General features: G+C 37.9%; 2 protein-coding genes and 1 long non-coding RNA gene across 7 annotated transcripts in view; 1 reads left to right on the forward strand and 2 right to left on the reverse strand.

Annotated features, from left to right (window-relative positions):
* Positions 1 to 1,107, forward strand: part of LOC128031522 (uncharacterized) — a 1,611-nt gene extending 504 nt beyond the window's left edge. The window contains exon 3 of the long non-coding RNA XR_008188111.1: positions 447 to 1,107. This is a non-coding gene — a long non-coding RNA (uncharacterized LOC128031522). The remainder of the gene's footprint in view (positions 1 to 446) is intronic.
* A 57,402-nt stretch (positions 1,108 to 58,509) lies between these two features.
* Positions 58,510 to 125,394, reverse strand: LOC128031527 (protein quaking-A). 4 transcript variants are annotated; one of them, XM_052619822.1, is made up of 8 exons: positions 124,986 to 125,394; positions 109,006 to 109,148; positions 90,740 to 90,856; positions 82,107 to 82,250; positions 67,936 to 68,023; positions 65,948 to 66,346; positions 63,028 to 63,102; positions 58,510 to 62,038 (listed from the first exon to the last, which is right to left on the reverse strand). In XM_052619822.1, exons 1-8 carry the CDS (start codon positions 125,128 to 125,130, stop codon positions 62,022 to 62,024), a joined length of 1,128 nt encoding a protein of 375 aa, XP_052475782.1. In that variant the 5' UTR covers positions 125,131 to 125,394; the 3' UTR covers positions 58,510 to 62,021. The 4 variants fall into 4 exon arrangements, with proteins under 4 accessions (XP_052475782.1, XP_052475780.1, XP_052475784.1 ...); XM_052619820.1 differs by having other exon boundaries at positions 65,948 to 66,370; positions 124,986 to 125,392; XM_052619824.1 differs by having other exon boundaries at positions 66,071 to 66,346; positions 124,986 to 125,389.
* Positions 125,395 to 131,630: 6,236 nt separating this feature from the next.
* On the reverse strand, positions 131,631 to 207,252 carry LOC128031576 (parkin coregulated gene protein-like). 2 transcript variants are annotated; one of them, XM_052619896.1, is made up of 5 exons: positions 207,034 to 207,252; positions 190,174 to 190,308; positions 160,328 to 160,499; positions 158,743 to 158,892; positions 131,631 to 132,015 (listed from the first exon to the last, which is right to left on the reverse strand). In XM_052619896.1, exons 1-5 carry the CDS (start codon positions 207,124 to 207,126, stop codon positions 131,855 to 131,857), a joined length of 711 nt encoding a protein of 236 aa, XP_052475856.1. In that variant the 5' UTR covers positions 207,127 to 207,252; the 3' UTR covers positions 131,631 to 131,854. The 2 variants fall into 2 exon arrangements, with proteins under 2 accessions (XP_052475856.1, XP_052475857.1); XM_052619897.1 differs by lacking the exon at positions 190,174 to 190,308 and having other exon boundaries at positions 207,034 to 207,233.
* Between the last annotated feature and the right edge of the window lie 39,068 nt (positions 207,253 to 246,320).

Below are 246,320 nucleotides of genomic sequence, written 5' to 3' on the forward strand. Positions count from 1 at the left end.
CCAGACCAGCAATGGAGGACACAAAAAGAGAATATTAAATATATTCATCTGTTTTCCAAAAAATTAGCAGATTTTGTATGAGTCTGGAAAAACATGGGGAGAGTAAATTATGAACATTTTAATTATTTGGTGAACTAACGGTTTGAAGAGCAGCCCTCCATGTACATGAATATTGTGAGGTATGTGAATGTCATGTCTGTTTTAATGTTTCAGTAAAGAAGCTTTCTGAAAGCAATATTTATTCAAACAATATCACCTGTCCTCACACTAGTGCTGCCATTATAGCATTCTGGAGCGCTGTGTTGGACTGAGACATTAAACAACCACACAAAGTGTTGAAACTTTAAAACCGATTATTTACCTGTCCTTACGGATGTGAATACACCTCTACCTGAAAATGGATAGTTTAATTAAATGTTTAATTTTTTCAAATTTGTTTCTCTTAGGCCACTGATGAAGAGCAGGTGGTGACTGGATGAATCCTGGTCAGAGAGGAGAATCTTCTTTCCCCTAAACAGCACTGGTTTTAAAGGAGGACGCTGCCCTGGATGATGTAGATGATGTCAGATGCTGTGCTGATGGGGTTTCTTCATGACTACATCAGTTATGCTAAAGAGATCATGAAAATTTACCGTGATGCATGATCTGTATTCATGGACAATGAAACAAACTGTAAGTGTATAATTTGTTAAAAAAAAAAGTTAAATGCTTTTTCTGTGTTTAGTAGAAAAGTTTACACTCTGTCATTCATACACCTGCTCACATTCTTTCACACACACACACACACACACACACACACACACACACATGCGTCTGTTAAAGGTTATAATATCAAAGTTAATGTTGTGATTTATTTGTGTACTGTCATGCCAGAATAGTTGGAAAAAAAACTAACTAATTGTAAATTTATTGTATGTGTTTTCGTATATTTTTATACAATATATACAATTGAACAAAGTCCAATTTGATCTTAAGTTATATTCATCAAATGTTCAATGCTTTGTTTATGAACTCTGTAGCTGTTAATGCCATCCTTTTCTGCATTTCTTCTAACATGTTACTTTTTGACTTTTCTCTTGTTTTTAATAAATATTTTCCTTTTGGTAATTATTATTTGTGTGTAAAAGTGATATTTAAAATGAACAACATTTGTAGGTTTAATGCCTAGCTCAATTTGGGTTAATTTTAACGTAGAAATGCATTGTTTCCCCACATGGCTGCACTCTGCGAGTTTATTTTCTGCCAGCAGGAGGCGCTAAGAGCGGGAGAGGTAGGTTTCTCCGGTAACGGCTGCAGAGCGGTGCTGAGCTCACAAACGCTGCCTTATCAAGCACATGCGAAATGATATCGAACATTTTCTAAATACAGTAGTTTTCCTTCTGAAATACAGTGATAAAAAAACACCCGCTCTGTTTTTTTAAACCCTGCAATATAGTCATTTTAAACCATAAAAAAGGCAACCCAGCAGGCTGGGTTAAATATGATAACCCAACTGGTTGGGTTAAAACAACCCAGCGCTGGGTTCGTCCCTTTTTGACCCAGCGCTGGGTTGTCAAAATAACCCAAATTGGGTTGTTTTCAACCCAGCAGTTTTTAGAGTGTATATATATATATATATATATATATATATGTGTGTGTGTGTGTGTGTGTGTGTGTGTGTGTGTGTGTGTGTGTGTGTGTGTGTGTGTGTGTGAGAGAGAGAGTATACATATACATATACATACATATATATATACACACACACACACACACACACACACACATATCAATTTTAATTTAATTTGGGAAGATTACAAAGGGACTTCCTTTTCTGCCCCAAAGTGACTTTGTCATTGTTAGAACCTGGCAAGAGCACAGACAGAAAAACACCAACACCACACACAGCCCCCCACCCCACACACTGAGAGAGAAGTCCCATGAGTGCCTTTCCTGTCAAAAACTATCATTCTCAAACAGCAGCTCTCTGACAGAAGCCCACAATCTAGCAGAAAGCCCTCCATTCAATGCAACAGAATGCACTTTGTCAATGCAATACAAAACAGAGGATCTCACCATTTTGTTTTCACCTGTGTGTTACTGGTGTCACTGTTCAACACATTGTAGTCACATTATAAGACACTCCATTAAAGTGCTCTGAATGGAAAAAAATAACGGTGTTCCAGGATAAACTAGACCAGTAAACCTTCAGTAACAATGATGGATAAAGATTCTCAACTGCAGCAAATGCTAGTATTATGAAGAGGACAAACTGTTGCACTTAGAGCTTTTCTTAAGTATAAAATATGGATTTCAGTGTAGGATAAAAGCATATATATATATATATATATATATATATATATATATATATATATATATATATATAGTGTATAGTGTATTGTATATACATTTATTGCATATATTGTTTTAAAGTGTGCTTGTGTTTTTCGTTAAAATAAATGACACCTACTTTTTATAACCAGTATACTACCTAGCATTTGAGACACCATCGCAACAGGAGCACAAATATGTTGCCTAAAAATGCTGTCTAGTTAAGTATCTCAGTAGATTTGAGAAAAAGCAGTCTGACCGAGACCTCACAGACTCTCATTCATACCGATACCTCACAGAAACTTCCAAAGTCTGTTACCTTACAGACCCTCATTCAAACATTGTTACTTCACACAGCCTCATCCAGACCAACCTCACAGATCTTTATTCAGAATCACATTGGAGAGTGAGACGCAGCCGCATTAAGAGACCAGTGTGTGTTTAATTGCTTGAGTTCAAACTTTCTGCTTGCATCTTTGCCATCAAGTTCACAAAAGCGAGAAACTTTTAATAATAATGGTCAAAATGAGAGTATGATACGGTGTCAGCTTCCACATAATATATCAATTACAGCCAAACATGCTGCAGAACTAGACAGAAAAAACAGTGACCTTAATAAAAGGTGATAACACATTAATCGTTCCAGCAATTATGGCTTAACACATGTCTGGTCAAGGCCCGGAATGACAAATAATCCACTTTATTTTGATTGACGTAATCTAGCCTGCATTAATCATGTGACACAGATATTCTCGACTGACCACTAAAAGTGCTGTTGTTTTATTGGACTGCTCCGTCTGTCTCTCTCATTTATCTCATAGAGCAGCAAGAAACGTCAGCCCGAGGCACGGCCCAATCCATCAGGACTACACTTCACCTGATTGGTGAGGAGGAAGGGGGGAGGGGGGGTCCGAACCGATCGCCATGGCGATAGTAGTGACAGGCAGCGCGCGGTGACATGGCTGCCGTGACAGATCCTCATTAACCCGTTGCCATTGGAGACGGCAGGGTTTCTGGACTTGAAGTGGAGGAGAGAAAGGAAAGGAATCGTGCGAGATGCAACAGATGTAAATTAAATGCTCATAAGTGATAAAAATACCAGACTGAACTTAAAGCTCATATATGATTTGAAAGGAACACCAGATGATGACTTAATTAGGATGCTCAACTTATTTTCCCAGACAGGAGAGCAGATATATTTAAATGAATCTTAATGAGCAGGAGATTTTCTCACTGTTCATGGCGTGTTTGGTTTAAATAAGATCATTTGCTGTCTGTTGTGGGCTTTGATGAGCTGTGACAGAGTGTTAATTTGAATCTATCCTGCACCTGCAGTCTGCGAGTGTGTGGAAGTGTGTTTCTCCATGTGGGTGTTTGTGTTGTGAGTAGTTACCAGTGACTCTTATTGATAAAGAATGAATGGCAGTAATTAGGACAGGAAGGATAGCTAATTGCACGTGAGGGTTCAGGGAAGCCTGTGTGTGTGAATGGCCTCTGGAGCAGCTGAACTTTTTCAGCCTGTATAAAGTGGAATGAACAAATGCATAAATTAATAACAACTTGTTTTGCTATCCTTTTCTACACACTTTCCTATTATGTGGTTTCTCGTCATTTAACCCTCGTTCATAAAAAGACCTTCCAGTAAATGACGGATATTGACAGGAAAACAATAGAAGCAAATATATGACAGGCAAAGCAGCTTTTGCTTTAAAAATAGTGTTAAGAGTGGGGTGCAATTGATGTCATGGCATATTTTTTCAAGATTTGATGCCACGGTTTCAAATATAAGGCCCAAATTTTCAGTTTCACTAAAACACTCCACAGCACAGTAACCATATGACCCCTGGCATAGTCAGTGTTTTTGGATAATCTGTGGAAGGTCACAACCTTTAAACCAGCCAGTGTGAATCCCGAATGACTAAATGCTCTCAGAGGTCATAGGTTAAACAAAGACTCACATCAATAGTTAATCCTTGGCCCTCTTAGATTAAGTCTTAGCTCTAGTTCACATTTCTAGCTACTTAAGATGCTAGCAGGGCTTATGTGTGCGTGCTTTCACACTCTTTCTCTCATAAGAGATTTAAGCTGTGTGTGCGATACATATTCATTTCTGATCCAACTACAAACCTTGCAGGCCTCTGATGTAATCATTAGTGTATTCCAGCTGGACACACTGTTTAAATGTCAGCGCTTATGACCTACAACACAAGTAATAGTAATGTAACATTTCTCCTTATGGTCAGTGTCTACATGTCGATTTAGATGCTACCTGAAGTTTTCGGGTTTGGATGTTAAATTGGTTCCATTAATGATTCTGTTAGTACCTGTAAATGTAAACTGTGATTCTAGTCATTCTTTAAGGAATCAGACTATAGTGGCTCTGCTTTGTTTTGATTTAAAAAGAACTGACTCGTTAAAGTCATTTATTCGGAAATTGGTCTACACTGGTTGCACTGAATGTTTTTGAATCACTAAAAAGAACCGACTCAGAGTCATTCATTCAGAATCGGACTGCACAAGGTGTGCTGTTTTTGACTGAGTAAAAGGAAATGACTCAGAGAGATTCTTTTAGAAATCAGACTACAATAGTTGTGCTGTATTTAATTTCCTAAAAATACCCACCTCATGAGATTCATTTGAGAATCAGAACATACTAAATGAATGCATGCACAAGACCTGCTAATGTAAATGAACCATAATTTCATCAGAATTCTTTATATAAATCATCAAGCATGTAATTAAATGTTTTCTGGTTTATTAAAGCTGTAGTGGTGTGCTACATAAAATACAGTTGTGCTGACGAAGACGGTATCAGAAACCATAAAGGCTCTCTTCCCTAGGAATTGAAGAGAACATTTATAATGAAGCTGAAGGTTGATTTTGAGTTGTCATCATTGAGCTGCAGGCCATTGTATCTGCATGTCATTTTGTGTGTGTGTGTTTCCCACTGCACTCATCTCACACTGGAATCACAACACCATGACCTTCTCACTGCATATATTACAGTGCTGCAGAGAGAGCGAGAGAATATGGAGGAGGGAGAGAGGGAGGGAAGGAACCAAAATTGAAATCTGTTTTTACCACTAGGCTCTTAAATTAAGGATTCCACAGACAGCTTGTTAGCTTCATTGTCTTGGCTTTCTCTATTTCCGGAACAATTATGGAAGACAATACCATCTTAGACTGGGCGGCTGCCAGTGGGGTGGGGTGTTTTTTCCTTCTAGTGATTTTTACTGCTGGTGTTGCCACACAAATCCAGAAGAGCAAAGCACTTGTACTGAGGTGCCAGCTTATTCTCCCAGAACCCTCTGAGCTCCCTGCAACACCCAGACAGCCCTCCACTGTACAAACAACTGCTGTAAACACCTGCTAATCACTCAAATCAATCATTAATCAAAACCAGAGACTCTGTGCTGCTTTTAATAAGATGATGACATTATCAGGAACAATGCAATGATGTAAGACCAAGTCATGAATCTTTTTCCACACAAATAAGAGAGATAAGCTCTCTAATGTCATTTCCAGACATATGCCCTTTATTTATCAATTTTAACCACAGCGCATAACCTAACATTATTTTTTGTTCTGTTTCTTTTCTTTTCTTTTTTACTGCTTTGTTCTCAAACAATGAAATTGAACTGAATTAAAGGACCGATCACAGGGGACATTTTGGGAACAGACTGAAAATTAAACAACTGATTTCTCCTAAGAAAAGTATTGTTTTTTTGTTTATGCAACATATATGTGCAGTTGTGTAACATATATGGTATTTACTTTTTATGACTAGTTTTCACAGTTTTTTAACATAAATGTAGTATCCTATATAGAATATTAAACTTTTCATTTTAGTGCATCTTAAATTGCAGTGCATTTTTAGAATGATGGTTTTTGATTTTTGAATAAAATAAGGTCTGTAACACCATCAAGTCTTTCCAAGTATTGTTTGACAACACAATTTCCAAATAGTTAGACCTCAAACGGATTTTAAAAGCAGTTATGTTTTTGAAAATGATGCTAACAAGCTGCTACATAAAGAATGCCTCAAATATGTGAATTTATGAAGAATCAGACAACCAATTTAGTCCTTATGTAGTAAATTCTATATAAGCTTCAAAATAGGACATAAGGATCCTGTGGTGAATTAACATTCTGTGTTGGTCTAAATATATATGTTAAGATTGAACATAACTGTTGTTTAATTTGAAATTTCATCTGAGTTCAGTATCACTATGAAATAAGGTTAACTAATTATGAAGACAACATTACATGGCCACAATTTCTTGGTTATTTTTTTCCCCATCCATCTTTTTCAGAGGAAAGAGGAAAAAACACATACACACAAAAGGATAAAACTGGAGTTATAGGATGCAGTCAACCATCTAAATCAAATGTCTACCGTACCTGTGTAATGTGAGGTGACGGGTGTTTGTGTGCACACACCGCCTTCATTTCCATTATTGGCAAAATGTTGTCCCCGAAACTTTAAAAGCTACAACTTCAACAGAGTGACACAGTCAGCATACAAAGTTATTGAGCACTTTAAGAAATTGTGGTAGGTTGGAACTTCTTAATGGCTCCATAAAGCAGAGATCTGAGGTGCAGGAGTCACTATATCACCGTAGTTTAGCCTCTCCTCCCTCTCGGGGGAAACAACTGCAAAACAAATGGGGCTCAGACAAAGTCATATTTTATGGCTAACGTAAAAGTGCCCTAAAGCTGCACTAACAGCAAGATGCTGCCAACGTCAGAGAACGTGCTTCCTGAAGGATAAAGCCTTCCCCTGCCTCACCTCGCTTCCTCCCCAGCCAATAATTCCTGCTTCGATCTAGCAGGCAACAGACGGTATAAGAGTCATTAATCATTTTTAGTTTTGTACAATGTTGGATACAGCCGAGGTTTAGAGGGGATCAAAGATGACAGCAAGGTGTGTGTGTGTGTGACATAAACTGACAATCCAAAGGTGGCAGCTGGTTTTTAAATGATCTGAAAAGAAACAGCAGATGTTTAGTATTAAAGACAGTAAATGAATGACAAGGCTCAAGTTAAACTGGACTTGGATTTTTTAAAACACTTAAAATTATTGTCATTTAGACCAGGATGAAGATTAACCTTGGTCTAACAAACACATGTTGGTCATTCTAAAAAAAACAAAAAACCACCAACAACAAAAAAAGACGTTCTCTCTTACAGAATTGAAAAAGTATAGGCCTATACACATAAATAAATGAATAAATTAAATTTAGAAGTCAGTGGTATAAATGCTGCCACTGTTATTAAACATAAAACACTACTTTTATATTTAATTTTAATTTATTTTACTGCTGAAGAAAGGAATGTACCAATCACAAATGCTTTAAGAAAATTAATTTACTAAAATTCAATTATTAGTTAAAATACATATTTTAAAAAAATCAATCACAGACAATAAATAATTTTCTTCAATATAATTCTTTACATAGACATTAACCAAATATATCATGACATTTAAACTAAATGTAAATTAATTCAAATGTAAATTATTAACCTTTTCAAAATATGGGGAAAAAAAACTTTATATGCACCATTTTTCTGAACTTTAATTTTGGAAGTATTTTCCCATAACATTTTTTATTTTCAAAATACAATTTAACACTGTTAACTCCAATAAAATAATAATAATATTACATCTCTTTTTTTTTTTTTTTATATCGATATTATTAATGGATTTTTTGCACATCTGGACTGAAATTTAACCCCAGAATTATTTTTTTTTTCTTTTTTTAAATGCCATATTTACAATACCAGATGAAGGGAACAAAGAGCTTGATTATTTAAAATCTTTTTCATGGCTGAAAATTCAAGTGACTTGAATTCAAGAAAATTAGTTGTAGACCCTCAGGCCAACATTTATCAACAGATACATAACCAGACCAATAATATCAAAGGGCAATGAGCAGAAGTAGATATCAGTTGCTGTTCTGGAGTGTTAGTCCAAGATGTTAACAGCACTTATTGAACTGGACTATTTTGTGCATTGATAAAATGTTCTGGCCTGACTTTGGCCATTGAGCTTTTGTGAGAAAAACGACTTCAATATCCTCCCTGCTATTTTATCAAGACAATATTCTACAATAGTCTTTTCATTAGAGAAATTTCAAATCCCTGGCATGTCTAATCAGGCCTTCCTCTTTTATGCTGACAAAAGCCTGTCATTCTGGAGGTCTCCCAAATGCAACTGGGGTTGAACAAAAGACCTCTCAGCTCAGATATGAAAGTTTTCATTGTTCCCAATGCAATCAGTCATCTTTTCAGCTCATTAGGAGATGGACAGGAAGTTGCCTTTTTTGGCAGCCAGCATGCTTATCTCCTTGGTTTTTAATAAGACATGTATCTGATCGATCTAGACTCATATTGAGTCTTTATGGGAATGTTGGAGCCCTTTGTTTTGCTGGGTTTGACTATGCTCACTTCACAGGAAAGTGGGTAATTTTGCTCATACATAGTAGTAGTTATAGTGAGTTCTCAATCTCACACTACCATCACATTTTAGATGGTTTGAAGGCCATGCAACAGGATTTATGCACTACCGGATAGAAAACCAGATTTTTTTTTTTGCTGTGTGTCTGTATATCTTGATGCAATAAATATTGGAAGGTATTTCTCAACAAAAGCAAAGAAGCTTTTCTGTTTTGTTCACTTGTTCCCAGATAAGAACAAGATAGTCCTTCAGAATCCGTACTTAAAGTGATTCTTTTCAAACCTGTCTGTTTCTTTTGAATCAATTCACCTGTCTCACGTCTAACTTTTTTCTCTGAAACAGAGTAGAATAGCCCCACACCTAAAGCAATCCCAGCATTTGTGAGACTGGAGAAAGCTGCACAGAAGTGCAAAGATGTGGCCTTCATGTTAAATAGATGAAACTAAATAAACTTAATGAAACCTACTAAGGGTTAAGAAAGAGTTGGCAAGAGAAGGAAGAGAGAGACTCAATTTCACGGAAGCATTGAATTGAAGTCTTTCAGTAGTGAAAAGGAAATGATAGTTTCCACATGCTGATTTAAAGTGCAATAGCAATAGCGCTCAACTATACAGTCACAATGAAGTTACTGGACGGGTGAAAATAAACTTCTTATTATGGTTTAAAATAGCATAGAGAGCTGGCTTTTTAACACAACAAATCTACAACAGGTTCAATCAAAATAGTAGCTGGTTTGCAACAACTAAAAAAGTTGCTTCCCAATGAATTAATGATTATAAAAGCATAAAATTTACACTTTTAAAACTGAATAAAATAACATGAATATAAATGACTTTATTATTATTATTATTATAAAGGTTTTTATATTTAATGTATTTTTTATATTTAATTTAATTGAAAATTAAACAGTTACATTAAACTGCATTAAAGGGACTATGACATCACTTGTACTCAGCTTTGCTACACAATCTGTAAAAAAATGTCATCTTGAAAAAAAGGTAAAGAGAGAGGGAAAACTAAAAATCTATTTATTTTAAATGAAAAGTAAGGAAAGAAGGAGAGGGGGCAATTTTGCTGTAAGGCAATTTTCTCAGCTCCCTATGAAAAGGTCAGTCGGCTGGTTCGTGTATTAAAATGTGACTACTGATAATTGTTTTTTTATCATTCATTAAAATTTACAATGCTCCAAGGCACAAAACTATTACCGAAAACATTCTGCTGAAGTCCGAGGCCTTTCTGAGAAAAATATTTTGTCCTCTCCCTTCTTTCTTTCCTCCACACCCCTCTCTCCTTCATTATTGGGTAAGTTACTTCAGTCCTTTTCCTGTCTCTATCACATTCCCCTTATTCTACTCTCTCCCTCTTGTCATACTAACTGTCAGATTTTGTGCCTTCTGTTGGCCACTTGCCCTTTTTAGCTGGAACAGAATGAAGGCACTTATGTAGCAGTAAATAACTGTTGTATGGGCGGAAGGGCAGATCTCTGACATCCACATCTATATCCCTACAATAACACAGCACAATGCTGCCTTTCTTTCATTCATTTGTTCTCTCTTCAACTGTCTGAAGTGTGATATTAAGGGTTATCCTGTCACCTTTACATTTTTTTGCATGGATCAAGTGTTGGCTGATATTTCAGCCTTTAAACCAATGAAAAATCCATGAAAATATAGTTTTGCTGAATGAAGATTATGAAATAAAGCTTTTAGGTGTGTCTAATCTGATGGGAGAGAGGTGACATCATCAACAGAAGGGGCGGGGCAGGGGGTCACATCAGGCTGTGCCCTGTGTGTGTGTGTGTGTTTTGATGAGTTGCAGCTGCCTGACTTTGGCTGAAGACTCAATGAGGCAGCAACAGTTCCAGGGGAATTGTGGGTAATTGTGAAGCATCTGGTCTGGGGTGCTGGATTTGTTGTCAGGAGGGCCACTGAGAGAAGCAAGCGAGGTTTGTGAGTGTGTGTGTTGGTGTATATGAATACATGAAATTAATGTGGCCTCCTGATGAATATAGGAAAAATGAGAGCAAATATGGAGATTTTTGCAAATGTTTGATTAATCAGTAGCATGTATTTACATTGGGATGCATGTATATAAACATTTTATAGAATATTCCTCTTGATGTGCTCCAACAAATAATAAAAAAAAAGTACTGACTGAAGATAAATAATGGAACTTAATTCTCTATGTTAAACATGAAATGTATGACAATGGCGAATAACTTGAATGTTTAGAATATCACCAGCGGCGCTGCGCTTCTCGTCCGGTGTGCGACCCCCTTTACACTCAGTCCCCTAAACCTCACTCCCACCCGGGTCACGGCACCAATGCAACCCCTCTCTCCTGGAACATGAAAACACACACACAGACTCAAAGCATATTTCATTCTTGTCATCTCTCAGCTCATATATGAATTCCTCACACAGCAGTGAGGAGTTTAGAGACTGAAGAAGCCCTAGTGTTACACCTAGTGTCTCCTTCTGCCTCTCTAAAGGTAGTGTTTGTCAAATTACCTCTTTGTATGTGAAAGCTTTGTAGCTCTGCATTGAGGGAGACTATGCCCTGTTAACCTGCACAACCTTTGACCTCTGAGCTCTTCTTCACATTTAAGAGGTGAAGAGAAGACCATTATAACATCTGGTCTGTCTTAAGAATTGAAAAGGGGCTTAAAACGCCTTCGCACTCTCATACAGCATTGAAAAGACAGATTATTTTTAGTGAATCGCTTGACGAATATAATATTTACAGTAGGTATTGGAGTCATTGTAATGCATTTGGCATCTTTCATAGCAAAATATTTTGTTAAACACAGCTATTCATCTGTGGTTATGTTTAAGATGTTGATTTAGTGCACATTTATCTTTTCATGTTTTATTTTATAACCCTTATAGAAGAGAAATTGAATCAAATTCATTTATTAAAAATCCCTCATTGTTTTTGAGCCAGAGAGAATGAGTTTTAAATGTTAAAATACCTCTCTGATATCTATTTTTATATACTGTAGCTTGACTACTAGTTGAAGTAGTTGAGAGGCTTTGGAAGATACAGCAACAAAGTTCTTTTCTCTCCACACTGATCAAGTGTATGTGTGAACAATAAATGAATCCTTAAGTTCACTGCAGACCCAGTTAAAAGGTCTGAGTGTCTGTTGAATGGATGTGAGATTCCTCAGTAAGACAGTAGAAAATATAGTACCAGGATTTTAAAAGACTTGCGGCTCTGCAGTGCCATAAAATGCCTCACTGAGCCAAACACATGGATCTGATTTCCTCAGCTAAAAATAAGAGTTCAAACCTAATAAAAGATACAGAAGGAGAGGGAGACATCCAGAAAACCAAAGGGTGGAACTAACATGTGAATGAAATTACACCGCTTGCTGATGTAATGTAAAAACAAATTAAAATCTACAACTGGCTGTTCATATTGAATGCAGACATCTAGTGTTGAAGCACATACACATGGTTGATAACACAAAGGATTCAAATCAGTGAAGATTTACGATTAAGACTCAACTGTGTGATGAAATATGGATACATATGGGAATCTGCAGCGGTTTGACTGCAGCTCAATCAATATTCAGCTGTACAATCATTGTGTCAAGATAGAATTAGAAACACTAGAAATGAGCATTTACAAATATCTAAATAACATCATGGTCATGGGTTTAAAACACATATCTTAAATACAATTATATTCATGGATAAAAGCACAAAGTGACAAATCAGGAACACAACTGATTGATCATAAAGAGGAAATAATCACAAGAAGTGCTAATAATTAGGGCTGTCATTTGCTTACATTTTTAATCTAAATAATTACATACTCTGTGATTAATTAATCTAAATTAATCGCATACACAATTTTTCTTGTGAAAGTATAAAATATTTCAATTCAAATGAATAAAAGTGAGTAAAACTCTTCAAATGTGTAAAACTCTTTTATTATTATTTTCATTGTTCAAATAATGGCCATAACAATCAACAATATGACCCAATATGCTAAGAAAATAAATGTAAAAGTGCTTCAGGAAGAAGATATTTTTCACTGTACAAACAAGGCATCTTGAAGATGACGTTGACTGCTAGAGTTGGTATCATGGGACGTGCTAGGTCTTACCTCTGGATGTATGTATCTTGATGTATTACTTTAGAGTGGACGAACTCCGGTGATATGCAAATTCCTTGCAGACATTGCAGACAACTTTATTTTTGTGTGCATTCATAACAGAAAGTAATCTATCCTACAGAAAAGCATTACAATTGCTAGATCTGATTACTTTTCGTCTCTTTTAGAAGAAAACAAACTTAACCCCAGGTATTTATTCACTACTGTGGCTAAATTAATGAAAAATAAAGCATCAACAAGTGTTGACATTTCCCAATATCACAGCAGTAATGACTTTATGAACTACTTTACTTCTAAAAGAGATGCTTCCAGAAGTCATAGATCCTCTTCTGACTATTATTAATTTCTCATTGTCATTAGGATATGTAACCAAAACCTTCAAACTGGCTGTTATTAAGCCTATCGTCAAAAAGATTTGAGCCTAAAGAACTAGTTAATTATATTATATTATTAGAATTTGTAAAACTGCATTTTTCAATCTCAAAAATATATCTAAATTAAACCTAGGCTCTCAGTGTCAAATGCAGATATGTTAATCAATGCCTTTATGACCTTAAGGTTAGATTATTGTAATGCTTTATTGGGTGTTGTTCTGCATGCTTAATAATCAAACTACAGCTAGTCCAAAATGTAGTAGCTAGAGTTCTTACTACGACCAGGAAGTATGACTATATTAGCCCAGTCCTGTCAACACTGCACTGGCTCCCTATCAAACATCGTATAGATTTTAAAATCTTGCTTATTACTTATAAATCCCTGAATGGTTTAGCACCTCAGTATTTGAATGAGCTCTTGTTACACTATAGTCCTCCACGTCCAATGCATTCTCAAAACTCTGGCAACTTGATAATACCTAGAATATCAAAATCAACTGTGGATGGCAGATCCTTTTCTTACTAAGCGCCTAAACTCTGGAATAACCTACCTACCGTTTTTCAGGAGGCAGACACACTCTTGCAGTTTAAATCTAGATTAAAGACCTATCTCTTTAACCTGGTTTACACATAACACACTTATATCTAATATCCAAATCCGTTAAAGGATTTTTAGGCTGCATTAATTAGGTAAACCGGAACCGGGAACCCTTTCCATTACACCAAATGTGCTTGTTACATCATTAGAAGAATGGGATCTATGCTATATTAGTCTGTTACTCGCTTATTCCGAGGTCACCGTAGCCACCAGATCCAGACTGTGTCCAGATCAGAGGGTCACTGCAGTCACCCGGATCCAGTATGTATCCAGAAAAAAAGACCATGGATTATTCAAACTGAAGGCTATCTGGGGAATTACCAGTTGGAAAAATATGTCCTGCATCCATGTGAAGATCCATGCCACAAACCACATTCACACACAGAGAAGCAGAGCCGAAGAACAACCAAAACTTTCACAAGACATACTGTAATTTTGTTACTTCTAAAGAGCCGAAAGTTAAAGTGTAGCTTAAAGAAGATAATCAGTTTCCATTGGTTTAAATAGCCTAGTGCTGTGCGTTAGATTTATTTCATATATTCAAAGAGAACATGTTACATTTATAGTGCTGCTACTGTAAAACAATGTGAAAGAGAAGCTCACATTTTCTTTTTTTTCTTTCTTTTTTTTTGTCCCACCTGTAATGTTATAGTATGTATGATGGTATGAAATCTTACAATCCAGACACTCAAGCGATACACCACAATAATATCACCACCTGAGTTATTACTCCCACTGAGGAACTGAGATGATTCTAAAGGTTCAGAAAGGTGTGCAGGTGTATTTCACTTTATGCAGTTCAGTTTCCCTTGATTTAGTTTGGTTTTCGTTTATAACATTTCCATTGTGCTTATTAAAAACAGTGTGAGGAATAAAATGTATCCCCATCTGCTCTTCAAATTGAGGTCTTTTGTGCTTTTCACACAGTTTTTTCCTCTTTGATCAACTTCTCCAACCACTGACTTCAGATTTTCTTTTAGCTGCTCTTTCTCTCTCTCTCTCTCTCTCTCTCTCTCTCTCATTGCAGATGGCAAAGCCTCTGCAATTCATTATTCAGATTTGACTTCATCATTTATAATGGAGGGTGATGCATTTCAAAATGCCTCTCTAAGTCATGACAAGTGAAACCAGTCTAAAATGTGAGGCCCAGCCAGACCCGAAGGCTGTAGAAACTCAAGTCAAAACACAGCTAGTTAACTAGTTTTACATTCATTTCGAAATGAATGAGTGGGGTTTTATTTTCAGTCTTTCTTTAGGAAGAGTTTGTTTGCCTCTATAAATGCGTAGGAACCCTCTGTTGAGGTTGACTGGATGGTAGATCTCAGAGCAGCGTGAGGGGAATAAGAAACCATGTGATGCTCATAAGCATTACATTTTATTGTCAGAATGCAGAGGAAATGATCCAGAAGGTAAATCAAAGGCATCATCCTTCGCAGCGAAGCCAGTCCTAAAGGATACAAAATAGTGGAGTTAAATATACTGTAATAATATTTGGATAAACATTACCATGTTCAATATACTGTACTGTACAGTATGTAAAATATACTGCATATACTGTATGTACCATATACTACTTATACAGTTGTGCTCAAAATTATTCACACCCTTGGTAAATATGATCAAAGAAGGTTGTGATTTTTTTTTCACTAATACACATTGGTCACAATTAATCATAGCTTTTTATCCAATACTTTTTGCCAAGAGAACAGCTTTTTTTTTTTTTTTTTTTTTTTTGGATCATTGGATCCTTTTGGAAGATCCAACCATGGCCCATTATAAGGTTTCTAGCATGGATGGTCATGGTTAAATTTATTTTATCAAATAGCATTATATAGAATCCATTATACCATCTATCTGAACAAGAAATATGCCCACAACATTAAAGATCCATCAGTATATTATATTGTACATATGGGATACTTTTTTATCCCTCAAAACCCATCTTGAGTATTTCCATTTCCATTACATTTAGCAGACTTTTATCCAAAGCGACTTACAAATGAGGACAATAAAGGCAGTCAAAACTAACAAAAGAGCAACAATATATAAATGCAAATGACAAGTCTCAGTTAGCCTAACACAGTTCACATACATACATACATACACACACACACACACACACACATAAACTCACACAAACACAGAGGAAAACAAGTAGATAGAATAGAAAAAATAGAAAGCTAGTCTTTTTTTATAGATGTGTTTTTAGACGTTTCTTGAAGATGGCTAAGGACTCAGCTGCTCGGATTGAGTTGGGCAGGTCATTCCACCAGCAGGGAACAGTTCATGAAAAAGTCAGTGAAAGTGATTTTGTGCCTCTTTGAGATGGCACAATAATAATAATAATAATACGCCGTTCAGTTGTAGAGGGCATATATCTCTGTTATGAGAGTGATTCCTGCTTAAAAGCTTGTTTTTCTGTTTGTTTCATCCGACCATCGAACCCAGTCCTGTTTAAAGTTCCAGTTGTGTCTAGAAAATAAATATGCTCAAATGTGTTTGGATGAGAGAGTTTTCTTTTCTAGTTTTCTTTTTTTCTTGAAACCCTCCAAAACAACATTATTTTGTTGTTGTTGTTGTTGTTGTTGTTTTAGGCTTTCTGACCCCAAGACTCAACTATTTTCTGCAGTTCTCCAGCTGTGATCCCTGGAGCCTTTGGCCATTCAAACTCTTCTCCTCACCGTACATTAGGACAATATTAGACACATGTCCTCTTATACTGTATTAGAGAAAAATATTTATTTCATAATGTGATTTCCCCCCACTTTCTTTTTTTGTTTTTACTTTAATTAAAGGTTAGAATGTGTATAAACAATACAGATTTATTTTCACAGGCTTCTTTGATCATATTTACTAACTGTATAAATAATCTTGAGCACAACCGTATGTACACAAAGTTGCACACAAAATAATATATATATAAAAAAAGTGTAATAAAAAATGAAAGTACTTAAAATATACTACAATATAAAATAAGAAATCAACAATTAACAAATGATATTCAAATAATATTACTATAAATAATGCAACTAATATTAAAACATTAGTATCAAATTACATTGAATATTGTAATAAAACATTTTAATCAATATTTGTGTCTATTTATATGCTTATTGCCGTATCAAGCTGTAGTTATACTGACACCAAACTTTACATACAGAGCAATTTTGCTGCATAATAAATGTATATCATATATAAACATATCTAAAAAATAAAAATAAAAAATACCTTGCTATGTGTAGTGTGTTAGGCTAACTAATGTTTTTCATTTGCACTTACATATTGTTGCTCTTTGTTAGTTTTAATCGCACCTATTATCCTCATTTGTAAGTTGCTTTAAATAAAAATATCTGCTAAATGACTAAATGTAAATGTAAATATCATCTGTCACTCATGTGGTTCCATTAACATTAGGCAGCTGCTTTATGTAGACAGCATGCAGTGAGGCCGCTCACTAGGTTTTGGAACAAAGCTATAGACTGCTCTGTGTTCTCAGTCTCTATGGAAGCGCATTGTGACCCTGGGCGGAAATGGAGCCAATGAGTGTCATGAATCCCAAGCAATTCTGCAACAGAAGAGGAACAAGTGACTTAATGTTCATGCCCATCCTGTGTCTGTGTGTGTGTGTGTGTGTGTATGTGTGCTGGCAACCCAGCAGCAGCAGTGTATCAATAGGACACAGGTGCACATTACAAAATGCACAACTAACCAAAGGTCAGAGGCCAGGAAGCCAACGCATGTGCATGCATGCTAATAACCACGAACCAACACACATGTAAAGCACACACTAATGTAAAGAGCATAAAAGCATTTGAAGAAAAGGTGAAAGAGCTAGTTGGAAAGCTGGATAGTATGTAAGAGTATGTAAGAGAGAGAGAGCGAAAGAGAGAGAGCCAAAGAGAGAAAAAGTGCAGTGACGCATACACCTCAGAAATAGACTGGAAATGACATTTTGCAAAGCGATTCCCGCTATGAGAGCAATTTTCCCAATGATTTAACCTCAACCGGCATCTATTTTGGTGAACCGTGAGCTTAAAAACAGCTTGCTGCATGAAAAAGCCACTCTCGAAAGAACAGGAGATTTGCCTATGAAACGAATGGGATTAAATACACAATATTTTTTTCTTTTTTGCAGGATTGAAAAGTTCCCATTTGCATTATTATATTTAAGTTTAGGTAGGCTTTATATCAGCATCACATTGTCATGATCATCTGTATGTTTAGATTTCTTTGATTATCTTCTATAATTGAATCCCTTTATCAGTATTTCATGTGTTCTCTTAGCAGAAGTGGGGCCAGATTGGACAGACAGCAGGTGGCATGATTCTCTACACAGCTAATAGGCCACACAGTGCTAACTTACTTCATGCCAGCCTGATCACAAATAAATACATCTCTGATGTCCTGATTCTTCTGAGCTTCTTGTTAATTATTCTTAGGTATTTTTAGCAAACACAAGATTGTAGAAATTCAGTCTCTGCAACTTAAACTGGTTTACTGGATTTTGCTCATCTAGTTCGCCGGGTTTATTGGTGTTCTGAGAATTTGTTCCACTTGCCAACCAGCTATAGCAACTAAGAACCACCGTAGACTAATTTAAGATGTTTAGTTTTTTCAGTAGGGTAACCCTATATAATGAAGGGCAGAGACTGAACGATGTTTAGCATGTATGAAAGAGGGTTAGAAAGAATCAGAAAACAACTGTTATGGCTAAAAAGTCCAGACATAACCTTTCCAGAAAAATGGCATCACTGTGTGATAACATGATTTTGAGAACTGATCGTAACATTAAACAGCCTGGAGATTAAATATTACAGCACCTGGACAGATAATCACCACCTGAGAGAGGAAAACAAAAGAGAAAGAGAGAGACAAATGGCAAAAGCAGAGAATGACTTAATCAGAAAGACTGTGCAGTATACAGTAGGGCAGTTTAATGCTCTGTCCCACAATGCAATGTGCTCAACTTGATCTTTCATTTCCAGTGTGACAAGATTACAGAAGATTTTTTGATTACAGATTTATTTATTTTTTACTATTTTAAATGATGACTGAAACCTTGTATAGCGGACACTTCTTATGTTAATTGCCATCTTATGATAAATTGCTTGTAACCTCAACTGAAAGTCGCTTTGGATAAAAGCGTCTGTCAATTGAATAAATGTAGATGAAATGAAAATAATGTTTTATTTTTTTTTTTCATATATCCACCTTATTTATTTTCAAATTTGGAAGTAAGCTATGTTCAAAGAATATGTGGGACTTCCAATTCATTAGAATGAATATAGGTAAATAACTAGAATAATGACTAAGTGCAGTAAATGGTAATATTATTTGCATTATGATAATAAAGTAATACAATATGATAACAAATACTAATTTGCAATATCAAGCAGCATCACAGTAAGTTTTTGTACAGCTAAATTAACAGGCAGCAACTGATATCTATAAGCCTCACACATTCAGTAAAAAAGTCCATGCCCACTCTTATGATAAAAATATCATTAAAGAGAAATATATATATATATATATATATATATATATATATATATACACACACACACACACACATATACATATATATATATATATATATATATATATATATATATATATATATATATAAAACTCTTTCTGTTGCTATCGTAGGCTATATGCATATTCTCCATTATATGCAAATTTTCTGTATGCATGGGACACCCAGATGCATGATCTATTACATTTGACCTACATATTGTATCTCACAATGCATGCACTCACCACAACCTTCCATTTCCATGTGACAGTTAAAGCAGAAGTAAAATCAGCCATGATTTTTATTATGTCTTTTTATCTATTTAATGAAGCAACCGAGAGTCAAGGCTAATTTCATAATTAAGTAGACATGACTCATATAATGATATACATATAATGAGGTCATGTGCCAACAATGCACCATACTGCAGTTTGAAATGTTGCATAATGCATACCGTTTCACAACTATTAAAAAAAAGTAGTCAGTGTGTATTGCACAGTAATATAAGCAGTAGATAAGTACATCGAAAATGGAATGAAGGTTTGGCTTCAAAACCGAGAAATTCATCACACATGTTCCTCATGCTGTTCTTTGTCTTATTTTGCTACACTTACAGACAAATGGTAAGATAAAGAAGAGATGAAGAGGAGTAGAAATTAATCATACCAAAGAAAGAAATAAAGGATTGTAGAAAATTACATTTCTATCGATCGCAACATATTCTCCCTGTGGTTGAGACTGCTAATCTTTCAGGGGCTGTGATATTGGCTCTTAGTGAGCGGCACTGACTGCCGGTCAGACATGTCCAGACACCATGTAAGCTCTTAATAAAATTATTGTTTTCTCAGACATGGACATGGATTTTCAATTTGTCCCCTCACGCTCACACTTTCAGGGGCACATCGCTGACACACCCCAAATCACAAGATACGGATTTACTTTCTTTTTGATCAAAAACTCCAACTGTGATCAGATAAAAGTAAAAAGATGCATTGCTCTTTTATGTGAAAAGGACATTATGGAGAGAAAGAGCGAGGCAGGCAGAAGGGAAGACGTGTGGGGCAAGCGCACGGGATGTGACGGATGCGCTCCCTCCGAGTGGACGGTCTGGCCATGTCTCAAGAATCCTTCCTGTTCCTGTTTGTTGGCCTGAGTGAGTGCTGTCAGTACTGCCAAAGGCATGCTGGGTAACACTGACACATTGCAGCCAGCCCAACTCTCTCGCACCGGGAGGATGGGAGAGGAGGGAAGTGGAGAACGCAGGATGGATGTGAGGGAGGGAAACAAGATTAGAGGACGGGAGAGCTGTAGAGAGTCAGAACCCCTCTCTGTGCTCGCATATGTGAGAGGAGAGTAATCTCCAAGTGGAGAGCGAGGGAATGCGAGCGATGGAGACGTCTAGGTGTGAGAGGAGAGAGGGAAAGATGAAAGGAGTGCGGGAATGGGAAGAAGGGAGCGAGAAGAGAGGCGGCGTGCTGAGAGAGACACATGGTGTGTAGTGTGTGTTCTGTTCTCTTTCAGTAACACACAGCGGGGTCATCTGTCCATGACCAGCACCATTGTGACAGTCTGTGTAAAGAGGATTTATGTCTTGAACTAAGGCACTGCGAGTTGTATGTACCACAGTGTGGCATAGATGATTTGGAAGCGGTTTTATTTAATATGATAGTTCATCCAAAATAAAAACTAATAATGATTTACTTTCACCCTCATTTCGTATAACTTTCTTTTCCTACATAGAACACAAAAAGAGATACTTTGAAGAATAAATGGGGAAGAATAAATGTGATGTACCTTACAGAATAAACTTGTTATTCGCTTATAACTGTCTACTCCATGGAGCCGTTAACCAGCAAGTTTAACAATGAAAAAAAATCTAATTAATGAACAAATCATTCACATCATTTTCCCCAAATGTCTTAATTCTGAAAATATCTGACTCAAAAGAATGATTTGTCTATGAATCAGACGTCGCTTACTGTATCTCATGAACTTGAATGTGCAGATGTTAAAAAAGCTTTCCATTTACAGTAATTTCTCAAGGATTTAAACAGTTTCTGAAAATTTGGCTTTGCCATCACTGGAATAAATTAAATTAAAAAAATATATTAAAATTGAAACCGTTATTTTAAAAGAAAATGTTATAAAATATTAAAATTTTTACTGTATTTTTTTAACAAATAGGTGTTAAATTGGTAATCATAAGAGACTTCTTTCAAAAAAATTCAAACTTACTGACCCCTTAACTTTCAAACAATAGTGTATTGCATTATTTCAGAAGTACGGACCATGTATATGGTGATTTTTGGTTACTTTTAGTCCTTTTATGTTACCAGTCCCTAGTCAATGTAATTTCATGGAAAAGAGCAACAAGTATAGTCCTTCAAAATCTTTTCTTTTTGTGCATGAACGAAAGTCAGACAGGTTTGGAAAACATATGGATGAGTAAATTAAGACAGTTTTCTTTTTGGGTGAACTTTAACTCTCCTCTTCTGATGTGGTAAAGTAAAAATATTTTTTTCCATGTCAGATTTGAAGTCTATAGTTACAGTAACAGAGTCTGGGGATTTTCAAACTGTCCCATTCTGTTGGTGTGAGTCTTCGGTCCTAAATGACCTTCAATTTATGACACAATAAACCACATAAAACTCTTGATGATTAAGGCAGGGGGGTTGTGGGTAGTTCTAAATAAAAAGGGAATCATTTCAGATGTCTTGTTTTCCCATCATGTGTTTCCAGACAGAATGTAGCGCTCTGGAGAGCCTGATCCAGTTGTCTGGAGGAATCAGCATTGCTATGACGACCACATACAGCCCACTTTCATGGATCATAAATTGTATATTTAGAGTTTAAAAATTTTGTTCAGGCAAAGTCTGTTCAGCACTCTTGTGTAATTTGTGTCATTATTGTTTAGACTGGGGGCCTCTTGGAAAATCTGTCGGCCAAAAAAAGAAAAAAAGGGAAGGAAGGAAAGAAAGAAAGAATAATACAAAAAAATTATAATAATAAATCAGCACCAGCTGAATAGCAAAGTTCAAAAGTTTGTCACTTTCTTCCCAGAAAACATTCTCATCCAGACAAAAAAAAAAAAAAAAAATTATATATATATATATATATATATATATATATATATATATATATATATATATTTCACGAAGCCTTTGCTTTGTCCACCACTACTGTTATGGTGAATGACATCAAGTTGACCCTTCGAATATGGCAGACGGCTTACGTATAGCGGCACACAGTAAAAGTCACTAATGAGGCATGTACGTTTACAGATCCATGAGTGTAACCAAAAATTGTCTTACTATAGGGAGATGAGACAGGTATTCGTCTCTGCAGGAAAGTAATGCAAATGAGAGGGTCTGTATTACTTACTACTGGAGAAAGCGTAATGGTCAACTTGGATCATGTGTGCCTGAATAACCAACCACATTACAGCCTTGACGTCATTGAATTTCAGTCAGAGTTGTGCTACACACAATCACCGTTTACAGATATCATAGGTTTGAATGAGAAAGTCAGTGAGTTCTCTTATAAAATATAATTTTTTTCACTGTGTAAACTCAAAAAAATATTTAAATCCAGAAGTATTGTTCAGTGTAAAACATGTCGAAAGTTACCTAATATGCTGTTGATTCATTACATGATAAGCTGTTTTTTCAAAAAAAGTTGTTTATTCAGCACAATGAAGTCTCTCTTCCATTGACATTAGCATTAGCTGTTACGCTTTTTTTGGCTAAAGGTTGCAGGCTTGCCCTCTAGTTGCTTTGGTGTAACCAGCCACTTTTATGATTGGCAAACATCCATTACCATCATTTCTATTTTCAAAATAGTCTTTAGATGAAACACTTTACTTACACTTTGCGGCCTCATTGTCAGGTCCAGAACATCATACCGCGATTTGTACTCAAAACAGTCATTGGTGAAATGTACTGTGCACTGACGAGACTGGGAGGTTTGCTTAAAATAAACTGAACCCATTTTTCTTTGACATTGGGAATCATGTTGTTTTTCCGCAGCCAGGAACGGCACATCGTCTGCAATGCATCGCAATCTTATTGTAAACTATAGTCTTCTCCTCCTTCACTCGCTGCATGTCGACTGAACACCTGTGGGTGTGACAACAATGCGTTGATTCACAGAATGGGCGGAGTTGTCTGGAGGCAGTCATATGCAAATATGACATCAATTTGTCCCTCTGATTAAAAACGAACCATTTTCTGAGGGTAATTACATTTTTTATTACATAAATCCTTTTTTTTATTGATGAGGAGGATGTGGTGTATTTTGCCGGTTCTCCAAAGAATCAAACTCAGTCAGGGATTTTTCTCTCAGAAGAAAAGACTTTATTTTAAGCAAAACAAAGCCGAGAGGTCCTTGCAAGGAGATCTCTCAAATGTTATTTGGTTTCTCCTTATATACACTATATGGGGCGGTTCCACATAGTCAAACTTTTCCTTTAGACTACACTTTTCATACATCCCTAGAGAGGGGAGGCCCTTAATGTATGTCTGACCATATGTTTTTCATCAGTTTTGTACATTCCAGGGCGTAGGCAACTTTCTATTAGATTTTAGGCCTATAAGATTTTAATAGAATAATAACTAGCAGCAAAAATGGCTAGATTTACATTGATTATATACTTGATTAATTAAAACCTTACTAATAAAAATCTTTCACAAGGACATTTTAAGTTATGACACTTGCAGGATGTATTAAGCATACAAACACCTCTTCTATGTCAAAAGATCAAGGGAAATTTGGTTTCTCATGTCAAGACCCCTTTGAATAAAGTTCATGTTGCTCGATTCACCAGAAAGTGACTAGGGGCTGTCAAACTCCAAAATGATGAAAAACCCCTTGAAAACGAACTACATTTCAGGTTTTCTGAAACCATAGGATAGTTTTGTGGTAGTATGCCATAATAAGTTCAAATTGTGAGACGAGAACTTCAGTTCATGGTTATTATTGTGGAGAATAATGATGTTAAGTGACTCTACTCCTGACATGGCAGTCAATATCACAGGGACCTACATACAATAGAGACATCCGAGAAGGTTGAAGAGAAAATGAGAGAGATAGAATCCATAATAAATGGTTGTCTAATGTCTATAGGGGTTTTACTGTGTAATATTCGGTAAGCGCTATTGACTGATTTCAGCCCCACAATACCAGAAGTGTCAGCTGCTCTATGCTCTGACAACAGCTCAGACCTGGAGTTACAGCTCTGACAGAGAAAATATAGATTAATCAAAATAAAGTCAGTATTGGACAGCTTCTTGTTCTCATCTCTCGCTCTCTCTCTCTTTCTCTCTCTCTCATCACTGTTAATAAAGAAGCTCTATTACAGGCCAAGTAGAATGAAATATACATGTTGGTATAGTGTGCAACAGGGATAAAGGACCCCCCCCCCCCAAAAAAAAAAACATAAAAAAAAAAAGTCAGAACCTCAAAACACGGATATTAATGAGTGCTAAGTTTGCTAATTGTTTTTTTTTTTGTTGTTGTTGTTGTTTATAAAAATCTAATATAAGGGAAAAATATTCTTTCACAATATATTTTTTAGTAATACTGTAGTTAGGTACACACTGAAAGTATTAAATCAGCTTAAAACTAAAAATTATGAAAGGTCTTCTCTTGAAATATGTGAAAATTTCTTAAATATGTACTTACATTTTACATAACAATTATAATAATAATTTCTGCCATATAACTATCATGCCCACTGGCTTTTTTCACAAATTGTGGGATAAAATGTCACTTTTTTATCTTCAAAATGTTTTATTAAAACAAACTTGTGTTGAGTGATTAATATTATTACATGTATTAAACAATACAAATGGGATGAGTAAAAAAAACAAAAAAACATTCCCTTAAGGAAGTGATGTAAACATACACCTTACATATGTTGGATGAGGAAGGACTGCTGCTGTGTACAGATGTTTACAACTGGAGGGTGATTAATCTTCTCATTACATGTTTGCCTTCATATAGGTGCAGCTGGTCACACATGCACCAGACTCACTCACAATGGAAGTTAAGCTCTAGTGAGATAAGAAAAACATGCACGCAACTCCTTTGAATTAACAGCACACATGTCTTACATATGAGATATCTACAACCAACTGCCAACACACACACACACACATAAAACATCAGATTTTATAACTGTCATATGATATGACATGTCCTACAGAATCTCTCTCTCCTCCCGCAGATGTAATCAATATCCAGGAATGTTATTGCGAGGGTCACATGGAAACCTTCCTCACTAATATTAGTAATTTCCTGCGGACGGACAGGATCTCCTGATGCTGAACCAAACTGACCACAGAGCTGAGCATCATGACACCATGTCTGCTGCCACCGCAGCTCTATTGCTGTACTATCCACTCACCCTGTTACCCAGGGTTATGGTTTACCAGGGCGCTCCTAATTTTAACACAATGTCTGGAGTCCACGGCTTAATGCATACAACCTGTTCGGTTTATTGCCTTGATTGTTAATGAAATTAATGCAATGAAAAAAATCATGAACGATTAAATGAAATCAGAAAAGAATGTCATCAAATAGAGTGCTGGCTCTCAACTGGTTTTGCTTCAGGGCCCAGATTTTACATTGGACTCAACACTGCATTCACCACAAACTAAAACTCTTAAAATGGTTTTTGAGGAAATATTATAACACAAACTAATAGCACATCACAAAATTACTTAAAATTAATGTAAAAACTGAAAATATAAAAGCTAATCTGGTTTATTAATAAATAAAATAAAGTTATATGAATAATAATATAATTTTAAAACACTAACACAAATTCTAACCATGCATGATTGCATTTTCTTATAGCATTAAGCAAATTTTTTCTTGCTGTCTGTTTCCCTCTGACCTAAATCATTTTTAGGTTGTAACCCACCAATTGAGAATGACTGACACAGACCTTTAGTTGAGCTCTGTGTGGGTTGAGCCATGTTGTGCTGTGAGGAGGAATTAGTTTGTGCATAATTAGCAATAAAATAGTTTGAAAGCTACACTTAAATTTCCTCAAAAGCCATTAAAATGTCTAATCAGATATGTAAAATAATCTGTAAGTCTCTTTTCAATCAATAAGCTGCTGTAAAATCTAACATTTCTAGAGTCAAACTAAAATTCATTTTGCACCTTTCACAGACACAAACGGAGTTCCACTTTATTAATGGTTGCTTGGCAACAACCAATCCACTGGCATCTCTAAAGCGGACAGAGGTCATAAGGGTGGCGTCCTGTTTGGCAGTGGGTAATTGGGGCAAATCACTGAGGGCACGAAACACACATGACCTTGTGACCATATGGTCCTTTGGGTTTTGACTGTAACTGAAATCAAAACAGCCATATGTGCACAAAGGAAGTTTGTTCAGGAGCGAGTGTGTTTCAGAAACACAAAGCTGAAAAAGAAACAAGAACATGACTGAAAATAAGGATTGTAGTTGAGAAAAAGATGAAAGATGAAAGTCTTCAGAGAGCCTGGGGAGTTACAGACCAGTAGATGGAGGAGGCTGATAGGGGTTGAAGAAATGAAAATGTCAAAATTCTTGACAAAAAACAAACGAAAAGTAGGTGAGACAATGTGTTTTAGTGTGTTTGAGTTAAAGAGAAAAAGTGTAAATGTATAAAGGAGTCAGAGTCACAATGAATAAAAGACAAGCTGAGAGAGAAATTGAATTGAGAGAAAGTGTAGAAACCACAACCCCTCATGTCATACGACAACCATGAGGCAACCGTAATATAGCTCACGCACATGCACACGCACAGAGAGAGAGAGAGAGAGAGAGAGAGAGAGAGAGATCTGGTGCTCTTCCTCTTCCTTAAAATATCCCCAAAAGATCTTTGCTAGTAAAACGTTTTTACTCCACATGCCACTGAAAAAAAGCACATCCAACTTGCTAAGAAAAACGTATGCATTAAATTCACTTTTAGCAGATAACAACATTTAAAATTCAGAATTGTTCTATTAAATGGAGCTACTGAAAACTGAGTAAAAGCATTGATGATTCACCTGATTTTTGTCCAATCAAATACACTCTAGAAAGAGAATATCCCTCCCCCAAGTAGCAAGCTGCAAATCATAGCTAGAGTATGGATGTGATGAAGCAAGCCTACTGACTCTTTTAAAGAAGTCCGTCGATGAGTGGCACCCAAACTTCCCGTTTCAACAGGAAACATGTCTTCACCGGACAGAGAACTGCATTTGTACATTTCATGAGATAAAACATGCAATATAAACAAGCTTATGAAAGACAGCATTTTACACTCTTGCTACCAGTTCAACTCACTTCCAGTGATTTGTGTGAACTGGCACTTTCCTAAGTTCTGCCTCCCTTGGTAACTGTTGTTGACTCCGATATCTACAGTATGTGACTATCAATAAAATATGCTCAAAATGTGGCAAAAAATGATTGGACTTTATTTTTATGTGGACTGGAATGGATTAGCATTTTTATTTGCCATTTTTCTTTAGGTAATTTGTTAAATTATGCATGCAAACATAACTGAAGTAGAATTAATGTAACTGAAAATGGAAAGACAACAAGTCAGACTGCTTGTCACAGTCAGGTAAAAAAATAAATAAATAAATAAAAACCTTCACTTTAAAGAAACATAACTGATCATGTGCAGACTTATTTTAAATGTTTCTACAATGTATTTAATAAAGTACTGTGAATTCTTCAGTTCACTACTGACCTGTTTCCATAAAATTTTATTTAAAACTACCCAAACATACAGATCTTGAGCTTGCATTATAAGAGATCAACAGCTTGTTTGAGGAAATGATGGTGCTAAAGCACATTATAACATTTGTAAGGAGGAGCTTAGCGAGGAATCGGTTGAGGAATCAAGTCAGCTTCGTAGCAGTGTGTCGGACAGTTCATGACAGTGGTGGGCCAGTGCAGTTGTTCAGTGTCTCTTTAGTCCTGAGATTAGCGTGCAGAGCCACTCCTGCTTTTACAGACTGCAGACCAGCCGTCCGCAGCCTCAGGAGTTCGGTAATTAAAGCAGGATAGAACGCTATCAAGAAAAGCAGCTTATCTTCAATACAGCCAACCATGCAGGCAAGCAGAGCCTCACACAGACACACACTCTCGCTCACAAACACACATACATCCTGCATCTATAATCCCACTGAATACATCAGGAACCCTGGGACAAAGTGGGAAGTATTTTCCAGATTTGCCAAATTTCAGGAAAACATTCCTCTCTGCATGCCTGTGTGTGTTCGACTTAAATTCTTCACTGGATAAATGTAGCCAGCTTTGTGACACAGATCCAGGCATCTGTTAGCAGATGTATGGATTTACGCTACATGCAATGTAACACACAACAATTTCCCTTCTTAACGTGGCACCAAATGAGTCTCTCAAGCCATGCTCTGATTTATACACCACCACAAATGTTCTCCAAAACCATGCATGCATCACCGGCCCAGTTCGGTTGCTTTAATGAGCTGTAATCTCTAAGCCTTCAATTCATGCTTGAACCTGAAATAACTCTAATTCTGCTCAGAGGGTAATGTTGTCTTTTAAAATGTGACGCCGCTAACACTGTCTGCAGCCTGAGCATGCTGGATTTATGCTCTGATTAATGAGAGCGTCTTTAAATGGGGTTAGATCAGGTTCTCTCTACAACCTTGTCTAACAAATCATGAACATTCTCTTTCTCCCTCTCTCACTCTCCATTGTCAGTATTAAATTTCCCCAAGTCGAGACTTAGAGGCTCCAGGGATCAATGCGAGCTGCCTGTCCAATTTATTAAAAGTAAATGGAGATTAATTATGATCACCTAATGAGCAGGCCACCATGTTAGAATTACTTTAAAACTGTGAAATATGAAATGTTTTCTTAGATATATGCCTGCACGCCCGCTGGCTCCCTGTCATTGTTCAGGCAGGTGAGAATGCAGAAGAGATGGGCAATGAGCACAGAAGAGGGAAAACGTTCTCATGGCCACCGATAACAGAGCATAGTTCTCTAAAGCAACGTTTTTCAAAAGGGACTTTTGGATATAATTCATGTTTGATCAAAATCCATTCAACAATTAAGTACCACACATATATCTAATCTAATTTTTCACACTAATCAAACAATCCTAGGAAAAATACATTATGAGTCTCAAAGTGTATATATATATATATACATACAGTGGGCATGGAAATTCAGACCCCCTTAAATTATTCACTCTTTGTTATATTGCAGCTATTTGCTAAAATCATTTAAGTTCATTTTTTTCCTCATAAATGTACACACAGCACCCCGTATTGACAAAAAAAAACACAGAATTGTTGACATTTTTGCACATTTATTAAAAAAGAAAAACTGAAATACCATATGGTCCTAAGTATTCAGACCCTTTGCTCAGTATTTAGTACAGCCATGAGCCTTTTTGGGAAAGATGCAACAAGTTTTTCACACCTGGGTCTGGGGATCCTCTGCCATTCCTCCTTGCAGATTCTCTCCAGTTCTGTCAGGTTGGATGGTAAACGTTGGTGGACAGTCATTTTCAGGTCTCTCCAGAGATGATCAATTGGGTTTAAGTGGCTCTGGCTGGGCCATTCAAGAACAGTCACGGAGTTGTTGTGAAGCCACTCCTTCGTTATTTTAGCTGTGTGCTTAGGGTCATTGTCTTGTTGGAAGGTGAACCTTGGGCCCAGTCTGAGGTCCTGAGCACTTTTCGTCCAGGATATCCCTGTACTTGGCTGCATTCATCTTTCACTCGATTGCAACCAGTCGTCCTTTCCCTGCAGCTGAAAAACACCCCCACAGCATGATGCTTCACTGTTGGGACTGTAATGGACAGCTGATGACCAGCACCTGGTTTTCTCCACACATACCACTTAGAATTAAGGCCAAAAAGAGGCCACTGCGCTCTAAGGAACCTTAAGTGCAGCAGAAATGTTTTTGTAACTTTGGCCAGATCTGTGCCTTGCCTCAATTCTGTCTGAATTTGTTCTGACATGCATTGTGAGCTGTAAGGTCTTATCAAGTCCAATCAGTATAATCAAACACAGCTGGACTCAAATGAAGGTGTAGAATCATCTCAAGGATGATCAGAAGAAATGGACAGCACCTGAGTTAAATATATGAGTGTCCCAGCAAAGGGTCTGAATTCTTAGGACCATGTGACATTTCAGTTTTTCTTTTTTAATAAATCTGCAAAAATGTCAACAATTCTGTGTTTTTCTGTCAATATGGGCTGCTGTGTGTACATTAATGAGGAAAAAAATGAACTTAATTGATTTTAGCAAATGGCTGCAATATAACAGAGTGAAAAATGTAAGGGGGTCTGAATACTTTCCGTACCCACTGTATGTCACGGTTTTACGCTGCCTGAAGGAATACGGAGTCGAGGATAAACGGAATAAGGTTTTTAATATATCCAACACAGGGGATATCCAACATGGAGCACAGAGGTAGACACACGTAAGTAGCAAGTGGGTCACAAGTGAGTAGCAAGTGAGCACAAGTGAGAAGACCCGACAAAACAGAACTGAAGGACAAGGCTTATGTACAACAGATAATTGGGGAAACACAGGTGGATGGAATCATTAAATTAACAGGGACATGGAACACATGAGGAAGATAATGGACACACCTGGGAACTAATCAAACACGGAAAGACAGAAACTGGGTCACGGGCAAAAAACACATTAAATGAGTCCAGGTGTGTGACAGTACTCCCCCCTCCCGGTAGGTGCGTCCTCGCACCGTAGAAACAACAGGGGGAGGCGTAGGTGGGAACTTGGGAGGAGGTTCCGGTGGAGGACGGACTTCCAGGAGGGGGCCAGCAGACAGGGACCACAGAAGGAGGAGCCAGGGAGGAGACGATGGAGGAAGGAGCCAGGGAGGAGACAGGAGCAGGAGGAGCCAGATGGTCCACCAGAGACCAGCCAGGACGGAGATCCAAGGTGGGGTCGACGGCGGGAGGAGCCATGGTGAAGGAAGGGTCGACGACACCAGGGGGCCGACAGGCGGAGACTGCACCGGTGGGTGAGGAGCCCAAGATGGAGCAGCACAGCCGCAGAGCCAGGGTGACGTCGAGGATCCGGAGGGCCTAGGTGGAGCTGAAGGCTCAGGCGACCAAGGCAGAGGCGGGGTCCTGGCAGACCGCTGTGGAGCCGGAGTGACCGAGGATGGAGGTGGAACTGGAGGGAAGGAGGAGCCTGACAGAGCCGGAGGGATGGAGTGACGAGGTGGAACCAGAGGAGTGGAGTCCCGAGGCGGCGGATGGTCGACGACTGACCAAGGTGGAGCCGGAGGGACGAGGGAGCCCGGTGGAGCAGGTGGGATGACAGGCCACGGTGGAGACGAGGGAGCTAAGAGCCAGGGCGGAGCCGCTGGGTCGAAGGACCGAGGAGGAGTCCAGGGCTCGGAGGCTGGAGGCGGAGACAGGGCCTTAACACGCCAAGGCAGAGCTGGAGACTGGCAGTCCAGCGGCGAACCACCGCGCCCCGATGGCGCGGACTGAGGGTGAGCTGCGGGACTGACTGGCACCAGCAGGGATGACGAGGAACTGGCTGGTCTAGGAGGAGGAGAGAGGAGAAGGATGGGAGGAAGGACAGGAGGATCAGGACTGGACGGAACCAGCGAAAGAGGAGTAGAGGGACCAGCAGGTTTGGGAGGAGGCGGGAGAGGGAGGCTGGGAGGGAATACAGGAGACACAGAAGATTCAGGGCTGGGCGGAACCAGCGGTGAAACAGAAAAATCATGGCTGGGCGGAACCAGCGGAGACACAGAAAATTCAGAGCTGGGCGGAACCAGCGGAGACACAGAAGATTCAGAGCTGGGCGGAACCAGCGGAGACACAGAAGATTCAGAGCTGGGCGGAACCAGCGGAGACACAGAAGATTCAGAGCTGGGCGGAACCAGCGGAGACACAGAAGATTCAGAGCTGGGCGGAACCAGCGGAGACACAGAAGATTCAGAGCTGGGCGGAACCAGCGGAGACACAGAAAATTCAGAGCTGGGCGGAACCAGCGGAGACACAGAAGATTCAGAGCTGAGCGGAACCAGCGGAGAAACAGAAAACTCAGGGCTGGGCGGAACCAGCGGAGAAACAGAAGATTCAGAGCTGGGCGGAACCAGCGGAGAAACAGAAAACTCAGGGCTGGGCGTAACCAGCGGAGAAACAGAAAACTCAGGGCTGGGCGTAACCAGCGGAGAAACAGAAAACTCAGGGCTGGGCGTAACCAGCGGAGAAACAGAAAACTCAGGGCTGGGCGTAACCAGCGGAGAAACAGAAAACTCAGGGCTGGGCGGAACCAGCGGAAATGGAGCAGAGGAAATGACTGGAGGAGGTAGGAGTGGGAGACTGAGAGGGTATACAGGGGAATCAGGGCTGGACGGAACCAGCGGGGAAACAGGAATATTAGGGATTACCTCCGTAGACCAGTCCATCAGATCCAGAACTTGCTCCATATGACTTTCAGAGACTGCATATAGCTCACCCTCAGTCGCAGGAGTGTGGGCAGGGCTTTCCTCCACGCCCTCGATCTCCACGAGGACTCCCACGATGCACGGTGTTGCCGGCTCACACACCTGGTCAGTCGCGCTCTCGAGTTCCGGCTCCCTGTCAGTGGATGGCTCGGGCTCTGCGGCTGCGGTGGGCTCTGGCTCCGTGCGGCGTGATGGTGGCTGGCTGGTCTCTGGGTCGGGAGTGGGGCTGGCGAGGTCCTCTATGGGGCAGACGGTGAGAGGTGACCCATTTCTCGCCAGAGTCCACTCCACGTATGCGGCGAAATCCTCTCGAGGACCATCTTCGGACGACAACGCTCTGCATTTGGAGTTCAGGCTGGTGTTGTAGAAGGTGCAGAGCGCGCCGTCCGGGTAGCTGGTGGCATTAGCTAATAGGAAAAACTGTCTGGTATGGTCCTCGAGAGAACGTCCTTCCTGCTTCAGCAGGAGGATGAGGAATTCGGGACGATAGAGGGGATCCATAGACACTAAGAAAAGAAAAGACTGTGAAAAAACAAAAGCAACACGGAGGGAAGAACACGCAGTTTTCTATTTTCTCTTTTGAGGTCGGGTCTTCTGTCACGGTTTTACGCAGCCTGAAGGAATACGGAGTCGAGGATAAACGGAATAAGGTTTTTAATATATCCAACACAGGGGATATCCAACATGGAGCACAGAGGTAGACACACGTAAGTAGCAAGTGGGTCACAAGTGAGTAGCAAGTGAGCACAAGTGAGAAGACCCGACAAAACAGAACTGAAGGACAAGGCTTATGTACAACAGATAATTGGGGAAACACAGGTGGATGGAATCATTAAATTAACAGGGACATGGAACACATGAGGAAGATAATGGACACACCTGGGAACTAATCAAACACGGAAAGACAGAAACTGGGTCACGGGCAAAAAACACATTAAATGAGTCCAGGTGTGTGACACTGTATATATTTTGTTCTATTAAAATGCATTATTTTTACAATGTTACTGCTTTTACAGTAAAATTGATCAAGTAAATGCTTGGTGAACATAAGACACTTCGCTAAGACTTTACAATAAGATTCCATTAGTTAACATTAGTTAATGTGTTAACTAACATTAACTAACAATGACCGACACATTTGTTACAGTATTTATTAATCTTTATTAATTTTACTCAAAATACAACTGTTCATTGTTAGTTCATGTTAGCTCAGGTGAAAAAATTATATTAACAAATAAGGCACTTGATTTTATTAATGTATTAATGGTTGTTAAAATTAACATTAGGATTTGGTAGAATTTGTTTAGAATTTAGAATTTGAATTTGACTTCAGTTGCTAATAATTTAATATCTTCTCTTATTTTTCACAAGTGTGGAGAGACAGACATTCAGTGTTCAGATATATTCAAACTATAAAATGATGTTTAATACCCAAACCATACAGCTATGTTTCTCTCTAAGTAACCCATTGTTTCAATTTCCCAAGAGTCTCTGGGGTCAAGGCCAGAGCAACACTTCTCATAGCATTTGTGACCATCAGACACGTATACAAAGAAGCCGGAGGCAGATCATGAAGTGATGAAGCCCCTGGGCCCACTCTGCCTCTAGAAGCAGACCCCTTATCCTAATCTAAGCATAAAGTGCAGCTGGCTAAAAACTGAATACATTAAGAAACACATTTTTGGTAGTCTGACATTATTGATAGCAACTGAAGGCCCCAGTGTTCAGCTTGCATTCTAAGGCTTTGTAGGCCCCTGTGCATTGGCCCTTGGTCCATAATCCAGCCCTGAGAGTAGCTTTCAGTGCTCTCACACATGCACACATCCCTGACTGATCACCCACTGGAGCCTGATTCTTCATAAAACACATGCCACCATCAACGCTGTTCACTTCTGATTGTGCTTGCCAGCTCACATTCTGCCAAAAACCCCACTGACCTTTGAATGTGCAACAGTTTTTTTTTTTTCAATCTTGTAGAAGTGATGTTATCCCAAAGAGAAGCCAGCAGTCTTGCAGAAGAAAGAGTACTATTACATCAATCATGTGCGAAGAGTGTAGGTGTCTGTGTGTGTGTAAAGCTGAACAGTTTGCTCTTTAAGCATGTGCTGCTCTGAAGCATTAACATAAAGCTAAAGGAGAAAGAAATTGCAGGTCTCTGGAAGGCTGCTGTCTAAATTGGTTAAAATTACAGCATAGGATCCTATCTGTGCATCTGCTGTCCAGGTAATTACAGAGTGCCGCTTTCATTGAGAGAGAAAAATAAAAAAAAGTCTGCTCTGATGAGGTTGTCGTGATTGCTGCTATTTGCTGCATTTGTTCAGATCACTTCAGCGCGTGACGAGGTATTTGTTTTTCCCCACCTCTCCCTCTCAATTCAAAGATTAGGAAAGGGTTGACTGAAAGTTAGTGTGCTATTTAAAGCACATTTCTTGTTGCAGGCCTTGGCAATGGGGATGGTAAGCAAATTTCAATAAGGCGGACCTCAGAAACTCCAGAAAAATACCTTGTAAAATGGCTCTGATGTGAAATGAACTAGCAAAAATAGCAGCATCGGATGAGAACGGGGTTCAAGACAGAAACATCAGCTAGACAGACAATAGAAATGAGATTACAATCCGATGTGGGTTTGACAGCTGTGAATGAGACAGCGTTTCTTTTCATGTTTTATGTCAGTGTCGACGTTTTTGAGGGAAAGAATTGAAGACACTAGCAGATGTAAGCGGTTTCATTCTACAGAGCTGAAGATGTGTTTGCTGCTGCCGTATTAGTCAGAAATGTGGAAGAACAAGATGGCCTTATTTCTGCCTATTTACAGATTATTCTTTGATAATGCATCACATTTTGTTGAAAAACGAAAGGGCCAATGGGTGACAAGACCTTTTTTGATCACCATGTTAATTTGCAAAAAAAGAAATAGTTAAATTGGACAAACTTTCTACAATTTTGACCCTGGACCACAAAACCAGTCTTAAGTGTAAATGTTTTGAAATTGAGATTTATCTGAAAGTATCTGATCTGAAAGTATGGTTTATTAGGATACTAAATACTATCGCCTTTGAAGTTATCCAGTTATAAGTTTTGATATATTTACGATAGGAAATTTACCAAATATCTTCATTGAACATGATCTTTACTCAATATCCTAAGGATTTTTGGCATAAAAGAAAAATCAATAATTTTGAACCATACAATGTTTTTTTTGGCTATTGCTAAAAATATACCACAGCGACTTAAGGTTTTGTGGTCCAGGGTCACAATTAAATGTTTACATTTTCAGATAATTTCATGGTTACCTTAAAAAGAAACTTACTGCATAAAAAAGCATATGATTATAAAGATACATTGTGGAAACTTTATGTTTTTTTGTTACAAATGTTTACAGTCAGTAAAAGTAATGATAAAATAATCAGCCGATGGCTAATTAATATAATCCTTTTTGATGCGACACAAACACACACACACACACACACACACACACACACACACACAAACAGTTCTACATTAGACTATGCCAAGGCTAAAGAGCTGGGAGCTACTATTCCTTCATCTTACTGAAGAAATCCTTTCAAACTAGACAAAAGTGTTGCTGTTTGCTCTAGACTAGTCATATCAACTTGCCTGAGGGTCTGCACGTTGGTCCAAAATTCCTTTATTTCTCACAAATAGAGTGTCTTTTTAGGGAAGCTAGAGAGGCTTTTCATGCAGTAACCTCACAAGAAAGCTCAGAGACTCTTGGACTGTGGAGAATGTCTGTCAAAGCATGTGCACTGAATGAAAGTTGTATTGTTTAGCTGTTGAATAGAGCGTTTCCCTGTGGTCCTCTACTTGTCCGAGCACATCATGTCCACTCTGATGCAAAATAACGTCTGTTTCCTTCACTTCACTTTCCATTAAGTGACATTAAAGGAGCTAATTGTGAAGAAGAATAGGAATTAAGTATTCACACACACTTAAACATGCACATTCAGTTCTCTTGGGTCACGAGTAGGTCTGCTTCTACAGCAGATACACAAATGAAGATGTTCTTATAAATGTAGATTTAGACAAAAAAAAAAAGTACATTATTGGCCTAACATAATGTGATTGTTCTTTGTATGATCATTAATCAGAAATTAGAACTGCAATTTTAGTTGATTACAAAAGGATAAATGAAAGTGTACTACTGTGAAATTTGAACCCAGATGTGTTTAATTTTAAACATCAACCCAATGTCACCTTCAACCCGTTTATCAACCCAAGGTGACCTTCAGAAATCCCCAAGAGATTTGGTGCAATTTCAACACTTGTAACGTACTGGTATGTACTGATCTTATTAGCCGTATTAAGTAATTGTACATAAAGTGCAGGTCTAGCACATATTTGTATAATTTTGCAGCAGACATTGAAATGTACATTATTAGTGTACTGACAGCCGCAAAAAAATGCATGTATAAAAAAAGAAATAAATAAATACAAAATACGTAGAATTTTGGGATTTTATTGTCATTTCATTAATGGATTTTGTTTTCATTAATAAAATTAAATAAATTTCATTTCGTCTTATTGACATAACTTGACATTACAATGGTTTCATTCTGTTTTGTGTGATTTCTCTTGCCGTATTTAACAGCATTTTGAAGGATTCAGTCACTTTACACAAGCCTACACTTGTTAAAATGGATGAAAATTCTGTCCACATTTTCTGTTACATTGTGTCAAAAATACTTATGGGTAAAAGTAGCTATAGAAATGTTTTACATTTCAGATGCTGTCAAACAAAATAAATATTGTAAAATGTCAAAAGTGCAAAAGTGCAATATGGTAACGCTTAAAAATTTCATGCAAAAATCATAATGAAGTAATAAGGATAACTAGCTGCAAAATATCATACCTCACATTGATGGAAGAAATAGAAATACTTCGGAGCAAAGTAAACAACGGTGCGAGAAGCATTAAGCCTCATCCTGTAAGCAAACACAAAACAGAAATGAGTTAAACACAAAGGGCAAGGTCAGATGTCTGTGGGAAAGAGTGAATCTCATGTCCTCTCTCTCTCCCTCTGCTCTCCTGCACACTGAAGGGTTGTTTGCCAAAGACATTTCATCATGTCATCAACTTTCCTCCTTGTCTGAGGTTTTGATGATGGATGTCGGCATGGATGATGGATGTTGAAGATGGAAAATGTGATGAGCAGATTATTAATTGACTATTGATTGAGGACAAAGTTTCCCTCATGAATGTGAAATCAACAGCTCAGAGAGTTGCTATCCTTCGGTGACATCCATCATTTTTAAACAGGACAAGGCCATGATTAATTCTTAACTGCACCGGCACGCTGTCACCAGACCTAGCACAGGAGGTCCTGAGGAGCTGGATAAGGCTGGAGGAGCTGACTCAGAATGGGTGAGAGGGGTAAACACAGACACACACTCATACGCTCCTTGAGATGATGGTCTCAGACAGTGAGTCAGGTGGGCATTTCCACACTCCACAGTAATGTCTGACAGACAGGTAAAAGGAGACACACATTCCTGACAGACAGGAAGTGGGAGAAGAAACACATGAATACGCATCTACTCGGCTGACAGAGAGTGGCATCAGCAGTGGTCCTTGTGTCAAACTCTGTAAGCAGCAGTCTGACATACACACACACACACAAACAGCTCCTTTTTTCCGCCAAGGTGCCAGGGTCACACCTTCACCATGTTTGATTTTGTCTTTCATACCAACAAAGCTTGAAATAAATATGTATTCAGAATGGTAGCAGTGCCCCAGTGCTGTCAGGAACCTGTCATGTCGTCCTGCTGAGTCTGACACACAAATAAACACACTCACGGTCACACCTTGTGGATCTTTGAGCCTCAGATGTAGAATTGAAAGAGGGCAGACTTTCCTAAAATTAAATAAAATTAAAAATACATTCAGTTAATCACAAAGTTTTTTTGTGGTCAATTCAAAACATGACCCTGAGGACATAACTTCTATAATGTTTGTAAAGTGGTTGTGTGTTCTTTTTTTTTTCTTTTTTGATCATTTTACGTGGATGTACATTGCGTTATGGAAGAATGGATCTGCCACTACTTCCTTTACATTGATTTGAAACAATACGAGGGTCAGTAAATGAAGACAGAATTTTAAGAATAAGGAATATGCATTCAAATTTTGTGAATATGTGCAAACTCTTTCTGAGTTTTCATTTGGACTTCTGTATTTTGTTATTTTTGAGTGAGTGAGTGACATACAGCCAAGTATGGTGACCCATACTCAGAATTTGCATTCTGCATTTAACCCATCCAAAGTGAATGAACACACACACACACACACACACACACACACACACACACACACACACACACACACACACACACACACACACACACACACACACACACACACACACACACACACACACACACACACACACACACACACACACACACACACACACACACCCAGAGCAGTGGGCAGCCATTTATGCTGTGACGCCCGGGGAGCAGTTTGGGGTTCAGTGCCTTGCTCAAGGTTACCTCAGTTGCAGTATTGCCGGCCCGAGACTCGAACCACAACCTTAGGGTTAGGAGTCAAACTCTCTAACCACTAGGCCATGACTTCCCTCTTTTTGGAGCTTCACAGCCCCTGGTCACTACAGTATGAATTGTATTAATAGCTACAAATAATAACAATAAAAAAAATCTACCCTGTTTGGAACCAGAGTATTAATTTCCCAGTGAACTTTTCCTTTAAACAAGCACAACTTCCCTCATCCACAAATCAAACAATGACTGCATCAGAGACTGTTTGTCTATCAATATTTAATTAAGAATATTTTAATCTTTGCTTTGCCAGTCCATAAATCTGCTGAAACCTCATTTAGAAAAGACTGGGTATATGTTCAACACTCTAGTGTTGGTTATTTTTCTTTCAGCGGAGCCCAAAACCCATTTCCTCCCCCTCAGAGTGAGCGTCACTGACTCTTTCCTCCAGACTGGTGTCATGACACTGTATTGATCATGTTCCACCCACTCTGCTTTCCTATTCCCACTTTTCATTAATATTTTTGCAGAAACAATCTGCTTCTTTTCTTCTCACTTCTCTCCCTCCCACTCTCGCTCTCTTCACCTGTTCCATTGATATTTTTCACTGAAAACACTTTTTCTTCATGCTCTCTCTTTCCTGGAGCCTGAGGGCACTGGCAGCAATTAGCTGGAGTTCTGTTGTTCTGGGTGAAAGCTGCCCTCACAGGCAAACAGATTCTCTCAAGACACACCAGCACTCACAGATGGAAATACGCTACATGTAATACAGTTGATGATGTTTGTTTGTGTGTGAGCATATGTGTGTAAGAGACTGCAGTCATCACTGAGTGTGTCTTGGATCTGGGTGGTTCAACTCTGTCAAGTAAAAAAAAAAAAAATTCCCTTTGGTGCTACACTGGCAGGAAACCAGCGTTGTAATTCCAGTACCATGTTAACCAGTGCAGTGTCAAACAAGGTCAGCAGTATGAATGGTAGTACTCTGGATCATGTGCTGGTAAAAAAAAAAAAAAATACATAAGAATTATGATCGTGAATGTCAGTCATGTTTCAATGCTTTGTGGAATCCTAACAGTAGAAGAAAAATATACAAAAGTTTGGGGTCAGTAAGGGTTTTGTGTGTGTGTGTGTGTGTTTGAAAGTCTCCAACATTCACCAAGGCTGCATTTAATTGATTAAAATACAGTAAAACAAGAAATTATATATATAAAAAAACTGTCCTATTTTAATACATTTTAAAATGTAATTTATTTATGTGTTTGCAAAGATGAATTTTCAGCAGCCATTGCTCCAGTCCTCAGTGTCACATGATCCTTCAGGATACATTTAAATATGCTAATTAATTAAGAAAGAGAACTCTTTCATTAAGAGGAAGTTTAATTGACGTAATTTACCAATTAAGGCCAATAACTAAGTAAATATATAAATAACTTAAGGAATGATATGATTTTGCTGTTTACAAGAAGAACTCCCTGATGTGAACCATATAAAAAAAAAAGGCACAGGGCTATGAAAGTATCTCTGAAAGTCAGGATGTTCATTGATTCACTGTAAGACAAACTGTCTATAAATAAAGTTCAGCACTGTTGCTACTGTCCCCAAAAGTGTGCTGCAAACATGACTATAAGAGCAAAGAATGCTCAATGAATGCCAAGTGAAGCTCAACCGAAGCTGGGTGATGCAACAGGACAACAAAACACAAGAGTGATTCAATAACACAACGCCTTCAAACCGATTCAGATGTTTCGGCATGACTTTGAGACAGCAATTCATCCCAGACCTTCACAGAATACTGAAAGCAATGCCAAAGGAATGATGCAAAATGTATCATTGTCCAGGTCTGATCCCAAATTACAGAAATAATGTAGGTTATTACTGCCAATAAGCTCATGCAGTAATTAATTTCAAGTGCATGTTAGTAGTTGTCAATGTTGTTTCTAACCATACTGTGATTGTTTAATGCCATGACATAGTTAGCTAATTTTACAGAAATCTCGCCTTCATGAGTTCACATACAGGACGTTTAAGGTTCTACAAAAATCAACTTTTAAAGCACAATTAAAAGCAAAAATTGTTGATCAAAGTGCTGTATTTTAAAATCAAATAGAGAAATCAAAGCAGAAGAGCTGGCATGCAAAGAACATCATACGTTAATATTATGAATAAGTCACAAAATGTGAATTATAAAAACAACACTACTGTACTTGCACAGTCTCAGGCCAGAAAAAAAAAAAAAAGAAATGGCATGTCTTGGGATGGAATTTAAAAACATCAGTAGTAGAATATGATATGATCTGGAGTGGCATGCTGTAAGGTGTAGTCACAACAATGGGTGTAGATTTCATCTAACAGTTGGGGTAGGGGGGTAATTGTACTTGTAAGGATATGTGTACATAGATGAAAGCTTTACTACTATCTTTAGTCTAGCCATAGTTGTTTAAATACGAGACAGATTCAAAGGTTCACCACACGGTCTGTTATTCCACAAGCAGGAACTCCAAACAGGGTGGGTGGGTAAGCACCGGGTAACATACACAATAACCGAAAAACTGATTAAATTAATATAGGGCAGATAATGAGGGGCAGACAGAAAAATATTATAGGGCAGATAATGAGGGGCAGACAGGTGAGCACAAGGAAGTGATTAACTAATACCGTGAACAGGAACGACCAAATATGGACACAGGGGTGTGACAGTGTGCACATATGTATTCCTATAGACTGATCACATGAGCATGACATCAACGTTTTCATAAATTAGCATTTTTTTGTTTTGTGTTGTTTACTTGGAGGTGGATCTTTTTCAAAAACTTGTGTTGTTGTTTAAATGAACGTCCAAATTTAAAATATTTGTTAGTATTTTGTCTAACACATTTGGTTGGAGTGAAATGTTTAGTCCAGCTATCATTCCACAAAACGATATGAGTCATCAGCACATTTGCATTTAAAGACATTAGAAAAAGAGCAAGGGTTTTAGCAGTTCATTATCCGAGTGACTACAACACAACAACCCCTCTAGGGAACATTAACAGCATTTTTGTTTCCATAATGACAAATTCTTCTCACCTCTTCACACATAACATAATTATGTCTTTCCCTTTTTATCACTCTTGTCAGCTGCCTTGACATAGAGGACCCAGCATTACAGAATGCAGTGTTTCAGTAACGCACATACTGTATGTTGCATCTCAAAGCAGTCAAGCTACTGTATGTGTGAAGATGGAGGACTGAAGCAAATAAAAAAAATAAAAAAATAAGAGAGGAATCTAATTTTCTAGCAGTTTGTGTTTTTGAGTTGCATTTCAATGGGGTGCAATGAGTTTTTATGGAAGCGTCTGCTCCCATGGTATGAAATAACATGGCATTTCAGCTCGACTGACAAATTTTATTATGAGTCTTTATATCTGGGGCCTTAAGCTGCCCTGATCAGCATAATCCCTGTCCAAACAACAGATAATGAATCTGCTTTTGAAACAGCAGGCAGCTGCAGAAAAACCCACTGCTGATCTGGAGAAGATGAGCACAAATTATTCGATTTATACCAAAAGGAGAATTTCTAATGTGTTTGTAGTAAGACTCCCAATGTTCATCAAAAGTGTCCTCTAGTTCGGGACAGAGAAAGAGAAGCTCACTGACACACAAAGATTAGATGCACTAATGCATGTCATTTGCATGAATATGACAAACACAACCAAAAACTGACTTGAAATATCATTGTGGTTCAGGGCCGCGGGAAGTAATTTTGAACAGGGGGTGCTGTGAATTTTTTTTTTTTTTTTTTTTTACAAAAAACCTATGAGCCTATAGGCCTATTTAAAATACATTTTAAAAATATATAAATTGAGATTTACTACTTTATTGTCATATACACTTCAGTGCACAGCCAGCCAGGGTCTGAAACACACAGACATCAGTTCTCAGATATGCGCAATGCGCTATTAATCTGAAGCAGAATCAGAAATAATAGTTTAAATAATAGTTTAATAATCGAAAAAAACGAAATAATTACTTTCATTACAATTTCAGATAGCCTATACATACATGCAACTCATTTAGATACAACAAATAATATTACAACAAAATATAATATTAATCAAACTTCACAATAACGCTAAAACAATGCAATCGATTTGGTCAGCTGGCTTGAGTCACTGCACGTTTATGTCACACGCAACTCTATTAACTCCAAAATCTTTTTACGCACACCACAAGGAAATAATCTCTGACTATTTAAGCAATTTGTTTATTGAACAGTTCTCCACATCCATTACGCAAAGAACACACGCACAGTATAAAGCTTTCTGTCTCCATCTCCAACCTTTTTACACAAACCACAAGGAATCTCCGACTATTTAATATGGCTGGGTAAAAAAATGATTTTTCGATTAATCGTTTTTTAAAATGTGGTCGATTCAAAATCGATTCTCAAAGGCCATGAATCGATTTTTTTCCCCGTATTTATTTACGCATACATTGAACGTAAGATTAGCGTTAATCTAATTACAAATCTTCTCCACTAGATGTCACCCTCTTATGTGCCTTGTGCGATGTTACCAACGAACCTATCATTCATTCATTCAGTTTAAAGCAGTGGTTCCATTTTCTGCAATGTGCGTCAGTTCTTGCTCCCGTTCGCGTCTTACAGACTGCATCTTAAAGCCTCTTATACTTTCTGCGTCCTCGAGTCCGCTATGGACCGCTATGTAGGCTTGATGTAAACATCGCCATCGGAGAGTGTGTAACGAGTCTGAGCAGACAACCGCGCGGACAGGTGCGCGTGGTCAGTTGTCTTCAAAAGCGCAATTGCACATGTTCAGGCAGTGTGAAGAATCCCATTGCCAATCGAACAAATCGGGCCGGGCTCGGGTAAATGAGCGGTCATGTAATGTTTTGATTAGCGCGAGAAATATGCGAAAATGTATGCTGAGTAGTTGAAACGGAGGCTTGCTTCTGACGATTACGTTTTGGTAGCACCAGCAACTAAAGCAAAGTCTGAGGTTTGGAAAAGTTTTGACCTTGTTTATAATGAGAATAATGAGTGAATAATGACGCACCATCAGTGAGCGCAGGAGCGCGCTGAAGACATCTACAGTGGATTCAATCATTTTCCTCCACATAAACACTTAGGCCTTACCTAATCTTGGTGTAAATGTTTTTCAAATAATAACTAAATATTACTTGAGTCTTAAATGCATAATGTAGACAGAGTAGGCTATATAAGCTAATGTTGGCATTATTATTTTATTATGTCAGCTGCTATGGCGAAGCAAATCCGGCAGAGCCTTTATCTTAATTCATTTCGTTATTGCCAAATACCCATCTTAATTAATAATTTATCTTAATTAAATTTTTTTAAGAAAGACTTGTTTTTATTGGTGCGTTGGCCTATTTATATGCTAAATGAGCCTATACCTTAGGGCTATTTATAGAGTGCTGAGATGTTACGATGTTACAGAGGACTTATTTTATTTATTTGTTCAAACTTCCAAGTGGCCTATTACGTTAGTCATGTATAAATTATGTTAAACTATGTATAAATGACTCATTCCTGACAAAAGGCAAAAGAGCTGTGTGCTGCATACATTTGAATAATGTCGGGTTGTAAATGGGTTCGGGCTCTTAAAAAGCTGTCAATCAAAATGTACGTGTCGGGCTCGGGACATGTCGGGCTTATCTTTTAAGGCCCGATTACAGCTCTAATAGAAAATCGAATCGAGAATCGAAATAGAATCGATTTGAGAGCTTGTGAATCGAAATCGAATCGATCTGGAACATCTGAATCGATACCCAGCCCTACTATTTAAACGTTATTTAACAGTTCTCCACAACCATTACACAAAGAACACACGAACGAAATAATACTCTCCATCTCCATCCCTACCACCTTAAAAAAAATACTATAGTGTACTAACGTTACTTACAATTGCTTGGTTAGTCAAAGCTGATCCCACACTTGTTGCCAAAAAAAAATAAAAGTTACAAGCGCGTTACAAATATTTTAATAGGCCTACATTTTTTTTTTAATCTCCCTCTCGTCACTAGGGGGTGCTGCAGCACCCCCAGCACCCCCACTTCCCGCGGCCATGTTGTGGTTTAAGAGTGGCAGAGAAAACACTCTTCTATATTACTGTACAATATCTCTCTAGGATTAGAAAACAATAGGGTGATAAAACCAAACACTAATTGTCCAAGGACACATTTGATGGATGTCTCATTACAATTTAACATCTCTTATGATCCCTGTACATGAAATATGGTTATTTTCTCTCCTCAAATGCCCAATCTGTCCTCGATTATGCAGGGAAGTGTTCCTTGGTCTTTCTGGCTGACACACACAGCTCAATTCAAATCACTGCAGTCTGCTTTGGCCCAAACTGATCCAGTCAAACATGACACGGGCCACTGCAGCAAAAGAGTAGAATGAATGAGGACAGCAGTTCATCTCTCTCTGCTGCCATGCTCTGGTGGATCACTTTTGACTTGGGAAATGAATGCTTTGTGGATGTAAAGAGAGAGAGAGAGAGAGAGAGAGAGAGAGAGAGAGAGAGAGAGAGAGAGAGAGACTATCTTTCTGTATTCCTAAGTCCCTAAAGCATCTGTGTGAGATCAGTTAAAGGATAAAAAAAAAAACTAATTAAATTTAATAACTGCATTTTGTAAATGTACAAATGCATTGTCTTTATCTGCGCTATGTGAACAGAGCCATACTAGATAACTTGTTGTCCGTGTGTAACTCAGAGACAGAGGTGTGAGCTGTGTGTTTTGTGGCCTGTGTACAGAAACCGAAGTTCTGCGTTCTTACATTTACCCCTGGATTGGGCTGAACTGAACTCACTTGAATGAAAAGATTTTCTAGCTTTATGGACATTGCCATCTGTGAATTTTAATTAATTTAATCGCTGTTGCTATGGTCAGGGGCGATTTTCACAGATATCGCAAGAATAAAAAGGGCTTGAAGTTTTTTTATAGAAAACAATACTAAAATAGTTTTTAGTTGCTCCACAGTGAAAACTTTATTTTTAAATGCTTATAAATGGTAAAAATTTTATTTTTTTTTTCTTCTTTGTTTTCTTCTTCTTCTTGAAACGCTGGGCATGCTAAAGCCAGTGGCAACACATTTTAAATGTCATTCCCTTCAAATGGAAAATGTCAAATCATACAGTGCAGTAAAAACACTTTAAAGGGGTCATATGATGCAATATCAATTTTTCCTTTTTCTTTGGAGTGTTACAAGCTCTTGGTGCATAAAGAAGATCAGTAAAGTTGCAAAGACTAAAGTCTCAAATCCAAAGAGATATTCTTTATAAAAGTTAAGAATCAAGCACCCCCCCCCTCCCCCTAAAATGGCTCGTTCTAACACACCCCCACATCTCTACATCATGATGTGTGAAGATTTGCATAACTCCGCCCAGATGTTCATGCAAAGAAAGAAGGCGTAACTTACATCCTGGCCACAGCCATGTTGTGGAGAAGCTGTGTGTTTCATTGTCAAAGCGAAACTACTTAGTTTGGCCTTCCAAAAGAGGACACAACTAGAAATCAGTGGTTAAGTTGTATTTACAACACTGTTCCAGAACACTTCAAGCCAAATATTCAGATGTGTGCAGCACATTTCGTGGAGGATGAGGACTGTTTACTGTGAGAGTAGCCTACAATGCCGGTGTCTGTTTCCAGAGGTGTCAAGTAACGAAGTACAAATACTTCGTTACTGTACTTAAGTAGAAATTTTGGGTATCTATACTTTACTTGAGTGATTATTTTTCAGCCGACTTTTTACTTTTACTCCTTACATTTTCAGGCAAGTATCTGTACTTTCTACTCCTTATATTTTAAAAATAGCTTCGTTACTGCTATTTAATTTTGGCTTGTTTTCATTCCGGCTTGTCATCATTCTAAAAAAAAAAAAAAAATCGCGCCACCCGGATGGAGTGAATTTGTTTGTGATTGGATGAGCAGTATAAGCAGATACCATTCCGACACCCTATTGGTCTGTACGCGATCCATCGCACCTGCACATGACACAAATCCATCCACATGACATCACACTCCAGCAAGGACATAGCCAGTTTTGCGTTCAACAAAAAATATATTTCTTAAAAGTAGGGTTGGGTATGGAACCGGTATACGATCGCCTCAGAGTCAGACCGCTTAAATTTCATATGAAACCGGCGTCAGACCGGTCTCTTCTCCGTCTTTCAGCGCGCTCTTCAAACCGCAGACCGCGGAGGAGCAGCGCGAGCTCAAACAGAAACAGAGGACACAAGGTGTGTGTTTATCAATAGATTGTTAGAATATCCGTATATGTGCAGTTCTTTGTCATAAATTAACACATATGAACGAACACATACTTTAATTACACTTATTCATACGTACTTTATACATACACTAGCTACTGTGAAAAAGTCTTAGGCACGTTAGTATTTTCACTTAAAAGAATGGTGTTCGGCCAGTTATTTATATATTTTGCTGTAGTGTGTCAGTAGAAAATATCAGTTTACATTTCCAAACTTTCATTTTGCCGTTGTCAAACTGCTTGTGCATTCAAAATCGCACTAGATTATTATTACAATTAATGGCAAACTGATATTTCCTGATATTTCCTGATATTTTGCTGTAGTTTGACACACTACAGCAAAATATATAAATAACTGGCTTAATTTTTTTCTTTTCAATAAGACTTTTGCACAGTACTGTATTTTAAAAACGACATTGTTGATACTTTATAAAGAATGAGCATACAGTAATTCACAGAACTGATAAAAGACAGTGACAGACAGCACTCATCTTAACTAAATATCAGAGTGAGTGACAGATATACAGTAGAAATATTATGTGTGGTTTTTATTAAATATTGACCCAGATTGTGAAATACATTTATTAGCCTTAGATTAAGGGAAGCACAATTTGGGAAATGAGAGCATCCAAGGTGAAATCGATGGATTTATTTTAAATATTTGTAATGTTCTTTAATATTATCCATATTTTTTTTTTTTTTGAGGTTCTTTTTTTTTAAATATCGGTTCAGACACCGTTTAGGCGCCAGTACCTTTTAAAAGTATCGAAAAGGCATCTGACCCTACTTAAAAGTTATTATTTCTCACTGGCTCATTTACCAAATGGGTGCTTTCTCTTCCTCCTCCACAAATTAAGCTATAGGTAGTTGCTGTAGCGAGACGTTTTAATAAATTATCGTTTGCGATTGATGACGCGATTGACAATGTTGTTATAACTAGGCTTTACCAACTTTGTAACTCGTTCCCCCCCCGAACACTGGACGTAGCAGACGTATGTAGCGAATACAGGAAGCTATCAATCAAGAACGTATCAGGATTATGAGTTATTTTTCATTTTTAGTTTTTGATTAATCACTTAGATTAATCATTCATTTTGACAGCACTATAATGTTTATTGTATATAGACAACCATACAAGACTAATTGTTACTAAGCCTGCACCAATGTTCTTGTCCATTGCCCTCACAGATTCCTGCAGCTAAGCTTGGATGTACATTTACATTCCATTAAAGGTTATTGATGACATGCCTCTAAAGTTTGACTGTTTGCACCATAACAATACTTATAGGCAACTAGTCATCATATCTCTAGCTCTTTAATATATTTGCATTGTACTAAAATGTATTCATTTTCAATGGGCATATATGCGGCTGAAACAGGTAGCTTAGTGCATCCCAAATTTTTCAACATGAACATTTTAATATAACATTATTGTCATTATGGCCTTTAGAAAAATGTTTTTTAGGAGGTGGGGTAGTGCACAATAGGCCCCTGTGGCACGGCCCAAGCTTTTGTTCTTAATGGCATTTTTTCCCTTACATTACTTTTACTTTTATACTTTAAGTAGTTTTTTAAACCAGTACTTTTACACTTTTACTTGAGTAAAAAGCTTGAGTTGATACTTCAACTTCTACAAAAGTCTTTTTAAACCCAAGTATCTATACTTCTACTTGAGTAATGAATGCCAATACTTTTGACACCACTGTCTGTTTCTATAAAGTGGGGCACTTCTGACTCACAGTCTGTAAGTATATTTACTGATGATTCAAAGTGAGTTTTGAGCAGTGCAGAGTAGCGCTTGTTTGTCATTTATCTGATCACAAATGCAGACATGTTTTTATGTTTACACAGTGCAATATGCAACACAACACATAAAAAGAGAGTATAAGTAACAATAATCAGTAATTACAGTATGTCCCCACTGGATGCAACGAATGCCTCGTTTATAATGATTTTTATTGTTTTTGTCTTGACGCGCAGGGACACATGGCATCTCAGTATGGTAAGGGGTGTAATATTTCCATCACACACTTGAGGAATTCGGCCAATCACAATGTACTGGATAATTGGGCCAATCAGAGCACACCTCGTTTTTCAGAATGATGAGCTTTGTAAAAATCAATGCGTTTCAGAAAGGCTGGCCATAGAGGAGAAACAATAATTTACATTATGTGGAAAATAATGTGTTTTTTAAACCTTAAATGGCATAAACACATTGCATTACACCAAATACACAAAACAATGTTCTTATTAGCAATGTTCTTATTTTCCATTTAAGACAACACTACCATTTGGAATTCACCCATGTCTCTAGTATCTACCTTATTTTTAACATAAGACTGGGGCTTCCATTTTTAGCTTGAATGTGCAAGGCATCCTGAGTTATCCGCTTTCAGTTATTTTATTTTCCACTTATTCCAGTTAACATTAAGTTATGCTGCTTGTTATTGCAAAGTAGTATTTGTTTTTACTTTGTACTTGTTATTTTAAATTATTATCTTCATCACAAATATACTGTACCTCAAATAGTCTAGTTTTCTAAATTTACTACATTTCTAGTTATTTACATGTAGACTGTAATCAGAGCAGACCCCGTATTGAATTTTTCATTGAATAAGGGAAAGATTTACAGTTTACAATGGGATGCGCTGTATAAAGGTCCAAGATTACATACAGTGTTCACAACTCACAACATTCAAAACTGAAGTCTTTCTCAACTTAAAGTCTTTTGGGAAGTTGTTTCATCAGCTGAACAGTTGGTTATTTGTTAAACAACAGTACACACTGTTCTTCTAACCCTCACAGCCTCATGTTCATTGTTGTCAAAAATTAAACATGGCACTTCCTGACTATGGTCTATAGTGGCTAATGAATCACAAGTCTCACTTATGCACTATAATACACAAAGTTTAGTACAAAATAATTACTGAGTGTTGTCTCAAGAGGGCAAAAGTTCACCTCTCCAGTACTGACTGCACTGATCATGCCAAATTATGTACCGTGAAGGGTATGATGAGGTGTGTCTAGCAAACATTAAATATCATAATCATTCTTGCAATTTTGTCAAATTAGATGCATTAGAAGCTGAATGCATGCATGTTTAATGATTCTGCTGACCATAGCATAGTGAGCCTTCTCAGCTTGTCCTCTGACCATTAAATCTAGAATCTACTCTATTGCTACTGCCGTGCTGTGATCCTGTCTCAGCGCCTCATTTAGATGATTGATACGAGGACGCAGGGCGAGGGCTATTTTGTGCACAAAAAAATGACCATGACCATTTTATCTCTGTATTTTGGCGTTTAAGTGAATCTGTGAATGTGGAGGGCTGCAGAGTGAAAACTGCAACAGAAAGACAAACAGAGTCAGTCTGAGTCCTCAGGCTAAAATGACTCAGTGCACCCGCTGCTTTTATACTGTTTTCACAGAGCCATTAAAACCTGCAGTTCTACTGGAATAGGACTCAAAGGGAGAGGAAAGATGGAAAGAGACAAAGACGAAAGAAAAGAAAAGCAGGCCGGTGGGAAGAATAGGGGAAGAAAGGGAGAAAGAGAGAGAGAGAGAAAAAGCTTCCATGTCTGACAAGAACTGACATATACAGTACAAGCCCCTCAGTGACTTCAGTGCTTGACTGAAATAACCCTTACCTTCAGCACACAGGCTCTCTCTCTCTCCCCCTCTCTCTCTCTCTCTCTCTCTCTCTCTCTCTCTCTCTCTCTCTCTCTCTCTCTCTCTCTCTCTCTCTCTCTCTCCACACACACACACACACACACACACACACTGCCTTATGCCAGACTGGGTCAGATTCTCGGATAGATCATCTCTCTCTTATGTAAATTCTGACTCAGTTTGTTGGAGGTAGAGGGGGATTTCTCTGTCTGTTTTAAAAGGTCAAGTGGAAAACAAAAAGCCAGTAGTATTCATGGATGCTGCACTGTAGTTATGTAATAATGCAGTCAAATGATGTCGCAGAGCAACACTTCTTGAACTAAAACTAACTGATGACATCAGAACAGTGTTATGAACACAATTTACAGTAATTCTGACCTGATTTCAGCTCCCCATTATTAAGGCCTGTTTACAAGGATGACATATATAACAATAATTATATTGGTGTCCAAACCAACGGATGATTATGTTTCTGATCTTGTTTCTCATCTTTCTGAAACACAGTGATTTTTACACAAGCTCATCGTTCTGAAAAGCAAGGTGTGCTCTTATTGGCCATCTATCCAGTGCATTGTGATTGGCCGACAACCATGAGCATGTGATGGAAATTATAGACCCTTTACCATACTGTGATGCTGTGACCTGGTGCGTTGATACAAAAAAAATTATAAAACCTATTATAAACAAGGCATTAGTTGCATCCAGTGGGGACAAAATTACTTACTAATTTACCAAATTACACACACACACTTACCAAATTCGTATACACAATCTACTGATTGAGCTGATTGAGATGCACACAAAGTTACGCCTTTTTTCTTTGCATAAACATTTGGACGGTATTATGCAAATCTTCCCACAGAGTGATGTAGACATGGGGGTGTGTTTAACCAAAGCATTTTAGGAGGGAGAAGACAAGTCTTAACATTTATAAAGAATATCTCTTTGGGTTTGAGACTTCAGTCTTTGCAACTTTAGGAATCTTTTCTATTCACGGTCAGCTTGTACAACTCCAAAAAGGGAAAGGGAAACCCTAAATCACATCATAAAATGAAAATGGCCACAGATGAATTATTTTGACATGCCAAACTAAATCTAATGTAAGATAAACTGAAACTACTAAAATTTTAATAAATAAAATTAACGGTGGTATAGACCTAAGTGTTTCGTCATATTTAATTTTTAAAAGGAATGAAAGTGAGGCTGTAAGGAAAAGAACAACAGTTGTTTAACAGCTGATGTTTACTGAAAAATAAAAATAAACAAAAAGACAAGACTCTACGAAACATTTTTTTCAAAACAAAAATTTGTCAGTTGTGAAAATGACATGATCTGCAACCTTTATATGGCATCTGCCATTGTAAAGACTATAGACTGTAAGTCTATCTCTCACAACCTTTTTTCACCCATGTTAGTTATGGCATCTAACCTGACTAAGGTCTATAGTGCAAAAACAAAAACTAAATTTAGTCGTCACAAATTCTCTTAAAACTAATGCTCCAATTCCTTCTTGAGTAGACTGTCATTGGGATTTCACAATGTCTTTTACAATCAAATTAAATTGTGATGTCACAAAGTCCTCCTGAAATCAAATCAAGTGGGGGAAAATCCTTTATCTGTGCAATTATTTCCCAATCATCCTTCCTCACTATCTCAGTGCTTTCTATCATGTGGAGGATGTGAGGCATAAATTTGATGATTAACTGGATGGCTTTCGTGCTGTTTGCTTTGTGCAGGTCACGGGTGGCTCACCTGTGGAGAGTAGCATGTAATCTGGAGCGAAGCGCTACAGTGATTCTGGCTGAGAAATAGATGTGCCTGTCACATCGAATTAAATTTTCAGAGAGCTGGTCTGGACCTTGATGAAAAGAGATGCTTTTCTACACCAGAAAGAGAGCAAGGGAGGTGGAGTATTGAAAAAGAACGAGGGAAAGAGACAAGGTTTGAAGGACAAATGCAAAGCGATATCAACAGGCTAAACAACAGCCTCACAGGTGTGAAGCACTCTGCCTTATAAATGCTATTAGTAGTCTTTTATCTGACTTGACAGCACACTAAATGCAGGGACTCTCCCTCTGGAGTAATTGGCCGGATGAATGTCTTTTCTCAAGGGCACAGTGGTGATAGTGGATCTGTGTATCTCTCCAGTTCATAGGTCAGTGTCATTTTGGTTTTAAACCATGAGCTTGTGGGTGTCAAGGCTTTTTTAAAACCATTACACATTCTCAAAAATAAAGTTCCAAAAGGGGGATTATAGGGTTACAATATAAACCACTTTCATATTCTGTGGGGTCTAAAAAAAAACAAAAAACAAAAAAACAAAAGGATATAGTCGACTTTAACACTGCATTCCTTCATTTTTCTTCATAGAACTATTGATGCAAATATAATAACTTTTTTTTTGCAGTGGCACTGCTGCTGTCAGCCGGAGTATGTAGACTGTGTAACACACGCACTATATATAATTGCAGAACTATATTTAATTGATAAGTTTCTGTCAAACATAGGATTAATTGAGTTAATTTGTAAAACATCCATTCATGTGTTTAATATGTGTCATGTCATATATGTATTCATACTTATTATACATTTTGTTTTATATAACCTACTTTTTACAAAATACTTAAATACTGTGAAAACCGGAAGTGTTTAACTTTAAATGTACCAGCAGCATGATTTGATCAACAGAAGCAAATGCTTATGAGTAATAAGTTGCTGTAATTTTATCATTTAAATGTTATTTTAAAAACACTGGTCTTTCCCCTTCAATTATACTTACATAGAAAACGCCTGTATGGCATCTTGCGTCAAGAGTGACACATTTTTAAGATGCCATTTTACTCCATTCATTTTTACATTTTTATTTATTTTCAAAAAGCAGAGCGTGTACTGTATGAATGATCCCTTTGAACATCCATAAGACCTTGTCTGCCCTCTGGGAACACTTCTCTCTCCCGCGCTCTCTGTGCAGAAGGGTCTTTGACTAGAGAGATTAATCTAAGATAAAGGAGCATAGAGTTTAATGTTTACACCCACCAAGCAGATTAATTAGAGGAATTGAGGAAGCACACAGTCAGGGACAAAATGCTCATTTATCATGAAGCGAATGATGGAGAGCAGATGAGATGGAGAAAGAGAGAGGCACAGATGTTAATGGTCCCGCAGAGAGGAAGCCGACGTGGTGGTTATTGTAGCGAATCATCACAGGCTTCTCACCCTCTGAAAATGAATGCCACTCAGACCCAGACAAATATGATCTATTTCTGACCGTTTGTAATTCAATTCTTCCTATGTGAGAGAATGTGTTTTTTAGTACTTTGAAACATCCCACAGCAGCACGTTCTTCTGGCAATCATTCAGCTGTATTCTTCACTCCTTCAAAAAAACTAAATGGCTGCACGTCAGTGATCACAGTCCAAATCTATTGACTCTAAATGCTTTATGAACAGCATGAAAAAATCCCAGATTATTTAAATATATTGTTTGATCTTTGATTAATAGTTTTGTGTGTACATATAGGCTTATAGATAAAGGCCTCTGATGAATCAAATTAACACATCCCATGTATAAATTCTTGTTTTGTTTTTTGGTATTGGTTATTAAAGCAGCATGTAGAATCAGGACCTAGGGCAAATTTATTAAACAAAAACTAAAAATAAATAAATAAATAGAAAGAAAATAAGAACAATGAGAACTTACTCACCTGTGTGTTTTGACACTTTGTTCTTTGTCCATACAAGTGGGAAATCAGAATCAGAAATATCAGATCAGTGTTATTTTAGCCATAATAACAGACTATTATAGTATTATTATTTTGAATGGGCTTTTACAGTTATTTTGTTATTGTGCTTTTGTCATTGTTTTTTATTATTTCTATTTAGCTTTTATATATATTCATTTTAGTTTCAGTAATTCATTTTATTATTTTGAATGGGCTTTTACAGTTATTTTGTTATTGTGCTTTTGTCATTGTTTTTTATTATTTCTATTTAGCTTTTATATATATTCATTTTAGTTTCAGTAATTCATTTTCAGTTGGTTGCAAATACAATATTTCTATCTTTTTTTTCCCCATTTAAAATTGTCATTCAGTATTTATATATTATTTTAGCTTTAATCAATTTATAATTAGTGTAAGGTTTAATTAACAATTACAACGCTCTCAAAAGACTGATGCAGCATTCTCACAGCCCGACCCCAGTTTGGAATAAACAAGGTTAAATGGTATGTGCAATTATTTTTTATATTTTGTTAATGACTGATTCTGACTGACTATTATGAGGTGTTCAATGCATTAAAGAAAATGCAAATGACAGCAAAAGCAATAGTATGTGCATTCTCTCAATAGACAGGATTTGGAACGGTGGAAAGTTCTTAAACACCAGCTGGCCATTGAGACCTGAAGCACAAGGCACTATTCATCAACCTCCACAAGATGCCAAAAACACATAGAACTGAGCATCTCTCTCTCTCCTTCACACACACACACACACACACACACACACACACACACACAAACCCCACACAGCTGTGTCTTGATGAATGCTCTTGATTTATTCTGAGGAACTGGGATCATTTGTTACTTGCGACACCCCTCCTCTCTTCCATGCTTTGATAAAGCTGCCAGCTGCTCCAGTTATAAACACTCTTTTGATTTCTTGACTTCTGGTAGCCAAAACTGACTTCCGCCTTCATGCAAAACACAAAAACTTCTCGGTGAGAGCAACAAAGACACGGGGTGCCAGAGCCAAGACTAGCCATGAGGCGATGGATTGAGACACATAGCCATACTTTGAGCAAGAAAGATCCACTCTAAACTTATTGATCTATAGATTTTCAATGGCACATCTCCATGACAAGTAGATAAAGACAAAAGGTGCAAGTGTTATGTGACAGAAATGTCCTAAAATTTAGTACATCCCCACACACACACACACACACACATATATATATATATGTATATATATATATATATAATAGAGAATCTTAAGTTTTAATTTCAGAGTCTCATTGGTTTCAGTGAACACATCGAGTTTATAACACCATTCATCAGCTTTTGGCCTACAGGTCAGACTTCACAGAATTGGCTTCATTTTATTCCAGTAAACACAGACTTGATCCTCCGTCTAAGTCAAAGCTGTGGCATTTAGACCTAATGCCATTTCTTTAATGGAATGCAACTTACCTAAGCACAAGGCCACAAATTCAAACGTTGATCTGATGTCCTCAGTGAAAAATGGTCCGAAACGACCTCAGCTTGCGGCGATCAAACAGCAGCACATTGAAAACACTGCCCTTTATTGCACATATTACAAAGCTCCTTCCAAATCATTTCTTTTTGCCATGAATAACAGGTCCTCTTCACACTTTTTAATATACAATATAAAAACTACATGAAAACTGTTAATTTCAAATAAATATTTAAACATGTAATATGATATTACTGTATGTATATTTGAAAATATGTGCATGCACACACACACACACACACACACACACACACACACACACACATATATATATATATATGAATGAACATTTATAATGTTATATGCATATTTATAATTACATTTTTAGTTCTAAATATTTAACAATTATATACAATAATTAAACCCCCTTTGGAGGTTTTGGTTAAGGTGGCACCGACTGCTTCGGGAAACCAGGAAAGCTTCATCTTTGGACAAAGCTCAGAGTTTTGTGGGACATTTCGACAACAAGGTCTCTAAAAGAAATCCAAAGAAAACACTCTTACTGTTAAGCATTTTATTCATTAGGTTTACTGCTAACAGTTGATTGAGCTCTCCACACATAAGCTATTGGACCAAATTTTATAAACCACAAACAAGTGATGAATTATTAAAATAGTTACTCAATGACTTGGATGCTGGTGATTGTGACCTGTTATGAAACATTGCCTGAGGACATTTTTGCTTGAGAAACCTTCCCTTTATTAATATAATATTGAGGCTTTGTTCAATGCTCTTCAAAATGAAGATTAATACAACTTCAGTCAGTGAACATATAATGCATGTTTTCTATTGTGAAGCTCCACTCTGGGATAACGATGGTCTTAAAAAAAAAAAAAATTGTGCAGTTGCAATGCATTTCAAACTAGTGAAAAATGTAGGATTAGGACATTTGTGTGTGTATAAAAAAAACAAAAATCACATTAATACATATTATGCCTGGGTTGTTTACAAAACATTTCCCCACAGAAAATATTGCATAAATAAAAAGAAAAACAAGTTCACTTATCCCAAATAACAGTGAGGACACTTCCTTTAGTCTCCACGGCAACAAACCTCAAGCAGTTCCTACAAGGGCAGACTAGTTTGTTAGTAACTTCATCCACTAAAATGCTCTGAAAGCAAACAGTGCAGCCCTTGCAGACATCTCATCTCTCCACTGCCTCTGCAGGTCAAAAGACCTTCAAAAACTCCACATGACCCACTACAAATGAAGTCTGAATGATGGAGCAGAGCAGAGATCAGATACACTAGTGAATTTTGGGTGGGATGGACATTCATTTGATATACTAAAATAAAATGCTTTCAATCATGGCAGTAAATGCATAGATTCCTGAGGCTCAAGAGGTTATTACTGGTCTTTAAAAAGAAAAAAAATGTTTAGAGCCTATTCAAGAGAGAGAGAGAGAAAAAAAAAACACATAATATATATATATATATATATATATATATATATATAACTAATTTGACTAAACATTTCCAGTTATCATTGGGTTGTAACAGAAAAAGTTGTGCTTTAACTCTACAGATATCTAACTCCCAATTGCATCCAGTTCTAGAGAAAGCAGCGATTTCTCAAACACAAAAAGGAAACACCAGTAGCACCATTAAACTGCGTGAACAGTGAGGCAGACAAGGCATGGGTAGATTTCTACAGCAACAAAGATGAAAGTGCAGGAGCGGAGTAAAGGACGGACTGCCTCGTGCACATTTACCTGTTAGACTGTGTGGAAGTGTGTGTTTGTGAGAACTGTTAATGTGTATGGACCTCTGAAAAATACATCTGTTTGACAGAGTGTGTGTGTGTGTGTGTCTATCTGTGAGAAACTGTGAGTGTTCACACACCAGATTTAATAGTGTTAGTCCGTGAACCAGAACAAGGTAGTAATTCATTAAACTGGTTAAAAAAAAGAAAATCACAACACAAAATATCAGCAAAGTTAGTAAATTCTTACTAAGAATGTTTATTAAAATAAATGCCAAGGAGGTTAATAAGAAAAAAATAACAGCATACACCATAAAAAACGAAATGCAAGCATGTAAAAATACCTATGACAAGAAGAACTAATAAGTTGCTAATGAGTTAAACAAGCTAAAGAATCGGCAAGAAAACAATAACTGTAGGAAAAGGCAACGCTCCCAATGAGAGACAGATCTGAGTGAAGAGTGGGCTGAGAGGGAGGGCGGAGGAGGACAGAGGACATGAAGAATAAAATACAGGTGTAGTGGGTTTCATCAGAAAAAAAATATTGTACATAGAAAATGAAGTTAGAAAAATACATTAGAAACCTGTAATTTACATTTACACATGTAGTAGGCAGGCAGAAGAGTTTTCTCCATACACCTGAAAGACTAAACCCAAGTCCAAAACATTAACAGCATGTAGTAACTGTAGTAACATGAGATTTGTTTAATACTGTCCATTTGCTCTGTAGTCATCTTTGCTCCTCTCCAATATTGCATTTCATTATTTCAATATGTTAAAAAACATGTATTTAACACTGAGAAGACATTGACCTTTTTTTGTAACAGAAGTGAAGAACAAGACTACATTAAAGACTGCCAGGGTTACAGGACACAAAGCTGAATGTAATCTTATTCAATGTGATGAACACCTCCGGTTGTTTCAACGACTGAAAACTGCTCGGGGCGGACCTGATCATTAGCGTGTGATTTGATACTGTGGCTCTTCTGTGACTGTTCGGCTTTGGCACTGATGAATATCCCAATGACCTTCCTCTCAGTAATACTTTGAGTAAATGCTATATTTTCCCTCTCCACACATGACTTGCTCCCTTCAGATCAGTGCACTGTAATGCTACATCTATCCTTTGTGAAACACCAAAAAGACTTTCCCAAAGTAAGCGGAACACATTTTCCCTCTTCCCTTCTTCCTGTTTTTTAAAACCAAAAGCAAAAACACTTCCTTGGCATAAAATAAGAGTATGTTTTGGCAAATATGATCGAAAGCTTCCAGTTTGCAAATCTTGAAACAAGAGGAGGTTTCAGGTGAAGTCCAATTCATTGAGTTCTTTTTGAAATCTGCCTTCTAAAACACCTGGCAGACTTCCGCATCATGATTGGCAGTTGTTCTTGACAAAAATCACAGTAACCAAATACATAGACAGCATTGCTGATTGTGACCTCATAATAGAAGAATAATAACGCAGGTAAAATAAAGAGAAAATACACACTTTGTTCAAATGGAGATTAAAGTAAAAACAACAAAACTTCAACTCAATCTTGGGAAGACGAATCATGGCACATAGTTAGCTGGTCAAATGACTGCTATTCCTTTGCATAGAATAGATTCAGTGGCACAACACTGCAACAGCCTCGTGGTTTAACTCTTAGGGTGCTTCCTCACAAACCCTCCCTCCCTCGCTTGATCTGCACTATCCTAGTTGGTGCTGGATATTATTGGACAGAATGTAACACTCGGAAAAAGAAACGACCATCAGTAAGGCACTTATCTCTCTCTAACTGTTCTCCTCTCCTTTAACATCATTCCTCCAACATTCCAAGGTTTGACTATTTTGGTCTGTTTTTTTTCCCCTCCTGGTCAATAATATCCAAAGTCACACAACATTTCTTTACCACCTTACGCTGTACTATTCTACAAACATTATATACTTTTTTTGTATTAGGTTTAATATTTTGTAACTGCAAGTTAAGTATAAAAAGCTAAAATTGGCAAAAATATATATTTCTTCTCCAGCACCCTGTAAAAGTATCTAATTTTGATCTTTCGGCATTTTAATATGCAATGAAATATCTACATTTGTATACATTTATATATATATATAATGTATGTATAAAGCAATTCGAACAGGCAGACATGGCTTTCACATCCTATGTTTTTTTGAGGGGGTGTACAGAACTGAGAGTGGGCTCAGTAGCTGGGGGTGTGCAGGACACATTGTGGATGGGCTATTTGATACGGGTCTGGAAACAAATCTAAACTCAGTTGCTTCCCACTCGTACATTTCAATTCATGAAGGCAAGAACACCTGCATGTAGTTTCAGCTCAGTTGTATACATTTTTGGAAGGTGGGATGGGGGAAGAGAAATAGAAAAGAAAAAAAGAAAAAGAAATAAGAAATTTAGAAAAATCACCAAACAAAAAGTAAACGTGTACATACAGCAGTGAGGTTAAACCCTCCCCCGTTCTGTCTACTTCATTCATCTTAGTGTTCATAGTTTTTATTCCCCCTCAAGGAAATTAGCGTCTTGTGGGACAATTAATCACCATTTCATCCATCTTTTGATTTGCTATTATAACAAACAGATATAGGCATGACATCAAACCTTTTCAAACTCTAGAATAAAATGACAGAACACTTGGCGGTTAGATACATACTCATGTATATATATATATGAAATTCATTAAATGGAAACCCTTTGGCTAAATGCGCACACATAATACTTTTTTTTTGTCTTTAATCTCAGAGCTCATTCAAAGAAAACATTTTAGAAAGTTCAGGCACTATATGTTGGGAGGGGTTGAGAGTTTTTAGGATGGCATAGTTCAGTAAACTGATTCCGGTTCATATCCCAGCTGTCCAACCCTGAATATCCTGAAGATTCCAAAAACACTTCACCCCAAATCTCTTGCCCTGCCTGACTCTGCCCCATACTAAACTGGCACAGATTCTGCAATGAGCAGCACATATAAACCTGCAAGTATTGCCGAACGCTAATAAAATACATGGAAACGAAACGGGGAGAAGTAACAGAAAGAAATCAAACCAAGCTTTGTGCATTCTGTCATTGTAGCCATGCTTTAAGTCAGCTGGACAGGCACACCCAGAATGTGTCAGCACAGTAAAACTCATCAAGTGAAAAACACAGGATTACATCAGAGGAGGACAGGAAATACACAAGTTGGTGTGAGTGCAGATTTCTTTCCTTCTTTTTCTTTTTCTGATTTATAGTAACAGATTACATGGGTGGGGTAGCGTATAGACAATCTGGATGCTGATGTCCCGTTTATCATTATGACTGATAAAACTAGGGTCACCAAGCTTTCTATTTCTTTCTCACTCTTATTTTTTAATTATTTTTATTTGTACATTTATTTTGCGTATAAATGTATTAAGGGCTGAATTAGCAGAAGACGCTTCTTTATTGCTTTTAAACTTCAGTGCAGATTTTCGGGAAATGCAACATCACTGTTACCATTCACCCAGTCAGATTTAAAAAGAAAAAGAAAGAAATAATAATAATAATAAAAAACAACATCAAATAATAAAGAGTATCATCGTTGTTATCGCTACACAATGTGTTGGTATGGAGGGTTGTTGTGTTTTATGTTGGTTTATGTTAGGATCACTGCTCGGACAGGTGCCTCTCTCTCTCTGCGTCCACCAGGCTAGCAAAAGGCAATTACCAGTTAATCTGATCAGCAGGCAGGCTCGGGCGGCTCATCATTGGGTGAAGAGTTCAGAGTTCATTTGTTAGTTGCCGGTGGCGGCTAGGTGGTTAGGAACAAAAAAGAAAAAAAAAAAAAAGAAAAAAAAAAGGTAGAAAAGATATTAGTTAGCAAGAAGAGATTGGAATGACATCATTTTAACAGCAAAATGAATGCAATCTTTGTTTAACACACTAATTCCATGGCAAGGAGACAAACACAGGCTAAACCTGGTTATGATCATGACACAATAACATCATGATCCGTTCAATCAGGACGTTATTACATGTAATTAAAGCGCTAAAATGCCCCATGATCCCACAAACAAAAGCAGAGAGGTATCACGTAGACAAACTAAAAACAAAAAAAAACTAACAAAAACTAGTAACATTTTAGTGTCGAGGCGAAATGCGTGTTACGAACAGTGTAATTAGTTGTGAGGGGGAATCAGAGAGCTAGTGCTATGTTACGCAAATAAACAAATAAAGGTCGCGAAATATCGCTTTGGATTATTTTTCTTTATTTTTCAGTGAACGTACTGTATACACAAGATTCAAAAATACATCTGCTATAAAAATAGTACCTTCAGTATAAACATAATTGGGTGAAAAATACATTTTTACATTTAAACAGATGAACAAACAAAATCCAATGAGCTTAACCTGAGATATTAAAAAATATATATATTGAGGTAATAGCTTAAGCACAAAAGCCAATGGCTTTGCTGTCGATGGAAGCTTATTCTAGTCCCTTTGTATTTTAAAATGATTTACACAGACACACACAAAAGAAACGCAAAAAAAAAAAAAAAAAAATGTATTTTTGATCTAGACGTAGTTAAGAAATGCACTGATTTATTTAAAGCTATGAAACAAATGTAATTTAATTCAGTTACAGTCTCAAATTTCCGCAAACCTGAGTGTTTCCAGAGGCACTTCATATGTAAACATTTCCCCAGTAAAGATATGCAGTGTATAAACACATGTATGGTCTCCATTCAGATAATAAACACAAAGAATTTAAAAAAGATAGAAATATCTTATCTAACTAACCTCTGTCTGTGGTCACTATCCTTTGGTAAGGATGGACCCTTGAATCATGTCGCCGCACTTTAGTAGCCATAGCACCTAGATTACAACAGGTCCATAGGGTTAGACATGGTTCAGCCCAGTAGAAAAACATGGGTAACACTTTACAATAAGGTTCCATTAGCTAATGTTAGTTAACTACTTTAGTTAACATGAACAAAAGCAAAAACAATCCTTCTACAGCATTTATTAATCTTTATGTTATTTTTAACATTTACTAATGCATTATTCAAATTAAAAATTGTGCTCGTTAACATTAATGCACTGAGTTAGCATGAACAAACAATGAATAACTTTTCAATAACAGATTTATAAATACAGTAATGTATTGTTCATTGTTTGTTCATGTTAATACATTATCTAACATTAATGAAACCTTATTCTACAGTGTTACCAAAACATGCATGTAAAGCCTGTGGACCACATAACGCTAGAGCAGAACTCTAGAAACCAGAGAAATACAGAGCAAATAGGATTTTGATCTTTGTTTAAAGGGGTCATATGATGTGATTTTAATTTTTCCTTTCTCTTTTGGAGTGTTACAAGCTATTGGTGCATGGAGAAGATATATAAAGTTGCAAAGCCTACAGTCTCAAATCCAAAGAGATATTCTTTATCAATCTTAAGACTGCCACGCCTCCCTAAAATGTCTCATTCAAACACGCCCCCACATGTCTGTGGAAATATTTGCGTAATGCCACCCAAATATTGACGCAAAGAAAGAAGGTGTGGTTTCAGTAACCGCAGTTAGTGTTGAAGCAGCCATGTCAAGGAGATGCTGTGTGTATCTAGGTGAAAGCAAAAGCACTATATTCGGCCTTCTGAAAGTAGATGCATTTATGAATCTTTAGGATTACTTACAACAGGACAGCAACGCATTTTATTGATGACCGTTTCGTGAACCTAGGAGAGGAGGTAATCTGGTGCTTCTGAATCAGGTACTGTGTGTTTTCTTAGTTTAAGTATTTGCTATTGAATGTTCAAATGCTGAGTTGTGTGTGTGCGCGTGCGTGCGTGTGTGTGCGCGCGTGCGTGTGCGTGTGTGCGTGCACGCACGCGCACAAGAGAGAGGGTCACACAGTGGAGTCAGCCGTCTTAACCGTGGCTTGTGTACTCCAGACTCATATGAGCTTCATCACTGTGTCTGTCACACCCCTCTGTTCACCTTTCAGACTTGAACTGATGGTAAATCTAAGGACATTAACTGTTTTTACATTCATTTTGAAAGATGAAGCTTGCGAGTATGGAAAGGGGCGTTACATTTCTGATGAGTGCTTGTGGTGTTCGACCAATCACAATGCACTGGGTCTGTTGGACAATCACAGCAGACTGCGCTTGTCAGAAGGAGGGACTTTGTAGAAAACTATGCATTTGAGAGAGGCTGGGCATAGATGACCTACATTAATGTACAGTATTTTAAATAATGTATTTTTTTTTTACATTAAAGCATGTCAACATATTCTGTTACACCAAATACACAAAATAATGGTCTTTAAAAAAGCATCATATGCCCCCTTTAAGAGATCCATTTAAAATGTATCTTAATTTGAAATGGCTAGCTGTGAAACAGGCTTTACATGAAGTCTCATCTATATTTAAATTTATGCATATAATGTTTCCACATATAATACATATTCACAATATCAACACATCAAGTAGAAAATGTTTTAAAAAACAAGAGTAATAAATGCATACAAAAAAAAATTACAACTTAAAATTACATAGTAATTTGTTTGACTCACAAAGGTACTAGGATTTGAGACGGGTGGGTAAAAGAAAACAACAACAACAAAAAAACGGATCATCACAGAATAGTTGCTAAACACAAATGTTTTAACTCAGGAAGTGCTAATGGTTCCCTCTAACTGTGTGTGTGTGTATACGCCCACATGCAACGCTGGAACAGCAGATATCCAACAAATCACTTCTGATTGCACTGAAGCCCAGCGAGCAAGCAAAGGGGAAAGAGTGAGAGAGAACATGGTCTGGTCTGGAGGAGGTTTGATGTTGGATCGATACTGTAAGTAAATAAAAGGCTGCTAAGCTTGTGAGCATTTAAGTTTAAAAGTGGAAACGCTGCACTGTCAGAACAGCAGAAGACCCAAACATGCCAACTCTACAGCATCCAGTGAAATTAACTCAGAAATCCCTCCATCAAATCAAAGACTAGCACTAACCAATGCTATTCAAGCAAAACAATCGACTGCTGGCACACATGACTTCAAGCTATTGATCGCCAACTCCATTTACTTGAATTCTAAATGTTAACATTTCTTTGATGAAAAATGTTGAGTCTGTAAAGATGATGTTGGGTTATTATCTATCTTCTTCACAAGTGTTTGCAGAAGCCTCACTAGGCAGGGGAGTATGGACAATTCTCTCTGAATAGGGTCGAGCACTCAAGATCACAAGGCTAAAAATAAGACAACTGGATACAGTGAGAAGAGTGGAAGAATTTAATGAACATCCCCAATGGGACTCTGGGCTCTTTCTCTCTTTGTGCTGCTCGCCACTGGTACCAAGGCCTGCTACAGCAGGGACGAAAGAAATGATTTCAAAAGCCAGGAGAAATCCAAGGGAACCACCAGTAGCCTGCCTGACAAAGCCTCCAGCAAGAGAAAGAGACAAAAAAAAAAAAAAAAGATGTGTGCAAGCAAGCATGCCGCAACTGTCTGCGAGTGTGAATATGTGCGTGTGTCCTGAGAAAAGAGCTCTTACACAGCAGCAGCAAAAAAACAAAACAACAAAAAAAAAAACCTGAGAGATGAATACACCTCATTTAAGACACAGAGAAGTGTTCCCTTTCCCAACCCGTCTCAGTGGCAAATGTTTAATCACCTGGGTTACCCAGCCTGCTAGCACGAGCTAGTCATTATATATTTACCTCTCAGTGAGTCCTGAAATGGGCCGGATGACCAGCCATCGAACATCCCCCCGTAAAACATCCCGACAGTACCCTCTTGTGGGGCACCGAAGAGTGAAGTGCCAAGCCCCCACACCCGCTTACCTAGGACTCCACTGTGCTCGATGGGATATTCCAGCAGAGATGTGGGCGCCAAGGCATAAGGGTAGTCATAGGGTGTGGTGTAGATAATGCCTCCGTCTGGCGTTGGGGGCACCAGGGTAGGGGTGCCATTAGGTAGCATGGTGGCCATCTGAGTGGGCCGAATGAGGTTCATGATGGGGGTCCCTGCCGGAGTTGGGGGCCTGAGGGCAGATGGGGGGAGGACCTGACCTGCAGGAGCCGCGATCAGACGCGGACCTTGAGCGGCTGCTGCCGCTGCTGCAAGAGAGAACGCAAGGGTGGCTGCCATAAACAGAAGAGTGAAAGATAGAAAGAGTGAAAGGAAAAGAACAAGACACAGAGAGAAAAGTAATGGGAGAGATAAAGCGATAGGAGGAGGTTGTGGGTGTGAAGGTGTATACAATTTTTTGAGCAGAAAGGGAATATAGAAATGGACAGAAAGCACAAAAACAGTGTGAAAAGCACAGGCAGGGAAAAGAAAACAGAAGTACACGAAAAGAGGAAAAAAAGAGGGAGGGGGAAAAACAGAGGAAAATTAGTCCATGCAATGGTCAATGAACCACAAAAAAAAAATTACACTCTAAAGCAAACAAAACCCCCACAACCAAAATCAATACAAAAATGAATCAAAATAAAAAACACAAGGAGGAACTGATGATTGATCATACCAGGGCAAACCGATAATCACTAATACATAACAGAGTAACTGATTTAAAGAAGCACATCTAAACTCAATGTCCTGCAGCATGTAGAGGAAACAGCACTTCAGTTTGTGTTAAAATATGCTCATGTTATTTCTTAACGCTGTAACTCTAAAGGGCACTCTCTAGAACTGATTCCAGTAAATTGCCATAAGCTTTCCCACATGAATCAAAACCTCTATTTGCCACTGGGACATTTAGTGCAGATGTGGAGGGGAAATAACCACAATAGGGGCGAAAATTAAAGTGCTTGTGAACATTCTGCACTTAAGTCAAACAGATGTGTTTCTTCCAAAAAGATGTCCCTGTCATATATACCCAAATATGCATGCACACTTACATAAATCCATACAATCATAAATGCAGTCATGCAAATATTACTTTACAGATCAGTATAAAAACCCTTCATGTCAGTGTGGAAATGCATTGCATTAATGAATATGTATGACATGGGCTGAATCATATGCAAATATGTTTAAGCAATAACACAAGTTTATGACCTAAAGACAACCTAAAACACACAATCATGCAGCAAAATTATTCTGTATGCCACACCAAGATTACGCAAGCCGTGATTGCAATTGGAACCGCTTTGAAAGGAGGTGGGAGAAATGAGGGAGAAGGAGAAAAAGAGAGAGGGAGAGACAGAGGGATTAAAGAGAGACAGAAATACTAGACTGTGGGCAGAAGATCAGTTGTTTTCAAGAGGAGTGTGCAGTGAACAGGATTCTTTCTCGAGTTAAAACAAGCATCTTATGTCTGATGAACTCAGGTGCACAATGTTTTTTTTTTTTAATTGCTCATTTATGGTCAGAGTAAGTCAGCACAGAAAACAACGTCACTGTGTATGTGTGGATTTACATGTGGATTAAGGATGGATATAAGAGATGGATTATGGCTGGTTGTGATCTGATATCGTGTGTGTAAGCTCTGTCCAAACAAATATGGGTGTGATTTTGCCTGTGTAAGCATTTAAACCGATCTCTTTAGTCACTATGCAACACAATCACAGCTGAACACATTATCCCCTAATAGCTAGTTTCATGTGGAGATTCTTTTGGATATGCTGATGTTCAATTGTATTTATTTTGAAGAGATTTTTTATATAAAGTTCCCAAGCGTCTAGCGGTTGATGTGTCTCCTTACACGTTTTGATGTTGGTGTCTCTGTATGTTCCGTTCAGAATGGCCAGCTCCATCAGCTGCATCTTCTTTAGATTATCTTCTCCTTCTGCCTACAAAAGGAAAGAGATAAATCAGAGAGAACTTCATTACTCACACAACCTACCACCAATCAGAATTCATTCTGAAAAAGGGGACAATCAGCTTTCAATAATAAAAATGCAGTGAATAAAATCAAATACAATTTAAAAGGGGAATGCAACTTTAAAAAGTGTGATTCATAAAAATCAAATAAACTAGAAGAAAAAAAAAATCATTACATTTAATTATATTAACATATTGATAAATATCTACTCTTAGCAGGAACTAGAAGTTTCGTGCTTCTAGACCAAGAGAAAGAAATATTTCAATTACTAAGAAAGAGTAGAGAGTAAACCAAACACGAGATCTCTCAAATGCAGAGCGACTAAAAAAACCCACTAAGGGACTTGTTTCAACTGCAGAGAGGAGGAGAAGGGAGAGAGAAAGAGGGAGTAGAAATGAGCTTAATTCAGATTTATACATCAAGCTACAGACACACTGGAGGGATGGGACACCTTTAACTTCTCTTGGTGTTTCAGAGTTTCCTTAGGAGAGCACACATCAAATGATAAACTACTTTGACAGACACCATTATTGAGTGGTATTGTGAGAGTTGCTCTTAAGGGAATTTGACTGCAGAAATAACACAATTCTAGATTAGTACAACTCTACATGATCCACATGACTCAAAAGCTGAGAGAAACCCTGAGTAATTTCCTCAATCAGAATGACTCACTCATTCCTGAGCACATTAGTAACTTGATACAGACACAAAAAGATTCTCTTCTAGAAAGTGAAGCTTTTGTTTGAACCCTTCACATCTGAAGAGCTTGTGGAGAGCCAATAAAGAGTCATCTATGAGCTTGTTACAATAACACCACTCATGTGAAGACAGAACAAAAGAAAGTGGGCTCCGGCTAATCGAAGCAAGAGTGAGGCAAACATTCTTCATTCGTCCACTTAATAACTACTGAGCCTGACTGGTGAAAATCACCTCCGTCCTTCACGAGTTTCACCTGGGATTAGTCTTGTGAATTTTAAAATAAATGCATATTATAAAAGAGAAATGAAAGTGTTTTTTGACCTTGCATGCATGCCAACCTGTTGTTGGGGACTCCCAAAACCAAAATATGAACTTTTAATTACCCATAATGGGGCACTTTAACCTATTAATGTATGCCATTTGCTGGAAATCATCCCCTCTGCTGCAAATCTTAAAACAACACCAAGAGATTTAGTACATATGTATAAAAAGAGAAATAAAAGAGATTAAAAAAAATAAAATGCACAGAGTACAATGTGACATTGAACTAATTCATTATATGAGAGCTTTAGAACAGTTACTTTTTAGATTGAGTTTTAGTTACAATATTTGATTAAAAACAGAAAAAAGGAGGAAACGAGAAGCAGAAGAGAATGCGATCACCACATCTAACATTATATAACCCATTGTAATGGAAAAACAAAACCATTATCCATAATAACTTGTAACAAACAAAAGCATCAGCTCCTGTATTAGAGCAGATTAAAGTAGAGGGTCAGTGCAAGGAAGGAAATCAAGGTCTGGGGCAGTCGTGCCTATAAATTCCTCTAAGAGGGGTGAGGCAGAGGATAAATGACTCGAAAAAGCCCCAACACCATAAACTATCACACTCATTTCTGCTGAGCATGACTTTGTGTGGTTGGCACAGCTCTAAAGCTCTAAATCCAAACAACATCTCAGTGGTGGCCATGAAAGCAGATGGAGTCGATTTTCTCTCGTCTCACAAATGAAGACTTTGTTTCTGGCTGATTCTGCAGGGTATTTAATGAGGCTGCAGTGCCTCTGGTCACTAAGAGTAACTTCCCACCGGCCTGCCATGACACTCGGGTTAGTGGAGCACAGACTTCCTTCGAGGGCCGATGACGACGTTTCTCAGAGTCACCGTAGAGTGGACATTACCGTTTGAGGTCAGGCCAGATTTGAATTTTTTATAACATCTGCTTTCTTTGCTTCTTTCCTCCAGGGCTAGAAGCATTCTCAGGATGTGCGTAAAAAAAAAAAAAATTGCATAGATTATTCCTAGGCTAGAAAGGGAGGAAGGAAATAAAGAAAGTGCGGTGATTCCAGAGAGCTGTGTGTCATCAGATGGGGGAGGCTCAGGAGAGACGTCCCTCTGATTTAAGCAACAAAAGCTGACACCGAGAGAACATTTCCACACACACACACACACACTCTGGGTGTGAGACATCAGGGAGGGCCGCTCAATAATCCTGCTCTATCCACAGGAATCAGATTCAATCAATGGGGTCTATTTGTAAGGGCAGCGGAGTGAAGCAGCTTTCATTGGCCGTGGGGGAGGACACGGGACGCTAGACTGTGACAGCAGAGCTTGAGAGCACATCAATTTTGTTACACGCACAGAAGACAGCATTTCCTCTCCATAATAAAATGTTTACAGCCATTTCCAAATCCATTTCCTTCTTCAGTGTAGATCTGCGGGATGGCTTGTGTCCACCAGCACGTGCTTATGTCCTTTTGTGAAACATGCATTTTTATCTGAAGACATTGGAGAGAAACATTACATAGAGCCAATATAAGAATATTGCAACAGTAAAAATAGAGAGAAAGCTATTTTTGACATTAAGTATTTTCAGGACTTATTACAGTTACCCGTCACTTTCAGCTCTTCACAAGTTCCCTTTACCATATAAATATTGAACTCCACCCTTGCCACCAAACCAACCACAATCTACATGATTCAGAACCCTTATTGCATCATTAAAGCTTTAGTGTGAACTTCAACAGTCACCCAGCCACAGCGTAGAGAGATTACAGCATATGACAAGCAGTTACACCAGCCTTCTCTTGTCAACTGCGTAGAGGTAAAGCCCTGTATACACTTCGGCAGCTGTCTTGAATGCAACTAAAACTGAGATTGAGTAAAACTCCTAATCATTTCTTTCATTAAGTCGTACCTGGTTTGTGATGGTAATTCAATTGACTTTATTAGGGACATTCGCTGAAAAAAGTGGCCTGAAAGCAGAGCCATAAATATCCTCAATGTATCATCAGCAAAATAAAATAAAATTAAAAATAAATTAAATTAAAATGCTGTAATACTTTAACTTCTGTAATCAATAACTGTATTTATTATATATTGATTTCTTTATTTGAAAAATATCACACCCTTAAAAAGGTAATGAACAAGGATTTTTACATAGTAATGGATGAAAATGAGGGGAATTCTCACAGTGCACCTAATTTCAATACATCCAAGCATTTACATCACTGGGCTTGAAAATGTTAAATTTGGCAGGTTTGACCGGAGCAGTTTTCACCTAGGATAAGAGAGACAATGTGTCATGTACAGCGCTCCGGATAAAAAGATCTGCAAAATGACAACCATATAATATGTAGGCCAGGTTTATAAGTGATAACTGTATTTTAAAAGCTGTAACAGATGCAATGGACAAAGGCATCCATATGGGATCACACTGGATATCGCCATAGCAGGATGTGAGGACAGATATCAGAGCGAGTGAACAAACAAAGCACAACAGAAGATGAGGAGGGAGGAGTGCAAAAACAGAGGGAACGTTAATGTGATCCATGATTTCCATTGCTGCAACACATTGTAAAACCTTCAGTTGACTCGCACTCCTCTCTCTCACTTTCTAAATTTCCCCTCCACTCTTCCTCTCTCACTGCCAGATGATGTTTTGTTCTGCTCCCATGATCCTTTAATGCCACCCAATCGAGCCAAGAATATCTTGAAAGGATTTGGGAAGGCTGATCTGGAGGTTTAAATACCGCCGGATTTGCATCAGATTCCGAGATTTGAGAGTCGAAGCTGAAACGCGTTCTCCCTGTGCTGCTAGATCTGGGCTGTGACGGAACCTCTCCTGCTTTACAACTCCCTTAACCTTGTGTTCGGTGTCAGGGGCAAATGGGAAGGAATGAATTAGCTTAGGAAAAAAAAGGTCTGAATAAATAAACCTGCAAATCCCAATAAAATCAGCACACTTATGACTGGCCCTTGAACATGCAGTGGGGATTGATGGACCATATTGAGACTAATTTGAAAACAGAGCTTTCCCAATGGCCAAGCAGAGGTTACCTCACAGTCAAGGTTAGCAGCTGCAAAGCAAATGCATGAAATGAAGTGTTGGCCAGTGCAGTCAAGGTCTCTACTGTGATAGCCAAACTGCTCTGTGGGGCCAGGGCCAATATATTAGCAAGCAGATGGCACAGAGGCTGATATACCAATGCATTCTGCGTGAAAATATGTTTTGCTTGAACAAAATTGGAAAACATATTGCAGGTGAAAGTAACAATCCACACACAGACTTGTTTGGTTTTGCTGACTTCAGGACACACTGTACTACCAACGGGAGATTACAAATGAAGAATAATGGAGATGTATTCGACCAAATTGCAACTAAAAAAGCTCCTAGAGAAGGTCAGGATAAACTCATCCTAATTAAACCATAAACTTTTCTCAAACCACACCAGCTACTTGGACATTTCCTGCCTATGGACTCAACTAACTGTGGCATAAGATAGGAGGGATAAAATGCTCTACATGCAAACCAAAATTATGCAGTGTCTACAACTGAAACCGTATGTCCTAACACAATCCTGTTTTGCCCGCTCCAAAACAATGCAAGAAGATGAAAGGAATCCATTGCTGGCTCTCTCCACGAGATTTCGAGAGGATTCTCTAGATGCCAGGGCTGATCATAGAGGTCCCTGTGCCCGGCTGACTCTGAATGAGTGGATAATTAGCCCAGACTCCATGTAACAGGGGTGGGAGCGCAGAGGCTAGGCTAGCGTACAAACACTGGTGTTTCAGTGTGTAGCTATTCTCCCCAAAGTAAAAGGATTAGTGGCCTGTTCAAAGGAAATGCAGTTGGACTGATGTCCGCAGGGGTTCTTTTACGGGAACCAGAAGCGATTACAGCCAACTGATTTCAGTAGAGGCAGGGGCTGCACTAACCTCTAGAGACAGGTTGCAAACTAAGAGGTTTATGCTATTTATCCAGATAGCTTGTTAAAGGAAGTAGAGCTTGGGGATGAACTCTTGAACTTTTCAAAGACTATAGTTGACTTTATGCCTCTTTCAAAAACAAGTTCTGTTTATAACCAATACCCATTCAGAGTCTTTATTTAGGGCCATAATTAGTTGTCATTTCAGCATCCAACTCAATAAGAGTAAGATGTGTCACACAGAGACTGTTGATTAGGGATGCTCTATTATGGCAAAAATCATAATCACGATTATTTTGGTCAATATTGTTATCACAATTATTTAACACTTATGAAGGGGCCATACGACCAAAACTTCATACAAGTGATTTGTTTAAAGATAGTGATACATATTAAATATGCATTTCCTATAAAAAAAAAGTTGCTATGACATCTACATTGTAGAGACCAGCAGAATTTCAAACAAAAGTCCTTAAAACTAAACTGTCAGTAATGAAAAAGCAAAGGACAAATAAACGCCCCATTTTGCAATAGTCATAACATTACATAATTTTACTGATTTGCACGGGAAATTGGGTTTATGGAAAAATGAAAGCACAGTGCTGCAAAAGGGGGCGGAATGGGGTGCAATAATCATTTTATCTTGATTATTGTATTTTCATAATTATTTTAGGAACTTTAGTGTTTAATTATTACTGTTAACAAATATGGTACAGATATATTGTGCATCCAACTTTCAGATCATCAATGTGACAATAAGTCCTGCTAACATTACAGATTTACTTTCGTCTGCTTTCTCTGGCAGAAGCATTCCAAGATTTCCATTTAAGACCCTTTCACACTGCGATTCCGGCAAATACATGGGAAAAGTGTTCCGGCAATTGTTCCCGGGTCGCTAGATTTTGCCCTGTCACACTGCCAGTGATTACCCGGGATATGTAAAGGTCCCGTAATGACACGTGACATCAGGGCGTTATATGTAATGTACTAGTCGAAAACGTTAGGCATGTTATACTTCCACTGAAGCCAAAGAACGATCTCTGCATCAGCGCAGAAATTGAGGAACTAACTGATCTCTGCTTCATTACAGTTTGCACATATTTTTTGTCGCGAACGTTGATCTTCCTTCAAAACAGTCAGTAAAAGAGTTGCACGATACCGTGCGTCATCACTACGACACTGCATTAGATCTGGCTTTTGTTCACACAGCGCTTGTCCCGGGATTAAACCCGGCAATGTTACTAGGTCCCCCGACCCGGGTTCAATGCCGGAATCCATCCCATGACGTGTTTGCTTTCACACAGAAGCTTTTTTACAGAAGCTTCCGACATGCAGTGTGAAAGGGGCTTTAGGTGGTGTAGGATTGGAAAGGTTCAGGAAATTAAAGCAGCTCTGTATCTTATTCAAATAAATAATAATAAAAAAAAGCATCTATTAGTTTCTGCACAATTGAGTAAATATTTTTCCAAAAGTTTTCTGTTGGCAGTTTGGCGCAGCTATAGTCAGAAAGGGAAACTGCTGTAGAAAAACCTTTTGCCAATCACAAAGGGTTGCACGAAAAATCCTTTAAATTATCAGCATCAGCATTTCTGCCTTCACTCTGTATGTATTCTCTTGGGCCTAATGTTGCAACTTGCTCGAAATCCTTGTCACACTTTTAAAAGACAATCAGTTGACTGTACAATTTTGAGAACTTCAAGCTCTTGAGCCTCATCTGAAGAGAGCAGATTAAATAGAAACCCGCAGAGAGAGAAAGAAGGTCTGAAGGGAGGTGGCATGACTGAACTGAGCTCTACCTAACAGAAGGGCACCTACCCTGGGTCAAGGCCACCTGTTCTTCCCCTGCAGTAGTGCTGCAACAGCTAATTTGGGCTGGCATAAGTGTAGACTAAAAAGATTGTGTCACACTATCTTAAAAAGCTTGGTTTGTTGCAAATAATCGCATCATTTCTTTTGAATCTACGTTACCTGTTTAAATAGAAGTGGAAGGACACTGAAAATGATAGCACCACTTCAATCCCAGCTAAATGCTGCAGTTGCGCATTGCTATGCAGCTCAGTGTACTCTGAAATGTGTAGTTAGCCGATAACTGGGAGGCCCTCAGGGTCACTGTTGGAGCACTTTACAAGGCCATAGCAGTCTGTGAAGAGTTGGCAACTGAAATCCCAGAGAGAACAACAACTTAACGAGACCGCATGTTCACTAGCCGAGATAAGTGGCATTAACCCAAAAGCACACAACGATGCCTGTCTTTGTAAATTATGTATCAGTATCATAAAAAGACATTCTAATAGAACAGTCAAAAAAACAGAGCAGTTAAATAAAATGCTCCCTACAGCATCGGTTTAGAATTTCCACTTCAGAAAGGCGATTAACATTAGCAAGACAGCTTAACAGCAGATGAGAGCATCTAAAATAATGGTTTGAGAAATGTGATTTAGTAAATTTTTCTTTCTATAAAACTACGGTCTCATTTGTAGTGACACTTGTTACGCCAAGAAAATCAGCTGAAATTGAAAAGACAAATCCCATTGCACTGTGTGAAGTGGTTCACTTCGCACATCGATGCTTGCATTTGTGCCTTTAAAATGGCAGGTGCTCAGGTGAAAATAGGCACACAGTAAATCCCTGTCTATTCTGGGTCTGCTCTTTCCATTCTGCTCAGTGAGTCGACGAACTGCCAGTCCAACAGAGCGTTTGAAGCTGCTGCCAGCAAAGGCTGGATTAGCATACAGACCCCAAGAGAAGCCTTCTCCTGTTGCGGTTCTGGTGGTCAGTAAGCCTGGGGTGCAAATCATGGCTCAAATCAAGAAGACCACAGAAAGTAAAAGAGGACAGCTGCTTTTTAAAGCCGAACATGGCATAGACGGATAACCGTCTCCACCTCTTGGGGACGCTAGTACTAAAACTGCAGAACTGCCAGGACCAGCTACCATACTAACATCAGATGATGGAAAATCATCTCGGTCAATGCTTCAAGAAAAAAAGCTCTCCGAAATTTTTTAGTGGTCGACAGTTATATCGTATAAAAAAAAGAAAAAAAAGAAAGAAGTTTCCTTTTTCAACGTCAAATAATGGATGAACGTAAAAGAGAGCACTAGATGCGCGAATGAGGCGAATTCTCGTCTACCACGCCACGAGACCTCCAGACGCGCGTAAATGCATCTTTACATTGACTTAACATTGAAATCATTGGCGCCAGATGCTCTTATTCACGTTTGGTGTGAACGCAGAGAGGTCGCTTACAACATCACTGGGTCTTATAGGCGTGTAAAATTGCTGGTATTTTCTGTCTAGCTTTCGCAAGGCATACTGCACTTCCGGATTTCTTTATTTTCTTTTTCTGCTTGTTTGTGAGTTTTGTTACATCTACATTTTTAATTGTTTAATTATTTCAAAATTAATAGTGTACATATTTGGTTAAAATCGATTCCCTATTTTCATTTCAAAACATTTTTTGGTTGATCCGATCGATTGTGCAATCGATTTTCGAACTAAAAGTGACAGCCCTAATATGTAAAAACATATCTGCTTTATATCAGCCCCTTGCTTTCCAAGATATCGGCATCACCTTACAAAAAACAAACAAAAAAATATTGGTCGATGACTAGAATGTTCCAGAGCCATATTTTTGAACACTGGATTGGTACTGGCCAATATACATTCAATCTTGAAAATACAGATAAATTAACATTTCTAATATCGGCCAATAAATTATTAGAAGAGAACAACTTCTCTGCATATGCAGATTACAACAATGCTTTCAGTATGTCCCCTGCCCCTTGTTCTGTTTGTACCAACGCTTACAGGAGGAGCAGCAATTAGCACTGATGTCTCTCAAGCTATCTGCAAGCCACATCAGCAAGGCAGGTCACTGGGCTTTTACAAGCACACGGCTGAGGATGTTCACATTACCCATGATCCTATGCTCTAGACCCTGCAGCTGTGGCTTGAGTCTGATCGGATGCGACACATGGACTGAAAACAGGGACACAAGAGCATTCTCGGACCGGCTGCACTGACCTGCAGGGCGACTTGCATGCATTTCAGGAGGCTCTCATCCCAGGTGGTTGCACTCACAGCGATTTCTTTGTCCTACAAGGTCTCCAATGATCTCAGCCAATGAAACTCAAGCCGCATTGAAGTAGTCATGTACAATACAGACAAATTCCAGTCACTCCAAGGATAAATGCAGCTGCATGCTTCAAGGGATAGTTCATTTAAATGTCATTCCAAACCCATGTGTGTAGGGACACAAAAAAATATGCTATAACGGTTTTACCCATACAATAAACTAAAACAACTCTGGACCCCATTGATTTTTAACACTGAAAGATTTTTCTAAATATCATATTTTGTGTTCTACCGAGTTAATACAGTAAATACAGGTTTGGAATCAATCACAACAATCACAAATGGTGGCAGAATTTTCTTTTGTGTATACAATCCTAGAAATTATGAGGTTGTCAAAGAGCAAGCAAAAAAAAAAAGAAGAATGATTTCATTTTTAACAAAGAATGATTTGTAATTGGATAGGCATCCTCACAACACATACCGAAACAACAGTAAGCAGCCAGATGGCATTTTGTTCTGGTTTGTCACATGGGCCTGATAGGAGGAGAGAGTGATAATGCATGTTCAAGAAAAGGTGTTTATTGATCACGAAGAGTTAGCCACCCAGAACTGTCCTAGTTTCAGGCAGCATTCCACAGCATTCCACAAGACACACAGCCTGCGAGCTGACGCCGACAATTTGGCTGACGAAGACGTTACACCCCACAGTCCAAGACGCCTGTCGTATATTATACACCATCTGTCTCTCTCTAGCCTTTCCTTCGAGGCTCAGAGTGAGTGAAAGGTCTATAACAAGGTGTACTGTGTGAAATTAACTGCATTCCTGAATTGGGAAAATATTACAAATGCAAAGCACCCATGACAACTCAGAGAGGCTTGAAACCTCTCCAGATTAGGGACTCATTGTGCTTGACAGAGGCGCTGAATGTGATGGTTATTGGAGTACACGGGATAAAAGATGTGCCAAGAGAGACCGTGAGAGAGAGAAGCTGTGTGTGAGAGAAAGGAAGAGACAAGAGAAGGGAACAGGGCTTCAGGCTACAGTGCAAACACTGCTAACCCAGTCACTTTGTTACAGGCAAGGACGAGCCCATTCATGGAGAGATGCTGGAAGCGTTGTGTGAGCAAAGCTCCCCATTTCTCCTCTTCACTTTCACCTCCTTCCCCTTTTTGTGTTCTTTTAAGATATTGGAAGCATCATGGAGGACACGGGAAGCACCAAGTTGGTTCTCTAGTTGATTTCTGCCTACAAGTGCAAGCCGTGTTAAAACGAATTGCTGGAAAAAGGAAAGCAATAAGAAAGGAAGGAATAAAGGAAAGGGCCAGACTGCTGGGCTACAGCTGCTATTCGCACCCACGTAAAGCTTCAAAGTCACTGAGGTCTGGAGGCAAAAATTTTACTACCGATATGCCACAATCTAGCAGGAAGTGCTTCCCTGACAAAAACCGAACAGAGAGAGACTGAAATGCTACATGTTCCTTATAGCCAGGGGTTTAGACAAAAGAAACTATTAGCAGTACAGTATTGAATTTAAATAAGTGGTCTTCATCCACCGTTGATTTTAAACCTTTCCTAGCTTCTGCGGCCGACCCTGTAAGATGACACTAAAATAACCCAGATAAAATATTTTGACACACCATTTTAATTAGCGGAGATAAAGGGAATGGACACATAGTGGCCTAGATTCTTAATGAGATGTCATAGGTGTGAGCTTCTATTTCCCATCATTCCCTAGTGCACTGATGCCAACAGGGATCAGACATGCGAAAGTACGGTACTGTGAATATACATACCATTCGCAGGGTATTTAGGGTGAATAACTAACATTTTCCCAGAAGGCTGTTCACTGGGCCCCTGAGAATGTTGTGACTGCAGGATTAACACTGACTTCACATACCAACACAGCTATTGTCAATCATTAGAAATTACTTTCTGCGGTCTGTTAGACGGATTCTCTCACTCTCAAACACACACCTTGAGGGGAAATGAGGAATGTCACCTTGTAGCACAGAATCTCTCTTGGCAGTTGAGACACAGCATCTTCCTAACATCTAAATCCACAACACCTTTCACAAACGTGGATTTAGCACCCAATGAGAAAACCAATTTGTTAGGTTTTTAACACATTTGAGAGGCTAATTACTTCATAGGAAGGGATCGTACTGTTTTATTCTCTGATCATCTTCAAATTGGCTGGTGTATAAACCAGTAAATTAAATTAACAGGGATCTGATATGTAGATGTGTCCATGGACTACAACGCTTCTGTTCGCAGCATCGGAGCTTGTCACTGAATCTGTTGGAGATTAGACCTGCCTCGTAAGCACAGTTGCCAATATCAGTGTGGCTTTCTTGTGCTTCAAAAACTGGGCCAAGTTCTTGAGAAACTGGGAAAGTAAACAAATTTAATTTGCAATTCAGACAAATTATTACAGGACAAATTTATAATATATGGAATGGGTGACGATGCCTAAACTTGTTGGTTACAAGTGCGTTAAAAAGTACACTCACTGCTTGCTCTACTCATTCAATCAGCACACTCTAAATTGGACATTAGCCAAGATCGCTTATTTTTTATCAATACCATTCTCAATCACTGATGGATTTAGCAAAAACATTCTGCATGTTCTAACAGCAAGTAATTTTTTAGCACTTCATAACAGACTCAAGCCACATTTAACCCCGCCTTCACACTGGCAGTTGAAACCAGCTCCGTAATACGCAATACTCCCCCCAGTGAACGTCGTACTAAACCGCTGAAAAGCATCGGAAAGCTTTGGAAGCGAGTAGAACAAAAATGGCGGAGAGATTAGAATGATTGATATTGTCTGTATCCGAATGAGCAGTACTCTATGATCTCTCTGATGAAATTAGGTGAAACTGTGTATATTATGTGCCCTTTAAGGATGCACTGATAATGGCATTTCTGACCAATAACCAATAAATGACAATACAAAACACTTTAAAATAAAATGAGCACTAAATTATCAGATATTAATACATTTAAAAATCTGCATGGCATCAGAAATGTGTGTGATGCCAAGGGTACGTGAAAAGACGAGTAAGACTGGAACCGAATAACTGGGGGAAGCGCTCCGCATGTAAAAGTGTGGCTCGATTCTTATCTTTTTCCTTCCATTACGTTCCTGCCTTAATCCTCTCACTCGCTACTACCTTCATTACCAGCCCACCTTCAACTCAAATCTCTCTCGTTGTCTCCCTCTTCCTCGGTCTCTCGATGGGAGTTGAAAAGTTCACAGGGTCTTTCAGCTGAATCTCTCAATCACCCCCTTCTTACCCTGGCTTCTGAGGCAGTGTGTGCGTGTGCATGCCGTTCATGCACTCTCCCAGAGTCTGATGATCATTCACATGCTGTGTGTGGAACTGATTCCTTGAGCAAGGCTGAAAATTTCAATTTGGTCTCTGCGAGCGGGAACCGTTCGGCCGTGGCAACTCTTCAGGGCCCGAGCCAGGATTACAGATTCTTGCGGTAATGTGCTAGCTACCTCTCAAGGTAGGTAAAAATCAATAAATCGCCGATGTTTATAAAACAGAGAGCCTCTTTTGGAGAGCTCTGAGATGCTACTGCACCCCCTTTCTCTGCCCTAACAAATCAAATCCTTCCCACAATGAAAAAATGAAGAGAGCCGAGGGGAAACAGACTGTGACCTCATCTGCTTTATGATGTATTTAATAAGACAATTTCATGCCTCTAAATGAGCCAAAGATATCCTTCATTAAAGACTCCACGGGCTGAGATGGACAGTTTGTCATTTAATCCAGTTTAGCTTTGCGTGATAAAGGGCAGTACAGTCAATCTGCCACACACAGAACCAGCTGGAAAACCATGTTTAAGAGGAGATTTATCTGTACTGCAAAACTTGGATAGCTCGATCAGCCAAAATTGAAAATTGTGTCATCATTTACTCACCCCTGTGCCATGATAACACGCACATTACTACAGCAAGTCAGTAAAAGCGTCAAAAACTTGCAACAGGAAGTGTCACCTCAAAATAACTAATATTTATACAAACTTGTCAAGTTGGAAAAGCTTTCAGTTTTATATAAAAGTCCAAAAGTGTTGTGCAACAATTAATGAAACAAATGAGTAGACCTCCTGAAAGCCTGAGCATGGTGTGTGTTTATGGCAAAAGGATGATATACACTGTGAGAATGACTTTGATCTCAGGGGTGCATAAGGTCGGAGTGAAAATTTGGAGAGAGCATGTAGCCATTTACTCATCTCCCACGCACTTGGTACAGAATGACTCACACTCAGTTGGCTGTGTATGTTTGTTTTCTTTGACTAGCATCCGCGTGTACACTTGTGCATGTGTGTGGAGGGTATAAGGCCTCCTCGCTCAAACAAAACAAAAGAGATATGAGCATAAAGGAAGGGGGAAAAATACCCAAACAAGAGGTGAAATGTGGGGATTCTGACCTAGAGAGAGAAGGAAAAAACACTGCACAAAGAAACAGGGGAGAACGAGTGCCTGAAAGCAGTCAGAGAACGCCAATGACTCCATGTACCACTCTGAATTGAAGCGAGAGGCACATGGCTTGGCTGAACAGCTGCTTCTGGCCAGGTTTCAGTGGGTCGAAGCATTTCCACCATGTTGCCTGATAGGAAACAGGCTCTTGCAGCTGTCCAGCCATTCTGTTCACTGCAGGCAAAACTGCCTGAAGTCAGAGACCCTGACTTAAGTGCCCCCATCCCCTGCGGCAATCAACGGAGAAGCAGAGAATAGAAAGGTGGAATGGAGCGGAAACATGTGGGAAGCAGGTTGCAGAGCACCATGTTCTCTGTTGGGAGACTGAGATAGAAATATCTAATTTAGCAGAATAACAAAGCCAGGGGTCAGGGGTGGGATTAAAATCTGGCCCATATGCACAAAGGCGTCAAACCTAGATCAGAAAGCAAGCATAAAGGATTTTGCTAAATCTAACACTGTTGCATTACATCAAAGCACAAGCCTCGGGCTGAGAAGATCTTAGGGGTCAAAATTTGTAACCAATCATTTTCCACTTGCACAAGTAAATTTGGTAAGTTTAAACGCATGTTTGCAACTTACTGCAGGCACCAGTAGCTTCTTGACCTCTTCGACAGCTCTTCTCATCTTAACCTCAGCACGTGTCTGTGTGTCCTCCACTGTGATCAGCACGTGCAGCTCTTCATTTAGGTGCTCCCAGTTTGGTTTCCCTCTGTTCTGCTCCTCCTGAGAAATGGAGACAATGAGAGAGAAGAGTCAGTGTGAGAGAGTATGACATTTTCTTTGCATAGACGACAGCCCGCAAGTTAAAGACCTATCTTCTTCAAACAGCAGCTATTACCCAGAGCACATTAACATGTGTTGGGAGTAAAATACTCACCACTACATTTACAATAACTCTGTTAGCTGCTAGAGGCAGAAAAATTACTGTAAAAATGACAATTTCTGGTTCATATTTTTTTTTCATTCATTTTATGTATGGTAGAACGCTTATTGGAACACAATATTGATTTTCCTTAGCAATAAATAAAAAATTTAAATAAAACATTAAAAATGAAAACCAGCCACTGACAGACTTTATTTGTCTAATAGAAGTCCAATGAGGCCAAAAAGATTTAGAAAGAATTTTAAGCAGAACAGGAAAAGCAAAGAAGCCATTTGAGCCCTTTTTCTCCCTTCCATCATTTAAAACGGCCTGCAGTTGGTGTGCATGACCGTTTCATTGGCTTGTTAACAGCGGCCTCAAAAGAAAGCCCTTATGCTAGGGTAGAGCCATCTGAAGTCACGAGGTGCTAAACTGAATAAAGAAAAAGGCTTCACACTCTTGAGGGTGGGGCTTTTTCATATCCAACAATTACCCACCACCCAAGCTTTCAAGACCTCACACGAGACTGACAGATCATATTGCGCAACGAAGCACTACAAATCTGATGGATGAAAGGTAAAAATAAATAATTAATACGATTATTCACCAGCCACCCTGGTGAATAATCGCCACCATAAAAAAAAAACCACATAAAAAAAAAAATCATTACTAGACTGAAAAATCAAAAACGCATTTAAATAAATAAATTATATATATATATATATATATATATATATATATATATATATATATATATATATATATATATATATATATATATAAAAAAAAATAAGAACTTTCACTATTTTTAAATCTGCACAAAAAGATATGCCCTCTTTAGATTACTTTTAAGGAAAGCTGGGTGATATAGGACACCAAGCACTTGTGTACATTTCTTTATTACAAGCAATTCTACAGGAACATAGCAAGATAGCACTCTATCCTTAAAGTTATGGATGGTGCAATTAATGCTAAAAGCATTTTTAAGCAGATCCACTTCCAATCCCACACTCTGTATGCCTGAAACTATCAGTAAAACAAAGACAGGATTCCAAGGTAAAGTAGTTTAAAGACCACTTGACCAGCCCTAACCGCCTCTTGTTCACATTGATTACAAGTTATAATGTCGGCTTCTGTCCCTCCCCCCCCATGTTTGCCATGATGCTTTCAGATCATTGCTCATTCAGACACCTCAATTAGCATGCCTGCTTCACAAACGAGCATAGAGTGCTGGATCTCAGCGGGGAGGAGAAGGGTCCACCTGACATGCTTACTAATACACTGGCTGAGACCCTGTAGAGTGCCTATGACACCACTTTCTACGGCACTGCCATGGATACCGTTACTATGGCAATGATCACACATACACAAGCATACAACACAAGTGAATGTGTCCATTAGGGCAGTTTCAAATTTGTCAAATTGATCATTTTCATGACCTGAAAGAACACACAACAATATTATGGTGATAACTACAGAAAAAAAAATTACCTGTCAAATTTATCTATTTTAAGTTGGGTGGCAACCATTTTAAGATGTAATACTGCCTCCTACTATGCTGGAATGTCAACCAGGTAGTTACTGACACTGGTTTATTTATCTTTTGTGTAGCATTAACAAGCAATCAATATTTAACTTTTTAAATAAGGTTTAATCGCTAGTACCAGTATATTGCAACACATTTAGTAACATAACGTACAGATGATCCACACTTCCAATTCAACTTCCTGTCCATTGCCCAATCAGAAGCTCTCTGCCTGTGAACTGAAAAATGTAATTGAACACCCACATTTCTATCTGAATGATTACTCTTGGAGATAACAATGGCTTCCTCTATGAATGAGGACACAGGAATGGATACACCGATTTAGACCTCCCCAACACACCAGATAGATATCTTAAATAATGATCCTGACCGATCATGGCTTTTTGTACAAAGTACTCTTAAAAGCAAAAGCTACTTATTTTCAAGGTGAACATGCGGTTTGATCCATGTATGGAGAGAGACCTTTAGCTCAGAGCAGAGCAATGGCAAGAACTGTAAACACCCACTCACCCACCCCTGCCCATCAAGGGGCAAGGTTACTCTATGTCCTCTGAGGGTGGGTGAGAGAAAAACCTGAATGCCTCTGAAGAGTGCAAAGATTGTTTACAGACATACGAAACCAGCAGTGAGGCGACATGCATGTGATGGGAGACACGTGATGAGAGACCCAAGTACAAGAATGAAGCCAAAAGCAGCTCGCCAACAAATGTTAGAGGGTTTGTGGAATGTGCATATCGACCGAACTGTCGTTCTTGACTGTATGTGCACCAAAAGCATAAGAGCAAAATAAACCATGCGAAGCTTTCGCCATGCAAAGGCAACAATTTGATTCCAAAGACAGATGGCCTGGCTGGAAATAATCCCACCACCCTATAAATATGGTTCATATCAACCAGAGCAGACTGAACTCAAGCTACAGTCTGGAATAGCTGTCCCGAGTGGAGTAGTTTACAGGCACCTGTTCAACAGGAGTGGAAAATTGACAGGGGGTTGGGGGGGTTTCTCAAAACTACCAACATGGGCGGCTAGAGGAGGATCTTTTGAATGAACATGAAGATTTTAACGTTGTACACATTCATATTCTTGGCACATGCTCTTTGCAAAACAACAAATCTAATACAAGATATTCCTAAAAACATGCCAGATTTAGCCAATCATTTTGTCCATAAGTTCTGCCACCATCCAACCCACATCTGAGAGACGGGACCCCACCCAATATTTTTTCTTCTTTTTTTCCCCCTTTGATTTATATCACAATCTGGAAGAAAAGATACATCGTTTCGGAAACAGTTTTTTTTTTTTAAGCCCGAACACGTTTACAGCCTGACATTATTCAAATGTGCGCACACACAGCTCTTTTGCCTTTTGTCAAGAATGTGTCATTTATACATGTTTTAATAATTTATTCATAACTAACAGACAAGACCACTTGGAAGTTGGAATAAAGAAAAAAAATTAAGTCCTCTCTGACATCTTAAGATCTCAGCACTCTAAATAGACATAGGCTCATTTAGCCTATAAATTAGAGTCTTTTTTAACAAATTAAATTAAGATAAATGTTAAATTTAGATAGTTATTTGGCAATATGCTATTTCATGCATACTTGAGTTTTTTACTGTTAAAGAGTTGGATTCCCATGCTAAACATGGACAAAGTTTCAAAAATTGAGTTGTACGTTTGAAGGAGTATTTCTGTTCCAAAAATACTCCTTCCGGTTTGTCACAAGTTTCGGAAAGTTTTTTTCGAGTATGGCTCTGTGTGATGTTAGATGGAGCGGAATTTCCTTATATGGGTCCTAAGGGCACTTCTCCCGGAAGAGCGCGCGCTCCCGTATAGCAGAGCAGAGAGAGGCTGTGCACAGACAATCCCTGATCAGAGCGAGAGCGTCGCGAAATGTCACAAAAGGAGTGTGTTTTTGGTTGCCAGGGCAAGACAACCCTGCACAGATTACCAAAAAAAAAAACAGCATTAAGGGACCAGTGGATGGAGTTTATTTTTACAGAGCATCAATGGAGTTGGAGCAAGTGTTTGTTCCCTGCATTTCGAAGATGCTTGTTTTACAAACAAGGCCCAGTTTGACGACGGATTTGCATATCGTTTATTTCTTAAGGATGATGCAATCCCAACGAAAAAGGGTCACGATCGTGTGTTGGAACCGCAGGCGGTGAGTAAAACTGCTTAAAATATCTCTGCCTCCTTGTTAGTGCGTCCGCCTCCCATCCCGGAGACCCGGGTTCGAGCCCCGCTCGGAGCGAGTCGTTGCTGCTGCTGCTCTCGTTCAGTTTCAGCCTCGGGATCCGATTCTGGATCATAAATAAACGGCTGAATCTGACTGTTAGCCATGGTTTGTTTTGCATGTTTTTTTCCCCACCGTATTACCACAGCTTCCAAACGCTCTCAACGCAAAAGCCTACTGGCGCTCGTGATTCTTTAGCTCCACCCACACGTCACGCCTCCAGCCGGTCGTGTTTTTCCGGGAAAAATCGGTACAGACTGTCTATCTCTTAAGAATATAATAAAACTAAAGACTTTTTGGAGTTATGAAGGATGCAGTACTACTCTATAGGTACTCAAGATTAACAGGATATTGAGTGAAAACGAACATTTCACCCCCCCCCCCCCCTTTAAATGCTAATTATGTCACCGTTTTGGAGCACATTGCCTTATAGATAACCTTAAAGGGATGGTTCACTTTCAAATTAAATTTTGATATGTTTTAGCTTACCTCAAGGGCAGATGTAGGTGTTTGTTTCCGCAGTAGTTCCCATTTTTATATTTTTTAGGTGAAACCGTTCTTGTCTGTGACTCATATAATGGAGGTCTATGGTCACCACCTCAAGGAGCATGCACAGAGGAGTCCAAATGAAACAATTCCCTGTTGTGAGTACACACTGATGACCTAAGACACCAAACGAGCGGTTTGTGTAAGAAAACCGTTTTATATCGTTTTTACCTCTTGTACACAACCACGTTCAACTTATCTGAGGGCACGCGTTCTTCCTGTTGTGTGACGTGTGCGCAGGCTTTGGCTTAGTCTGCGCAAGTGCGGAAAGCGCCGAAAGTGATCTCTCGCACGTGTACGTCACTCATTGTTTACACTTACTGTCTATGATTTACACAGAGATTTCGGAAGTGTTACCTTCACCAGCACGTCTTCAAGCCTCAGAGAGACCGATCTCTCTTCAAAATTGGTGGTATTTTAGTATAAATGTTTAAGGAATCCTGAGTTTTGTCCGCTGTTGGGTCGCAGCGTAATGCACATTGTGTTTTGTTTGCCACACATAAACTGGAGGTGACGTTCAATGCCAGAGGGACCCAATGGCACGCTGTCAATAGAGTGAGTAATGTGTTGTGTTTATTATAAATCGCAACGATTATAGGATGCATTATAAACAAATTAATTACAATTACTGCATTATATTTCAGACCGTGCAGACTGGTGGCTTATCGTGTGGTAAACAGTAAACAATGAGTGAAGTTCATGCGCAAGAGATCACTTCTGGCGCTTTCCACGCTTGCGCAGACTAAGCCAGAGCCCGCGCCCACATCACACAACAAGAAGCATGCGCGTCCACAGATCAGTTGGACGTGGTTGTGTACAAGAGGTAAAAACTATATAAATACTGTTCGTTTTCTTAAACAAACCGCTCGTTTCGTGTCTTAGGTCATCAATGTGTACTTATGATGGGGAATTTTTAATTTGGACTCCTCTGTGCATGCTCTTTGAGGTGGTGACCATAGACCTCCATTATATGAGTCACAGACAGGAACGGTTTGACCTAAAAATATCAAAATGGAAAGTACTGCAGAAACAAAGAAACCTAAATCTTGGATGCCCTTGAGGTAAGCTAAAACATACCAAAATTTTATTTCAAAGTGAACTATCCCTTTAAGACGAACATAGATGCTAACACCCCAAAAAAATTACATTGATTTCATGGGGACTTTAAGAAAAAAGAAAGAAAGGGAACTCAATCCAAAGAACCAAGAACAAAGACTAGAAAATAAAGAGAGAGAAAAAAAAACTGCTTCAGAGAGCCTACGGTGTGGCTCTGGAGAGGTTCTGTGATGCTCCGGTGAGGGTGGCCGTCTGTTACATTTGATCTGTGCTGTGGTTTCGGAGAGCCCTCAATTTGAAAAGTGTTTGATCAGAGGACGAGGCTACACAGTGGGACAGGTTATTATCCAGTGTTTGTCTGTCCTGTCCTCTCCCATTAAATCGGCCTGAGCTCAGCATCAGTATGCACACACAGCAAGCATGAGGATGCGGTGTCTCTTGAGGCTGTGTGAACTGGTATATTACACAGCTCGAAAGGGCAAATGGGGTTAAACCACCTTTGGGGAGCTGTTAAGTAAAATGCCTGTCTGATTTAAGGCTAACAAAGTATTTTCTCCTGAGATTTCAGGTGATCCGTGCCTTTACCTTTCAGAGTAAACATTAAATACACCACTAACAAACAAATCATCGAACCCTGTCGCATCCCCACAAATGACCTATAACTAAACGCTGTGCGATGAGAAACACTCCCACTCCACCTCTTCTGTGAATGAAAGTAAACTCCTTTTTCTGTCCTCAATTTTTCTACGTCTCAATCGCTCTTTCAGTTCCCTGAAGTAAACTAAATTATTGATAGCACAAAAACGGCTTGGCTAATGGAAGCTAAATAAACAACTCATCAGCCCAGACCTGACTGCTCACAACTCTCTATTTGGAAGGGTTCAACTATACACACAGCTGTCAATTTTTTTGTGCATATTTTGCTATCTGCAGACTCAATCTCACATTTACTGAATGTGATTTACTGAATTACTAAAACGTTTAGACATGAAGACATACACAGGCCAATGGCCGAACAATTGTAATGCTAGATCATTCACTGTCTTTCGTGAAGAATGTCTCTTTACAGTAATCAAGTTTATTCTAAAAAATAAAAAAATAATAAAAAAACGGCAACAAACCTTCTGGCCTCTTTGGTATGTTGTATATCCAAGTACAATTGATTAAAGAAAAAGGAACACATGTAAGATGGGTACTTGGTTCTATCAGTTGTAGACTGTCAAATTTAAGAAAGGGCTGGGTTTAGGCAGACTTAATGATTAAAGAAGTCCAATATATGAAATTATTTTTATTAATTATTATATTAAAGCAAATTAGAAGTAAAACATAGGCATGGACAAAACATTCACAATGAGATCAGTAACATGCATTTAAAAAAAAACAAAAAAAAAAAAACTACATTTTAATTTCATACCCACTTTAAAATGTTTTTTTATTTATTTTTTAAACAATGAATGGACCAAAAGTAACAAAAGATCATGATGCACAATGCTGGATTGTGGACAGTAACATCAATGGAACATTATGTGTTCTCTAATGTAGTAACAGTCAGTTATTTCAGCTTTTGGCTCCACTGAAAATCTGCGGAAATGCAAGAGATTCACAGGAACCCCACCCAAGAAAAAACAACATTTCAGGGGAAAGGGACTATGAAAGAATCAGTCAGGAGACTACTCAGATAGACTGTTAGGAAGCAGGAAAACTCATTCTGTGTTGGGGAGTATTCTAGGAAGCTTTAGATAAGTCACTGAGACAAGAGTTTGTGTTTTACATTCAGCAGGGCAACAGAAGACATAGCCAATACAGAATGCTATATAAAGGGAAGAGAGATGAGAGAGAAAACTTCTAGTTTAATCAATTTGTGCATCAAGCCTTTGAGGTCACACATATGGCTTCTCAAGAGGGGAGCACAGCTGGGGCCCAGGTGTATGTGTGTGTGTGTGTGTGGTAATACTAATGCACAGTGATGGGGATTTCCTGATAAAACAGCTCCACTGGGACGCTGACAGATACGAAGAGAAAGAAAATACTGGACAAATAATGCTGATTCCTGGCTTAAAGGTTTTTAGAATTAAATCGGCACAGTTGCTTACTATGGAATCAGCCATTTCTTCGCTTCGCACTTACACATACAAATGTCATTTCTCTCAACCCTCGAGGAAGTCTCTGCTAGAGCTGACAGGGCAGTACGGTTATGTCTCTGAGCTACATGAACTCCCCACCTGAAGCCATAATTTCCCATCATTCAGGGTTTAGCTTTTCCTCTGCTGATCACACAGTGGGTCTCTTCTGAGAATGTAAAGAACAATCTGGGTACTGCTTTCTAGTATGTCTGCCATGTGCTTTTGTTCTCTCTGACACCCACACCACCACAACCAGGCCTGAAATAGAACTGGGCCTCAGCCGGAGCCCTGCAAGCTAACCGTGAGTGTTCAGTAGATAGGAAAAGAAAGACATTAAGACAGAACTAATGAGTGAATTGGCTCATTAGGAACAAACTGGCTCCAAATGGCAAACGTCAGCAGAACACGGTCTGTGAAGGAAGAGGGGGTTGAAAAAGCTCCAAATGGTGACTAAGTGGTCACATTTGTCTATCCTGGTTCGACATGTCCTGCTGGTGCAACAATTTTGGTATTAGTTTTGCTGGTGCCCCACTTTTTTTTTATATTATGTGCTGCTATTTTTAATGAAAATCAAATCAGAAATGCCACAACCAAACTGAACCACACAGCATGGACCGATCATCTGCACTGCCCATATGGTCTGTGCAGAACAGGAAAACATGCAGCACAGACAAATTTGACCAGCGATGGTCCTGCTCTGGGAATCAGTTAGAAACATGGCTCAAGGATGAATTAGAGCACAATAAATGGACCCTGTATAAATTAAGGGTAGGTTAACTTTTTGCACATTTAAACTTCTGTTAAAATTGGTAAAAAAAAAAAATTTTTATTTGGCCGTCTCACCTTCTTTCTGTCTCTCATGGAGCTCCTCCCTCTCACCATGATCTTGCAGCCAGTCTCTGCCTCCAGTTGCTTTGCTGTGAGTCCACGAGGACCAAGAATTCTCCCTACAAAATTATACTGAAAAAAAAAAAAAACAGAGAGAGAGAGAGAGAGAGATTAGAATGTATTCAGAAAAGCGTCTTTTATAGAAAACAAGATGTGTACATTCACAAAATACTGCTAAAGTCAATAAGAAGTGGGTCACACTTAAAATTAAAGTTCATTTTAAATAAAATGTTACCATTTAAATCACCTTGTTTCAAAATTATATAATTTTAATTGGAACAAAGGAGTCAATCAGTTAAACCACAACTGTTCCATACAATGAAAGTAAATTGTGACTGAATATTATAGAAGTATATCTCCTTTTGTGAAGAGAGAACAACAGTGGCAATTCTTATTCACTAGGCTGCATTTGCTGAGTGTGTATTTTGGCTCTGCAGCAGTCATGCACGCACACAAACACACACACTAAATAGCCTAAGCTGTGACAAAATCGAGAAGAACAGAAAGCTCACAAGAGAGAGTGTGTACATAGTGTAAAAGAAAAATTCAAATAGCTCCACTGTAAAATCCTCAGAATCCTTTGCCTCCACATGGTAATTGTTTATTTTAAGCAGTAAACACACAAAAAACCTTTCGCTCTCCCACACTAATAATTTAATTAGCTCCAGTGAAGCCTCTGACAAACAAACGTCAAATCCAATTCGTTTAAATTAAATTTGAAAAAATAAATCAACAACTGACATAAAAACCTCAACTGACCGGGCGGCTAATCACTCTTCCTGCTCTGGCCACCGTTTAGAAGCTACAGCAACAGCGAATCAGGAAGGTGGATAGAAATAGGAGCTCAAAAACTTTGTCAAGCTCATGTTTGCCAAACAGAATGGTAAGCAGTGCTGCAAATCCTCTTTCTTGCTTATCCTCCTTCCTGCTCTTCATTTTTTTTAATGTCCTTTATAATTTTTTCCATCAACCATCAGTAGTGACTCCTGCATTTTTTTCAGGATTCAAAAATCTAAATTAATGGCAGTCATTACTCATAAGACTTTGCAGTGGGCAATAAGATCATCAGAAAGGAACTCAAAAGACTGACTCACGCTTAGTCAAGGAACAGACGGCATTGTCCTGTCTGGATAAATAGAAAAACAATGCCGTTTCTCTCTAATAGCTTATCGTTTCAACAAAACAATAAGACACAGTGTAATCCGACAGCTCTGACTGTGTAGGTGGATCAGAACTGCTGGAGTTCAAAACACATTCCAAATGCTCTCGTGAGATGCAGAACAGGGCACGTGTGTAAAACAGTGCACTGAAGTAGCAGTGCTGCACGCCATATGTCTCATCATCATCATAAGACAGTCAGTGACAATGCCTTGAACATGTGCACTGACTGTCCCTCTGATCACCATCTGTAAAAACATACATATACTGCAAACAAATCAGACGGTGATAAAACAGCAGTGCCAGTGTGATCAATTATCATCAGAACTTCCATCACTCCATCTCTTACACAGGAGCGCACCTGCATGATCTGTCTCTCCATGCAGTGTGTATGTTGATGATGATGATTGAACATGGCAGAGAGCAGCGGCCTGGTGCAGTGGGGCAAATTGCACACTTTGAATACTGGAACCAGACAGTAATTACAGCCTGGAGGAGAAGCCACTATTTTACTTCCTGTAGAGGGAGGAAGGGAGGCACGAAGGGAATGATAGAGGAGAAACAGAGAGAAGTACTAGCGTTTTTAGACGACAGCATGAGAGAATGTTTTGACTGTGTGGTAGCACTTGTGTTTGTGCGAGAGTCTGTGAGGAGCAGAGATCAACCGCAAAAAGCCTGGAAAATTCCACCCAACCGCCATACAAACATCAGCCACTAAAAAAAACCAGGGCTCCGGGGGTGTAAGGCACACAGCTCATTTAGTGATTTCACCAACAAGGAAAATCTAATAAAATCTAGACAAACCAGACAGACAGAAAACACATCTTGACTGCTGCAGTTATTTATACAATTTAAACTAAATGTTTCTCACAGCATCCCGCTCGCAAATATAGGATCACTCAATTCAAACAAATGATTTTTATTTTAGACAGACACTAGCGCTGTAACCCACAAAATCTGCACAGTGAGTTCACGCGTCACATCGCAGAGTTAGATGTTTCCAGTGTAGACAGCTTTTTTCAGCATAATGGGAGCGATGTAGTTCTGTTTTGTCATTGTAGTCGGACTGTAGTTTTTCTAAACTTTTTGTAGTGAGGATACTACACAACTTGGGATGCACATTTCTGTTGGGGGGGGGGGGGTGAAATGCTTGTTTTCACTCAATATCCTGTTAATCTTGAGTACCTATAGAGTAGTACTGCATCCTTCATAACTCCAAAAAGTCTTTAGTTTTATTATATTCCTAAGAGAAAGATAGTCTGTACCGATTTATCCCGGAAAAACACGACCGGAAAAGAACACGACCTAAAGAATCACGAGCACCAGTAGGCTTTTGCGTTGAGAGCGTTTGGAAGCTGTCACATTACCGTGAGGAAAAAACATCCAAAACAAACCAAGGCTAACAGTCAGATTCAGCCGTATATTTATGATCCAGAATCAGATCCAGAGGCTGAAATTTAACAAGAGCAGCAGCAGCAAACGACGTCTCTATGTGGTATGTACTGAAACTGTATATATTTGCTTAGCGGTTTTGGAAAATGACTAAGTTCCACTTTATGTTTATTTTATTTTTTTGTTTTAAGCTGAACATGCGGAAAGTGCAGTTTGATGACAACATTGCATGTTGTTTACTTGATGTGCTTACGCTCCGATAGCTAAGTTAACAACACAGAGATATTTGAAGCAGTTTTACTCACCGCCTGCGGTTCCAACACACGATCGTGACCCTTTTTCGTTGGGACTGCATTATCCTTAAGAAATAAACGATGTGCAAATCCGTCGTCAAACTGGGCCTTGTTTGTAAAACAAGCATCTTCTAAATGCAGGGAACAAACAAAAACACTTGCACAACTCCGTTGATGCTCTGTAAAAATAAACTCCATCCACTGGTCCCTTAATGCTGTTTTTTTTTGGTAATCTGTGCAGGGTTGTCTTGCCCTGGCAACCAAAAACACACTTCTTTTGTGACATTTCGCGACGCGAAAAACAGAACAACATTTCACAAATAAAAATAAATAGGCCTCCACTAAATATTTTTCACTTAATTCAATTAAGGTGACAAAACAAAAACACACTGAATAGGGCAGAGTCTGTTTTTTTTCCTCTATCAGACATTAAAATAATAGTAAGCCTACCAAAGTGTGTTTTTTTATTTGTTTTTAAAGTAACTTGGGCATGCTGTGTGGATACTCTGGAGCAGATCTCTGCAAGGGACTGTTTCCTAAAGCCACTCCTGCTGAATTTCTGACCATTAAAGGCTGCTCCCGCAATGTGTGTCTGCTTCCACAAACACTCTTCTACTGTATATCATTTTCTCACATCAGTAAGCCGCTAACAATTTGCGGGGTACTGAAATCTCTATAGAATGAGTGCTTGGTGTTCAAGGTGACTTTTGAATTCACAATCACGCGTACTCTGTTTAAAGGAACCATATCATAAATTTGCCAGTGAGCTCAGGATCTGGTGAACAGCATCCGTCAGCATGGTATGTCAGTCCTTTCTCCTTACCCGTGATCAGTCAAGCTTGTGTTCGATGCAGGGTTGCAAAGTCCACGTTTTTTTTTTCTCCACAGAATTTGGCTACTTTTAAACTGTTACATTGGTTTGATTTTTTACTGTGGGTTAACAAATATGTATAGCACTTTTCCTTCATCATGCAGCAAAATAAATAAATATTAATAATAATAAAAAAATGATTAGTATTAATAGGTCAAAATGTTTACTTTGTTAACAGTTATACAGTCAATATGAGCATCCCTATATACCAGAGACCATATAATACCCAAGACATGTCACTCGTATAGTTTTGAATGGGGGAAAATGCAACACTCAATATGGCCGCTCAATAGCAGGAAGCCTTGCTATCTGAATGAAAGAGCCAATCGCTTAATGCTAAAGTTAACGTGTCGCTGCAGCTGCCGTTAGAAGCGCCCCAGTTTCTATAGAAACAGTCAGCACTCTGAGATGTGCTATTAGGACTGCGCATGCACACTGGCTGATCTAGCCTGAGAAATTTAATAACTACATTTATGACATAGCTGTTGTCATTTCTTTGGTTATTTCAAATTTTACAATTAATCCTAAGCTTATTGAACAGTTTTGGAGAATTTGAGGTTTCCCCATTCAAAGAGATAGGACCTACATTTGGATGCCCATGAGGCATTTCAAAGATGGCCACCGAGTCACCTGACTTTTCTAAGACTTTAGCCGCGTTTCCACAGCTGGAACTTTACCCAGGAACTAGGGACTTTGAGCTGGTACTCTATGTTTCTCCACCACAGGAACCAGGATCTAATAAAGTGCAGGGAAAAAAAAAACCCTCAGAAAGTCCCTGCTGGTGAGGTAGTACTTTTTCAAAGGTCTGGAACTTTCAGGGGAGGGACTCGGGTGCGAAACATGCTTATTGGTTGAGTTCATGCAGCATTGTGATTTCTACCACCATTTATTTGGACAATATTCAAAATATCACTGTTATTGTGTCATGAAATTTAGTTTTAAAAGTATTTCAGGTGAGAATGTAGTCGTTTAAAAGTGAAATTTTTGGTTTATTTATAAAGACAGCACCTATTTAAAAATGTGTTTTGCCGAACTTGAAGACGATCAGTGATCACGTTACTGACGAGAGCAGCATCGCCTCAGCTAGTCCTTCTGACATTTGCCGCTGGCTCTAATGTCTTCTTAGTAGTTAAGCATAAAATATAATTCATTTTGGGTAAATCTAACAGGTATTTTTTGTCTTTATTCAATTTATCTATGTGTTAAAATAAAAAGAGACAATTAATATAACTTTCGTTTCTTTGTAATGTAGGCTGTATAAATAACGTTACACATTTCCCTGAACTAAGTAAATTTCTGCGGGAATTTCATGGGAGTTTACACTCAGGTTGAACTGGCATAGTCCGAAACACCAAGGGTGCAAGTCTGAAATTTGCATACTTTGTATTGAGAAACGCATGCAGACCTATGTCACCAGACTATGATTAATCTTCACAGTACTTTAGACCGCGGTGGAAATGCAGAAAGCAACCGGTCTGGGGGGAAAATAGTTCCTGGGGAAAAACTCTCCTGGTACAATTGTTCATTAAATACTACTACCCTACCAAGGTTCTAAAAGCCACTATTATTATTACTATTATTATTATAGACAAATCTATTAATATTAGCATTTATTAATTTTTACTACTACAACTACTAATAGTAATATTATTACTATTAATAAATTAATAAAACTTTGTGATTATTTATAATACCCACCATCATATCTATATTATAACACAACTAGCCAAAAGAATAGTATTAGAATAATAAATATAATAATAATTATTATTAATTCCGTTTTTACCCTAGTAGAGGGGTAAAGACAGAAACCATGTTCTTCAGATGCCATTCCATTACATCACCATGAACCTTAGTAATATTCCTGCATTACTGAAAAATCTATATGCTGAGCACGGGAGTGTGTGTGTGTGAGGGGGTCGGTGTTAAGCTGTAGGGATGTATAACAGAACAGCCCAAATGTGAGGGTAAGTGGAGAGTTGAGTAGTTCAGAGACGTAGCTGGGGGACCTGACAGAGACAAACGAGCAGCAATGCTAACATTATACCTCCTACCCACCCGCTCCCTCCTCTCTCCTTCTGCCTTGCTATCCTCCATCACAATAGCCACTTTTCCACTGTCGGGCCAGTGCGAGCCAGTGCTTTTAATGGGCCAAGTGGAGCGAATACCCTCAGACCTGTAGCACCAAGGCCAAAATATTGCTGCGTTTCCACCATCGGACCAGAAGCTCCGCTGTGCTTCACTAAAACTTGACCTTTACACGCCTCTAAGGAAAAATGTCATGCAAGCCCATCATTAAACAAACAGAGAAGTTATCAGAAAACTAGGCCTGGGCGAAAAATCGATTTAATGAATTAATTCAAATTTTTTGTTACAGGCGATTTAAAAAATAAGTAAATCGAGTTTGTGTGTAATGGTGCATTTTTGGCTCCCCAGAGCTTCCGTAGCGTTAGTTTCACATGGCAGTAAGGCAAGCGACAACAACAACATCATAGCACACACGAAACAGCAAGCGACAACATGGCTACCGGTGAGAGTTGGAAGTTTGTTCCCAAGAAAGGAATAAAATCATCTGTTGTTTGGAGCTGGTATGGGTTTGCTGCGACAGACGTGGAGCAAGAGACCCCACGCTGCAACATTTGCCTAAAGCCCATCGCAGTCAAAGGCAGCAGCACCACAAACCTATTCCAACACCTGAAACAGAGACATCCAGCCGAATATGAAAATGGGGGTTACATTTGTCTTGCTTTTGATTAGGGCTGCTCCGATCACGATCAGCGGTAAATTCCCTCAGGTGCGTGATTTCACATCGAACAGCTGTTACTACACGGAGCCATTGTTAACTGAGAAGATGCGCAAATCCACTTCATTTTCAGCGTTTATTTGCACATCTTCTTAGTTAACAATGGCTCTGTGTAGTAACAGCTGCTCTATTGTGAAATCACGCACCTGATGGAATTTACCGCTGATTAGAGAATCGGCTTTACTGACGAGATGCGCATAACGATCGGCCGATCGTGATCGGAGCAGCCATACTTTTGAATAAATAAAAGCAAAATTTGCTTTAAGTTGTCTGCTGTTTTTACTTATTGCTTTCCTTAAGTAGGGGGGAAAAAAAAATTGGCAAAAAATCGGAAATCGAATAATAAAAAAAAAAAATCTCCGATTTTCTCCATATCGCCCAGCCCTACAGAAAACTAAAAAGAAATAAGTCACTGGAACCAGCGCGATCAAAAAACAAACAAGATATATATCCAATATTTAAATTCAAAAGCATCAGTGTTTTATATTATATAATAAGTGAAACATTTATCATTAATTTAGTGTTTTAACAAAGTGTTATGAACATAACCTGCTTAATTCAATCGAGTCTTTCAGTTTATTTGTAGTTCCAGTATTATCACGGTATTAAAATTTAGTTTCAAAAAGGGGTCATAATACAGTATAACAGGATAAATAACCTTTTTAAAAACAAAAATAACTGAACATTTAAACACAAAGCAATATAGAAAAATAAACAGTTAAATTTTACACAAATCAATGTTCAAAAGAACTAGTAAGACCAATAGGTATCACGTTACAATAAGACCTCATTAGTTAACCATTAACATTCACAATGAGCAATAGCAACATTTGCAACAGAAGTTATTAATCTTTGTTAAAAAAAAAAGTTTGCGTTCTTAGTTCATGATATCTCATTAAATAACAGTTGCAACTTTTGATTTTAAGAATGTGTTATTTAATGCGCGTCTCTCACGTGTTCCCCCATGTGCTCCTCATGCATGCTTGTTTACATCAGTAGCCTATATACATCAAATTTAGAAAGAATTACCATTTTTATAAAAGCTCCCGAACAGAAAACATTTTTATGACACAGGCTACACTGAGCTTAACTCTTTAAGACAAGACTTATAAAAGATACAATGTTACTAAATAAATACACGATTGTGATGAAGAAATCAGATGTCAGCTACTTATTCTCTAAGTGGTCACATTTAACATGTACACTATGGTAACGTTAATGCCTAGCTTGCCATAGTCTTTTGCATCGCTTATAAATATTTCTGCCTTGTATGGCAATAATCCACATCGGATCAAGTTTCAAACACTCGCTGCTTACTGAAAGTGAGTTTTGAGCTCAAGTTATTTTCAAACTTTTTTAATGCTGGTGTTATGATGTAAATTACACTGGGACCTTCTAACTTGGTACACTGCAAAAATATTTTTTTTTTAAATTGAAAAACAGGGACCAACAATGTAACTAATGGGGCTTTTCCACTGCATGGTAAGGCACAGTACGGTTCACTTTTGGGTGGGTTTTCCATTGGGTAAAGTACATGGTACTTTTTTCAGTACCACCTCAGTTGAGGTTCCAAGTTAATCGTTCAGCTACCAAAATGTGTTGTGTAAACTCTACTGATCATTGATTGGCAGGAGAGAATCAGCAATACCTGCGCAAATGAACTTGCAAAATGCGACAAACCCGCTAGATTTAAATCAGCACAGCCAGTGAAGGAGCGAATGCAACAGTTTCAAACAAGGGCACCTTTTTTTTCGTTGTCTGTTAAGGAAGTACAGACAATACTCTTGTTGATAGCAGAGGATCAGATCCAGCGAAAGCTTGATGGGGTGACGCAGAATGAAAGTTTTTCAGGAGTCGCGGCAGTAGAGGCGGCACAACTATAATGACATGAGAATAATCCCACCAACTCTAAAGCGGTTCTAAACTACAATGGAAACGCAGACCAGGGCATGCTGAGCAGAGTCGTACCACGCAGTGGAAAAGCACCATTAAGTTAGTTTAGTGGAACTCAAATCAGCCCTATTTGTTTACATACTGTTATCAGCTGAAGGCAGATGGAAAAAAGTGAGGAAAGTACAGTACTGCATTAAACGCTTTACTAGTCGAGGTTTCATTCAGTTTTGGACAACACAAAGAAAACAGAAGAGAGGGCTCATGTGGAGAGAAGAGGAAGAGTGCTGAAAACAGCTAATCCAGTGAGCTGGAAAAAGAATAGGAAAAAAAAAAACGGAGGTAATTCATCCAACTGCGGCCTCCCAGGACACAGTCTTCACACACACACACACACACACACAGAAATAACAATCTGCTCGCCACAGTGTAAGCACATCTGTCACCGGAGTTGTGAAGAAAAGTGTCAGAGAACAGTCTTCTCTCTCACCACATCACTTCTGTATTCTGCTCGGTCCTCTATTTTTCAGCTGGTTCTGTAAACAGGTGTCAGCACACAGCATCACCTCTGCCTCACCTCCCTCTTCCTTTGCAGCTTTACACATCCTCTATTCAGCACTTCGTTTCTTACCTTAGTCATCCCTGTATACACCCTCACTCTCTCTATGCCCCATATTTGCATTTTTTCACTCTCTGCATCACATTTAGTTCAATCCTCCAGAGAGAAGAAAAACATTACAATCCATGATCATTCTGCTGCTGTCTCTGCATGGTTTTCTGTATAATTTCATCATAAACAATTCAATCAAAAGTTTCAGCATATCGTTTGATTAATCTGTATACCATATATCTAAAGAGAAACAGAGATAGAGAAATTGAGTGTGAGTGGGAGAGAGAGAGAGCGCGAGAGGGGAGATAACCTATCGGATGCCCTTGCTAATTAAACTGGTTTTATGAATGTGGTGGGGGCAGACTTCAGGAACAGTTTCATCTACACGGGCAGCTGAGTCAGGTTGAGAATAGAATCTGGTTTAAGTTTAGAAACAGTTTTATTTTTAATTAATGTATAAAATGCCAAAACCACTAGATTTATGACCGTTAACGGTTCTTGGGTGTCTCCATTCTTCTATTGATGCAAATGGAACAATCAATTAAAACACTTTGAAAGGGTTACCTGTATTGCAACTGAATTTATCAGCACCAAAGTAAAATTGTTTTAGCCAAGTAGTGAATTTACAGTTAGAGTTAGAGTTGAATGTGATAATAGAAAAAGTATTGGGTGCCACATAAGAATATAAAGACTATAAATAGACAACATATCTTTCTACTGAGCTGTCCCTGCTGGCTACCCACAATAAACAAATGACTTATGAGCCAGTTCTTTTTCAGGACTTGTTTACAAAATCATAAGTAAAGGCTGGAACACACAAGACTCAGAAGTATAAAGAGTAGGCAATATACATGCAAGTGAATACAGAGGAAAAACTGAGTGTCACACACTAAATGAATAAGGATTGCACACTACCACTTTGAAGATGTTCCAAACACAAGAAACTCAAGCAGAAACATTTTTTTAGTTACTAGGAGATGCATGACACATCTAATAATGTGTGTTTTAAAACCAGCTCAAAATATAAAATGTGCTTGATATCCTCTGACTGGATATGACCACTGTCTGGAGAAAAAAAAAAAAAGTGTCCGTTCCCATCATACACTAGACAGTTGTCTATGAAATCTGTACAACATCCATGGTTCAATATTTGCTTCTTAGTTGGTTTACTTTTTCTATTCAGTTTTGCGTTTAAATAAGTTCTGTGCATTTTATTCATCTCTGAATTGGCTCTGTGTGTGTGTTCGTGAATCTAAGTCCCATCAGTGAAATGTTTGAACCATAGAATGAAGCAGAAAATATATTCTACACCTAAAATATATTATAGTCTATAATTTTACACAAATTATAAATACAGATGGCTTTAAGAACACAAACTATATATTGCCGCAATGTTTATTGTCTGTGTGTGTCATCATTCAAAACATTTCCATTTCTTATTCAGTTAGATCCATAGCTGGATGCCTTTGACAATATAAGAGATCTTCTGGAACTTAGGTTTTATTACTTCTGTGATCCATATGTGGAAGTAATAGAACTAGAGGAAAATATTTATAACTAATACTATTTCTGCCAGTCACAATAATATCAGCACTTGGGATTGTTTAATCATTTGATCATATTATTGCAGTGTGACAGATCAAGGGTTTTCGCAAAGATTTCTGATGAGGCCAACAAACAAATGTGCACATGCGCGAACACACACATACAAAAAAAAAAAAACAAACACTCAAGACAGTTTCAAATTATATAATCCAAACCGAATAATACAAGTCGCATAACAGCAATCCATCAGTCCAAAACTTATAGCCGGTAAATTATTCTCCACTCTTCTATATCCCTCTCTCTCTCTGTGTGTGTGTGTGTGTGTGTGTGTGTGCGCGTGTATGTGCAATAATTTGGAGGGCAGAAAATCCAATCTGAAACATTATGACATGACTCCTTTGAGAGCAAAGTAATTACTCTCTCTAAAGAGAATGAGAGATGGATGGATGAGAGAAAGAGAGCTAGAGAGGCAGCCTGTTATCCCTAATATAAATCTTTTTTTTCATCTAGTTACCTCTCTTTCTCTCTTGTTTAATCTCCTCTAAATACCAGGAGCAAAATCAATCTCTGTAAGCTCCCAGCATTTAGTCCTGACACACAATAACACAATATAAGCAAACAAAAGCCACATGAGCGCAGTGGTGGTGCTGTAAACAGGTGGTTTAACAGATGACTAGTGTTACTAAAAGCTACAGTTCAATTTACATTTAATCAGACGCTTTTATCCAAAGCAACTTACAAATGAGCAAAAGCATAAACGATTTATCATTTGAGAGCAAGTAATATTAACAGTACTGCAATACTGGAAATCAAGAGCAAAAATGTAATTGTGGAAAAGTACTTTTTTTTTTTTTTTTACCTGAATGCTAAACAACGCAAATAATTCACATATAACAAGACATCCAGACAAGAAACAACATATTACAATGAAGAGGTGATTGGTACAGCTAATATTAAAGGGGGGGGGTGAAATGCTATTTCATGCATACTGAGTTTTTTACACTGTTAAAGAGTTGGATTCCCATGCTAAACATGGACAAAGTTTCAAAAATTGAGTTGTACGTTTGAAGGAGTATTTTTGTTCCCAAAATACTCCTTCCAGTTTGTCACAAGTTTCGGAAAGTTTTTTTCGAGTATGGCTCTGTGTGACGTTAGATGGAGCGGAATTTCCTTATATGGGTCCTAAGGGCACGTCTTCCGGAAGAGCGCGCGCTCCCGTATAGCAGAGCACTGAGAGCAGAGACATTCACTGATCAGAGCGATTCACTGAGCAGAGTGAGAGCGTCGCGAAAAGTCACAAAAGGAGTGTGTTTTCAAGACAACCCTGCACAGATTACCAAAAAAAAAACAGCATTAAGGGACCAGTGGATGGAGTTTATTTTTACAGAGCATCAATGGAGTTGGAGCAAGTGTTTGTGTTTGTTCCCTGCATTTCGAAGATGCTTGTTTTACAAACAAGGCCCAGTTTGACGACGGATTTGCACATCGTTTATTTCTTAAGGATAATGCAGTCCCAACGAAAAAGGGTCACGATCGTGTGATAGAACCACAGGCGGTGAGTAAAACTGCTTAAAATATCTCTGCCTCCTTGTTAGTGCATCCGCCTCCCATGCCGGAGACCCGGGTTCGAGCCCCGCTCAGAGCGAGTCGTTGCTGCTGCTGCTCTCGTTCAGTTTCAGCCTCGGGATCTGATTCTGGATCATAAATAAACGGCTGAATCTGACTGTTAGCCATGGTTTGTTTTGGATGATGGTTCTTCCCTCACGGTAATGTCACAGCTTCCACATGCTCTCAACGCAAAAGCCTACTGGCGCTCGTGATTCTTTAGCTCCGCCCACACGTCACGCCTCCAGCAGGTCGTGTTTTTCCGGGAAAAATCGGTACAGACTATCTTTCTCTTATGAATATAATAAAACTAAAGACTTTTTGGAGTTATGAAGGATGCAGTGCTACTCTATAGGTACTCAAGATTAACAGGATATTGAGTGAAAACGAGCATTTCACCCCCCCCCCCCTTAAGAGAAAACGCCTTTTCTTATGGATATGGACATGCATCACTTTGCTTTGACTGTCAGCCCTGCCCTCTTTCTCTATGAGGCAAATGTAATTTGTGTCTGAATTAACACAATCATGCTAAACAGGGCAGAGGACATAGTGAGGATGTAATCTCTCCCCCCCTCTCTCAGTCAGCCCACTGCACTGGACAAACACACTTTCATATGCATCCCTGAAGATGTTGTTGGCTTCTAGTCCACCTGCCAAGCCTGTCTGCGGAGGCCCCCAATTACAGTCTCAGAAATTCATCAGCCACACACACACAGTGGCTTAGTTTCAAAACCTAGCAAGCTGCCTACATAGACGGTACTTTTGTGCAACACAGGCATGTTGGAACACACTTATGTTCAAATTTGCCATCTTGGTGCTAGAGACAGCAACACATTGGTAGGCTGAATACTAATGATTCTTTCTGTAGCTTGTTTTAGCTTCATTAAATCTCTACCATTAGGTTTGAAACCGAGACTTTGAGGCCTAAACTGCAACTGCATCATGGTGTTTTTCCATCAAATCCAGAACATTCTGCAGGATAACTTACTTTTAAAATGTTTCGAATGAACTACAATACTGTAATTTTTAAACTACACTTTTGAGAGCATGCAAAAAAAAAGAGAAACATCTGCATGTAAAAATGGCAATTAAGAAAAAACATCAGGGAAATGAAAAGGCACGCATCTACAGAAAACGAGGGATCCATGTGTGCATGCGGGCCCCCTCTGATGAATCGGTGAGCTTTTCAGAAATGGCTAGATGTCATTTGAGAGGCTCGATTGGAGTCCTTTGACTTCAAAAGCCCCAGGAATATCCTGCAAATTAAAACTGGGGGCTTCAATCCGATCTTCGAGTTATCAAACCCCAATATTGCCTCCCCAATGGGTCCACTGGCATTCTCTCTCATATCCAATCAAATTCCCAGCGTTAGACAGGAGACTCCACCTTTCTCAGCTGAAAGATTACTATTTATAGCTTGCTTAATTGGGCTGATTGCAAACAAACAGTTTGCTTGTGTTAAGTGAGCCAGAATCCAGAGGTGACCACTTCTTAAAGGTGCCACATAATACATTGATACAATATTTTAAATTGTTCTCTGATGTCCCCAGAGTGTGTATGCAAAGTTCTCTCAAAATACCCCAGAGATATTTTTTTATAGCTTCTTGAAATTGCCACGTTTAGGGTATGAGCCAAAATGCTTTATTTGTGTGTAGGGCTGCACGATATTAGGAAAAAATTACATTGCGATATTTTATTTTTCTGAAATATATATTGAGATATGAAAACTAATTTTTTTTTCTTACAAACAAAAACGGGGTGAGCACACTTACATTCTCTTTTTAAATGATTTAAACATCGACACCATCGTGTCAATTGATTATTATGCGTGAGGGAGAGAGAGCAAGACAGCGTTTGTGTTGTTTGAAGACATTTAGCGTGCGGCCGGGGCTCTCTCTCTCGCGGGCACGCGCAGACTCTTTCTCTCATGCCGGTGACAGGTGCAATTTGAAAATCAATAATTATTATTATTTTTTTTAAATTACATTTATATCTGAATATATGTCAACCTATAGACTTTCAAACATCTAAGTGTCATGAATTAATATGAATCTGTGTACAAAATGACATATAAAAATTTTCCTATTGTATTTTGCCTGAAAACGCTTCCAGCACGCTTGCGTGTCTCGTGAAAAATAGGCGTCGGTTTTATTTCTAGCATGCACACGTTTTCCGCTCGGCCCGAGCCGCGTGTCTCACACAGGCAGTCTACAAGCTCTAACCTGTTAACATGGGAGCCGAATTAAAAACAGACACGCCACGCAGCTGAGACGCTTGCGCCACACATCTAGTGTGTCGCCGGCTGCGCGCTCGCGCTCTCTCTCTCTCTGGCCCATACAGTTAATGAATAACGGATCAACTATGACAGCCTACATCGCACATCCTGCGATGTGACTATCGTGGATTCGTACATCGCAATATCGATGCTTAAACGACACATCTTGCAGCCCTATTTGTGTGTATGTCCCCTTTAAATGAAAATGAGCTGGTGCTCCCGCCTCCCTTCCAGTGTTGACAAGTCTGCGGTTTTCCCTTGGAATTAGGCTACTTTAACACTCCGCGGGAGGGTTTTGTTGCGAACCTGAGAACCCAGCACCCTTCTCCGAGAGTTCAAGAGCTTATGCTTGCGGCATACCGGTGTTACAGTGACCGTGTTACTGACCTCACACATTGCTTCCAATGCAATTTAACTACCACATTCCTATTCACGATCATTCTAGTAGCATGTGAATACAGCATTAGTGAAAACTGGCATTTACAATGTTAGCTTTAGCAACATTATTGGAAAACAAAAGATGCGCAATGCTAACTTTTTCTGGAGCCTTAACATTTGCGCACAAAGCATTGGTATTGATCCCGCTTTCAGAAGCAATATTTGTACAACTCCAGCCCTGAACTGACCCTCATCTGTGAGGCAGTTGTCCGATGTAAAATGATAGCACTAAAAAAAAAAAAAAATTCTGGGACATTTCCTTCAAAAATAAAATGTAACAACCATGTCCTTAGCAGTCTATGGAGACTGTTTACAAATGGTATGTTATTTTGTGCATCCCAACACACAACACTTTTTATGGGTCTTTGGCACTGACATTGTTTCTCCAGCTGCTACAGCAAGACAACAGTAATGGCGGACCGCTGCTTCTCACTCAGGGCTGTGTTTATGTTAATAGGGCAGAGAGCATCACAAATGGAAAGGACTTTCACCAACTGTGTCATCTTAATCTGGAATTACTTGTGAGGAGAAGGTTTATGATTTTTTGGGAATGAGAGTGGATTTTATAGGTTGGTTGTTTTCACACACTGCGGCCACACAACTGTGTTCAATCACCTTATGAAAGTGGCCTTTAAAACTCAAAGAGAAGATCAGACGTTTCAACTGCACACATACAGCCTGAATAATACGGTTATGCACCCACGAGAGATAATTTAGCTGGAAAGGAACTGGCTGGATCACAGCACAAACAAATATGTGCTTATGCAGATGTGTCTGCATGTACTTGTACAGATGTTTGTATGGCATGTGAACAAAATTACAATATGCAACCAGCTAAATAAATCTGATTTATACACCCCTATGGCAACAGACATAAACCACAGACATCTTCTCAGTGTGCGGCCAACACACACACATGCCACAACATTACAGCAGAAAGCAGGTCGTAGAAGACAGATGATGTAACAGGATTTTTTTTCCAAGAAGAAAGGGAGATAAACGTCTCACTGAAACTCAGGACTAGAGGAAAGACAAAGATAGAGTGGTGGGGCGGTAAGGAAAACTGTCACTTCTAGACCTGGTCTGTCAGCCATCTTTTCTTTTCCTTTTTTTTTTCTTACCAGTCAGTCTATTCCACCTGAAAAGCTCAGGAGAGAAAGACTGTTACTGTATATAGACAGTTTTATATACAAGGCAGCTACTGGAGTGCGTTCAAAAATGTTCTGAAGGTTCTGGTTCCTGTTCATTGTTTGACTTATTTATAATCTTTTCCTTAATACCTATGTCATTTCTCTTCCAATGTCCTTTCCATTGTTAATTTTATTCCCCTTGTAATTTTTTCTATGTATGGACAGTCGTAAAAATCATGTTTTTTTTTTTTACAAAATGTAAAAACACTGAAAACAGTCTCACACACAGAAGACTAGGACTAGGTCAGTTTATTTTAAAAGCAGGGTCTGTTTTCCATTTATTCTCAAAGCAATAGCGCGTGATTGGATGTTTAGTCTGGAATGAGGGGTCTGACCTTGGTGGATGAGCCTACATGCAGTTCTTCCTGAAAGCTTTTGCCTTCTCACTCGACACTTTAAACGAGACCTCTCTCCACCATTAGACTTCCCTTTAAAATAACATTTTACAGTATAAGATCTAGAATTGCGCATTGAGCTCAAAATGTAAAGCAAGCTCTCTTTGTTCCTGGAACTGTAACTAGATCAGGTGTCAAACCACTGTGTTTAATATACAGCAAGTTTATGTTATGAAACACCATAAAATAACTTCCAGCTGACTGAAAGGCATCATTACTTAAATATCAAAACCTTCAGATCACGAATCATGAACACTTTATTCTCAGTCAAGATGCTGATTGGATGACTGAGCCAAGTCACCTGCCTGATAGAGCAAATCAGAGAGACTGCGAAATAAATGCAAGCGTTTCCCTGCTCAGAAACGGCTGCAATTATTCTTCCTTTCCTTGCCTGTTTAGAACATTAGGGTGGAAACATCTGTGTGTTGTGAAACAGTGACTCATGCTAACCACCAGGGGGAAGAATAATGAGGCAAGACTTTCAGGGAACACCGTGAGAGAGAAACAGATTTGAGGGGTCAGCTGGGGATTCTATGTACACTGGTCTGTGTGTTTACACGCGTGTCCTCCTCGTTCTTTTTTTTCGAACACACAGCCAGTCACTCTATTTTTTCCATAGCATTACAGAGCTGTGGTGTTCATTCTATACTGGTCAGCCATGTTTTCCATTAGATGTTCTAGCTATTCTGAGACAGACGTCACATGAACACACACTTAAACATCTATATACATTAACTAAAAGAATGCGAGAGAATTTGCCCTCAGCTTTGCCATCACAGGAATAAACTACATTTTACAAAATATTAAAATAGAAAAACTATAATGTTTCAGTTTTACTGTATTTTTGATCAAATAAATGCAGTCTTGGTAAGCATAAAACACCTAAACTTCAAAATTCCCCTGATCAAATTTGCATCATTCCTTACAGTACCCTCTTATCTATAGTAAAATTACCTTAAAGTTCAGCTTTCCAGGTCAAACAGAGGTGAATCTATTTCTCAAGCACAGCATCAATCATTATAGGAAGTGCTTAAAAGCAAATGCCAATTTAAAAAAAGAAACATTCTGCAAAAGATAAGCAAAGCCGTAGCCTTAATCGTAATTAACTCCGCTTCAGACTCAAAGAAAACTGGGGTTACAGTGTGTGTGTGTGTGTGTGTGTGTGTGTGTGGTGGTCCGCTGAGACAGGTGGGTTGGCCTTTATCAGGGCCGTAAGAGGGAAAACGCATTTCATGCTCTGCTGACCCCCTTTTTCTCTTTCCTCCCCTCTCCCTTGTCCATGAAGCAGAAGAATTAGGCAGCAAAATTGCTCCCTGTGTGACATGGGCCACCAGTGTGTGTGTGAATCTGTCTGGGAATATGAGAGAAATGTCAAACATGATCATCTAAACGTCAAGCTACATCTTGTGTGCACAGGTGGAAACAGTTGTCTTCAACATAGAACAAACTCCAAAAAGATCCCACTCTACTACTTGAACATGGCCTGTGGCATTTTGACACCATTCCAAGCTCCCTGCAGGGGACTGATAAAAACTACTACTGCTGAACTAGCTTATGGCAGAGAGTCGTTATTTACACCCAAACATGTTTCCCTCTGCTAGAGAACCTTTGAGTAAACCTTCTCACCTCTAGATTCAGACACTATAATCGCCAATCATCTGTCACTACAGTAACAGTCAATCGCTGTGCTTGATTCTAAAAAGATCAGCAGCATCATAAAACAGAAAAATGTAGAAAGTGCAGGTCTGAAACTTACATCTGGATACTCTTTGACAGGTACAAAGAGTTTCTCCTGCAGATGTATGATGGGTCCCACTGGCTCTGGTAACTCCAGGGGGTGTTTGTCCACCAGACCGTTCACTGTGTCGTTATACATGTCTTTCCTCACTCTGTTTATCTCTGCAGGTAGAAAAAAAAAAAAAAAAAAGACAAACAGATCAGAAACGGATGAGTGAGAGGAAAAATACAAAAAAGACAAAAAGACGTGAAATGCAACATTCCAGGGCACCTCCCCCTAAATTCCGTTGCTATTATCAAGAGAAAAGAACAAACAGTCGTTATGAAGTTTCATTGCGAGAGGAACTCACATGCACCCAGTGAGATCATTTAAACGGAATTTTTCATAGCTGGCAGCTCCAGATGAGGTTAAACTGTTGCTGCCAAAACATGATTAAGCTCAGGATGTCCATTCCAGTCACGCTTACACACACAAAGCCTACCCTCATGATCATTCCCTCCCTCACACACAGTGTCTTATGCTTTAAAACCTAGTGACCTAAATGAGCTGATCGTTAAGAGTTTGAAACGACCAGATGGCGCAGCTATCACAGACCTGTTGTGGAATATAGAGATGCATTAGACACTGAGAACTATCTACAATAAAGGTGGTAACACACCAGATGAGAAGCGCAGCATCTACAACTATTCGTAAAGTACAACACGACGTAGCTGGGTACTGCAGACAGACGCCGCCGGTGTGCGTACATTCATAGAAAACAATGTGTTTTTAAGAAGTCTCATCAAGAATACCTTTGATCTAAAACACAACAAATCATTCATATAAATTTTTCTATTTGATTATATTTTAAAATGTAATTTATGAAGTTCAAAACAGTGAACAGAGACAAAAAAAAAAATTATTGTAACAATTTTCTTCATTTTTGTCTGCATGTATTGCACTCGGTTCTGCATTACTAAACATTAATCTGCACTGACACGTCAACTGTCTCAGAGCAGGATCAAGAAATTAAGTGCTTACACACTAGAGAAAACTGACGTGAGCGTTTGACAACTACCAAAAGTGTAAGATCCAGGTCAGTCTGAAATCAAGTGGGAATAGTGCAAATTAGATTTCCTAACAAACAACCGGACCAATCTCTCTAAATTTCTCATTGGTTGCTGGATACTCATCTAAGAGTCATTTTTGGCCACATGGAATATCACTTTTAAATACCCTTGCAGTTTCCAGCTACACAGCAGTCCATTTAGAAGACAATGGATTCGCAGCATTCTCTGAAGTGTAAACTAATGTGTGATATCTTGAAGTTGACTGAAGAACAGACTTGAGGAGGCCTACATCACTGATATTAAGTGTGTGGGTGTTTCATGGGGCCCCAGAATCCTGGGAGGGGTTGAAGTGTGATGCAAAACCCAGATCAGAACAACAGCAGCAGCTTATGGCCTACGTAAGGCTGGAACCTTGCAACACATTTTCTCTCACACATGCAATGAGCCCCAGAAGTGATGACATAGCTGCTGCAAGTATATTAGCCACATTTACAGAACTCAATCCATCTTCTCTTTTGACCTGAGTGCAACCTAATATTCCTCCACCCTTATCTTTTTCATTCCTCCATCTCAGCCTGCATCTCTCCCTCCACACTACAGCAGGAAGGATTTTTCCTCTGGCTCGCTGGAGTAAAAGTACCCCGTGTCTGCATGTTTAATATTCTTTGACTGCAAGTGAGCAGTTTACAGTAAAAGGAGGAATTAAATATATATATATCCTCGACTCATCCAGAAATGGCTCATGAAAGAATGCATTCATTTAAATCTTCTGCCAGGCTCACACAGTATACATTCCTCACCATGTGCCCTTTCAATCCACATCATCATTTTTGTAATATATAAAAAAAACAAACAAAAAAAAAACACTGAGCTTCTGAACAGTAGTATAAGGAGGGGAACGCAGGGTGATAAGCAAAATAGTCTGCTGAATATACACAATCCCTCAGATCAAGAACCACTGGAGTAGGCGATTTGGGATATATTAGCTTGGTCTGTTACGATGCTTTGTGTGTTTGATTACCAATGCCTGAGTAGTATGGTGTTGCACACAGAGGATAAAAACGTTCAGCCTCGACTCTTTATCATCATGTGTTAAAACTTGCAAAGCCTACCAAATTAAACAAAACTATTTACAGCGGTATAGCACCCACCCATGATAAAAAGTAGGACTGTGCAATTAATCACATGCAATTGACATGCGCATCTCGTCAGTACAGCCAGTTCCGTGATTAGTAGTAAAACTCTATAAGGACTGTGCAATTAATTGCATGAGTGCATCTTGTAGCTTGACGGAGCGGCATTTACTACACGGAGCCGTAGTTCACTGACAATTAGGCGAAAAACACGTAAATCATCACAGATCGAATTGCCTGCGATAATGAATGTGATGTTACATAGCTTGTCAGTGAACTACGAAACGCTGCACCATCTGAAAGCAGGTGATAGAGATTTAATACTAATCATGGAACCGGCTTTACTGACAAGATTCTCTGCTTGGTGTACAGCCATTACCAGGAAAACCACTAGGTTTCAAAAGTCCCAGATAGTTTCCACCGAAATTACCCGGAACATTTGTACCAGGAACCTTTTTCCCAGGAACTTTCCCCCCCCCCCAGACCTGTTGCTTTCTGCGTTTCCACCGCGGTGTAAAGTACCGGGTAGATTAGGCAAATAGACTGGTGACGTAGGTCTGCACGCGTTTCTCAATACAAAGTACCGCTGATAAAAAGAAAAAAAAGAAAAAAAGTATGCTGATTTTGGACTTTAGATCAGACTTTGTGCATTCGTCTCGGGAGTGTGATGTCTGCGACGACGCAAGTCCGGTAAATCTATAAACAGCAGCGTACTTGATAACTTCAGTCAGCTGGTCTTGGCTACTGCATATTTCCTTACTGTATATATACAATAAAACGAAATATGAAATCAAATAGCACTGCCTCCTTTCGTTTTCATTTAAGCATAATAACAGCTGCAGAAATGTAGCCTACTTAGTTCAGGGAAATGTGTATATGCAGCCATTACAATGAAACGAAATATTATATAAATTTGCCTTTTTTATTTTCATTTTAACATATAGATAAATTGAATACAGACCAAAGAAAACCTGTTAGATTTACCCCGCAGCTGAATTATATGTTATGTTTAACCACTAAAGACACATCAGAGCCAGCGGCACATATCAGAAGGTCTATCCCAGGAGAGGCTGCTCTCTGCGGATACATGAGGACTGAGCTCCCGCTGATCGTGTGGAGCTCACCGTCAACGAGATCGGCGAAACACATTTTTTAAATAGGCACGATCTTTATAAATAAACCATAGATTTGAGTTTTAAACAACTACTTCTCGCCTGAAATACTTTTAAAATTACATTTCATGACACAATAACAGTAATATTTGAAAATTATCCGAATAAATGGTGGTTGAACTCAGATCGCTTTGGCTACTGCAATTTTCCCCTCAGTATATTTACAATAAAACGAAATAGGATATAAAATACCACTGCCTCCTTTCATTTTCATTTAAACATAATAACAGCTGCAGAAATGTACTTAGTTCAGGGATAAGTGTATATGCAGCCATTACAATGAAAGAAATATTATATAGACTTGCCTTTTTATTTTCATTTTAACATATAGATAAATTGAATACAGACCAAAGAAAACCTGTTAGATTTACCCCGCAGCTGAATTATATTTTATGTTTAACCACTAAAGAGATATCAGAAGGTCTATCCCAGGAGAGGCTGCTCTCTGCGGATACATGAGGACTGTGCTCTCGCTGATCGAGTGGAGCTCACCGTCTACGAGATCGGCATTTTTAAATAGGCGCTGTCTTTATAAATAAACAACAGATTTGAGTTTCAAACAACTACATTCTCGCCTGAAATACTTTTAAAATTACATTTCATGACACAATAACAGTAATATTTAGAAAATGTTGATCCGAATAAATGGGGGTTGAACTCAACCAATGCTGAGTGAACTCAACCAATCAGCATGTTTAGCGCCAAAGTCCCGCCCCCGAAAGTTCCGGAACTTTAAAAAAGTACCACCTCGCCAGCAGGGACTTTCTGGGGGGCATTTTTTACCCGGAACTTTTATTTAGTTCCTGGTTCCTGCGGTGGAAACACACCAAGTACCGGACCAAGTCCCTAGTTCCTGGGTAAAGTTCCTGCGGTGGAAACGCGGCTATAGAGTGTAAGTCCGTGGGAAACACTGAGACAGTAATACATTTTAGTAGACTGACTGAAAGACAACACTCACGGTACTTCAGGCTAGCGATTTTGCTAGTCAGGCTAGTGTATCTGCAGACCTCACCAGTCATGAGGTAACACATCAACTGTATTAGAAATTTCAACACATCATCAGATGGGCAGGAGGTAGACGAGAAAAGCATTCCAGAGGCAGAAGATAATTTCAGAGAGCAACAACATGTCCAATAACCAACAGGTCACAAAGATTACACATGTCCCTGCCAACAAAAACAGGTGTTTCTTAGTTATATGATATCAGAAAGACTGAGGATTAAAAGATTCGATAGCTGGACATTAGTAGTGGAATGAATCTGGTCCCTGACCTAACACACAATCTTACACTCCGATATCTACATTATCTCACTGTGCATTCCCAGATTGTCCTGCTGTAGTACAGGTTTCCACAGAGCCATTATGAAGAGCTAAATTTAGCAGGGAGGCTTGTCACACTTGATGATATGGAGCAGGGTTATATAGCTGCTGGGGAGAAGGTGGGTTTGGGTAAAAATTCAGGACAATAGCACAACACAATTGCTGCGGTGGTTAAATGGCCACCCAGCAGGGCGCAGTGTCTAACTACAGCCTGTAGATTACTCTGACACCCAACACATATGCTGGCACAGGGAATACAACAGCTTCAAGAGGTCTATGGTCACAAGAAGAAGCTGGTCACAGCTGGTCTGTTCAGAGGTAGGCGAGTTTGGGACAGTGGGGAACAAAAGAATTGACACAGCTCGACCGATCCAGCAAAATACACATGAATGCACAAGCGTTTTCTTTATCGCTATTCAGCCATGGTGATGCTGTTGAACAACTGATACAAAATAAATATTTTTTGAGCGGTCAGATTGTAGTTTAAACAATGTTATTGCAGAGACTGAATGCTGGGAAATAAAACCAGAGCACCACATCTTTCCATTACAATATTGTGAAGTGTGGTTGAATGCTGCTGCATCTAAAAGCCGTAGAAACTCCAAATATGTCCCGCCGAAGTAGTACCATAACACGCATAATGGGAATCTTTCAATTGCTGTTCTTCAAGCCTTCTCAGGTTTTTTCATGGTAAGAAAGTATATTTATAATGATGAAGTTTGACGAGTGTTGCTTTTACAAATGCACATTATAAATTTGTCCATCATTGCTCTTTTGTTGATTTTGATCGCTTCCATTGTTCTCATTTGTAAGTCGCTTTGGATAAAATGACTAAAATGTAAATAAGCGACTCAAACTCTGAAAAGTGATTTCAAATGGAGCAGCACTTCCTACTGATCAAAGATATGTGCTTCATGGACAAGCTGCGCATTAAAACAAATGGCAGCCTTTGCGATATCAATCCCACTAGACAGGACAATTCACGCGACATTTAGTGTTATCCACGATTTATCTGTCAGCCCGTTACAACCCTTTGTTTTGTTTTCTCGTTTCTGCCTCTTTTGTTTTGAGAGTGTTCCAGGTATGATGTTGATTGGCTCCTGCATCTGGATTGGTGCATTTGAAAAGGCACAACTTAAAAGCCCTGATGTCATTTCCTTTTCCCAGATCAGAGCAAAGGGAGAGACCGCACAGAGAGAAGAGGAAGAGAGAAAGAGTTGTTGGGTTTTGGCTGTGTGTGCGCTTAGTTGAACTTTGATTATTAAGAGTGAGCTCTGTTTGATCTTTGAAAGAGATAAAAATTTTGTTTATTGAAACTGTTTGGTATTATGACCCCATTGCTTGTTATGATGCAGATTTGGATTCTCCTTTTAACTCTGTTTGCCTGATCTTGTAAACAGTTTGTATATCATTGTAAATATAGAGTTGGGAGAAATTAAGGAGTTTGACGCCATTTTGTTTATTGAAACCTTTTTGATCTTTGTTTTTGGGTTAGGGAGTTAGGTTAATATATTGTACTTTTATTTTATTTTTATTTTGGTTAGGGTTTAGGAAAGAGGTCTTAAAATAAGGAAGCTTATTTTTTTTGTTTATTATTTTGGCCTGGTCAACTCCTGAAGGAAATTCCCCATTTATTTATTTTGATGGTTATATTTAATTTTTTTTTTTTTGCTTTTAGCTTGTAGTTGCAATTAAATATGGGAACAGGAGGTGCAATTTTTTCTTACAAAATCCGTAACAACAACTAACCTACACTCCAAAAACTGCAAGTAAACACAGGTGAGGAGACCGCTCAAGACACTTCAAGGACTTCGATATCTCTCTCTCTCTCTCACACACACACACACACACACACACACACAGTCAGAGCAGATGTTTTTGGAATTAAACAGGTTGTACTACAGAGATAAGAGAAACTGATTATACGATTTACAAATGAACAGATAATTCACTTTTTAATTCACTGTTGACTGTACTCCATCTGTGCGCACACAGACTCACAAAGTAGCTTCAGCAGGATGTGGATCGGAGGAATAACAGGAAGTAAATTTAGGATACTAAACTGGTGCAGACAGGAAAAGCCATCAATGTTTTAACAGACCATCAACAGAGTGCTCAAGATTTCCTGAGAGCGTGTGACGGTTCAGACAAGAAGATCCTGTGAGATCAGTATGACATACATGAACTGTATCAGACAAGTAACAGGTTACATGCAAAAAAGTTATTCACCATGGTTTTTATTGAAGACTAGTATGCAGATTATTAAGTCGGGCATCTAATTATCCATTCATTCTTCCAAATGCTAACCCCACCCACAGAAAATGAAGTAAACTTGCTAAACAATGAGAGGAAGAACTGAATGCTCAAGCAGGAAGGAAGGAACCGGTCTGTAAATGTGCTAAGAGTAGATAACTAAACACCTCCTCCCTCCTGGACAGGACACCCCCCCATATCCTCCTGAAACAAACAAGAACAAAATGAGCTTCTTTGTTCCCTTCTCCATTTAAAACTAAACTTATCCAAAGTCTTTCTTTAAATAACATAATAACGTTGTTGAAAACGCAAATATTAGCACTAATCAAGGAGAGCAGAACTGATCTGATCCTGTGGTTTGGTCTCTGATGTGGTTGTCAAAAGCTAGCCAAGGCGAAAACCACCAGCTTGGGTGCCTGCATTGAACTTCTCTTCCTTTTCATCAACCCTTCTTTTTTTCTGTCTTTTAACAGTGCGAGACGGAGTGGCAGGGCTGCATTCCTCTGCTTTTAATTAGCAGGAAATGAGGGCAGCCAATGACAAGGACCATTTACACCAGTGAACGAGAGAGGTTAGAGAGAGAGAGTGAGATCTCAAGGTGCTAGTTTCACCATGTAAGTGATCTCATAAGAGATGCCTAGGGACACAGGATGGCAGACAACATGAAGTGCCATCCTTCACAGGAGTAGTAATGACAGCAAAGCACACTGGGTAACAGCACCACAACAACAGAAGCTCATTGACAAGCCTAAGCACGACCGTACGTGACAGGAAAGAGACTGTCTGCCAGTCTTGAAAACATGTTAAACCAATTTTATTAAATTAAAGAGCGAGACAGGAGTATATTATAGAAGGTTTCTCATTCCGGCACTGATGGTTCAATCTAATGTTTTTGAATCCTGTGCCGCCCATGTCACAAGACGAAACCTGTACCAAGAGCGATAAGGTAGATATTTATCAAGGAACTTTCCAGTCATGCAGTGCAAATCAGCAGATGTGTAAAACCAGTTCATTGGCATTCTGAAGTGAAACTCTGCTTCAAAATCCAAGGACCAATCAGAGAGCAGCGCTACCCTGAGGTTCTGTAATTAAAATGTGGGTGCCTACAGCAACTAAAATAAAAAACAAATATTTACAGAAATATAGTGCATTAGGGCTGTGCAAAAAATCGAATTCGATTTTCATGCACATCTCATCAGTAAAGGTGCTCCTGTAATTAGATGTACATCACCAGCACGTGCATTCAGATCTGCTTATTTAACCAAGGGAACCCCCGCCAATAAAATAAAAATACAAAAATAAAATAAAAGGATTGAAATTCCAGAATTAGATGGACAAAAGAAAGATGAGCTGTTTATATGGATGATGAAAACACATGGAAAAAAAAAAACTGATTCACAATGTTGACTCAGCATCTGTCAGAATGAGTACTGACCAACACCAGCTTTCAGCTGATGATGATTTTAAGGACAGGAACAGAAAGATGCAGAGAGAATGGAAAGAAAGTAGGGACTTTTTACATTTAACAATTTTAATGATACTGAATTTAAAAAACACAACATTTTACTAAAAGTAACAAAATTGGACAGAATTTATATAAATATTAGTAACACATAAGGTAACGTCTTAGTTTAAATATTAATCTTAATGACAATTTCAACATTTAATATTAAAATCATCAGTTGTGCGTGTTAACAGTTAATGCAGTCTGAATAAACATGAACTGACAGTGAACAACTAATCTCTTTAACCAACATTAAGATTCATACTGTAATAAATGTTCATGTTAGTTAATAAGCTACATTAATAGAGCACCATATTTAAAGGGTTACATTAATATTAAATATCAATATTTTATTTTTATCAATATTAACTAATTACCGTATTTTCCGGACTAAATTCATTTGGTCATGAACCAAGAGAAAACATTAGTCTACAGCCGTGAGAGGGCACTCTATGCTTCTCAGTGCTCCTGTAGCCTACACTGAGCAGCATAGAGCTCACTCTCTTGGCTGAAGATGGTAATGTTTTGTCTTGGTTCAAAATAAATGCAACTTATAGTCCAGTGCGACTTATAAATTTTTTTTCCTCGTCATGACGTATTTTTGGACTGATGCAACTTATAAGTATTTGGTATCCAAATAATGTATAATCCTACAAAACTATTATTATCAGTGAGCAGAGCAGAGCCCCAAGATGGAATGAACGGTACACGAGCGGAACACACAATAGACACGTTTCCAGTGTAGGGCCAAAAGCGGACGTCCTAGTGCGTGCCAGGGCCAGTCGTGTTTCCACTGTCACTTCCGGGGCTTGATCGTGCCTCGTCAGTGCTTCCTCAGGGCCAACAGCCCGGGGTTTTCGAAAAGAAAGTGTAACATACTAAAAACGTTCAAAACATTCTATTCTATGCAACACTTTAAAAACAATGGTAACAGCAAATTTGTGTGTGTGGAAGGGTTAGTGAAAACATTGGCAGGGCAAGTAAAAATGTGAAAAAAATCCTTACTGTTGAGCCTGTTAATATATTTTTGAATTTTTTTATTTTTATTTCTTTGATGGCAATGCTGAATTTTCAGCAGACATTACCCCAGTCTTCAATGCCACACAATCGTTCAGCTATCTAATATGTTGATTTGGTGATCAAGTAACATTTTTATCAATGCTGCATACAGTTGCGATATTAAGTTCTGATTAATATTTTTATAAAAACCATGATACAATACAACCATGATGCATGTAATGATACATTTATACATATGAGATTTAAATATATAAATATGAGATTACGCTTACACAGAGACGTTCATTTGAGTCTTATCCAAATCACTTCAGCCATAAAGCCAAATTCATTTATGGTCAATAACAGCTTTGTGTGGCTACTGTTGTGAGGTTTAATGAATGCTTAAAAAGTGAAAGAATGCAGAGGCTCACAAAATCAGCTTTGTGCTGGACACACTGGTGGTGCAAAAGGCTCAAACAGAAAACTGTTACCGAGGTCATATCCCGTATGCCAGAGCAGTGATGTCATGTGTGTGGGAGTGGGTAATGTTGAACACACAAAGCTTCATTGTCCAAGCGCAGACACCCTGTGAAGCCACACAGACTATCACCCACCCCATCCATGCAGACTGACCTCATTCACAACACACACTATTTGTCTTTCCATGTCTCTTTCTCTCTCTTTTCTGCCACCCGGTTCTGTTCGACCCTGCCATCGCGCTCTCTGTGCACACAATCAATCGGTTGACCCCACTAGCATGCTAGCCCTTCACACAAAGCACAGTCTTCCTCTCCCATGATGCACTTTTGTTTTTGACACATTAAAGAGCTAATTGAGCACAAATGCAGCAGCATAACGAGGAGATAGAAGACAAAGACAAAGGTTTGTGTAGCGCAGGGGATGGCGGTGGCTCCTCTGTTGTGTTTGACAGAGGCCGATATAATATCAACAGCGAACCAGAATTTTTCTCCCCCCCCACTCTCTCTCTCTCTCTCTCTCTCACACAGTTGGGTGTAGTGGAATGATAAAATTACAACAGGTGACTAAGCTTCAGTGAATAGTCTTTAGAACACACACACTCAATCATAAGCCCAGAGTGAAACAGCTGTTCATATCTGTTAAGAGCTCTAGAAATAATCAATGGTTGCTCTAGAATATTTTTTCTTGGTTTCACAATGTTGACGTGTATTTTTTCAACACACAAAAGCTGAAGAATGTGTTTTGGACTTGTTCAGAGAAATCACAGTGTCCTAACCAGACAGGACACAAGATTCCAATGACAAGCAGTTAGTCTGTCCACAATAAACATGAATATTTAGTTTAATAAAACTATGAAAAGTGACAATAAAAGACTAACATGTTACAAAAAATATATCCTAATATAAAATATTGATATAAAGTAAGAACACTTCCTCTTTGTGTGAGTGAGTGATGTATAGAGGAATGTTATTATAAGAAAAACAGGAACTGCAGATGAAATTTTGAATGAAATCAGTCTGACAACATTTAGTGTAGAAAGGACAGGAAAATAACCCACTTATATCACAATGACATCTGTGTTTTCCCATGAGGTCTTGTGCATGGTTCTCTCTGATTGGCCTTCTATTAGGCAACACTCAAAACAGAAAGGGAGGATAAAAAATAAAATAAAAACAACACATTGGTTTGGAGACACCAATTTCTGCAGTGAAATAAAACCTGCATTGTTTCCCCTCCACTGCAGAGAGCAAATTGGAGGTGAAGAGTTGAAATCACAGGGTGAGAGACAGTCAAACAGAACCTCCTCTGGCTGAGGCCATGGTCCACATAGATCAATTCAAGGACCATTTTCCAGCCCAAAAGAAATAAGCATGATCATAATTACACCCAATTAAAGCATTTAAAGAGACAGAGCAAACATTAGACGAATTCAATTGCTTAATGAATGTGTAGATGAGCACTAAGGAATACTGTCTGATTTAGCTAAACAATTCCTCTGTTGCTCAATTAGAGAGAGGAAAATGCAAAGGCATACACAGCGTCTCCAAGCTGCTGGTAGTAAAACAGAGGAAAAACAGCACAGAAATGGCATGAAAGAGGAGTGTGAAGGGGTGTGGAAATATTTCAGGCAGTTGTGGAATGTGAAAGGGTGAGGCCCTGCCCCCCACTTCAGAAAGAGAGAGAGAGAGAGAGAGAGAGAGAGAGAGAGAGAGAGACTAAAGACCAACCACTCCTGGACAGATTCTCCTAACCACAGTATAACTACTCACAGTAAAACTACAGGCACACACGCTGCCTCATGCTATAAAGCATGACTTTTTGTTAAGAAACTGTTTTTTCTGTTCTAATGATAAGGTCATTCTAAAAACACTGAATCAACCTGTTCCTGTGCTAGCTGGCCCATGAAAGCTCTGTTGTTCTCTTACAGGAAGCACATGAGCATGAGTGTAGTTAGGAAGTTAGTGACCGTGTCTGAATCATTGCATCAGCTTAAGCCTATCATGCTCCCAGCTACTGTGGTGAAACAAAAGTTGTGATCTGGTTCAAAGAGAGCGGCAACTGAACCAGCAAAATTAATTCTTTACTGTACATGGATGGAAAAGTTGTTGAAGGGTGTGTGCTGGTGTCTGTGCGGTGTCAGGCAGACAGTGGTGCTGGCAGGGCAGAGTCTGATAAGAAACCCCTGTGCTTGTCAGACAGACCCCTTGATAAAAGGTCATCGCCTGACGCACAGAGACATGACTTTATCAGGGGCCACACAAGGGCCAAGTCCACACACACACACACACACACACACAGCCTATGGGGTGAGCGAGACTCCTCTTTTCCCTGTGATAACCCTGTCAAACTCTTCCTGCTATCCAATTTATCACCGCCCAGCAGGATACAGAAAAAGAGAGAGAAACAAAGATAGAGAGAATAAAATGATCTGCACATTCACTCTATTGAACCCTGGCTCGAGCAGAGAACATGAGCTAATGGATCTAGCTAGCTAATTAAACTAGATGCTGTAAGAGATCCCAAAGGTCCCAGTCTATAAGAATCACTTCTGTTAGCACCTGGAACAACCTCAAATATGAATGCTGCATCTAAATTACTGTACTTTTAGAGTCCTGTATTTAATGAAGAAATTGATCATTGATGAAGAGGGGTATTGGTACTTGTACAGTTTATTCACTGACCAATCAGAATCAAGATTTATATTTATTCCAGAGGACTGTATCATAAATGAAGCTACACTAATGACAAATGCATTAACAAAAGTAACAGTAAAGATATTTATATTGTTACAAAAGATTTATATTATAAATAAATGCTATTCTGCTGAGATTTTTATTCATTAAGAAAAAAAATGCTTTCCACAAAAATGTTAAGTAGAACAACTGTTTACAACAAAAAATGTTTCTCGAGCACCAAATCAGCGTATTAGAATGATTTCTGAAGGCTTGTGTGGCGCTGAAGACTGGAGTAATGAATGACTGCTAAAAAAATTCAGCACATATATGTCAGAGACACAGCAAACAAGCCATTTTAAGACAGAATAATGTCCAGACAACCTGTATAACCATGAGAAACCAAGATCTTTAACCTTGACTCTACCCTTCCATCGCTGTGTCCATTTCTGAACACCGCACTGGACTCAGCTGCCACTAACTTATCAAAGACAGCTCTAAAAACACCCTCAGGGTCACCTCTGAAGATCACAAGCATGCTGCGAACCTGTCTTTCTCTCGTCAGCCTGACACACACTCGAACGGTGAGGGGAGAGGGAGGGAGAGCAGTTGTCTCGTGTGGGGAACAGAAAGGGTGAAAGGGAGACGTAAGGGTGTTGGTATTCCTTTGCCATGACAACAGCTGCAAACACCCACAATCCAATTGAGCTACGAGCGTTTGTGCACCGATGTCACGAGAACTCGATCAAGACAACTGAGAAACATTACACCTCCAAACAGACACAAATTGTCTTTCATCCAGCAAAAAAGTGTGAAGATGCATTGAAAATCTTTCAAATCTGTGCAAGTCAGTCATGACTTACGCATAATTCAACACACCACAATAATAACAGTAATGCTTAATGAAATCCCTAAAACACTATCATCTGTCTAACCTTCTCAGTCCAAGCTCAGCTAATGACTTTTTCAGTTGATCTTCATTCTCACCCTTGTGCACCTCGTTGAAACCTGATCCGAGCAATAAAGTCAAGATGGAGCACATCCCCTTTCTAAAACTCGTGACAGACCAACACATCTGCCAATTTGTCCATTTTGTGATTATTCACATCAATAATGTCCGATTAACAGAAAATAAAGAGTTGTTCAGCATCACAATCTACCGCCAGCTTTACCAATTAATATTGCATCTTCCATCCACAAACATTATTTAATTATATCAAGCTGCTGTCTAGACATTAGTATTGGGCGTTTAAAAACCCATATCAGTCTGATGTAAAGAAGAGGTCAAGAGAGATAGCAGACACCGTGTGTGGCTGTACAAATTTCCCTCCTTAGGCATTAAGTCTGAGTATTTACCGTTACAAATACAGGACTGGCCCACATCACCCTGAGCTGCTCATTTGCATAGCCAAATCAGTATGCAAATTCAGCTGAGAGCAGCAGAGATTTTACACCTAGTCAGTTCCATGTACGTGTTCAAAGAAATGTCAGAGAAAAAAAAAAGCAAGGATGAAGTTCTCAGCTCATATTTGAGTGGATTGCGGAGAACAGATAACAGCAAGAGAAGAGCAAAGTTCAGGTAAACAGAGCTGAATGAGTCCAGATACACAAACATGAGGATGTATCACTGCAGAAGGAACTAACAACTCACTGTTTGGTGACAGAGCACACAGCTTCATGACAATTCTCTCATGGATATGCAAACGGACCAAGAAGACTTCTTAAGGAAACACATCTTTGCCATTTACGCATTTAAAGAGAGGAAAAAGTCATATTGTAGATGCAAGAACTTTAATAGTTTGGTAGCTCATCACGATATACATACTAAAACTATAAGATATTAATAGTTTCAAAACTAGCAAAACTAGACTTCATTTGTGGAACAGAAAGGAGAATATAAAAAAAAAAGTTGATGGGCACAAAAACTGTTTGGTTACCAAATTTTTTCAAAAAATATTCTTTACTAAATAATTTACATAATTTTCATTTTCAGAATGATTAGTTAAAAACAAGTTTTTCTCCTATAATAATAATAAATTACATCTGTAGTAAAAAAATAAAATAAAAAAAAAGTCAAGTCCATTCGTGAACTTTGCAGAAGTTCAGCTGGACGTCTGGACAGTCAAAACCACCAAACTCCTATTCTAAAGTGTGGTTTCTGGGGCTGAGTGTTGGAATGTGGGCTTGTGATCAGTCAAACCAAACTGGTTTATCCGGTGACGCACAGGGTGATTTTGCAACAAGCTGAGAGAATAGGAGCGCAAACAAATGTGATACTGGATTACATTGCGGCAGATTTTGCGGCTGCTCGTCCCTTTATGTTAAAAGATAAACAAAGCCGCGTGTTTGCATGTCAACAGCACGAGCATTCGTGCACTTTATGAAACTAAGACAGACAGACACTGGATGTGTGTGTGTGTGTGAGGGGGGATTCAAACCTCTGCGGATCGGAACAGAAGATGATAACTGCCTGACTATAAATTACATGCATTTCAGACACAAACAGCGCGTGCAAATAAACGCACAACTGTGTAAAGTGAAATCAGTGACGGTACTAAGATACGTTACTCAAACTAGTTGCATTCAAAAAGAAACCTGCTACATAAGTCACAAAGACTCTTAATCCCTCTCTCAGGTTGTGTGGTAAAAAGTATTAAAAAAAAAAAAAAAAAAAAAAAAAAAGAGTTTTATATGCAAAAACTATCTGGGATTAAAAATAGTGGTTTATCTTGTACAATTGACACATTATTGTACGGGTTATTTATGCGTTTCTCTCCATAGGGATCATTCATGCAAAACTCAACTGCACGCATCGAGAAAAAAAAATCTCAATCTGCAAACAAACCTAATTGTTCTGGATTAAATCCTTTTTGTGGAGTACAGATATACATTTTTGCATTCTTAAGTAAATAAACACGTAAAATGTGATTCCAATCGAAAAATAAACATGAAGTTTCTTGTGTGTAGCTAAGTTACAGAGGCTAACGCCACGCACACCCCAAAACAAGTAAGGAACCGTTGAAACGCCTAGTAAAATGTCGTTTACATCACAAAATAAACGTTTGGAGAAACATAAACTCGTAAAAGAGCTTAAATTTGATGGTACAGAAGTGAAAGTTAGTAAATATTGAGGCGTGTAAAAGTTGTTGATTTAGCAGACTGCTAACAGCGCTAGCGACCCCCAAACAAGAACTGACGGGAAAAATACTTTTGAAATTCCAACGGTAAAATACGGTCCAAAGAGGTTCAACCGTTTAGAATCAGATGCAAAAACGCTAAAGTTAGTCTAATTTCTTTTTAAAAAAGAAACCTTGACGGTCATTTTATTTCTCTTTCGCTGAGAACCGATAACGTTAGTTTTGTGAAGTTGCAAAACACCGCATACATACTCGTGGTTCAGGTTTACACAAACGTACCTTCGTCCAAGAGTCTCTCCAGGTGTGTGAAGATGCCGCACAGGTTCGGTAAACTCGTCATGAGCTTCTTCTCGTTCAATAACTGCATGAGATAGTCGGGACTCGGCCTCGGTCTCTCCTTCACCTCCATCTCCCCGACCATCATCTTTGCACACAAACGCTCACAATCCTTCTCCAGAAAAAAAGAAAAGAAAAAGAAAACACAAAATAAAAAATAACGGTGCTGATCAAATCCCTCGTTCCCCCTCCAGGCTGCGGCGACCCTTTCCAGATACAACGACTGGTTTAAGGTGCAGGCTCTCTCTCTTTATCTCCCTTTACTAAAGTCGCTCGATGTGGACGCGTTGGGTTCTTTTAGTTATACTGAGCTCGGCGCTACCACTCCGTACTGCCACCAGTTCGCTTTCTCTGAGGAACCTCCGAGAGCGCGCGACCCGCCTCCAGCGCATTGGCTGCATGCGCAACGCGGACACGCCGGGTGGCCAATCAGCGCGTAGGATGGTGAGGCGGGGCTAGTGCTTTCACCACTTGAATCAGAGCCTGAGATGATGGGCAGAAATCAGAACCAATAGCATGCAGGCTCGTGAACGCTTAGAGTCACCGGCGGGGATGATATATTGTGAAACGTTGTGACAATTCGTCTGCGACAACAAGTATTTGCCTTGTGTTTTGATAGTGCTTGGCATTTTGGTGTGTTGCTTTTTACGATTGAATCGTTTTATGTTTATTGTTATTATTATTATTATTATTTAAGTCGGTTTTGCCGTGTTATGTGATTTTCTGTTTAAGACAGGAATATACGCGAACGTACGTTGCGTTCCAAAATATGTCTAGCGTGCAACTTGTTAACTTACCAAACGTTGTAAAGTATGCATCTGGCCTTAAAATGTAAATATATTTCACATTATATTTATTTTTATATTTTATATTTACTTTTATATAAAAGTATAGTTAGGGTTATTCAACATACAACGATCCTATAAACATACAGACATTATCACATTTTACATATGATCATTCTAGACCAGTGGGTCTCAACATTTGTGACTGGTGTTATTTTTGGTATTTCTTATGCATTTATGACAAAGCTGCTTATTTTGATTAATTAATCGTGATTAATTTTGTTATTCCAGAAGTTTCAACAACTTTATGTACTTTACTAAAAGAGTTTTGTCACCTTTACGGTATTTCAACCCTACAGTATATTATTTTCTTCTGTGAAAGACAACATGATATTCAAATATTCATGCTTTCTTCACTAGTAATGGGTTTATTTGATTGTATTTTACTATTTATTATTATTATTTCACTAAGTAGATCAATCCAATGGAAAGGTCATGTGATTTAAAAGTTAACCTCTGTTGTTTAGACAGTAGCTTGGTTCATTTGACCAATCTTGACCATTTATCAAGCCTCTCAAAATAAAGAGATTGATAAATAAATGTATATAGGATCAAATCTCCAAAAAACAGTTTGACATTTATCAGTGTGAAAGACACTGATTTAAACAGGCGCTATATCAGCTTGTGACTTCATGTTCAGCTGACCTTCTCCAGAACCTTTGCTATCCACAATGAAGATAACAGGACACAGGAAACATTCCTTTAACATCACACCGCAGCTAATAATACCAGATATTTACAATTCAGAAGAGGAGATATGTCGTGATACACTCAGAAAAAAAGGAGGAGGTGTCACTGGGGCAGAACCTTTTAAAAGGATTTCAATTTGTAGGATTTAGGTTCTAAGTTGGTGAATAAGATACCACTGTACAGTGACTTTTGTACCTTTTTTTCTGAGAGTGTATTTCACGGTTTCAGGGTAACTGGCTCCAAATAATGTCCAGAACTGAATGCACATGAACAAAATACTGAATGCAGGTTGAATTTTGAAATAAATGGCAATGATCCAAGTATTACAGACCTCCTCGTTTGTTCCATACAAATATATCCACATGATTCACTATGCATCTTCCTTTTCACATGACTCATCATCCTTTATTTCTTTCATTTTTGATTTTTCAACTGCATCACCCTCTTAGCATAACAGACTAAATAAAAATACCAGTTTCTAAAGGCAGCACAAAAGATTGAGCATTTATCTCGGTCTCAGATAAGAATCCTTTGCTCTTATCAACACTGCCACATACATTTTCATTTTACTATAGGCACCGCGTCTGAGACTGGCCACAAGTGGCTGTGTGCTGCTAGTGAGTGTGTTTGTTTGTGTGTTCTATAGTGTGAGATATTAATCCCTGCCCAAACCCTGTATTTTCCTCCTCTATTACAAATACGGGTTTCATTCTACAATTAATCCAATTAAGGACACTTTAGATAAAAAGTGAATATGAAATCAGGTGGTTGTGAAGCAGCAGGGAGCCGAGACCGGATGGAGATGGGGCTTCAGAGGAGGCATCAGTCATGATCCCGTGGTCAGCAGCGGCAGCTGATTAGGAAAGCAGTAGGTGGCATGTGTCTGGAATATAACGTGAGCTTTCAAAGCACACATACTCTCTCCGGTTATTTTGTCTGAAGAAAGCTTAAAGGCTTTGAGTATGAAAATAATACAAAAGCATATAACAAAAGCGATTATGTGTGGGTGCAGGAATACCAGAGAGTGAAATCTGGGTCAATTGTGAGATCCAGAGAGAGAGAGAGAAGTCACACATTGTTAAGGTGAGGTGAAGAGTGGCACATTCTCACTGAGTATTTATAGGAGTGAGAGTTAAAGGATGTATATACCTAATACAGGCTGATGACTGTGAAATACACAGCGTATTATATGTGCTGGTGGTCAGATGTTGGGTGGTGTTAGCTGGACTGGGGCACTGACAGTACTGATGGATCCTGTTCTCTCCACCCATTCCAGCGCAGTGCAGTATAATCTCACCGTGGGTCACCACGTCACTCATGGCTCCCCAGGGGTCTGCAGTGAAGATTACAGCAAACACACACAGTCCTTCATCACTCACTCGGGGTCCACGGCCTTTACGCCACACGTGCCGACACACAGTTTCTCCAAGACATACTTGGGTCAATGAAACGTAAGAATGCTCACGGTAAAGATAAAGAAGAAATCTAGAATAAAATAAATTGTTAAGATCTTAGAAATATACACTTTACATTCATACTTGTTCCATCTAGTTTTGAAAAACATTTATAACATTTTCAAGAAACATTTTCAATCTGTAGTAGTCAACAAGTATTCAACATTCATGATAAAATGTTTAAAAAAATATTTTTCAAGGTAAACAGTTTTATTTGACAAAATGTCATCTATACACAATGTCAATTTGTTTAATCTTGACCATTTAATATATTATGAATGTATTAATGGGTTTATGAGTGGACATTCATGCTTGCTTTTTTTTATCTTTAAACTTTAATGTTTTCACTATATTCTTTACATTATGTAAAAATTACTTCTAATATTTATTATCATAAGAAATAGTTCATCCTTTTAATGTGTTTTTTAGTTTCTATCAGTGTAGTTGTATATAGATAAAAAATATACAAGTAAAATCACAAAAAATAAAATTATATTCAACATTAACATTTATTTTGATGCAGAATTGATATTTGAGTTTCAAATTTGCAATTTAAAGGACTGCATAGAACTGCTGTACATGTGGGTTTAAAAAAATACATTTGACATTTCCAGGTGAATATGTTTGTTTATGTGTTTGAATGATTCTCATGGTGTTCCAAAGGATTAGGACGGTGGTTGTACAGGCATTTGTGTGTGCAGAGCAACGGCAGATGTGTTTGCGTCTGATAAGAGCGTCTGGCTGAGGTAGAGGAGGAGCGAGGATCAGACAGCAGAACCCCATCGATTCAGAGCTCGAGAGAGAGGAAGATCTCTCCAGTCTCCTGCCGAAAAACCATCAGCCTCCTGTGAGCCTTCTCCAAAACACACCACACGCATCACTTTAAAAAAATTCACTTTTATAAAAGTCTGATATTAAAAAAGAGTGCTCAACGAAAAAGCTTAATTCTGCTGCTTGGCGAGATGTTACAGAAGTTCAGAATGGCGAAAACGCACTGATGCCACGATCTATTTTACTGCAATAATCTGATGTATGATTATTGAATTAAGACTTTAAAAGCTAAAAATAGAGAAATGACTTGATGATGTAAAGTGATGTATCCACGTGATTGATTTCATTTCAGGGTTGGAGCATGTTGTTACATTTTAAAACATGTTTTTGTTTCTTTCACCACAGCTCTGAGGTCTAGGAGTCCGAATCGATGTTTTTGAGGGAAATTTTGGAATAAACATCAGAGCTCCAGTCCTGAGGTTGAGAGGTGCGAGTGACACCTGAAGCATGAAGTCACTCCAAAATAAATCTCCATTGAGCTCAGGGCTTTGCACATGCTCACTGGCTGGCGTTGGGTTTTGTGCGGCCCCTGGCAGATGCACTGAACAAGAAGAATAGATCCCAGAGGGCTATTTATTCCTGCTGCTCCCTTCGCTTTCTCTCCCTCCCCTCTGCACTGTTGCTCCTAACAATCTGGCATTCTTACACTCTGATGTTTTTCTTCCCTCTGCTCTCGCATCAGTGTCTCCATCACTGTTTTATACCAATTTCATTCATCGATTCACCTGAGATTCAATTAGAACTTACCCACATCATGCACATTAAAGCAGACATAAAGGAATTTTTCCCTCATGCTGTTCAAAACCTTTCTTCTTTGAAACAAATATGTCTCAGTATATTCTGTCTATTCGATGAAAGTTGTTTTGGACCCCTTTTTCTTTAATTGTAACGGTACAAAAAAAACAAACAAAGAGTTCACATATTCTTAAAATATCGTATTTTGTCCTCTGCAAAATGTAGAAAGTGTGAGTAAATGATGACTGAAACTATTCCTCTCACCATACAGTTTTTAGGACTCAAGCTGGGACTCCAGGTCTCTTTATTGACCCGATTGTTGCAGTAAAACTGATTTGAGGGCAAATCCCGTCTCAATTCCCTCTTGTGTCTGTTCAGAACTGTAATTTACAGGCAGTGTGATCAAATCCAGACTGAACGGAGTTCAAATGTTCCAGAAATCTCAGCTCACTATAAACATTAGCTCATGGGACTCACTTTAAAAAAGGCTGCTAAAGGAAATACTTTGTCAAAATACTGCACATTCTTCATGTTACGGTATGGTCATATGACGGCTTGATCCACTAGTGTCAGAAAGTAACATATGGGGTCATTATGAGCGCCTGGTGTCCAAAGAACTGCTCAGAGCCCTTCTAACAATCCAAAAAGGAGTAGTTCTACAAATAGTTGCTTAATCTGAATGAAGTGAAATAAAACCAATGCATACTGCAGCGTTTGATTTTCACAGGTAGGAAAAGACAGAAGCTGTTAAGCATGAGGGAAACCCCCGATTGAGTGTGTGCATGTGTACTCGTTCTGATAAATGAGCGTTTCATTCAGACATTGTGTTCTGGCACACAGCCTGCAGCTCATACAGGTTCATGGCTTTCAAAAGCACATTATGTTGCTATCTGAATACTTGCTATCTGTCATGTGTTATTTTGTGCAATCTCTATGTCCCCTCAGGTGCATTCCAGTGTGTTTCCTGTCTATATGTAGGTTTGTGTGTATGTAAGTGTTTCCTTGGGATTCATCACCTTTATAGCTAAGACCATAAGGTCTAAAATTGCTTTAATATAACCGCACATGTACTAAAAGAAGAATCATGATGAAAAAAAAAAACTATGCCAAAAATAGTAATATCAAACAAAGAGCTGACTGGAATAGACAGATAAAGAAAGCAAAGAGATCAAGAGAGCAGGAGGCAGGGGTGTTGAAATGGGGTGTTGGGGATGCATATTAAAAATCTATAAAAAGCATCATATAAGATATTTTGAAAGTATATTAACTAAATTTCCTAGTAATGAGGTTTATTTATTAGACAAAGTATTTTTGGCTATGATTAGGGAAAACTGCATAATTTTGGAAATTTTAAATATGACTTTTATTCTCTTCTGCAGTTCTCATACAAATTGGTTTACTTTCTGTCAGTGGCTCAGCACACAAACCATGGCTTATGAATATTAATTAAGTGATGATAAAGATGAATCTTTGGTCGGTGAACTCCAGGCAAAGAGGAAATATGCATTGTTGTTATCATGGGGAAAATTATTTTTTTTTCAATTTCAATAGGTGCTACACCCTGGTAGAAAAGATTTCAAAAAAATAAAATAAAAAATAAGAGAGATTTCAGGTGGCGAATGTTGGAAGGCGAGTGAACAGCCAGGGGGGGAAGTCTCAATATTTTAAAAAAAAAATTTCTAGGAACCTCTAAGAAAATTTGAAAAAAAGCAGCAAGGAAATGTTCATTATAACAGGAAAGAGAACTACATTAGATCAGTGATCATCTGAAAAAAAAAAGCTTTTCGACGGTTAAATGTTTTATATGTGGTCGAAATTATATCATTAGATTAAATATGTGTGTATATACACACACACACACACACAAACATCTATGTTCAATGTTCATTAATATAAATGCTTCAAAATCTAGATCATCATATTGTAAAAAAAAAAAACAAAAAAAAAAAAACATTCAAGTTTGTTCCATTCAAAACATTGTTTCCTGTACCTGTGGCCAAATAATTCCTTATAGAATGAAAATGAAATGCAGGTTATTTGCAACCAAGAGATTTATTGAACCCTGAGCTCCCTGTGTCTGTTTGTCTTCACAAGAAACTGTGTGTGAGTGTCTTCTCTGATTCAGACAGTCGTGGTGCACAGACTCATAACATCTGCATTATGACTTTAATAAAGTCAGAAATTAGGTTTGTACATGAGGTGGGTGTGTTTACATGTTTGAACAAGAGTGTGTTTGTGAGTGAGTTCTCCATTCCACTTAGTTGAGAAGGCAGGACTCATAGGTGGGCACCATGTATTTGATGTTGATGAAGGCGTCTTCGCCCCCATAGCGTTCAAACACCTCAAGTGTCTCCTGGATCAGGTCTCCGATGTTCTCCCTCTTCTGCTGGCTGTAGTCAATACCGTCACCGGAGTTTTCTGCACACACACACATTGCATCACATTAGCATACTTTGTGATGCTTCAAAGTGTAAATGCCCTAATAAGTAAGACACACACACACACACACACACACACACGTATATCTTCAGTATGAAGCAGCTCAGATGACTGTTAAAGATATTCAGCATGAGTGTGTGTACCACTGAACAAATCTCAAATAATTCATCAGGAGGAATGTGCTTGTTTGCCGGATGTTCTTGTGCATATCTCTGCCACACTCTGTCATGGCATTAGAGAAACCCATCAATCACTTAGGTAACCTAAGCACACACACACACAAATCAATACGTTTACACTCCTCCACCACCACACATACACACAGACTCCTCATAGACACACAAGCCCGCCCGCCCAACCGCCCGCTACCTACCAAACAAACTTCCCTCTGAGGTCGCAGACCCAATTACACAGGAAGTCTGAACACACACACACACACACACCTCTCTGTCTCTCCTGCCTGCTCATTAAAGGAAAGGATGACAGGCAGATGAAAAGAGAGCAGGTAAGTAGGAAGTCTCTCTCTTCTAGCATGTGCGAGTGTGTCTGTGTAACAGTAACCGTATGTCTTCAACTGCCTGTCTTTATCTCTTGATTTCTCTGAACACGAAGCCCTTACACATGTCTCAAAACCCACAGCCAGTTAATAAAATATTAGTACAAATAGGTCTTGTGGTGTGTTATTCTGCTCATTTGTACACAAACAGGCCTTTTTAAGAAGCATAGTGGCCTATAAATCTGACCGCAATAACAATATTTATGTCTTTTATAATTAGATTCTTAGCTAAAATGGCAGTTTTATCGATCCAATCTGAACCTACGGTATATAGTTCATTTTGACATTGTCATTGATGATCACACTGACCATTTTTTTTTACACAACTTGTATGAGCATATTATAATAAATATATACTATCGTACAAACCCTTTTGGTCAGTAGGGTTTTTGTTGTTTTTATTTTTTGTTTGGAAAACAAGGTTTGGAAAAACTTGAGCGTGAATAAATAATGAGTTTTTTTGGGAAATCTATTCCTTTGAGGCTGCACCTGTTGACTAGACAAGCCATATATTGTCTGAAAATAGATGTAACAGACCACCTTATTCTCTCTGGACCCCAGACCCTCATTTTCAAGGTGTGACTGACTGCCTGCTGTGTATATATGTAGTTGTATCTCCTGTTCCTCACATATTCTGTACTAACATGCTCAAGTGGCTGGGCTCATGGGCCACACCAGAGAAAGCTGCTGACCGCACTGCAGGAACTCCTTCATACACACATCACTACGGCCCTCAAACACAGGGAAATAAAATCAACTCTCTCTGTTAATCCTGCCTTCAGGCATCCTTCGCTTTCTCTCTCTCTCCCTCATCATCTTTGTCAATCTATTTTCACCAGAGCAGGAGAAGAGAGAGAAAGTAGGGGGTTAGAATGAGAGCCCGAGGAGAAAAAAATCCTCACCAGAGGCTTTTAAAGAAAAGAGGTATTGCTTTCAAGAGGTAGGAGAGCTTCATTTGCCATCTGTGCATGAACTGAAAAGATATGCTTCTGTTTGGAATCATGTGGAGTCCAGGCTTCGATCTACAGAGTTCAGGGGTAGCATGAAGTTCAAGCAGGAAGGAGGATTCAGCATCTTTCAGAAACTGAAATCATATCCATAACCCCTCGGATAGAGATTCCCTTGCAAAACCTGAGGAAAACAACAACAACAACAACAAAAAACAAACACACCTATTTCTGTAATCAGTAATCTGTAATCAGTAATTAAGATTGTTCTGTAAAAACTTTTGTCTCAGCCTCAGACGGTCCATGGACTGCTTAATAACCCTCTGAGAACACAAAAAATGGCAAGAGCTTTCAGAAAAACTAAATTAAAATCTAATTTCTGGGAATCAAAGTTCATAGATTTTTATCAATCTGCCAGGAAGCAAAGTTGTGTTTACAAGTTCCCATGCTGCAACAAAGAGCATTTCTGAGCAATAATTAGTGACTTGATTTGACAAAGTTTACAAGGTTCATGGCATCCAATTTCTTTTTACTAATTTTTTTTTGTCTTGACTTTAATGTGACTTTTGATTTATGTTACCTTACTGAATAACCTTACTTTGGTTTTCTGACACAAAACTTTTGAATGGTAATGTATGGAAAGGTAATTATGAGATATAGAATAAAACAATAACTGAAGTCACATTGTGGGATATAAAATTGCAGATATAAGAAATTCTGAGTCTAACTTCATCTCATACATAAAGTCGTAATTGTGAGGGGGGGGGGGATCATAATCAAATCATTGTGAGGGATGACTTTTTCATGTAATTCATAATTATCTTTCAAGCTTTTATACATTTCAAATTTACTTGCCCTAAACATAGAAGAAAAACACAACTTGGCTTGGTCACAATAGATGGTCAGACAGTCACTTCCTGTGTGGGCGGTTCTTGGCCAGATAAAGTTGCAATATGGACCAGAAGTTAGTCAGAATCTGGCAGTGCAAGTACATTCAAATTTGATTCTGTTCGTGAACTGGGGGATGTTATTTTGTCTTGAACAAATATTTCTCTTTAAATTTCTCAGTAACTCACTTCCATCTGTGAGTAAGTTTGTACTCTCTCTCTCTCTCTCTCTCTCTCTTTCTCTCATCTGTTCATTGTAAGTGTTAAATGAGTTTCAACAGCTGTGTCCACACCTCTATCCTCACCCCTCACTCCATTCTTTCTCTATTACTCTTTCCTCTTCACATCTAGGCAGACAGGTTGGCGTCCAGAGGGTTGTCACACCATGGCACAGCCTATAAAACTAATCCTTCTCTCTTTCCTAGTCTCTCTGGATATGTTCAGGTCTGGATGTCTGGGGCAGCAGCTGAAGAGCTGATGGTTCTTGTGTTTGGGTTTAAACTGGACTGACCCACACACAGTATGTTGATATTGGATTTCACTCCCATTTACGGCCGTAAAGAGAGTACAAACAATACAACACTGTGAGGCAAGGCATTCGCCAAAGGACTAAGAGAACTCCTGTCCTTTTAAATCATTAGCAACATATTAACATATGACGTAGCTCATACGCATATTCTAATAAACACCTAACATACACTTTAACACACAAAGCAAGAAGCAAAGATGTCAAATTAGAGATTGCCCTAAATAACACATAAAATAGTTTTTTTCTTTAACCATTCTCAGTGTTTGCTCTAACAGGTCCTGACCTTTCTGAGCCCTGCTAATGATGCTAGCATTAATATTCATGTCCAACAGCTTGATGAAATGTACCTTTGCACCAGGAACAGGTGTGCATATGTGAATAGCTCATTTACAACTCATAATGGCTGTATGGGCAATTGTTTATGCAATGACAATACTTAATTTGTTTGAATTATATTCTTTTCAATGCTGAAAAAGAGAACAGTCAGGCAATAAAAAAAATGAAGTTCTTTGTCCTCTATGTTTGATTCCCATTTTATTTTAAGCTTTCTTTGTTTATTTATTTAATTGATTTCCTTTTGCTTCAGATCAAAAGCTGTGGTTCATCTCAGGGATTGGTTCAGAGATATTTATTGACAAAAAAAGCCCTATAAAGAAAATGCCAAGGGAAAAAAAGCAGTAATAGAAAAAGATATCAATGTGTGAATCATTATGTTGAGATAGTGGACGTTAGGAAGTGGGTGTGTCAGTATAATCCCACCAATCAAAACACCCTAAATGACTGTACTATACATATGAATGTTGGTCAAAACAAGTAATTATTTATAACATGAGTGTTTATTGTGGGATAACATTGTTAGCTCTGAATTAGTTTTCCAAGGTAACATCCATAATTGTTCAATTGTATTCGTAGCATTTGGCATAAACTGCATGCTATATGCTAATATTTAGACCTATTATTATATTTATAAATTTGAATACAGTTTATATCCATTTGATTACAGTTTTAAAATAAGATTTCTGTAATAGTACTAATTAAATCATACTAGGTTTCATCATCATCGAATCCGATTTGTTTCAGTTTCATACATTTCATACATCGTATTTTAATTATTTTCAGAGTGAACCGATTCTACTGATTCTCATAATAAATAAATGCTGTTTCTGTTTCTTTTATGGAAGACTGACAAATATGCATTACATTACATGTGTATGCATTACATGTGAAACAGTGAATTGGTGGGTTTTTGTTAAATGTGACCAAAATTCATCACAATTTAAAAACAAAAAACAAAGACTTAAACTACTTCATCCTGTGTGCATTGGATTTATTTAATACACGAGTACACAATTTGAGTTGACATTCTAATTTATTGATATGCATCTGTATATCTTAAATTCAGCTCAAATATTTTGAAGTGTATTTGGTTAACGGAAAATCATGTAAAATGAAAAAAAAAAAAAAAAAAAAAATCAGTTCTTGGAGTTAGCCAAGTTGCCCACATTAGAATTTAGCACCTTCAGTCTGTCCTAATAATTGATGGCAACACCAATGCCATAATGCAACAGTAGTTAGCCAATCATAAAAGAAAGAAGTCACATGCATATGTTTTAAAGGTACAGCAGCGAAATCAGCTGAGAAAAGATTGGGGGGGGGGGGGTCATGTAAAACTAGATTACAACATTAACACAAACATCACAATTGGAATTCATTGACCCTTTAAGCACTTTTCAATTAAACTGTATTTTTTGCTGAGATGTGATAAACACTAAAATGTCCATCTTTTACTGTCCCCATGTTTGCTGTGATTAGTATTTCCTTACAGTGATCAGTAATCTGCATGTCACACTAATGAATTAATGGTCTGGAGCACTTCTGAACCTCTCCTCGTGTGTCCATGAGTTAAACTGCTCTCTGCTCCCTCCATTAGTGGGATGAAGAGCCTTTAGACAGAGTATCTGATCCGTCTCTCTGCTGCTCTACCTCCCTCATGGGGCCTATTAGCATTCCAATCCATTCCACTTCAGGGGTTTTCATTGGTGGAGGTTATTCATTTCTTTAATATGATTGGCTGAGGAGGAAAAGGGAGGGTAAGAAGGGAAACCATGGCTTGTCAGAGTGATTAAATGCACAGCCCAACCATGACACCAGCGCTATGATAAGCTCTCACTTTCTCTGTCTTTCTTTCACTCCCTTTTAGTAAAATCCAAAGCTATGTGACAGACAAAGTGTGTTCTCTCTCTATACTGTTATGAGAAGAGGCGCAGGTCTCCAGAAAATTAGTGTTTTATGGGTCTTCAGGAAGGCTCTCAGTGTGTTTATGGACAACACACCTCCTTAACCAGCAGAGTTTAAGAGTGCAATTTACATAAAGCCCAGTATGTGTGTGAGCTTGTGTGTGGTTTTTATATAAATTATAATTAGTATTCTGTAAAAAGAGGTTAAGGGAGCAGCAGCTTTCCAGGACCACATAGGGTATCATGGGAAATGAGGTAGCTTCTGAGACTAAAACAACCTACTATATGACACTAAAGGTTGGAATACACTACATGACTCTTAAATTCAGAAAAGATTAAAAAAAAAAAAAAAAAACTGTGCATCATGCACTTACCAACTTTGTAATAGTCACAGAGGAAAAACTGACCATCATACACTAAACAACCATGCACTACCAGACTTTAAAGTTGTTCCGATCAAAACAAATTCACACATAAATGTGCGCCTTGCTGCTAGGAGACGAGTGACAAATGAAAGCCATGTGTGTTCAAGAATCGGCTGAAAATATCAAACATGTTTGATATCCTCAAACTGGATGGAATCATAGTCAGTAGCTAAAAAATGAGACCATCATATACTAAATGATTTTCTATTAAATCTGTCATCTCAAATCTGCAGACTGGCTCTGACTTGTGGCAACTAGCATCAACTTCTCCAGACAGTAAATCGTCAGAAAATCAGGGCAAAAAACGTGTAGTCTATTCCATCCTTAAGTCAAACCAAACCTGTGACACTGACAGCTCCCTTTTTGTTCCCGTTAAAGCAGACCAGATTCTGGAGAATTATCAGCCTGAATTCCCACGGCAAAAAACTGCTAAAACATTCCATCTTTCATTCTGTGCGAGCATGTTAGAGACTTGGTGAACCATGTTGGAGACTTAAGCACATATGTTGGTTTATTGCTAGCAGATGTCCTTTATTTGAAAGAAAGAGGAAACCGAGGATACATTGAGGTTTTCCCTAAGCTAGAGACTTGCTAAGTCTGTACAGTAATCGTACATCTAGTACAAAAAAAAAAGTTAATGTTGTTCCAAATCCAACTTAGTTTCTTATGTGTAAAACAAAAGTAGATGTTTAAAAGAACATTAACGTGGACGACAATAGTAGATGTTCAGAAAAATCTCAAATATGCTTGTAACATGAACATGATCATGAACAAAATCAATGCTGTTAGATGCCAGTAAGGTCAAACCGTTCACCGCTGGCATCATGTAAAAATAGAATACTGATTTTTAGTGCCTATATTTGACAGAATTTTTTTGAGCCCAGCAAGAACATTGTTACTTTTCCTAAACGTCATTGCATTAAATAAACAGACATTAAATAAGTTAAATAAGAGAGGGAGAGAGACAGTAAGACAAGGAGAGCTAGAAGGACTGGAAGAGAGAGACCTGCACCAGGATATGTTTCTTCACACTGTCCCACATGACTACCCTCCTCATCAGTGGTGTAGAGGTAAAAGAATAGCCTCTCGCTGCTCACCTCATTACCGTCTGTACACATGACACAGACTCACTCCTCTCTCCCTCTCCTCTCTCAGGGTGGAGGCTTAAATGGCAGCTATTAGGCAAACACAGGGCTATTTGTTTTCATATTTCCTGGCCCCATGCTATCTGACATGATTCTATTTGTGCCTGCAGTGTTACACTGCGTGTGTGATGACTGATGGGGCACCAGGCAGAGCTGGTTCTGCTTGGCTGCTAAACTGGGGCATTTGTGGAGGTGGAGGGCACAGGACACTGATATAACTCATTCATCATATGGGGAGATGGTGAGAGAGACAATTTATACATTCCATTTTTAGGAAATATTGTTATTTGTACAGGCAAACTGATCAAACTCTGTGATTTGATTTGGACTTTAGTGAGAGGAAGAGAGAGAGAAAGTTATGCTTCCTGATGCCAAAAGAAGGCTCATATGTATGGTAGACGCTGACATCCTCCTGAACAGATAAGTGTTCTAACAATATAAAACTGTATTTTCATTAAAATATCATTAAATATGTATATACTACAGGTCAAAAGTTTAGAGTCAGCAAGATTTTTTTTTTAAATGAATACTTTTATTCAGCAATTATTCTGTAAAGCTATCAGAAGTTAAATCATATAAAAGTAAAAAGTAATGCAATTTTATTACAATATTCTATGACAATGAAACTATAATATGTATACATCATATTAAATATTATTTTAATGTATTATCATTGGCTTAATAATAATGGTTATAAACTATATATATATATGTATATATATATATATATATATATATATATATATATATATATATATATATATATACATACATATATATATATATATAGAGAGAGAGAGAGAGAGAGAGAACAACAACATTGAAGTTACTTGCCGAAGCCCATTTTAACTCACGACCACCACTTGGAAAATGTTGATTTTTGGCCACCGTATGGAGATTTGTAGACTGCATTCACACTTCTCACGGGACCAAACACGTTTATACATGAAAGCTGGTATTTATGAACACGTTGAATAAAATAACACAGTGTACAGCAAACAGCAGAGCTTCCCTGAGTGAAGTCTGACTTCTGTAACTCTCTCAGGGGTCACATGACTAATGTAGCCGTCATTTCATGCTTTCTAAAATCAAATGTTTTTTTTTTTTTTTTTTTTGCAGTAGGTGTACCTTATGAGTGTAATCAGAGCTGCAACATTAAACAGAAGCCTGAATAAGGAGCAGTCAAGTTTATTACATCAGTCAGAATGAGAGCGAGAGAGACAGATGGGCCACCAGAGGCTACCACACACTTCCTCACTCTATCTCTCTCTCCAATTATCTACCCTTCTCTTTCATTCTGTTTATGCTTTTTTCTTACATCACCTTTGTTATGTAAGTGTATGTGAGCAAGTAGGTGCGTGTGCAGGTTAATGTGTGTGAAGCACTTGTGTTAAACTCTACTAAAGGCACTATAATATCCCAGGGGTTAATTTTTATGAAAACTAATAGATTATTTATTTATTTGGTATACAAAAGTCACATTAAAAGAGTGTACCATGCTTTACACCTTCCGTCACATTACAACCGTCCTACACTATGACCATTAAAGTTTAATCACTGTGTTAAATGTGATGTGACATAGTAACATGTAACATAGAATAGAAGCACATAGAATAGAAACCTCGCCACATAAAATGATCCTCTCCATCCAGACAATGAGTTGAAAAAGCAGCAGAGACAGAAACGAGAACAGAAGGAGGACTGAAGAAAAGCAGACAACATTCTTATGATAGAGTAAACTACACACAAGCACAATGGGACAACATTTCTGCACACAGAAAATCCCTTTCACCTGACAGATCTCCAACCCAGGCTCATTGCAAAATAATATCATGTTGCTTTGTGCATGTTTTGCAACATTTTTAAAGAGAAATGTCCAGTGGTGCTAAAAGTGTGTTTAGTTTCATCTGCAACAGATGAAAGTGAAACTGCAAACATTTTATAGCACTGTACATAATGCGACAGTTCAGTACTGCAACTGACAGTGTTATCAAAAGCAAATGTGAGATAAAAAAAAAAAAAAAACATTTGCTGAAGTAACAATTGCAATTTAGTTTGATTCTACAGGTCTTTGAGCTCTTTTAGCTGAGCATGTTTATTTTGCTAGAAAAGGCATACATATAGAGTTACGGGATGCAAATGTCAAAATGTATTAGCTTAAAAATCATGTACCATTGGCAAAAGTGCATTGAGGACAGGTCACCACATGAAAATAAATCTTTACTTCATCAATAATTTGTAATCATATTTGTGGGAAAGGGAATAAAACCTGGCATTTTATTGCTGCTAGTAGAATACATTTAGACTGGAAACTGCAATGACTTGTATGTATAGGTAAGTTTTTAGAGTTTTGCAACAATGTAGGCAGAGGCATGTTTTTTCAAATGTGATTGTATTGCAAATGTCATTGAAATCGTGAGATATAAAATCTTTCCGTGATTGCAGGATGCGCTCTCTATCTGTCAGTCATTTTGCAGTTGTGTTCGATTCTGAGAAAGTTAGCAAAACGGCTAACATCACTAAAAGCACTTTTTAAAGAGACAGTATACACAAAAATTAAGATTCTGGCATCATTTACTCATTCATGCAAGCTTGACACAACTTTAGGGTGAGAAAACGATGACAGAACTTAAATGTATTTAGAAGCAAGATAACAGGTTAAAATAGCAGTGTACACAAATGCAAAACACATAACAGCATGCCTCGGTGTGAGTTTGTGCATGTAAGTGTGTGACTGCATCAACCAAAACTAAACTGGCATAAATGGGTGTAAGCCAAGGCTATTTATTTATTTATTTAGTGTGTATGTGTGTGTGTTTAGAGCATAAGTTACACACTGAAATGACTCACAGGAATTATCAAACACAACTGAAATTGTTTCATCATCAATAAAACCTGTTTGAGAAGCTCATGAAATCTGTGCAAAGCTACATGTTCACACACGCACACAATTGATTGGGAATGTTGATTAAAGAGCAAAGATAAACACACACTCACTTCTCACGCTTCAGAGTCATTAGTATTCAAGTCTAACCATCTAGTCCCCAGTGTATGTCTCAGCAATGGCTGCAGGTAACAGTTTTATGAAAGCGAAGGATGAGAGAGGTAGATAGGGAGGGAGGGAGAGACTGAAACGCTTGCCTCTTTTTCTCCAAGAGAGTGAGAACAGATTAATCCTGTGATTTCAGCTGCCTGTATCTGCTCAATAGGGGAAATTACGGCTGGCACAAGGCTCCATTTTCATTAGAGTCCAGACTACATATATATTCAGGCTCTAATTGAGGCCAGGGCCCTCCTGCTCTGTAATCGGGCCCTCTATAAATGTCTGTTTAGTGCTTTCTGCTCCTTTCCCTGTGTTTTAATGATTTCTGTGTGTAGTGGCCCATGGTTGTTTAACGGATCACTTCCTGCTCGGCTTGTCTGTTCGTTCCAAACAAAGTTCGGTGGAATGGAGACGATTCATCACTTTTGGATAAGCCTTTGAGAGAGTGAAAAAATAAAAGAGAAGGAAAGAGAATGCGGATAGCTTGCACATCTTCTATATGTCAGATTTAATGAGTAATGTTTAGCGGAATGGGAGAGATGCATGCTGGGAGAATTTTCAAGAGGAATAATGTTGCGCTTCCAAGACCACGCATGGATGTCAAAAGGAATAGCTATAGTTAAGCTAAAGATTTAACATACAGAAAAAGCACACATCACATATACACAATGTACAGAAATAACAAGGAAGAGCTAAAAAACCAACTGAAGCTGTAAACAGACGTCACAGGAACTCGTGAAGCGAGTCTCCCAGACTCCCCAGTGTATTTCACTACAGCTTCAATGTGTCTGTGTGTGTGTGTGTGTGTGTGTGTGTGTGTGTTTGTAAAATGTGCATGCCTGTAGGTCTGAATAAGGTGTTCATGGTTTAGGCTGCTGCTGAACCTTTGGAGCTCGGGGTTTAGGAGGCTGGAGTAGGCCATCTCACCAAAACCTCTTTGATTTGATATTACATTACTGAACTGTTCAAAATTCTACATTGTTTGAAAGAAGTATCTTATTTTCATCAAGACTACATTTATTTAATCATAATTATGGTAGAAAGAAAGAAAGAAAGAAAGAAAGATTTATTACTATATCAAATAACTCTTTTCTATTGTAATACATTTTAAAATGTAATTTATTCCTGTGATGGCAAAGTTGAATATTCCGCATCCATCAGTGTCACATGATCCTTCAGAAATCATGCATGCTGATTTGGTGATAAAGAAACATTTATTCTTATTATCTTATTAATAGATTTGCTTCACATTGTATTATGTTATGTTACAAAACAATATATTCAAAACACAGCAACTAATTCTCCTAAAAAGGATAGTTTAGAATCTAAATTCTGACTGAATGATTCACATTCAAAAACACATTAAAATGTCATTACCCTTACATAACTGAATTGCAGAAAGTTTTATAATGTCTTTCATTCAGATTAAATCAGTTTCACTGAGCCAAGATAATTTAGGTTGGATTATGTTAAAATAATGTCCTGTTGTACATTATACATACCTCATTAGGCTCATTTTTAAACGTTAATTTAGTTATTTTATTTTCGTCCAACTTAATTTACTAAGCGTTAATATTAAAATATACTAGCAACAGCACACAATTGCATGTTACATGTATTCTTTATTATTATTATTATTATTATTACACATATGATAAAGCAAGAACAAACATTCTGGGCATTGTCTAAAATGTACTCCCCCAAAACACACTGGAAACTAGAAACACACAGTCAAATTTAGATGTCCTCGCAAAAAAAGATTCTTGTAGTGCCAACACAAAAAGTTTACTTAGCTGTGGATTGATCATGATGAAACAAAGCTGTGAGATTAAGATAGCTTTAGCTTTCATTTTAATGAAGTAAACTGAACATGAAGTAGGCTCATTATTTCATTATGAAACCACAAGGAACCCACAGGAGAGTTGTGGGAGATGTAGTTTTTAGGCTCAAGTGAAGCAAGAACTGAGCTGAAACAGGAGGGAAGAGAAAAGAACAGCAACGTCTGCACGGGAAAAGAAAAGAAAAAGAGGAGAGATGTGCCATAAATTATCTGTGGCAATAACAGATCCAATCTGGCCAAAGATGCAAACACCAGCCTGGGCACAGGATGCAGCTTCACACACACATTTAATGACATGGGTATGACACAGGTATTACAAGGAGAGGGTGACTTATGAGGACATAACCCATGTCCCCATTTTTCACAAAAACAAACGTATGTGTGTGTGCATGCAGATGGGAGGCTGAAGGATTGGTTGCCAAGGAGATCCTGACACACTGGACCCACTCCCTGCTGCCCTCAGTTTAGCCTTGACAAGGCAGAGAAAATGCTTAAAGACAGGCTCCCTTTATTCTCCGTCTCTCTTTTTTTACCTCCGCCTTTCCGGTTTCATTCTCTCTCGCTCTCGCTGTGAGGTCTCGTTGCAGAGTTAGAGGGTACTTGAGTAATTAATGTGGAATTCAAATGAGCTTATCAGGTCAAAAGCAGCTTTGCTCCTTTAGGATACTCTCCACTCATGAAAAACTGTTCTGACAAGCTTACAGTACAATACCACATTGTGAATACTGATGACAGCCCCAGATTCATTACAAAACAAAACTTACACACATTCTTTCTTCTTCTCAGAGAAAAGGGGATTAGCCAGCTTAACTTTATAGTGTAACAAAAATGCATTATTAACTGACATGGGCAGAACAACAGCTGAAAATAACACTCAACAACTCTCACACAAGCCTCTGGGAGAACTTTAGGTTCACCATTTTATCTGGTTTGTTCCTTTGAAGGATTTATGGTATGACAGCAGGGATGAGCAAAATTCACTTTCAATTCACGAGCTGGAATTTGAATTGTCTACACTACACAGTATGCTGAAATGGAATGAATGGGAGAATGAACTGAACAGCCACAAATTCAACACAATAACATAAAGAGGAATTTTTATTAGTTCAACACAAGTTGCAACGAAGCATTAATGCATATTTTGACTGATTAAGCTTTTGAAAACATTTTTTTTTTCTGTTGTAGCGGACATTTATACTACTGTTGAATTGTTTGTGGTCAGTAGGATTTTATAGGCAGAATTCAGTAACTATATATATAAAAAGGTAGTATTATGAAATATTATTTCAATATATAATAACATTACTGTGCTATACAGAAATCATTCTAATATGCTGATTTGGTGCTCATGAATATTTCTTATTGTTATCAATGTTGAACATGTTGTGCTACCTTATAATGTTTGTGGGAATATAGTTCATCCCACGAGATTAAAGATTAAATCTGAATCTCCATAAAGTTGGTCAGGAGCAGGAAGCATAAAGTGCTCTAAAACTTCCTGGTATACAGCTGCGTTGACCTTGGACCTCAGAACCCAGTGGACCAACACCAGCAGATGACATGGCACCACAAACCATCACTGACTATGGAAACTTTACACTGGACTTCAAGCAACGTGGATTGTGTTCCTTTCCTCTCTTCCTCCAGACTCTGGGACCCTGATTTCCAAAGAAAATGCTACATTTACTTTAATCAGAGAACATAACTTTGTACTACTTAGCAGCAGTCCAGTACTTTTTGACGCTTATATATATATATATATATATATATATATATATATTATCTTTTAAATATGAAACAAAAACTTGTCAATTCACTAAGCCAGTGAAGTACACAAGAGATGGTCCACGCATGGTCCACTCAAGGCTTCTTACTAACTGTTTATCACACTAATTCTAGACAAAAAATATTGGTTCGTCCATTTTGTGGAAGCTGTCCAGAAAATCCAACAGCTGCAGAAATAGGATATTTCATTACAGCATGAGACTGTGTGTAATAGAGGAAACTGGTGAAACTGGATGAGAGACCCTCTGCTCTATTTCATTTTTCATTGAGGCTATGTTTCACTGCATCGTATGAAAAGCTGTATATATATATATATATATATATATATATATATATATATATATATATATATATATATATATATATATATATATATATATATATATATATTAGAATAAATAATTTATAAATATTTATGAACAATTTTTTTAATAAGGACATAATAAAGATGTCCCAAGAGGGAATGTCAGATTTAGTTAATTTCTGAGTACAAAATATGTCCCCAAAGAATAATTAATTAAACACAGACACAGACACAAACACAAACTCACACACACACACACACACACACACACATAAACATTCCTCAAGGCAAACTAACATACACAAAACCACCCCCAACCCCACACATACCGTCTTTCACCTACTTTATCTGATTAAGGATAAAATATAAATATATATTATTTTAATATGAAACTAATTGCAATCACAATAAAACCTAAAATCTTGATAAAAATCCTAATATATATATTAGAATAAATAATTTATAAATATTTATGAACAATTTTTTTAATAAGGACATAATAAAGATGTCCCAAGAGGTAATGTCAGATTTAGTTAATTTCTGAGTACAAAATATGTCCCCAAAGAATAATTAATTAAACACAAACACAAACTCACACACACACACACACACACACACATGAACATTCCTCAAGGCAAACTAACACACAGAAAGCACCATTCACACAAAACACACACACACACACACACACACTAACACATGGACACACATACATTTGTTAACCAGGATGTTAGGAAATGTCCATCTAGGCATTGAAATTTTGGGACTTAGATACTTTCTCTATTAACTGGATTGCGTTTTCTCATTTCAGCTCTCATTAACTACTGGTGTCATATCAGATGAGATCTGTTTACTCTAATCAGAGCTGAGGTTCAGCCCTATTACTCACCGAAATCAAATCAGCCTGTAAACACAGCAGTACAGTACCTCATAAATGGCAGTGTTTAATTATGTTACTTTGTTTGTGAACGTACAGATGCCGTCTCAACCTTCATGCAGCCACATATGGCATTGATTAATTAATCTCCCCCTCTCTCGTTCTCTGTAATTTCCTAATTCTTCCTGTGCTTAACACCTGTCAAGAGAATCTGAACCTTAATTTGACAACCTCAATACAAGATGGCACATGGACATGAATGGCACCCTCGCTGAGCGCGGGAAAAGTTGCAAGCGCGCAAACAAACATATGCTGTTCGCATTTCCTGCGAGAAGCAGATTTCCTGGAGTATCGAGTATTCGAGGTCTGATTGCAGAAATGCAGAATAAACAAAACTACAACAGATGTCCAGTGCAAGGAAAGACGGCCAGAATGGATCGTATCTCTAATTGATCCATTTATCATGAAAATGATCAGTAGAGTAAAAAAGCTCAGATGGAAGTTGTCGGTGGAGCGCACATGGCCTGAGGGGGTGCGGCCGTTTGGCTGGTTATTGAGAGTCATTAGAGTGTCTGAAACAGCAGGAGTTCTCCCCACCCCACTCCACTCTCAACCAGAGATTCCCGTCATACTGAGATTGTGAGCCAGAGGAGTTTAAACAAATCTTTGTTAAGGTCCACATCTGGAATCAGGAGTAGTTCTGCATTTCATTTTCTCATCTCTAAACAAGTCTAATTTTGTTCTTGCTCTCTTTTCTTTTTATATTCCACACACAAATCTCTCTATTTTCTCAATTTGTTAGTATAATTCATTTACATTCATTGTATAAATCATTTTCACTTGGCAAGAAAATCCTATAGACTTGGAGGTGGGCTCTTTCCTCCCAGTAACCTTGTAGCAAACGCTTTGCTCCAAACACCTTAGCATTCACATTGAAACAGTAGTTTTGGGTCAGTAATTTAGATTACAACTTGCCCTGCCAATGATTTCAATCCCCAACATTTTTTTTTATATATATATATAATTTAAATTTCTAATTGTATATACATAATTTTAAACTGATCATTTTAAATATTTCTTTTTACATGTATAATTCAATTTATATTACCGTTCTAACATGTTTAATGTTTATGAAGGAAGTCTTATGTTCACCAAGGCTGCGTTTATATGATCAAAAAAACAATACAAATATATTTTAGTTTCTTCAGTCAGTGTCACAAGATCCTTTAGAAATCAATCAATATGTTGATTTTTATTTTGGATGGTATTGTATATTTTATAATGATTTAAAAAACCCTTTTACTACACATTTTTCACACATATAAATGTTTTTTTCTCCATCAAATATTGAAAAATAAATGAAAATATAATATAAAATATAAATGAAAATTATACAGGTATTCTAAACTTATGATATATCAAAATATTTCATCCATTTATACTGTGCTACCAAGACATCCTATCACAAGTCATTTTTTGCTACGTGAAAATAAATCTATATTAGCAAGTTAAAACATATTAAAAAAAATAACAAGCAGAATTTACAATATTTTTTAAGTTTGGGTAGCTGAACCAAAACTCTCTCACATTGGCCTGTTGGGCGGTTTCTCCTTACTGTTGAGTCATGAAATGATTCCAGAAGCACTTCAGGTACGTGATAATAGCCACCCCTCTATACTATAAACAGAGTTTGATCATTACTTGCTGATAATATTAACAGTAAAGCCATAAATATCTCACAGATGGTTTGCTACGCCTTATTTCAGAACGGGAGCCTGTACATCACAAATAAATGTCTAGAAATAGACAGAAATCTCTATCACTTTCATAATTTGTCATATTTCAGGTACATTTAATGAGCTCATAGTAGTCTCTGATTACAAACATCTTCTGCATTTTCAAAACTCAGCTGTGCACTGTAGAGAGAATGTGTGTGTGTGTGTGTGTGTGTGTGTGTGTGTGTGTGTGCGTGCGTGCGTGCGTGCGTGCGTGCGTGCGTGTGTGTGTGTGTGTGTGTGTGTGTGCGATAGCTTCATTTTTAATGGAGTCATGATTGAAGAAATATCAAGTGAAAAAAAAATCTATGACGATGATCCCTGAAAGGTGTGAGGCGGAGGGGGATAATGTCACAGGCGACGGCTAATGAAGGGAAATAAGTTAGATAAATTATTTAAAGGTTGTCATTTAAAAATGTCCAGAAAGAACAGAGGGTTGATACTAGAAAGGTCAGAGCGATGAAGGACAGATTCATTAACCTCGGTCCACCTCAACCATGCAATTATAACTGCCACTGATCTTTCTCTCTCTTCCTCTCCCTCACTCTATAAGGTGTTATAGCAGGAAAAAGCAGCTTGATTGCTTTTCAAAGAGAAACACTATGAAAAGGACTTTAAAAAGACTATGTCCCATCCTCTTCTCTTCTTTACCAAACAAGAAACAAACCAGCCTTGACCATTCCACATTGGTCTAAAGGGGTCTCTTTAGAAGGGAGGTCCCTCACTTTGAGGTTCTCCATCAACACTGGTTGGCTTAGAAAGAAAAAAGGGAATGAGAGAGTATTTTATTTGCCCTTCAACCTGCTCCCTCTCTCTTTCTTAACTCTCAGGGGTTAGTTTTGCATGCGTGTGAGAGTGTTTTACTTCTGGATCAAATTGTAGAAGTTTGGAGAGGTGTTCCCAGTGCCGGAATGTTCTCTGGCATTCCTGCTCGGCCCAGGGATTTGGGTTTTGATTGCCAGGCCGTTCTGCTAATTCTTCATTTGTGGGTCGAGTGCCAGCTGTGGGCCTGGGTGCATTGAGCTCCGGTCAGCTCTGACCAGGCCAGATTCACATTCTGAGGAAATTCTTGTTTTTATTATATTAACCCCCCCCCCCCCCCCCCCAGTATTCTTCTTTACTCTCTCTCTCTCGCACTGAGAAAACAGGAAATGAAAGTGAAACACAGGATGGGTGGGCCATTGTAGACATTTGAGACATGTTTCTGTTTTTGTTAAAAAGGGTTCAATCTTAAAAAAAACAGAACATTATTAAAAAAAAAAATAAATCCTGCATTTTTCTCCCTGGAAATCATACTTTCTCCCTTTCTTTCCCTCTCTCCAATTACATTTTGGTTTGTTTTATTGGTATAACAACATTTCTATCATGACAAGATTTTTTTGCATGGTACACCAGTTTTTACCATGGTAATGGATATGGCAATGTTAATGTATTGGTCATGGCAGACATTAGGTCTGCTACTCTACTGAATTGCTCCTGCTGTTGGTTACTGCTGTTGTTGTAGATTATTATTGTTGCTGCTGCTACAAAGCAAGTACAGGAACTTGCTACTGCCAATACATACGCCAATATGGTGATGTGAGTATTTAATACATACTGCTGCTAGACAAATAGCACTTAAAATAACCCATAGCAGATCTAGGCGGGTGGAGCTGGGGAAGGTAGAGGGTTTCAGAGGAACACTGAAAGTGGGCTGTGAAATGTTCTAACGAATGCTAACCAGTCATTTAAATGTAAATGTGCATCTTGAACAAATCAGCTTGTGCCCAGTAGTTTAACGCTGTGAATATCATCAGTTTGCATTAAGGACCCATCAGCCTGTGCCATCTAGTTTCATGACAGAATTTGTGTATTTCAATTTATATGCCAAAGCAACGAAAAAAAAACAAAAAAAAACACAAACAAATACAGAAGACCAAAAAAAAAAAAAAAGGTAAAATGTTAGCCTGGCTTACATTTAGTAACAGAGATACATACATGGCAGATGTTTCAATCTATTCTTCCTACATGAAAGGAAGATCAACATTCAACCACGAGCCTAATTTGTCTAATTTCTCTGCTTTTATTGCATGTCAGAAAACTTGAATCAAACCACACTGCCGTGTGACAGATGAAGGATCCATGCTGATATCAAATGAGATCTTTCACAGCTCTACCAGACGCCTGGTCATCAAAGCACATTCTAAGACACATGCACCAGCCTTCTGAAGATTGTCCTTATCATACAGATTAACATTTGATGTATTTGGGTCAGATTCCTATGGGAGTGGCACAAAGGTGAGAGATTAATTGGCTGTAATCTGGGTGATTGAGGATACAAGATGAGAGCAAGAACACTGGAGTGAACTGCTGCTTTAGAACATTAAACGTCTCTAGTGCAATCTGCTCTGAAAGTAAAATATAATAGATGAAACAGAGATAATGTGCAATGTGCAGAAATAAATGAAGGTGGGAAATCTTTAACGGAAGGAAGCAATCCCAGAATGCACTGTGATGAGCTCAATGGAAAAAACTAAAACAACAATGAAATCTGATGACAGTGATATAAATGTCAACTATAAATGTATATTGTTTGGTATTTAAAAAATATAATAAAATGTTAATTAATAATAAATAAATAGGTTATGCAACAGAGATAATGTGTATTGTAAAAAGCGCTATACATTTGGGGGGGGGGCAATATGCACTAATGCAGTGATGTTGTAAGATATTGTCACGGTTTTATGTATAAGATCAGGCAAGGCGATGAAGACTAATAATTCTTCTAACACTTTAATATTCCACAATAGGTAATCCACAGAGAGAAGGCAGCACAACACGTACACAGACATTCACAATAACCAACAAACTAGAAGACAAGAGACGGGAACTAATATAGGGCAGATAATGAGGGGCAGACAGGTGAGCACAATGAAGTATTAACTAATAATGAGAACAGGAACAACCAAATATGAACACAGGGAGAAACCACAATCAACAGTCTACAGTGGTGTGACAGATCTGAACTAAACTTACAATATTTTATATAAGATTATTACAATGTTTGCAAAGAATATTTGGAAATGTACAATTTCTTTCTGGCAGACTAAAGCAAAAGATGTGAATAACTACCTCAAAGCTAATATTTCTGTGAAGCAAAATACTGAATATGCAAGGTGTCATCAGCGATCTGTCTTGGCTGTCCATTTGAGATGGGATTTTAATAGCATGTGTGAACAGGGCCTATCTATTCCAGTCACTATAGTCATTAGAGAGACAAGCTCAGCTCTCAGCAAGGGTTGTGCTTTCAGCAGGTCTGGCAAGGGATTGGCAGTCTATTAAACCAAACTCTGCTCAACTCAGAATCAACTGCATGAAGAAGTCAATCCAACCGATTAACGGAGTCTCTGCTTCAGAGTATAGCTAGATGGGAAACTCACAAATCTAATCTAGAGACCTCAACCCTCTCTCTGGATAAGATACTATTTGCATTGAAATAGAACCATCTTCAGCTGCTTGGTGTCAGGGGTGGGTGTGTGTGCGTGTGTGGGTGGGTCTCAGGTGGTAGTAAATGAGGACGCATTCGATTGGAAGGTTAGCACTGAATTAAGAATACACACAGGTGCTGTAGAGTGGAAATGGAGTCTGGATAGTAGGCACACACATTTAAAAGCTTTGTCACAACATACACATGCACGATTATAAACCGCATTATATACATCCTCGGATGTAACATGTTTCTTTCTGGTTGTGTCTAACTCTATATATGTGTGTTTGCAATTCTCTAGTGTGTTCATGAATATGATGCATCATCAAATTCAAGATCTTTAGTAAAGATACTATGGGAATCCCTACACACTTGCTTTTCAAGTAATTACAATATATATATATATATATATATATATATATATATATATATATATATATATATATATATATATTGAGCAGTAGAAAAAAAAAACAGATTTAAACACAATGATTAGAAATGTTTCTTTAGCACCAAATCAGTATTTAAGAATGATTTCTGAAGAATCATGTGACTCTAAAGACTGGAGTAATGGCTGCTGAAAATTCAGCTTTGCCATCAGAGGAATAAATCCCATTTTAAATAATATTAAAATTGTTATTTTAATTTGTAATAATATTTTGTGCTATTATTTTGTAATAATATATTGTGTTTTTACTGTATTTTGAGCAAACCTAATTTGAAACATAACTTTCAAAAATATAAAAAATCCTACCGACTCCAAATTTTGAACAGTGTAAATTCAAAGAGTGTATGCACACACACACACATACTGAGTTGGTGCTGGAACATTTGTCCTCTAGCACAGATGGTTTTACTTCTTACCACGAAAACGAGGCAGGTCTGGTCTGGTGTCAGTGCTCTCTCTCTCTTTCTCAGTAAGGGTGTGATGATGTGATTAGCTGCTCTTGGGTCACAGGATTTTTTTTTTTTGTCTGCATCAGCAGGTACATAAACTGCTGCCATCCCATCAGTCCCTCACTCATGGATTGATTTTTGATTTTCACACACATACACATGGTGGTTTTTGTAATATTGAGGGGACTTTCTATTGATAAAGTGTGTATGTGTGTGTGCGTGTACATGTGTATGTGTGTGTGTGTGTGTGTTTGTGTGTGTGTGTGTGAATTAGAATACATTTTAATCTAAAAAAACAAATGAGCAAAATGTTATAAATTATAAAATGAAATATATTTAAATATTAATATATCATTAAATATTATTAATACATGTAATAAAAACAAATGATCAAAGATTTTTTAAATACATATGATTAAATAACATTATAATAAAACATTTATTAATAAATAATTTTGACAAATTAAAAATATTTTTTTACAAATTACCAGAGGCCCTGTTTTCTGTTTTATCAAAAAAGAATAATATAGAGATACATAAGCCTTTATTTAATAAAAGTGCATGTCTCTGTGGGCTTCCAGGTCCAAACTGTTAATCTATGGACATGCAGATGGTCTGGCAGATCACTGTTTCTACTGATTAGTACACACAGATAACACATCTTAAAGACTAGAGAGATCAATTGAGAGAGAAATAGAAAGCGGATGTGCCCATCGATCATTTTTAAAAGACCACAGCATTCAAGTCTGTGTTTGAATGTCTAATACAGAGAATGTCTAACACAGATAATGTATAATGCATGCACACACTGGTTTCCAATTGTTTATTTTTTTATTTTTTTTTATTATTTTTTTTTGTGGGAACACTCCATAGATGTAATGGATTTTGTGGGGTATTTTCTATCCCCTTACCTTACTCCTGCCCCTAAACCTACCCTTCTCACAAAAGTTTCTGCTATTTTAGATTTTTCTTTCTACATGATTTATAAGCTTGTTTGTTGCAAAATGTACTGGTATTACTATCTTGTGTGGACACAGAGCACTCTCTGTGAAGGCTTCCATGGACAGTGTCTTACAAAAAAATTTAAATAAATAAAATAATAATAATAATAATAATAATAATAATAATAATAATAATAATAATAATAAAAATAAATGGGAAAAAAATGATTCAGAGAGTCCAGAGTCTAAAAAATAGTGAGAGAAATAAAGGTTGAAATATAAGTGCATGAATGCAAAATATGTGTATGTGGGCAATAGACAGATGTATGGAGAGACAGGCAGGAGGGAGGATGTTTTATGGTATTCATGAGTCTGGGCTGTTATCAGTTGACCTTTAAATTGGAGCCGCTGCTCGGCAGGAAACCTGAGGGCCCATCTCAGATTTGACTAGCTTGGAGCTCCCAGCCTGCTGAAGATAAAACTGCAGAAGCCAGCAGGCAAATCCACACCGTATGCTACTATGCATATATATATATATATATATATATATATATATATATATATATATATATATATATATATATATATATATATATATATATATATATATATATATATATATATATATATATATATATATATATATATCACATTTTATTTTACAGTAGAATATATAAATTGACTGCTGAGTGAAAGCAGCATCATTAAGGACTATGAAGCATGCTGAGACGGGTCAGGTGGGCACAGTGAGAGCCGTATGCATGAGGGTGGGCTTGGCAGAGCTGATCTCGTCTCTCAGGGGGCAGCAGTGGCTGAGATGATGAATTCATCACTGCTGTAAGAGTCCTACAGGAGGCCAGATTTGCTCAAATCCCTCATGAGAGGAAGACACGTGATATACGTAGATAGGAAAATGAGCCCATAGGGAACAGAGTATGAAACTTATATTGCATTGCATTGTGTTTGTGTGCGTGTGTTCTTATGAATATACTTTTTACAGGAGGTGAGGGTCTCGTATCGGTAGTGATAAACCAAAATTTATTAAGAAGTCTCACAAAAACATGGACTAGCTCTACAGTAGCATTATGAGCAGATGTTCTCTAGTGTACAAGTAGAGGCACACACACAATCGAGCTGTTGTGAACAGCTATGTTCCTCTACAGTTATTTTTTTAAACACAATAATGTAATATCATTTACACATTATTTCATGCTTTCTAGTTAAAAATTGTGAGAATCAAATATTTCAAATATAATCAAACCCTTTTCCAAATCCCTTTTAACTTCTGTGTTCATTTATTAAATATTTGGCCTAATTTAAATACACTATGAGTTTTTTTTAATAAAAGTGTTACACTTTCTGTTCCATTTAACACATTTACCATGCTTAAATCCAGTTGTAAATCCCCCCAAAATTCCAGAGATTCTGTCTAGGCCTGCTAATCACTCATGAACAAATGAATGTATGTGAATTTAGAATGAGCATTTGCATTGCATAAGGTCAACATTGCCTTGAGTCACCATTGCTCTCCAGTCTTACAGCGGAAGGAGGTCACAAACGGAGGTACAAAGTAACGAGTGATAAGAAACACCTGAGGCTAATATAGCACCTCTGCCATGCAGACACAAGGAACAACATTACCAGATCGCCACCAAGACAATATATCACCGTCAACCTCACCTGGGAATCTACCACCTCAAGCACAAATATTTTGTTTAGTTCTAACAAAAACCTCTCAGAGTTGCATCATTGCCACCACACTATATATGTTTCTGTGTGTGTTTGTGCTTATCAGAGTTGTCTGCATTCACAGCAGGAAGATTCATAGGACCAAAAGGAGTGTATCACAGCAGGTCTGCAAATGAATGTGGAAAGCAGACTAACAGCACAAAGATAATGCAGGCCAATAAAAAAGACACACACACGGACTCACGCACGCACACCGAGAACAGGAGTGAAGCAGAGGCTAACGGCAGAACAGCTTGGGGTCGTTAAGCATCATTAGCTGGACATTTGTTCACACACATTTTTCAGGAAGCATCCTGCTAAGCAGGGAGTGTGTTCTCTTCAAGGAGTGTGTACTGGACAGAGGCAAGCAGGCAGGAAATGATGTTACTGCCCTGTGTGTGTGCGTGTGTCATCTACTGCATGATGGAGCAGATCTGTTCCTTGTAAGAGACATCACCTTGTTTGATTACCAACAGGAATCATTCCAGCCAGAAAACAACAGAAGCATGTAAACTGCATCTGTGATTTACATACATTTATAGTTCCAGCATATTTCAGTCATTTCAAGTACAGCAGCACACAAACATTCACTCACACGACACAAAAGTGGAAATGCTGCAAGGCTACAATCAGGGTTTTAACCATGTTTACCAGTCCACAGAAGCCTCAGAAAGCCATGCAAAGTGAAAAAACACAGCAAGATGTCAGTGCTACATAATGATTAAGGGGGTTAAACTTCCAGACTATTAATGATTTAAACTGAGTGGAATAGCATTTGGAAAATGCACACAGAAATAGTTAATTTACAACTACTCCAGGGTCAAGGAGTTCGGTCTAGAACACATTTACCACTAATGTTGTTTTTAAATGAATACAGTCTACCCCAAAATTGCAAGGTTTATATGTAGCTCTGAAGGTCAAGATCGGAGTTTTGATTCCTAGGAAATACAAACTGACAAAATGTATACTTTAAATTTACTGTAAACCACTTTGACAAAAACATCTACAAATTTCCATAAACTAAAACTGGATAAAATAAAAATAAAATATATATTTTTTTATTTTATTTTCATTTATTTTTTTCGTTTTTACATATTGAAAAATAAAAGAAGTCTCTTATGCTCACCAAGTCTGAATTTATTTGTTTAAAAATACAGTTAAAAAAAATATGGGGAATTGTTAAAGCTTACATTTAATATCTTTAAAAATGTTGTTTATTCCTGTGATGGCAATGCTACATTTTCAGCAGCCATTACTCCAGTGTCACATGATTCTTCAGAAATCTTTCTAAAATGCTCAAAACATTTAATGGATACTAGCTGAATACAAATATTAATATGAACAAATATTAAACAAAGAAAGAAACCTAACTGCAGTATAGAAAATATGAAAACAGTATATAAAATATTTAACAGCACTGGAATTACTTTACTTGTTGGCAGTGAAAAGAGAATATACATACAAACTGTCCAAATTAAACACAGCTGTACTTTTGCTTGTGTCATATTGCTTAATTCCTGCAAAAATGCTGGACAAATTTGACCTTCGCAATTCAAGATCTGAAAAGCATAGAAAAATGAGGACAACACACTTAGACACACAACACCACAGTGCCAACAGCTGCATCCTGGGGAACAAAAGACCACTGTGTAGACACAATCTCCCGCTGACCACACTACCACAAGGCACGAAAACACACAAACACCCAAACATTTTCCCCTTGTATAAGAGGCCCATAACTTACTCTAAGAGTGATCCATTTCATCCAGAATATTCGCAACCACCAACTCCCCCCAGAGGAATCCAATGGAGAAATTGGATCATTTTTAGCCCAACCTCAATTCACAGCAAGATCTTTCTCGGTTGCACTTTATTTTACAGTATGTGTATTAACATGTACTTATAGTGTACTTACAGTGTATTTATCTAAGAAAGTTCTGGTAATACAAGGTAACTACATGGGGTAGGGTTAGGTTTAGGGGTAGGGGTAGGTTCAGGGTTAGTACCTAGTTATTACATAGTTATTGTAATTACTATAATAAGTACAAAGTATGTACATGAGGGACAGGACTGTAAAATAAAGTGCTACCTCTTTCTCTCTCTCATATGATCACACTACTTAACTATGCCACAGAACTAAAAGATTTGTTTTTAAAACTGCAGACTAAAGTAAAAAATTGCTCATTTCTCAAATCCACAAGATGCACAATGTCTACGGGTGCCTTTGTAGCCAAAGAAAACCAATCTAACCAGTCCTGATTTTGGCTTGTAATACTTAAGAGATTTTACCTACTGCTAATTCACAGAGGAGATCAGCATGGAGCCTGGAGCTAATGAGAGAAGCTTTGTCTGTCCCTCCAGTGCTCATTCTTCTGCTCAAACAAAACATTAGCAGATAATGTAACGGAATTAAGAAGACAAAAGATTCAAATTGGATATTGATCAGAAGAGTGAGGTGGCAGCATTTCTGCTGATTAAGCCTGTGATGAAGGGATTGATCCACAATGCTTGTCCTCACGTCTGAAGATGTCTGGCAGGCCTATAGTCTGCCTGACAAAGGTGGTGAATGGAAGTGTGAAGCGGTCTGACACCAGAACACAATGAATACCTAAAGCTCAACATCAGTTCTCATGACCGTGTTTAAAATGATGACAGACATCAGATGACAAACAGACAAATATAACTACACAATCAATAGAATAACAGGCGCCAGATGGTGTAGATTCTTGTATTGGCATGTAGAAAGTCAGCATAAATGTTCAGGAATGATGTAGAATGTTCATTAAGAGTGATTCAGAACAGCTGATTCATGCTGATCTGAGGCCAGCTTTAAAGATCAGAGCTGGAGGCTTGGATCGTGAAAGACAACCACTGATCTCCAGCAAGACAAGGGCTGCAGCGATCAATGCAGAATCCATGTCAACTGTCAGTGTTTTTCGATGTGGCCAGATCAGAGATAAAACACATAAATAATAAAAGAAAAAGGTTAAACGTAAAACCAAGGAGCAGAAAAAGCAATGAATGTCGTTGAAAAAAAAAAAAAATACTAAAAATGGATAGTAAAAATAAATTAAAGTAAAATTGCTCTTTAACAAATTGCTGTTTTATGAAAGCAAGCCACTGTTCCAAGGCACTCCTCTGCATATTATGCATAAAAACATCCCTTGGAGAAAAAAATATGTGTGCTTTTACACATAACCTTGAGAGATTTGCTAATTAAAAATGTATATGCAATATATATTTCACCAAAATGATCTAAAAAGTAAAAAAACAAAACCTTTTATTAAAGCCTGAAGCAGTTCCAGATATGTATAAGTTGCTTACTGTTCATGTTCTTGAAGATGTTCAGGATGGGGAGGATCTGTCTGTAGTACGGGACCAGCGCCTCACCCACCATATCTGCTGATACAACCAGGTGCTGCAGAACCTTCAGCGTGGTGCAGATGACCTGCCTGCTCCTCGTGTTGAGAGCATCTGTAGACAAACACAGAGAGATGAGGAGAACAAGAAAGAAGGTCCAAAAATACTTTGAGGTGTGGGGGAAAAACTGTGATATTTTCCTATTTTACAAGCCTTATTGGGGTGTTGTATATTTTACCGCTTTACAAGCCTTATTGGGGTGTAATAATGGGTCTAAAGCCTGTCTGTACAAGGCATTTAGGAGGTATAATTCATCCAAAAATGAAAATCATTTACACATCTTTTGTGTTTTGAGAGGCAGCTATGTGCTGTACTTTACCAACCACCTCCACTTACTTCCTGCTCTCCTATATCTGTATAACACACCATGAAATTCTAATTACCAAACAAACACACCAAACTGTTTTCCAGCGGTGTGACATTTGCTCTGAAGGAGTGTTCAATAATTCATGGTGTGTGACGCGTCTGGAGGAGTAAGGATCTGTTTCTAAATCTCTCTAAGTAAAGGAACCATTAATGCCTCTATCATATTAGGCTCTAAAAATTAACCACCTCACACACCCTCTCCTTCTCTAAATACCACAGAAGCATGACATTTAGACACTTCAGTAATTGCGTTAGTTTAACTCCTGATACAAACATAACTGCAGTCATTCCTGTGGGAGAGGGAAAAAAGTTTTCTAATTTGTCTATCAATCTGTCTACCTGTCTGTCTATCTATGCTGCAACCAAGAAGGAGGATTGTTTTATTTAATCATTCCACAGGAGATAATTTATTCTTCACTCTGGGCTTTGATTTGACCAGTGCAGAACTTCTCGTTTTCTCATTTGACCCATAAAATCGATCTTTTTGATTTGCTGTAAAAACTCTTTTGAGAACAAAAAAAAAAAAAAATGAAAAAAAAATAATAAAAAAAAATAAAATAATATATATATATATATATATATATATATATATATATATATATATATATATATATATATATATATATATATATACATATTCTAGGATTTAAACAGCATCATAACTAAAAAAATAACTAAAAAAAATTAAGCACTGATGCCCAATATTGCTTTCATCACACTGGGTTCTGCTTAAAATGGTAAAATCCCTCACATGCCTCTGGCCAAACTCCATACATTTTCATGCATTTCCAGCATTCCCACTTTTCCATAAGCCAGATTTATGTAGTGTGACTGCTTTAGAGTTTTGAAAGGTAGCTTCTTGCCCTCCCTTACTATACTGTAATACTGTAATTAATTGAATGTCATTTTAATTTTCTCTTTTGTAAGCTTTGGAATGCTTCTTCTTCTCTTCCTCTAAGCTTTCAAATGAAGTGCATGCTCTGTACTAAGGACAGACTGACTCCCATTGATTGATTTTGTGACTTATAAAAAAAAGAAAAAAAGAAGTAGTTACTTTGGACAGTAATTAGTATCTTGCACAGGAAGAACTCTAGGGAGCAGGTCTCATCTTAATGACACTCACTCTTGATGGGTATGATGAGCTGTGGAATAACAGGCAGGATCTTACTGCCACCATGCTCCAGCATGTCATGGATGCCCTGTCGAGCGAAGAACTCATAGGGGTGAACCGTCTCGCACAGTCCGTCAAAAAACAGGGGGAGGTAGTGATGGTAGTCCAGTTTTTCAATCTCCACCTGTTTAAAAAACACACGCATGCAAGGTCAGTGTTATTCTAAGTGTGTCTGTTCACTATGAAATCAAATTAGTGGAAGGCCAAAGAGTTTGTGTGTTTTTTAAATAACCACTCATTGCGTCTGTGACTATAATAGCCTCAACAAATACTCACAAGCTCCAAGTCACAAAAAGAGCAGCCCCTGTTTTAGCACAGATTCTGGAGGGGAGACTGGGTCGGGGGGGGATGGGGGCTTTAGAACACTCTAGAACATGTGACTTCCTGTTGGATCACACATTCACACCTGTTCTGCTTTGGTTGTGAGCATGGAAACAGGGGCGTAAATAGATAAGGCCTGTTTCGTGTCCTTGAGATATAGTCATACACACGGTTTCATTATTCTCTTCTTTCGGTTGCAAGTCTGTCAGTAGGTTTAATGATGCTCTGTATACATTTAAGCTGAATTTTTACAGTAGTTAGCTGAATTTCTACATTAATATTTTTATGTGAAAATTCCTTTATCTATTATATAAGTGTGGCATATTAATAATGCACAAACACACACACACACACACACACACAAAAGCTTAGCAAGAGGGCTGATTGCTTACAGCCAAATTACTGGCTAACCTTGACCTTTTCGGAATTGGACAAGATCATCTTGGTGATTCATACAACAAAACTAGAGTACAAAACAAATATGTGCAGTGTGCTGGTAGAGAGATGATACACACACACACACACACACACACACACACACACATACAGAAGCATAGTGGGGATTCGGAACATGAAAAACAAAGAGGAGACACATGCAGCTAACCACAGACAGATGTCTCACATAACTGTGGGACTCTCTGATTGTAGCATTAATCACTGGAACACTGTGAATGTATGTTTGAGTGGGTCAGGTTTTGCCTGTATTGTGACTAAATGTTCCAACATGGATATTAAAACACCAACTAGGAGTAGATGATCTTTCCAAAATATCATATCACAATTTTATAACGCAAAATAATGATCCACGATCTGAATCGGAATCTTCCCAATTTTGAGATACACTATTGAAAATATTCATATTATACTCCTGGTGTGTGTGCGCGTGTCCTTTAAAAGGATTTTGATAACTCTCACGTCTGTGAAACTATTTGTGTGACATATTGATTTAGAGCTGCCAGAGATGTTAAAGGAAAGACAAATTATTTTTTACCAGTGCAAAAACAAAGAAATATGAGGAGCATCACACACACTGCATCTGTGACACATAAACCACAGAATGAAACTGAACAGCTCAGAAGAGACACCATTGTGCACCATTGGTAAGGATTTTTGAAGTAAAAAAGAAGATTATGGAGGTATGTTTTAAAATAAATGACTATTTTAGTATTCATTAATTTATTGTTTCATTCAATGTTACTTGCAGTTTCTCTAATTTTTCGTGAAATTTACTAGCGATTTCTGAATGAAAATTGTTTCAAAGTAAATCCCATACCATTTCTTTTTTTTTTTTCATGTCTTTCTAATGCAGTATGAGATTTATTCCTGACTCGGATAAGACTCGAAGCCCATTCTTTATTATTTACACATGATCTGATTAGCTGTCTATTCAAAAGACATGAGTGAAATGTTAAGTGGGATTTGAAGAGAAGTGAGGGGTCAGTGAGACAGAGACCAGGGTCATCCCATATCGGTTGCTATGACGACAGCAAAGTTTTCAAAGAAATAAACTACAGAAGTAGGGAAAAAGGCAAATATGGGAGTCAGTGAAACATGAAAAGTGCTGGTCTCGCTGAAAGAGTTTCTGTTGAATGGATGCAATTATGATCCTTTTGGAAGCCATTAAAAGTGTAACTGCCCATGAGCAGAGCTGTTGAAAGCTTTTAATGCCTGACAGATTGGGCAGAAAGACAGGCAGGTGCAGTTTGAGCTCGTATGGCTGCAGTGGAACGGATGAGGCAGAGCCGAAACTAACTGCCGGCACTCCAGATATGCTCTGGCATTGAGGTGAGACATAAGGCTTGATGTGAGCACCAGCAGCACATTTCTCCCAGCGTGCCGAGCACAAAGACACCTGTAGGGGATATAGCCAACCCGTGGTGTCTATCAGGAAGATGAACGTCCAAACTGGCCACTTGATTTTATACCATCACTACAAGAGGAAGAGGTCTTAACTCAAGACAGGACACTCGAAGGACTTTCTGAGTGCCCCTTGCCACGGGGGACGTATGAGATACAAAACGCAATACAGACATGCTCTCAACAAATACTACACCAATTTCAAGTTGGACAGTCAGCCTGACACACATTATGACAGTTGGAAATTTGCCCTCCGTACGCAATAGGAGGTACATGTTCAAAGCAATGTCCTGGCTATGAGAGTGTGACCTGTGCAAGAGAAAAAAGCCATTGCATTTCAAGGAACTACAGAGGGAGGAAAATAACCTAACCTTTCCCAGACTGTTGCTGTAAGATAGAGTAGTGTTTTTTTTTTCTGGCATGAGTGGAAGGGGTAGTATAAATGTTCAGGCTCAGGAAATCATTCGGTTTTCCAGAGATGGCTGTGATGAAATCACATGTGACACAGACAGGGCTTCGTCAGTCAAAATGTATGTATTCTTCACACCACATGAAAGTGCTGTTCACATATGCTAAACATGTACATGAAATACAAATGTCCTACTGGAACATGATGGGCTTCATTCATGAAATATGAACAAAATGATTTCCATATTTAATTACAACAACTGCTGCATCCAATAAAGGCAGCTGACTCGCTGCTTCACTGCTTTATCAGGCAATGATGTTCCAGGCAGAGTTTTTGCACGAAGGCACCTCAAGAAACTGATGCGCAAAGCCATCCTCATACGTCATCTGCCTGGAACTGATTCAGTGTACAACACTGAACACAAGCTAGATTTAATTGATTATTACGCTTTAAATATGGTTTTTTTTTTTTACAAAAATGCAATTTGCTACAGGAGGACTCTGTTCATCCCTGGAGCCATGTGAGACATTTTATTTATGGATGGCCATTTTTTATTTCACTTCTTTTGGATTGAAGCACTGCAACACCTGCTGAGTGTCATGAAATAGCTTGAAAGATCAAAGACAATTTTTAATATAATTCAAATTGGATTCATCTGAAAGAAGAAAGTCATATACACCTAAGACGACTTGAGTAATACTGGGCTATTTTGAATTTTGGTGAACTAACCCTTTAAGACTTTTTAAGACAAAGTAAAGAATGTCACAAATAATGTCTTGGTATAACAGAGATTCATAAGATATAATAAGTAAATGAATTTAAGACTTTCTACTTCAATTTGAGACCTGTTCAAGGCCTTAATTTGTGGAAGGGTGAATAAAGACTTAAGACCCTTTTAAGACCCACAGAAAACCTGAATAAAACAAATTAATCAAAACAAAATAATTTATTTATGCTACTACTGAAGCATTTGCTCAGCAAACCTTAGCAGGACAATTAAGCATATGCCACATGGATATGGAGATGCAAACAGGAAAGTAGTATAACATAGTAGAGCCAAGTTTTTCTGCTCCTCCAGTCACAAAAGTTAAAGAAATCCAAAGCCTTTGATAACGTGTGTATCATATATTTGACGTGGATAACAGTAATGCTGTGTGACTCACTGCCAGCTCTCCATCATCAAACAAACAAACATTTTCCTGTACTTAAGCTAATGTCAGGAGAAACCACTGGCACACATCCAATGCCAGTGGTGCTGAACAGCTTTAGGACGGTGGAGCTGTAAGAGGCAGGAGAGAGTTGACGGTTATTTTCAGGAAACTCAGTGAGCGGCCAGCAGATGGAGACTAGCTTGTCTCTGACAGGTTTATTGAAAAATCTGCGGGCACAAACAGCTTGAGCCAACATGGCTCTACAACACACAGACATTCTTATTTCTCATTCAGCTGCTAAGAGTCTCTTTTCTCCTCTCTTTTCTTCAGGCATATATTCAGCAAGAAGAAGACAAGAGACAGACAGAAATAAAAATTAAAAAGCCATGTAAATAAAAGTGGTCAGTAAATATGCATCAACATATTGAACTGGTCTGTAAAGGTCCTGACTCACCTGTCAAAGATCATATGACACCCCCAAACAAATGTAAATAACAACAAAATTAAATACAATAATTAATTAATTAATAAACAAAAAATGTACACATATTAACTAAAATTAATAATTAAACACAATAATAAAGTTAAATAATACAATTACATTAACTGATAAAATTGAATGAGTGTCATTAATAAAAGTCTTAAGTTGAAATCTCAGAGGAAAATGCTTTTTTAATAAAGCAAGTAAAATCACCACTTTCAATGTGAGAGCCAGACAGAAGGGACAGTAGATGTGAAACTGCTGTGGATGAGTGATAGAGAAGTGAAGTCCACGCTTGAGAGCTGTGTGTGAAACACTATTGCCCCAGGCAACTGCCTACAGTATATTATCTATTCCAGTATCCTGCACTCGAGCTAGTACTTATATGGGCAATGTGAGTTTGAATATGGCTTAACACAGCCTTTCTCAGCCTTAGCGCTCCATCATTTCCTGTCCCCTTTCTTTGTCTTTCTTCATAAGTGGAGCTTCTCTAGCTAAACTGTTCATTGCATGAGTTTGAATAGCTGGTAAAACCAAAATTTTTCTCTTGTAGTAACTAATGCCAATCCTGTCTAGAGTCAGGAGGAAGATGAAGAGAATAAGGTGTGGGGAAAAGTGAAAGTGGAATTTACTTTTGGGCTTTGCTGATCACTTTTGGGCTTAGGGAAAGATTGGCAGAAATGAAATCGGATAAATTCTTGTGAGGACTTTGAATGAAATATGGCTGATACACTATGTGTGCGGTGGAGACAGGGGTGTCTGTCATTAGCACGCTGAGGGCAGAGAATCTAGGCTAAGTGTTCAGGCCATTTCTGTCGCCTTTCCCACCGACTGCATAGATATGAGGATTTCACAGCCTATTACACATGATAATTGGAGAACATATTGAATTGGAGGCAATTTTCTCTTCTTCTTTGTATGCATAAATGTTTACAGTATTCACAGTAAAGCCTTGTCTGGAAGAATGTGACAGAGCATGCTAGATGATGGATCCAGTCACGTAACCAATATTTGTTTCTAAAATGTGCTTGGCACTCTGTCGAAAAATAAATAATAAAAAAAACTGCATAATAGAGAAGGCTATTCAAATGATGAATGTTTTGTTTACACGGTTTATTAGCTATTCCCGGCATGCAGGGATATTCAATAACAGCACTTTACTAAAAGTGCACCTTTATCTCATTTCATTGTTGACACTTCTCCAAATCAATCAACAAAGTGAAAGAGAAAAAAGATCTGTGGACAATAATTAAAGAATTGGCAAAGATTTGTATTAGCTGAAATAAAGGTGTGATCACATTAGTGAAATTTTGGCTATTTTGGCTACTAAAAAGTCTTTCAAACCAAGCGGCTTTCTGTTGGTCAGAGCAAAGAATCCATGTGACCAACTTGAACCCATGGTGAAGTTTGTGAGTGGGAAATCTTTCACCCTCACACAAAATTCACAGTCGCATGGATTCCTATTGAAATTACTGGATTTGGCCCGTGAAAATACCCCAAACAACAGTAAATGTGACCACACCTTAGGACAAGAAACTAGACTTTCTGAACATCCAACTTTAAGTTTAACAGCTCCAAATCAGTGTCCAGTGCACACGGAGGATGCTGACCCTTGGCTAAGGTGGCATAGTCATAAAATAGAAGAAATGAAAGAAAGATGGGAAGACATGAAAGAGTGAATTAAATATTAAGTGCTGACTAAATGTCATCATCCCATCCATCTGTCATTATAATCAAACACAAACACAGCTGTCGGTCTGCTAACACACACACATCCGTACAACTGACAGCACTCTGATCGCTTCTGAGGTGCCTTGATATGAGAGAGAGCCAGGGAGACCGAAGAGATATAAACCAGGTTATCAAAAGATTTAAAGCACTGAGATTTCACCAACACAGAAGATATATCTTTTTAATGTGATTTGTGTCATGAGCTAACTGCTAATGTAACTGATACAATCAAGAAAACTATTTTAAACCTAGTGAGCTGCCTTGCGGCTTAGTCTTCATAACTTACCAGGATGTGATTGATTTGGAATGCTCTACATTAGTGAAATTTTGGCTATTTTGGCTACTAAAAAGTCTTTCAAACCAAGCGGCTTTCTGTTGGTCAGAGCAAAGAATCCATGTGACCAACTTGAACCCATGGTGAAGTTTGTGAGTGGGAAATCTTTCACCCTCACACAAAATTCACAGTCGCATGGATTCCTATTGAAATTACTGGATTTGGCCCGTGAAAATACCCCAAACAACAGTAAATGTGACCACACCTTAGGACAAGAAACTAGACTTTCTGAACATCCAACTTTAAGTTTAACAGCTCCAAATCAGTGTCCAGTGCACACGGAGGATGCTGACCCTTGGCTAAGGTGGCATAGTCATAAAATAGAAGAAATGAAAGAAAGATGGGAAGACATGAAAGAGTGAATTAAATATTAAGTGCTGACTAAATGTCATCATCCCATCCATCTGTCATTATAATCAAACACAAACACAGCTGTCGGTCTGCTAACACACACACATCCGTACAACTGACAGCACTCTGATCGCTTCTGAGGTGCCTTGATATGAGAGAGAGCCAGGGAGACCGAAGAGATATAAACCAGGTTATCAAAAGATTTAAAGCACTGAGATTTCACCAACACAGAAGATATATCTTTTTAATGTGATTTGTGTCATGAGCTAACTGCTAATGTAACTGATACAATCAAGAAAACTATTTTAAACCTAGTGAGCTGCCTTGCTGCTTAGTCTTCATAACTTACTAGGATGTGATTGATTTGGAATGCTCTACATACACTTTCCTCTTATGATCACCAAGGCTGCATTTATTTGAACAAGAGAAAAAAAAAAAAACATGTAAAATACATAACTGATGTAAACTCAATTGAGTTTAATGTTGGCAAGTTGCTAACCTAACAGTGAGTAATATTGAAAAACTATTTTTAATAACTATGACAAACAATTTTTTGACACTTTTTATGATTGAATAAAACATGAATATTTCTCCCTTCGTTTGCCATCAGGATTTCGAGTAAATAGGGGTGTGACGAGATCTCATGGCACTGGTCTCGCAAGAACGTCAAGATACCGTTAACCAGGCCTTTCAAATATATTTGCATTGCACTTGCCCATTCACCAGTGGTGAGATATTTTTTGTTCACATCGGGCAAGCGGACACATGATAAATGGGAAAATTATGCAGTCTAGTCTTTATCCATTCATAAAAACATAATTCATAGTTTAACGCATAATGTCATAAAAATTTGTCAAATTTTGAATGGATTAATCAAAAGTAGGTTTACACATTTACACTTAAATCAAATCATCAAATCATCAAATCATCGTCTCGTTCTCATGAACCCAGTCTCATGTCTCGTCTCGTCTCATGGGATAAGTGTCTCGTCAGACCCCTAAGAGTAAATATATGCTCTTTTAGTTAACATGGCTGCAATGGAAAGAAACTTGTTTGTCCAAGTACAAATTTAAACGCAATAATCACTTCATTCCTGATTAGGTCTGAGTTCATTAGCAGCAATCTCTTTAACAGAAAAAAAATAAATAAATTGCCTTTGCTTGGCCATTAGCAATGAGGACATTACAAGGTTTAGAGTTGATTCCCTCAGTGGCTGGTTTAGTGCTTAGAGGCACATAGTTACAGCCTACTGAGTTATCAGTTCTGTTCTCTTCCTGAGAGGATGTTCTTAATAAGTCCCGGACCAGAAGTGCCTGGGGACTCTAGCCAAACCCATTACACATGCTGATCTGATTGCCTTCATTCATTATTAAATCAAAATGCCGTGTGGCCTTCATGTCAGCCACTTTATGAGACTTTAAAATTTAAACACTTGGAAACTGACTGATAATTCTGACTAAACCATCCAGTAAAAGGAGCAGTAAGTGCTACACCCATTCCACTCCCAGATGTTATTGATGATATTAACGCTTCAAACACAACCTGCTCCTGTCAAAGATAGCTCAGAGACTAATTAAACTGAGCATGATGCTGACCAATTATACACAAAACAAGCTTGTTAGAGCACTGTAAGTCTGTTTTATTAATTACACAATTTATTACCATAATCAGCTCACTTTTATCTGTAAACATCAAAGAGATAAAACTGTGACATCTATAATAGAATATAAATTCAAAATTTTCTACACACAAACACACACACACACTCAAACCCAAATACTTAGTATACAATCTCTCTCATGTATATTATATTACATTATATTTTATTTACAGTAGTATGCTACATGACTTCACTATAATGCTGTTAATGTTTACAAAAACTATACAATTCAAAGTTAAAATGAAATACCACCATCCAAAAGTTAGTAAGTTTAATTTTAAAGAAATTACTGCTATACGTTTATTCAGCAAAGATCCATTCATTTATACAACAACAAAGCTGGAATTATTTCCAAATCATTCATCACATTGTAAAAAGTGTGTGCATAGAGCTGACCTTGCAGAAACATCAAAATGGACATAGAGAGACTAGACTATTTTAGCACAAATTATGAGCTTACTGACGATTTTATATAATTCTTGACAAAATTATAATACATTAAGTTTTGTTGGTGTTTTCTTTGTTTTGTTTTTTGCCTAGTTAGTTTTGCCTATACGTTTTTTATGACCCAATATGATGAGCATTTACTGCTTTTTAAAAACGCGGGTCAGGAAGCAGGTCGGGTACAATATTTTATTTTAATTTTTTTGCGGTCCGAGTTGCGTGCAGTATAGTTGAAAACGTCGGTCGGGTGCGGGTTATTAATACATTGACCCGCGCATCACTGGCTTCAATGCTGCAAATGGCTATTTGTGTGACTGCCCCTTTAGCCTGATCACTTTAAATAGGCCCCAATTACGTGTGGCAGTTTTAATGAGCAAACGAGTGAGAGTGCAGTTGCAGGCAGAGCCTCAGAGAGACCAGCTCTCTACCACTCCATATTGGCCAGACGGTGGCTGGCAGCAGCCGGATGACCACTGCTTCGCTCAGGGCTCAGTCTGCACACTCGGCTGCTCTTAATGCTCCTTTATTAGACTCTCACTTTCTTTCTGTCTGTCTCGATCCCTCCTCTTAAATCTCTAGAGGCTCTTTTACAAGGTTTTAATTAAATCATGATCAGAGGAGAAATTTTCTGACAGATGTTTGTTTGTGCTAAGTGTGTAAGAAAAGCTCTCTGACATTCTGCACTGAGGTCACACCTCACAGATGTTACATTGAGGCTACGTCTACATTAATCCGTATACATTCGAATAAGGCGTTTTCGTTTTAAAACACTCTCAGTCCACACTAGCATTTTCAAGTGTTTTCCAAAAGTGTCTCACCTACACAGAAACATCAGAAAACTTTAAATTTGCTTTCTGTGCATGTGTAAAGCCTCAAAACAGCTCACTGCAGATGATACACACTAAACCTCCGTTTTCACAGTCCAAACTATAACGCGAAAACAGTGTTTTCAAATGTATCCACTTTGGAGAGCGTTTTCAAGAAGCTCAGTTTTCCTTGATAAAAATGCAGTCTCAGTGTGGACGGAAGGCCAAAGCAGAGAGAAAATGATGGGTTTTCAAACGAAAACGTATCAGTGTGGACATAGCCTGACACACACAAAATAACCAGTGAAAATATCAACACTGTCTAATATCCTATAATATAAACATCCTACAAGTGCAAACGTTTCTCATCATGACTGATTCAAAGAATGTCTGATGGCACACAAAATCATTTCGGTATTATGAGAGCGATCATTTTTTTTATACTGTATAAAAACTGAAATGACAGCACCTTTTTCCCCAAAGTCTGTGGATTTGTTAGAGATCTATGCTCTTTATATCTTTGTCTTGATTATTTATTGAATTTATAGTTCATGTAAAACAACGCAAAGAGAGCTAAGAGGATGGTAGCCAGTTGAACCATGATAGTAGCCAGATCAACCAATCAATTTTTGACTTCAGTGGAAATATATATCCCCTCAAAAGCAACAGCAAAACTGCAAGAGAGTGAGATAAGCATGGACTGGGTTAAAAAAAGAAGGCATGTTTAAGGACTGTGGCCCTTGCAAAGAGAAACCTATTATATATGTCAAGACATTTCACACATGCATACTTTAATTATCTCAGGTTCACTGTCTCGGGTTCATTGTCTGATTGGAGACAGGGGACACTGAACACATAGGAGCAAGCCGTAATTGATATAGTAGCTCAAAAGCACAAGACATGAAGATCATTCTTCATAAAATTGCTCTCTTCCACTCACAAGGTGTGTCTATGTGTGTATGCTGTAGCGATCCACAGATGGCTGTGATTGTAAAAGACTACCATTCCACACACTGCCAGTTTACTAATGGCTGCCACAACCTTGATTCATTATTATCAAAGATCTGTTCCCAGAGTGCTGGCAGGGGAAAAATTATCACTTAAAAGTGCAAACAAATACGAAAGCTGGGAAAACATCAGAGACATCTGGGAGACAACGGCTTCAGCGCGCATAAAACAACAGCTATGGATGTGTGAAATTATTAGTAACTTTATGCTAATCAGGAGAATGTGAAGGATAAATATACATTTTGAGATGCCACATGTGGCACTGCCAAAAAAGAGCAATAACTAAGCAACATTGCCTACATCACACGAGCGCTTAAATGCCGGCATGCGAAAACACGCAACAGGGAACCATTCCTGCATCTTCAACCATTAAATGCTGGTTTTGATAAGCAGCATGGTCAGGCAAGCTTTAATGATTTGGTCATTTGGATAGGATTAGTCCATTATCAGCAATAAACAAGCTAAAACCATACAGCTGACGGCAGCAGAGCCGTAAAAACTTGATGGGAAGACTTTACGATCTAAAGGTTTTTTTTATTTTTATTTTTTTAGGACATGCATAAATCACACACCTTCACACGTATCACAGACTTCTATTGTTTTAACTAGAGCCATGTAGAACTACTTTGGTAACCCAGGGATAGTTCACCCAAACATCATTTACTCACCCTCAGTCCAAACATGTGAATATTATGACACTAGATATTTTACCAAATATCTTATTTTAAGTTATACAGAAGAACCAGTGGCATACAGACTTGGAACAATGTTGGTTACATGAGGGTGAGTAAACACGCACAGAAATATCATTTTTGGAAGCCACCTTGCTAACTACAGAACTGGCTGCATTGACATCCTTCTATAGCAGCATCATATGTCATATGCATACATATGTTTGGACACACTAGATGTGTAAATTGTGTATCATACAAATAGCACCTCAACTCTCAAACAAATCTAAAGTTGGTAGTTACTAAGGTAAAAATTACTAAATATTAAATGCAACAGTTCATTTGTAATTTGATTCAACTACTTTAATTCACACTTTTTAGCATTACATAAATGAGTACATTTATAATCAGCACTTCTTATGCATTGTTCACCATCTTTTTCCACTGGGCTCTTTGACATTTTCCATGAATTATACAAAAGGCAATATATATATACTACAATGCCAATTCACTACATTTTGGACAAGAGCCACTATTGAGCCATGGGAGCTTATAGTTCTTTTGCAGCAACACTGCTTGGGGCCGTTTTTTTTAGAAGGTATGTTGTGCCAGACAATTCTCCAGGCCCGTGGTTGGAACCACAATGTGGATAGCACTTTAGCACATGAAAAAAATGTGTCTGATCAGAAAGACCCAGATTAGAAGCCAAAAATCAGTCTGTGGGAAGTGGAAGAACTCTTGAGTTTGCATCTCACTCCAGGTAAAGCTCATCTCCTCTCATGTACAGCTCCCACATGAAAGTATTAGCAGCTAGCCTGAGGCCATACATGCAGGCTCTGAATGTACTCACAAACTCCTCTCACGCAGCTTCCCTATCATCTTCATTTTCTCTCTCTTTCTCTCTCACTCTCACTCTCGCTCTCTTTCTCTCTCTCTAGGAGACATATAGACAGTTCTCTTTGTACTGATCTGTAATGGTACTGCTATATTGCTCACAGGGAGTCATACACATTTAAAGTTATTACGGCTGCTGATGATGTGTGTGTGCATGCATGTATGCCCACACCTCATTTCACAGGAGAGCTTGACTCTTTCACCCCTCCAGCAGATATGAGGTGTGTCATGTTCTAAGAGGCTGTTTGAGGACAGAGAGTGGTTTGTACCCTTGAGAGGCTGCAGTGTTTTCAAACCCTATATTTTCATTGCTATTGCTGTCTCACACTCTTGTTAAACTGTTTAACTCTTGCGCATTTAATCGGTTCTGTTATGTGTTTTTTCTTTCACACAACACAGGGAGAATGTATGTTCAAAAAATTTAAGATAAAATATTCTCTTATGCTCACCAATGCTGCATTTATCTGATAAAATAAAAAAAAAAAAAAATATATATATATATATATATATATATATATATATATATTTTTTTTTTTTTTTTACATTTAATTTATTAATAGGATGGCAAAGTTGCATTTTCAGCAGCCATTACTCTAGTCTTCGGTATCACATGACGCTCCATCTTTGTCTTTCTGTCTAAGAGCTACATTTTCTACATTCAGCGGTCAGTGTGGTATGTGTGTGTGTTTGAGATGTCTTTAACTGCATTCAGAGTCCCTTCAGAGATCCAGCAACAGTAGGGTGCTGAAGCACACTCGTTCACATTAGTCGTTTGAGGACTTAAAAGTGGCAGAAAAGATTGCGGTCATTTGCAAAGTCCTGTTGGTGTGGAGGGGGTGCAGTTTAGTTTAAAAAGCTTCTCAGTGGGAAACAGGGCTGACAGACCAAAAGCATGAAATTAAAAACGTCCTCAGCAATAACAAACGCAGCTTATAAGCAGATTTGCAGTGTTTACAGTACACTCACATCTAAAAGAACGGCACACATGAATATTTATGAAGTGTTTTCGAAGTCAAGCCATGACTCTTCACACTCAGACATGTGCATGACAAATACAGAAATGATTATCTCACCAGGCTGTGTTAAACTGTCAGAGGCATACAGACAGACAGACAAACAACAGCAATAACAGCAACAGCCTGCATTAGGTCTGAAGGAATTACTGAAAGGGTTATTAAACAACAAATATGCGTCAAATTGGTGAATAAGTAAAAAAATATTATTTGCCAGCTGGCCAATAATGTTATTACACTGCACAATGCATGATGATATTTTAAAAATGATATTTAGTTTAAATCTTGCTGATATAGTGACAGTTATACGACCACATACTGTTAGTTTTCATGTTTTTATGTTGAAATATAATGAAGAGCAAAGGCATGAGAGAAATTATTTTTTTCACAGCAAATGCACGTTTGTGAAGTCATTTCACTTTGTATTTGGAGCCAACTGTATGTTTATTTCTTATGATTATGTAGATCGCTGTAGAATCTTCTGAAATCCATTAACAAAACAAAGCATAAGGAGAAAGGAGGCTTGTCGGAGAAGCATAAGCCGTAACTGTGGCAAATAAATATCAAAGAACAGATCATTTATTTAAAACTAACAAGTCCTTGTTCTTTATTTTGTTTTTTTAAATAAGAAGATGCAATATTAATATATGCGCCACAGTTTCAACGCAGAAATCATCCGAAATGCACATTTGACAGTAGTTTGTGGTACAGTATGATGCAGATGTAAATTTATGTTCATTATTCTAAAAACCTGATTTTTATATGGTGAAATTAAATTATTCAGTTTGACCGTTTGAGTTTAATTAAAAATAAAATACATTTAATAAAATGAAAATTAACCATTGGTCTTCTATAGTAGCATACATTTAGATTATGATAACCACAGTTAGAAACACTCAGTGCTTTCTATATGGTTTCTAAGTATTTGTATGAAAAACATTAGTATAAAATCACAAACACTACAAAAATTAAATACTGTAATTATATCCTATTACTTATTAAATACATGTCTGCATTAATAATATAATAAAATTCTATATGATTATCCCACATTTCTGCCACATAGCATGGTGCAGTAAGTGTTACTACAGTAAATCCATGGTAAATTAAAAAGCCTTCTGACTGTAACATTGCACAGTGTTTCTCCTTTTAGTCAGCGCTGTTTTATCTGGCTCTAAACTAATTTAAATCATAGAGTCACTGGTGTTCTTCACTGAATTCAAGTGCTTCACACTGGATCTCATAGCGTTGTTCAGTGGCTGCATGACCGAGCGAGACTTATCAGCGAGTAAAAGCATCTGCTCTAGTAAGCCCCTGCACTGTGCTGAACTTTGTGTGGTGCGGTTCAAATGAGTAGCACTGTTTTGTTCTGCCTTTGGTGCATTAACATTATATCAAACATTTCTCGAACTACCCTAGAAGGCAGTAAGGAACATTTATGGCCAGTACATTTTCTCAAATTTACCCACCATTGGGAAATTTTGCAGAAAGTGAATTTTGGACTCTGCCTGAATGTATTCATCCAGAAATAAGTCTCAAGCTCTAAAGGTCGTCTAATCCAGCTCTGGGCCTCCTGATTTCCATAACTACATTCCTCTCATGCAGGATGCTGCCTCTGAGGGAAAGGTTATCCTCGTTAGCCAGATTAAACCTTTAAATGCCCTGCCATGGGCTTAATCGATGGGCCACTTCATTGCTGTGCTGTATTGATCCATGTCATCAGGGGGTCGGCCTCGGTGCAGGGTTATAACCCAGCATGCAGGGATGCTGTCAAGCCCCTCTGGAAACCAAACACCCACACTTCAACACAGGACACAGCATCTGTCTGAGCTTTCCGGGCAAGGGAGGCCGAAAATGTAAAGAGACTGAGTGAGAGATATATGGATAGAGAGAGAGAGAGGCAAAAACCAAACTCAGCAGAAACTCTCACCTTTGGCCGATATGTTGGATGCTGAGATCTTTCCTGCATAGCTGATAAAGCAGGGAAACAAACTACATTGAAGCAGATGTTTCTGTAGCTAGGGATTTAGACTGTCCTATATGCTTTTAAACACAAAAATCCAAGTTTGTAATCTAAAGCAAAATATGTCATCAAGAGATCAGCATCTCAGCAGGGGCCTGTACACACAGTTTTCTCTATGCTGCATGTGATCAGAAAACTTTCTCAAATTGACCATTCACAAAGACCTGCCCCTGTTACTACAGGTATGTCCAACAAGCCATGCTGCTCTCATGCCATACATCATGGACACATCACCGACAGACAAGACATAGCAGGTTACTTCTGGTATGGAACAAAGTCTTGTCATTTTTTAAGGAATTCAAAGAATTTTGTGGTTCTTTAATGTTGCAACGATCACTGTGGAGCCTCAGTTTAATTTATTGCGCCGAGGTCGAAATGCTGCAAAGTGGTCTTCCGCAACACATTATAGTTATCATGTTTTATCTGCTTAGAAAATTGGCACATTTTATTTTGGGTCACCATACTTTCATCAAAAGTTACTGTAAAACAGTGTCAGTTTTGTTTGACGAATTTTCTCATATTTTTGACAATTACATTTTTCAAATAAATCACATTTTAAAATACTGAAATAAAAGCAGTTATTTTATATTGTAGTAATATAATAACACTATATTACTGTTTTACTGAATTTTTTTTTTTTTTTTTTTTTTGTTACAGATATCCAGCCTTGGGGGTCATAATACAATTTTTTCAAATACATAAAAAATCTTACCAATCCCAAACTTTTGGAAAATGTAGATGCATATTGAATTTATATTTATATATCTATGCATTTACAAAAAGTGACAGAAAATCTGTCAGTTTCAAATGCACAAACAAACAAGCTCAGAAGATTAAACATCTGCATTACCTCTAGATAAACCTAACTGCAGCTGGGCTCTTCACACAGCCAGACCCAGACTACATGGGCACTGCAGCGAGGAGGAACCAGGCGGTAAAGAAAAAACTCCACTGATGTGTCATTTTGGTCTTAATCAGAATATAAATGAGAAGGAGGAATAAAAGGCTCTTGTGTGTGTGCTCCAGACACCTGCTCGGCTCTTCAGGAGAAAGGGACTGAGGAGGAAATGTAAGGGAATGTGAGCACATTAAATGCTGTGAATGAAGCACTTTTCCTAGCTGAATGGGCTAAAGAGCTCACTTGTGCTCTTTTCCTCTCGCTCTCTCTCACTATCGGTCATTCTCATTCAACATATCTCTCGCCTCTGATAAAAGAACTGCAATATCACAGATCTAATACAGGCATTCAATTACAAAACTCTGAAATTCAACCTCATGCATACAGCTATTGCTGGCAGTACCCAAATGAGCATTTAGTTCACTTTAATCTCAACCTCTCTTGCATCACATCTAATATATTAAGAGAATGAACAACAATTACTGAGCACATACATACAGGGTATACACTTAAACCTAATCCATATCTCACAAAACGTGACATCGTAACATTTATTTTTATAATATCACATTATGTAACTAAATACAAGAGAAAAGCATTCAATTTAAGTGGAAGTATTAAATAAATATATAAATAAATAAGAATATTACTCTAAATAATGGATATGAATATGATTTTTTTATTATTATAAATAAATAAATAATAAATAAACTAAATAAAGTTAACACATAAATAAATAATGACATTGTTTCATGTTCGGAGGTACCAACAGAAAAGAGAGGATCACAAAAGCATCTCAAGAAGTATTATAATACCCTGCACCATTTATGGTTAGAATAAAGTCAGTACAAAATTTATTGGGAGCTGTAATTGATTTGACTGATGCTCTGATATGCTCAGTCTATTTGTGGAACACTGGTTTGAGCGTTTCTCTTTGGATTTCCATCTCTTCTTTATTGCTTCTATTTGCATTTGTCCTCGTCCTGCCCTTTGACGGTAAATGAGCTGAGCCATGTCCTCGGCCCCAGTGCCTTTAATAAAATCACATTTGCATGAGGAGGGGACTGCAGACACGACCGTGGGGTGGACAGTCGAGCATAGGGAGGGTCAACCAGTCTTCATTTAGCACGCGACTTCAAATAATACAGCCCTTCATCTCACCTCTAACTGTCAGAGGAGGGAATGGGAGAAAGATGCAAAGCAGTACGGTGGAACTGGCATGGATCAGGGCCAGAACATTTGTGTCCACTTAGGAAGTGATTTAGTGTCTCTTGGGCAGTGGTGCTGCTGCAGACATCGACCTTTGGAGGGGTGCGTAACAGCAAGCATCCTCACGTGAGCCTCAAACCCTGCAATGCGTACTCTTCCCTGGGCCAAGGGTCATTTATCGTGAAAGCCATTACGGTTATTAAAGTGCTCAGACAGGAAGATTAAACGGCTGCTCATGACTGAGAGCTGGCACAGGAGAAACTGGACTATGGCACAGACGTTAATTGAGACAGAGCAATAGACTATAAGATGGTAAACATGCTCAGTCCCCTACCAACCAATCAAATGCTGCTCTTATTGCCCACCACTTTCAATAAACATCCTAATACAGCCCCGACTCAATTCCATCCTGCTTTGATTCTCAAAAATGCACCATTTGCCTTCATCTTAATTTCATTAAAGCTCAAATTTACTCATAGGTTGTTTTATTGTTATTATTTGGAGATGGAAAGCAACTCTACAATGTTTCTCATAATGGAGTCTCCCTTAGTGTGCCCATTTCTTATAAACGCCATTGCCCCCCAGACTGACAGATTGCATTGAATTTTGTCATAAATAAAAGCCCTGACAAAGATCCATTACGAAAGGTCATTAAGATTGTGGAAAATGGAGGCCATTTCTCTGAGCAGGGGAGAGAGTGGGCCGGCTCTGAGGACTGAATGAACACTTTGCTTCTAATTTTCCTCAAACAAATTTGAGCTCCAGGGTTTCCTGTCATCCTAACAGAGACCAGAGAGAGTGAAAAATGATTTCGTCTGGTGCTCTGAAGCAGTTCGGCATCAAAAAAGTAAACCGAATCAGGTGTAACATCAAGTAACTGCTCTTTAACTAGTCACCCCTGCTCTAAAGGACCTGATCAAATATGAAGAAATCGAGGATGCCCAACGGACACATTCGAGCACTTCAAAGTCTCAGATGCAACACATCAAAGCATGTGCTTCATAGAGATACACAATTTTACATAAATACTGTGTCACACAAAGAGTCTAACAAAAAAATGCTGAGAGCTCATAGGGGTTTGTAGATTCTAATAAATAGTTGAAAACGAAAAAGGAAAAAATGGTAGAGTGCAGAATGGTTAATAATGTAATGCTTGACTATGGCATGTGAAGCCTTGCAAGTTGTTTTATGCCACTAGACCCCTCAAACGTGACCGTGACAGCATGTCAGCAGAAAACATTTGCAGTGGTGATGAAGTGAAATCAGCAAAAGGATCAAGGATGAGCGGACATGGAAAACTCACATTTCCTTTGGATGAATCTGGCATTCCACCGATTGTTCCAATAGCTGCATGATCATAAAACCACAAAATGTGATGCGTCTACAAAACAATCTAAAGCTCCATTTAGCAGAAAGACTTTAGAAATCTGAAATAAGTAATTTGTCTAGCAAGCAACAAAAATGGATGTGTAACAATATAACCTACATAATCATTGGGAAGAAGGGGGTGGGAACCGGCGGACAATCAATCAGAAACTTTAATAACAAAATAAACATTAAACAGCGCAACAGCCCCTCGCGGACTGTCACGCACAAATAAAAACCGAACACAAATAAAAGCCCAGGCCTGGTCCTCTCTCCTCCGTCACTGTCGTCGCTCCGGTTTTATATCCATCCATCTCCTCCGTGGGACTCGAGACCGGTGGGTCGAGCACGCTCATTTCCCAATCACTCCACCGGCCTCGCTCTTGTTCCCACGTCTCTCGGCCCCGCCCCACTCGTCACAGGATGGTACTGATGTTCACTGCACGTATGGACTAATAGATTGTTCTCAGAGCCTCCCAGGCCAACACAATTTCCACTAGAGAAAAACAGACCATTTGCACACAGCCTAAATGTCCCTCATTAGGACAGACCATGCTCTGTTTAACCCCACACCAAAACACATGCTTCACCTGCTCGCTGTTTCTGTTCTCATCCCTTTTCTTTCATCATTTTCTAAACTTTACATTGCCTTTTCTTGTCTGACTTCTTCTCTCCCTATTATTTAGCCTCATAATAGCTGTTGAACATATGTTTAGTGACATAAAACATATTAAGATTCAGTATTTGTGCATGCATCCAAGAGACTAAACACAAAGTGCTTTTCATTCCTCTGACTCCTATTCATATGCATGCAAAATCATGAGACAGGAAACACAAACTCACACAAAGAAGTTTCGCATTTTGCTTTGTTTCCAAGGTTCAAGTTTGGTGAATTTTGCCCAGCAAAACTATATCAGGTTAAGACGTGACCAACAGAAGAATGACACATCATGCGGCTTCGTAGCTCAGAAGTGTTCTATGCTGCTCCAGGAGAGCCAACGTCCTGCAGAGTTTAGCTTCAACCAGCTGCAACACACTTTCCTGCAAGTTTCTAAGTGAGTCTGAAGACATTGATGCTTTGTTTATGTTTTTGAAAGTCAGTGTGAATTTGTGCTCCATTCCCCCTTTTTCTCTAGTACCTGTGAAGTTCCCCTATTATCAACCCATCCATCAGAACTTAAGCTCTCATCCAAAACCTATTGAGCTAGGTATTTCAAGGCTAAGATATGTTGTTTTAAGCACATTCAAAGGTAGGTTCACATGTATCCTTCTCAAAAAAGACAGTCCCAAAATGTCTTGCACTGAGCTCAGTGAAATAAATCCAAGATTGTGAAGAAATGCTAAAAGGCAGCAATAAAAGCTTCAGTGTAATAAAAAATGGATTCATTTATCCAATATTTTTGTATGTCTATAGCATAGAAACATGCTAACAGCAAACTCTCCTGTAATCAACTACACAGTCAAGTTTTCTGAGTTCCTGGAGAGTGTTTCAAATCAGACACTAACAAGTTTCCATTTCCATATCACTGCCTATGTAGTAATAACAAAGAATAGAGCTATTGGGTGGGTGTTTTTGCTGCAGAGATAATGGAAACACACAAAGAGGCTGATGAAACCTCCTGTGAACAGGTCTGCGGGGGGTCTGTGTCTCACACACTGTAAACAGTGAGAGGGGGTCTGTCTCTCAGAGGACGTCTCTGACATAGAGAAAAAGATGCTGATTTGTGGAATGTAAGGGAGGAGACAAATACAACAGCTCAGCACTTTTAGGATCCTGCCTCTGTGTCTCATGTTAGAGACAACAAAACACACACACACACTCGAACAATACAGGCACAAAACAAACACTTACTGTACAGCCACACAGAGCGATACAAACTCACACATACTCTGGCCATAGTCAGAGGTGCTCTGGAGTGTAATAAGATTTAGTCACAGTGCTGGGTCAGTTTTCAGCCATTTTGGGGTTACAGATGTGGTTGTCACCTTAGCCCCTCATCCATAATTCAGCGTCTTAAAATAGTGCCACCTCCTCTGCCCCGCTCTTGAAGGCTTACAAGCCACAATCCGTGTCTCTTCCTCTGTTTCTTCCCTCAACATTGCTTTGCTGTTGTTTTGTCTTTTTTCGGACAGTAGCTGTCCATTTTTTGAGAGCAGTTGGTGTGAAAGGAGGTGTTTGATAGCCAGCAGGACGTCGCGTCTCTCTCCGGCCTACGCAGTCATTCTGTTTCTTATGCGTGACAAGAACAAAGCAAGGTGACACTTTGACAGCATCCTTCGTTCCGTCTCTTCCATCACACTTGCATTATCACAAAAGAAGGAAAAGAGATATGCATGTAGTCAGCAACCCCTCCCCTCTCTCTGCTCCATCTCCTCTCTCTATCCATCTCTATTTCTCATCTATCCTGCATGTTTGCGTGTGTTAGGTGTGGAGATAAGGACTCAGAGGCAGGATCATCAGTTCTGATGTAGTGACTCAAAGTCACATCCATCAGGAAACAAAGGCCGTCAAGACCCCATAATGGAGAAAAGCTTGACAAATTTGCTAATGAGATTTACAATGTGACCTAGACGGAAATTCCGTTGCATCTACTCGGGATGAGACAGATCTATACAGCTGCAAATGTAGGTGATCATGGGTAGGGTGGTGCAGTGAACAGATCTGGCCTGGAAAGCAAAAGGTTAAACGTCCATGCAATCCTTGAGCTTTAAATGATCTGGAACTAATTCAAATGAGCATTAAACATCACTAAGCACATATTCTTTGTCTGCAATGCGTATTTCTCAGTTGAAATAGATCATAAAAATAAAAATGTATTATTTAAAGAGATCGTTAACCTAACAATGAAAAATTCTGCCATCATTTACTCATCCAAACCTGCATATATTTATTTCTTCTGCAAAACACAAAATCTATTTTGAAGAATGGTTTGTCCAAGACAAAGAACTGTTGGAACTTGTCCATTGAAAGGCAGTGGGTCCAACACTGTCCAATATTGACTTTGATTGTACATGTAAAAACAGTATTTCAATAAATTAGATTTAATCTCTTTAATCTCAGAGTTTCCGAGTTGGGGGCTTGTCAATGAGAAATATGACAGAATTCGATGGATCGATGGATGCAATGTCTGTTGTTGATGTTAATTTTTTAGTACTCTACATTTTCTATAAGCAGAGTTAACAAACCCTATTGTATTTTCTCGCCATCTTGTGCCAACTAAACTGACTTGAATGCACCCAACGTCATAATTACAACTTGTCAACTCATAAGTACGAACTTCCCAGGAGGAATTGAATGCAGAATTAGTTTGGTTCACTAGGCTACACAATCATGGGGAAGACTACTGATCTGATAATCATTGGAAGACAATCATTGGCACCCTTCACAAGGAGGGTAAGCCACAAACATTCATGCCAAAGAAGCTGGCTGTTCACAGAGTGAACAGATATAGATATTAGTACCTAAGGTTTACATAGTACATTTTGAGAGGTTACAGCCTCAGTGACAGTTTTTTTCTGAGTTCATGAGTGAGGAAATGATGGCAGAATGATCCTTTTCAGCCAAAACAAACACACAAATTAAAAGCATCTTGTTCAAACACGCCTCAGTGCCATCCTACCTCCGTATTTTACATATTGTATTTTTTCAGGTTTTAGACACAGCCTGAACCTCAGTCTGAACTAACCCTACAATCACTTCCCACACACTATAGCTAAACTGCCGGAAGATCAGTCTCTGTTCTGTGAATGTGTGGGGGTTCTCAGGGCTCCCCAGAGCACCAGAAATAGGCTGGTGATTGTGCCTAATATCACCTACTGTACCATGAAATGTCATTTGAGTCAGAGAAAGAAAGAGCGAGAAAGAAAGAGAGAGGGTGCTGGAGCTACAACCTAGCTACTCACACTGCCATCGGAAATTAGTGTCCTGTGGGAATGGGACCTACTGGGCCTTGAAAGATAAAATTATATTTCACTTTTTCATACAGTATGTGGTGTTGCCATATCTTTAGTGATCTTCATCAATATGTTAACAGGATAAACAGAAATTCAACTGTAATCACAAACTTATGGGTACATATTTTAAACATCAAATACAGTCAACAAGGGGTAAGAATACTAACTCTACATGATGGATGGATAGAGAGTAAAGTAGAGAGTTCATGTGAGGACCAAGACCGTCAAGGCAGATAAGAGAGAGAAAGACAATCAGAGAGACTGTATACAGAGAGAACAGCTGTAGGGTGACTGCAGAGCTGCAGGGAGACAGGAACAGCCGGAGAGACAGTCAGTGGGACAGAGAGTCATCATCTGAGCAGCTGCAGGGAGTGAGAAGGTCAGAGAGTTACAGAGCAGCCATTTGGGAGACAGACAGAGAAAGTAGCCAGACAAAGACGCGGCCAGGGAGGTGGTGTCGCTACACCTGGGAGACATGAACAGCCCCATGGGTGCCTGAATTTGAATATCAATGTCTTTCCTGATTCACAACAAGGGCAGTGACAGGGGCACTTTCATCTGCAGCGAGTGCGTATTTGCGTGCGTATCATACAGTGCATTAATCACAGCGATGCTCGAGCACCTCCACCAATCCAAACACATCGACCTTGAGGTTACAAGAAAGACATTAGGGCCGTCTATCCTCTCAAACGAGGGGGGAGAAAAAGCTTTCAAGGTAATGAAATTCTGCCATAAGTTTAATAAAAGACTTGTGGGGACAAGCCTGGGTGAAAAAAAAAAAGTCAGGCTAGATTAAATTGGATTTCTTTCTCTCCTACCCCCCTCCCCCCATCCTTTCTTTCAAATTAGGCTTAAGTGCATGTGTGGCATATTTCTTCTTTCTTAGGATAACAGCATTACCATCCAGAATGAATAGAATCATTTCCAAACCAATTAACCTCTGACAGAATGGATGAGTGGACAGGAATGAGAGCAAGTGGAGAGAGAGAGTGTGTGCAGAGAGTGAGGATGATGTCTTTGAAGAAGAAAAAATGATAAAAGGGGAAAAGCTTTGCATGAGGGGACAGAGTGAGTTAAAGGTGTCTCTAAGTTAGTAATGGGTCAGGGAATACAGCAAAAGTTAGACTGCGGTGTGAGGTAGAAGGAGGAAGAATATCAAATAACTGCCTACCCCGAGTCAGTTTCCCTCTGCCAGCCACGTGCGCTGCTAGCATTAGTATTTGACATTAGTGTGTGCCCTGCTCATTCTCTATGCTGAGGAGTGTTTGGCATCCAGCTGCTATGGCTCCATTTAGTTAATTAAAGGCTCTATTTAGATCTGCAGCCTGCTGGCTATGAGCATGTCAATCAATAGCAGCTCCGTGGCTCACGCTGGGGCAGAACGACTGATCCTAGACCCCCAGCCCCGATGCGTCTCTCTACTCCAGCCAAAGTCTGGGCTCTCAAAGGCACCAATCTTTAAGTTCAGATACATCAATGACTGCAACTCACCCAGATTCCATATTTCTAATAAAGTAAATGGCATGGAAAGACTATCTTTATTTAAGGCTGGAAGGAGAGAAAGCTGGAAAGAGCATAATCAGTCATCAAGAAAACACAATTTTCAAACTTCCAAGCATTTCATATCATTTTTCCATTTCGTTAAACCCCAGCTGATCTGGAGCACTGTTGCCACACAAGCATTGTGTCAGTTTGAAGATTCTGACATTCAAATCTTCAAATGCCCTTCTGTAAATTACCCACAATCCCTTGCTGGAGTTATTCCAAGCCATTACATTAGGCAGGTCTACGGGCAAATATACTGTAGGTGATCGATAAAACACATTTCTACTAGCAGCCCATAAGTAAAATTAATTAAGCGCCTACTCTCAATTCCAGAGAGAATGATCTTTTATTTTCATTACTCCCTCTCTTTATTTTTCAACCTCCCAGATAATTCCAGTTAGGTGTTAAACATGGGGGTGAAAGTTTGATTGGTTAGCATGTATTGTCAGCCCCTGCTGGCAGATGCTGATACTACATAATTATGTGGGCAAGATGTTGTATTATTATTGTATTTTATAAATATTATTTTTAAATTATATGATGGTGTTTTGGCTTTGGTTTATGGACATCCCACTTAATATAATGCAGTTAACATTAACTAACAGAAAACGTAAAAAAAAAAAAAGAAGAAACAATATTATTTATATAAAATAGTGTCAAAAAGGGACTTTTGGGAATGTTCTTTTACTGATTTTCAACATAAACTATATTATAATTATATACTATTTTGACTCCTAAAACACATGAATTTGACAGACAAATCTTTTTTACATTTTTTCACCAAATATGCTCACAATTAACTCATTGACATATATATATATATATATATATATATATATATATATATATATATATATATATATATATATATATATATATATATATATATATTTTTTTTTTTTTTTTTTTTTTTTTTTTTTTTTTTTTTTACAATTGCAACCATTTTAACAGTGTGGACAAAAACAGCAAGCCAAAAATGTCTTCTTTTGTGTTCTGGAGAAGAAAGAATATCATGCAGGTTTGGAACAACATGAGAGTGCGCAAATAACGGCTATTTTCCCTATCTGCTTCCTTTGACGTCAAAACCTAGGATAGTCACTTGTGGTACCATCAGCTAATCAAAACGTCATTTTCATGCAGAGTGATTAAGCACATGGCATTTATGGCTCAGGTGATTGACTCAAAAGAGTTTCCAGAGCTTAGCTACCATGGCAAAGATGGCATTAGCATTTGGAAAAGGCATTGGAAATTTGCTTTCGGCTTTAACCATATCAACTATTTCCCTTTGAAAGGCAAGAGGATGTTATTGAACTGCCTGATCTCTCTCCAGCCCAGAATTTAAATAAAAATGTACAAAAATCTATGCAGGCAACTACCAGTGACAGGGTGTTTTTGTAAAAAGATTGAAGGCATTCAGAAGGAGCTGCTCTTTTCTTCTCTCTGTATTTAAACAGGTGTATAATAAGGCTGCTCTTGAATTCCAAAGTGGACTGTGGGATTAACTCCTGAGAGTAATACCTCTCCTTGGACAGGTCATATAGCTGTCAGGAGAGGGTCTGTGCTCACATAAGGTACCGCCCATTAAAATGCTAATGTGCAGATGGAGATTTAAAAAAAAAAGAGGAAAAATAGAAACACCCCACCTCAGTGCTGTGTCTGCAGTGTTACACAGACTGCCACACACTCATGCATACAGGTCTTCTCCTGCTGACATAATTCAATCAGGGGATTGAATGGATAAGATCGCTTACCCTCTCCATTTCCTGAAGCACTTGATCAGATTAATTGATTGCCCCCCTCCCCTACCCTCCCCAGTCAGCAGCATGATAGCAGGAATCAAGTTTACATTGATGTTTTCTATAAAATGCTTCTTCGATTTTATACTCGTCACAATTCTCTTCTAAAAAAAAACATAAGAGGAGGAAAAATTAGAACACAGAATGCCTTGGAATAATTGATAAAGTTGAAGGATGACATGGATGGATGGATGTGAGGTAGAATGGATGGAATGGAAACAACCTATTCTTATTCAGAAGAGCCTGTGCTCTGAATCATTAATCAAATGATTTTTAAGTCATTAAAAAGGCTCAAATATATAAGTTACTGATTTGAAACGGTTTAATGAATCAATCACTGTCTGAATAAAAACACTAACAAATGCAGGCTACTAAAAGAACAGATAATACAACAATTAATATAATAATTATTATAATAATAATTAGTAAACAAATGCGATCAGGATCACAAAATCATTCAATTCTTTAAAGACCTGTTCACACCAAAACAAATGTTCAGCATGAAAATTCTGTCAATTTTATCGCAAATATTATTGACTGGCAAGTTTTCGTCACAGTTAAAGATTAGAACAACTCTCTCTAAAAATGCAGAAGCACAAACAGGTTGATGTTTCTGTTTGTCTAAATAGATTCATTAACAGCTGTTCATTAATATTTAGAATGTTTATCAAAAAAAAAAAATCACACCGAATATTCGTCTTGGTGTGAAGCATTACAGCTAGTTCACACTGCCTCATCCAAAAAAATCATTTTACTGTGTTTATTTAGTGTTTGTTGGGTCTTGGGAAGCTTGAACATTGTGGCGTGATTTTCCAAAATTGCTGACGCAATCTGACTTAATTGCCAATCGTTGGCATGGCGATTGGCAATTGGCAATTTTATACGCTGTAGAAAAAAAAGGCTTTTTAATTGCTTTAAAAGGGTTACTTCACCCAAAAATTAAAATAAGTACATGAGTACATCCTAGGTACATCCTTTCTTCTCTCTGATGAATCCAGTCAGAGTAATATTCAAGCCAAGAGGAGACTGGTTTTCCTTTGCTTCCGTTAACAAATGTTTGTTTTCACGAGACTCACTGGCGCATGCGCAACACCGACCTCATACGTCATCCTCCCAGAGCTACTTCTGTGGACAACTGTTGGCGCAAGATAGATTAAAGTGATTATTACGTTTTGAATAAGGTTATTTTTCTTACAAAAATGCATCGATTAACTACAGGAGGCCTTTGTTCAACCCACAGAGCTGTGTGAGACACTCCTTTTTTTTTATGGATGGGCCCTTTTTATTTAACTTCTTTTGGACTGATGCATGCAACACCCGCTGAGTTCCATTAAACAGCTTGAAAGATCAAAGACAATATTAAATATAACGCCGACTGGATTCGTCAGAAGAAGAAAATCATATAAAATAAATGTATGAACTAATTTTTTATTTTTGCGTGAACTAACCCTTTAAGCTCTTAAACTACATCACCTTTTTATACAACTGGCTTTTAAATGCAAACAACTGTATCCAAAAATATGAGTTTGTTGGAGATCTGCTAGATTCTCATTCCTATCAGTGACCACAACATCAGATTGCTCTCTCTCCTCCTTCTCTCTCTCTCTCTCTCTCTCTCTCTCTCGATGGAGATGGAGATCCCTGGGAAACAATTTGAAACACTATAAAATTGATGGACTGTTCTGATAGCAACAGGGCCATATGCAACAGATGTTCAAATACACAGAGAGAAAAAGAGTGAGAGAGACCTCCTGCTTACTCTTATCACTGAACTGCACATGTTTGCAACACATCACGTCAAAGCTTTAACTGCGGAGACAGCATGAGAGAGAATTGTGAGGACTTTCGTAGATTGAAACTAAAAATATCAGTTCTCTACTTCACATCCCTGTGCGTTCAAACACTGCCCTTGACATTTAAACAGCAGCGTCTGTTCTCATACATCACTAGACACATACACCTCCTCCCTGAATACACACATCTGAATGGTCACAGTGAGCAAAAGTTTAAAAATCTATGTTTAAAGATGCAAACGCACACAGTAATAACCAACCCGAAAATGTCTAAACCACCATGTATACAATAAAGTGAAAAGACTGGGAGGTATGCAGAAGAGGAGAAGGGGAAACACTTTGAAATGCCTGAAAGAATGCACTGCTGCTCCCTGCTGCACAGAGAAGGGGACTGACACTCAACAGAGGAGACAAGACGAATTGAGACTAGATTACTTTTTTACAAATATCATAAACTATTCATTAATAAATGTTATTTAAATATTAAGATTCAAAGAGTTGAGGCACATTTCATTTCACATGGCAAACAAATCTTGCTTTGTCATAAAAATGTCAAATTATCTAATACTTTAAGAGACTTTTTGACCTTGACATAATGAAGGTCTGCAAGGGCCCCCATCTATAATATACTGCTTTATGTAGTTTTTTTTCTGCATGTTGGTTTCATCCCATGACTTTGAATTTTTTGTCAAATAATAAGAGACAGATAAACAATTTTGTGAAAATATTATATATATTTTGTATTAATAATAATGTAAATTATAATACAAAGATCATGTCAAAGAACTTCAGTCTTTTGCCAAGAATTGCATTCTTTTAATGAGGCTTTTTTTTTCATTATGATATCACAACTGATAGTTTTACTTAATGCCCCCCAAAATATATCAAACTTAATTTTAATTCAGAAATTAAAAACGTGCTTACATAAATTTAGGTGTATTAAAGCCACTGTATCTATTAATTGCACTTTTCAGGTATTTTGTAATAAATGAAGGACCCAGGGTGTTGTATCATTGACCCAATGAGAGATCTGCATGATTAAACCAGGGAGATGAAAACAAGACACATGTGCTGGTTCCACTTACACTTAACATACAATAATATATGCATAATAAAACACTCAAACCAAGTATGACCTCTAAGTGACCTCGTACCGCATATATTACAGGGGTCACCTAGGGCACGGTTTTACTCGTGCATACCTGTATTATATTTACCGAATGAAGCCATGTAAATACTGCGTGTGAAAAGCAGAATCAAATCAATGGCTGCCTGAGAAGGAAAATCAATAAGCATTACAGATGCATTAGATGTGACAGCTACAATTTCATACACCACTTCCTGTCGGCTCCCAGCAATTTCATAACAACACAACGAAAAAGAGACATTATTTTTTCTAAAGCGTAGGAAAATTCATTTTGAAATCTGCTTTTAATAATTCATGCCTAGGCTTTCAGAGTTTTTCAACCTGGAAAAAAAAGAGAAATACTCATGAAGGATAGTAGTGGTGAGGTTGTTTATTCCGAGTCGTGCTTGTCAGGCACTGTTCTGATTTTTCTAAATTAGTCCACAGACAGCAGGTTAACACTGATAATACTACTGCCGACCTTCATGAAATAAACACTATGTCTAACCTGCAGGCACACACAGAGACTCGCAACAGTCCACTATTAGGTCATACACAGCTGTAGTGCAGAGGGGACAGTGAGCTCTGATTGATCAGAGCTCTTTAACTTTTCAAAGCATAATACTCTCTCTCACACACACACAAGTATTTATCTCAAGATGGAGATTTTTCTATATATTACTATCCACTAAGGGCAATTCAAGATTATCGCTGTTTGACTGTATTTGTTTGTTTGTTTGTTTTTTTTTGTCAAAATATATACTGGGGAAAGTGCAAGTTCAAGCCACATTTAAATGAATCAAGAATGGTCTACTTCAGGAATTCAATTAAATGCAAATAAATCACCTATGGTTTATTTTGTATGTGAATAGCTATATCTGTAAGTAATGTGCATGGACAGCTGATAAATATATTGCACTGCAAAGAAAATAGAAGCATAACTTATGTTTTTACATACTTTCCATGCGATGCGGTTGCCTTTAGAGTCATGTTCCAGTGCAATGGGAAAGTCACCACGCTCATAGAACTTACGGAAAGCTGTGGGTTTAGCTGGCCTCTCTCTGAAAGCCCCTGCAGCTGGAGGGCCCACCACCTACAAGACACACAGAGAGAGAAAGCCTGTTAGATGCTGTGTCATCAGAGGCATGGCAGGCCTAAAACCATCACAGAAAATTAAATGGTTTTGATCCTCTTTCATCCCAATGTAAATCTGCTCTCTGTCTGATGTCAGAGGAAGCATATCTGCTTTATAGCATCAAACCATCAATTATTCACAATGTCTGCCTCATATAATTCATGTCTAGCAGATCACATATTAGCAGTATAAATAAACTGATGCATTTACCACAACAAGATGGTGACACGCTAAAAAAAAAAATGAAATGGGAGTTGTTTATTCAGCAAGACAGTTGAACTCATGAAGGCCCCTATAGTGAGAATGTGGCTGCCCTGGGATTTGCTCCAGGCCTTGACATTAAACTCTGACTTCATCTGAATAAAATCACACAGAGAATAATTCAGACATGCTATTCTGCTTAATTGCTATGGTTGTTCAAATGTAAATTAATGCATAAAGCTAATGGTTAACAAAATAACTATGCTAATGTATTATATAAGAAACATGCTCTAGTCTTGGCACATTAATACATACAAATCTCAATAAATTAGAATGTCGTGGAAAAGTTAATTTCAGTAATTCAACTCATATTGTGAAACTTGTTTATTAAATAAATTCAATGCACACAGAGTGAAGTACTTTAAGTCTTTGGCTCTTTTATTTGTGATGATTTTGGCTCAAATTTAACAAAAACCCACCAATTCAACAAATTAGAATATAGTGACATGCCAATCAGGAAATCAACTCAAAACACCTGGAAAGGTTTCCTGAGACTTCAAAATGGTCTCTCAGTTTGGTTCACTAGGCTACACAATCATGGGGAAGACTGCTGATCTGAAAGTTGTCCAGAAGATAATCATTGACACACTTTACGAGGAGGGTAAGCCACAAAGTCAAGTCAAGTCTGCTTGACAAGTCTTATTGTCAATTCTTCCGCATGTACAGTAGATACATACAGAGAATCGAAATTGTGTTACTCTCAGACCCCCGGTGCATACAGATAACATTAACAGTAGAGCCTAAAAATCTAGATCAAATATAAAATGTAGATACAACTATACAATAAGGGAATGTAAAAAAGACATATAATAAAATTAAAAATCAAGTTAAATAAAGCAGCGCAAGGCACATGGCAGATATAGTGCAAATCTGTGAAGTGAACAAACAGTGCAGATAAAAGATTTTTAGTGCAAAAAGAAGATTATTCAGTCTGATTAAATTGACGAAGGGCTCAAGAGCAGTTATTTTATTTAACTGACTGATGATTTGGTAGAATGATGCCAGTTCCATGGTGAATGAGGTAGTGAGCAGACCAATGCTGGCCAAAGTGACTGGTGCATGTAATCATATGTCAGTGGGGTGTGGGGGGTGTGGGGGGTGTGGAAGATCCTGGGGATGGGGGATGTGAGATCTGGGGGGGGGGGGTGTTTCATAGTTCAGTGGTGCCTGGGGCAGAAGAGGGACGGGGGGCAAGTTCGGGAGCGAGTTCAGCTTCCTGACAGCCTGGTGAATGAAGCTGTCCTTCAGTCCTGTCCTTCTTCCCTGATGGCAGCACACTGAAAAAGCTGTGTGATGGGTGTTTGGGATAACGTGTAATGCAGAGGGCTTTGCTGGTGAGACCAATAAATATCCTGCAAATATCCTTCCATAAATATCCTGCAGGGAGGGGAGAGAGACAACAATGATCTTCTCAGCTGCTCTCACTATGCGTTGCAGAGTCTTTCGGCAGGACGCGTTGCAGGCACAGTTATGCAGCTCACCATTGATGCTTTCAATGGTGCCTCTGTAGAAGGTGTACATGATAGAGCATGGGGCTCTGGCTCTTCTCAGTTTGCGAAGGAAGTAAAGACGCTGCTGTGATTTCTTGGCCAGTGCTGCGCTGTTGTCGGTCCAGGAGAGTTCCTCTGTGATGTGCACACCCAGGAACTTGGTGCTGCTCACTCTCTCCACAGTCGCACTGTTGATGGTCAGAGGAACGTTTCGAATATGTGCTCTCCTGAAGTCTACAATAATCTCCTTAGTCTTCTCCACGTTCAGAGAGAGATTGTTTCACTGCAGCATCCGGCCAGGCCACTCACCTCGCTCCTGTAGTTTGTCTCATCTTTGTTTCTTATGAGACCCACCACAGTCGTGTCATCCGCAAACTGCATGAAGAGGTTGGAGTTGTGTGACGGTGTGCAGTCATGCGTCAGTAGAGTGAAGAGGAGGGGGCACAACACACAACCTTGGGGGGCCCCAGTATTCAGTTTGATGGTGCTGGATATGTTGCTGCCAACCCGTACTGCTTGGGGTCTTCCAGACATTCATTGACAAAGAAGCTGGCTTTTCACAGAGTGCTGTATCCAAGCATGTTAACAGAAAGTTGAGTGGAAGGAAAAAGTGTGTAAGAAAAAGATGCAACCAACCAAGAGAACTACAGCCTTATAAAGATTGACAAGCAAAACCAATTCAATAATTTGAGTAAACTTCACAAGGAATGGACCGAGGCTGGGGTCAAGGCATACAGAGCCACCAAACACAGACGTGTCAAGGAATTAGCCTAACTAAAGACAATGTCAGAGGCATCTTACCTGGTCTAAGGAGAATAAGAACTGCACTGTTGCCCAGTGGTCCTAAGTCCTCTTTTCAGATGATGGCAAGCTTTGTATTTTATTTGGTAACCAAGGTCCTAGAGTCTGGAGGAAGGGTGGAGAAGCTCATAGCCCAAGTTGCTTGAAGTCCAGTGTTACGTTTCCACAGTTTGTGATGATTTGGGGTGCAATGTAATCTGCTGGTGTTGGTCCATTGTGTTTTTTTTTGTAAACCAAAGTCCCTGCAACTGTTTACCAAAATTTTTTGGAGCAATTCATGCTTCCTTCTGCTGACCAGCTTTTTGAAGATGTTGATTTCATTTTCCAGCAGGAATTTGCACCTGCGCACACTGACAAAAGCACCAAAAGTTGGTTAAATGACCATGGTGTTTGTGTGCTTGACTGAACAGCAAACTCACCAGACCTGAACCCCACAGAGAATCTATGGGGTATTGTCAAGAGGAAAATGAGAATCAAGAGACCAAAAAAATGCAGATGAGCCGAAGGCCACTTTCAAAGAAACCTGGGCTTCCATACCACCTCAGCAGTGCCACAAACTGATCACCTCCATGCCACGCCAAATTGAGGAAGTAATTAAAGCAAAAGGAGCCCCAACCAAGTATTGAGTACATGTACAGTAAATAAACATACTTACTTTAAAATCCAGACAGTTTTTTTCTAGAAAGACAAAAACGTTCAGGTGGAGAAAAAAAAGCTTTTTCTTTACCTTGACATGTTTCGACTGCAACCTGCAGTCTTCCTCAGAAGCCTCATCTGACAGCTGTGACGTGTCGTTTATCAGCTGTTATTTTCTGGGTGTGGCCAACCCGGCGGACATGACATGGATTTTAATCATTGAGAAGACAAAAGGAAAATCTTTGAACTATATACTTACTTTACTTTTTTGTATTGGTCTTATAAAGTATTCTAATTTGTTGAGAAATGTAAATGTGAGCCAAAACCATCACAATTAAAAGAATACTTTATACCATGGTCTGTCTGAATACTCGATTCTGATTGGCTGGCAAGTATGCATTAAAACCATTTAATGCACAAGGTAGTTCCAAGTCAATTTAATCGCCGTTCTACATTAATGCACTGCTTTCATTGACACACATAAACACACACACCACTCACACACACACAGAGAGAGAGAGAGATCTCGGAGATCACGCTGTGCAGTGTGCACACACAAAAACATCTGAGTACCCAGACAGCAAGCAGTTTCGGCCCAGATCTGGCCCACATCTGGCCCGCATGGATTTCATGTGGGCCAGATTTGGGCCGGATCTGGGCCAACACTACGTTGCTGTCTGGGTAGAAAAACTTATTGTCACACTTCCCAGTGACTTTTCTTAATAGAATAGCTTAGAAACTGGATCACTGCATTAATCCCTTTAGCAAAGAGTGTCACAATCTCCAGTCAGCAGTCCAACCACTATCCTCGGTCACAAGTTCAGTCCACTTGAAACAACATTCCAAGTCTGGCATAAAAAGCTATCACTTTTCACTTCTCCCTTGGCCGGCCTCGTTGTTCTTAAGGACTTAAGGCAGGCATACAGAGTGCGATTTTTGCTGTCGTACGAGCTCGCAGATTATTACTTTTTTCTTGGGAGAAACAATTGCAGATGCTCGCATGGTCGTTGCTCGTTCCGTGTGTGAGAATAATTATGAAAACCTTACGAGCACCACCCGACCTCCCGATAATTTTTTAACATGTAAAAATAATTGGACACTGTCAGTTTAAATTCGTGGTGTATGCGTGGTTGAACTAGATGATTTTGCAATCTATCTGAAGACGACCAATCAGAAGATGACAAAACTGATATAATATATCTAATATATATATTAGTCTATAATTTCACTATAAAGTGCCTTAGTGGCTTTACAGTTTTCAAAATAAAAATGTGAGATTTTCTGCTAAAATTCATATTTGTTTTTATTAAGGAGGCTGTAGGGAGTTACAAATGCACATTGGTAAAGCTCCTGCATCTTTTATAAAATAACTGCAAGCAGACAGTTTTCGAGTAAACCACAAAATATGTCCATCCTGTCATGGCCAAATTCAAAGAAGAGTATATACATTTGCATTACATAATGATAAAAAATATATAAAGATTTGCAGAAAGATAATTTGTACCTTTGTCAACAATACATTTTACTTGGTGGGAAAAGTGTTTTGAAAATGTGAAATTACGGCAACATATTTTTATCCCTACAAAATATGTGAAAGTTGCACTTTCTTTTCTTAATAAAATCAAACGACAAAGATATCTGGTCAAACTTTCAATGAATACTAACTGGCCCTCATTTCTTTATAAAGAAATCACATGAAAGGTTTAGATTTTTGTCCTTGTCGCAGAATACTTAAAAGTACATTAAAAATGATTTATATGGCAGCAGAATGTTTACAGATGTTTTTACACCTGTGATGGATGGGCAGGAAGTAAATGTGCTCCACATGATGGTCAAGTGAGCACTTCCTGTGAGTGAAGGAAGATGATGACAGCAGAGTCCATTCTACCTGCAGTTAAACTGAGAACACACACTCATCTGGGGAGTGAGCTGTGAGTCCTCAGCCATCTGTTTCTATGAAAGCGGTTTCAATCACTGGAAACTGCTCTACCTCAGAGAGAGAAAGAGAGAAGCTCATTAATCCTCTGACTGACTTCGCATTGGAGATGGTGTGATTCCATGAAGGTGATCAATCACCTGCCCAAGCTGAGGCCACATCTCTCAGGCTCTCTCTGAGCTCCTAAACTGCTTCTGAGAGCCTCTGATGGATTCATAGTGAGGGGTTGCAGCTCTCCGCTCAGCCAGGTGAAACCCACATTAACATTTCCACTGTTCTCTCTCGCCTCCTATTCTCACAGGACACATTCCCCTGACAATATCATTCAATTTCTGATAGTGTGTGTATGTGTGTGTGTGTGTGTTTGGCTGGTGACTCACCAGGTTTAGCAGAAAAAACAGAGGCTGCTTTGATAAGGTCAGACTTCACACAACCGTTGCAGGCAACTAAATTACCTCCCTTTATTCATGGAGCATTCACCTCCACAAGCATACTCACTGATCCACCCACTAATATACACACACAACCTAAAGGAAGAGTCAACCAGCGCCAAACTATCAGACAATGTGATGGCTCATCTGTCTATCCATCTATCTGAAATGAGTAGTACAATTCACTGTAGATGCAAAGTGAGAAATATGAGCGTAAGCTGCTTGATATGGTATCAATATCCATAAAACCTTTTCCATAAAACTCTCTTTCATAACGATACAAATTATATGAAACAGACAGACATTATATAACGTTTACACTGAAAGTGTGAGAATTTAATTGAGAACAACAGCCTTCTGTGATGGTGATAAAACTCTGAAATAACACCAGTGTCTGATTTATTCGATAAGGATGGATGCCTGATTTCGACTTTCTTCAGTGACATGCTAAACATCCACTACGGTTCAAAAGTTTGGGGTCTGTGAGGTATTTAAAAAAAAAAGAAAGAAATTATTATATGTGTATTTAATGTTACATAAACATATTTTCAAATACTTGGTTCCTTTTTAATTTATTTATCAAAGAAACCTGAAAAAAATGTGTTATGGTTTCTACAAAAAAAATATTAAGCACACTTAATTCAACATTTGTAATAAGAATATTAGACTGATTTCTGAAAGATCATGTGACACTAAAGACTTGAGTAATTGCTGCTGAGAATTCAGCTTTATAAATGAAAATGGTATTAATTGTATTAATATTTCACAATATTATTCCTTTTACAGTATTTTTGATCAAATAAATGCAGCATTGGTGAGCTGAGACATCTTTCAAGAACATAAAATCATACCAACCCCCAAATTTTAAAAGGTAGTGTAGTTTTAAAGTTAAATAACACAGATTTATTTGTTGTTTGTTAAAGAAATACAGGAATTTAGATGTGTTGTAATTTCATTAAGCCTATCAATTCTATCATTTGTGTTAGAAAAATCTGACATTTGAAATATTCTCCTTGTCTTTCCTTTTCCTGATTAAACACTCCTCCCCGCCAGTAGCCTGCTGAATGCTAGTGAGTGTGTTGTCCCTGTGAGGAGACAGAGCTCATCTGAGACACTCCTGATTCCGATGAAAAATGACAACAAACCAGCAAAGACGCCAACGCACACTGTGGAGAACAAAAGCGAATGAGGGATGAAACGAACATCATGTATTCAATTATAAGAAAAGCCAAAGAAAAAAAGCTTGAAAATGGTCACACAATGCTGATTTTCTTCAGACAGTCACTCTAATCTTGTACAAAACCTAAATAAATGCATTTTGACTTCAGCTTGGTTCAGTAAGGCAACATACTGTACAACAAGGCAACCAGCTTTCACCCTTAATTTAGCTGATCATACAGTACATAAAGATCACAAACATTCCCACAGCTCCAAGAATACACAAATACAAGAAAGCAAGGTCGTGGCAAAAATATCCTCCTTCAACAACCCTGATCTGCATTTTCTAGCTTTCCTAGTAAAACTCTCCTGCATAATCTTATAATCCTATAAGAATCACCTTCAGTCAGTGACACCACAAACCTTCACAGAAAATAAAGATGTTGTTTTAATAGTCTTAATATAAACCTGGATGAGCCATGTGCGGTAGGAAAAGTTATAAAACATTTTAATAATCCATCTGTCATTCCAATTTGTATCAGAAAAAGTATTTTCCATACGCTTAACACTTCTATGCATCCGCACAAGAAATTAACAAAGACTCAAGGCAAAAATACCACTGTAAGTGACAATGTTGTCCAAGACATTTCAAAATAGTGCTGCTATGTCGTTAAAGAATGTCTGTAGATCTTTGTGTTACACAAACACACACACACAAACACACATCTGGTCACCAGTGATGAGTCTTACCACACTTTACATTTACTGCTATGATCAGTAATCAGACCTGCATCTATTCAGGACTGTGCAGACCAATTTAACAGCTCTAAAGAGTAACATCCATGATTGCGAAATATCAGACACATTCCATCAGCACACTCCCTGCAATCTACAAAGAGACATATGGACATCTCTAAGAGTGTGTATGTATATAGATGTGTGTAAGATGAGTGATTTTTTTACTGTTGGTCAGCAGTTCTGTTCAGATTATTGATGCATTATCTGCTGTCAAGAGATCCATGCTATGCTGCCAGCATCTAGACATTTTAAATTAGAAAATTAAAGTTGTAATTAATCATACTCCCTGTTTTGCTTCTAGTGTCTTTGGAAGAAAAATGTTCTTATATTGGAACACCATCAGATTTTCAGGTCAGAGCTGTGTTCATCATCACAATAAGCTCGTCATCCTCAGCAGAGATTACAAGATGTGGTGTCTTTTGGCTGACAAACATTGAGGCAACATTCCACTGCTGATTTCAAGCTTAACAGGCACCACAATGTTTCATCAAATGATGAAAAATAACACATCTGATTATGTGTGTATTAATTTAGATGGAACATTCACACAGAAAACCGCTGCCTTGTTTCCCATTCAGTAGTGATAAAACTAGCTATGCTCACACACATGGAAGCTCTTGCTGAGAACCAGGACATATCTAAAGCAGTTGAGTAAGATTTCATTTACATTCTCTGAACCAAATCAAAAATAATAAACAGAAATCACTTGTCATTAATAATCATTGCAATTCATTTTTTGACATTGACACATGATGCTATAGTAGTTTAACTTTTAGTTTAACTTTTAGTTTTAGTATAAATTTGTCACCACAATTTGGTCATCTATAATTACATGAAAATATGATTACCGGTATATTCTTTAGACAACTGTTTCACATCATTAAAAAAGAGCTAGAGCTAGCCTGTTCATTCTAGTCTATTGTTAATTCAACCAGACCACGGATTGCTTGAGTAATCAGAATAATTAATTGAGGACCAACAACTGAAAAAGCCTAATCATCAAATCTACTGTATCTGCAATTGCTTTAGAACTAGCCTTTGTGATTAACACATCAGGGGCATTTTCTCAGGAGATAATTGGAAGCAATTCCTTCACCTAAAAAAACAAACAAACAAACAAAAAAACACTAAATTACAAAAAACTCAAACATGATATCAAATCATGTTTCACGCAACACATTTCTCTAAAGTAACCCTGAAGTAAAGTAACAGTGACTACTGTCTAAAGTGATAAATGCAAGCAGATAAAAGAAAATCATAGAATACCAAAGAGAATGTGACTAAACTAAACTAAACTAATTTCACTCTCTTCAAACAGAGAGCTAACTCTTCTGGCACATTTTGCATTGGCATAAGAAAGAAAACTAAAGAGAAAGGACATAGTATACAGATTATCAGGAGTCCCCTCAGGTTTTGAAAGGCAACTGTCCTCTTTAGTAAAAGAGGAGCCAAACAGTTAAGTGAGCATGCAACAGAACCCTTGCCTACTCTGAAAAAAAAAATTCACAATTCCTAATCAAAGCTGACAATATTATAATAGAGAAGAGGGACGTTCACATAGAAATATACACAAAGACTGCTCTTCAGAAGAGAAAGCCTGCACTGCAGTTGTGTTCAAAGTCTGAAAGATAAAACATGTTAAAAGATTCAAAGAAACAAAAACATTAAGTGAAAGGTTAGAAATAAAAAATATTCATTCAAAGAAAAGAGATTAAGAAATAAAAGTTGTTTTTCTATTTCTTTTCTTTTTTTCTTGGCTGCCTTGTAAAGTAGTTTCCACTAAGTTACTTTAAAAAAAACATTTTTCAAAAAAGTATAATATATATTTTATTTTGAAAATAAATAATTGAAAAATTAGAAAAACATAAATCTCACACACTTCTCAAGTTATAATCACCATAAAACGTATGTGGAATACAAGGTTTTTAAGAAAGTAATACTTTTATTCAATCAAGGATGTTCTGAATCTTATTTCAAATAAATGCTGTTCTTTGAATTCTCTATCAGATAATCCAAGAAAAAATGTATTATGGCCCACAAATGGGTGGAACCTTGCTGGGTACTCTCCTGCTTGCAAACTAATGTAGTGCAGTTGTTATAGTTGGCTGGAAACCAGGAGCACCATCCAGTAAGGCACTTAACCTAAGGTTGCTCCTCAAGGACTGTCCCTGTAATAAGTGAACTGTAAGTCAATTTGGACAAAACCGTAGGTCACAAGCATCGATTAAAGAAATCAAATCAACTAACAGCCTTAGGAGTAATCACAATGCATCACATTACATCCTCTTGTTATTTGTTTAACAAGTCTCTGTAGCTGATCAAATTCATTCAGGACTCCCAATAGCCCATCCATTCCAAAAGGTCAGGTCAACATAATGGCGATGTACTTCTTAAAGATTTTTTTTTAAATGAAGAACGAAAGGACATTGTGGAGCATACTGGCATGACGTGACTTTTCTAGGGTGTATTGATTTCCTCCCAACAGTGTTTTTTTGTGCTAAAAGTATGTGGGCGGTCACAAGGCCTTGAGCTAAATAACAGTCCATGACACCTGGTCCATCCTATGGCTGTGACTGTGACCCTGAATCGAATCCAAGGGCACTCTCTGTTTTAATGTAATCTTGAAACGAGTTAACCGGCTGCTAAACCTTCACATAACCATCTTCAGGTTTCGACATGCTCGCCTCACTCAAACTTTGCATTTGCTTTTGCTCATGATTGTTTTATTAGCTTTTCACTCATATTTGCTTTCGAACCTATATATATTTTCTAATTTTTATACTGAAAAGGTAATATTGATGTTTTCCCTTCCTGCCAAACGGTTGTAAGTCATCTTATCTCCAGAACGGCTAGCATATGTTGCATATTGATTGTCTTTTGTCTGCCATGCTCTAACCGCTATTGACAAACACATCCAATCACACTTTCCTGAGCCTGCTGTCTATAAAGACACAGAATCGAATCCCAATCATGGGTCACAGATGCTATCTAACAGATTTATCTGAATCGTGCTCTAACTATCACTTCATTTCCTTTTCTGTCACTATCACTCATATCAGCCTCATCTTGGGCATCACAGTCACTCTCACTGAGACACCAAACCTGTTGAAAACTCATATTTATCTACGATTGTAATTTTACTTATACAAAGCCCATATTATTAGAAGGCAGAAGCTATGTATTTTTGGAAACACAAGCTCTTTCTGCTGTTACTAAAAGCACTAAAAATGCATCATGAAACAATGAGAACAAGAGGTGAACAATGATGGACAGCAAGGATTTTACTGAATAATGACTTCGTCATGTGACGTAAATCGGATTTAAACAGATTACATAAAAAGCATACAGTATCTCAGCTATTAGATCCTGAAAAAAAGTATAATTATAGCCTAGATGGCATTTTAACAGAGAACTTAATTTAAAGAGGCAACGTCTAGCAGAGTACAACTTTTTCTAAATACCACAGAAAAGGTCACAGAGAGCCCGAAAGTGACATGTGCAAACATTCTTCTAAGTTCTGCCAATTATACATTCATCTTTGGATTAAAAGCTGCTTTTTCATAACAAAGCACTTTTGGAGATAAACTATAAAGCCCAAAAGAGCCACAGCTATCTAAGTTTAAAGAAAGCATTTAGAAGTTTGCGTGCATATGCAGCCTCTAAAGTACTAATCCACAGTTTCATGTTGCTGTTTGAAATGTGAAATACACAAGAAAAGTGCCAAGGGAAAAGGGGAAAATTTAGCAGGCAATAACATTTCCAGATGCCACGTGTTCAAGGACATTCAGAGCAGAGAGGGTTTTGGAGTAATAGAGCATCAGTGCTGAGATGCAGCCCTGCAAGTGACATTCACATAATTATTTCTCCATCAGACATGATGAGCAGATGGATGGAAGGACAGATGGATGGATGTAGTCAGACCTGATGAAAGGACAGATGGATGAAGATGGACATGGATGGATGGATGGCTGTAGACAGACGTAGATGGATGGATGGATGGATGGATGGATGGACATACAGACAGATTGGTAGATGGATGGATGGATGGATGGATAAACGAAGACAGATACATAAAAGTATGGATGGATGGAGACACAAGTAAATGGATGAATGGATAGTATACGTACATGGACAGGTGGACAGATGGATGGATGAATGGATGGACCATGGCACAGAAAGGTAAGTGGATGGATGGATGGATGGATGAATGAATGGAGATACTGGTGGAGTAACCTATTAGATTGCAGGTTAGTGCTTTTAGGCCTCTGGCCTTTTCAACTCTAGAATAAACTGCAAACAAAAGTCTTGTCAACGATTGAACTTGTACGAACATCTACCAACTGCTTGCATTTCCCACTCTAAAAGTAAGTGAAGTGAAAATATAAAATGTTCTTCCAACCATCCTCTGTGTCAGGATAAAAAGAAAAAAGAGGCTGATGTGAGCCCCTGTATTGATTCAGTTTCTTTGGCCACAAATACCATGCAGTATAATAAGCCAATGGCCATCTTCAAGATTCACAGCTTTTAAGGCATCAAACGGCCTTACTGATATCAGCAAATCATGCTGCTCACCACATAGTCTGGCTATACATCTGCGACAACATGAAAGGACCAGAGAGAGAGGGGTAGATATAAATAGTTTAGCGGCAGATCTCAGACCATTGGTGTGTTCTGAAATGATGCTAAATGTTGAGGAATGTAAGTAGCTCGGTTTTGGAGGGCCCTTTATGGGGCCTTTGTTTATGACCCACAGAAAGTAATAAAGTCACTGTCTGTGTCCAAGAGAGAAGATACCTGCTCAGCTGCCCAGTAAGCCAATTTATACATTAAATTTTACATATCATACTGTGCTAAATGTAATAGGATTAAGTTAAATATTGTTTGATAGCCTGATATTAACAACAAAATATATGAGAAGTATTTTCTCTTTAATAAGCCCATTTTTCATCTTTAATTATGTGTGATTATACGCAATTTATAATTTGCATTTAACACTGTTTTCCTCTCATCCTATCAGAACAAACCTGTTACCAAATTTTGGGTCTCAACCCACCAGTTGAAAACCACTCCACTAGATGTGGCTAGAAGGCTCATGAAATAACGTTGTAAATACGCTTGTAAATTTACACTCTCCTCTTTGAGATCTACAGAACTTAACACTCTTTTGACTGTATAGCCTACCAGAATGCACAAATATCAAAAAGCACACCTCTACCAAATCCCCTCGTTCACAACAAGCATCAAAGTAAACACTCCCTTGCTGTGTCAGTCACTAATTTACACCGTGAACAGACACAGAAAAATGAAGGAGAATACAGAATGACATGAAAAAATATTCCAGTCGGCCTGCCTCTGTGCAATCTGGTGCAATCACTAACAGTAATGGAAGGCATTGTGTAATTGTTAAAACAGAGCTCGAAGATGAACTGCTGGTGAGTTTGATAGGAAACTAGATGTAGAAAATTTGTGTGCACCTGGAAGTTCACACGCCACAGTCTGAATGACACGCATTGTTGTACAACAAAATTAGCAAAGCATTCCTCTGCCCTGCATTTCTAAGCAGACAGGGAAGTATGGGAGATATTAACTGTCTCCAGTAATGAGCTTGCCTTCGGAGAGAGGATGTGATTATTGGATGAATCATTCTCTTCTACCTCTTATAAGATGAGCAACACACCTCTAAATGTTTAATGCAGCCAGTAGGATATGTGGGCAGCTGTGTCAATATGCTGTAGATTAGCAGCTTTGAAAGCAGGAACGATGTAGGATGATAATCTACGCTCTATTAACAGACAGCAAGTCATTTCTGCCATGGGCCACATTTGACAGAGCTGGTCCAATCAGCCATCCAATTGTAACAGATTTATAATCAAGAATCTTTGTTAAAGAATTCACAGTACAATTGGATGGTTTGCAAAAAAACTTTAACTTCTGTCATCATTTAGGGGCCATTCACACAAAATGTGTTTTTGTGATTAAAAAAACGTGAGACCCATGGCAGTGGATTGAAACAAAAATGCTAGGTCTAATGACAAGTTCTTTAAAACTTGTAAAACTTTTAATATCAGCACCATGTTTTTATAATTGTCAAAAACATCCATTTAGCACATTTACATGGAAATACAATAGTTCTGTGTGAACGGACTCGTGTTCCACATCCAAACCCTTCCCAAAAATTCTGTCACCATTTAGTCCCTCAGAATAGGTCATGAGTCCTTTGAAATACTTTTACAATGTTTCATGTGGTTTTTTTGTGCTTTGTCGAACCTAGCAAGCCACCGTTGCTGTCCACATTTGTTGTATCAACTTTATTTTTAAATGCAGAGTAACAAAGTCAGTCAATATTAAAACTATTTGCACTACAAAATATGGCTGGGTCGTATGACGGTATAAATATATATAAATATGAAGCTATATAATTACAGCAGAATAAAGTGTTAAGATATTCTTATATTGTATATTCCCTGGTAAGCAAATATATCTGCATAACATATTGCTTAAACATTAAATTCTCCTTTGAGAGATAAGGAAACATGCATGAATTAGAGAGTTATAAAGAGTGAAGATCGAGTTATCAAATTTAATAAGCAGTGAAAAAGAATTCATTGCAGGGCTCGCACTGACTGACACACCTCTGTAAGACAGCATGCGATCGCGAATTTGGGACATGGATGATGTTTAATAGAGTTAAGGGCAATAAGCAGTGAAAAAAAACGTAATCCACTGCTCGCACTGACTGACACACAGCCCAAGCGCACGCACTGAAAGCCCCTCTCAGACAGCATATGATCATGAAAACAGATCTCTTTCCTGTTTTATTGTGCATGATTTTTTTTTTTTTTTTGGATTGGTCTTAAAGGGACAGCAGCCTTATTTACCTGCTGCTGTCTGTGATTATTAATGTCAGTCATGTTTGATTGATACAGTGAAGACTATGCAGTGTTTTATTTATACTCTTTATTCAATTTCTGTAATATATTTTACTACATGTTTAAAAAAAACCTAGCGGAATAAAAGTTTATTTTTATATTTATGTGTTGTGTTGTGTTGTGTTGTGCTTGTAACTTAATTATTTTTCCTAATTTTAATAACAAAAATAAAATAAAAATAGCTATATCGAGGTATATATATATCGTTTTCATGAAATAAAATTTCTCATACAGTGAAATAAGATTTTGGTCCTAATGCCCACCCCTACTACAAATTAGTCTGTTTATAATTATGATAATAAATAAAAAATAATATGATAATAATATGACACCAAATACCAATTTGCCACTTTAAGCAGCATAACTGACTGCTACATACAGGTAAAGCAAGGCTTCTTCGCTGAAGAAATTACAACTTTGTCCTTATGACAACTTTGTTTCCCTAGAGGTTAAGTGTGAAGAAAACAGCTTGGTCCAAAATATATTTGCACCTTCTGAGCAGGACAATGAGCAAACAAAACAGCTGTTTAGCTCCAGGAAAGACTTATAATTTAAATTTAAGAGTTAGCTGGTTGTCATACTTATGTGAGTTGATGGCTATAATGAGACATGCTATCAACCACACTCAGCATCTCCTGTGAGAGACTGCAGTCTAGATCACAACCTTAATTAGCACATGGGGGGAATTTAGGTCAGTTTAAGAACAGGAGCCAGGGTTTAGCCATGAGTTAAGGAGAATAATTAATTATTAACATGCAGATATAAACAGGCTCATTAGTGACTGTGGGCTAAAGGACATTTGTGTGTCTGTGCATGTGTTAATAGTTGTGAACATAAAGACACAAAATGAACACAAGCCATGTTGTGAAACAGCTAATTTCATGGTGTGTGAATGTAACAAATGCAACTCTTGTAAGACAAAAAACTGAATGCACATTATCTGTCATCCTGTTTCGCTAAATCCATGCTTATGTCCTTATGTTTGAAAATGCTCCTCTCAACTATTTCACAGATTTAGTCTCAAATAAGAAAATACTATCTTTCAATGAGGAGATAAGAGCTGCCACTTTAAACTGATGGGCTTTTATACTTGTTATGGGAATCTAATACATCTTCATCTCTGGCCAACTCGTAGACGCTATCAAGAGACGGGCCCATTTTAGGCAATTATACCGCAGCCTGCACTGATGGGGGTGATGTCATGCAGGCACGATGAGAATGATGGGTAACTGTCAGCTGTGTGGTGAAAAATGGGATCCACATTGTATTAAAATAAATGTCTAAAGCAACCCCAGAAACTCCATTTTGAAGTGACAGTTTGTTTTGTATAGTATATGTGCAAAAAGATAAGTAGAAAACGCAAAAAAGACAGATGGAGGAACTTACAGTAGTAAATTCGGGACAATGCTTCAAATCATGACCTGTTCAAGCTAGAATGTCACTCTTTGTTTTTCAACTCAGAATAATGACTATACAAAAATTTCAGTGCATGGGAATAATGCATCATGATGCATCCAATGTCTCAATCAGTTCATGCACTAAAGACCTGTGTTAATAAATGTAATTGAAATGTCATTTATGAAATAAAATCTCATTTGAATAGTTTTTAAAACAGTAAAACATGAAACCACTTACAATTAAAACATTAAAACAGTCACTATTCCAATTAACACAGGTATAGTTGCATTAATATAAGAAGAACACAAGGCCATTACACAACAAATTGCTCAGTTTGCTTGCATATCTCATATTTTTTCATTCATTTCAAAGGATGCACCAACCGGAAGTCACGTTTGTCAGCTGCATACGTCATTAAGGCTGCCTCTTTTCATTTATTTCACTTTCAGTTGCTGGCCCCCATTGACTTGTGTTTGTTTTTTTCTCCATTCTATGGACATCACTGGGGTCCAGGCCACTGAAGGTGAGCAAACGATAGACTAGATCAGCTCATCACAAGGAAAATGAATGATTCATTAACACAAGACATTCACTTGTCACCACCTACTGGCGTAATGACGGTGACCCGACTTAAAGAATCGAGTCCTTAAAATAAATCGAAATCCCCAATTCATTCCCCAGCAACTAATGACTCTGATCCAGATGGAAAAATAAAGTTTGACAGCAATACTTAATGCTTGCTGGAAATACTTCTGTTGTGTATTCATCTGTGTTAATTATCACACGCGTACCGTATATTTTTATTATGTGTTTTAAAAAATAATAATAAATCAACACGCACTCACCACTGAATTCTTCATGGTGGATTTCACAGTAAACCCTTCGGTTTCCAGTTCTCCTTTAGCCAAGCGATGAAATGTTCGCATTTTCGTACACATTGCTGACTAAACACAGTTTAAGCTCAAAAAGAGCAATACAGATTAAAATACTAAAACTTTACGGAGAACACCTGCTTACTCAATGGCGTCGCAGTAGTGCCTGTCTGTTTAGGTTGCCACGGACTCACTTGAGGACGCGCTGCGGTTGCTATGGAGGGTAAAACGAAACCCGGATGTTCATCGTGCTATGGAAACAGCTCGCGCTCTGTAGTCGTTTATCAAAAGTCATTAAAAATGAAAGCGAGATTGGTAATTATAGTGTAGCAAAATTGATAATCAATATTGTAAACTAAAGCATTATGTTCCAGGGATATATGTGAGTGCACGAGGCATCGCTTTTTTTTATCACATCTATCTTTTCAGTATAATTAGATTGTGTTTTTCCAATAAATTTTTAAGGGTTTTTTGTTTGGTTCACATTTGTAATTTTTTAAAGTAAACGTGAGAAAAGTAAAACAGGAAATAACAAACTTACGTGTCTATTGCAGAAATGCAAGTGTAGCCTACATTGCATTGCATGTTTTTTTTGTTTTTTTTTTTTACATTTGAAGTTAGATTTTTAAATCATTTATTTTTAATATTATTTTTAAAAGTAATACTATAATAAATCAATTTTTATATTTTTTTTTTTATATATATAATGCAGATTTGCCTGAATCTGTATAGAATTGTGGGCATATTGGGAATGTATTTCTGAGACGTTTATTTTTGTATGTAAACCCATGTGTAAATAAAAAGGATTGAGTGTTACAATAAAGCTATGTAGTAGGCTACTTATTGCTTTGTCTTATTGCTAAATATATACCTCTAATGCTGACACATAAATTATTTTCTTAATTTTCAAAGGACACAAAGCTTGTAAAAACAAAAAACATTCCCAGCTGCTCCGCCTCACTGATGGCACCGTGTCTGTCCTGCATCATGAGCTTAAACAGTGACTCTGTATCCTACAGGTTTACTAGCACATTGTCCGCTAAATCTAGCGAGAATTTCACTGTACTAAATCATTCCAGTATAAGAATTTGGCACTTTTAATCTCTGGTGTGTCTATGCCTCCGGACTCTTCACAGCAGTAGGCTACAGTAATTAATCTTCTGTGTGGTGTGCAAGCAGTTTCCTTAAAAACTCCTATTTGGTTTGTTTAACTCAACCGAGAAAGGAAATGCCATGTATGTGTGTGTTTGAGGGGAAATATTTGCAATGTTATACTTCTGTTACATCTCTTGGTTAAAAAAAAATTTAATGCATCAAAAAACTACTTTTATAAGGCAGTCTCATGCTAACAGACCCTAGTAAACATATCAGTTAATTCTTTTATTTATAGTTATCTGCCATATTTGTTTGGCTGTCTCATCAATATGACACATACTGGACAGTTTCACATATTTTAACAGTTTTTCCGTATGGCATTGCTAAAAGAATTGCCCCCAGACACAAACCATTAGATGCTCAGTGCGTGGGCCTCATTTATGCCATTCTCATGGCACTAATGATGTGTATATGCTCAAGATCTGTTTTGATGTGCCAAGGTCTCAGTCACACTGCCTCCACCGCACACACATGATCTGTGTGTAATGAGTAAACAGCAGACCTTCATCTTCATCATCACGGCCTCCGCCCGCGTTTGATGTTTGTCTCATTTGTCCGTTACTCTCTGGGCTTATGTGGCATCCACTGACACAAACAGAAATTAGACAGCAATCACCAGAAAGTTTGGTGCTGCAGGACCATTAACAGAGGAAAATGCATGCCTTGGAGTAACAGAAGCAGGTGCCGGGGCTGGAAACACACAACACAACCGACAGGACTCATCAGATATGCCAATCAGCATCCCTCAAATGGACCATTAGGGCTGCGGGTTCGAATTTCTCTGCAGGACAGCCACAGATGACACATCAGCAACTTGACTCTGTCAGGAAGTAAAACTGTGCGACTGTAATAAAGAGAAAACAGGATGGTAAACAATGCATCTGAGACTACATTTCTCTAAAAGTCATCATGAAAAGTCATCAGCGTAAGAGTTTACTTCAGATTCACGGTGCACCAAGCAATACCCTCTCATGTTCAGTTTTATTGTTTGTTTACTTGTTTTCCCTTTTCCACTTGCCTGTGTTGCTGTTTTGTGAGAGTATGCTTATTCAGGAGCTCAAAGGCAGTTGTGCATCAAGAAAGTCGGGTGAATATCTGCAATAGTGTGTTGCGTTTGGACCAGTCAGACACGCAGTTATTCATTATATTTAATGAATAATGCAGTGAACACCCTCACCCAAAAAGCAAACTATCTGTTAGAGTTCTGTGAACAAACATGAGGATGAACTAACACCCCAAAATGCAGAACAGGCCTCTGGTGGTTAGCATGACAAGCAATAACTCAAAAGAATGCAATGTTTGGTATCTGTGAATGTGTATTTTCATTATTTAAATGAGAGGGTATATTGTATGTTGAAACTTTTGCAACATTTTAATGTTATATGACTCTTTAATAGCTTTGCATCAACACTTAATCCAGTTCCATATGCAAAATTCGAAGAGTAAACATTCCCTCCAAAAATTAATGAAATAGAGGTTTAGTATAAACTGTGTTTAAAACCCTGTTTTAAAATGGTGCTGATGGTTTGACTTTTTATCACTTCATTCCCCGTTTCTCTCACCCAGGTTGAAATTATTTGATCAAAAAACAGTAAAAGCTGTAATATTCTGAAATATCACAATGACATGTTAATCGCTCTTAAGGCTCCAAAGAATCTTTCTGAATTATAAAAGCTATTTAAGTCTGTCTCCTCTTTAAGGCAGTGAAATACAACACACTCTCAGATAATATTCCAAAGATCAGATCCATACAACAATCAATACCCTGCGGGGACATATTGAGGACTTGTAATTTGTTTTGTTTTCTGTTGTTGTCCTCCACGGTTGGCCTGTTTTAATCTTTTGTGGTGATTATTTACTCATTCTGTTTGAATCCAGTCTCCGATCCGACTGACTGCCCCTTTTGACTTTTTTCATTTGCCTGAGAATTATTAACCGAGCTTAATCTAAATGCCATAGAATAAAATTCAAATTTAGAAAGGATTTTCTTAATCAGATGGGGCTACTTTCTTTAATAAATGAATCCCAGAGAAAACTGCTTAAAGGGTTAGTCCACACAAAACTGAAAATTAGCCTGTGTTTTACTCTCCCTCAAAGCATCCTGTATGCTTGGAGGGGCCAGGACAATTTTTAATATAACTCAGATTGGATTTGTCTGAAAGAAGAAAGTCAGGTACACCTACAGTAGGATGCTTTGAGGGTGAGGCAAACACAGGCTGATTTTCATTTTTGGTTGAAGTAACCATTTAAAATAGCACCTGAAATCATCGATTTTAACCTATTCTCACTCTCAAATGCAATTTCATTATTTTGCTGCTTTTTTCATATCTAAAGTCAACATGAATTGACATTTGCAACCCACTGTACTTTCATAATAACGAATAAATGAAAAAGGATATCCAATGAAAAATAAAGCAATTGCAATTTCTCTAATCTGGGGCCGGTTGCATAAATCTATTTAAGACTAGTCTTGCAAGTTAGTCGTCTAATTTTTTTCTTTAAGACTGGTATTTACTTTTTAAGTCAGTTGCATAATATTTTAGACTGGTCTAATTTAAGACAAAAAAGTAAGATTGGTTCCCCCTTGTCTAACTTTCCTTTACAATCTATGTTGCCATGGAAACGAATAAACTGTCAAGTGCTCTAGATTCACAAATGTGGCCCGACTTTGTCTTGCGGTATGGCACATTTTAATATTTGCTTTTATGAAAGGGCAATAAGAAGAGAAAGAGTTTTCAAAGATCGTTCAAACCCATTAGAAGTCCTTTCTGAAAAGGAACTGCTGGAGAAGCTAAGGTTTCCTAGACATGCAATACAAGAACTAGCAATTGACTTGGAGGAGCATTTGAGGCCTGAAACTTCAAGAAATTTTAGCATCTCTCCACTTCTACAAGTATGTCTAGCTCTACGCTTCTTTGCCACAGGATGTTTTATAAACACAGCTGCAGACTTAATTGGGGTACACAAGTCTACAGCATCAATAATTATTCATCGGGTTGCCTGTGCACTGTCAGGAAGACTTCCACTTTATCCGACTGATGTCTCTACCTTGAACAAGGTGAAGGCAGATTTTTTCAACATTGCAGGATTTCCAAATGTAGTTGGAGCCATTGATGGAACACACATTAGGATTCAAGCACCTTCAACTCATGAGCCATTGTTCGTTAATAGGAAAGGCTATCACAGTATTAATGGGCAGGCTATTTGTGATGCCAAACTAAGAGTGCTCAACTGTGTTGCTCGTTGGCCAGGATCAACCCATGACTCTAGAATTTTAGTGAATTCCCAAATTCATGATGCATTTGAGAGAGGAGAATTGCATGGTGTGCTCTTGGGTGACTCTGGTTATCCACTAAAACCCTGGCTACTCACACCTTTCTTAAATCCAGTCAGTGTGCCTCAAGCTCGGTACAACACAGCCCATACCAAAACAAGAAATGTTATTGAAAGGTGTTTTGGAGTCCTGAAACGAAGATTTCATTGTCTGCATGCAGAGCTCAAAATGAAACCAGAAAAAGTCTGCAACATTATCTGTGCATGCGTTGTTTTGCACAACATGGCAAGGTAATAAATATGTTTTTAACTGTAATTAAAACTCCTAGCTACATATTCCCCAATGATTTTAAATTAAATGAGTAAAATATCATTTTCCATTTAATAGAGATCTTGCACTCCCAGACTTGGAGCATGACCAAATTTGTGAAGAACCCACTTTGGAGATTACTGAGGCAGGAGGGGAAGATGGATCTGGGCGTTACATTCGACAGATGATTGTAGAAAACATTTTCTCAGTTTGACTGACTCAGTTTGACTGAGAACAATGAAAGAACAATGAAAGAATTTATTTGAAAAAAATTTTTTGAAAGAATTTATACTTTTAAATTAAGTGGACATATTATAATTTATTAATTGAGACAATACTTACAAAATATTTGATGCATAGTATCAGTACAATCAGCTGAAATATGATATAATCTTCAAATCACTACACATTAACTTACACTAAAATTCTTCAAATCTCTTAAATATCTCTAAAGATTCTGTATGTAAACATTACATATGTAAATTCAAAATTAAATACCAGTACTTATTAAATAGACAATTGTTTGATTAGTTATTGGACAATGTTCGATGAGATCTATAGTTCATGTCCAAGTTTTTGTAGCTCCAACTTTAGCTTAGTTTTCTCTAATTCTAGTTTTTGTATTTCTAATTTTAGTTTAGTCTCTTCCAGTGTTAATATTTGATATTGTTTTTCAAGTATATTGTTCATGGTTATCTTGCTTGGAGCATCTTTCTGTCTCTCGGTGTCTGAGCCACTTCCCACAGGTGCCATTTGGGTGCTGTCCAAATAGTCATCTTTAAAAATAAATTTAAAAAAGAACAAGAACAACATTAGCAAAATTTGAAAAGTAACAGGCACTGTATTTTTTGTTGTACTTTTTTTCTGATAAAATGCACTACATGCTACTTCACCCTTTTGTAGTTCATTCATTTTAGACAAAAACACACAAAACAATTACTTAGCTATGTAAACTGGGACACTGCATAGACTTCTGTTTTTTTTGTGTGTCACAGGCTATGTGAACACACAAAAAATTTGTGAAACATTGAACAGGTTAAATGGTCTTTACTGACAAAAGTAGTCTGATTATATATAATCTGAAAACACTGTCCTGCAGCAACTAGCCTAGTGATTGCACAGCACGTGATTTCCCCTAACCTGTGTCCACTTATTGTATTTTATAATATTTGTATTTTATCGTAACTGTTTTAAGCAATAAAGTAGCCTACTCGATGCTAGTGCTGCATCTTGAATAAGTCCGCTTATCGTCGTGCCTTCAGCCGTGACTAAATAAATAGGCTACAGCACAGCCGCTTGTGCGTTATTGCTTACTTAAACACTGTTAATCTGTTTTAAACTAAAAACATTGTTGTGAGGAATAGTACTAGAGGGCTGAAAGATTGAAAGCATAGCTTACCTTCACTTTGTGTTGTTTGGTCAGGTCTGGCTTGTAACAGGAGCTTCGTCATTTTGAGAGACCAATGTCAGTGTCACCTCGCAGTCAACTATAAGATAATAAGTGTTACTCAATCTAAAACAGAGCAGTAACCTACAGTGTTTAAAATGAAGCAAAAACAATAACCATCGAAACATTATTACTCACGAGACTGTCCAAGCGGGGTTGATGTGACAGCGGTATGAGACTGTGTATCTTTCACCGCTGTGGGTAACGTCCGCCCGGATACTCCGCTCTCCCTCCCCCCCCCCCCCCCCCCCCCCCGGGATTCCCCAAAACATCGGAGATTCGTCTCCGTATATTTCGATGATCATTTCCGTTGTCCTTTTCAATTTAGGAGATGGTCCTCCCCCCGTTGCTGGGTTTTTTCGCTTAAAAATTTCCTTTTTTGCCTCTTGAACCATATTTTTAAACCGTTTTTGAACATCTTTGACGGATCGGTTGACAGATGGGTTGAAACTGTTAACTCTTTCCGTAATTGTTGTCCAAGCTTTGTGTTTTTTGCTATTGCCGTTGTAATCGTTAAATTTGTTCATTAGAGTCGATTTAGCAGCATTGTATTCCTCTAATATACAAATATTTTCCGCAAAGGAAAACTGTGACGAGCGCGAACTGTCGGCCATTTTGTTTAAGTTGTTCAGCATCTTATTTTTCCCACAAATCACTGCGATTTAGACTGTCTTAATAAAGATAGGTGTGAGCTTATTTTATGCAATGGTCTTTCTTCAGTGACTTTAGTTAGTCAGACTATTTCTTAGACACAGTCTTAAGATAATGACTATGTTTATGCAACCGGCCCCTGACCACACCTATATTGTCATATTGACTATAAAGGGTGATATATTACCTAGTGAATTTCAATTTTGGACAGATTTTAGAGGTCTTAAGTGGGGTCTTCTAAATTATTTCACTGATTTACTTGGCAGCAGGCACTTGTGCTTTTTAATTAAATCTTCAGGAGATCAAATGTGCCTCCACACATCCAGCTTTAAATTAAGACCAAAAAGTGATGCAAAACTTTCAGACACTTACATGTACAGTACGTTTTGCCATTAGAATGATGTTTCTTATTCTCTCTCTCTCTCTCTCTCTCTCTCCTCATTCTTTTCTTGCTGTCTTCCTTCCTTTCCTCTCTCTCCGCCTCAACAGTCTTGAGCAGATGGCATTTAAGAAAAATACTATTAGCACCTCCTTCCAATCACACACAGCAGCAGACTTTCTGAGCCCAGTACACACAGGTGAGAATGATGAATAACATAACGGAATCAAAGACTTACACAAGCTGAAGCTGCTCATAGCTGTACTTTCAAGCTTTCAAGTTTTCATTTGCGCAGTCACATATCAGTTTTAGACAGATTAAACAAACAGTTTTATCACAATGTGTTTCGTATTGCCAAAAACGCACATACATCTCTGACTCAAGCTGAGTCCATAGGACCCTGCTCACAGACTGACGAGTGGAGGCCCATGGATGAGATGAGTGTGAACTGTCTGGAGAGATGCTTCACACTTCAGGTGCTAATAGGGGTGAAAAAATGTATCTCTGTTATAGCAGCTTTGCAGAAATATACTGTATAAGTTGCTTATATCTAAAATGATCTGAACGTAAAAGATCTTTACCTCAGCTCATTTTATAATAACATGTCATGAAAAGCATCAAGAGTATTAATGAAAATCACAACATTTGCCAAGAATGGTAGCCCATACTTGGAATTGGTGTTCTGCATTTAACCCCCCCAAGAGCACACACACAGCAGTGAGAAGTGAACGCACACCCAGAGCAGTGGGCAGCTATAGATCCAGTGCCCGGGGAACAACTGGGGTTCTCCTGCCAGCACCGAGACTCAAACCAGCAACCTTCTGGAAAGTAGTCTGGCTCTCTAACCATTTATTAGAGATATATTAATAATATGTTATATAAAATATATATACATATAACTATAAAGACTTTGAGTTGTTAGAAGATTAGAATGCTCAAGCTGGGGATGCTTTTGTTGTTGTTGTTGTTGTTTTTATGTTTTGTTTATGTTGTTTATCTCTTTGTTTGGGGTCAATATGACTATCAATCCATTTAAGAAATAATAATTTTATTTATTTAGCAAGGATGCATTCAATTGATCAAAAATGCCAAGTCTTTTAAATGATTACAAAATGTTACAATAATTACAAATTAATCATTTTTTAAACTGACCACCATATTAGAATGAAGACCGGAGTAATGGCTCACATTTCACTGCTGGTTATATATGCTCTGTATAATTGTGCATGTGACGAATAAAAATCTTGAATCTTGAATTTTGAATGGCTGCTTAAAATTCAGCTTTAATTGCATTCAAAAATAATAATAATAAATAACATAAATGAAATAATAAATAAAATAGAAAACAGCTATTTACAATTTACATAAGAATATTTAACAATATTACAGTGTTACTGTAGTTTTGTTCAAATAAATGTAGTCTTGGTGAACATCTTTTGAAAACATTAAACCATCTTCATAATCTAAACACACACACACACACACACACACACACACACACACACACACATATATATATATATATATATATATATATATATATATATATATATACACACACACACACTAATAAATACCATTTGCTTTGTAATGCGCAAGCTGATTATCACATAACAGTCAAGTTGACAAGTAGTAGATCAAGGTCCTTGCTAGTGCCAGTTCTTGTTCACAATCTGAATCTATTCACATAGGGAGCCAGAGAGATGCAGCTGGTCAGCAGATGAATGTGAAGGGAGAGGGTGGAGTGAGAAAGGAAGAAATGGATCATGCTACATTCTGAGCTGATATTTCAGCATGCCAGAGTGAGTGAGACAAACACATGAAGAGAGCAAGAAAAGCTTTATATTAAAAGGCACTCTTGTAGAGCTTTACGATTAATCGAAAAGTAATCTAAACTGAAATCCAGAACCTCTAACCGATGTAATTTACCCATGTCGATTATTCCAGTTTTTCAATTCTGTTAATACTTTCAGCTCAAAAGCATGCTATCATGTGTGTATTCAGCGCTAGACAGATGTGTATGACTGCCGTGCTCAAGCATCTTTTGCAGCATCTTTTGCAATTGTTCAAAATATTCAATAAATAACCATAAATAGCTTGTGTTTCCTTCAATTATTTTAAAATCACAAAGAAAAGACATGCACTCATTTATTAGAAAAAAAGTATCCCACCTTGCCAATGAACAATGAGTAAATTAATAAAAATAATCGTTAAATAATCATAATCGAGGTAAAATTTTCAATTAATCGAGATTTTGATTTTAGGTCATATCATCCATCCCTACACTTAAGTGACGTCCAGATATAGGAATGTCCGAATCTTCCCTTTATTCCGCCCTCTGACCTATGCTGTTATTAATTAAACCTTTGTTCTTCACTTCACCTGAATGCTTCTGACAAAAAGGCATATATGACCTTTACTGTTTCCCCAACCTCCGTATTGTCTCATTTGACACACCCAGGAAATGTGTTCATGAAATATCAAGGTATGACCTTGGCACTAAACTCATATAAAACACACAGATACTCATACAGTTGGGCATTAAAAGGCTGAATATGAGATTGAGAGCTGAGTGCAACAGATCAATGAGTCATGAAATAAAATAATGCAGCCCTTCGCACGAGTCCCAAGAGAATATCTACTGAAAGACAAACTGAAGTTTGTTTCAGTCATTTTCATGACAAAACCTCAGAGCCCAGAAGCTGTGTCAGATCACAACAGGATTCTAATTTCAATCCCAAGCAGGAGAAATAAAGAGAAAGAGCATCTCAGGCTCTGTATCAGCTTTCTCAGAATTCAGTGCTTAGAGGTGGGAAAGCGTTGCCCTGGATACCACTGGGGAAAATATTTTTTTTGTTTCATTTTTCCCCTATACAGTTTACCATGTTGACACAGAATGGTCTCACTCTCTAGTTTACAGATCAGATTGTGAACGGTTTTGACAAAAGGTCACAGGGTCATGTTCAAAATGGTCTTATGTTAGTTACGCATACATTTGCATGTGGAATGAAATACTCAGCTAGACTGGAAATATCATATTTGTGCATGTTTATGTGTGTTTACTGTGTGTGTCAGGCAGCTGTGTGTGTTTTAGCTGTTGTTCCTGGGCTCTCAGCCAGCTCACTCAGAGACAGCTCCCCTGTCATTCCCGGGAGAATGTGTCTTTCTGTCCCTCTTGGCAGGATGCAAATTCTGTAATTTGTTAGTGTGTTTATTTCCTTTTGAGGCAAGACCTGCAATTAGAAATTAAGTTGAGAATTAGTTATCATTGGTTTAATGCAGCTAGTTGCGCAGAAATGACACAAAACACCTTCTAGTTCTAAAACTGAACCACAAAAAACTTAAATCAAATAAAAATTGTTTTCGCAATTTAAAATAAAGCTTGAATAAAATAAAAATATAGTATATATATATATTGAAAATGACAAAATATGAAGAAAAAAACAAATGCACACAACAAAATTACTGAAACTTGAAATTTTTTTTTAAAGAAAACTGAAAATGTAAAAATAAAAACTAATTCTAAATATAAATACTGTAATAGTCTACAAATAATAGTAAACAGGCTGTCAGTCTGTAGAGATTTTTCAGTGAATCTTTTTGCAAGTAACATTGTTATGCCAGTAGGTGGCAACAAGTGACTGTATTAAGAATGAGATATTAAATCAAACTATTCAAATGATCCATTCAAACAATCTCATTCATTCAGGAACTTAAAATGTGATTTTATAAAGAGTGACTCACTAAATCATTCACCCAACCCATTAGTTCTAAAGCTGATTAAATCAGGAATAAAGCATGTGACTGTTTTATGAGTGATGCATTGAATCATTCGCTCAGTTAGTTCATTCAAAGGCTGATTCATTCAGGAACAAAACAGCACCACTGTGTCATTTAGATTCTTGTAATAATAATTCTGCATTCGAAAGTGAACTATTTTCTATGGTGGAAGAAAAATAGACAAAGTAACTGGCAATATTCTATCAAAAATGTAAATTACTCAAATTGTTCATTGAATTTCTGCATAAAAACAACATCCCACTTACAATCATGCTGATGGTCTAAAAATCGGCAGTGACTGCTTGCAGTAAATTGTGTTCATTTAAAGGGGGGGTGAAATGCTATTTCATGCATACTGAAGTTTTTTACACTGTTAAATAGTTGGATTCCCATGCTAAACATGGACAAAGTTTCAAAAATTAAGTTGTACGTTTGAAGGAGTATTTCTGTTCCAAAAATACTACTTCCGGTTTGTCACAAGTTTCGGAAAGTTTTTTTCGAGTATGGCTCTGTGTGATGTTAGATGGAGCGGAATTTCCTTATATGGGTCCTGAGGCACTTCTGCCGGAAGAGCGCGCGCTCCCGTATAGCAGAGCACTGAGAGCACAACAGACTTCACTGATCAGAGCGAGAGCATTGCGAAAAGTCACAAAAGAAGTGTGTTTTGATTGCCAGGGCAAGACAACCCTGCACAGATTACCAAAAGAGAAACAGCATTAAGGGACCATTGGATGGAGTTTATTTTTACAGAGTATCAACGGAGTTGTGCAAGTGTTTTTGTTTGTTCCCTGCATTTCGAAGATGCTTGTTTTACAAACAAGGCCCAGTTTGACGACGGATTTGAACATCGTTTATTTCTTAAGGATAATGCAGTCCCAACGAAAAAGGGTCACGATCGTGTGTTGGAACCGCATGTGGTGAGTAAAACTGCTTCAAATATCTCTGTGTTGTTAACTTAGCTATCGGCGCGTAAGCACATCAAGTAAACAACATGCAATGTTGTCATCAAACTGCACTTTCCACATGTACAGCTTAAAAAAAAAAAAAGACGACAAAGTGGAACTTTGTCATTTTCCAAAACCGCTAAGCAAATATATACAGTTTCAGTACATACCACATAGAGACGTCTTTGCTGATGCTGCTCTTGTTCAATTTCAGCCTCTGGATCTGATTCTGGATCATAAATATACGCTGAATCTGACTGTTAGTCGTGGTTTGTTTTGGTTGGTTTTGTCCTCACGGTGTCCCAGCTTCCAGACGCGCTCAACCCAAAAGCCTACTGGCGCTCGTGATTCTTTAGCTCTGCCCACACGTCACGCCTCCAGCCACTCGTGTTTTTCCAGGAAAAATCGGTGCAGACTATCTTTCTCTAATGAATATAATAAAACTAAAGACTTTTTGGAGTTATGAAGGATGCAGTACTACTCTATAGGTACTCAAGATTAACAGGATATTGAGTGAAAACGAGCATTTCACCCCCCCTTTAACAACTCAATTCTTGCTCTATTTGTTGTCCCTGTTTGAATATTTATTTATAATAGTGACTAAACAGCAGATGCCATGAATTCACTGACAGGCTGTTTCAGGGTGCATAAGACCAAATAATGGATCCCAACAGGATTTTCTCCAGCAAACTGTGTAAGAAGACAAAGGAAGAGAGAGTGAGAGAGAGAGTGAAAGAAAAAGAGCTCATTGCAGATTTGTCAACCTTCTTATTGAATGCTTGAATGATAACTGGCACTATCCTCACATGCTACATACCCACACACAATCATATTCAGTGCCTGCCAGAGTCCATCTAGTCTTAGGCGGCACATTTTGTCAAAGATCTGGCTTCATGAGACTAGAATTGATGAGACAGTCTTTAAGTAAACTGGTCAGGGAAATAGAGAAAAACAGACAAAAAAACAACACAAATGAAAAGAATCAGAATAATTGTACAACTGCTACCATGATGATCAGATAATTTGTGTTTCTACAATCAGCAGCAGTCTGTCTCTGAGCAGGGGTCCACGAGAGCCTCAAATCACTCGGATGGCGTGTTCATTTCGGTTGAGCACCGCTCTAACATATGCTTTGTGCTGGAGAGAGCACACACTGCTCTCCTGGTGTCAATACGGGAACGTTCAAGCGATGCATTCAACAACGCCATTATAGACTTGGCTGCAACATGACAACGGACAGACTGAACACACGATGGGTAAACACATGAGATTACTCATTGTGCCATAATTGTGAGCCAGGTATCCATTTGCAGGAAACTCTTGTGAATACCAACTGTGGCAGTCATCTCAATTGGACAACAGTTTTCTAGGACTATTTTAACTATACATTTTATGAAGACATAGATTCAATAGCTAAATGAAACATTTTTAATTGCATTTAATAGGTAATTTGCATTTAAAGCATTGTTTTTACCACAATAATAGCTCACTGAGGCTTTCATAGAATATCCCAGACATCTCAAAGGAAAGATCCATACCCTTTCTTTTTAAATGAGACTGTCTAGCCCAGCGCCGTTGTCGTTTTTTTTTGTGTTGGTGTTGTTTTTGCATGCAGCCTGCAACTTAACAGAATAACATGTTCTTGTAACACTGTTCTGTATATTTGGATTCTCAATGCACGTATTCTGCTACAACCCAACCCTGTCTATGCTATTATATCTACTATATCTGTAAACATGAGTAAAATTTTGCAGATTTTAAATAAGCCAAAAATACAGATGATTCACCCTGAAGATTTTTGAGTAATCAAATGCAAATTTGTCAATTCATGGGGTCTTTTAAGCTCCCTCTCCCCCCCTTTTTTGTAGCAGTTTGCTTATTATCCCCTCTATTATAGAGCCCAAAGACTGAATCTTTCCAACGCCCAATGGACTAGTGCTTTTATTGTGTTTTCCTTATAAAATGAAAGTGCTGACAGGGATTTAAAAACATAGCTCTTATTGTTCTCGCTTGAGATGCGCAGAGATGTTTGTCCTCCAGGAGGATTTAGAGGCAGCAGAATGAGCTAAATAAAATTTATTCTCTTTAAATAAGGAGAATGCCAACATGCATGAGTTGCAGCAAGGTCAATATGACTTCTCTGAACAAAGGAATGTCCTCGGCGTTCAGATGGAGAAATGGGATTTGTTTCTTTTTCGATTTCAAAATTTCATCATAGACTCAGATTTGGCCAAAAAGGTTTTAGGCCAAAAACTCGGTCAAGCAAACCTTGATGATATGGCATTTTTCAAATTTTCTCGCAGTGGAACGAATGTGGTCTTAGTGCTCCTTAGGCAGTTTCAGATTATCTGGGGATGTTTGCAGTGCTGGTCTAACAATTCTGGGTTTGCTGACCAAAACTTCACCTGTGAGAGCCAAAACTAATCGGAGAAACTTCTTGAAGTACAAACAACACCGTTCACATAGACAGCGAGAATGATTCTCTCTTTCATTTTTTACACTGTGTGCAGAAAATATCCCTGCCAGAGCTATCGTTAATATACACTCTATTTGATTTACGTTCTACTGAACCCACATCAGAGCAGTTTAATACTTTCATTCAGCGATTTTCCAGTAAGCAACATTTTAATAAATCTTGCCGAGATCAGCTGTTATGAAGAGTCAGTTAGGTTTTCCTCAGGGGGATAAATTGTCTGTGAGCATCACAGAGCTCTTATTCGGTCAAAGTCCAAGCAGGAGAATTTGCATCAAATGTGTTTCTGCACTGCCCTTGGAATCATTATCTCTGTCAAAGATGAATTCTACTCTCTATTCATAAGTTGTACTATGTTTATTCAGCATTTAATCAGCCCTCAGACCTGCTTAAGAGTCATCAAGACAGAAAAATCAACCACTCCATTGAATCATATAATATCTTAAATATTATGTCAACTGATGTATTTTACAATTTAATAAGAATGTAACGTGGATTTTATGTTTAATGTGGATTTCATGGCCAATGCTCTGGTTCACAAAGCAGCCTTTGAATTAGCGTGGATGCAGGTAGACCCATTCCATCATTCTCTCTCTCTTTTTCTCTCTATCTATCTCTCTCTTTCTAAAGTGCTTTGGCAATAAGAATATCTGTGGCAAAAAAAATAGACAAAATGTTGGTGAGAAAACACTTCTTTCAGTCACCTTTCTGGTTTCTAAAAATTTCTCCATGGTTACTTGCCAGGAAAAGGCCCAAAGGCTTCACTTATAAAAAAAAAAAATTCTGAGGTGTTTGTGGTGTAAAGGTATAAAGTTATTTTTCACCCCTTACTTTCGGCATTTTATGATTCTGCTGATTTATTTGTAGCAGCTTTTCACAGTGTTTGTCTTTAAACACTTTTTGCAAAAATAAAAAAAAGGAGAAAAAGAAGAATCATCTGATATGATTTTTTTAGTATATATATTGCATTGCATTGTAATATTGCACTTAAAATGGCATTTGTTAAAATATCATATATATATAATCTTGCAGTTAACAAATATGAAGTTTAGAGAGATACTGATGTGTGAAAGTGGAAGATTAATTCCATATATATTGTGTGTTTGCTTTGGGCCACCCAAGGCACTTATCCACTGAAGCAAAGCCGTGAAGAGTGTGCACACTTCATAATGAAAATGATTATTAAAACTTTTAAGAGTTCCCCTCAGGTGGCTGTATTTCAAAATTGAACAACCAAGCCCTGCAGCTGTTCTTTAAAACTAGAAGGTTAATTGTTCCCTTTGGAGCTCTCTTCTTAAAGAGATTTGTTAAATTTGTCCGTTTGTTGAAGCTTTGTACAAGCCATGTTTGCATCTTCATCGCTTCACTCAGTAAACACACTTCACAAACGATTACACAGATAAAAGGGCCTAAATTAATAAACCCTCACGTCTCATTCGGCTGCTTTTTCTTTGCCTTGGCATGAACTCAATCCAGCGTTTCCTGTGTTCTCTCTTTCTCTTTCAATTCCTGCCCAATACAATCCCAGAATGCTTGGCTTCTTATGTTTTTATTTATTTATTTACTTCTCTCTGCACCAAGAAGTCTTTAAAATATTAATTATAATTTCTGCAAAAGACTTTTGGGAGGCTGGACTGATTCCATTTTAATAGCTTATTTGCTGAGATAAAACCTCTTGTGTCTAGACGCATACAATTTAGAAAAGTTCAGGACACTTTCCTTGGAATAAAATGATTAGGCTATGGTTTGTTTTGGTTTTTATGCTGAAAAGAAAATCACAAAATACAATACACTATGCTTTATAATAAATGACTTTGTCAAAGTGACACATTTGAGCTCAAACTGAGCATTTTACCATTATTATTAGTAAAGTATTTTTCACATATTTAGTGGATTTGATTTGTTTATTATATAATGTAACCGCTAAATGTATGATTATACAACAGTTAGTTTGGGTCCTTGATTTTGATTGGTGAAAGTCTTTGTGAGTGAGTCTATGAATTATTCACTCAAACAATTCGTTCTAACACACTGATTCAGTTAGCAAAATGTTCATCTACGAAACAGCTCCACGCATTGCAATTCACTTACCATCTCTAAATAGTATTCAAGATTAGCCTACTAATCTCAGATATTATTTAGAATAAATAGTGTGCAAATTTGGACACAGTCTTTGTAAACAAGTCATTGAATCATTCACTTACACTGATTCATTCAAACGCACAGTATTTCAGGAATGGGTTCTGCTATGGCATAGCTTGAAAAAGATTTTCATTGGTGGAGCAAAAATACATGAATTGCAATACTGTATCTAAAATGTATGTTACTCAATATTAATTTCAATCTCCAGTCACAATCATACTGTTAGTCTTCTCCTCTCCAAGGGATTTTATTAGCCCCGGTGAAAGGCTGTAGCTACACCTGTTTTATTCAGAACATCTGTTAAATAATTTGCATTCAGACCTCAGGCATTTTCACTTCTGTCAATTTTATAGATAGAGATAATGGGTCACACCTGTTTGAGACTTGTTAGAAGATGCGTATAGAATCGCTATTCCAATCACATACCCTTTTATTGACGTGTTTTCCTCTGTTACTGATTTAATTTGGTGGATCCATCAGAAGACACCATTTAAAAACATTATTCCGCTGTTGGCTAGGCTTTTACTGCTGCAAACATTTTAATTGTTCGGTTTAATGGATGCATTTTGATTTACTTCGTGCATTTACTGTATCAACAGTGTTTTGTTATTCTTGTTTCATTTTATTTGCTTTTGTTGGCTTCGGATAATGGCTTTGTCTAAAGTGCATATTTCCATTAGAAAGATTTTCAACATATAACTGGATAACTCAATGGTTATATTTTCAGGATTTGCATTGTAGAATTTGTAAAAAAAAAAATATAATAATAACCTTTTGGCTTCTGTACATCTCTCTACTTTCACACACACAAACACACACACACACACACACACACACACACACACACACACACACACACACACACACACACACACACACAAGAATGGCTGTCAGCTTACAGTGTTGTTGTTTTTTTTCAGTCCTTCAGCTACCCTTCTGTCTAACCCTCTAAGTTTTCAGTAGCTATTGCTATTTCATTTCTGATCTACACCTCATGGGGCTCAGGGCCATGGGCCAGATAAGATAGTATCTTCCCTGATCCTGCTTTTCTGTCCCAGAATCCTCTATCCCAATGCCACTCCCAGCGATTAATCTCCTTTCTCTGCTTTGTTTACAGCGGCCCATAAGTCAGACCACCACCTGACAGGGTCATCCCTCTCCTACGAGATAAAACTTTTACAGGGCTGCAAAGATAACAAACTGCAGCTACTGCCATGAGAAGACAGGGCAAGCGAGAGCGGGAGAGAAGGCGGAAAGAAAAGGACAAATAGCTGCTTGTAAATTTGTCCTGGCAGCCTGTCTTCTCTCAGAGTTCCAACTAGCTTGAAGCTAACTGTGCTGAATATGTTCTGCAGTTGCGTAGGCTCAATAGTGTTATAAAAAAGACAGATATGTGTTCTAAATGTGTCCCTCAAAGAAACTGCTTTGTATTTTAATATTTTCATGACCACATGATTTAAAATGTTTATTGAGCCTTTTCCCCATAATATGCATGATTTGATCCTTTAGATTTCTGGAGACACAATATAAGCAAAACCTGACCCAAACACACACACTTTATCCCTTTGGTATTACTCCAGTAAAGTGCATTAACATGCAAAGTGCTAAATGGTTTTGGGTTGCTCTGCAAACAGACATTTGGGGGTGATTATCTTTTTCTTGGCCCAATAAAAGCATTGGTGTTCTTGTTCTTTCCATCTGCTAAAATGGCATCTCAAAACTTCAGCACTGCATTCTACTAAAAAAAAACTCAGTAAATACCCATAAAGCTAGTTTTGCCCACTACACTCATACTAAATGTGTACCTACAAGGCAAAATACAAAAACAACAGCTGAGCTTGTGTTGTAATTAAATCTCATTATCATAACCACGCTGTTATCAAATGTTTTCGAGGGCATATTGGGAGTTGGTTTTCAATCTCTCTGCCCTGGCCCATGCAAACATTCCAATTTGGACACAAACAGATCAGTTTTTCATGGAATTTCTGATGAAGCACTTGAATGTAGATTCATAGCATGGGACATGTGCCTCACCTGTAGCAGAGTCTTCTGGGGTGCGATTCCCAAAAGCAACTATGGTCGCAGGTTCCATCATATATAAAATTGGACGTTTCACTATATTATATGTATTTTCTTTACTGGAGTGCTGAACCTCAGAGTTCGTGCAAACATCCACATCACTGTAATCAAATGTGTTCTTAAGAGCTGCCTTTACATAGCGGTCCATTTTTGTTGTGTTTATTTAGTTATTGAGAGGAAGGCACGCAGTATATATTTACATATTCATCCAAACACCGCTCAGCAGCCTCAGGCATAGACAGTAAAATAAATGGACACAGCGACCCCATTGGATTCAACCGAGACGAGTGAAGTCAACCTGAGTGACAATTGTAAGTCTTCTAATAGCTGTGCCAAGAGAAATCTGAATCACCCACCAAATCTTGCAGAGAAGGCGAGCGTGAACAGGAGCACATTTTGGTAAGTATTCTGATTAATTATCTCCGATAGCATCATAGACAGTAAAAGATTGTCTGCGAGCTTCTCCTCCTGTCCATATGGTAATTTCTCTACTGTGCGACAGAGAGTCGCAGGTTATGATGAAATCGTTAGCCTATTTTTTTACAAAAACTGCTTCTACAATTCCATAACGTAAGATACAAGGTATTGGAGCCTTTTATACATTTTCGTGTTTGTTTAGAAATAATTAATGGACAAATGGAGTCTTTAAACACCTCTGATGTAAAGTTATTCACTGTCAAAGTAAAGCCAAAATGAATGGGAGTCAATGGAATGCTAACAGCAGGTGGGGTCCGCTAGCCAATGGCGGCGCCCAGGGCTACTTCAATAAATATGAAACCCTGCCCCCCTGGCCTCAGGTTAACTGAAGCGCTGTCTTTTTCTTTTGAACTGAATACAGTCTTGAGCTACAGTGCCACACTGGTCAAACCGCATTATTGCAGGCTCTCACATTAGGTAGATACAAGATCAAACCACTACTCAAAAACATTTGCCGACAATTTGTTTTATCGTCAACGTTGTCGATAATGTCGACTAATTGTTTCAGCCCTAGTATATATATATATATATATATATATATATATATATATATATATATATATATATATATATATATATATACTAACGTCTATACGTTACAGAGAGTCATGTGCTTTCACATCTCCCAAATGCTCAAAATAATCTATTAATGGCGCAATAAACCAATTACACAATAATAGAATGCAAAACAAAAGCACCCCAAAACAGAAACTCAAAGAGAAAATAAAGACTTTGACTTAACACAAGGAAAACTTCAGATTTTCTTACCTGACTGGTACTTCTTGCTCTGCCTGACGCCATTATGTGGCATATATACACATATATACACATATATGCAGCATATATGCAGCATATATATTATCATATATGTGCAAATATGCTGTATATATGCAGCATATATGTGCAGATAAACTGCATATATGTTTCATATATGCACATATATCCTCATATAGGTTCTTTCCATGTGGCCTCTGAGGTGCATGGTGACTGGCTGCATGAAAGTGTGTGCCATGTGTTCTGTTTGTTCTCACTGCACACAGGAACAACACAGGTCACACTCAGTGAGACAAGATGTTACAGCTCCTTTTTTTCTTCCCTGTGCCACCATTTTTCTCATTCTTAAAAAAAAAATAAAAAAAATATATATATATTGACCCATATATAAAGTATATAAAACACACATATTAGAATTTTACCTTTATTCATTTTCATTTTATTTATTTTTTTACACTTTTTATTTAGTTTTGTTTGTTTTTCTCTCTCTTGTATAGCAGTAAGTATTCCGTGATGTCCAATCGATCGGTTCAGGGAAATCATATTTCCCCCCTCTCCACTTTCCTTCAGCAAGTTAAATTTGCTCCTAACTGTCCCAATGCAGTTAATTAGCTGCCTGTGGTAGCAAATAGCAAATTTACATTTTTATAGTTTTTCAAGTTAATTAGCCTGCTCACTCAGCCAGACATTTCCTGTTTATGTGTCTTCTGTTTTGAACCGTCTGTTTCTAAACTATTCTGGCAAAACAATGTCTCTAGATAACAGAGCTGCGACAGACCCTCAATATTTACAAAATGTGATATCATGAATGATATAATAACATAAAGGAAATCTTGTTTAGAACATGGATTAACAGTTGGATTTTAATCTCATTTACTGACCTGGCTCACTTTGGAAAATACCTGTTGCGTTTCACTGTAAGCACTCTCATTGGTCAGTAGGATAAAACTATTAGGGAGAGTTAAGGGGAAACTTTGACACTGAATCTGTTGACACAAATAATTGTTTAAAACTGCTCAAATCAACAGAACAATGTGACATGACCGGGATGACCCCCCTGGAAGCCCATTTCAGCACAGTCAGAATTTGTGTGTTTATCACTGAGGAAAGAGAAAAATCCCTCTGCCTAGTCACATGAACAGTCAACCCAAAGAACAGTGAGTGATGTGCCTCTCGGTGATGGATGCTTTACACTTATTGTACACTCATTTAATCTCTGTGTTACAGTACTGTCATCTTTAATTAAACATTTAGATGTCCTATATTTATTTATTTTTATCTTATTTTTATATTTTGATATATGTGTGTGCATCCTGTATATACATGCATATATATATATATATATATATATATATATATAGGCCTCGAACCCGGGGCGACGGCATGGGAGGCGGACGCTCTAATAAGGAGGCTAAATGACTGCAGCCACTAACGTCTGTCATCAGTGCATCTCTTGAGACCGTTTTATATATATATATATATATGTGTGTGTGTGTGTGTGTGTGTCTGTGTGCGTGCGTGCATGCATGCGTGCATGTGTGTGTGTGTGTGCGTGTGTTTATTCTCTTCAGCATCACATTTTTCACCACTGTAAAGCTCAATGCATCCGTCTGTCAAAAGCATCCCTCCTGCTATCTCATGGGCCTTGCTATGGGATGAGGGGGGTGTCTGTCTCAGACCTGCTGTTCCCCTCATTTCCCTTCTCTTAATTAGCAGCATTCACAAGCCAGCTGTTTATAATTAAATTTATACGCAGTGGTGAATAGCCAAATAAAAGGAACAGATAGTTCTGTGTGCTCTAACTAAAATGCAGAAAGAAAACAGTACTACTAATTAAGGGGTGTAGGGTGTTATAGGAAGGAAAGGGAAAGCTTCAGGTGAACTTCCTGTGTAAACACTGGTAAGCTGTGCTCTTTATTTCTTCCCAAATGTTTGTTTTATTATACTATATTTATATGTGTGTTTCTCTGGTCTTTTGTCAAATGAAAAGGAACCGTGCAGATTGAACAAGCTTGTTTTTGGTGTACTTTTATTACTTGTTGGCTCTTTGGCTCTTTTTGAGAATAGTAAAGATAGACAGAGTAAATTTTCCCTGTGTGATGTTGCTGTAAAGTCCCTTTCCAGCAAAGGTGTAATGACTCCTCAGTGGGTATATAAATTAGAAATATTTCTTTTTAAATGTAGAGCATAAAAGGGAAGAATTTAATGACTACGAAGTGAATAAAAGTTAATTCAACTTTAATTAAACACTAACATGAAAATCATTGTCAAGAAAAGATTTGACTTTTCACATCAAAATCCACCAACATATTTGTTTTGAACTGTTTTGTACTGTTTTTGCTTGTAAATAGTGCCTGATCTGTGCCTGAATTCCCTCCTGATTTTCACAGGTGAAAGCCGTATTATGGATAGAGGACTTTTAGCTGGAAGCAGTTTGAAGTTAAAAACGTCTTCATTATGAATTTATTACAAATAGACAACTTTTAGCTTCACAAGGTTAACTGATGGATTGGAGTGTGTGTATTATTGTTATGTATTTATCAGCTGTTTGAACTCTCATTCTGATGGCTTCCATTCACTATAGAGGATCCACTCTTGAGCAAGTGATGTAGTGCTAAATTTCTCCAAATCCATTCTGATGAAAACACACACTCATCTTTTTCTCCATAAATGTAATCTATTCAAAATAAATCCATTTGTTAGCATGTGTGGAGCTGCATTACAGAATTGCTTTAATGCTTTATCAAGCAGAAATATACTTAATAACAGCTTTAATTAACTTCTGTATGACAGATTGAGACTTGAGAACACATACAGTGCCCCACCCCAAAAGCATCTAAGCCCTACAAATGAGTTTAATTGCTTTAGTTAAAATATATCAAACCAAGTGCAACAGAAAACAAATGATGCTTTTAAACTAACTTTTTTTTAAATATTTGCAAGGACTATTGCCCAACTGTTGTCAAGGTGATTTTTCAGTGGATATATGTGTAGCTCCTCAAGTTCACAGGTGTCTTTGCAGAATAATCACATTCATTATTGTTTTACAGTTTTGTCTTAATTTTAAACAATATATCAATTATTTTAGAATGTAAAACTACTGTTGCTATATTTCTTTAAAATACTGCATGTTCAGTCAGGCTGAGCAGCAATGCAGATGTGAAGATGTGTAACGATCGATCATAGGAAACGAGAGATCCAAGTGCAGTGAGACAAAATGCTGGTGGTCCAGTCACTCACTGTGAAAGGAGAATCTGGCATGGGCATGTGTCTTCTGTTTCTAATCATCAGACACAGATGTCCGCACTCCTTTTGTCCTTGTCGTTGATGAGCATCAAGAGGCTGCAGCTGTGATTGGTTGACATCCAGCCAGCCAAGCTGCTTCAGTGTGGCGCTGTCCATGGTGCTGCAGCACAGTAGACAAGAACTAAGGGCTTAGGGGTTTTTTATTTCTCTTTTGCTAATCTGGTCATATCTGCACTGATAACATTTTTACATTCTCTTATTTCAATTAAGAACACATTAAATATTTAAATTTTACTATAAAGGTCTGTGAGTTGAGGAAAGATAGACTCCTCCCTTTCCTCACACTAAATAAGTATTGACCAACCAATAAGAGAAGAAGAAAAGATTCAAAGTCCAATTTCAAAGGTTAAAGTTGAGGAGTATCATTTGTTTCTTTAAGATCTGTTGAATGATGGCAGATCCAAGCTGTCTATATATCAGTACTCATTGCTAGTATCAATTTGATGACCTCCATAACCTCCACTTCACAACTAATTCACAGGAGATTGTAGCAAAGAGCATAATTTCACAGAACAATCAGACAAGCAGAACAACTTGGACAAATATAATTGAATGAAAACGTGCCAGTTCGAAACCTCAATTTGAATGAATTTTGGATATTCAGTCAGACTGAACAGCTGACCAGCAGGAGTAGCCATGTAACTGGAGTGGCCCCCAGGCTACAGTATGAACTGCTTATAAATTCATTGGACTTCACCCCATCTGATAGAACAAACAGTGCCAGACCTATAAGCCAAACTTATGGGCCTATTAACTCCTCTCCAGGTCTGTGTTTATCGCAATACTGGTAGTGCAGGATAGTCCCCATGGACACCAAACAGCAGCATAAATCCACACTTGAAAAACTCTGTGATATTTGACAGCTCATTCTCATGCACTAAACGGCTTTATAATGGGTGTTTAGGAATTAGTGCACTGGTGAATGAGACACCCCCACAGTGCCCCCGCATTATGGAGCGACCCAACCAATCTCATAATATGAGGTAATTATATTATGTTTAATTTGCCTATTTAGAGATGGCACATCAAAGCAACAAATATACAGGAGTCACAATCACAGATTTTTTTTCTAACTTGCTCATTACTGATTTGCATGCACAGTGTAAATTACACACCCGCTGACAATGTCTTTTTTATAGGTGACATAAATTAAATCAGTAACTGGATCTATATAACCAAAATAAGTAGTTACATGCTCATTCATTTTTTTTTTTAATAATGATACTATTAACAAAACTCCTAATGTCCATTGCAACATCCAGTCAGCAACTACAATACTTTGAAGTCTCTTATTTTGTTTCATTAAAAAGAACAGATTAATTTGAGTTATTTGTTTGGGAATCAGACTACACTTGAACTGTATGTATTTTTATGCATTACAAAGAACCACACTATACTGGTTGCACTGTATATTTAATGCTGTAGATTTTTCATTGTTTTTCAATGCAATATGTGCAAGACGAACATATATGTGTATTTTGCTCTGTTTTGTGCATGACACAGCATTCGAAAAATTTTTAATCTGTAAAACACAGCACTCATCAATAGCTATGTTTCCATCCACCTACTTTTATGTGAATTTCGGGATATTGCCTAAAACATGCTTGATGGAAATACCAAGATGTGCATAGATTTTAAAAATGCACATGAAATTATTCAATGTTATCAACACCATTTTAATCATTTTTAAAATGCCTGAGCCAATGCCCATCATTAAAATGATTTGGTATAATCACCTCCCATAACTGTTTCACACGACAGCTGTACATTCCCAAACATCAGGCATCTGAACACAAAAGAACATGACAATGCATTTTAAATGCAAAAACACATTATTTGTCAATTGCCCCTAAGTAGAGCAGTCAGAGAATTTTATTTCAGGGTTCTGTCTGCACTGGCGAGATCCATTAACATAACCTTCATTCACATTGTACATAAAAAAAAAACACAATGTGAACATCTGACTTGCAGTCTCTTCACATCTCAGTTGTGATTTAATCTCTAAAAGAACATGCCCTCAATCTCATACTATCATATCAAGAATTCATGCTCCCTTCTTGTGCATTTAAATTACAAAGAGCAGCTCAAAATCCTAATTTCCTGTCAGTTATCAACGCACAAACACACGCATCCCTGCAATGTCACAGGTGGAACTCTGCTGGTGGGATGAAGTGCTAATGGGGGTGAGTTATTTGTGCCTGATAGTGTGCGTCTGTATGTGTGTGTGTGTATGTGCGTCTGTGTGTTAAGGGGATTTATACATCCTCACGTCTAGATTTTCATGGGAGAGAATAATAGCAGATCAGATATGGGAGTTAATCACAGCTTTTCTTCTTTATATCACCCCTGAGAATTCAACATGGCTCTCTCTCTCCATTTCTGTCTCACTTTCTCTCTCTGTCTTTCTCCTTCACCTTCTCTATTGTCATTTCTCCTTTTTCCCTGTGTAAATGCCTCATAAATCAGGTTCATAAAGCAGCCATCACATCGGGGCAGCTGTTGTCCCCCAGAAACTCATTAAAGAAAGAAGAGAAGCACTCTTCCTTAATGAAAGTGAAGTGATGTCTAGGTCTTAACACACATTATTCTACAAGGGCTTATTGGGACAGAGAGAAGGAAGGGGAAGAATATGATGAAGAGGTATGCAAAGGAGGAGAAGAAAGGAAAGGAAAGGAGAGGAGACAGATATTAGAGTGCTATGATGATTAATAGGACTTTATGGGGTAGAGAAAAGTCAAGCTGAAAGCTAGTGATACAAAGCCATCAGATAATTCTCAAGGGAAATACACAGCGTGTCTGTAGTCACATAGCTATAAATACTAACACAATAAAACAGATGGAATAAAAATATAGCAACTTGGGTTTTGTTTTGAGAGATATATTAGCATGAATATTTTTGCTTTGTTTAGCTAGTCAGTTGTTTAGGCCGTTTGTTTAATGTGCAGCTGTTTATAATTGCTCCTTTGGTGAAGAATGTACTTCATAAAAGACATAAAGCTGCTTTAGCACACTAAATCAAATGTGTAGTGTTGTGCAGATCAAATGCAGATGTAGTACGTCTGTGTGTGTATAACGAGCTTCCATTTTGCATGCTGAAAAAACCTGATCTCATGAGAAAACATAACTATTTTACGAGGTGCTGATTTTCATAAGATATCAAACAATGTGATTTTTTTTTAAATGCAAGCCTGAGGGCCCATCTGTAACAAAGTAGAACTATAACACACGTGTGAAAACATACTGTATGAATAAGATCATACGAATTAGCCACCAATTCGCCAAAGATTGTGTAAGATTGCATAAAAAAAAAACATAATAAAAATAGCACAAAAAAAAAAAGTTTTTCACAAATTCTGAAAATGTTCGTGGTATATTAACTATAAAACTATAAAATGTGGACTATAAAAACACATCCACATCTGGAAAAGGCTAAAGGGACACAAAAAGATCTTAATTTATATCTAAATATGATAACACTTAAATGCTAGTTTGTGTTTTATTGGCTACCTATGTGTCTGTGTGTATCTGGGAGTGTGTGTGAACGACTTAATCGATTTTTGTACTTGTTCTTCAGTGTAGCAGATATAAGTCATGGTAAGTGCTTTGAAAGCCTATGCTGTAACCAAGAGGGGAAGAGGTGTACTACTATCAATGGAAATGTTTTATCTGTGTGTGTGTTTTTGTGTGTAAGTGAGACATGAATGTGTTATTCTCTAGTCTAGAGTGATGCCCTGCCAGCCAGTTGTTTTGACACTTGTCAGCTCCACACCTCTACAGACATGATTTTGTGTGTGTGTAAATGCACATGAGTGGGCCGTTCTGACAGGTTAAGATGAGCTCTTTGGACCCTGTTGGAGATAAGGTGACAGACTGGTCAGTGTGTGAGTGAACAGAAACATTTAACCAAGCTGAATCAAACTCAGATGAACAGGTAGATGGAGCATCCACCTCTACTTCTTTACCTCACTTCATTAACTTGGAACGATCACTTAAATATATGGTTGCAGATTGTTTGAGGGTGTTGCCATGTTTCCTGCTGGATTTTCAGTTAAAAATAAATCAAATATTAATTGTGGATATAAGATGGCAGTCTGTGAATGCTATGCAATAAAAGCAAGATGATAAAAACATATTTTTATTGAGTTGTCCTCACTGAATGTAGGAAAATACAACATGCAACACAACTACTAAAATTCACCTTAAACCCATTAAAAATAGTAATATCTGTTAATTTAAATAACTGTTAACTGAAACAACTTTTTTTATTTCAGCTAGTTGCCAAGGAAATATTTCTAATTTTTATTTAGATTAACTAAATAACTAAAATAATCAAAACTATAAAGATACAAAAAATAAAAATAAAAAACGAGTAAAAATGACAAAACACAGCAAAATTACTAAAACGTACATAAAAATGAAAACAATGAACAAATGATTCATATGAGACGGTTCTTAATAAAAAACATATAGAGCAATCTGGTGTGGTCTGATTTTCAAATGATGGATTACTGAATCCAGCAATGGAGAATCTGAATATTGAATCAATAGTTTTCACTCATGGGTTTTCACCCCCCAGCTCTTAATGCATCTTGTTTCCTTCTGGAGCATCAATGAATGTTTGAATCTTTTTAAATAGTTGTGTTTTAGTCCCTCAAATGTCCTCAGTCTGAAAAGATGCATCTCAAAAACATAAAGTCACTGCAGGAAAGGGTTCAAATATGCAAAGATGCGAAATCTGCAGGACCTTAAAGATTTTTCTGAAGAACGCTGCTCAGTTTAACTGTTCAGAACAAACAAGGGACTCATGTACAACCATCACAAAACAGAAAGACAGTCGAGGATCATCAGGTAACAGAACCAAGGGTTCCCAAACTTTTGAGTGGGGTTATTTTAATAATTTCAGAATTTTTTTGTCTTGTGGACTAAATGTTAATATCTTTTATATACAATATCTTACTCAGGACAGTGTTAAATAAAAAACATCATGCATTTAGTATGATCTCTCTTATTTTTTGAAAATTATTCATATTTTCACAGATTCTGCAAGGGGTGTCCAAACTTTCGAGCCCCACTGTAGTGTAAAGTGTTACCATAAAAACTAATCCAAAATATTTAAAAACCGTTATAGTAATCTCAATTATATTAAACAGTTTATTATTTACAAGCCAAAAAATAAATAAATAGAAGAACGCAGAAGGCCTTATATGTCTTTACCACAGAAATATGTTACATGCAACATGAATCTAAACTGGACTGAGAAAAAAAAAATTAAATGCAAAATGAGGTCTGGCATACACCATTGTGATCAGTCTAGCAGTAACTCGTTGACATTTATCTGCTGTTGAGATACTGGAAGAGCACTGTAACACATCCACCCCTCTACACTCCTGTCTGTTGACACATCAGTTTATGATCTCATTACACAGTCCATTAATTAGCAGTGAATTAGTAAGAGAGAGCCAACAGTGAACACCTGTCCACACACACTCATGGGTCCTCATGTATGCTCAGCTCATATGTTAGACCTGTAGTGCAGTTCTTTTTATTTTAACATCTGCCTAATGCCATGAATGTTAAGAGCACTGAGCTACACCTTACCTCAGTGTGAAGCTATGAGGCTTTTTACTCAGGCACCCAAGAGTCCACCTAATTGCACTGGCAGTACAGCACAGCCTATCACTGAACTAGCATGTCATTCATCACCGTGGCGGTTAATTGACAGGCTCTGCTGTAACTGAAAGAACTGTGTCCGCATGGATAAATGCAGGATGGGCAGGCAAATGAAAGACGATGTACAGGTTCAGATGTTTAGCAATGCGAGGCACACCACAGGTGTACTTTATTGTATACCACTTTAAAAAGAAAATTGTAAATGTAAATATAAATATAATACTAGAGAAGGTGAAGGCCATAAGTAAGACACAATACGGAGATCCTATAGCCTATAGTCATTACATTTGCTTTCTCCATACATCAGTGACCCAAATATAGAAAAGCGTCATCTTTTATTCGCCCTCCTGTCTTTCTAAACCTTTATGACTGTATTACTATCTACAAAATTACATATATAAAGGGGTCATATGATGTTGCTAAAAATAGCATTATTTTGAGTATTTGGTGTAATGAAATCTGTTTGTGCGTTTAAGGTTCAAAAAACACATTATTTTCCACATACTGTAGATTATTGCTTCTGCTCTATGCCCCGCCTTCTGAAACGCATCGTTTTTTACAAAACTCATTGGTCTGAAAAGCGAGGTGTGCTCTGATTGGCCAGCTATCCAGTGCCTTGTGATTGGCCAAATGCCTCAAGCGTGTGACGGAAATGTTACGCCCTTTACTGTCATGCCATGTCCCGGTCAGAATACCGGCGTGCCAAAACAAAAACAATAAAACCTATTCTAAATTAGGTATTTGTAGCGTCCAGAGGGCACATAATTACTGATTAAATTATGTATACTGTCTTTTAAACATAAAACAATGTCAGCATTTGTAATCGGAGCAACGACAAACAACACTGAAAACATGCGTTTGAGTCATCAGTGGCAAATCCTTTAAATATGTAAACGTACTTACAGACTGTGAGTCAGATCAGCCGGCATTAAAGTCTACTCTCTCAGGATCAAGAAACAGTCCTCCATAAAATAAGATGCACACATCTGAATATTTGGCTTGAACTGTTCCAATGATTTCATGATAACATGATAACAAAGTAGTTTTGCTTTCACAACGAAACACACAGCATCTTCACAACATGGCGTCAGCAGTGGCAGCAACAATATTATGCCATTTTTCTTTGCGTGAACATTTGGGTGGCATTATGCAAATCTTCTCACATCGTGACATAGACATGTGGGGGCGTGTTTAATCATGGATTTTTAGGAGGGTGTGGACAAGTCTTAAAGGTATAGTTCATCCAAAATGAAAATTTTATGTTTATCTGCTTACCGCCAGGGCATCCAAGAGGTAGGTGACTTTGTTTCTTAAGTAGAACACAAATAAAGATTTTTTTGCAGTCTGTCAGTCATATAATGGAAGTAAATGAGAATCACAGCTTTGAGAGCCAAGAAAACATACACAAACAAAGCTAAATAAAACCCTGTGGCTAGTGACTCAGATAGATTAGTCCCAATGTCAGATCAATAAGTGGAACAAACACAGCAGGCTTGTCTAAGGATGAGACAGGTGGAGGTGACGCTGAGACTTCAGACACAGTGCTGGGCTGAGACCTTTCATTAGCAGCCAAAGGTCATAAGGTCAAGTCCTGCCTGAGGGAGTTCTGTGACACAAGCCTAAAGAAACGAGGGGAGGATTTGGTAAATCTCTCTGTCTGTTTGAAGCACAAAGGTCTGTGTAAGAACAGGCGCCGAGGGGAAAGACAGAAAGAAAAGGAGATGGGTCAGAGCGGGTTCAGGGAAGAGGGAGTGAATAGTGTACTTGAATTGTCGGGGGGAAATTAGAAACAGTAGATATCTGTCTGCTTTTCACACAGGGTCAGACACTGTAAAATGCTGTGACATATGAAGCACAAATCATTTGCATATAATTACTATAATAAATTTCACTTTAGCCAGAATGCACACCCTTTTCATTTTTTCCTGTTAATAAGACGAGTGTGTGTGCTAAAGACCTCTTCCTGTTTTAACTAAAAGTCTTCTCTTTGTGCTCTCAGTAGTTGATTTCATTTAAGTGCTCCAATTAAATGCTGTTTTGATGAGGCTAGCATGGAGAGACGTGCACCAAAAAAGGATCAAAGCGTATTAAGGAATCTTCCCACTTCTTGGGAGGTTAATATAAAATTTTCAGCCTAATTTGCACCAAATCAAAAGGACATGGGAAAGCCGGACGACAGCACGCAGGGGCTGTGGGCTTGGACCAGGCATGTCTCATTCCCTCTAACTTAGCAGAGGAAATTATATTTATTTGAGAAGAATTTCACCAGTGTCTGGCAACGGTGTTGTGCATGGTATATGCATTTGCAGAGTGTATTTCATAGTTTTGTCTTCTGTTACCAACAGCTGATGAAAATTCTACTTTATTACAGGAATAAATTACATTTTAAAATATATTCAAATAAAAAAGTTATTTGAAATTGTGATAATATTATATAAATGCAACCTTGGTGAGCAAAAGATACTTCTGTATCAAATCTGAACGGTGGTGTTAATACAATATATTTAAGCAACAAAGCATTACAGATTGGGAGCAGAGTTGATTTTGTCTGGAGAAAAAAGAGTAAGTGTTTTGAAATTCTGAGAGTCTGTGTTTTCTCTGGCTCATGGAACCATTCTCTCATCAATGGAAAATCTGGAATGGACTTAGAGTTACAGTAGAATTGCTGTCGTTCCAGTCCACTCAGATACTCTATTCCAGCATTGCTTGGCAACACATAACATTTGATGCTTTGGCTTCTTTTGGAACTATTTCTGTTGGCAGAGAAGTAGAACTAAGTAACTGGCCAGATTCTATCTGAAACATAAGTTACTTGATATTAACTTCTGTGTCACAGCAAAACTGACGATGTTTCCAGCATCCCACCACCACTCCAAGTACATCTCATTCACAATTAGGCATTTGAAAGATGATTTTATCTAAAGTAACTTGGATTGAATTGGATAAATATTATTAATCCCAAAAGGGAGAATTACATGTCACAGTAGCACACAATAATCAATAATAAGTAATAAATAAAATTAAAAACATTCTCCAACAAGTATTTCCCAGTATCAATTTCACAAAGCATTATGATTACACACAACAAAGTGATTCTATAACACAGTATAACATCTTAACATCTTGTATAGCACTGATTGTACAGTTCCAACAGCAGTTGTTAAAAAAACGACTTTCTAAATCACTCCCTGTGAAAGCGGGGTTGAATTAATTTTGAGCTAAATGTATGAAGAGGGTGGCAATGATTCATTATAGAGACCAATTAGTCAATCATTCTATATATGGTGTGTAACACACTCTCCTCAACAAAAACCTGACTTACATTGCATTTAAAGTTTAGGCATTCCCTGGGGATCGAACCTATGGCCTTACCGTTGCTACATTCTAAAAAAAATTATGTAAAAAAATAGGGCACAGTATTAATATAAAATAAATATTAATACTGCATAGCTAAGAAGGAATTTTCCTTCATTTTTACTCGTGCTTTATTTGTATTTTGAATTATATATATAGCTGTTAGACCTTTTATTGAGAGGTGTGTGCCTTTCCAAATCATACCCATTCAAATGAATTTGCCACAGGTTAATGCCACTCAAAGTGTAATTTGCTAAATTGTCACAAATCAGTTTTTGCCTTGTCATTATGGTGTATGGAGTGTAGATTGATGTGTAGATTATATATATATATATATATATATATATATATATATATATATATATATATATATATATATATATATATATATATATTATTTTTAACAAAAATGTAGCACCTTGTGCTTTTTGAGCTAGGAAAATGTCATCTCTTTTTCTATTGATTTCTATTTATATATTAATATTTTAGTCTTCATGGATTCAACAGTCCATGGGGATATTTAGCCCTAGACCTTCATCTCACACAAGCCTATTAAATAAAAATGTGAACTCATGAATAAGAGAAAAACGGCTCTCAAAAGGATTCTCAAGACCAAGGGACCAAAACCAGTAACTGAATTTTGCCTTTAAAAGGCAAGTCAGTTCATTTTATAATGATTTATACTATTTATATTCATGCAAGTACAGCTCATATCTACCTGAAAGGGGAAATGCCAAAATCTCTGAAATTCAAGATTAAATTCAAATAACATATTTTAAATTATAACATCTAACAACTGTAAAACCATAAACTGCTTAGACAATTGGCTTTTTTTTTTTTTTTTACCTCAAAACAGGGACTCCAGATGGCATATTGAAAATTATGATTTCTCTCTCACACACAAACACACACACACTTCTGGTTCACTATCCTTGTGGGGACTCCCAGTGGGCGTAATGGTTTTTATACTGTAAAAACACTTTTTTCTATCGCCCTACACATACACCTACCCCGCACAGAAAACTTAGTGCAGTTTTACAATCTCATAAAAATGTACAAATACTAATAATTCTGTATGGTTTATAAGCTTCTGTACCCATGGGGACCTCAATTTAGCTCCCCACGGTGACACAAGTCCCCATGAGTTGGTGTGTATCAGGTTTAAGTCCCCACAAGTACAGAAAAACATGTATAAACACACACACACACACATCTCCTCTCATAATGTATCTGATCTTGTCACAATGTAAAATCATCCAAAACATCTGGTTTGTAGCACCCCCAAGAGGAGTGTGTTTGCATGTGTATTTGAAAGAGGCAGATGATGGTATTCAGATTAAAACTCTTGACTTTATATCTGGTAATCTGGATTAAATCCCATAAATACAGGACTAAACAACACTGGCTGAGGATCTCTATATGTGAGTGTGGGAGTGAGTATTAGTTTTGATTGGATTAAGGCTGGGGATTTGTGTATTTAAACTCAGATTACCAATGCGATCCAGCCTTTGAAAGCTCTCTACACACTGAGGCAGGGGAAAGAGGTCACTGTCTCTGGCACTGCTTGCTGTAGCCTTCTCTCTGAAGTGCTCCTGCTAGCATAATCTGCCCTGTGTTTTATATGTGCGCTGAAACAGCAGACTGTGGCAGTTACAGAAGAGTCTAACATTTCTACAACCTGACATCAGTGTGTGTGTGTGTGTGTGTGTGTGTGTGTGTGTGTGTGTGTGTGTGTGTGTGCGTGCATTCATATCTACAGTGTTTTAACAGTGCCCTCTGCTGATAACATATCAGTACATAAATGCTCATTCACACACTCCATAAACAGAATTCACAATAAATGAAAAAAGTACAGTACATCTAAAGAAATAATGAACTCCTTGAGAAATGTTGTGGTGTAGACCGGTAACTTCAGTGCTGTGGTGAGCTCAGTAAGCAGGATCAGCCAAGTGTGTGTGGTATATTCATTGATTATGTGTCAGTCTGATCTCCACTGAATGCCCATTAAAGCAGACCAAGCCAGATGAATGCACACACACTACCACAACACACCCGTACCAGGTTACGTCAGTTTTAAATCATATTTTGCTTCTGTTTTTAGCATGCTTTACTGACATCATTTAGCATGAAAAGAATCATGGAGTTGTGATATAATAAGGGTTTTGTAACTCTCAATGAAACATTCATATAAGTGTTAAGGTATGGCTAGATAAATTAGCAGAGCCAACATAACCCAAAGTATGCGTCAGCCTATGCTAGTGTACGGTTACAGAGCGAGTGGCATAAATGTCATCATTAGCATAATTAATAAATATGTACTGAAAATAAGTTACAACAATCTACTGTGCTAAAATGCTGTAACCTACACAGAAATTAATATTTAGCCAAATATGTTGCTGTTACTTACTATAGTTCTATAATTATGCTTCTTTAGTTTTAAGAGTTGTATTTGCTGATTTAAATAGATGCCATTATGAAGTTTTAATTACTTTTTGTTGGTAGCTTGTTTAGCTAACTGCTTTTTCAGAAAGATAGCTTGACCATAGCTACTGTACTGAACTTTACTTCACACACACACACACACAATAGGGGCATCTGCATGGGTAAAAATAGAATGAGGCTGACTGTCAAAAAAAAAAGTTTGCAGAAAAGATGATGAGAGAAAAATATAAGCTTGTTGACAAAATTCTACATGACAGTTAGCCTGCAGAATTAAAAGAGCTGGTGGAAAAAATGAAAAGATGACAGAAAATGTATCAAAGGCAGATCAAGGATGAGAGGATGGATTTTCTTGGCTCTTGTTTGAATTCTTTTTGTTTAATCTTTCATAATAGATGATCAAAACGAATCATAATGGAGCCTGTCATAAACAACTGAATGAAGCCAAAAATGTTAAGTTTGTGTGTGATGTGCTCATAAGACTTCTAGCCCCATAACAGCTTGAAGGGAAACTTAATTAATTCATTTATTTATTGGTTTGTTCGTAATTGATATTCTTCTGCATTTAGAATGCCACCAAACAAAAGGATACAAACTGAAAATCGTGGTAACACTTTTATTTTTAGGATTTCTTGCATATTACTAGAATATTAGCCATTTATTAGTATTAATTAAGCACATATTAATGCCTTATCGACATGACCATATTCTATATCCCTAATACCTAAATTTAACATCTACCTTACTAACTATTTATAAACAGCAAATTAGTAATTTATTGAGGGGAAAAGTCATAGTTAATAGTGAATAAGTGTTTCCTATTCTAAAGTGTTATCAAAATCAGATTAGCATGATAAAAAAATGACAATTCAAGTGTTTCCTATAAATTCCTAACTTAAATTCGGCATGAAATGAAATTCATCTAAATGCATGTTATCTTATTGTGGATGATTTTTTATGCATGTTTAATTTTTCTACATCATAATTTTTTATCAAAATGTCTCCTCTCTGGTGACGTAAACCGAACTCACATAAACATTGCCCTTTCATACAATCAACTGCAAGTAAAAATTCACATCTTCCAGTCAACAGACAATAACTGGAAAAAATATCAGCTTTTTCCTTTTCTATAATACGTTTCATTTGCATGTATGTCACAAAATAGAGGAACAGATCTTTCACTTCTTCCACTGAACGGATGCAGTGTATTACATCCTGCTCTGACAGTGTCGTCTGTTCTGACTGACGCTCTTTTTCCACTCAAGAAACATGCTGTGAAGTTTCTGTTCTGACAATCACATGCACCATTGAACTTCATTCACTTCAGCTCTATTGGAGAACAATGCAAAGCCTCTGTCTTTAAGCCATGTGGGCAGAACTTTACATATGTGCCGAGTAATTAACCATAAGCGTCGTCAGGCAACTCTGGCAGTCTGTAGGCACAGCAGGGATGGCTCCTTTTCTGACTAACAGCTGTGTGTGTTTGTTTAGAAGGAGGTATAATTGGGATTACAAGCTGTAATAGGGAGTCGTGCTGACTGCCCCAGATTTTGCTGTTTATCTGATTTATTTACTGAGTGAAAGAGGCTCATCATGGTCTTGGTCTCAGTCAATCATGAGAAGGAAGGAGAGACAAATAATTACTCTCTTTATAGTCTTATAGTCTCTATAGTATTAATTTATCTACATTTGACTATGTTCATAGCAAACTCCCACTTCATTGTTATGGGAACATCAGTCAATCAGTCTCATGTTGTGCACATATATATGTTAATGAACCTTATTGGTTTACATTCACATTTACTAAATATGACAATATTTCTGTCTTCTTTTTAAAGGCCAATTAATGGAATTTAATGGAATATATTCTGTTGCTTATTTGGGGGCTGAACTAACCTTCAGTTCTAGATTCATGTCTCAGTGTAGCTACAGATACAGAAAATCCTTCCTGCCCACCCACATTAGTTTGGGTAATTAATCTTTTCTTTTTTTCACTCACTACAACTTTGGCTCCATATTTTTGCATGAGAAGAAACATCATTTTCATTACAAAGACCACTGAAAATGAGTGATGAGAGTCTCATTAACCAGCAGCTGTGGTGATGATGAGATTCAAAGAGAAGAAAAGAGGGAGGAAGGAAGGAAAGAGAGATGGAGAAAATAATAGAGGATGAATGGAGTAAATCAAAGCTGTGTAAACTGTATATGTACAAGGTTTCATGATGCAAATTCTTCATCATTCAGAGATTTATTTAGCATTATAAAGGCCTGCAAATATTCAGTGAAGTCAATATGGTTGCTATTAAATGCCTAATAATTCAGTAATTTAAATTTAAATTAATAGCATGAATCGTTAAAAAGGAAATATCATTTCTACACCAAATACACATGATGCATAGCTGTGACATAAACCATGAAATAACCCTCTTCCTAGTAAATACCACTCCTGCTTGCTGGTTGTCTTTCTCGATTTTTGGCAGCATCATTATTATTAGCTCAACATCAAACTAAATAAATCAATAGTGAGTCTAATGCACGTGTGTGTTTTTGATCCAAGAGTGAGTCAGTGTCAGTGGGTGTTAATCCCACAATAATCTTGGCAGGGGTGCTGCAGTTTTTCATTCCCGCACAAATACTAAGAACACCAGTTTGAGGCTGAATGACTCTGAACCTGTATATTAAGGACAGCTACATTACAGAAAGTTGTTTAGTCTCTTGTTCTGTGTTTGATCCATCGCCACTTCCTATGGTTATCAACAGAGGAAAGAGGATCATCATCTTTATTATTGCATGTGATACTCTAACGAGATACTATCATCAATCTTCTAACTGCTTCTTGGGAGCACTTCAGTTTATAACATTCAAATATTCAAACGTTGGACTAAACTAGACAGTCAAGGCAAAAGTCGATGCATTATAAATGTTTTTCCTGGATATAAATCCATTATTTATTCCACTTGTTAATAATAATGAAAAGGGACTCTTTTTCAAAAATTTTAGGGTCCAGATTACAGTACAGAAGCAAAAACTCACCATAAATCCATAACTTAGCAACAGCAAGTTACAAAGGTGCTGCAAGTTTAGAACATTCTCGCCATCCAGTGGCCAAAACTATAAACTGCATTTAAATTGGCTTTCACTTTTCCTTAATTTATTTCATCAGAGTTCAGACCTAAATAAAATGTAACACAAAATGAGCAAAACCAGAAAATATAAAGGTAAAAATACAAAAAACAGAACAAAACATGACCAACATAAAGTGAACATGTCTGTGGTTCTCTGCCTGTGGTTTTAGGCCTTGTGTTGCGTATAGGTTTATTGCTTCTGAAAGACCAGTGATCATGCATTCAGATCAATTTCTTTGTGCAATAGTTAGAACAAAAACATACATGTCTCTTTCGTTTTCCGAGAAACTGTCATGTGGCCTCTTTTTCTTATGGATGTATATAAGAGACATACCACAGACTGAAGATTGAGCAAGACAAAAGGCATAAACATTTCAACAAGACCAATGATTTATGAATGACACCTGTGAAAAAAATATAGTTTAATTTAGTTTATTTCTATATCTCACCATGAGCAAGAGAAATGAGAAAGAACTTCTATTTAGAGCAGTTCTTTAAAAGAAAATAAGTTTCTTTAAAAGAAAAAAGAAAAGAAAAATCATTTCATACCATCAAGCCTTTCAATTCCATTTTTTTATTGAAATTTGGAAAAATATTATTCTCTGTATAATATTGATGTATTATTGTAATTGTAATATATGCTTTGTTAAACTGGCTTTAAAAATACACAAAAACTGCCTTTTACAAATTCAAAAAGTCAAGCAACCTATTATACTGTACACTTCAAAACCTTCACTTTTAAAGGAATATCTAATTATTTTTAACAGACCTCAATTCAGTAAATGGCACGACAGTCAACATTAAAGTCAAGCCAGACAAGTCATGTCACAAAAATACCTACAAATAATTCTACATTATGTATAATAATCTAATAATAATTCTAATGTTTTCCAATTGTGAATGAAATTGCACATGAACCAGCTCTCTTATAACGTCTGTGTGGGACACAATCCAAATAAAAGAACCCATGACCTCTATGTCAGTGATATTTTCTATAAACACAAACTGAAGTGCTGAACAGAACCACTGATGTGTATTTTTGAACACAGGAGCACACTCTATCTTTGAGGATGCATAAAAACCACTAATTATAGCAATCAATAAATAATGAATGTATGCAGAAATCCTTTGAAGTCATATCACAGGGTCTATTTAAATCTGTTTATTTCAATTAAAAAAACAGCATCGGTTCATTAAAAACAAACCAGGCTTGATAGACTTTCTTGGAAGAGAAGCTTTACTGAAACCCCCTCTCAGGACCTTATCCTCTGAGCTGTAATGTTTTACTTTCAATTACTGTATTTTCTTGAATTCTTTCAATCACTCAATCACTGTCAGATGGGAAAGAATAGAGGTCTAAGTGACCTTCTCTCTCTTGAAATAAAAACGTACCCATGTGATCCAATTATCTTAAGCTTCAAGTGGAAGCTTCCAGCAGATTCTCAGGCATCTCACAATGGAAACTTGTTTTCACGATTTGGA

The sequence above is a fragment of the Carassius gibelio genome, chromosome A17 (genome assembly GCF_023724105.1).
Source record: "Carassius gibelio isolate Cgi1373 ecotype wild population from Czech Republic chromosome A17, carGib1.2-hapl.c, whole genome shotgun sequence".
Classification (NCBI taxonomy): Eukaryota; Metazoa; Chordata; class Actinopteri; order Cypriniformes; family Cyprinidae; genus Carassius; species Carassius gibelio.

Excerpts from the sequence above, each read along its gene's own strand:
- LOC128031527 (XM_052619820.1), bottom strand. The coding sequence starts at position 125,130 with ATGATGGTCGGGGAGATGGAGGTGAAGGAGAGACCGAGGCCGAGTCCC. Across the intron at positions 66,371-67,935 it reads AGACACCAACATCAAAACGT|CCACCCTTGCGTTCTCTCTT; the intron begins GTAAGGAGACAC and ends TGTTTATGGCAG. Across the intron at positions 63,103-65,947 it reads ATTTCAGGACTCACTGAGAG|GTGCTATGGCTACTAAAGTG; the intron begins GTAAATATATAA and ends GTTGTAATCTAG.
- LOC128031576 (XM_052619896.1), bottom strand. The coding sequence starts at position 207,126 with ATGTGTACGAAAATGCGAACATTTCATCGCTTGGCTAAAGGAGAACTG. Across the intron at positions 158,893-160,327 it reads GCTCATCATACCCATCAAGA|ATGCTCTCAACACGAGGAGC; the intron begins GTGAGTGTCATT and ends GTTTGTCTACAG. Across the intron at positions 132,016-158,742 it reads CATCTTCAAGAACATGAACA|AAAACTCCGGTGACGGTATT; the intron begins GTAAGCAACTTA and ends GTGTGTGTGCAG.